This window comes from Nomascus leucogenys, chromosome 7b, assembly GCF_006542625.1.
Source record: "Nomascus leucogenys isolate Asia chromosome 7b, Asia_NLE_v1, whole genome shotgun sequence".
In the NCBI taxonomy this organism is placed as follows: domain Eukaryota; kingdom Metazoa; phylum Chordata; class Mammalia; order Primates; family Hylobatidae; genus Nomascus; species Nomascus leucogenys.
Genome location: NC_044387.1, coordinates 17,273,403 through 17,561,760, shown reverse-complemented (window position 1 = coordinate 17,561,760; position 288,358 = coordinate 17,273,403). Strand labels below are relative to the sequence as shown.

At 41.8% G+C, this 288,358-nt stretch overlaps 2 protein-coding genes, 1 non-coding gene and 1 pseudogene across 20 annotated transcripts; 2 read left to right on the top strand and 2 right to left on the bottom strand.

The window, feature by feature from the left end:
• Positions 1–67,441: 67,441 nt before the first annotated feature.
• On the top strand, positions 67,442–96,630 carry NOCT (nocturnin). The gene is made up of 3 exons (XM_030815698.1): positions 67,442–68,050; positions 94,174–94,443; positions 95,735–96,630. The coding sequence occupies exons 1-3, from the start codon at positions 67,861–67,863 to the stop codon at positions 96,568–96,570; spliced, it is 1,296 nt and encodes a 431-aa protein (XP_030671558.1). The 5' UTR covers positions 67,442–67,860; the 3' UTR covers positions 96,571–96,630.
• An 8,934-nt stretch (positions 96,631–105,564) lies between these two features.
• Positions 105,565–105,668, top strand: LOC115836141. Its single transcript, XR_004031135.1, has one exon. It is a non-coding gene; the product is annotated as a U6 spliceosomal RNA (small nuclear RNA).
• A 2,316-nt stretch (positions 105,669–107,984) lies between these two features.
• Positions 107,985–238,158, bottom strand: ELF2 (E74 like ETS transcription factor 2). 18 transcript variants are annotated; one of them, XM_030815694.1, is made up of 11 exons: positions 237,879–238,158; positions 191,019–191,103; positions 189,237–189,474; positions 176,188–176,353; positions 167,496–167,654; positions 123,550–123,663; positions 121,964–122,101; positions 117,774–117,860; positions 112,008–112,200; positions 110,475–110,825; positions 107,985–109,749 (listed from the first exon to the last, which is right to left on the bottom strand). In XM_030815694.1, the coding sequence occupies exons 6-11, from the start codon at positions 123,587–123,589 to the stop codon at positions 109,125–109,127; spliced, it is 1,434 nt and encodes a 477-aa protein (XP_030671554.1). In that variant the 5' UTR covers positions 123,590–123,663; positions 167,496–167,654; positions 176,188–176,353; positions 189,237–189,474; positions 191,019–191,103; positions 237,879–238,158; the 3' UTR covers positions 107,985–109,124. The 18 variants fall into 18 exon arrangements, with proteins under 18 accessions (XP_030671554.1, XP_030671556.1, XP_030671557.1 ...); XM_030815696.1 differs by lacking the exon at positions 117,774–117,860 and having other exon boundaries at positions 121,964–122,137; XM_030815697.1 differs by lacking the exon at positions 117,774–117,860 and having other exon boundaries at positions 167,496–167,598.
• A 48,250-nt stretch (positions 238,159–286,408) lies between these two features.
• LOC115836135 lies at positions 286,409–286,502 on the bottom strand (annotated as a pseudogene).
• Between the last annotated feature and the right edge of the window lie 1,856 nt (positions 286,503–288,358).

Sequence of the window (288,358 nt, the reverse complement as noted above, 5' to 3'; positions counted from 1 at the left end):
GGGATTACAGGTGTGAGCCACTGTGCCCAGCCCGTGAGCCACTGCGCCCGGCCCTCTAATCTCTTCTTATAAGGACACTGGTCATACTGAACTGGGGCCCACCCTAATAATCTCATTTTAACTTAATTACCTTTTTAAAGGCCCTATCTCTATTAAATAAAGTCACATTCTAATGTACTAGAGATTAGGAATTCAATATATGAATTTGGTGGGGGCAAAATTCAGCCCATAACATTTACCTCCCCAGGCTTGGAACTCTTTCCCCTTCCCTTCAGGTTCTTGGTTCCTCCTTCCCCAGGGATTACAGAGCCTAGTAAGAGAGTCATTAGATAGAATCATTCCCAACCTGCTGATGTAACAACTATCTTCAGCTGATGTTCTTAGCAGGTGGTGTGTGTCAGTGTGTTTGAAATGACCTCTTTTTAAGGTAGACGTAGAATAGCAGTTCTCAAACTTTTGGGGGAAGGTAAGTAATGTGTTAGTATTATTACAAAAATAATTTTGGCCCGGCACGGTGGCTCACACCTGTAATTTCAGTACCTTGGGAGGCTGAGGCAGGTAGATCACTTAAGGTCGGGAGTTTGAGACCAGCCTGGCCAACATGGCAAAACCCTGTCTCTACTAAAAATACAAGAATTAGCTGGGCGTGGTGGCACGTGTCTGTAGTCCCAGCTACTCAGGAGGCTGAGGCAGGCTAATCACTTGAACCTGGGTGGTGGAGGTTGCAATGAGCTGAGATTGCACCAGTGCACTCCAGCCTGGGTGATAGAATGAGACTCTATCTCAAAAAAAAAAAAGAAAGAAAATAATTTTGACCTAATGGTCTCTGTGAAGGAGTCTTGGGGAATCCCAAGTGTCCCCAGACATACTTTAAAAACAGCTACCTTAGAGGAAATACCTGTGTGGATGCCTTCCTCTTCTAGTTGTTCTTCACTGCTACTCCTCCTGGCCAATACAGGCCTTCCCCATGAGGTGGGAGGATTTCACCCCAATCTCAACCCCCCACTAATGACACAGAGTAAGGCCCAGCTTTAGAGCTGTGCTTACAGGTGTCCACAGGACCTCAGTCTCAGAAGACAGCACATGGCAAGAATAGACATGAATACACATTAAACCAAGGCCAGGATGCCTCCTGGCTCCATCTTCCACAGTGAGATCACTTTGCCCTAGTTTTCCCACAGGTGAGTCAACAACTTCCCACATTAGGTAGATGACAGTAGCAAGCAAGCCTATATTAGTTAGGATTAAGTTTAGCTAAATATAAGGACCAAAACAAAATTTTTTTACAGTAGCTTAAATAAGATAGAAATGTATTTCTCATTCATGTAAAAGAAATCTAGGAATAGGCATTCCAGGACTGGTATGGTGGCTCCACAAAATTGTCAGGGACCAGTATCCTTTCAGCTCACAGTCGGCCCTCCCTATGTTATATGCTCATCCTCAAGATCCAAGGTGGGTGCTGAGCTCCAGCTATTGCAACTATATTCCACCCAGAAGAAATGGAAAAAGAATATTTCCCCAGGAGCTGTGATACTTCTGTTTAGGTCTCATTGGCCAAAATGAAGTCACATATTTACCTACAAAAGAATCCAGGAATGTATTTTTTCAGTTGGACAACAACATGTCATACCAATGAAGAAGGGAAGAAGGAATGTTGGGAGGCATTAAGCACACTTGGTCACAAATCATCAGTTAGAGTTCTTCCCCTCTAGAACTTAGCAAAGCCAAACTGAGATGGCAGCCGCTACCTGACTCACCAGCCAGGTGACTCACTCCTGCCCACCAGCCTGTCAGCGAAACTGTGTTTCTACATGTCACAGACCTTCCACATTGCTAAAAATATTCACACCTCTGAATGTTACATTTTTTAATGCAAAGGGTCTACTATTTAGCATGTTCTCTAAACTTTCAAATTATATGTTTTTATATAAAAATTATTATCTATGTCAGACACTGAAGGTAAATACACTTAAACATTAACCTAAAAGTTTACAGGGATTATTTCTGGGTAGTAGAATCGCAGAACATTTTTCTTTGTTGTTGTTGTTGTTGTTTTCATTCTTTTCTGTAGATAAAAATGTTTCTGTGACCGGGCAAGGTGGCTCACACCTGTAATCCTAGCACTTTGGGAGGCTAAGGCGGGCAGATCACTTGAGGCCAGGGGTTCAAGACCAGCTGGGCTAACATGGCAAAACTTCATCTCAGCTGGGTGTGATGGCTCACACCTGTAATCCCAGCACTTTGGGAGGCCAAGGCAGGCAGATCACAAGGTCAGGAGTTCGAGACCAGCCTGGCCAACATAGTGAAACCCTGTCTCTACTAAAAATGCAAAAAAATTAGCTGGGCGTGGTGGTGGGCACCTGTAATTCCAGCTACTAGGGAGGCTTGAGGCAGGAGAATTGCTTAAACCCGGGAGGCGGAGGTTGCAGTGAGCCAAGATCATGCCACTGCACTCCAGCCAGGGTGACAGAGCGAGACTCTGTCTCAAAAAAAAAAAAAAAAACTTCCTCCAGTGTATACACATTGCTTCTATAATTGGGTGAAGCCGTAATTTCTTTTCAGTTTTGTTTTTTTTTTGTTTGTTTGTCTTTGTTTTTTTGAGATGGAGTTTCGCTCTGTTGCCCACGCTGGAGTGCAGTGGTGCAATCTTGGCTCACTGCAACCTCTGCCTCCTGGGTTCAAGCGATTCTCCTGTTTCAGCCTCCAGAGTAGCTGGGATTACAGGTGCCCACCACCATGCCCAGCTAATTTTTGTGTTTTTTAGTAGAGATGGAGTTTCAGCAAGTTGGCAAAGCTGGTCTTGATCTCCTGACCTCAGATGATCCACCTGCCTTGGCCTCCCAAAGTGCTGGGATTACAGGCGTGAGCCACCGTGCCCAGTCCATAATTTCTTTTCAAGAGCCCAGTCTTACAGCCCTATCATTCATTAGTTGAGGGATTTATTTATTTACAACCCACAGTAGCTGAGACCAGAGATAATTTAAGAAATCTGGTGCTTGAAATAGTTCTTTACCCCTCGACCACTCTATTTCTTCTCAAATAATATTTCTGGGGTTAAATATAAAAATTACATCATGACTGTTCTTAATATTTCAAAATTATGTCTTGTGGTTTAAAGAGAGCCTGAGAATAAATGTAACCCACAAACATTCTGAAGTTCTGATCTGCTATTGCAATTATATATGAGTCAGAAGAAGGGGAAAGTTCTACAATTAAGACTTTGTAAGGAAAAATGAATGTTTTTCTTCCCAGAAACTCCCCAGGAAGAATTCCCCTTCTGCACTTTTGACTTTGTCTATTTGCCAGGGAATTTTTTACAACTGAAAGTGAATCCAGCAGATCTGGAAATAGCTGACTCCCAGGGTGTTGTTCTGCTCTTCAATCCCCATCACCATCCAGCCCTTGACAGGACCACAGGAACTCAGGAAGGGGATGGTGGCCAGCGCTGGTCAAGGAGGAAAATTCTGACACAAGCTAAAACATGGATAAACCTTGAGACATTATCAGTCCCAAAGGCAAACAGCATAAGTCTCTGGCTTCCAGAGGGAGCTTGTTAATTATCCTACCCATCCCGCACTGCTTTTTCTCCAGAAGGGACATTTACTGAAAGGCAATTCTTTTTGATTTTTATGTTTGTGCTTGTTGTTCCTACCCTAGAGCCAAAAGACTGACAACCAATTTAAACACACCAATCCCGCTAGAAAAAACACCCAAAGGCACATGTATAAATACATTAACTTCACATACAAAGAATAGCCCAGTTATATTTACTGAAGATTTACACAGTGTGAGGCAACAGATAAAACGGGTCTAGACTGGACAGAAGGCTCAATTACTTGTCTCAGGGAAATAAAGAGAAAGCTAATTATTCCATTCACTTGAATCTACTCCACATCTAGCTACTGATGAGTACAAGACAGGTGGTGGATCCTACAACCTTCCTTGTAGGGCACACAGTAACAACCTTTCGCAGTGCAGCCCGGCTGTCATATTTGCAAGGCATACAGTAGCACCAGGATAAAATACAAAATTTTCATGATCAGCAGAAGCAGATTATCCTCAAAGCTAAGGAAGCTCATGCTCAGGACCTCTTACTTACACAATTTCTTCCTATTCTCATTCCAAATAAATATGTGCTTCCTTACCTAATTTCCTATTTGTATTTTTTCTATAAAAGGAACTCCAAATTCCATAAGCTTCAGGCCCCACAAAACCTGGACTCTCCCCTGTAGCAAACAAAACAATGGGGCTGGGTGCAGTGGTTCAGGCCTGTAATCCCAACACTGTGGGAGGCCAAGGTGGGAGAATCACTGGAGCTTAAGAGTTTGAGACCAGCCCTGGCAACATAGCGAGACCTCGTCTCTACTAAACATCACAAAAATTAGCCAAGCATGGTGGCATGTGCCTACAGTCTCAGTTATTTGGGAGGCTGAGGCAGGAGCATGGCTTGAGCCAGAGAGATCCAGGCTGCAGTGAGCTATGATCACACCACTGCTCTCCAGCCTGGGTGACAAGAGCGAGGCCCTGTCTCAAAAAATAATAATAATAATAAGTAAAACAATGGGTTGTGTGTTCTTACTTTTTTATTTTTTGTTGTAAATTGTGCCAAAAAGCAAATAAAATTTACCAACTTGACCATTTTTAAGTGTACAGTGGTATTAAGTACATTCACATTGTTGTACAATAATCTTTACTATCCATCTCCAGAATATTTTCACTGTGTAAAACTGAAACTCTGTACCCATTTAAAAAGTCACTCTCCATTTTCCCTTTCTCAGCCCCTGGAAGCCACTACTCCGTTATACTTTCTGACTTACAGATTTGACTACTCTAGGTCTCTGCTGTGAGTGGAATCACATGCTGTACTAGCTGTCTTTTTGTAACGAGTTTATGGTGTCTCAAGATTCATCCGTAGTTGTAGCATCCATCAGAATTTTCTTCCTTTTTAAGGCTGGACGATATTCCTTTGTATATGCTACATTTTGTTTTTCCATTCTTCCATCAATTTGATTCAAACTTTTTTTATTTATACATAAATGCTTGTAACCATTTGAAAAGTCATGTAAAAAGTCATTTGAAAAGCACATTCTCTAGAAGGTGCATAGAGGTCCCATGTCAGTCTCATCTACATGAGGATTCAGAGTTCAATGAGGAATCACAAAGGGACAGTTACCTTTTCATTGCCAGCTTATGAATAGCTTCCGCTAACAAATAACACAGTCTACATTTTCTCACCTGGGCATCCCACATTTCTTTCTGCATATTCTTTAATCAACCAATACATATGTATTGAGATGTGTGTGAGTGTGTGTGTGTGTGTGTGTGTATATATATATATATTTTTTTTTTTTTTTTTTGAGACAGTCTCACCCTGTCGCCCAGGCTGGAGTGCAGTAGCGCAATCTCAGCTCACTGTAACTTCCGCCTCCTGGATTCAAGCAATTCTCCCTGCCTCAGCCTCCCGCATAGCTGGGATTACAGGCACGTGCCACTATGCCCAGCTAATTTTTGTATTTTTTTAGTAGAGACGGGGTTTCACCATGTTGACCATTGACCAGGCTGGTTTTGTTTGTTTGTTTGTTTTTTTGTTTGTTTTGAGACAGTTTTGCTCTTGTTGCCCAGGCTGGAGGGCAATGGCACAATCTCAGCTCACTGCAACCTCAGCCTCCCGGGTTCAAGCAATTCTCCTGCCTCAGCCTCCCAAATAGCTGGGATTACAGGCATGCACCTCTACGCACAGCTAATTTTTTTAATAGAGACGGGGTTTCATCATGTTGGTCAGGCTGGTCTCGAACTCCTGACCTCAAGTGATCCACCCGCCTTGGCCTCCCAAAGTGCTGGGATTACAGCCGTGAGCCACCTCACCCGGCATGTATTGAGAGATATCATAGCCTTTTATTTTCAACTACTTTCAGCACCTTCAGTGTTCTGAGTGTAATATTCCACTTTGGAGAGTGAAAAGAAAAAAAAATGAGTAAGAGTAAGCCTGGATAAATTCACTTTCCAGAGGAGAAGACACACCCACAAATCCTAATACAGTGTAATCAGTTCAGTAATAGAGGTATTTATGCACAAAGTGCTGAGGGAGCACATTAAGGGAAGGATTATTTCAGTATAAGTGAGTCAAGACTACCCAGAGAAGGTTACATTCAAACTGGGCATTAAAAAAGATATTTGCTTGGTGAAGAAAGTTGCCAAAGGTGTTCTATGCAGAAGAAACAGTGTGAGCAAAAGGCTTGAAAGCTTTGCTACCTCCAGAAGAAAGCAAGTATTCTGGTGGCTAGAGGGCAGAATGCATTAGTAAGAGTAGCAATGGATGGGGTGCAAGGGAGATCACAGGGCTAGGCTGTGCATGAGGCTTGCTAAGGAATTAGTACTTTTTCTGGTGAGCAAAGGTCTTTAACCTGGCAGGGAGAGTGGGCACGGAGGGGAGCGGTGGGCGGAAGAAGGGTGCATCCTGATGAAATGTGTGCTTTGTAAAGACCATCATTCCACCAATCAGGATAGGTTAGCGTAAGAAGAAATGAAGAAAGAGAGTGAAGGCAAGAGAAAAAAGGACCAGGAGATCCCTAAGTTTGAGTGAATATTTGACCAAAGACAATGTTTTTTCCTCCATCAGCAGAAATGAGAGCTGATGAGCAAGTGGAATTCAATTTTGAAAAATATTATATTTCTGTGCTTCTGCATTTTAAAACTGCTACTGTGTGTGTGTGTGTGTGTGTGTGTGTGTACAATGTTATACAAGAGAATGGTAATGTTGGCCAGGTGCAGTGGCTCACGCCTATAATCCCAGCACTTTGGGAGGCCGAGGCTGGCAGATCACAAGGTCAGGAGTTTGAGACCAGCCTGGCCAACATAGTGAAACCCCGTCTCTACAAAAAATGTAAAAATTAGCCGGGCATGGTGGCGCACACCTGTGATCCCAGTTACTCGGGAGGCTGAGGCAGGAGAATCGCTTGAACCCAGGAGATGGACGTTGTGGTGAGCCAAGGTCACTCCAGTCTGGGCACTCCATCTCAAAAGAAAAAAAAGAAAATGGTAATGTTGGCTATCATTGGGCAGGAAATTTAAGGACAGCTTTAATTTTCTTCTTTATGCTCTCCTCTGTTTCTCAATGTTCTGTACTCAAATATATTTCTTTTAACAATAGGAAAATAATATTTTTTAAAACTGTAATTTCTAATCATCCCTAGCTCTTTCATGTTGTGGAAGTTATCATTTGATTGTGTGGTGAGTTGGGGAGCTCCACTCATCCCTAACCAAGCCCCAGAATAGGGTCCCAGAACAATAGGTATTACCAGATCTTACTGTACCCCCAAAATAAATGCACGTGAGTAATGGGAGGGGGAAAGGAATATACACAAAAGAAAATGTGTGACCCTTACATCCACATGGGGAATATATATATATATGTGTGTGTGTGTGTGTGTGTATTATGTATATATATATATACACATATACATACACACACACACACACATATATATATATATACACATAAAAGTGGAAAATGGTGGGCTTTGTACTAGTTTACTTTTGAAGGATAGAAAAAGTGAAGGAGGCCGGGTGCGGTGGCTCACGCCTGTAATCCCAGCACTTTGGAAGCTGAGGCGGGCAGATCACGAGGTCAGGAGATCGAGAACATCCTGGCTAACACGGTGAAACCCCGTCTCTACTAAAAATACAAAAAAAAATTAGCCGGGCATGGTGGCGGGCCTGTATTCCCAGCTACTCGGGAGGCTGAGGCAGGAGAATGGTGTGAACCTGGGAGGCAGAGCTTGCCGTGAGCAGAGATAGTGCCACTGCACTCCAGCCTGGGTGACAGAGCGAGACTCTGTCCCAAAAAAAAAAAAAAAGAAAAGAAAAAGTGAAGGATAAGAGGGCGATATTCCAAGCTGGGTGAATGGTGTGAGCAAATAGGAATGCATGGAGTGCTTGGCAGAAGGTAAGGGGACAGGCCATTTGGAACAGAGGATTCAGGGAGGAAAACAGGCTGGAAAGGTGGGTTCGAGACCAAGAATCCTTGAGGCAGTGGGAATCAATAGTTGTGAGTAACAGTTCTGATGCAAGAAACACAGGACTTTAGGAAGATCAGTTTGAGGGTGGTGGGCAGGAAACACTGCCAGAAAGGAAATGGGGTTGGAGGTGCGGCTTCCTCATTGCCACACCAGGAAGAGAGTGTGTAGAGCAAAATGTACATCGCCAATGCTGTGTCTTCACCGGTCCCTTTCAAATGTGCTGTTTCTTTCTTTAAAAATAAAAACAAATGTATTGAGATGTAATTCCTATGCCATACAATTACACATTTAGAGCATAGAATTCATTGCTTTTTAGTATATTCATGTAGTTGTACAAATGTCACCATAATTTAATTTTAGAACATTTTCATAAAAGAAACCTCATACCCATTAGCAGTCTTCTCCCATTCTCCCCTAACCCTCCAGTCCTAAGCAGCCACTAATCTATTTTCTGTCCCTACGGCCTTTCCTGGGCATTTCATATAAATGGAATATATAGTATGCAGTCTTTTGTGCCTGGCTTCTTACACTTAGCATGAGGTTTTCAAGGTTTGTCCGTGTTATATATCAGTACTTCATTCCTTTAATGGCTGTATAATAATATTCCAGGGTATGGACATACCACATTTCGCTTATCCATTCATTAGTCATTCTAGTTATTTCCACTTTTGAGCTATTATAAATAATGCTGCTATAGGCATCCATAGTTTTGTGTGGATATAGGTTTTCATTTCTCATGGGTGTATAGCGAGGAGTGGAATTGCAAGATGTATGTTAACTAGATTCAGTTAATCTGAATGTTTCTGTTTCTGACCTATTCTTTTACAGGCTCTTTGATGAATCTTACTGTTTATTTGTTCATTCGTTTTTGAAGCTGGCTTCTCACCCAGTGTAACTTTGAATTTCATTCAGCCAGTGCAGCCTTCACCCTAACTTAACTCAGCCTTTCTTGTGATTTTCAAAGCTGAAAAGGAAGTAGGTGTGTGCCAGAGCCATCTGCTCTTCTCAAGAAAGCAGATTTGGCCATGGAGCAAGTCGACTCAGCCCACATTCGGGCTGCCCTGTGCCTCCTACACTTTCATGGTAAAGAAAACCAAACATGTCTCTCTCTCTTTAGTCTAGGTAAATTCGGCCAGGCACGGTGGATCACACCTGTACCTCAGCACTTTGGGAGGCCAAAACAAGAGGATCACTTGAGGCCAGGAGTTTAAGACTAGCCTGGGCAACATAGTGAGAACCCATCTCTACAAAAAATTTAAAAAATGAGCTGGGTGTGGTGGCATACGCCTCTATTCTCAACTACTCTGAGGGGCTGAGGTGGGAGAATCGCTTGAACCTGGGAGGCTGAGGCTGCAATGAGCCATGACCATGCCACTGAACTCCAGCCTGGGTGACAGAACAAGACTCTGTCTCAAAAAAAAAAAAAAAAAAAGAAAGAAACCTGGGTAAATCAGAAGCATCCTATATGGAAGCAGGAAAATTTTGCCCAATCAAGGATCTTCTGCTAGAACTCTTTTCCCCCGTTGATTGAGACAAGGATTCCTTAAGGAAGGATCCCAGGATCTCAAAACCAGTAACTGTCAGAGCAAAGGCTGAAGCTCAATGCTTTAGAAATGTGTGTAAAGTTAGAACTATCAAGAGGGTTTGTTGTTCTTGTTGCTTAGGGTTTTATGCAGGAACACCTGAGAAATAAACGACAACCAGAAGGAAAGAAAAAAAGCAACATTTTGCAAGCCCTAGGTTAAGGTGATGTCATGTGAAACAAAACAAACAAGTTTTTTTAAATACAGCCAAAGGAAAGATAAGAGACAGTTATAATAAACTTCTTGTATCTTCAGATTCCAGAACATCTCCTCCCCTAGGAGCCAATGTGATGGCAACCAAAGTCACGTACAGTACTAAAAATGCTGAGTTAGCCAAAACCAACTAACTGACCTATGATCGATACCGAAAGCCATCAATGGGTAGTTAAGCAATAGCAAATGATTGACCTGTTCTGAAGACTTGACAATGGAGGGAGCGAGATTTATACCTCAATATTGTTCTAACAATATTTCAGCATCCCTGCCAGCACTGTGTGATTATAAATGGATTCTGCTAAGAGTAATAACCTTACTCCCAGAATCCTATATGTATGGGAAATAGGGTGCCAGGGGAACAGCCATACTGAGAGAGAGGTGTTATAAAGTTTGAGTTAGGAAAGAGATTAATGTTCCAGGGTTATAGAACAAAACATTCTGAGGAACACAAGATGATGGCCTGTCTTTCTGTTATTGGGAACTTGTAACCTACAAAGAAACATAAGAGGTAACAAGTAACTTGACATTAGAAGCAGTGAACTATCTGCCTTAAGAAAGTAAGGATTTAACTCTTATGGTACAAAGTATGGTATAAACTGGAAAGTGTTCTGTTCAATCAGAAGAGGCAGATCCCCTCCTCCTCTTGTTTCTGAACTCTTTCATGCTGATGAACCAGCACATCTTCTGGAAAAATCATTCAACATGGCTATTTTTAAATGTTCTCAGAAAAGAATCTTTCCGGGGAATGGACATAGGCGTGGGACATCTGGCAACAAAATATGCTTGGTCTCTGCTTTGGAGGAGACCCCAGACAACAGGTATGCCCCTCACAACCTTTCTCGACCATGACCTCAGTCCGTCGCAAGAGTAAGCTTTACCACTCTTGTCCAAAGCAGGCTACACATGGATAAGCTCAGGTTACAGCTGGTGGGTGGGGATTAATTTTTGCTTCCCAGTTCTGGTATGCTCAGTAAAAGTTCTGGACATCCCTGCATCTGTTTCAGTTTCCCCCGGTGCCTGCTCTGCCTGGAAGGTGTAGGCATGGAGATGAGGCCCTTCCTCCATTTCCCCATAGAGACTCTCATTATTCTGTCCTAAAACCAAATCTGGTCAGTTGAGGTTTTGCTATCTGCCAACATCAGATGGCCCTATCCTCCACGGCACCCCTAAACTGTTAGCTTTTCAGTGAGGCTGTTATCAAAGCTGTCTGGACCACTTAGGATCACAATTCCGCAACTCCTCTGTTGCCAGATATCAGTTCTCTTGGTCTTCTGTTGCAATGTGCCAGCTCCACTGTCCCTCCCCATTCTGAATCTTATACTTTGATCATCTGGACACCCCCACTGGGCTCTTCCTTTAGCCAGGTGCTTTCCCAATACCTTGTCCCAGCTTCTTCCCTTTACCTCCTGGCTGGCTGCCTCGAGACTGGGTGAGGTTATCACAGTGCACCTAAGTGTAATAGAAATTCAAGAAAATGCAAGTACACTGTGAGACTGACCTCTGACCTTGCACATGTGGATCCCAGTTGCATCACTTTAATTTCCCTGCCTTTTTTTCTTCAAGGAGCCCAAGACCAAAACTATTAAAAAGAGAGAAAGGAAGTATATTAGTCAGGATTCTCCAAAGAAACAGACCAATAGGATATACAATTGACCCTTGAAAAATGCGGGGGCTAGAGTTATCGACTCCTCCACAGTCAAAAATCCACATATAACTTTCGACTCTCCAAAAATTTAACTACGAATAGTCTACTGTTGACCAGAAGCGTAACTGATAACATAAACAATCAATTAACACATATTTTGTATGTTACATGTATTATTTACCGAATTCTTACAATAAAGATAGCTAGAGAAAAAAAAAATGTTATTTTAAAAATCATGAGGAGGCCGGGGGCCGTGGCTCACGCCTGTAATCCCAGCACCTTGGGACGCCGAGGCGGGCGGATCATGAGGTCAGGAGATCGAGACCATCCTGGCTAACATGGTGAAACCCCGTCTCTACTAAAAATACAAAAAAATTAGCCAGGCGAGGAGGTGGGCACCTGTAGTCCCAGCTACGCGGGAGGCTGAGGCAGGAGAATGGTGTGAACCCCGGGGGGTGGAGCCTGCAGTGAGCCAAGATTGCGCCACTGCACTCCAGCCTGGGTGAAAGAGCAAGACTCCGTCTCAAAAAAAAAAAAAATTAGCCGGACATGGTGTCGGGCACCTGTAGTCCCAGCTACTTGGGAGGCTGAGGCAGGAGAATGGCCTAACCTGGGAGGTGGAGCTTGCAGCAAGCTGAGATTGCACCACTGCACTCCAGCCTGGGCGACAGAGCAAGACTCTGTCTCAAAAACAAACAAACAAACAAACAAAAACATGAGGAAGATAAAATATATTTATTATTCATTAAGTGGAACTGGATCATCATAAAGGTCTTCATCCTCGGCCAAGCACGGTGGCTCACACCTGTAATCCCAGCACTTTGGGAGGCCGAGGCAGATGGATCACGAGGTCAGGAGTTCAAGACCAGCCTGGCCAAGATGGTGAGACCCCGTATCTACTTAAAATACAAAAAATTAGTCATGTGTCTTGGTGGGTGCCTGTAATCCCAGCTACTCAGGAGGCTGAGGCAGGAGAATCGCTTGAACCCAGGAGGTGGAGGTTGCAATGAGCCGAGATTGCGCCACTGCACTCCAGCCTGGGCGACAGAGTGAGACTCTGTCTCAAAAAAAACAAAAAGAAAGAAAGAAAATTTTTTAAAAAGTCTTCATCCTCATCTTCATGTTGAGTAGGCTGAGGAGGAAGAAGAGGGATTGGTCTTGCTGTTTGAGGGGTGCAGAGGCAGAAGAAAATCCACTTATAAGTGGATCCATCAGTTCAAATCTTTGTTGTTCAAAGATCAACTGTACACAGATATATAGAAAGAGATTTATTATGAGGGATAGGCTTACATGATTATGGAGGCTGAAAAGTCCTGTGATCTACAATCTACAAGCTAGAGGCCCAGGAAAGCCAGTGGTGTAGTTCCAGTCCAGACACAAAGGCCCAACAACCAGGAGCACTGATGTCTGAGGGCAGGAGAAGACAGGTGTCCCAGCTCAAGCAGATTGCAAATTAGCCCTTCCTCCACCTTTTTGTTCTATTTGGGTTCTCAACAGATTGGATGATGCCCACCCACACTGATGACGGTGATCTTTTTTACTGTGTTTCCTGATTCAAATTCCACTCTCTTCCAGAAGCACCATCACAGAAATACCCAGAAATAACATTAACCAGCTATATGAGCATGCCCTAGTCCAGTCAAGTTGACACATAAAATTAACCGTCACAAGAAGGAAGCGACGCGGAGAGGAGGGGAGGGGAGGGGAGGGGAGGGGAGGGGAGGGGAGGGAAGGGAAGGGAAAGGATCCTCACTAGTGACGTAGGAATTGTCTAACTATTCCTAATGACCTTTCAACCTGAACTTAGTTCTTGTTTTTACTCATCAGAATCACATCAGGAGGGAGGAAATGATGGGATGGGAGGGAGAAATCTACCTCTGGTGTTTGAAATTTCATCATAACACATCATACTCTACAACAGAGTTCAACCAGCTAGTAATATCTCTACAAGTTTTTCTTTTAACACTAAGTTTCCGATAAGAGAATCTTGCATTTAGTTGAGTTCTGCCTATACTCAGATTCCTTTCTCAGAAGCCAGGGTTGAAGGCCCAGCAGGCAACTTTTCCAAGGAGAGAAATAGCAAATGAAGTTGACGGACATTAATGAAAGTAAATATTTTATCAATGAAAAAATAATTCTCCCACGTATGATGAAAACTATTTTTTTCAGCCTGATGGATAAAAATTCTAAATCATTTCATATACATTGGCTGCGTTCTAATGTCTGCTTATGAAAAAAAAAATGCTGTATACATTATATGAATTACATTTCTCTCTTTTTATAACTAATTTGTTATACAACAAATGTGCATTTATTGTCTAAAAATTCTAACAGTACAGAGGTATACAGAGTACAAAAGTCAAAATCTCCATTCATCTCTCCTCAGGCCCAATAGGGTTGAGACTCAACATACTTTTTTTTTTTCCTGAAAACATGTCACGTTCATAAGCACATCATACTTTTTATGGGAAGCAATGATTAGCTGTTCACACTGGACCCTTCCAGACTTTTTCTATATATCTCTATCTATTTACACATATAGGTGCTATGAATCTTTTATGTTTTTATTACATATGTTGGATTGTATTAAACATATTGTTCTGAAACTTGCTTAATATTAAGTCAGAAACATCTCCTGTGTCATATACATCCAGCACTGCCTGACTCTCCTTTGCAGATGTAGAGTTATCACTGTACCATAAGTGTTTGGTAGCTGTTTTTACTTTTCCCAGTTCAGCTATTTTCAGATTTTCTTTAATGCCAACTATGCTGTAATAAATATCCATGTACATTATACATATGTTGCTGAATCAATGCGTGTGAGCATTACTGTTGTATTTTATTTTTATTTTTACTTTTATTTTATTTAAACAGCCTCTTACTCTGTCACCCGGGCTGCAGTGCAATGGCACAAACACAGCTTACTGCAGCCTTGACCTCCTAAGCTCAAATGATCCTCCCACCTCAGCCTCCCGAATAACTGGGACCTGAATAGGCATACACTACGATGCCAGGCTAATTTTTTCTATTTTTTATAGAGATGAGGTCTTGCTATGTTGCCCAGGCTGGCCTTGAACTCCTGGCCTCAAGCAATCCTCCCACCATGCCCTCCCAAAGCACTGGGATTACAGGAGTGAGCAACCACATCCAGCCTGAGCATTACTGTTTTGAGAGATATTCCCAAAGTGCTCTCCACAAAGGGTTACAACAACTAACACTTCCATCAGCTGAATGTGAGATTATATTTTTACTTTATTTTGGAGAATGAAGATAGCGTATTATTGTTGTATTTATTCGTATTTCCCTAGTTGTGAGATTAAATAATTTTCAGATGTTTCTCAGCCATTTATATTTCTTTTTCTGTAAATTACCTTAAGTTTGCCCTCTTCTTTTGACTTACTTTTTCTTGTAATTTGAAGAAGCCCTTTAAATATTATGGTTCTCATATGGTTCTGTGAAAACACTTCCTCTCTCTGCTATTTGACACGTAGCTTTAATTATGCATCATTCATTAAATGGACGTTTTTAAAATAGTTATCAGGACAGATCTGCCCATCTTTTCTTTATGGTTTTTGTGGTTTCAGACTTTTTTGAAAGGCCATCTTTACCCCTAAGTTCGTTTAAAAAAGAAAAAAAAAAAACAGGCTGGGTACGGTGGCTCACACCTGTAATCCCAGCACTTTGGGAGGTGGAGGTGGGCGGATCACCTGAGGTCGGGAGTTCGAGACCAGCCTGACCAACATGTAGAAACCCAGCTCTACCAAAAATACAAAATTAGCCAGGCGTGGTGGCGCATGCCTGTAATCCCAGCTCAGCTACTCAGGAGGCTGAGGAAGGAGAATCGCTTGAACCTGGGAGGCGGAGGTTGCGGTGAGCCAAGATCGCGCCATTGCACTCCAGCCTGGGCAACAAGAGCAAAACTCTGTCTCAAAAAATAAACAAACAAACAAAACAAAACAAAACAACAAAAAAACAAACAAACAGAAACGCTTCTCCTATACTACCTTCTAGTGCCTTCATGGAAAGTTTTTAACATTTGAATTTTTTTTTTTTTGGAGACAAAGTCTCGTTCTGTCACCCAGGCTAGAGTGTGGTGGCGTGACCTCAGCTCACAGCAACCTCTGCCTCCCAGGTTCAAGGGATTCTCCAGCCTCAGCCTCCCAAGTAGCTGGGATTACAGGTGTCCGTTGCCACACCTGGCTAATTTTTTTGTATTTTTAGTAGAGATGGGGTTTCACCACATTGGCCAGTCTGGTCTTGAACCCCTGACCTCAGGTGATCCACCCGTCTCAGCCTCCCAAAGTACTGGGATTACAGAATATTTGAATTTCTAATTCATTTGGAATATGCTTCTGAAAACAATATGAAACAAAAATCCCTAACATGATGACGGTGGAATTCCTGTCCTGCTCCCATCTTCAATAGAAATCTTCTGATGTTTCATCATTATATCTACAGTGGCTTCTGCCCTTATCAAAGCTTGTTAATAGTTTCTTTTCAAATAAAGAATGTACATTGAATTCTATTGAGTGCTTTTTCAACATCTAATGAGATCATCATTTGAGCTCTTTCAATTTATTAACATGTGAATTGCATTATTGGATTTCCTAATGTTCACATTTTATTGTTTCTCTAAAAGTTATATTTCTCAATTTTTCAATGTGTCTCAAATTTCTGATATGAAAATGATATTTTTCAGTATGAACCATCTTCTAAAAAGCAAAAACGAAATGACATTTTTATTCTGCATTATTTAAGAAGATTTAAAAATGAAAACCTAATTATTCTGCTTTTTCAATATCCAAAGCCAAAGCCATGTAAGTAACACAGAAGAATATGTTTTTGTTTTGTTTCTTTCTAGAAAATAAGTACTGAGGGGAGCCAAGATGGCCGAATAGGAACAGCTCCGGTCTCCAGCTCCCAGCCCCAGCGACACAGAAGACGGGTGATTTCTGCATTTCTGCTGAGGTACCGGTTTCATCTCACTAGGGAGTGCCTAACAGTGGGTGCAGGACAGTCGGTGAAGCGCACTGTGCGCGAGCCGAAGCAGGGCGAGGCATTGCCTCACTCGGGAAGCGCAAGGGGTCAGGGAGTTCCCTTTCCTAGTCAAAGAAAGGGGAAGCAGACGGCACCTGGAATATCGGGTCAGTCCCATCCTAATACTGCGCTTTTCCAACGGGCCTGGAAAACGGCACACTAGGAGATTGTGTCCCGCACCTGGCTCGGAGGGTCCTATGCCCACGGAGTCTCGCTAATTGCTAGCACAGCAGTCTGAGATCAAGCTGCGAGGCGGCAGCGAGGCTGGGGGAGGGGCGCCCACCATTTGCCCAGGCTTGCTTAGGTAAACAAAGCAGCCAGGAAGCTCGAACTGGGTGGAGCCCACCACAGCTCAAGGAGGCCTGCCTGCCTCTGTAGGCTCCACCTCTGGGGGCAGGGCACAGACAAACAAAAACTCTGCAAGAACTTCCACAGACTTAAATGTCCCTGTCTGACTGACAGCTTTGAAGAGAGTAGTGGTTCTCCCAGCACGCAGCTGGAGATCTGAGAACGGTCAGACTGCCTCCTAAAGTGGGTCCCTCACCCCTGAGCAGCCTAACTGGGGGCACCCCCCCAGTAGGGACAGACTGACACCTCATTCAACCCGGTACTTCTCTGAGACAAAACTTTCAGAGGAACTATCAGACAGCTGAATTTGTGGTCTCACGAAAATCCGCTGTTCTGCAGCCACCGCTGCTGACACCCAGCCAAACAGGGTCTGGAGTGCACCTCTAGTAAACTCCAACAGACCTGCAGCTGAGGGTCCTGTCTGGTAGAAGGAAAACTAACAAACAGAAAGGACATCCACACCAAAAACCCATCTGTACATCACCATCATCAAAGACAAAAAGTAGATAAAACCACAAAGATGGGGAAAAAACAGACCAAAAAAACTGGAAACTCTAAAAAACAGAGCACCTCTCCTCCTCCAAAGGAACGCAGTTCCTCACCAGCAACGGAACAAAGCTGGATGGAGGATGACTTTGATGAGTTGAGAGAAGAAGGCTTCAGACGATCAAACTACTCTGAGCTACGAGAGGAAATTCAAAACAACAGCAAAGAAGTTAAAAACTTTGAAAAAAAATTAGAAGAATGGATAACTAGAATAACCAATGGAGAGAAGGGCTTCAAGGAGCCGATGGAGCTGAAAGCCAAGTTTCGAGAACTACGCGAAGATTGCAGAAGCCTCAGTAGCAGATGCGATCAACTGGAAGAAAGGGTATCGTTGATGGAAGATGAAATGAATGAAATGAAGAGAGAAGGGAAGTTTAGAGAAAAAAGGATAAAAAGAAATGAACAAAGCCTCCAAGAAATTTGGGACTATGTGAAAAGACCAAACCTACGTCTGATTGGTGTACCTGAAAATGATGGGGAGAATGGAACCAAGTTGGAAAACACTCTGCAAGATATTATCCAGGAGAACTTCCCCAATCTAGCAAGGCAGGCCAGCATTCAGATTCAGGAAATACAGAGAACGCCACAAAGATACTCCTCGAGAAGGGCAACTCCAAGACACATTATTGTCAGATTCACCAAAGTTGAAATGAAAGAAAAAATGTTAAGGGCAGCCAGAGAGAAAGGTCGGGTTACCCACAAAGGGAAGCCCATCAGACTAACAGCTGATCTCTCAGCAGAAACTCTACAAGCCAGAAGAGAGTGGGGGCCGATATTCAACATTCTTAAAGAAAAGAATTTTCAACCCAGAATCTCCTATCCCACCAAACTAAGCTTCATAAGTGAAGGAGAAATAAAACACTTTACAGACAAGCAAACGCTGAGTGATTTTGTCACCACCAGGCCTGCCCTAAAAGAGCTCCTGAAGGAAGCACTAAACATGGAAAGGAACAACCGGTACCAGCCACTGCAAAAACATGCCAAATTGTAAAGACCATCGAGACTAGGAAGAAACTATAGCAACTAACGAGCAAAATAACCAACTAACATCATAATGACAGGATCAGATTCACACATAACAATATTAACGTTAAATGTAAATGGGCTAAATGCTCCAATCAAAAGACACAGACTGGCAAACTGGATAAGGAGTCAGGACCCATCAGTGTGCTGTATTCAGGAAACCCATCTCACGTGCAGAGACACACATAGACTCAAAATAAAGGGATGGAGGAAGATCTATCAAGCAACTGGAAAACAAAAAAAGGCAGGGGTTGAATCCTAGTCTCTGATAAAATAGACTTTAAACCAACAAAGATCAAAAGAGACAAAGAAGGCCATTACATAATGGTAAAGGGATCAATTCATCAAGAAGAGCTAACTATCCTAAATATATATGCACCCAACACAGGAGCACCCAGATTCATAAAGCAAGTCCTGAGTGACCTACAAAGGGACTTAAACTCCCACACAATAATAATGGGAGATTTTAACACCCCACTGTCAGCATTAGACAGATCAACGAGACAGAAAGTTAACAAGGATATCCAGGAATTGAACTCAGCTCTACATAAAGTGGACCTAATAGACATCTACAGAACTCTCCGCCCCAAGTCAACAGAATATACATTTTTTTCAGCACCACACCACACCTATTCCAAAATTAACCACATAGTTGGAAGTAAAGCTCTCCTCAGCAAATGTAAAAGAACAGAAATTATAACAAACTGTCTCTCAGACCACAGTGCAATCAAACTAGAACTCAGGATTAAGAAACTCACTCAAAACCGCTCTACTACATGGAAACTGAACAACCTGCTCCTGAATGACTATTGGGTACATAATGAAATGAAGGCAGAAATAAAGATGTTCTTTGAAACCAACGAGAACAAAGACACAACATACCAGAATCTCTGGGACACATTCAAAGCAGTGTGTAGAGGGAAATTTATAGCACTAAATGCCCACAAGAGAAAGCAGGACAGATCCAAAATTGACTCCCTAACATCACAATTAAAAGAACTAGAAAAGCAAGAGCAAACACATTCAAAAGCTAGCAGAAGGCTAGAAATAACTAAAATCGAGCAGAACTGAAGGAAATAGAGACACAAAAAACCCTTCAAAAAATTAATGAATCCAGGAGCTGGTTTTTTGAAAAGATCAACAAAATTGATGGACCGCTAGCAAGACTAATAAAGAAGAAAAGAGAGAAGAATCAAATAGATGCAATAAAAAACGAAAAAGGGGATATCACCACCGATCCCACAGAAATACAATCTACCATCAGAGAATACTACAAACACCTCTATGCAAATAAACTAGAAAATCTAGAAGAAATGGATAAATTCCTCGACAAATACGCCCTCCCAAGACTAAACCAGGAAGAAGTTGAATCTCTGAATAGACCAATAACAGGTTCTGAAATTGTGGCAATAATCAATAGCTTACCAACCAAAAAGAGTCCAGGACCTGATGGATTCACAGCCGAATTCTACCAGAGGTACAAGGAGGAACTGGTACCATTCCTTCTGAAACTATTCCAATCATAGAAAAAGAGGGAATCCTCCCTAACACATTTTATGAAGCCAGCATCGTCCTGATACCAAAACCTGGCAGAGACATAACCAAAAAAGAGAATTTCAGACCAATATCCTTGATGAACATTGATGCAAAAATCCTCAATAAAATACTGGCAAACCGAATCCAGCAGCACATCAAAAAGCTTATCCACCATGATCAAGTGGGCTTCATCCCTGGGATGCAAGGCTGGTTCAACATACGCAAATCAATAAATGTAATCCAACATATAAACAGAACCAAAGACAAAAACCACATGATTATCTCAATAGATGCAGAAAAGGCCTTTGACAAAATTCAACAACCCTTCATGCTAAAAACTCTCAATAAATTAGGTATTGATGGGACGTATCTCAAAATAATAAGAGCTATCTACGACAAACCCACAGCCAATATCATACTGAATGGGCAAAAACTGGAAGCATTCCCTCTGAAAACTGGCACAAGACAGGGATGCCCTCTCTCACCGCTCCTGTTCAACATAGTGCTGGAAGTTCTGGCCAGAGCAATCAGGCAGGAGAAGGAAATAAAAGGTATTCAATTAGGGAAAGAGGAAGTCAAATTGTCCCTGTTTGCAGATGACATGATCGTATATCTAGAAAACCCCATTGTCTCAGCCCAAAATCTCCTTAAGCTGATTAGCAACTTCAGCGAAGTCTCAGGATACAAAATTAATGTACAAAAATCACAAGCATTCTTGTACACTAATAACAGACAAACAGAGAGCCAAATCATGAGTGAACTCCCATTCACAATTGCTTCAAAGAGAATAAAATACCTAGGAATCCAACTTACAAGGGATGTGAAGGACCTCTTCAAGGAGAACTACAAACCACTGCTCAATGAAATAAAAGAGGATACAAACAAATGGAAGAACATTCCATGCTCATGGGTTGGAAGAATCAATATCGTGAAAATGGCCATACTGCCCAAGGTAATTTATAGATTCAATGCCATCCCCATCAAGCTACCAATGACTTTCTTCACAGAATTGGAAAAAACTACTTTAAAGTTCATATGGAACCAAAAAAGAGCCCGCATCGCCAAGTCAATCCTAAGCCAAAAGAACAAAGCTGGAGGCATCACGCTACCTGACTTTAAACTATACTACAAGGCTACAGTAACCAAAACAGCATGGTACTGGTACCACAACAGAGACATAGATCAATGGAACAGAACAGAGCCCTCAGAAATGATGCCGCATAGCTACAACTATCTGATCTTTGACAAACCTGACAAAAACAAGAAATGGGGAAAGGATTCCCTATTTAATAAATGGTGCTGGGAAAACTGGCTAGCCATATGTAGAAAGCTGCAACTGGATCCCTTCCTTACACCTTATACAAAAATTAATTCAAGATGGATTAAAGACTTATATGTTAGACCTAAAACCATTAAAATCCTACAAGAAAACCTAGGCAATACCATTCAGGACATAGGCGTGGGCAAGGACTTCATGTCTAAAACACCAAAAGCAATGGCAACAAAAGCCAAAATCGACAAATGGGATCTCATTAAACTAAAGAGCTTCTGCACAGCAAAAGAAACTATCATCAGAATGAACAGGCAACCTACAGAATGGGAGAAAATTTTTGCAACCTACTCATCTGACAAAGGGCTAATATCCAGAATCTATAATGAACTCAAACAAATTTACAAGAAAAAAACAAACAACCCCATCAAAAAGTGGGCAGAGGACATGAACAGACACTTCTCAAAAGAAGACATTTATGCAGCCAGAAAACACATGAAGAAATGCTCATCATCACTGGCCATCAGAGAAATGCAAATCAAAACCACAGTGAGATACCATCTCACACCAGTTAGAATGGCCATCATTAAAAAATCAGGAAACAACAGGTGCTGGAGAGGATGTGGAGAAATAGGAACACTTTGACACTGTTGGTGGGACTGTAAACTAGTTCAACCATTGTGGAAGTCAGTGTGGCGATTCCTCAGGGATCTCAAACTAGAAATACCATTTGACCCAGCCATCCCATTACTGGGTATATACCCAAAGGACTATAAATCATGCTGCTATAAAGACACATGCACACGTATGTTTATTGCGGCACTATTCACAATAGCAAAGAGTTGGAACCAACCCAAATGTCCAACAACGATAGACTGGATTAAGAAAATGTGGTACATATACACCATGGAATACTATGCAGCCATAAAAAATGATGAGTTCGTGTCCTTTGTAGGGACATGGATGAAACTGGAAAACATCATTCTCAGTAAACTGTCGCAAGGACAAAAAACCAAACACCGCATGTTCTCTCTCATAGGTGGGAATTGAACAATGAGAACTCATGGATACAGGAAGGGGAACATCACACTCCGGGGACTGTTGTGGGGTGGGGGGAGGGGGGAGGGACAGCATTAGGAGATATACCTAATGCTAAATGACGAGTTAATGGGTGCAGGAAATCAACGTGGCACATGGATACATATGTAACAAACCTGCACATTGTGCACATGTACCCTAAAACCCTAAAGTATAATAAAAAAAAAAAAAAAAAAAAAAAAAAGAAAATAAGTACTGAAATTGGTATTGTAGCATATGGCCCCGGCATTAAATTTACTTTTTTTGAGATTCTTGTTTCCGTGATGCTTTTCATTTGCATTCAGTTGTAGGTTATCTGTTAATGCAGAACGCATTTCTTAAGTGGCTCTCAATGTGCCAGGTTCTGGGCTTGCTTACCAAGAGTCACAAAATTTGTTACAGCCAATCAGTCCTCAGTCCACTGAAGCAATAGAGAATCATCAGGGTCTCATATTTCTATCTATAAGCAAAAAGATGCCATGTTTATGCTAACCTCATTCACAGAAGGCACAACATCCAATGTTTCAACAGCAGCCACAATTTGTGTTCATGAGTATGGAGTCATCTTTGTATCTTCCATGTGTACTACCATGTAGAGTTGTGTGATTAATAAGTTATTTTCAAATAATGCTGATGGTGAAGAAGGTGTTAAAGAATAACGAGAACTGGCAACCACAAGAACCATTACACAAATTAATGTATGACTGTATATGTACATAAGGTCATCTAAACCATCTTTGTATTCTCACTAGTGACGTAGGAATTGTTTCGAAATAGTCCCAATGACCTTTCAACCTGAACTTAGTTTTGTTTTAACTCATCAGGATCACATCAGGTTTTTTTCTGTCAAGTATTCAGATAACATGAACTGATTGATATGTTTCATTCTGTCAGTAACTGATTATGAAACTTCCTATATTTGCTGAAAATATATCCTAATAATTTGTATTAATACATAATTTATTAAACAAACCATTTTTTCAGGCCTAGTTATTTGTGAAAACTTTTTGTAACCTTTCAAGAAATATAAATCAAAAAAGAATAGTCTCTCATAAAGACCTTTTCTATAAGCCAATTGGTCTTGAACTCCTAGCCTCAGTGATCCTCCTGCCTCAGCCTCCTGAAGTGCTGAGATTATAGGCATGAGCCACCACACCCAGACCCTCTATAAGCCAATTAGAAATTAAATGAACGATAATATTAAAATGATATTAAACCACATGTTCTCACAAGTGGGAGCTAAACAATGGTTACCAATGGACATAAAGATGGCAACCATAGACACTGGGGACTACTGGAGGGAGGAGGGAGGTGGGGGCAAAGGTTGAATAACTATTGGGTACTATGCTCAGTACCTAAGTGACAGGATCAGTCCTACCCCAAACCTCAGCATCACACAACATACCCAGGTAACAAATCTGCACATGTACCCCCGAATCTAAAATAAAAGTTGAAATTATTTAAATATAAAAAATAAAGTTGTTTTTAAGAGTTTTTTTAATAAAATAAAAAGGTGTTGAACTAAATGAAATAGGGAATTACATTTGTTTTAAGTTATTTCATTTCCCAGGTTTATCGCTAACTTCCTAGTTTATCTTTTGTTTTTCTGTTTTTTATTTTATTTGTCTCCTTTAACACTTTTGCTGGTAGGAAGCTAGTTCTTTAATAAGTATTTGTTACAATGGTGATGAGTAAAATGGAAGAATCTGCATCTTTGAAAGCCAGCATACACTCTTTTTTCAAAAGCAGACATTAAAGTTAAGACATGGTATGTGATCCTGAGCTATGCATTCTCTGAAAAAACAGAATGTGTTGAGAGTTTTTTTACTTTTTGTAATTTTTTTTACAGAGCCTGTGAAAGCAGTTGTTGAGAGATTTTGAAATAAGTTCAAAACCAAACTGTAGAAAAAAATCATTGAGAAAAAAAAGAAAGAAAATAATTGAGGAATCATTACTAAAGGCAACTTTCATCTTAAAAAAAGAGAACATTTGCTTGCAATGCAAAATCAGGTTTCAGCTGAAAAGTAAAGCCTGTTAAAAACATTAACTACAACAGCAAAAATCTCAAATTTTTTTCAGCAATTCTAATTAAAGTATGCATCTTTTCAAAGTTTCTTCTGCTGTTTTATTTCCCTAAAAAGGAAGACGAAGATTGAGTCTCCGCTATCTGAATAAGATATTAATGGGTTTCCAAAAAAATTATAACCAGAGACAATAAGAACAAAAGTTCCTCATTTTTACTTCTCTTTTCAAATAATCTTTTCTCTATAATTATCTTTTCCAATTAGCAAATGATAGAGAGAAAATGGTATAGGTAAATTGTTTAAATTCCCAACTTTCAAAGTATCTGCCTTTAAAATGGGTGCTGGCCAAGAGTGGTGGCTCACGCCTGTAGTCCCAACACACTGGGAGGCCGAGTCGGGAGGATCATTTGACGTCAGGAGTTCAAGACCATCCTGGCCAACATGGTGAAAACCCATCTCTACTAAAAGTATAAAAATTAGCCAGGCATGGTGGCAGGCACCTGTATTCCCAGCTACTTGGGAGGCTGAGGCAAGAGAATCACTCGAACCCAGGAGGCAGAGGTTGCAGTGAGCTGAGATCTCGCCACTGCACTCCAGCCTGGGCAACAGAGCGAGACTCCATCTCAAAGTAAAATAAAATATACAAAATAAAATAAAATAGGTGTCTTTCTTCCCCCTACTGCCTATATAATTGCAGAAGCTTTTGATTTGTTTCAAATTGGTTCTTTTTTTTTTTTTTTTTTTTTTTTGAGACAGAGTCTTGCTCTGTTGCCCAGGCCATAACGCAGTGGCACAGTCTTGGCTCACTGCAACCTCCACCTCCTGGGTTCAAACAATTCTCCTGCCTCAGCCTCCCGAGTAGCTGGGACTACAGGCGTGTGCCACCATGCCCGGCTAAGTTTTGTATTTTTAGTAGTGACAGGGTTTCACCATGTTGGCCAGGCTCGTCTCAAACTCCTGATCTCAAATGATCCACCTGCCTCAACCTCCCAAAGTGCTGGGATTACAGGCGTGAGCCACCGTGCCTGACCTAAATTGGTTCTTTAAAAACTAGAAAAAGTACACACTTGTTGAAAGAAAATTTTAATACAAATGTACCTGTAATAAAATATGAATGTCCTTCTCTCCCCTGCATCAGTTTCCAGATGAATTCTTACTCAGCTTAACAGTTTTTGTGTTAAGGATCCTTCCAGATCCTTTCCTGAGCAGATATAAATACAGTTTTTCATGTGACTATAAACATATACTTATTTTATATATTGTTCTACAACTCTTTTTTTTTTTGAGATGGAGTCTCGCTCTGTCACCCAGGCTGGAGTGCAATGGCACGATCTTGGCTGACTGCAACATCTGCCTCCCAGGTTCAAGCAATTCTCCTGCCTTGGCCTCCTGAGTAGCTGGGACTACAGGCGCCCACCACCATGCCCAGCTAATTTTTGTATTTTTAGTAGAGATGGGGTTTCACCATATTGGCCAGGCTGGTCTCGAACTCCTGACCTTGTGATCTGCCCACCTCGGCCTCCCAACGTGCTGGGATTACAGGCATGAGCCACCATGCCCAGCCTACAACTCTTTTTAATATGCCAAATTGACACAGCTGGAAAGACCTGGTGCTGAGACGTGACTCCCAGTCTATCTGACTCTAGAACCTACTTTGTTTCCAGTACACAAAAATGCCACGTCAATTTGGGAAGACCAGTTGGGTATTGTATAGTTATATGTCAGTTGAATTCTTCATTCAATCAAGACATTCCTCATCAGGGATTTCTGACTATTCAACAACCAGGAAATAAATAGTGGCACATTGACTAGATCATCTACTGACTGAAAATTATGAAAACTATGTTGCAACATGAAAAAGTAATTGTGGTAAAATCTTAAGTGGAAAAAAAAAATGGTATCTTCTGGTGATTTTTTTCCCAAACAAGAGAATTTGCACCAAACCTAAACTGATATCTTCAGTTCCTATTAAAAAAAAAAAAAAAAACCACCAACTAGTTTAAATGGTAATTCCCTCCCTTTACAAAAAAATATTAAGTCCCGTCTCCCTGGGCAGAGATAATAAAAGCACTCTGTAAACTCTAAAGTCACTATACAACCATTAATTATTGTTTTCCTGCAGACAATGGGAAACATTAAGGGTTTGACTAGCGTCCTCAAAAAAAAAGTTTGACACCCCAAAAAATATATTGACACCCTGTGAATGTGATCTTATTTGGAAATTAGATCTTTGCAGATGTAATCAAGTTAACATGAGACCAGTAAGATGGGCTTTAATCCAATATAACTGGTTTTTTTTTTTTTTTTTTTGAGATGGAGTCTCACTCTGTTGCCCAGGCTGGAGTGCAGTGGCGCGATCTCAGCTCACTACAACTTCTGCCGCCACCCGGGTTCAAGCGATTCTCCTGCCTCAGCCTCCTGAGTAGCTGGGACTACAAGCACCTTCCACTTCTCCTGGCTAATTTTTGTAGTTTTAGTAGAGACGGGGTTTCACTATCTTGGCCAGGCTGGTCTTGAACCCTGACCTTGTGATCCACCCACCTCAGCCTCCCAAAGTGCTGGGATTACAGGTGTGAGCCACTGCGCCTGACCTAACTGGTGTCATTATAAGAAGAGAGTAACTTGGACAGAGAGACACTCAGGGAGAAGAACACCAGGTGAATACACACACACAAAGGGAAAGCTGAGGTGTGAAGGTGGTTTGCTGCCACAAGCCAAGCATCACCTGAGGCTGGAAGAGGTGAAAGAGGCAGGGAAAGATTCTCCCCGAGCAGCTTCGGAGGAAGCATGGCTTTGCCAACACCTTGATTTTGGGCTTCCAGCCTCTAGAACTGTAAGAGAATAACTCTGTTGTTTGAAGCCACCCAATGTGTGGGGATTTTGTCATGGCAGCCCTAGGAAACTAATATAGAAATAATTGAAGATTTTTAAGATTGGGGGTGAGGGGACTAACATTTGCTGGGAACCTATGATGTTCCAGGCTATTTGCTAGATTATTTACCTATTTTATTTAATTCTAAAAATCATGAGAAGAAAGCATTTTACAGATGAGAAAATTGAAGGTTGGAAGTTGATATGTTGTTGGGGAGGCCAAGGCAGGAGAATCGCTTGAGGCTAGGACTTCAAGATGAGCCTGGGCAATATAGCAAGACCCTGTATCTACAAAAAAATTAAAAATTGTCCTGGCGTGGTAGTGTGTGCCTGTAATCCCAGACACTTGGGAACCTGAGACATGAGGATCGCTTGAGCCCAAGAGTTGGAAGCTGCAGTAAGCTATGATGGTGCCACAGAGCAAGACCGCAGAGCAAGCAAGACCTTGTCTCAAAAAAAAATAATAAAGTTGATACACTGATGTTTCCTCAGCTGGAAAAAGCTGAGGCCATGGCTTTGCTTCTAAAGCCAACAATGTTTCCAAGGGCACAGCGTTAGTTTGAGAGGACTGATTCAGCAGAATTCTGTATAATGATGTTAAGCATCAGTTACCACACAACCTTTAACCAGGTGAACCAGACCTTCACGGTTTCCCTGAAAGATACATCAACGTTTCTCTTTTTTTTTTTTTTTCTTTTAGAGACAGGGTCTTGCTTTGTCACCCAGGCTGAGGTGCAGTGGCATGATCATAGCTCATTGCAGCCCCAAGCTCCTGGTCTCAAGAGATTATCCTGCCTCAACTTCTCAAGTAGCAGAGACTACAGTTATGTGCTACCATGTCTATATATTTTTTTGAATTTTTGTAGAGACAGGGTCTTGCTATGTTGCCCAGGCTGATCTCAAACTCTTGGCCTCAAACGATCCTCCCACCTCAGCCTGCCAAAGTACTGGGATTACAGGCGTGAGCCACCACACCTGGCCTCCATTTCTGGTCTACCAAATATGTTTGCTTATAGTACTGACTTTTATAATTTTACACCTAGCAGTCAAACTCTATGCCTTTAACCAAAAGTTAACTGTAATGCTGAGATTGTGAATAAATAACCACATCTATTATTGATCGACCTTCATATTGAATGGTGTACTGGGGTGAATGATTCTTTCTTCAGCAAAAACCAATCACAGTCAATATCCTAATATGTACATCAATTTTTGGTTTTAAAAAGTTTGCTTCAACCTTCACTTCCTAAGGCTTCAGTGACTGCGAGCTGGTAGATGATAAAGCTGGTTTCCAGGATATGAAAGCTCAGTCAACTATTAGTTTTAAAGTCCATATGGTGTGTAGTTAAGAATTCTACAGTCAGACTGGCTGGGTTCTGATGTGCACAAAGACACATGCTGGGCAACAGTGAGCTGGATTTCAGGCCTCATTTTCCCATCAGCTTGCATCCTTGAGCAGGGCACAACTTGCACAGCCCTGCATGGCAGCCCCACAGGTAGGTTTCCGCCTCTCCTGACTGTGGGTGGTAGTTACTGTTCTCCATGCCATGCCAAATGATCAAAACATCATACAGGTAAAAAGGAAGCAAAGCAATCTGTGAGTTTAAAACATTCAGTGTATTTGATACTCATGAGATTGCAAATGAAATCATGAATCCTTCCGAAAAGGAAGTAGAAATTGTAGGTATTTCCCAATCACCATAGTTTCCCTTAGGTGGGGCCACTTTGGGAGAAAATGGAAGGACTGCAGCCATGTGATATTGAGATTTTAGTCCTCACGGCTCCCCACAAACTTATCTAATTCAGCTCAGCAAGCAGTAGTTGGAACATGACACCCTGGATGTGATTCGGGATATGTGTCTCCAGGAGGACTAATTAGCAGCTCGTAGAGAAGAAGCTGTTCTCTGGTGCCCCATTAATTACAGTGCTCCTGGCAATTCAGGCGGGCCCACATGAATGCGTCCTGCACAAAAAGGTCACATCCTGGTGTTGCTAGTCAGATCGGTGCACGATCTTATTGCTGTTCATGGTTATTTGCCTGATAATCGCTCCCCAGAGGCCAGTCTGGCTACAACCTAGCATATTTGAGCACAGTAATTTGCAAGATTTATGGAAAACAATTTTTCAGAAATGTGCTCTCAATTTTCATTGGGCAAATTCCTCTTTCTCAGGTAAGTGCTGGAGCATATGGAGCAGGTAAATGTTTTAATGGACAGCATAAAAGTAACATTTTTCTTCTGAGATTGATGATTTGCACTTAGGGCTTCCAATCCCATTTGTTACTATAGCAAGTGTTCAGTGCAAATTAAAGAGAGAGAGAAAAACTCCAAGCCTTGCTATCTCCGTAGCTCGGTAATGACTGCATCATTTCACAGATTCACATCACCTCCCTTTAGGGTTCCCATCCTCCAGGAGGAAACTTTTATTGAATTTCTCTACCCCAGGTTTTAGTCTCCTATCTGTCTCTTGTGTTATATACAAGGAACTCATTCCTTTCTAAGATGTAATACAGCAAGATGAAAATGGCTAAGGGCAGTCTTTCTAGTCTCTGGGAGGAAAGATTAATGGTAGACACAAACACCTAATGAAAAGTTAAGGGAAAAAAATGTAGTGCAAGTAAACATTACCCATGTGAATGTATACAGTGTCTCGTTGTTCCTTAGAATCAAAACAATTGCAACCATTATTAATTTTCTTCTTCTATGACGTGAAAGAACAATAATAAGGGTCTTGGCATCAGCCATCTAGCAATTCAAAGTTAGAATAACAGCAATATGATTCATTTTGTAAATCAAAAATAAAATTCTAAGCCCCCCAGCTGGCTGAATGGACCCTTCCTCTCAGCCAAAGGGATCTACAGAAAGCTGAAAAACTAATTCAGGCTATGGTGGGAAGCAGGAGGCGGACATACCTCATTATACTCTCCTACCTTTGGAATTCAGGCACAACTGACCAGCATTAACTTTAGAACAGAGATTTTAGGCTGGGTGTGGTGACTCACGCCTGTAATCCCAGCACTTTGGGAGGCTGAGGCAGGCGGATCACGAGGTCAAGAGATCCAGACCATCCTGGCCAACATGATGAAACCCCGTCTCTATTAAAAATACAAAAATTAGCTGGGTGTGGTGGCACATGCCCGTAGTCCCAGCTACTCAGGAGGCTGAGGCAGGAGAATCGCTTGAACCCGGGAGGTGGAGGTTGCAGTGAGCCAAGACTGTGCCACTGCACTCCAGCCTGGTGACAGAGTAAGACTGTGTCTCAAAAAAAAAAACAGAAGAGATCTTAAGACTGACGCAATTCACTCATATAACCTGCATATGTACCCCCTGAACCTAAAATAAAAGTTGGAAATAAATAAAAAATGTTAAAACTCTGCCATTAAAAAACAGACTCTGTAGCAATAAGATAACCAAATTCCAACATGCCTCTCGTACTCTCGTATAGCATTGTATGACAGATACTAGGCCCTGAGAGAAATCAAAGTATTTTGCCCCAAAATATATTTCTTTGACATATTTTGAAATAGCCCTGCACAGTCCTCTCTTGTGGGGAAAATGTATATTCGGTAGAGAATTCCCTTCCCTTTCCAGGTCTTCTCCTGATCCAAGAGAGATTCAACTAAAAGTCTGGCACTTTTTAAGGTATGATGAGAGACATTTACCATCTATTCTCTCTGCAACCTGCTACCTGGAGGCTTCATCTACATAACAAGAATGTTGGCCGCCTGGTGGCTCACATCTGTAATCCCAGCATTTTGGGAGGCTGAGGTGGGAGGATCACTTGAGCCCAGGGGTTCGAAACCAGCTTAGGCAACATAATGAGACTGTCTCTATCAAAAAAAAAAAAAAACCTTGGTTTCCACAACTTCTCTTAACTCCAAACATTTATCTCTGTTGATTTCAAATCTTTAGGCAAAACTTAACTCTTTCAACCAATTGTCAATCAGGAAATCTTTGAATCCACCTATGACCTGGAAGCCACGCCCGGCACCCCCCACCCCTGCCTCACCCCTGCCCACCCCAAGATGTCTCACCTTTCTGGGCTGAACCAACGTAAACCTGACATGTATTGATTTATGTCTTTGGCTGTAACATCTGTCTCCCTAAAATGTATAGATTTACACTGTAACCCAACCACTCTGGGCACATGTTCTCATGACCTCCTGGGACTGTGTCACAGGTCATGGTCCTCACCTTTAGCTCACAATAAATCTCTTCAAATATTTTACAGAATTTGCCTTTTTTTTTTTGGCCAACAATTTATTCACTCAGTCACATCCACTTATTAAGTATCTACCATGTTTCTACCATGTTTTACCTGCTTACTTTTTTTTTTGAGATGATATCTCACTCTGTCACCCAGGCTGGAGTGCAGAGGCACCATCTTGGCTCACTGCAACCTCTGCCTCCCAGATTCAAGCCATTCTCCTGCCTCAGCCTCCTGAGTAGCTGGGATTACAGGTGCCCGCCACCACCCCCAGCTGATTTTTGTATTTTTAGTAGAGATGGAGTTTCACCATGTTGGCCAGGCTGGTCTTGAACTCCTGACCTCAGGTGATCTGCCCACCTCGGTCTCCCAAAGTGCTGGGATTGAGGCCTCCTGCCTGCTTTTTTATATCTCCAAGTGTAACCCATTATACTACTCATATATGGATTATGTGGCCTTCCTATATTCTCTCTTAACACTGTCTATATATCTTTAGCAAAGCATTTATTACTTTCTATTGCAATAATCCAATTCCATGTGTGTCTTCTAAGTTGACAGTGGACTAGGAGGGAGGGAAGCACCAACAGATCCTTTTCTCCTTTGACTATTCAGCACCTGGCCCAGGTGTTGAGTAAATAAAAGACAGTATGTGTCAAATAAAATAATAAGACCTCACATAATAGCAAAATAAACTCTATTCTACTAAGGCCTGCTCTGAGAGTGAACAGGAAAGATTGAGCACCTGTGAGGAGTTAAAAAGTTAACAAACACATTCTCTAACAATGAAATAACAGAGGGCTCTTTAAAAGCTACTCTTAGATTTTTTTTTAAGCATTGGAAGGAATGGTAGAGATCATCTAGTGGACTCCACCCAATACTCTGCCCTTTTCTACAGGTAGAAAAATGGAGGTTATAAGATCTCAGCTGGGCAGGGCAGGGTGGCTCATGCCTGTAATCCCAGCACTTTGGGAGGCCGAGGCAGGCAGATCACTTGAGGTCAGGAGTTCAAGACCAGCCTGACCAACCTGGTGAAACCCTGTCTCTACTAAAAATACAAAATTAGCTGGGTATGGTGGTGCATGCCTGTAATCCCAGCTACTCGGGAGGCTGAGGCAGGAGAATCGCTTGAACCCAAGAGGCAGAGGTTGCAGTGAGCCGAGATCACGTCATTGCACTCCAGCCTGGGCAACAAAAGCAAAACTCTGTCTCAAAAAAATAAATAAAATAAAAATAAAATCTCAGCTGGGCACAGTGGCTCACACCTGTAATCCCAGCACATTGGGAGGCCGAGGCAGGCAGATCACTTGAGGTCAGGAGTTCAAAACCAGCCTGGCCAACATGGTGAAACCTGTCTGTACTAAAAATACAAACAATTAGCGCGGCGTGGTGGTGGGCACCTATAATCCCAGCTACTTGGGAGCCTGAGGCCAGAGAATCACTTGAACCTGGGAGGCGGAGGTTGCAGTGAGCCAAGATCGTGCCACTGCACTCCAGCCGGAGCGACAGAGCAAGACTCCGTCTCAAAGAGAAAAAGAAAAAGAAATCTGCTTAAAATCCTACACGTGGTTGGTGACTGAGGCATAATTAGAGTCCTAGTTATTGGATACTGCGCCCCTCCCACTCCACAAGTGTTGAAAAACAGAGCTGACCAACTGTGCAAGACAGACCCTTCGAGCAGTAACTTCTGCTTTCACAAATGCAACTCTCCATTTAAAAATGCAAATCAGAGGCTGGGCGCGGTGGCTCACGCCTGTAATCCCAGCACTTTGGGAAGCCGAGGCGGGCGAATCACGAGGTCAGGAAATTGAGACCATCCTGGCTAATACGGTGAAACCCCGTCTCTACGAAAAATACAAAAAATTAGCCAGGCGAGGTGGCGGGTGCCTGTAGTACCAGCTACTCGGGAGCCTGAGGCAGGAGAATGGCATGAACCCCGGGGGGCGGAGCCTGCAGTGAGCTGAGATCGCGCCACTGCACTCCAGCCTGGGCCACAGCGAGACTCCGTCTCAAAAAAAAAAAAAAAAAAAAAAAATGCAAATCAGAGAAGAAACATCTCATGAGTTCTGCTTCCTCCCCCCCCACGCATCAATTTGTCATTTATTTGACCTGGTCACGTCCGCTTCAGGACCTTTGCATCCTCCCCTCCCCAGTGCAAACATCACATCCCCAGGAAGCCCTTTCTTTATTATTCTCTCACACACACCCCGGGCCAGATCAGATTCCCCTCTATACACCAGCAGGACACCCTGTATTTCTTCTTCATGGGATTTGTCACAGCTTGAAGTAACATATTTGTGAGATTGTTTAATTAACATCTGTCTAATGTATCCCCCATCAGATTAAGAGGTCATAAATTATGTCTCTAGAGATAAGGGTTATTCTAAAAGCACATCATACCAACCTGGAGGTAGAAATGGGATTGGTGTATTAATATCAAAACTATCCCTTTGAATCTACCCCACCTGCTGCTGTGGGTCCTTCAAAGGCAATTCCAGACCCCCACCCATCCAGGGTTCTAGGAGTCCCAGCGTATGCCTCCCATGGGCAAACCTGAGCCCTCTCAGCTCTCTAAGGCATCTCACATTTCCTCCCTCTGGCGTGTGGCTCCCTGCAGCAATGAGCTGCTGAGGCCTCTGTGCGCTTAAAAGCCACCTTCGTGTTGTCAGATATGATATCTGGGTTCCAATCACAGAGATTTTAATCAAATAGTTCTTTCTTGTTTTTACTCCCAGTCCCTGCTTCCTAGAGCTCAAGACTGGGGTTGGCAACAAGAAAAAAAAGAACTCCCCATCCGATCCTGAAGCAAAGGCTTGGATGATGCTTGGGTGCCTTGACGCCCTTTAACCTTGAGACAAATTCTTTTCCAGAAGCTTTCTTGGTGGCTCATCTAAATAATCCCCAGTACAGCCTACCGAATGAGTCTTCCAGTGACCCCAGGTCTGTGTGCATTAACGTGAAACAGAAGCCAGGGCATCATAGTGAGACTCCATCTCTATGAAAGAAAATTTTAACAAGTTAGCTGGGTGTGGTCGCATGAGCCTGTATTCCCAGCTACTCAGGAGGCTGAGGCAGAAGGATTGCTTGAGCCCAGGAGTTCAGGTTCGCTATGATGGTGTCAGAGGTGTTCAAACCAGAGCAACTCCATCTTGAGTGAGGACTTGGAAAATGAGGCTGGGACTTGCTGGGCTGCATTCCCAGAAAGTTAGGCATTCCTAACCTCTAGGTGTTTACAGTTAAGGGAATAGATTGATAATGTTTACTAAACAGACCCAGACTTGAGAGTGTCCTGATATCTTTATATCTTCAGAACAAAGGCATTCCGAATTTGGCTTTATTTATTTATTTTATTTTATTTTAATTTTTTTTTTTTTTTTGAGACGGAGTCTCGTTCTGTCACCCAGGCTGGAGTGCAGTGGTGTGATCTCAGCTCACTGCAAGCTCCGCTCCTGGGTTCAAGCGATTTTCCTGCCTCAGCTTCCCGAGTAGCTGGGATTACAGGCAGGCACCACCACACCCGGCTAATTTTTTGTATTTTTAGTAGAGACCGGTTTCATCATGTTAGTCAGGCTGATCTCGATCTCTTGACCTCGTGATCCACCTGCCTCGGCCTCTCAAAGCGCTGGGATTACAGGCGTGAGCCACCATGCCTGGCCTGAATTTTGCTTTAAAGATAATAATATTGATTATTGCAAAATATAGTAATTAAGAAAATTAATCCTTAATCACAAACCCTCATATCAGAGCACGTCTCCCCATGATATATATATATATATGTGTATATATATATATATATATATATGTGTGTGTATATATATATATATATATATGATAATTTTACCTAAGGTGGACGTGTTCCTCCCCTTACTTTAGGGAACACCCTACTCTGCCAATGGAGTAGCTGTTCTCTCACCACTTTACTTTCTTAGTAAACTTACTTTTTCTTTGCACTGCAGACTTGCCTTGAGTTATTTCTTGCACGAGATCCACGAACCCTCTCTTGGGGTCTGGATCGGGACCCCTTTCTGGTAACAATGGTGCCACCGCACTCCAGCCTGGGTGACAGCAAGACCCTGTCTCTGAAAAGATTAAAAATACAAATAACAAAAATAAAATATGAAGGGGAACGGAACTCAGTCTGAAGTTTGGACCATTGTTAAATTCAGAGAAAACAGCAGAATGTCAGTGCCTATAGTAATAGAGGAATAGCAAGGTCAAGCCCTTATCCTGGCTCGGAGGAGAAGAGAACCTCCTCTTGCACCCATTCATTCAACAGCTATACTTAAGAGCAAGGTTTTCTGGAAACGGCCTATGCACAGGCACTGAAAATCCCAGCCAAGGTCACTTCATGACTTGCAAATCTTGGCAGAGTCATCAGGAATATGCCCAGGCATGTTCATAGCTCCCTGCAGCCTTGACCTCCTGGGTTCAAGCGATCCTCCTGCCCCAGCCTCTCAAGTATCTGGGATTACAGGTATGAGCCACCATGCCTGGCCCCCAATTCTTTAGATGAGGAAATTATTATTATTATCCCCAGTTTACAAAGAGGAAACAGGCATCCAGGACTTAATAATTTGTTGCAAGTCATATATCCTGGAGGTGGAGCCAGGTGATTTCAGAGTGTGTGATCTTAAACGCTGGGTTAGGCTGTCTCTCCATTTACAGAGGTATGAACCTGGACTACTGTCCATGTGTTCTTCCCACAGCAACATGCCAAGGTAGAAAGAGCACTGGACTAGGTTCAATTGATCCGGGTTCTGATCCTGATGTTTTCTCTGTGCATTTTTGAGCAAATTAATCACTCTAGGACTCACCTTCCTTATTTGTAAACTAAATTCATCACTCTAGAACTCACTTTCCTTATTTGTAAACTAACACCAACTAACATAGGTTGATTTTGGTGCTAAAATTCTATGATGTACATGATATCAGAATAAGTAACATAAGCAAATCAGTAGAGAAAATTTGGCCATAGACACTCTTTCTCATCAAAGAGACCATTTAAAACTCTAAGGCAGTTTGTTAACATTTCCCTAAGCTAGAAACTTAATTTTTTTTGTTTGTTTGTTTTTTGAGATGGAGTCTTGCTCTGTCACCCAGGTTGGAGTGCAGTGACATGATCTAGGCTCACTGCAACCTCCGCCTTCCGGGTTCAAGTGATTCTCCTGCCTCAGCCTCCTAGGTAGCTGGGATTACAGGTGGGCACCACCACAGCTGGCTAACTTTTGCATTTTTAGTAGAGATGGGGTTTCACCATGATGGCCAGGGTGGTCTCGAACTCCTGACCTCATGATCCACCCGCCTCGGCCTCCCAAAGTGCTGGGATTACAGGTGTGAGCCACCAAGCCTGGCCAAAATTTACTTTAAAACTCATGTTTTACCATCCTAGAGAATGCAATTAATATATTAACTTTTCCATTTAAAATTTTTATTTATTTTACACATAGATAGATGATAGCCAGATAGATAGATGATAGATAGATAGATAGATAGATAGATAGATAGATAGATAGATAGACAGACAGATAGACAGATAGATAGAGAGATACAGATAGAGATAGAAATTTTCAAAACAGAGTCTTGCTCTGTCGCCCAGGCTGGAGTGCAGTGGAATGATCATGGTTCACTGCACCCTTGAATTCCTGGGCTCGAGTGATCTTCCTTCCTTGGCCTCCCGAAGTGCTAGGATTACAGGCATGAGCCACTATACCTGGCCTTTAATACGTAAATATGTTAATTGAGAATTTACGTGCCATCCAAGTGAAAGTGATAGTTTAGCATATATAACATGTAGATTTTGTCAGGTGCAGTGGCTCACGCCTGTAATCCCAACACTTTGGGAGGCCGAGGCAGGTGGATCATGAGGTCAGGCGTTCGAGATCAGCCTGGCCAACATAGTGAAACCCTGTCTCTACTAAAAATAAAAAATAAAAAATTAGCCAGCCATGGTGGCAGGCGCCTGTAATCCCAGCTACTTGGGAGGCTGAGGCAAGAGAATCACTTGAACCTGGGAGGCAGAGGTTGCAGTGAGCTGAGATCATGCCACTGCATTCCAGCCCAGGGGACAGTGTGAGATTCCGTCTCAAAAAAAAAAAAAAATGTAGATTTTTTTGTTGTCTCACTTTTGGATTTTTAAAGTTAACAATTACATTATATATATGTAATTATATAAAAGTATTTGACCTCCTCAGGCTCGGGTAATACATAAATATGTTAATTGAGAATTTACATGCCATCCAAGTGAAAGCGACAGTTCAGCATATATAATAAATATATATATATGTTTTAGTTAACAAATATACACATATTTGTTAACTTCAAAAACTCAAGGACTGATAGAAAAAAATGACAAGGATTACAGAGAACCAACCAAAAGTGAATTTAAAAGAAGGGTTTCTTAGAGGCCACCATCTGAATTCAAATGTATCTGCCAGTAGGGGCAGGAGCAGGAGAGGATGAAGTCACAGTAGGGTTGCAAAATGCTGCCAATCCACTTAGAGTTGTTTACTGACCTCTTCCCCACTTGCTTCCTCCCAGTCTTTGGAGAACATAACTGAGAGTTCTAAATTCTGATTTTCTTCTCATAGACACTCCCATGGGAAATCATGATGTAATTGACGAATGTCCCTGTTGCTAACTTTAGCCATTTAATATCACGGAAATCTGCTAAGGAAATGTTTGTGCTATTTCCCATCCAGCCTGGCAAAGGGCAGGCCCCTTTGACATATTGAGAAAAGTTGCCAGAGACATTTTGTGGTAAACTGACACAGTTCCTGGGGCTCAGAAAAAGAAACAGGTCCCTCTAACAGGCCAAGACAGACACCAAGAAAGGGAGCCAGAGAACAAAGCAAGCAGATTTTGTCTTTTTTAATTGAACTTTTTCCTTTGACATTATTATAGATTTATATGGAGTTGCAAGAAATACTACAAAGAGATTTCCTATACCCTTTGCACACTTTCCCCAATGGTAACATCTTGCAGAATGATACTACAATATCACAACCAGAATATTGACAATGAACAGTCAAGACACAGAACAGCTCCATCACCACAAGGATCCCTAATGGTGGTCCTTTATAGCATCGTATACTTCCCTCCCACCTTCTCCCCCTCCTTAACCCCTAGCAATTGTAGATAAGAAAATATAATTTCTTTTCTTTCCCTTTATAGGTTCATAGTTGAGACACTCTCCTAAAAATAAAAATCAGATTAACAGAAGAAAAATAGGCCAGGCACAGTGGCTCGCACCTGTAATCCCAGCATGTTGGGAGGCCAGAGACAGGCAGATTGCTTGAGCCTAGGAGTTCCAGACCAGGCTGGCCAACATGGCAAAGCCCCATCTCTACTAAAAATACAAAACTTAGTTGGGCAGGGTGGTGTGCACCTGTAGTCCCAGCTACCTGGGGGGCTGAGAATCACCTCAGCCTAGGGAGGTCAAGACTGTAGTGAGTCGAAATCGTGCCACTGCACTCCAGCCTGATCAATCATCAGAATGAGACCTTGTCTCAAAAAAAAAAAAGAACAGAAGGCGGGGCGCGGTGGCTCACGCCTGTAATCCCAGCACTTTGGGAAGCTGAGGCGAGAGGATCACCTGAGGTCAGGAGTTCCAGACCAGCCTGGCCAACATGGTGAAACCCCATCTCTACTGAAAATACAAAAATTAGCTGGGCATGGTGGCACATGCCTGTAATCCCAGCTACTCAGGAAGCTGAGGTGAGAGAATCACTTGAACCTGGGAGGCAGAGGTTGCAGTGAGCCGAAATCACGCCATTTGCACTCCAGCCTGGGTAACAAGAGTGAAACTCCATCTCAAAAGAAAAGAAAACAAAAAATAAAAGAACAGAAAAGCAGAAGTTCAATGTGTGCTGTATCTACCCATCATGAGGGAAAGTCCTCTGTTCAAAAGTATTTCTCTCTCTGGGCCGAGTGCAGTGACTCACACCTGTAATCCCAGCACTTTGGGAGGCTGAGGTGGGTGGATCACATGAGGTCAGGAGTTCAAGACCAGCCTGGCCAACATGGTAAAACCCCGTCTCTACTAAAAATACAAAAATTAGCCAGGTGTGGTGGTGGGCACCTGTAGTCCCAGCTACTGGGGAGGCTGAGGCAGGAGAATCGCTTGAACCCAGAAGGCGGAGGTTGCAGTGAGCCAAGATCACACACCTGTACTCCAGCCTGGGGGACAAGAGTGAAACTCTGTCCCGAAAAAAATAATAATAAAGCATTTCTTTCTCAAGGCAGTGGCTTAGGGACCTTGCTTAAGTAGCATTTTAACAAAGAACCATAAATCTTACATAGTGACAAGACAAGGGAGAGAGCAGTTCTAGTCAGTTATTTATTTTATCTATTTATGACAGGGTTTCTCTCTGTTGCCCAGTTTGGAGGCATTGGTGCCATCATAGCTCACTGCAGCCTCAACCTCCTGGCCTCAAGCAATCCTCCCACCTCAGCCTCCGGAGTAGCTAGGACTAGAGGCATGTGCCACCACACCCTTCTCTTTTTTTTTTAATTTTTTTGTAGAGACAAGGTCCTGCTCTGTTGCCCAAGCTGGAGTTCTAGGGGTTTAAAAGGGGGGAAAATGTGGGAAGATAGTAAAGTCTTTTCCAGATTCCTCTGGTGTCTGCTGGCCCCTTCTCTGTGCCAATACACAAGTGCTGTCTCCAGTAAGGAAGGATATATGTCTCACCATCAGGCAAAAGAGGCTGAGGCAGAGTGTTCCCTGGCACTTTCAATGCCTTTAACGTAACAATCCTCAATATTTGAGGGAGAAATATTTTGGTTTCCTTCACAATCATTCATCTGTCCATTTCTATAATTTTATCAGCACAGGATGTTATATAAATGGAATCATACAATATATAACCTTTTAGAATTTAATTTTCTGGTGATAAATCTTGGTGGCTTTGAGTATAGTAGTTCTCTTTCTATGGCTAAGTAGAATCCCATAGTATGAATGTATCAACTTGAAACAACCCAGATGACCTCCAAAGGGTAAATGATGACCATTAGAGTTCATCTGGGTTGTTTCAAGTTTTTAGCTATTTACTAATAAAACTGCTATAAATATTTATGTACAGATTTTTGTACATAAGTCTTCATTTCTAGGATCAATACCCAGCAGTACAATTACTGAGTTGTAAGGTAGTTGCATACTTCATTTTTTAGAAAACTGACAAACTGTTTTCTAAAGTGGCTGTAACATTTTAAATTTCACCAACAATGAATGAGTGGATCCAGTTTGTCCCCATCCTTGTCAACATTTGTTGTTGCCAATATTAATTTTAGCCATTCTGTGTGATTTCAATTTGCATTTCACTAATAGTTAATGCTGTTGAGCATCTTTTCATGTGCTTATTTTCCACCTGTACATCTCTTTTGGTAAAATGTCTCTTCATGTCTTTTGCCCATGTTCTTTTTTTTTTTTTGAGACAGAGTCTTGCTCTGTTGCTCAGGCTGGAGTGCTGTGGTGTGATCATGGCTCACTGCAGCCTTGACCTCCTGGGCTCAAGAAGCATATCTTCCCCAAGTAGCTAGGACTACAGGTGAGCACCACCACGCCTGGCCAATTTTTTTATGTTCGTAGAGACAGAGTCTTGCTTTGTTGCCCAGGCTGCTCTAGAACTCCTGGCCTCAAGCAATCCTCCTGCCTCAGCCTCCCAACTGCTAGGATTATAGGCATGAGCCACTGTGTCCAGCTTCGTGTTTTAAGTGAATTGTTCTTTTTAGTATTGAGTTATTTAGTATTCTTTTTATAGTCTAGATGCTAGTCCTTTGTAGAATATATGGTTTGCAATTATTTTCTCCCACTCTGAGCTTCTCTTTTTATCCTCTTATGTCATTTGCAGAACAATAGTTTTAATTTAGACCAAGTCCAATTTATCAACTTTCCTCCCAAAAATGTGCTTTTAGTGTCAAATCTAAGAATTCCTTGCCTAATCCTAGATCCTGAAGATTTTCTCTTATTTTTTCTAAAAGTATTACAGTTTTACATTTTATATTTAAGTCTGTGATCCATTTTGAGTTTATTTTTATATAAATTATAAGAATTATAGCCTGGGCCAGGAGGGGTGGCCCACGCCTGTAATCCCAGCACTTTGGGAGGCCCAGGTGGGTGGATCGCTTGAGATTGGGAGTTCAAGACCAGCCTGATCAACATGGAAAAACCTCGCCTCTACTGAAAATACAAAACTAGCCAGGCATGGTGGCACATGCCTGTAATCCCAGCTACTCAGGAGGCTGAGGCAGGAGAATCACTTGAACCCAGGAGGCAGAGGTTGCAGTGAGCCAAAATTGTGCCATTGAACTCCAGCCTGGGCAACAAGAGCAAAACTCCATCTCAAAAAAAAAAAAAAAAAAAAAAAAAAGAATTAGAGCCTGGGCAACATAGTGAGACCTTGTCATTACAAAAAAAATTTTTTTTTAATTAGCCAGGATTAGCCAGGCATTGTGGCATGCACCTGTAGTTCCAGTTACTTGGGAGGCTGAGGTGGGAGGATCTCTTGAGCCCAGGAGTATGAGGCTGCAGTGAGCTATGATGGTGCTATTGCACTCTGGCCTGGGTAGCAGACCAAGACCCTGTCTCAAAAAAAAAAAAAGAATTAAGTCGTTATGTCACGGTACTTTTTTCAGCCAATGCATGTCCACTTGCTCTAGCACCCTTTGTTGAAAAGGCTACCTACCTATCCTCCACTGAGTTGCTTTTGTATCTTTGTCAAAAATCAGTTGGTTTATGCCTGTGATCTCAGAACTTTAGGAGGCCAAAGCAGAAGGATCTCTTGAGCCCAGTAGTTCAAGACCAGCCTGGGCAACATAGCGAGACCCTATCTCCTTTTTTTTTTTTTTTTTTTTTTTTTTTGAGACAGAGTTTTGCTCTGTTGCCCAGGCTGGAGTGCAGTGGCGTGATCTTGGCTCACTGCAAACTCCACCTCCCGGGTTCACGCCATTCTCCTGCCTCAGCCTCCCGAGTAGCTGGGACTACAGGCGCCCGCGACCATGCCCAGCTAATTTTTTGTGTTTTTTTAGTAGAGACGGGGTTTTACCGTGTTAGCCAGGATGGTCTCGATCTCCTGACCTCGTGATCCACCCGCCTCGGCCTCCCAAAGTGCTGGGATTACAGGCGTGAGCCACCATGCCCAGCTTTTTTTTTGAGACAGAATTTTGCTCTTGTCGCCCAGGCTGGAGTGCAATGGTGTAATCTCAGCTCACTGCAATCTCTGCCTCCAGGGTTCAAGCGATTCCCCTGCCTCAACCTCCCAAGTAGCTGGAATTACAGGCACCTGCCACCATGCCCAGCTAATTTTTGTATTTTTAGTGGAGATGGGGTTTCACCATGGTTGGCCAGGCTGGTCTCGAACTCCTGACCTCAGGTCATCCAACCACCTCAGCCTCCCAAAGTACTGGGATTACAGGTGTGAGCCACCGCACCCGGCCATGAGACCCTATCTCTATTTAAAAAAATTTTTTTAATCAGTTGGGCATATTAACATTGGTCTATTTTTGAGTTTTTTATTTTGTTCCGTTAATCTATTTTCTATCCCTCTGCTAATACCACACAGTTGTGATTACTATAGCTATTTAGGCCTTGAAATAGGGTAGACTGATTTATCCTACTTTATTCTTCTTTTGCAAAAATGTTTTAGCTATTCTAGTTCTTTTGCCTTTCCTGATAAATTTTTAAATACACTTGTCTGTATCTACAAGGAATTGTTGGAATTTTTATAGGAATTGCATTAAGCCTACATATCAATTTGGGAAGAATTATCATTTTTGTTATGCTGAGTCTTTCAATCCATGAATGCTGTATGCCTTTCCATTTATTTAGATCTGCTTTGATTTCTTTCTTTAGCATCGTGTGGTTTTCAGCATACCAGTCTTGCACGTGTTTTGTTAGATTTACAGCTTTTTTTTTAATTTTTATTTTTTTCTGGATTGTTTGTTTGTTTGAGACAAGTCTCACTCCATCACCCGTGCTGGAGTGCAGTGGCACAGTCTCAGCTCACTGCAACCCCTGCCTCCTGGGTTCAAGTGATTCTCCTGCCTCAGCCTCCTGAGTAGCTGGAATTACAGGCGTGAACCACCACGCCTGGCTAATTTTTGTTTTTTTAGTAGAGACAGGGTTTGCCTTGTTGGCCAGGGTGGTCTTGAATTCCTGACCTCAAGTGATCCTCCCGCCTTGGCCTCCCAAAGTGCTGGGATTACAGGCGTGAAACACTGCACCCAGCCTTTTCTGTTTTTAGTGACTATAAATGGTATTGTTGGCCAGGCGCAGTGGTTCACGCCTGTAATCCCAGCACTTTGGGAGTCCGAGGCGGGCAGATCACAAGGTCAGGAGATCGAGACCAACCTGGCCAACATGGTGAAACCCCATCTTTACTAAAAATACAAAAATTAGCTGGGCATGGTGGCGTGTGCCTGTGGTCCCAGCTACTCGGGAGGCTAAGGCAGGAGAATCACTTAAACCCGGGAGGCAGAGGTTGCAGTGAGCCGAGATCATGCCACTGCACTCCAGCCTGGGCGACAGAGCGAGACTCTGTCAAAAAACAACAAAAAAAATTTGTTTAAATTGGTATTGTCGCCCAGGCTGGAGTGCAATGGCATGATCACAGCTCACTGCAGCCTCAGCCATCTGGGCTCAAACAATCCTCCCATCTCAGCCTCCTCCCCCACTTCTACAGGAGTGTGCCACCACACCCAGCTAATTTTGGTATTAAATTCCTGAGCTCATGGCTGCCTACCTCTGCCTCCCAAAGTGCTGGGATTTCCATGCCCAGCCTGGTGTTATATTTTTAATTCCAGCATCTACATGTTCATTGTTGGTATACAGAAATCCAATTGATTTTGTATGTTTATTTTGTATCTTGTGACCTTGCTGAGTTCACTTATTAGCTCTAGGATTTCTTTTTGTAGATTCCTTGGGATTTTCTACCAAGAATATCATATTATCTGCAAATAGGAACAGTTTTATTTCCTCCTTTGCATCTGCGTGCCTTTTATTTCCTTTACTTGCCTTATTGCCTTGGCTAGTACTTCCAAAATTATAACTGAATCAAGAGCGAGTGAGAGTGGGTATCTTCGCTTCATTGCTGATCTTAGAGGGTATTATGGGCTAAAATGTTTCCCTCCTACCCCTCTGCCCAAATTCATATGTTGAAGCTATAATCCCCTTTACCTCAAAATATGACTGTATCTGGAGGTAGGGTGATATGATTTGAATCTCTGTCCCCACCAAATCTCATGTCGAATTGTAATCCCCATTGTTGGCAGTGGGGCCTGGTGGGAAATGATTGGATCATGTGGGTGGAGTTCTCATGAATGGGTTAGCACCATCCCCTCCGTGCTGTCATTCTCATGATAGTGAGTGAGTGAGTGAATTGTTGTGAGATCTAGTTGTTTAAAAGTGTGTGGCACCTCACTCCTGTCTGTCTCCCTCCTGCTCAGGCCATGTAAGATGCCTGCTCCTGCTTTGCCTTCCACCATGATTGGAAGCCTACTGAGGCCTCCCCAGAAGCAGAAGCTGCCATGCTTCCTGTACAGCCTGCAGAACCGTGAGCCAATTAAACCTGTTTTCTACATTAGTGTCACTAAAGTGGGTATACAATCCCCTCCACTACTAAATTTGACTGGCTTTTTTAAAAAAGAGAAAAAACAACAACAACAACAAAACTATTTTCTTTAAAAATTACCCAGTCTCAGGTATTTCTTTATAACAGTGCGAAAACAGACTAATACATGAGGTCTTTAAAAGGTAATCAAATTAAGAAAAGGTCACTAAGGCGGGCCCTAATTTAATATGGCTGGGGTCCTTATAAGAAGTGATTAGACCATCCTGGCTAACACGGTGAAATCCTGTCTCTACTAAAATACAAAAAATTAGCCAGGCATGGTGGCGGCTGCCTGTAGTCCCAGCTACTCAGGAGGCTGAGGCAGGAGCATGGTGTGAACCCAGGAGGTGGAGCTTGCAGTGAGCCGAGATCACACCACTGCACTCCAGCCTGGGGACAGAGCGAGACTCCGTCTCAAAAAAATAAATAAAAATAAATAAAAGAAGAGATTAGAACACAGACTCATAAAGGGAAGACCACGTGAAGACACAGGGAGAAGGCAGCTATCTACAAATCAAGGAGAGAGGCCTCAGAGGACACCAACCCTGCTGACACCTTGATCTTGGCCTTCCAGCCTCCAGTACTGTGAGAAAATAAATTTCTGTTGCTTAAGCCAACCAGTCTGTGGTACTTCATTATAGCAACCCCAGCAAACTAAAGGTGTAAAGCATGCAGTTTTCACCATTAAAAATGTTGGCTGTAGTTTTTTTGTTTTTTGTTTTTTTTGAGAGAGAGTCTCACCCTGTCACCCAGGCTGGAGTGCAATAGCACAATCTCAGCTCACTGCAACCTCTGCCTCCAGGGTTCAAGCAATTGTCCTGCCTCAGCCTCCCAAGTAGCTGGGACTACAGGCATGCACCATCACGCTTGGCTAATTCTTGTATTTTTAGTAAAGGTGCGGATTCACAAAGTTGGCCAGGCTGCTCTTGAACTCCTGAGCTCAAATGATCTGCCCATCTTGGCCTCCCAAAGTGCTGAGGTTATAGGCTTGAGCCACCATGCCCAGCTGGCTGTAGTCTTTTTGTAAATATTCTTTATCAAATTGAAGGAGTCCTTCTCTATTCCTATTTTTCTGAGCATTTTTATCACAAATGGGTGCTAGATTTTGTCAAATGTTCTTTCTCCATCAATATACTTATGTGGCCAGATGCAGTGGCTCACGCCTGTAATCCCTGCACTTTGGGAGGCCAAGGTGCGCTGATTACTTGAGGTCAGGAGTTCAAGACCAGCCTTACCAACATGGTGAAACTCTGTCTCTACTAAAAATACAAAAATTAGCCAGGCATGGTGGTGCATGCCTGTAATCGCAGCTACTCAGGAGGCTGAGGCAGGAGAATCACTTGAACCCAGGAGGTGGAGGTTGCAGTGAGCCTAGATTGCACCACTGCACTCCAGGCTGGGCAACAGAGTGAGACTCCATCTCAAAAAAAAAAAAATTATGTGATTTTTCTTCTTTAGGATGTCAATATAATAAATTATATTTGATTAATTTGAAATATTGAACTAGCCTTGCATCTCTGGAATAAATCTCATTTGGTCATGGCATGTAATTATTTTCGTAAATTGTCTAATTCTGTTTGCTAATATTTTGTTAAGAAGTTTTGCATCTGTATTCATGGGGGATGTTGGTCTATGGTTTTCTTTTGGGTATTGTCTTTGATTTTGGTGTGAGGTGTGAGAAGTGTTTCCTCTTCTGTTTTCTGGCAGAAATTGCATAAAATTGGTGTCACTTCTTTAAATGTTTGGTAGAATTTCCCAGTGAAGTTATCCAGACTTAGAAATTTCTTTATAAGAAATTTTTTATTTAATTTAGTTTTAAATTTATGACTCAGTTGATTTAATAATTAAAGGGCCAGGCGCAGTGGCTCATGCCTGTAATCCTACCACTTTGGGAGGCCAAAGTGGGTGGATTACCTGAGGTCAGGAGATTAAGACCAGCCTGGCCAACATGGCGAAACCCCATCTCTACTAAAAATACAAAAAATTAGCCGGACATGGTCGCAGGCACCTATAATCTCAGCTACTCAAGAGGCTGAGGTAGGAGAATCGCTTGAGCCCAGGGAGTAGAGGTTGCAATGAGCCGAGATCACGCCAATTCACTCCAGCCTAGGCGAAAGAGCGAAACTCCATCTCAAATTGTGATTCTAGGCTGGGAGCGGTGGCTCATGCCTGTAATCCCAGCACTTTGGGAGGCCGCGGCACGAGGATCACGAGGTCAGGAGTTCAAGACCAACCTGGCCAAGATGGTGAAACCCCATCTCTACTAAAAATACAAAAATTAGCTGGATGTGGTGGCAAGTGCCTGTAATCCCAGCTACTCGGGAGGCTGAGGCAGAGAACTGCTTGAACCCAGGAGGTGGAGGTTGCATTGAGCCGAGATCGCACCACTGCACTCCAGCTTGGGCGACAGAGCGAGACTCCATCTCACAAAATAAATAAATAAATAAATATAATTTAAAAATAAATAAATAAAAACAAAATAATAATCATAGGAGGATTCAAATTATCTGAAATGTGATAGTTGTGTTTTTGAGAAATGGTCATTTCATCTAAGTTGTAAAATTTATGTCTGTGGAGTTCTGCCTTGTATTCTCTATTTATCCTACTCATTTTTAAATATGCTGATCTATTTAATTTTTGTTCCCAGATGGAAAAGAGCTTTATTGTTTTCATTACAGTAAAAAATTGAACATACCCACAGTAAAAAAAAAATCATATAATATAGAATATTTCCCAGAAAAGGAAGTAAATCTAACCAATCAAAGATGTTAAATTTCTAGTAAAGAACCTTTCAGACATCCATCTATCCATCCACACAAATACATGAATGTATATATAGATATGTATTTTATATAAATAGGATCATATTATACATGCTCATCTGTAACCATCCCTTTCATTCAACAAATCTATGTCAGTGTAGATCTACACCATCATTTATGATGAGCACAAGGTATTCCATTGGGTGAATATATTATAATTTACTTAACCCTATCTGATATTGATTGTCAAAAGGCTAAGTTGTTTCTAGTCTTTTATATAAACAACACTGTGGGTGAATATCCTTGTTCATTTAGCTACAGATGTGTAGCTAACTCTTTAGAATTATTTCCTAAGAGAAAGATTACTGGTACATTCATTGAAAATTCTGATTGATGTTACATAGATATATCATGTAGGAAAAAGAAGAAAAAAGATGAAGAAGAAAAGAAGGGGAAGGAGGGGAGGAGGAGGAGATGAAGGAGAAGAAGAAGAGGAAGAAGAGGAGGAGGAAGAAGAAGGAGGAGGAGGAGGTGGAGGAGGAGGAGGAGGAGAAGGAAAAATTCTGATACATATGATCAAACTACCTTCCACAAAAATATATTACCCTATCATCACCTTGCAAATACTGTACTTTTTTTTCCCCTCCTTGCCAAAATAATATGTGAAAAATAATCAGGTTTTTTTGGTAGTACTGTAGTTGTTGTTTTGCTTTTCTTTGATTACTTATGAGATTGATGTGTTTATGGGGTTTTTTTGTTTTCTTTTGTCTTGTCATTTGTGTTTCCTCTTCAAGCACTACCTAGGAGCAGAAGGTTTCATTAGGCAGTCTGGAGCAGATGTCCCCAACCCCCAGGCTGCAGACCCATATAGTCTGTGGCCTGTTAGGAACCAGGCAGCACAGCAGGAGGTGAGCATGGGCGACTAAGCATTACCGCCTGATCTCTGCCTCCTGTCAGATCAGTGGCAGCATTAGATTCTCATAGGAGCACAAATCCTATTGTGACCTGCATGTGCAAGGGATCTAGGTTGCATACTCCTTATGAGAATCTAATGCCTGATGATCTGAGTTGGAACAGTCTTATCCCCAAACCATTCCCCAACCCCATCCATGGAAAAATTGTCTTCCATTAAACCAGTCCCTGGTGCCAAACAGGTTGGAGATCGCTGCTATAGAGGGTTGATTTAAGAAGCCCTCTTGACCAGGCACAGTGGCTCATGCCTGTAATTCCAACACTTTGGGAGGCTGAGGCAGGAGGATCATGAGGTCAGGAGTTCAAGGCCAGCCTGGCCAATATAGTGAAACTCTATCTCTACTAAAAACACAAAAATTAGCCGAGCATGGTGGTGCGCATCTGTAGTCCCAGCTACTCGGCAGGCTGAGGCAGCAGAATCGCTTAACCTGGGAGGTGGAGGTTGCATTGAGCTGAGATGACGCCACTGCACTCTAGCCTGGGCAACAGAGTGAGACTTCGTCTCAAAAAAAAAAAAAAAAGAAACCCTTTTAAAGAAACCCTCTTATTGGAAAATAAGATCCAGCTTTAATACCTTTCCTAAAAACCATGGCAGCTTAAGTAGTTTCCTGTTTTTCTAATTTTTTGTTGTTGTTTTTGTAGAGACAAGGTCTCACTATGTTGCCCAGGCTGGTCTTGAACTCCTGGGCTGAAGTGATCCTCCTGCCTTGGCCCCCCAAAGTGCTAGGATTACAGACATGAGCCACCAAGCCCAGCCCTCATGTTTTCTAATTTTACTGAAAAGTAGTCTTATATCCTTGATATAAAAGAATAAAATAAAAACCTAGTTGGGGATGGATGGGTGATGATGATTGCATGACAATGTGAATATATTTAATGCCACTGAACTGTACACTTAAAAGTTGTTAAAAAGGTAAATTTTATGTTTTATATATTTTACCATAGTTTTTTTTAACCCAGTTGGGGAAGATAGATACAGATATAGATATTTTTGCATACAGACAAGAACTTTGACTTCATTAGTTTATGACAGAAGAATTGACTCTCAGTCTGCTCTCCTTATAAGAAAAACAATGAGATTAAAGAAAGCACGGCTAATATTCCACTTTCATGTTCCATATGCTAAGAAATATGAGTTTCTTAAAAATTTAAATCTATCCTTGTTTTATTTTGAGATGTATAAAACAGTAAATAATATCATCAATAAACTTAATAAGTAAAGTGTACATTAGGGAAACATAAATAAATGATACTCTCATCTTACTTTGTTTATATGCCACAAATTTACTTCCAAAAATAATGATACTATATGTAAGTTCATTTATATATCAAACTATGTTTGAGACAAAATAATTTATCAAATCTACTGGGATGATGGCTTTTTTTTTTTTTTTTTTTTTTAAGACAGAGTTTCACTCTTTGTTGCCCAGGCTGGAGTGCAATGGTGTGATTTTAGCTTACTGCAGCCCCCATCTCCCGGGTTCAAGCGATTCTCCTGCCTCAGCTCCCGAGTATCTGGGATTACAGGCATAGACCACCACGCCTGGCTAATTTTGTATTTTTAATAGAGACAGGGTTTCTCCACGTTGGTCTGGCTGGTATTGAACTCCCGGCCTCAGGTGATCTGCCCGCCTCGGCCTCCCAAAGTGCTGGGATTGATGGCTTTTAAAGTTCCTTTTATGCTTTGGTTCTAGTTCAAAAGGCTTAGAGTTCCTCTTCCTGCCACTTGCTGATGTTTTTTGGTAACGTTATTCAGTAATTTGCTCACATTTCATTATTGACTGTCATTTTCATTAACATCTACTAATATTTCCCCAGCTCCTGTTAGAGACTGACTACCTGGCTTGGTGACACAGGTCCTGTGGCCAGATCATTGAGTCATCACATGCAACTAGGACCTTCCAATAGTCTAGGAAACCACAGGTGAATTGTGGGAAAGTCTGGAAAAGGACTAAGAGAAGACCTTGCCCTTGCTTTGGGGGCTCTGATGCCCAAGTTCTCTTGTGGAACCTCTGCTCTCTTCACATATACACAGAACCTTCCTTACAGTGCTGGGACCCAGGAAGAAAGGATTCTTAGGGGTATGGAAAGGGGGTTGGAGGTGGAGTCTTCTGCTCCTGCTATTTGCCTGGTACCCACGGTCTTCAGGTAAGAGGTCGCTGAGGAGATAGCAGAGTCCAATTCCATTCTGACCACCTCCCCTTACAACCCATTCTCCACCCACATGCCAAATGTTTTATGTTTCATATTTTATGTTTCTTGATTTGCTTTATATTTAAAAACATAAATCAGGTGTAGTCATTCCTGTGTTCCTTACCCTCCAATGGCTTTCCATTGCTTTTAGAATGAAATCCAAACTCCTATGACAGCTGTGACCTGGCTCCTGCCACACTGACTCCCCTTTCTGTCCTTCAATGTCACCAGATGCTTTCCCAGCTCCAGCTCTTCCTAAAGGTAGGCTCATTCTCACCCTCCAGTTCCAATTCAAATATCACTCACTCTCTATCACATTGTCTTATTTACTTCCTTCACAGCACTGACCACACTCTATATCTATCACGTTTATTTTTGTTTTATTGGATTATTGTCTGTCTCTCCTCCCTCAATTAGAATGTAAGTTCCATACAGACACCTTTGTCTGTCTTGTGTATTGCATCCCCAGCATCTAGCACTGTGCCTGGAATATGCTGAGTGAGCAACATGAGTGTTTGTGGAATGATCCCTATACCCTCCACCCCAAATCAGCATAATTGTCCATAAAACTGAGTTCCCCAGTACATACCACCTTGTGGAAAAACCAGTACCTTGCAATCCTAGAATTTATAATCTAAGGTTCATTCTTAAAGAAAAAGACAAATAGTCAATGTGCTAGAAGAGTGTCTCTGTCCTACCCCCCAAACAGATAAAATCGAGATGAATTTACCATTTTGAAAGGAAAACACATAGTGGCCTATACCCACATCTTCCCAGGTGTGGAAAAGACCATATATTTGCTGAACTTCTATGTAGGCTGTATCCTCAGGAAGATATAACTGGAATGTAGAGATGTAAAGCATAAACCTCTTTTGAGTTGCACTCAGAGACGTGGTTTGAATGGAGTCTAGAAAAATGCACACGAGAAGCAAGAATCCACCTGTGTGTATCAAACACTGTACACTCTAGGGGAAGGAATATCTGTTTTTAAAATAACCTTCTTTAAACATGATTATTCCCAAATGCTGAAAAGAAATCCTTTCATAGCGAGCACACCAACAGGAACTGTGACACGCCCAGCTGGCTCCCGTGCAATCCCCTCCTGCTCTCCTATCTTGTTGACCGAGGCACTACAGCCAGCGGTAGCTTCTCCCCAGTTGCTCTAGGCAAGCTCCTTCCAAGGAAGCTGTAAGTTACCCAGGAGGTGGGGTGCTGGAAGTGAGGATGCTTTTTTCTCTCTTGTTTGAATGATTGAATGTCTTAAAGTGAGACTGTACTCATCTATTATTTAGATCAATTTTTTTAAATAAGAGAACATAATTTTACTTAAAAAACAAACCTCTAGCTTGCCTTCTCAGAATGAGACTCTCTGTCTTCCTGATGGACAACCACTTGAAAAACATTTTGTAGGTTTTTTTTTTCTTTATATATATACATATTTTTTGGACAGGGTCTTGCTCTGTCGCCCAGAATGGAGTACAATGGCACGATCTTGGCTCACTGCAACCTCCGCCTCCTGGGTTCAAGTGATTCTCCTGCCTCAGCCTCCCAAGTAGCTGGGATTACAAGGCATGCACCATCATCCCCAGCTAATTTTTGTATTTTTAGTAGAGGTGGGGTTTCACCATGTTGGTCAGCCTTGTCTCAAACTCCTGACCTCAAGAGATCCTCCCACCTCAGCCTGCGAACGTGCTGGGATTACAGGCGTGAGCCACCACTCCTGGCCAGGAGGGAACTTTTTATGGTGATGGAAATGTTCTCATCTGTATGTTGTGGTGATTGCATAAGTATATATGTTTGTGAAAACTCAGAGAACTGTGCACTTACAAATGGAGGCAAATTTTGAGATCACTGAATTGCGAGGTATGTCAGTTTAAGGCTGCTCATTTGGCAACTTGAAATGATCAGGAATCTGGCTGGGCACAGTGGCTCACGCCTGTAATCCCAGCACTTTGGGAGACCGAGGTGGGCGGATCACAAGGTCAGGAGATCGAGACCATCCTGGCTAACACAGTGAAATCCCTTCTCTACTAAAAACGCAAAAAATTAGCCATGTGTGGTGGGGGGCGCCTGTAATCCCAGCTACTTGGGAGGCAGAGGTAGGACAATCGTTTGAATCTGGGAGGCAGAGGTTGCAGTGAGCCGAGATCGCGCCACTGCACTCCATCCTGGGTGACAGAATGAGACTCCATCTCAAAAAAAAAAAAAAAAAAGAAAGAAAGAAATGATCAGGAATCAAGAGTCTTCCTGGATTGCAGACACATACTCTTGAAAATTTGGTTTTGGTAATTAGGCTTTCCCCTCATGACTGGTTGTCATTTTCAAAGTATATAGAAATAAAACTTTCCGCTCTCCAGCCCTCCCCTTGCTCCCTGTTAGGGCTTCTATTTAATTGATCTGATTGGGCAGTCCATGATCACCTCTCTAGTTAAGATACTGCCTTACTGATGTTGAGGATCCCCTAAACGAAGACTTTAACTAGAATCTGAGCCTTAATCTTGGAAAGGCAGCATTGTGGTGACTCGGGGTTGTCGCTTCAAACAGAAATTCTTGCCTTAAGGTTTTTTGGGATTGTCGTTGTTTTGTTTTGTTTGTTTTTGAGACACTCATTCTGTTGCCCAGGCTGGAGTACAGTGGTACCACTTATGGCTCACTTTAGCCTCGACCTCCGAGACTCAGGTGATCCTCCCACCTCAGCCACCTGAGTACCTGGGACTACACGTGCATGCCACTATGCCCGGCTAATTATTGTTTTTTTTTTTTTTTTTTTGGTAGAAATGGGGTTTCACTGCCGGGTGTGGTGGTTCACGCCTGTAATCCCAGCACTTTGGGAGGCCGAAGCAGGCGGATCATGAGGTCAGGAGCTGAGACCATCCTGGCTAACATGGTGAAACCCCGTCTCTACTAAAAATACAAAAAATTAGCTGGGCGTGGTGGCGGGCACCTGTAGTCCTAGCTACTCGGGAGGCTGAGGCAGGAGAATGGCGTGAACCCGGGAGGCGGAGCTTGCAGTGAGCGGAGACTGTGCCACTGCACTCCAGCCCGGGCAACAGAGCGAGATTCCACCTCAAAAAAAAAAAGAAATGGGGTTTCACCACGTTGTCCAGACTGGTCTCAAACACCTGGGCTCAAGCGATATATCCGCCTTGGCCTCCCAAAGTGCTAGGATTATAGGCATGAGTCACTGCACCCAGCCTTAAGGTTTTTTAAATTAATGTTCGTAAATGGGGAAAGCATACCTGAAATTGAAATAGAGGATACTGGAGTAGATGTGTGGTTCAAATAAACTGGCTTACAGCGTAACAAATTGGCAGCCTTTTGTTGCCAATTTACTAGATCTGTATTTTGGGGTTTTTTTGTTTGTTTGTTTTTTGAGACAGAGTCTCGCTCTGCCCCCCAGGCTGGAGTGCAGTGGCGCGATCTTGGCTCACTGCAAGCTCTGCCTCCCGGGTTCACGCCATTCTCCTGCCTCAGCCTCCCGAGTAGCTGGGACTACAGGCACCCGCCACCACGCCCGGCTAATTTTTTTGTATTTTTATTGGAGACGGGGTTTCACCGTGTTAGCCAGGATCGTCTTGATCTCCTCACCTCGTGATCCATCCGTCTCGGCCTCCCAAAGTGCTGGGATTACAGGCGTGAGCCACCACGCCCGGCCTGTTTTTTGTTTTTTTTTTAGACAGAGTCTTGCACTGTCACCAGGCTGGAGTCCAGTGACATGATCTCAGCTCACTACAACCTCTGCCTCCCGGGTTCAAGTGATTCTCCTGCCTCAGCATCCTGAGTAGTTGGGACTACAGGCACACGGCACCACACCCAGCTAATTTTTGTCAATTTCAGTAGGGACGGGATTTCACCAAATTGGTCAGGCTGGTTTCGAACTCCTGACCTCAGGTGATCCACCTGCCTCAGCCTCCCAAAGTGGTGGGATTACAGGCGTGAACCACCGCGCCCGGCCCTGATGCTTTTGAAGTTTGAAAAAGGCCAATGATCCCATTGGGATGCAGCCGCTATGTAATAATATTATTACTGCTAGAAAATTTGGTTTTCCAGTCCGTTCATACAGGTTTAAGAATATTTGCTGATTTGCAAGAAAGGGTCTCAATTCCAATGTAAATAATTCTATGTCACCCTGAAGCCACACAGTTTTAACTCATGGCTACATGTACAGCCTAGCAGTTCCTTTGGTGCTAACCTTCCAGACAAAGTTCTCTGAGCTAGATCATTCAAGGGTGAAGCTCTTAATTGTGCAGCTTCATGTCACTGATGTGATCCTATTATGGCGTCTGCTTGAAGGTTGTGGTTCAATTTTAAATAAAACCTTAGTAGAATTACTAGCAATTTTAGTGTTTGCTCCCTACAATTATTTTACCAGCTAATGAAAAGCTTAAGAACACAATTTGGAGGACTATCAAATTGGTTCTAGACATCTGATAGATGGGTATGCAAATGAGTAGATTTAGAGACACACATGAAAAACATATTTCCTTTTTCTTTTTTTTTGAGACAGAGTCTCGCTCTGTCACCAGGCTGGAGTGCAGTGGCGCAATCTCGGCTCACTGCAACCTCCGAATTCCTGGTTCAAGCGATTCTCCTGCCTCAGCCTCCCGAGTAGCTGGGACTACAGGCGCACGCGAGCATGCCCAGGTAAGTTTTGTATTTTTAGTAGAGACGGGATTTCGCCATGTTGGCCAGGATGATCTCGATCTCTTGATCAAGTTTTGCTCTTGTTGCCCAGGTTGGAGTGCAGTGGCATGATCTCGGCTCACTGCAACCTCCGCCTCCTGAGTTCAAGCCATTCTCCTGCCTCAGCCTCCGAAGTAGTCGTGATTACAGTCATGCACCACCATGCCTGGCTAATTTTTGTATTTTTAGTAGAGATGGGGTTTCTCCATGTTGGTCAGGCTGGCCTTGAACTCCCGACCTCAGGTGATCCGCCCGCCTCAGCCTCCCAAAGTGCTGGGATTACAGGCGTGAGCCACCACGCCCAGCCCATATTTCCTTTTTTACAGATATACATATATATATATATAGTATCATCAAGGTGTATCAACATTTGATTATAATGAGATACATGAAACATTGACTATTATTTACATGGACAAGTAGGTCAGAGCCTGACTCTCTAATATCAACAAAAATCAGGGTGGTTAGTTTGCCCTAGCACTAACACAGTTTGCTAGGTGACTGAACAGCAAAAAGGAGGGGAACAGGGATCTGAAATCTTAGACACAGGGAACTTCATTTTCTAACAGTGTGGTCTCTTACAAAATGATGATTTTTTTCATTATTTATTTATTTATTTATTTATTTTTGAGACAGGGTCTCTGTCTGTCACCCAGGCTGGAGTGCAGTGGTGTGATCCCGGCTCACTGCAACCTCTGCCTCCCAGGATCAAGCGATTCTCCTGCCTCAGCCTCCCAGTAGCTGGGATTACAGGTGCCTGCCACCACTCCTGGCTAATTTTTTCATTTTTCATAGAGATGGAGTTTCAACATGTTAGTCAGGCTGGTCTCAAATTCCTGACCTCAGGTGATGCACCCACCTCAGCCTCCCAAAGCGCTGAGATTACAGGCGTGAGCCACTGCGCCAGCCCTGATGATGTTTAAACCAAACAAAAAAGTAAGACTGGGGCCACCACGCTTGCTACACTGGAGGACAGAATATTTAGACACTAGGTTAAAAGCCTGTGAGAACGTCCTGAAAGTTAAAGAACTGTCATAGAACAGGTTCTATGATGAGCCTGTTACTAACCCAGCCTAGGCTGGTCAGCATAGGGCAGGGAAATCATAAACTTCCTAGTCATTATTAGGTCAAGAAAAGTAGATCTTGAAAAAGAATTAGAAAATGACTAGCTATATTTTTTACCTTTGATGAATGTAATTCTAAAATGTTGTTGAATTTAAGAGACCATTTTAATTTACAAGATGTTAAAATGTGAAAACAAACAAACATGAGTCTTAGAATTAATGACAGGCAGCTTGGTAGATAAGGGCTGGAATGAGGAACACATTTCTTTAATCTGGAAAGAAAAGACAAATGCATGTAAAATCATAATGACCGGCTGCCGGCACGGTGGCTCACGCCTGTAATCCCAGCACTCTGGGAGGCCAAGGCGGGTGGATCACCTGGGGTCAGGAGTTTGGGACCAGCCTGGCAAACATGGTGAAACCCCGTCTGTACTAAAAATACACAAATTAGCTGGGCATGGTGGTGCACGCCTGTAATCCCAGCTACTTGAGAGGCTGAGGCAGGAGAATTGCTTGAATCTGGGAGGTGAAGGTTGCAGTGAGCCAAGATCATGCCACTGCACTCCAGCCTGGGTGACAGAGCAAAACTCCGTCTCAAAGAAAAAAACAAACAAACAAACAAAAAACATGATCACAAGAGCTGTGTTTAAAAAAAAAAAAAAAAAAAAAAACGCCGGGCGTGGTGGCTCATGCCTGTAATCCCAGCACTTTGGGAGGCCGAGGCAGGAGGATTGCTTCAGGCCAGGAGTTCAAGGCCAGTTTTGTCAATGTAGGAAGACCTCACCTATACAAAAGAAAAACTTTTCTTTTTTTTTGAGACGGAGTCTTGCTCTGTCGCCCAGGCTGGAGTGCAATGGCATGGTCTCAGCTCACTGCAACCTACACCTCCCAGGTTCAAGCAATTCTCCTGCCTCAGCCTTCAGAGCAGCTGGGATTACAGGGGCCCGCCACTATGCCCAGCTAATTTTTGTATTTTTAGTAGAGATGGGGTTTCACCATGTTGGCCATGCTGGTCTTGAACTGCTGACCTCGTAATCTGCCTACCTCAGCCTCCCAAAGTGCTGGGATTACAGGCATGAGCCACTGTGCCAGGCCAAGAAAAACATTTTTTTAAGATGACATCTCTAGTCATTAGAGAAATGCAAATCAAAAGCACCATGAGATACCATTTCACATCCACTAACTAAGTTGACCATAAACAAATAGACTGATAATAACAAGTGCTGGTGAGCAGGGGAGAAATGGGAACCCTCCTACACTGTTGATAGGAATGTAAAATGGTATAGCTGTGTTGGAAAACAGTTTCTCAGAAAGCCAAACAAAAAGTTCCTATATGACCCAGCAATTCCACTCCTATATACACCCAAGGGAAGTGAAAACATATTTCTACACAAGAATTTGTATGTGGACAGGCACGGTGGCTCATGCTTTTAATCCCAGCACTTTGGGAGGTTGAGGCAGGTGGATCATCTGAGGTCAGGAGTTTGAGACCAGTCTGGCCAACATGGTAAAACCCCATGTCTATGAAAAATGCAAAAATTAGTCAGGCATGGTGGCGGGCACCTGTAGTCCCAGCTGCTCAGGAGGCTGAAGTGGGTGAATCACCTGAACCAGGGAGGCAGAGGTGGCAGTGAGCCAAGACCGCACCACTGCACTCCAGCCTGGGTGACACAGTGAGGCTCCGTCTCAAAAAAAAAAAAAAAAAAATTGTATGCAAATGTTTATGGCAGCTTTATTCGTAATAGCCAAAAAATAGAAATAATTCAGATGTTCATCAACTGATTAATGGATAAAGACCACATGGTGGCCAGGCAGGGTAGATCATGCCTGTAATCCCAGCACTTTGGGAGGCCGAGGCAGGTGGATCACGAGGTCAGGAAATCAAGACCACCCTGGCTAACATGGTGAAACCCTGTCTCTACTAAAAATACAAAAAATTAGCCAGGCGTGGTGGCGGGCGCCTGTAGTCCCAGCTACTCGGGAGGCTGAGGCAGGAGAATGGTGTGAACCTGGGAGGCGGAGCTTGCAGTGAGCTGAGATAGCATCACTGCACTCCAGCCTGGGCGACAGAGCAAGACTCTGTCTGAAAAAAAAAAAAACCACATAGTATATTCATACAATATATGAAGTGGGTGAATCACCTGAACCAGGGAGGTGGAGGTGGCAGTGAGCCAAGACCGCACCACTGCACTACAGCCTGGTCTACAGGAAGACCACACCTCAAAAAAAAAAAGCCTATAGAGTCAAAAAGTAGATTTATGGTTGCCCAGGCATGGGGGTTTGGGGAGAAATAAAGAGTGGCTCCTAATGTCTATAGGGTTTCCTTTTAGGGTGATGAAAATGTTTTAAAACTGTCCTTGTGAACTCTTCCAATATATTAAGCACTATTAAATAGCAAACTCTAAATGGGTGAGTTGTATGGTCGATAAAGCTATTAAATCACAATCCAGGGGCTGAGATGAAAAGAGAAGAAAAAACAATCCATATAGTGTCTGTTTATAATTTTCATTTTTTCCTATACCCCCACCCCCCCATCCTCCTCCTTTTGTTTGAGACCAGATATCGCTCAGTCGCCCAGGCTGGAGTGCAGCAGCTGATAATAGCTCACTGCAATAAGCTGAAAATTGTAATATTAGTAGCATAACTATACCTTTTCTGTTTATTAGCTCCTTCTCCTCAACTTATAAATATTTTGAGGTTGAAATTGCCTTTGCAAAATTATGACAACAAGAGAAATCTGACATAGTTGACTCCATCTTGCTTCAGACCTCCAAGCTGTCCTTGGTCATTTCTGTGCATAGGCCTAGCTAACCTTGGGAAGAATTTAGTTTATAATTTAACTTGAAAGCAAGGATGATAACAGTCCCTCCCTAAAACTAATACCCTCCTTGCTTAGGGACCAAAAGCAGCCTTTGCAAGACTTTGTTTTTTGTTTTTTGTTTTTTGTTTTTTGAGATAGAGTCTGGCTCCGTTGCCCAGGCTGGAATGCAGTGGCACAATCTCGGCTCACTGCAGCCTCCACCTCCTGAGTTCACACGATTCTCCTGCCTCAGCCTCCCGAGTAGCTAGGATTACAGGTGAGTGCCACCACTCCCAGCTAATTTTTGTATTTTTAGCAGAGATAGGGTTTCACCATATTGGCCAGGGTGGTCTTGAACTCCTGACCTCAGGTGATCCACCCACCTCAGACTCACAAAATGCCAGGATTACTGTTGTGAAGGCCACAAAAATAGGATTATTGGAGGGGCCTGAGTTCTGCTAAAATGTAGGAGTAGTTTCTACAATCTCTTACTGCCCAGGAATCATGCGGCCAGAGATCACAAGATTTGTGACTTCCATAGATAACATCACTATTGTGGAACCTAAGATTGGTTTTTAAAGATTTTTTTCAGACTGACCCCACCTGGACTCATGACTCAACTGATCCTTTGGCCCCATGAGAGCAGCACTCAGTGCAGGAGGCTTGTTTTCCACATCCCTATGATCTCAACCAGTCAGTAGCACTCATTCCCTAGCCCCGCCCAACAAATTGTCCATAAAAACCCCAACCTCTGAGCCTTCAGGGAAACTGATTTGAGTATTAGCTTTAGTTGAGCCTCACGGGCTGGCTTTGTGTCAAGTAAAAGCTCTACTACAATGCCATCCAGTAAATTGGTTTTGTCTGTGCAGCAGGCAGGACAAACCCTTCTGACGATTATAAGGTTGCTTCAATCTTAAGAGAAAAAAAAATTACCTAGTTCTTTCTCTCGTTGTTCTTTGATTGGTGTCCTTCCTTCCCACCTCATTAACCAATGCAGTCTGATTTCCACCACCAGGGCCCCTACCTGCAACTATTCATACTGAGGTTGAAATGGCCTTCCGGGCTGGGCGTGGTGGCTCACGCCTGCAATCCCAGCACTTTGGGAGGCTGAGGCAGGCCAATCACCTGAAGTCAGGAGCTCGAGACCAGCCTGACCAACGTGGAGAAACCCTGTCTCTACTAAAAATACAAAACTAGCTGGGCGTGGTGGCACATCCCTGTAATCCCAGTTACTCAGAGGCTGAAGCAGGAGAATTGTTTGAACCTGGGAGGCGGAGGTTGTGGTGAGCCGAGATTGCGCCATTGCACTCCAGCCTGGGCGACAAGAGCAAAACTCTGTCTCAAAAAAAAAAAAAAAAAGGCCTTCTAGCCAGGCATGGTGGCTCATACCTGTAATCACAGCACTTTGGGATACCAAGGTGGATGGATCACCTGAAGCTGGGAGTTTGAGACCAGCCTGGACAAAATGGCAAAACCCTGTCTCTACTAAAAATACAAAAAAAATTTAGCTGGGCGTGGTGGCACACGCCTGTACTCTCAGCTACTCGGGAGACTGAGGCATGAGAATTGCTTGAGCCTGGGAGGCAGAGGCTGCAGTGAGCCAAGATCAGGCCTCTGCACTCCAGCCTGGGCAACAGAGTGGATTCTGTCTCAATAAATTAAATGACAAAATCCAAGGGATTCAGTCCCCATCTTGACCTCTTGGGATAATTCATCACTGTTACACCCTTCTAGAAGCTGTTTCCTTACTCCTATAAACCAAAAAGTATCTGAGACAGGTATCAATCAATTTAGTTTATTTTGCCAAGGTTAAGGACATCCAAAACAAATAAAAACGGAATCAAAGAAACAGTCGGTGGCCTGTGCCTTTCTCCAAAGATGATTTTGAAGGCTTCAATATTTAAACGGGAAATGTGGGCTGCAGGGGACAGAGGGAGGGTACGGTAATCTACACGTTGCAAAAGAAAAGGAGCAGGGAGGGGAAGGGTCAATTATGTATTCATCTCACACTCAATAAATGGGCACTTTACATAAGATGAGGCCGGGGGTGGTGGCTCATGCCTGTAATCCCAGCACTTTGGGAGGCCAAGGCAGGTGGATTACCTGAGGTCAGGAGTTCGAGACCAGCCTGACCAACATGGAGAAACCCCATCTCTACCAAAAATACAAAATCAGCCAGGCGTGGTGGCAGGTTCCTGTAATCCCAGCTACTCGGGAGGCTGAGGCAGGAGAATCACTTGAACCTGGGAGGTGGAGGTTGCGGTGAGCCGAGATCGCGCCACTGCCTTCCAGCCTGGGTGACAGAGCAAGACTCTGTCTCAAAAATAAATAAATAAATAAATAAATAAATAATAAGGTGAATATACAGTAGCTACCTGTGGAGATATTTAACCTTTTATCAGTAGCTATCTGCTTAGGAACAAAAGCAAGCCAGTTTCTTGCATGACTTAGCTTTCAGCTTAATTTTTTCTTTTGGCAGAGTGAACTGGGGTCCCAAGTTTATTTTCCTTTCATACTCTCAAGACACCAATCTCTCCTTGTTCTCCTCTGGCCAAGTTTCAAGTCTCTTTCCCTTCTACCAGCTCCTCAAAGGTACAACTTTCATAGGATTTTTATCCCTAAGGTTTTTTCTATTTCACTTAAGAGAACTTTTTCTGGGTCAACTCATTAGTCATGGCTTCAATTACTGAACTCCCAATCGAATTTGGCTCTGACCCTGCTATGAACTTTAGGGCAATGGTTTATTCTTATTTATTTATGTATTTGTCTATTTATTTATTTATTTATTTAGACCAGTTCTGGCACTGTCACCCAGGCTGGAGTGCAATGACATGATTGTAGCTCACTGCAGCCTGGAACTCCTGGGCTCAAAGGATCTTCCTGCCTCAGCCTCCTGAGTAGCTGGGGTTACAGGCACACATCACCACACTGGGCTAATTTTTTGTTGAGACAGCGTCTCACTATGTTGCCCATGCTAGTCTCAAACTCCAGGCCTCAAGTAATCCTTGAGCCTCATCTCCCAAAGTGCTGGGATTACAGGCATAAGCTACCATACCGGGCCCATAGTTTCAATTGTTTACAAAGTGACTCCACCTGTATGTTCCATGGACACATCACAATTATATGTTCACATATCAACTCACTATCTTCCCCTGAGAGTAGCATCTCCACCTGTTATCCCCATTTGGTTCCATTATCCATCAGTTACCAAAGTCATCACTAGATTCCATTATCTCCTGCCTCAGCCCCGAGATTCAATGTCACTCAACCCTATGGTTTCTGTCTCCTTCGCAGTTCTTAAATCCATCTCCTTTCCACCATCCTGACCCCAGTTTATTTATCTGGGAGGTGGCATTGAGGGAGGAAGAGGGATGTGCATCAGAACCACCTGTGTAATGTTCTTAAGGAAACATACAAGCCCAGCGTGGTGGCTCACACCTGTAATCCTAGTGCTTTGGGAGGTGAAGGCGGGATGATTGCTGGAGGCCAGGAGTTTGAGACCAGCCTGGGCAACACAGCAAGACCCCATCTCTACACAAAATTTTAAAAATCACTTGGGCATGACGGTGCATGCCTGTAGTCCCAGCTGCTTGGGAGGCGGAGGCAGGAGAATCGTTTGAGCCCAGGGGTTTCAGATTACAGTGAGCAATCATCGCACCACTGCACTCCAGCCTAGATTACAAAGTGAGACCTCTCAAAAAATTAAATAATAAACACACAACCATTACGTACCCCACCCCATCTCCAGAGATTCCGAACCTGTATATACTCTTCCTCATCTTCACTGTCCTTACCCATTTTCAACACTGCTGGCAGAATGATCCAATGATCCTTCAAAAATGCAACCTGTCTGTTTAGCCTTTCAGTGGGTCTCTAGGATGAAAGTCCAAACTCCTCTCGAACCCGTTACCTTGGGTTATTGCCCACAGCTTCCACCTCATCTGCAGCCACTCCCTATGGACATCCTGCACTCAACCCTTATCAGATTATAGTACTTGCTGTTCCTGGAACACGCCTTCTTTCCTCGCCTTAGTGTTCTCTGTGGATATCCTCTGTGATACCTTTCCACTTGGTAGTCACTTTGTTCAAAACGCCTCTCCTGATTTCTCTAGGCAATTAGTTATTTCTGTCAGAGGTGTTGGAGCCAGAGCCACTCTATTTTGAATAGAGGCTGAGACCTACTGGGCTGCATTGCCAGGAGGTTAGGGATTCCTAGTCACAGGCTGAGATAGGAGGTCAGCACAAGATATAGATCATAAAGACTCAGCTGATGAAACAGGATGTGATAAAGAAACCAGCCAGCCAGGCGCATTGGCTCAGCAGACGGATCACGAGGTCAGGAGTTCAAGACCAGCCTGGCCAACATGGAGAAACCCAGTCTCTACTAAAAAAATTACAAATTTAGCCAGGTGTGTTGGCACTCGCCTGTAGTCCTAACTACTCGGGAGGCTGAGGCAGGAGAATTGCTGGAACCCGGGAGGCGGAGGCTGCAGTGAGCCGAGACCGTGCCATTGCACTCCAGCCTGGGTGACAGAGTGAGACTCCGTCTCAAAAAAAAAAAAAAAAAAAAGGAAACCAGCCAAAACCCACAACAACCAAGATGGTGATGAAGGTGACCTCTAGTTTTTCTCGCTGTTTATTGTACGCTAATTATAATGCATTAGCGTGATAAAAGACACTCCCACCAGTGCCATGACACTTTACAAATGTCACAGCAACATCAAGAAGTTACCCTATATGGTCTAAAAGGTGGAGAAATCCTCAGTCCTGGGAAATCCTTGCCCCTTTCCTGGAAAATTCACGAATAACCCTCTCCGTAGTTAGCATGTAATCAAGAAATAGCCATAAAAATAGCCAACAAGGCCAGGTGCAGTGGCTCACGCCTGTAATCTCAGCACTTTGGGAGGCAGGTGGATCACTTGAGATCATGAGTTTGAGACCAGCCTGGCCTACATGGCGAAACCCCATCTCTACTAAAAATAAAAATAAAAAAATTAGTTGGGTGAGGTGGCACGCGTCTGTAATCCCAGCTACTCTGTGGGCTCAGCAGGAGAAGCACTTGAACATGGGAGGTGGAGGTTGCAGTGAGCCGAGATCGTGCCATTGCACTCCAGCCTGGGTGACAGAGAGAGACTTCATCTCAATTAAAAAAAAAAAAGAGAAAGAAAAAGCCATCAGCAGCCCTCAGTGCTGCTCTGCCTATGGAGTAACCATCCTTTTATTTATTTACTTCTCTAATAAACTTGGTTTCACTTTATGAGCTCGTCATGAATTCTTTCTTGTGCAATATCCAAGAACCCCTCTTTTGAGGTCTGGATTGGGACCCCTTTCCAGTAACATTTCCTCTTCTCTGTTCCCACAATACTTTGTCCATATAGTGATTCTGTATTTATTAGCAGATAATTACAAGTATTTTTGTTTATACAATGTCTTACCCCCTAAACTGTCAATAGATTTTGTTCAATTTATTTTTGTATGCTCTAATATAGAGCCTGGCACATAATGTATATTCAACAAATGTTTACTGAATACATTTTCAAGGGAATAAGTTTTAATTTCTATCTTTCTGATTGCTTAGTGTTAATATATTATTAAAAATATGATTCAGGTGGAGCGTGGTGGCTCATGCCTGTAATCCCAGCACTTTGGGAGACTGAGGGGAGGGGATCACCTGAGGTCAGGAGTTTGAGACCAGCCTGGCCAATATGATGAAACCTTGTCTCTACTAAAAAATACAAAAATTAGCCGCACGTGGTGGTGTGCGCCTGTAGTCAGAGCTACTCTGGAGGCTGAGGCAGGAGAATGGCTGGAACCCGGGAGGTGGAGGTTGCAGTGAGCCAAGATCATGCCACTGCACTCCAGCCTGGGCAACAGAGTGAGAGACTCCATCTCAAATAAATAAATAAATAAAAATAAATAATATGATGCACTTTCAGGATAGCATGCTCTTTGAATCTCTTTAAATAGTGACAGTTTATATTTGAACAGTTATTTTTTCATTTTTCAAAGCACTTTTCCCCAACATTTTATTATGAAAATCTCCAAATATATGGGGGAAAAATAATTGTAAGTGAACACTCGTGTTGGGACTCAGAAACTGATACCCCAAAATATGGGGCTTTGACCTGTTGAATGGAAGCCTCAAGGTCTCTCTGACCTCACTGCCCTGCACCATCTCTCCCAAAGCACAGGGTGAAGTTGAAGTTCCTTTATCTGGCTATGATCCAAACCCACCAAAAGGAACAATTGTTTTTTCTTCCCCTCCTTGTAAGACTAAAAATGTAACCACCTGAACAGACCCTTTCACAAGATAATGTGCAAGTTCATCCCTGCGCCCTGATCCATTCACTTTCCCTAGTCATCTCCTCAACAGAATGCCTCTGCTCCCCTCTCCCCAAGTCTGTTTACCAGGATGGTATACAAGCTTCTGAACCCCGTTGGGGGTGTGTAATCACTCTGTGATTCTCCCCGTGCACACGTTAATAAATGCATATGCCTTTTCTCCCATTAATCTGCCTTTTGTGAGTTGATTTTTCAGCAAACTTCAGAGGACAAAGGGAACATTTTTCCCATGGTCCCTATACCCATACATACCCACTACCTAGATTCAAAATCAACATTTTGCTATATTTGCAAAACACTTTTCATAGGCTAATTTTATTATCACCTTTTTAAAAAAATTCTTTTTACAAGTACTGCTCCTTATGGAGCAGGGCTACCCCATAGGCAGTGTGCCCAGAGTAACTTATTATCACTTTTTATTTCACCTAATGACTAAGGTATGATTCTATGTTTTATAGATAAGGAAACTGAAACTGAGGCTTTAATGACTTCCAAGGAGCTTGTCTGCCAGAAGTTGTAATCAACTTGTGCCAGCTGATCTGTCCACACCCTCTATCCACAGGTGTTAGATATATAACCTAGGTCTGAAAAATATTTAGAATATTCTTGTGATGAAAAGCTTGCAATTCCACAATACAGGGGAATCAGCAAAATCATGGGAAAACCAATAGAATACATTTCTAACTCATGAATCATTCAGGGAAGAATCCAGTCTTGGGTTTTCCCTCCCCCTCATCCCATTTCTATTCCTGATTAGTCATCATTTCCTGCCCAGCCTGTCTGAGATGTTTCTTCCATCCTTTCTTTTCCAGTAACAGTAACCTGGTGCAGGTCTACAGTATCTGTTATCTCAGCTGATTTCCCTTCTGCCTTTTCATGAACCAGAGACATGTGATTTCCAATTAAAGCACAGCCCTGACCATATCTTTGCCCAGCTTACAAAACGTCAACGGCTCGCAGCTATCTACCGAATTAAGCCTACTATAATCCCCTTCCTTCTACACTACAACCTATCCACGCATCTGTCCTCTTACTCCTTAGCTTCCGTCTTACATGACTAAGAGTTGTTTCCCCAAATACACCCTTATTTACTTTTTTCATTTATAACTCACCACCACCGCCTCCAAAGTTTCACGTGGGTAAATTCTAGACCTCCACGTCATAGGCCAACTCAAATGCCAATCCTTCTAATGAACTTTCTGGAGATCCCGGGCCTGTTGTCATCTCTATCGCCAATCTTTGGCATCTTGTGGCAATAATCTCATTCTACCTTGTAGAGCTTTCCGGTCTGACTTCCCTTGCCACCTTCTGCTCCCTTTGCCTAAGTATAACACCTTTGAGGAAAGGGACGCTGTTTTAATCATCGTCGCCTCGCACACAGGCGGTGCTTTATTGTGCTTAATATCGTTTAACGCAACACACCCTGCCGAGGGGGTCGGAGGCGGACGCCTTTTGCTGTATCCACACAGACCCGCGCAGGCACACACGGACGCCGTCTGCCACTCTGACAGACACGTGTCCCCTGGGCCACAGCCCTGGAACTGTCTCGGGATTCCCAGCCTGTGGGCGCTTCCATGCTGGCCACCGGAAGGGGACATTTTTCTTCAGAACCGCTTCAACGGATACCTCTTATTTTAGACCGCCTACGGATTCTACCCTATAAATCAGCCTAAGCCCTGCTTCCTTTTAAAACAGGATTACGCCGGGTCGAGGGAGCCTGGCGTGGTCGCGCAGTGGCCGGGTCCCGCGGATCCCCCTCCAGCTCCCGCTTGGTAGCGCCCGCTTTGTCAGCGCGCAGCGCTTGCCGGACGCCCTGCAGGTCTCGCCAGGTCTCACAGCAGACGGTGCCGACGCAGCGCTCTTGTGCCTCGCTCTCGGGCTCCGCTGCCCGGGATTTCCCCAGGACCTGCGCCGCGCGAGAAGGAGCCTGGGAGCATCCACCCAGACTGCCCGGACAGTCGGTTCGACTCGCTGCCCTCGGCCCCAGCCGGGCTCCGCTCCTCGGGCGCGCGAGGGGCCGCGGTGGTGGTGGCGGCGGCGCCCGGCATGTTTCATAGTCCGCGGCGGCTCTGCTCGGCCCTGCTGCAAAGGGACGCGCCCGGCCTGCGCCGCCTGCCTGCCCCAGGGCTGCGCCGCCCGTTGTCCCCGCCGGCGGCTGCTCCCAGGCTCGCAACCCCCCGGCTGCTGGCGGCGGCCTCGGCGGCCTCGGGCGCCGCGAGGTCGTGTTCCCGAACAGGTGAGTGCACCCCAGTTCCGGGCCGAGAACGCCACGGCCGCTGACGCGCGGCCGCCACCTGGAGACAGCGCGGAATGAATGGGAAGCCCGGGGCTGCCGGTCGTGGTGTCTGGCCTGAAAGTGGGTCCTTTCCCGGAGCAACCTTCTCTGTTCCCTTTTTCCTCTTTCCCTGTTCCCCGACTTGCCTGGGGCTTGCATCAAAGCTCGTAAGAACTGGGAGACTGTATTCAGGTTCCTGCTTGACGCTTAGAGGCCGTCTTTCAGAATTTCTTGCTCTTGACCGTTAAAGTTCCCCCTTCAGAGGCCTCAAGTTACTATGTTGGTTACACGTTTTATTGCACGACTTAACGGAAATTTTTATGGAAAAAAAATCTAAATCATGCTTATTTGCTCATATGGCTTTCATGGTCTAGATATTAAGTTTTTTTTAAGTCGTGATAATAACACATTGATTCATTTTACTTTTTTTTTTTTTTTTTTTTTAAGACGGAGTCTTACTCTGTCACCCAGGCTGGAGTCCAGTGGCACGATGTTGGCTCACCGCAACCTCCGCCTCCCGGGTTCAAGCGATTCTCCTGTCTCAGCCTCCCGAGTAGCTGGGATTACAGGCGCCCGTCACCACGCCTAGCTAACTTTTGTATATTTAGTAGAGACGGGGTTTCACCATTTTGGCCAGGCTGGTCTTGAACTCCTGACCTCGTGATCCACCCGCCTCAGCCTCCCAAAGTGCTGGGATTACAGGCGTGAGCCACCGCGCCCGGCCTATAAAATTTTTAAAAATAGGCCGGGCGCGGTGGCTCACGCCTGTAATCCAGCTCTGTGGGAGGCGGAGGCGGGTAGATCACCTGAGGTCAGGAATTCGTGACCATCTTGGCCAACGGGCTTGGGCGTGGTGGCACTCGCCTGTAATCCCAGCTACTCCGGAGGCTGAGGCAGGAGAATCACTTGAACCCGGGAGGCGGAGGTTGCAGTGAGCCGAGATCGCACCATTGCACTCCAGCCTGGGCGACAAGAGTGAAACTCCGTCTCAAAACAAAATTAATAAAAATTTAAAAATACATATATATATTTTTTTAAAAATGATCATCTGGAATGTGATCGAAGCCAAGACTTTAAACTCTTTTCGCATTGTTGGCGGATGTTTAGGTATTTCCCAATCTAGTATCAAACTCCTGGCCTCAAGTTATCCTCAGACTCTGGAGTAATTGAGATTTGCAGGTGGAAGCCACCATGCCCAACTTAGTCATTTTAAAATTAGGATGTTGAATTGGTTGCTGGAGACTCTGAACTATATTGTTCCTTAGAGTGAACTTGACCGTTAGATTCCCCACCCTCACCCCCAATTTCGTAGGAATGTGGCACATTGTGAAATAACTGCCAGAATGGGTATACTGCCTGATAACTTTTTTCTTGCTGGAAATCTTAAGAACAGCATTGTTAGAGGTTTGAGGTAGGAAAAGTAAAAGAAAACCAGGTGATGTCTTCTGTACCAGCTTATATCTTAAATTCCCTCAAAGCCTCAGAGGCAGGGTTAGTAGGTACCTCCTCATGGGAATACAGTTAGCTTGTGTAAAACAGAGATCGCTGTGTTATCTGAGTAATTACTGTTATCTGAGTAATAATATCAGGTCAGATTGGAATGTTGGGCGTTTGACCCAAGAAAGTGTTTAATGAACTTCTTTGAAGAAATTCCCTGAAACCCCCTAGTTTTACAGATAAGGAAATTGAAGGACTTTATGGTACTTAAACTTTTGTAGGCAGTTACTGTAAAGTCTAGACAATTTTCCTGTTCATGCATTTTTAGCTTCAGCAGCTTGTTGGAAGAAACATGCATGCATTGATTCATTCATTGCTTGTTCTCTCATTCCAGATCTTTACAGAATGTCTCACACAATGTAGGTGCTTTATTATGGGAGGTAAAAACAACATGAGCTTTAGTCAGTCCCTAAGGAGTTTACTGCCCAGTAAGAGATGAGATTTGCACAAAGAAATGGCTGTTTAATGAAATGAAACACCTTTTATTCTCTCGACTTGGAAATGGCACAAGGGTGCAGGAAAGCAGGAAGTCCCTTTTAGGCTTCTAGAAGTGGGTGGCATTTCAGCTGGCTCTTGAAACATGGTTAGGATTGGAAGAGATTACTATAAAGCATTTTGTTTGGAAAAAGCAGGAGTAAATGCAGAAAGTCATGAGACACAGATGAGGAAGGGTGAGAGAAGAGGCACTTTGCAAAAATGGACATTGTTTTCCAAAGAGCCTCAGAACCAGCACTAAGTGCTTTTTAATTTTAATTTTTATTTTTATTTTTATTTTTTGTGGGACAAGGTCTCTCGCACTGTTGCCCAGGCTGGAGTGTAGTGGCGCCACCTCTGCTCACTGCAGCCTCCACCTCCCAGGCTCAAGCAATTCTCCTGTCTTAGCCTCCCAAGTAGCTGTGACTACAGGCACACGCCACTGTGCCGGGCTAATTTTTGTATTTAGTAGAGACGGGATTTCAACATGTTGCCCAGGCTCGTCTCAAACTCCCCAGCTCTGGTGATCCACCTGCCTTGGCCTCCCAAAGTGCTGGAATTACTGGCGTGAGCCACTGCGCCCAGCCTATTAAGTGCTTTTTTAAAATGCAGATTCTTGGATCCTACTGTAGGCCTATTAAGTTTGAGTCATTCATGATGGGCGCTGGATTCCACATAACCAAATGAAATGACAAAAAGAATAACTCTAGATTGTTCTTCTGTGCCCCCAAATTTAGACATCTGGCACCCATATGTGAGAGAGACATTGAAGGGGCCGAAAGCTCCTCTCCACTTCTGAGCCTTGTGGTGGGGAGTAGTTGAGTCCGGACAGCTGTCCACATTTGCTAATCAGTTCCTGCATAACTTATGCCCCTTGGCAATTGGTAGTTATTGGGAAGATAAGTACAGTCCCTTTGGAGTTATCAGATTCCAGGTTGTTAGAATTAAAAGGTGACCTTGGGGATGATCTTGGTGTTGGCTTTCTTTTCTCAAGGATAGCAGCCCCCATAAGAAGTAGCAGTTGCCACAGTTACTGTACTAGATGAAACGCAGTTGGAAGTCATCCGTGGGTTTATAAATGCTATCCTCCACATCCCTCCTCCTCAGAGAATGAAGACTTGGCTGAACTACTGTTCTCTACCATTAGAACATTTGCTTTTTTTCATGGTACAATTTTAAAGGCAAATGCCACCAGCTCATTTGAGAAGGCAGCTTTATTTAATATGTCCTTTATGTGAGTAAACTGCTTATGAGAGAGAAGAAACGGGAAAGTTTGTAATTATCAAGCTGCTATGGAATAAATTGCTTTCCTTGTGGGAAAACTAATGTATGATTTTTCTGTTAGCATTCAATGGCAACAGTTTAAACATGGTGAACTGGGGTTCTTTGGGATTAATAACCATAGCTCCAGATTCACATTCCACACACTTTTAACATTTGTAAATCATTTAACCTTGCTTACTGTCTCAACACTAGACTTTACCTAGAACAAATGAATAAGACGAGTTGATAGCAATTTATCCACAAGCTTTATTGAATAGTACATGTAAAAGGTGACATGACTAATTGCAGCAGGAGTTGAGAAGAAAGAGAAATCAGTGTGGCTGAATTTGTCAAGAAATGCTTTGCTTCGAATAGGTGAAAAAGGAGGGTGCTTTGGAAGGGGACAGGTTGCGGGGTGGTGGGGGCAGGCAGAGAAGACCACACACACAATGCCTGGAAGAAGGTGGCGCATGCAGGAGCTGTGGCAAGCATCTTAGGAAAGGGGGTAGAGGCAGAATCATTTGGGACACTTGTTAAAATGCAGATTTCTGGCCTTTCACCCATCTGCTTGATCAGTTTCCTGTGGAGAAGGCTGGTGGAGTGCATATTTAACAAGTGCCCCAGGGGATTCTGAAAAGATTAGGGAGTGTTTAAGAGCTCTGCCCCTCCTTTCCCCAAAGGTACTTATTCCTGGAAAGCTTGAGAAGCTCTGGAGAGGATTCTGGAAGAGCCTTAAGACCTTTGGCCTGGCCGGGCACAGTGGTTCATGCCTGTAATCCCAGCACTTTGGGAGGCCGAGGCGCGAATCACTTGAACTCAGGCATTCAAGACCAGCCTGGGCAACATGGTGAAACTCTGCCTCTACTAACATTAAAAAAAAATAGCCAAGTGTGGTGGTGCACACCTGTACATCCCAGCTGCTTGGGAAACTGAGGCAGAAGAATCACTTGAACCTGGGAGGCAGAGGTATCAGTGAGCCAAGATTGCGCCATTGCACTCCAGCCTGGGCGACAGAGTAGGAGCAGTACTCTGTCTCAAAAAAAAAAAAAAAAAAAAAAGGATCTTTGAGCTTGGGGCCTAAGGCAATTCAAGAGACCCCTGAGAAAGAATATTGACCCCCAACAAAAGCAGCTTTAAAAAATTGTATATTTTGTCGAGATGGGTTTTGCCATGTTGCCCAGGCTGATCTCGAAATCCTGGGCTCAAGCAATCCTCCCGCCTCAGCCATCCAGAAGTGCTGGGATTACAGGCATGAGCCATCACACCCCGCCAAAAGCAGCTTTTAAGAAAGGGAAGAAATTCCAGGGCCGGGCACAGTGGCTCACGCCTGTAATCCCAGCACTTTGGGAGGCCAAGGCAGGCGGATCACCTTGAGGTCAGGAGTTCGAGACCAGCCTGACCAACATGGAGAAACCCCATCTCTACTAAAAATACAAAATGAGCTGGGCGTGGCAGCACGCGCCTGTAATCCCAGCTACTCTCAAAGAAAAAAAAAAAAAGGGAAGAAATTTGCATATTAAAGTTCAGTGAGAGGAAACTTGAGACTGACATTGTAATGGGAGTGTATCCACGTAGTCGCACAACTTACAGTGAGTAAAATAAGGAGGTTTCTATGATGTTTACTAAAAGAAAAGTGAGGCAATTGTGTTCTGGCTTCTTGGAGTTAGGAAGGGAGATACAGCATCTGTATTTGCTGTCAGGAGTCACTGGTGACTAATTAGAGTTTTTTTGTTTTGTTTTTTTTTAGACAGAGTTTTGCTCTTGTTGCCCAGGCTGGAGTGCAATGGCGCAATCTTGGCTCACTGCCACGTGTGCCTCCCGGGTTCAAGCAATTCTCCTGCCTCAGCCTCCCAAGTAGCTGGGACTACAGACATGCACCACCATGCCCGGCTAATTTTTTTGTATTTAGTAGAGACAGGGTTTCACCATGTTGGTCTCGAACTCCTGACCTCAGGTGATCCACTGCCACCTGTGCCTCCCGGGTTCAAGCAATTCTCCTGCCTCAGCCTCCCAAAGTGCTGGGATTACAGGCGTGAGCCACCACGCCCGGCCACTAATTAGAGTTTATAGGGCTTTGATAGCCACTTAAGTGGTGGTTATATACTTCAGTAAATAATTAGAAATTTGAAGGACAGTGTGCATGGGCATTTAGCCTCATAGTAAACCTGTTTGGACTTCCATGGAAAGCAGCTAAGATACTTTTTATTTATTGTTATTCTTAGAATGGGAGAAAATCAGCCTTCCCACGGAGGGAGTGAGACCTCAAGTGAAAACCTTAGCTGTCCTCTGTCTCTATGTGGCCTCAAAGCAACATTTGAATCATATTAATACTTAGCAAGAATTCAGTGTCAGGGATGTGGGCAACAGTGCCCAGGGGAAAGAAGGCTAAACAAAATTGGTACTATCCAATTTGAATGTCCCTATAACAATTTTTTCTTCTTCCAGTATATAAAAAAATACATGGGTCCCATTCAGATCTTCTGGATTTTAGTATCTCCAAGTGGGGCCTGAGCATCTACTGATTCTGACATACGCCTCGGGTAGACAACAGCCACATACTGACAACACAGGCGGACACCTGTGAGGTGGCTTGTTTTACTAAATGCTTAGAAGCCTATTCCGAGTCTCTCAATGATGTGATTCTCCTGTCCAAAAGTTAGAGACCACTGTTGGATTGTGGAGAGTTGTGCAGAAAGGAAAATATTTATTTTATTTATTGTAGAGACAGGGTCTCACTGTATTGCCCAGGCTGCTCTTGAGCTCTTGGCAAGTCCATGAAAATAAGTGTTTAGAAGTTACGATGCTGCCCGGGTACGGTGGCTCACTCCTGTAATCCCAGCACTTTGGGAGGCCAAGGAGAGGGGGATCACTTGAGGTTAGGAGTTCGAGACCAGCCTGGGCAACATGGCAAAAACCCCATCTTTACTAAAAATGTAAAAATTAGCCGGGTGTTGGTGGGGTGTGCCTGTAATCCCAGCTACTCGGGAGGCTGAGGCAGGAGAATTGCTTGAACCAGGGAGGTGGAGGTTGCAGCTAGCTGAGATCATACCACTGTACTGCAGCCTGGGCAACACAGCAAGACTCCATCTCAAAAAAAAAAGTTATGATGCATCCAAAGTGACAATAAGAATTGTTCTGGAAGGATATCTGGGAAATTCCTTGGTCTTGGTACATCCTCTCCAGCTGTCTTCCTTTCCCTTTTCTATCTTTCTTCCAACTCTGTGGTTCCGGTATTTAAACAGCTCTGTTTGCCGGTCTGCAAATATGCTTGTGACTACAAATATCTTGTCTAGTACAGGGTGCAAAGTAAGTTACACTGCAGATTCTAATAATACCCGGGATATAATACTTTTCTATTTCCTCTTGTGTGTTTTGCTTTTATGGATGCTAACTATCATTGAAGGTCTGCTGAAGGAAAATGTTTATCTTTCAAATCTTGTAGGTCAGATAGACTCACTGAGACTTATTTCTAGAATTAGTTTAATATTTTATTTTTTTGAGTTGGAGTCTTGCTCTGTTGCCCAAGCTGGAGTACAATGGTGCGATGTCAGCTCACTGCAACCTCCGTCCCCCGGGTTCAAGCGATTCTCCTGCCTCAGCCTCTCCAGTAGTTGGGGATTACAGGCCCCTGCCACCACGCCCTGCTAATTTTTTGTATTTTTAGTAGAGATGGGATTTTGCCATGTTGATCAGGCTGGTCTCGAACTCCTGACCTCAGGTGATACACCCGCCTTGGCCTCTCAAAGTGCTGGGATTACAGGTACCACGCCCAGCCTTGCCTCTGAACTTTTAAAGACCATTGTGAGTATTGATTATCTGTTGAGGCTTACAAGATTTCCTTATCTTTGGTATTCAAAAGGTCCATCAGGATAAATGTCTCAGCATCTGATGCGCCCATCCAATCTAAAGACATGCCTTAGCACATTAAAAGTTTGTATCATTTCTCGGGTTATTTTGTCTACTGTATTGTCTCTTGTTCTCATGTTCTTGAACTCCTGTTAGATTGTTGGCCATATGGATCTTTCCTCTGTGTCTATTCATCCTTTTTTTTTTTTTTTAAATTATTTTAGAGACAGAGTCTCCACTTTGTCACCCAGGCTGGAGTGCACTGGTGTGATCATAGCTCACTGTAACCTCCAACTCCTGGGCTCAAGTGATCCTCCCACCTCAGCCTCTGAAGTAGCTGGGACTATAGGTGTGCTCCACCATGCCTACCTAATTTAATTTTTTTGTAGAGACAGGGGTCTCAGCTCAGACTGGTCTCAAACTCCTGGGCTCAAGCAGTCCATCTGCCTCTGCCTCCCAAAGTACTGGATTACAAGCATGAGGCACCTAGCCAGGCCTCCATTCATATTTTAGTGTTTTTATCTCTTCTCTGTTGCATGAGATTTTCTGAAAATTTTTGTTCTGCAGTCATTTTAAATTCCTAGACATTTCTAGTTGTTTAATTGCTCCTGTTTTCATAGAAGCCTGTTTTGTGTCTATAATGTCTCTCGTACTTTAAATATATCGAGATGTGTGTGCTTGTTTCTCCTTTAGGCCTCTTTCCTGGAGAGGAAGGGAGTTTTGCATGCTGTTTTATTTGTTTGTTTGTTTTTTGAGACGGGGTCTCGCTCTGTCACTCAGGCTGGAGTGCTGTGGCGTGATCTCAGCTCACTGCAGCCTCCACCAACCTGGTTCAAGCACTCCTCCCACCTCAGCCCCCCAAGTAGCTGGGACCACAGGCGTGCGCCATCATGCCTGGCCCAATAATACAACAGTTACTGTATTTTTAGGAGAGACAGGTTTTCCCCATGTTGGCCAGGCTGGTCTCGAACTGCTGAGCTCAAGTGATCCGCCCACCCCGGCATCCCAGAATACTGGGATTACAGGTGTGAGCCACCTCGCCCAGCCAGTTTGCATGTTCTGAGTGGGAAGGTAATCTGGAGAGTGGGCAGCCAGGCTTCCTTGTTGAATGCATGAGAGGGAGCAGGCTGGTACAGCCTTTGCCAAAGAAAGGAGGGTTTCCTTCTGTGTTCTTCAGTCCAACCCCTTCCCCGCTTTTTAAAACCATCCTTGAGTTTCAGAGTTAGCTCCTGATCTGGTTTGTTTATCTTTCAGGTCCATTCACCCTTGCAAGCCACTCTAAAGCTATCACCCATTTTCTTTGGGGTATTCTTTGGTTCTATGGAGCAGGCAAAAGCCACCCTTCCCGGCTTTGTCTGTGAGAGAGGGGACACGTGTAACTAGTGCCACCATTCACTTTCATTCTTGAACGAATTGCCCTAACAGTTACCCCCTCAGCTTCTCCTGCCATTTCTATTTCTTGATTCAGCTTGGAGTTTCTTCAAGGTGCTCTTGGGAAAACCACGTTTACCTTTGGTAACTTGTACTGCCCTTTCCTTCACTCTGGTTTCTCTGTTAATTCAAACTTGTTTCTGTCTTCTTGGAATTCCTCCAAAATTTTTGCTCCATTGATGTCATGCATCCCTTCTTGTTTTTCAATGTTATTGATGCATTCTTTAAAAAATTTTAAATAGGCCAGGCGGCGGTGGGCTCACGCCCTGGTAAATCCCCGCCACTTCTTGGGGAGGGCCCAAGGCGGGAGGCAGAATTGGTCTGAGGAGTGTTGGGGGAGCTCTCCTAGACCCAGCCTGGCCAGGCCAGATTAGGTTGGAAACCCCGCATAGTGACCCTGTCTCTACTAAAAATACAAAAATTAGCCGCGCGTGGTGGCGGGTGCCTGTAATCCCAGCAGCGACTCGGGAAGCTGAGGGAGGAGAATTGCTTGAACCCGGGAGGCAGAGGTTTCAGTGAGCCGAGATGGTGCCATTGCACTCCAGCCTAGGCAACAGAGCGAGACTCTGTCTCAAAAAAAAAAAAAAAATTTAAATACAGGTACTTTATTTCTTCAAGATCTTAGGAAGGAGAGAAAATAAATGTATTTTCTACTTTGCTATCTTGGCCTAGAACCAACCTGCCCAATGATATGCAACATATTCTTTTTTGAATATGTGCCTTAGTTATTCAAGCAATGCTCTGGGAATTTGTATATGAAAATTGTTTCCCCTCCTTTTTAAGTGACTAAACATCTTTTATTGGTTTTATGATATATATACAAATGGACTAGTGGTGAGCATAGCTGCCTTCCAAATGGACTATACAATTTTATTTTTTATTTATTTTTTTTAGATGGAGTCTTACTCTGTCACCCAAGCTGGAGTGCAGTGGCACAATCTCTGCTAACTGCAACCTCCACCTCCTGGGTTCAAGTGATTCTCCTGCCTTAGCCTCCCAAGTAGCTGGGATTACAGGCATGCGCTAGCATGCCCAGCTAATTTTGTATTTTTAATAGAGACGGGGTTTCACCATGTTAGGCTGGTCTCGAACTCCTGACCTCCAATGATCCACCCATCCCAGCCTCCCAAAGTGCTGGGATTACAGGCATGAGCCACCGCGCCTGGCCAATTCTTTTAGGGATGGGGGTCTCTTTATATAGCCCAGGCTGAACTCAAACCCCTGGGTTTAAGGGATCTTCCTGCCTCAGCCTCCCGAGTAGCTGAGACTATAGGCATGTGTCACCATGTTTGGTTCATTATTTTAAAATTTTTCATACTTTTTTTTGAGACAGAGTTTCACTCTTGTCACTCAGGTTGGAGTGCAGTGGCATGATCTCGGCTCACTGCAAACTCCACCTGCTGGGTTCAAGTTATTCTCCTGCCTCAGCCTCCCAAGTGTCTGAGATTACAGGTGCCCACCACCACACCCGACTAATTTTTGTGTTTTTAGTAGAGATGGGGTTTTTGCCTTGTTGGCCAGGCTGGTCTTGAATTCCTTACCTCAGGTGATCTGCCTGCCTCAGCCTCCCAAAGTGTTGGAATTACAGATGTGAGCCACCATGCCTGGCCTTTTTTTTTTTTTTTTTTTTGAGACAGGGTCTTCCTCTGTCACCCAGACTGGAGTGCAGTGGCGCAGAGACAGCTCACTGCAGGCTCAACCTCCTGGGCTCACGCAATCCTCCTGCCTCTGCCTCCCAAGTAGCTGGGACCACAGGCCCATGCCACCATGCCTGGCTAAAGGCTCATTTTAATATAATCTAGAGCAGAGGTTGTCAAACTTTTTCCATAAAGAGCCAGCTAGTAAATATTTTAGGCTTTCTGGGCCATATATCTGTCGCAGCTACTCAATTCTGCTGTTGTAGTGTGAAAGCAGCTATAGACAATACGTAAACTTTATTTATGGACTTTTTTCTTTTTTTTTTTTGAGACAGAGTCTGGTTCTGTTGCCCAGGCTGGAGTGCAGTGGCACAATCTCGGCTCACTGCAAGCTCCGCCTCCCGGGTTCACGCCATTCTCCTGCCTCAGCCTCCCGAGTAGCTGGGACCACAGGTGCCCGCCACTAAGCCCGGCTAATTTTTGTATTTTTAGTAGAGACAGAGTTTCACCGTGTTAGCCGGGATGGTCTCGATCTCCTGACCTCATGATCCAGCCTCGGCCTCCCAAAGTGCTGGGATTACAGGCTTGAGCCACCGCGCCCAGCCTATTTATGGACATTAAAATTTGAATTTCATATCATTTTCACATGTCATTAAATATTACTGTTCTTAAGGTTTTTTTTCCCCCCCAACCATTTAAAAATATAAAAGCCTTTCTTAGCTTGCAGGCAGCACAAAGACAGGATGCTGCCAGTTAGCTCATGGGTCACAATTGGTAGATCCCTGATCCAGAGAGGACTCTGTACAGTCAGCAGAAGGCTCCGTATAGTTTCATATTTCCACTCACAACTGTAAAAACACGTCATTTTTCCAAGTGTCCCAGAAATGTTAGTGATGGGGGGGATCACCAGATTTTTAGGTTTTGCTTTTTCACGTTTTTATTGCAGAGGATTGTGCTAGAATAGCCCAGCTTGTGGAAATGATTTGTCAGCCAATAGACAATTGAGCACCAGTCGAACATGTTAAACTAAGCATTTATCATGGAGGGATTTCCTTCTCTTTAGAGAGCTTTTCCATATGAGTGTCCTGGCTGAAGGTATGGCTCAGTCTTGTCTGGATGACGCTTCAGCTTTCTTGTCTGGTCTGTGACTGCCACCTGGCAAAGAGAGGTTGTTTGGATTGTCACGCTTAGTCTAGGTGCTTGTATTTTTAGACACGTTAGGTTGAGAGTTCTGACCTTCACTTGATATCTCTGGTAATGCCAAGCGGGTCGTGACACTGCTTTGTACACTCTGTGCTGTGCCAGTGTGTGTGTGCTGTGATGACAGTGACGTTGACAGATGGAGGAGATGGAACTTGACCTCTTCCTGGCCTGAAGAATGGGCTGCTGTGTGCGCCCGGGGCCAGGCAGGACAGCTGCATCGCAGTTGCCCTGAGGCAGTATCAGCACGGCTGGAGATGCTGATGAGCAGCAGTCTAAGATGCAGGTAACTTTCTCCAGGGCCAGCCCCCTTACTAGTTGTTCAATCTAGAGAAAGCTGTGCAGATACCCACTTCACCAGATTTGGGACAGAATAATGAAAATACATGGAAGCAGTCTGGCACATCATCTCGAATGTTAATAATAGCCTTCTCTTTTTGTTTTGTTTTGTTTTGTTTTGTTTTTTGAGACGGAGTCTTGCTCTGTCGCCCAGGCTGGAGTGCAGTGGCGTGATCTGGGCCCACTGCAACCTCCTCCCAGGTTCAAGCAGTTCTCCTGTCTCAGCCTCCCGAGTAGCTGACATTACAGGCACCCACCACGATGCCCAGCTGATTTTTGTATTTTTAATAGAGACGTGGTTTCACCATGTTGGTCAGGCTGGTCTCAAACTCCTGACCTCAAGTGATCCACCCACCTTGGCCTCCCAAAGTGCTGGGATTACAGGCGTGAGCCACCATGCCCAGCTGAATAATAGCCTTCTCTTTATGCCTAGGGAAAAAAGTGAGTTTTACAGAATGAAACAGAATAGCTAACATTTAGCTAATCACTTAGGATGTGCCAAGTACCTCTAGTTTAACTCAGTTAATCCTTACAGTAACCAAATAAAATAGGTTATACTCTTCTATATGAAGAAGATAATGAAGAAGCAGAGAGGTAAATAAGTTATTCAGGATCCTATTAGTAAAAAGTGGAGCCAGGATTTGAATTCAGGCAGCCTAACTTGAGTCCTTGCTTTAAGACTTCCTTGCCTCTGCGGAACCACGGGCCAAACTTCCTGGAGAGAGCTGAGGCTTTAGCTATAAGGCTCAGTACTCGAGGCAGGCCTGTCATACTCAGTCAGTGGCACTCAATAACAGACTTGGAGACTGGTCGGTCACTAACTAAAATATTTGACTCCTGCCAGAAAGTAATATCTTCTTAACTTGGCACTTAGTTTATTTTTATTTTTATTTTAAATTTAATATAAGAGATGGGGTCTCACTACATTGCCCAGGCGGGTCTTGAGTTCCTGGGCTCAAGCGATCCTTCTGCCTAAATTGGCACTTAGAATCCAGTCTCTAGGATCTGGAAATTCATGTCATACAAGCCCACATCATGCAAAATTTGAAGGTGGCTGCATTCATTTGCCAGGTGGACCTTCAAGGGACGTGCCACATTGTTTGAGTTTTGATTTTCTAGCTGATGGGTGCACACCACAGTTTCACAAAAATTTAGAAAGATAGAGTTACTTTTTTTTCTTTTTCTTTTCTTTCTTTTTTTTTTTTTTTTTTTTTTTTTTTTTTTTTGAGACAGTCTTCCTCTGTCACCTAGGCTGGAGTGCAGTGGTGCAATCTCGGCTCACTGCAACCTCTGCCTCCCAGGTTCAAGCGATTCTCATGCCTAAGCCTCCTGGGTAGCTGGGATTACAGGCACCTGCCACCACGCCCAGCTAATTTTTTTGTATTTTTAGTAGAGACAGGGTTGTTGGCCAGGCTGGTCTACTGACCTCAGGTGATCCACCTGCCTTGCCCTCTCAAAGTGCTGAGACTACAGGCGTGAGCCACCACGCCTGGCCTAGAGTTACGTTTAATGATGACTTAGGACCTCATTTACACTTCTGAACCTTAGTGTTCTTATCTATAAAGTGGTGTAAATAATGGCCAACGGGTTCTTGAGCAGGTAACTGGTTACAGCAAGTAAAAATGCTTGGTATACCATAAAATGCTCCACCAATAAAAGGTGGTCCTCCATCAATGTTTGACAGAATTTCTTGGTACTTTGCTGTCACTTGCCATCTTCTATTAACATTGTTTAAAGCACTGGGCTGGATCCCGGGGGAAACGGTAAATAAGGGAAACGGTCCCTGCCCTTGGGAGGCTTAAAGTCTCATGAGTAAAGGACAGAGATTGTAGTTGAAATATCCAAGGGTACCCTAAGTAGGAAAAATGGGCCAGGTATAAGAAAAGGGGAGCCATTTGTTGAGCCATAGAGCTAAGCTTGGTTGCTATGAATCTTTATTGATTCCTTCAGTATGTATTAAATAAATATATTGTATATCCAACATCCAGGCTGCTTTATGTTGGTGGTTATCTTGTGTGAATTCTTGTTTGTATTGAAGATGGCCAGGTATTCTGGAACCTACTCTAAGAAGGCTAATGAAAATCAGATGCTAAATTAGCTTAGTTTTTGTGTGGTGTTCAACATGCATGGCCAGTAGATGGCAGCATTGGATTGTTGTTTCAGGGATGCCTTCCTGTGCTGTTGATGGCTTAGTTTTTGTGTGTTGTGTGTGCTTCAAGGTTTCCTCGGGTGGAGGTTGATCAGCTTCCATAGCTTCCCAGGTACGTACTCAAGATAATCCTGGCTTTTGCTTGGTTTTTAATCAGCGTTTTTGCCAGCCCTTCGTTTCAAGATACTAAACGCAGACTGTGAGAGAAGTAATTAGACGCTGAATGGTTTGGGCAAAGCCTAGAACAGGCAACTGCTGGGCAGCTAGAGGAAGGAACCCTGTGTGGAGCTGTGGAGAGCGGTCGGCCCTGAGTGATTCCTTTTTTTTTTTTTTTTTTTGAGATGGCATCTCGCTCTGTCACCCAGGCTGGAGTGCAGTGGCGCGATCTCAGCTTATGGCAAGCTCTGCCTCTGGGGTTCACGCCATTCTCCTGCCTCAGCCTCCTGAGTAGCTGGGACTATAGGCACCCACCACCATGCCCGGCTAATTTTTGTATTTTTAATAGAGATGGGGTTTCACCATGTTGGCCAGGATGGTCTCAATCTCCTGACCTCGTGATCCACCTGTCTTGGCCTCTCAAAGTGCTGGGATTACAGACTTGAGCCACCACGCCCGGCCGGCCCTGAGTGATTCCTTAGTGCTATTAGGAGTGCTTGGAACGGTGGGCCCAGTCAGTTTGGGTCTCGACTGTTAGGGTTGTCATCCAGCATTCTAATTATTGATGTGAGGGTGTTTCCTTGCAGCCCAACCGTTTTCCTTATGGTCAGCATTCTTAGGAACTTAAATTGTGATCTGCCCAGATTGCTTTAGAAGTGTGTAGTAATTGGTAGTATTAAGGGTGTACCTATATTCAAATATATTTGTGATTAGCCCACTTGTGGGTTTTGTTTTGTTTTGTTTTGTTTTAGAGGGAGTCTCGCTCTTGTCGCCCAGGCTTGAGTGCAGTGGCATGATCTCAGCTCACTGCAACCTCTGCCTTCCAGGTTCAAGCAATTCTCCTGCCTCAGCCTCCCAAGTAGCTGGGAGTACAGGTGCCCGCCACCACACCCGGCTAATTTTTGTATTTTTAGTAGAGATAGGGTTTCACCATGTTGGTCAGGCTCGTCTCGAACTCCTGACTTCAGGTGATCCACCCACCTTGGCCTCCCAAAGTGCTAGGATTACAGGCGTGAGCTACCACGCCCAGCGTCCCACTTGTGTTTTTTAGGAAAGTAAAGGTATTACCAAATGGGAGTTTACATACTGCTACTGTATTTCAGAAATCTAAATAATCTGAATTCTCTGGCAGTTCTTTAAAGACTGTTTAGAAGAAGAGTTATATTCTTATACAGTAAAATAGCAGTGAGGTTTTAATAATAATGGTACAAGGAATTAAGACATCCAATTCTAAATGTATGTAAAAATGTGCTTATAGAATTAGTCAGTGGCAGGGGATGGGGTGATGTTGCTAAATGGACACTAGGCAGAAGAGATAAAGCTATTTTGATGTGCCTGTTAACTATATGAATTCTGTAACTTGTGTGTTGCATTGAGAGTGATGGCTGGCCCATTGCAGTGACTCATGACCAATCCCAACACCTAGGGAGGCTGAGGTGGAAAGATCACTGAAGGCCAGGAGTTTGAAGCCAGCCTGGGCAACTTAGTGAGATCTCGTCTCTATTTTTTAAAAAAAATTTTTAATAAAAACATAAAATGAGAATTACTGTTGTTTGTGAAAAATGAATTGTGAGCAGAAGCCAAATATGTGTGGAATCAAATCCAAAATTTCCAAGCACATAAAATTAGACCTGAAGCCAATTTGAGTGCCAAATAGAGTTCAGCAGAGGTTTTGTCAAGATTTGGTACTTTTCAGTATCTTGATTGCCACATGGGTGAATTATTTGTGCTGTCTAGCCTTAGGAAATAAGCTTTGAATATTGAGCTATTGTTAATGTTTGAAAATCTTTTTAAAGTCCTGAATAGCAACTCCTATTAAGGCATAAAACTTAGGTAGATGGTTTGAAATCCCGGAAATCAACATGTATTTATGTATGAAAGGAATTTTTTTTAATGGTTGATACTCGAAAATTAAAAAGTGAATGTGAATTAGCCGAGCATGGCGGCGTGCACCTGTAGTCCCAGCTACTTGGGAGGCTGAGGCAGGGGAATTGCTTGACCCTGGGGGGCGGAGGCTGCAGTGAGCCAACATCGCGCCACTGCACTCCAGCCTGGGGAACAGAGCGAGACTCCGTCTCCAAAAAAAAATTGAGTGTGGCCAAGGGCGGTGGCTCACACCTGTAATCCCAGCACTTTGGGAGGCCAAGGTGAGTGGATCACTTGAGGTCAGGAGTTCAAGACCAGCCTAGCCAACATGGTAAAACCCTGTCTCTACTAAACATGTAAAAATTAGACAGGTGTGGTGGTGTGCGACATAATCCCAGCTACTCAGGAGGCTGAGGCAGGAGAATTCCTTGAACCCAGGGGGGCGGAGGTTGCAGTGAGCTGAGACTGCGCCTTTGCACTCCAGCCTGGGCAACAGAGTGAGACTCCATCTTAAAAAAAAAAGTTGAATGTTAAGCCGCATGTGGTGGCTAATGCATGTGATCCCAGCACTTTGAGAGGCTGAGCTGAGAGGATTGCTTGAAGCCAGGAGTCCAAGACTAGCCTGGAAAAAAAGTGAGACCCCTGTCTCTACAAAAAAAAATTTTTTTTTAATTAGCCGGGGTGGTGGCATATACCTATAATCCCAGCTGCTTAGGCTGAGGCAGGAGGATTGCCGGAGCCCAGAAGTTAGAGGATGCAGTGAGCTATGATGGCACCACTGCGCTCCAGCTCCAGCCTGGGCAATGGAGTGAGACCCTGTCTCCAAAAATAAAGGGGAATGTTGTTTTTTAAAGTAGGTGAGAAACAATGAGACTTGTTACTCAGTTATTCTCTCATTTTGTTTTTTTTGAGAGCTGGAGTGCAGTGGTGCAATCATGGTTCACTGCAACTTCCACCTCCCAGGCTTAGGTGATCCTCCTGCCCTAGCTACAGGCACATGCCACCATGCCCAGCTAATTTTTTCTTTTTTAAATTACATCTAGATACGGATCTCTCTATGTTGCCCAGGCTGCTCTCAAACTCCTGGATTTAAATGATCCACCCACCTCAGCCTCCCAGCATGCTAGGATTACAGCATGTTTGAAATTGGCATAATAAGCGTATCTGCTTCCTAGGATTGTGATGAGAACTGAAAATATAGTTAAAGTTCAGGAGGCTGGGAAGTCCAGTCAAAGGGCTGGCATCTGGTAAGGGCCTTGTTGCTGTGTCATGCCATGGCCAAAGGTGGAAGGTCAAGAGAGGTCTGAACTCACCCTTTTATAAGGAACCCACCCCTGGAACAGCACTGTGTCTCCCCCGCACCATATTGGTATTAATCCATTGATGAGAGCCATGCCCTTATGACCCAAACACCTCCCATTGCCCAACTTCCAACACTGCTGCTTTGGGGATCAAGTTTCTAATACATGAACTTTGGGGGACATGCATTCAAACCATAATAAAGTGAGGAGAAGAGAAAGGTGCCTCTCAATCTTCAGTCTTCTTTAGTTTACAAATTTAAATAAATAGACTTACTACATTATAGTCCCTAGGTGGTTCTTAGTAAGCCTTGGCACTGTGCTATAAGTATAAAAATAATATGTAAAGTCTATCTAGTATTTACTTTGTTATTAATTCCCTATCCCTGGTTTGTTTGCTGTGTTGTTGTTGTGACAGGGTCTTGCTATGTCACCCAGGCTGGAGTGCAGTGGCGTGTCTCACAGTTCACTGCAGCTTCAAACACCTCGGCTCAAGTGATCCTCCCTCCTCAGCCCCTCAAGAAGCTGGGACTACAGGCACGCGCCACCACACCCAGCTAATTTTTGTGTTTTCATGTTCATCATGTTGCCTAGGCTGATCTCAAAATCCTCAGCTCAAGTGAGCTGCCCACCTCAGCCTACCAGAGTGCTGGGATTGCAGGCTTGAGCCACTGTGCCCGGCTCATGTTCTCCTACTTCTCTGGCCATGTCATTTCACGTTGCTTTTGCAGATTTCCCAGATCTCAATCCTTTGATCTCCTTTCTCTCACTCAATTCAGTCTTTTCTGTGCATTAACATCTCCCAATGTTTGTTTCCAGTTTGTAACTCTCTCCTGAATGTCAGTCATCTAATTGTTGAACTCCTATTTTCTGTAAACCCTGTCAAGTCTTCCTAACCACTGTAGTTCGCAACTCCATCCTTCTGGTCGCTCAGCTGGAAACTGTGGACATTTTTTTTTTTAAGAGATAGATAGGGTCTTGCTCTGTCACCCAGGCTGGAGTGCAGTGGCATGATCACAGCTCACTGCAGCCTCAATCTCTTGGGCTCAAGTAACCCAGTTCAGCCTCCCGAATAGCTGGGACCACCAGTGCACACCACTACACCTGATTAATTTGTTTTTGTTCTGTTTTTTTTCTTCTTGTAGAGACAGGGGCTCCCAATGTTGCCCAGGCTGGTCTCGAACTCCTGACCCTAAGTGATCCTCCTGCCTTGGCCTCCCAAAGTGTTTTGATTACAGGCATGAGCCACCACACCCAGCCTCCAGGCTCCTTTTTGACTGCTCTTTGTCACAAATCACATCTAAGTTATCAAAACTTGTTGGATCCAACTTTAGATTTATTGAGAATCCAACCACTTTCACTGCTGCCCCCCAGTTCACCCCGGCTGTCTCTTGCCTAGATTATTGTAGATTTCCTCAAATGAGTTTCCTCCTGTCTGCCCTTATGTCCCTGTAGTATAGTGTAGTTTAAATATATCAGCCAGTGATATTTTCAAAATGTCAATCAGATTCTCCTCTTGAGTAGAATTCTCCAGCTGCTTCCCATCTCTGATAAAGGCCAAAGTCTTTAGATAGACCAGCAAGGCCCTACCCGATCTGCTCCCTCTCACTGCTTTTTCTCTGACCTCATCTCCTTTTATTCAGACTGTTCACACCACCATAATCCCCTCTGTTTATCAAGCTTGCCACGCATGTTCCTCAGGGATTTTGCACTTGCTGTTCCCTCTGCTTGGAATGTTTTATCAGGTCTCCAGTGAGGCTATTTCCTTACCACCTCCCGGTCTCTGCTCAAATTCCATCTTTTGGCGAGGCCTCCTTAAGCATCGCATATCCAATAACAGCTCCCTGCCCACAAGCATTCCCTATTCCACCTTTTCCCTTTATTTTTCTCCAAAGCACTTTTCCATATATGACAGACTACACACACACGTATATATGTTGGTATATAGGGTCTTGTTTGTCTCTCCCCACTAGAAAGTACAGAAGCTCCATGAGGGCAGAGATACTCATCTGTTTTGCTCAGTGATATATCTCCAGGGTAGTGTCTGGTACACGGTAGGCACTAAAACTTTTTTCTTTTTTTCCTGGAGAGATATTTAATTTTTTTTCTCTAGAGAGACAGAGTCTTGCTATGTTGCCCAGGCTGGCCTCAAACTCCTGGCCTCAAGTGAGCCTCCTGCTTCAGCCTCCTGAGTAGCTGGAATTATAAGTGTGAGCCACTGTGCCTGGCTCCAACTCAAAGATTTGACAAAAAATGAATGAACAGCCAGCCATATGTGTCTGTGGTTTGAGTAGGGCAGAAGATGAGAGTGGCTACCCATGATGGACCAAGTGGTACAGTCACAAATTAGAGCTTCATATCTAAATCCTATTTTTTCGAAGTCCTTTTCTGGTTACTCTTACCCATCCTGATTGTTTTAACCCTTATTATACCCTAGTGATTCTGCATAGTTAGTACCCGGTTTTTCTCTCATGAATTCATGAGTATTAATCTTTCCCCAAATACTTGCCAATTTTTTTAGGGAAAATAATCAGCACATATTTTATTGGCATAACTCAATAAAACTACATTGGCCTAACTCAGTGACTTAACAAAACTCAGAGAATAGAGAAATAAAAATGTAAAATTAACATACAGCAGAGAGATTATCCCAAGGATTATGGGATTGGATTAAATTAAGAAGATTAGAGTGTTGCCAGTGATGGTCCCACTGTTCAAGAGAGTGAAGTGCAAAGAAGGGGAGTAAATTGCAGGGAGCATAGAACAGCCTGGCACAGGGGAGTCCCTCAGTAAGCTGTCTAGAACGAGGGTGGATGAGTGGAAATACCTTTCAGGACCATCTGTATCTCTCTGTCCTAACTTCATGCTCATTATGCAACAGACTAATGTTTCCCAGGTACTTTAGTATTAGAGGGGTTGTCCTATGTCATGTTGTGGTTAAATACTCTGACAGTCAGTGTGCACCAGTCCACCTTGGGGAACATCTTTGGGTTTCCTGTAAGGTCTAAGGGGGCAGAGACAAGACTGTAGTAAACACTTCCTAATGATTCCCCTCTACCTAGTCTCTATTCAAAATGTAGCCTAATGATATCTTTCTCAGATGAGCTCATCTACAGTGAAACAAGTGCAAAAGAGCTATGCCAATAAAATTTGAAAGGCAAATTGCGGTGTATTATTCCATACATGAGTAGTGTTATCACACCTGACAAGAATGATTCATTGTTTTTCAAATATGAGAATAGAAATTCTGAATGAAACATCCTTTTTCAATAATTATTATTTTTTATTTTTGTAGAGACAGGGTCTCACTATGTTGCCCAGGCTGGTCTCAAACTCCTGGACTCCAGGGAACCTCCTGCCTCAGCCTCCGAAAGTGCTGGGATTACAGGTGTGAGCCACCGTGCCTGGCCCAAGTTTTATTAATAGGAAGATATGTGTCTCTACTGCAAACAGTAGAGCTGTTATATGAGGAACATAGGAACATAGATTTGAAAAGTCTCCCCCATTCTAACCCAGATGCCTTTTCCACCTGATCTTGGAGAAATTAAGACCATGTAAGCCCTCATTTTAAAGAGAAGTAAGCAGATCTTGGCTGGTATGGTGGTGTGCACCTGTAGTCTCAGCTACTCGGGAGGCTGAGGTGGGAGGATGGCTTGAGCCCAGGAGTTTGAGGCTGCAGTGGGTTATGATCATACCACTGCACTCCAGCCTGGGTAACAGAGTGAGGCCCTTAACAAAAAACAGGCCCTTTGGGGAAAAAAAAAAAAGAAAAAGGCTAGATGTGGTGGCTCACGCCTATAATTCCCAGCACTTTGGGAGGCCAAGGTGGGTGGATCACTTGAGGTCAGGAGTTTGTGACCAGCCTGGCCAACATGGTGAAAGTCTGTACTAAAAATACAAAAATTAGCCAGGCGTGGTGGAACACGCCTGTAGTCCCAACTACTCGGGAGGCTGAGGCAGGAGAATTGCTTGAGCCTGGGAGGTGGAAGTTGCAGTGAGCCGAGATCGTGCCACTGCATTCCAGCCTGGTGACAGAGTGAGACTTGTCTCAAATAAATTTTAAAAAGTTAGGTAAGCAGGTCTAGAGAGTTGTGGCACAGCTAAATAGTCATAGAACTGGGACTAGAATTGCTCTTTTGAGGCCTTAGAATTTGGTCACGCTGCAGTATATCTCGCACCTCAAAAGCTTTGTCTTCAGAGGGTGAATTTGCTGAAAACCACCAAGAGGCTCTGAGGCCAAATAAGGTAGATGACCAGATTTGATAATCTGCTGTTAGTCCAAAATGAGCTGGCTTTAACAAGAATGTTTTCCTTGAGAATTGTAGCAAATAGCCTATTAAATGCATCTCAAAATCTAGATCCCCCTAAAAGACAACAGGGAATGATAGACTATCCCACTTGATTCATCTCATATATACACAGCAGTCTCAGAATTGCAGTGCCAGTACCACCACTACTAATTATGATCACTTAGACATAATTACTAATTATGATTGCTACTATGAAACTTATGAAAAAAGTTTAAAATTTTTAAATTGAGGATGCTTTTCTCATCCTGCCCCCTCCTTTTTTGGTGTACTACATCTTCATGTTCATTGTTGGGCCATATAGCCATTACATATTGAATTCTCCCTGCAAGTCTTCTTTAGAATTGATTTGCTAAGTAGCTCTGTGTTTAGTGCGCTGCACCAGTTCTTATACCAATGTTTCTGGTCATTTTGGTCTGAAGCTTGTTCTCCAGTTCTATTTATGGCAAATTTTTTTTTTGAAGAAGGCTACATAGTAAATATTTAGGCTCTGTGGGCCAAAAATGGTCCTGTTAATGTATTCGTGAGTGTGTATGTACTTAACACATTTTTTAAATGTAAAAATCATTCTTAGCTTGTTGGGTGTGGTGGCTCATGCCTGTAATCCTAGCACTGAGATGGCTGAGATGGGAGGATTGCTTGAGCTCAGGAGTTTGAGACCAGCCTGGGCAACACAGTGAAGACTCCATTTCAAAAAAAAAAAAAAAGAAAAAAAGCCATTCTTAGCTTGAGGACTGCCAATCCTTGCTCTAGTAGATTCCTCATAAGGGGCTCATGGAGACAATATTCCAGTTTTGCTGGATATAAAATCCTTGGCTTACACTTTATGTATTTTAAATATGTTACTTCATTTTCTTCTCACATAAAACATTGCAGTTGAAGTCTGATGATAATCTGATTTTTTTTTACTAGACCACTTGGTGTTGGTCATTCTGGGTTGATACTCTCAAGTTTGCAATGTGTTTTTTTTCAATATCTACTTTTTAAGTATTTTTTTAAAGTTTTTTTGATTTCTTTTGTTCCCTTTCGTTGGTCTTCATCTATAAGAACTGCTATTACTCATATTTTGGGTCTTTGCTCATTTTTAGTATTTGTCACTTTCTCCCTTTTATTTTTAAAAAAATGCAATCCTTAGGTTTGACTCTGATCTTTTTCTCATTTCTTTTTAATTTTTATTGCTAATTCTTTTTGGTGTCTCATTTCTGAGTTTTCTAATTCTGATTTAGGTTTTTCTTTCATGTCTTGTATCTTGTTTTGTTTTGAGACGGAGCCTCGCTCTATTGCCAGGCTGGAGTGGAATGGCGCCATCTTGGCTCCCTGCAACCTCCTCCTCCCGAGTTCAAGCGATTCTCCTGCCTCAGCCTCGCGAGTAGCTGGGATTACAGGCGCCCAACACCATGCCTGGCTAATTTTTGCCTTTTTAGTACAGACGGGGTTTTGCTACATTGGCCAGGCTGATCTCGAACTCCTGACCTCAGGTTATCCGCCCGTCTCAGCCTCCCAAAGCGCTGGGATTACAGGCATGAGCCATCGCGTCTGGCCTCTTGTATCATTTTCTAATTTTTTTTTTTTTTTTTTTTTTTTTTTTGAGACGCAGTCTCGCGCCCAGGCTGGAGTGCAGTGGCGCGATCTCAGCTCACTGCAAGCTCTGCCTCCTGGGTTCACGCCATTCTCCTGCCTCAGCCTCCGGAGTAGCTGGGACTACAGGTGCCCCCCACCACACCCGGCTAATTTTTTTTTTTTTTTTTTGTATTTTTTAGTAGAGACGGGGTTTCACTGTGTTAGCCAAGATGGTCTCGATCTTCTGACCTCATGATCTGCCCGCCTCGGCCTCCCAAAGTGCTGGGATTACAGGTTTGAGACACCGCGCCCAGCCTTGTATCATTTTTTTAAAGACTTAGCTCACTCTGCAATAGGATGCAGTTTGATTTGCTTCCTGGGCACGTTTCTGGCATGCTTTCACTGTCTGATATTGTTCTATTCTTTATTCTCTTCATGTGAAATTGATTTTTCTAAATTTTTAGAAGGAAGTGTGGTTCAGGATTGCTTTTCTGATTTCACGTACTCCTCAAACGTTTGACTCCCATTGGACATTATCATCCTTCTTTCTCCACATTCATTTTTGCTTGGTAGTTTTTTCATATAACCACCCTAAAATTCAGCTTGGCAAAGATAAAATGTCATCAAAAGGAATGTAGGGCAGTCCTATTGAAACTGAGCTCTACATCAAGCTAGTACTCTGCCCAGAGCCTGATAGGTGTCAAACGTCACTGTTTATTTCACATTTAAAATGTAAAATATACCATGGTGTCCCTGTGAGTTTGCTGTGGTTCCCTGGGACACGTTAGCTCACAGTTTGGGGATCACAATACCAGGTGATGCTGACATTGCTGATCAGGAGACCACACTTGGATGTTTGGCTGTTTTTTGTTTGTTTTCCCCAAAAAACCTACAGGAAGTAAAAAAAAAAAAGTACAAGAAGAAAGACTTTCAAAACTTGTACTGCCAGCCATGAAGAAAATTTCTTCCTTTGGACCCATGTACTCAGGCGGAGATCAATTAAAATGAAATTATTGAAATCAAACAGTTTGGAAACAGTTGTATGTGTGTGTTTGTGGGAGAGCATGCTTGCTTGCAGATGCACACACATCTGCCGTGTTTGTTGGGAAAATTAGTATGTGTTCATTTGCTGTAGTCTAGCTTTCTTACTGGAGGGAAAACTACTTTGAGTAGACAGGAAGGAACAAAAAAAGCATGCTTGCATCCTCATTGACCTTAATGTTTAAGGACATTTGGTGGTAAATAATTGAATTTCCTTTGTAACCTGCCATAGTGAATTTGATTGACTGCTAGTTTGAGATGTGATTGATAAGCCTGCCAAATTTTATAAAGCAAACTTTATATAATATTTACATTTATAAAATGTTTATGTTTTATAAAGAAAACTTGGTATCTCTCAAGAGAGGGAAATCCAGATTGCCTGGTACCAGCATTTATCATACACAGAATCTTGGATGTTACTCCCCGTAAAATGTGCCCCTAATTTATACTATAATGAAAATAAAACATAGTTGACCTCTAAAAGAGCAGTCAACTGCTTTCAAGTGAACTGCCCACATAATGATAATTAGTTGAAGATTATGCTCTGTTCTCCTTAATGAATTATAAAAAGCAAAACACTAAAAATTAACTCGGGAAGACAAAGTAACTGGTGCTTCCTGCATTTTTCCTTGTTCTTTGTCTCTCTAGGATCCCAGGAAATGTGGGCAACTCATGAGAAGGTAGTGCCCTGGATGGAAGTTAGCTGAACAAAATCACCTTACTCTTAACCCCTTCTGGCCTCAGCCCCTTTTCTGGATTTTAAGAAATCCAGCAATTGATACAAGATTATAGACTATACCACTCAATGAAGTTCAGAGTTCTACTACAGAAAGCCCAAGCCTTGATTTACACTTAACATCTAAGAGAAATGGGAAAGAATCTAGCCATTACTTTCCCCAACAGAGGGATCTGTATAGATGAGATGACCAGCGTAGCAAGCAGTCTGCTATTACCTAATCTCTCACCCAGGATTAACATTAACATGGGCTTTCTAACATTTCACTTTTTACAAACTAGTCTTCAAGATCTTTTTTTTTTTTTTTTGAGTCTCGCTGTGTCACCCAGGCTGGAGCCCAGTAGAGTTACCTCAGCTCACTGCAACAGCCATCTCCCTGGTTCAAGCAGCAATTCGCCTGCCTCAGCCTCCCAAGTAGCTGGGATTACAGGCGCACACCACCACACCGGCTAATTTTTTATATTTTTGGTAGAGACAGGGTTTCTCCATGTTGGCCAGGCTGGTCTCGAACTCCTGACCTCAAGTGATCCACCCGCCTCAGCCTCCCAAAGTGCTGGGATTACAGGTGTGAGCCACCATGCCCAGCCTAGTCTTTAAGTTCTTAAGATATATAGAAAAAGGAATGTAGATTTTGTTAAGCCTTGCTCTGCTTTTAAGACTGGTTTTATAAATTACAAAGACAAATTCTAGGTTAGAAGAGGCCATCAAGATCAAAGTATTTCTTCCTTAAAAGGATGAGTTTTCACTGTTAATCAAAGACTAGTTTTAACGGTAGTACTTAAATTAACTGTCCTGGTAGAAAGCTGGAACCTGATAACTCCTTTATTCTGCCTCTGTAGAAACAGCTTTATATGCCGGGCGTGGTGGCTCATGCTTGTAATCCCAGCACTTTGGGAGGCTGAGTCAGGCGCATCACCTGAGGTCGGGAATTCCAGACTAGCCTGACCAACATGGGGAAACCCCATCTCTACTAAAAATACAAAATTAGCAGGGGGCAGAGGTGCATGCCTGTAATCCCAGCTACTTGGGAGGCTGAGGCAGGAGAATTGCTTGAACCTGGGAGGTGGTGGTTGCAGTGAGCCGAGATTGCGCCATTGCACTCCAGCCTGGGCAACAAGAGCGAAACTCCATCTCAAAAAAAAGAAAAAAGAAATGGCTTCATAGACGAATATGGCAACAATTGAGCTCCTGGTTTCGGTGGACAATAAATGTTAATCTTACGGTTGTGCTGGGCGAGAAGTCAGGAAGAGGAGCTGTGTGTAATTGTGATTTCCTTTTCTGTAGCGTGTTCCATGGGAACCGGTACAAGCAGACTCTATAGTGCTCTTGCCAAGACACTGAACAGCAGCGCTGCCTCCCAGCACCCAGAGTATTTGGTGTCACCTGACCCAGAACATCTGGAGCCCATTGATCCTAAAGAGCTTCTTGAGGAATGCAGGGCCGTCCTGCATACCCGACCTCCCCGGTTCCAGAGGGATTTTGTGGATCTGAGGACAGATTGCCCTAGTACCCACCCACCTATCAGGGTTATGCAGTGGAACATCCTCGCCCAAGGTATGCCGGATGCTTTTGTGCCTTTGCAGTCAAGTTTGCTGTGACTGCCTTTCTGCTTCTGCACATCCTCAGTGCACTGATGTTTTAAAATGTTTTATGTGGAAGGAAGAGGTGTGGGCGGATGGAGGTGACTACAGCAGCATGGAGAGCTCCTAGAAGAGGTTAAGACAGGGAATCATCTGGTTTTCACTTTTTTTTTTTTCTAAAAAAAAAAAAGACAGACTTTAATTGTTCTTGGATAGTCTACAAACATGGAAGGTGTAAAGAATAAACCATGAGTTACTTGCTTTAATTGTAAAAACCAGGTCAGGTGCTCACGCCCGTAATCACAGCACTTTGAGAAGCCAAGGTGGGTGGATCACCTGTGGTCAGGAGTTCGAGACCAGCCTGACCAACATGGAGAAACCCCGTTTCTACTACAAATACAAAATTAGCCGAGTGTGGTGGCGCATGCTGTAATCCCAGCTACTCAGGAGGCTGGGGCAGGAGAATCGCTTGAACCCGGAAAGCAGTGGTTGCAGTGAGCTGAGATTGCACTATTGCACTGCAGCCTGGGCAACAAGAGTGAGGTTGCAGTGAGCTGAGATTGAGCCACTGCACTCCAGCCTGGGCAAGAGTGAGATACTCTGTCTCAAAAAAAAAAAAAAAAAATATATATATATATATATATATACACACTTTGTTATGGTAGAAAGGACTTCTTTCCTGGGTCTGCCAAATTAAAAAACAGATGTGTCAATCAACTCTATGTAGCATTGCCTTTTATGTAGCAGTTGCGATTTTAAGAAAAACAAGGGCCTGATTTTTTTTTCCTGGAAAATAAGGGTAGATTCCGTGACTTACCAATCTTTGATTCTTTTTCCCTAAGTAGGAAAAGCTGCCCATTTAAAATAAGTTACATTCATTCTGAGTAGTGTCCATAATAGTCAGGGTTAAAACTAATACTTGGTGTTTAAAAAAACCAAAAAAATTTAAAAAGAAAATTGGCATTTATTTCATTTGATATAGCTTAGATCCCTGGCACTGCAAAGCAGTTTCCTTAAGTAAGATCTTAATATCCTGGAATATAGTTACATGAAATCATTTCGAAACAAAAGATCTGTTGTTTGCTTCATCCATGTAGTGAGAGGTGATTTAGTTTGGATGGGGTAATACAGTTTGGACAGAGAACCACTCCAAGCATTTGAAGCAGAGGAAACATTCTGAGGGTCTTGAGTGATGCCAAACCTCCTGGGTACTTTGAAGTCATGGTTCTGTAGGAGCTGACAACTGACTAGCTTTTTCTTTTCAGCTCTTGGAGAAGGCAAAGACAACTTTGTACAATGCCCTGTTGAAGCACTCAAATGGGAAGAAAGGAAATGTCTCATCCTAGAAGAAATCCTGGCCTACCAGCCTGATATATTGTGCCTCCAAGAGGTGGACCACTATTTTGACACCTTCCAGCCACTCCTCAGTAGACTAGGCTATCAAGGCACGTTTTTCCCCAAACCCTGGTCACCTTGTCTAGATGTAGAACACAACAATGGACCAGATGGTTGTGCCTTATTTTTTCTTCAAAATCGATTCAAACTAGTCAACAGTGCCAATATTAGACTGACAGCCATGACATTGAAAACCAACCAGGTGGCCATTGCACAGACCCTGGAGTGCAAGGAGTCAGGCCGACAGTTCTGCATCGCTGTCACCCATCTAAAAGCACGCACTGGCTGGGAGCGGTTTCGATCAGCTCAAGGCTGTGACCTCCTTCAGAACCTGCAAAACATCACCCAAGGAGCCAAGATTCCCCTTATTGTGTGTGGGGACTTCAATGCAGAGCCAACAGAAGAGGTCTACAAACACTTTGCTTCCTCCAGCCTCAACCTGAACAGCGCCTACAAGCTGCTGAGTGCTGATGGGCAGTCAGAACCCCCATACACTACCTGGAAGATCCGGACCTCAGGGGAGTGCAGGCACACCCTGGATTACATCTGGTATTCTAAACATGCTCTGAATGTAAGGTCAGCTCTCGATCTGCTCACTGAAGAACAGATTGGACCCAACAGGTTACCTTCCTTCAATTATCCTTCAGACCACCTGTCTCTAGTGTGTGACTTCAGCTTTACTGAGGAACCTGATGGACTTTCATAAATACTTGCTTTTGTCTTTTTAATCACAAGAGTCTTTTTGTTTTGTTTTGTTTTTTTTGAGGCAGAGCAGTGGCCTGATCTCGGCTCACTGCAAGCTCCGCCTCCCGGGTTCATGCCATTCTCCTGCCTCAGCCTCCAGAGCAGCTGGAACTACAGGCGCCCACCACCACGCCTGGCTAATTTTTTGTATTTTTAGTAGAGGCGGGGTTTCACCGTGTTAACCAGGATGGTCTCGATCTCCTGACCTTGAATCACAAGAGTCTTAACGGAATGTTTCGGGAAACAAATAGGATAAGACAATGCCAGAGGAAGGATAGAAACATGGGAAGTTTCTATCATTTCATTTTCTGTGTTTCCAGCATGCCCTTGGAAAAGACTCCCTTTAGTTCACAGATCTTTTCAATTAAAACCTATAGCGAAAAAGGTGTTTGCACTCCAATTTTGGCTTGTATTGTTTTCTTTTCCTTAATATTACATTTTGATCATTTAAGGGCATTAAATTGGCTTGTTTTGGTCAGGTGTGGTGGCCACGCATGCCTGTAATACCAGCACATTGGGAGGCCAAGGTGGGAGAATCACTTGAACCTAGGACTTCGAGTCCAGCCTGGGCAACATGGCACGAGACCCCATTTCTATTTCTAAAATAATAATAAATTTGGTTATTTTGAAGATTTTTCAGTTTGAGGATGCTATAAAAACTCAGACTTGCTTGAATCTTCCATAATAGTATGTAGCAGCAATTTCTTTAAACAGCATTTTAAGTTATTTGTGGGTTTTTAAAATGTCAACAATATGCATGGCAATATTTATTTTTTATATCTTCATATAAAATTAAGTAAATAAGTTATAGCATTATGAACATTTTAGAACCATGCAAGAGAAGTTATAGAGAAAGTAATTTATGGTAATTTTCATAAAGCTTTAAAATATTTTCATTTGGGCTGTAACAAAATGAGTACAAAGGAACTATTTAGCCTGGAGGGGCTTTTGTTATTTAAATGTCAGATTTCTTTGATACATTCTTCAAAAATAATCCTTGTCCTGCCTCTATGTTCCCTGTTATTGTGTTTCTTGAAGAGATTCCAATTAGTTTTCAATTATTTAACCAATTAGTTTTCATTATTGCTGTTATATATTTAAACTTTACCATTGGAATAATACTGGTATGCATTTGATATCAGTCACTCGATGTCATCATTATTTGTATTGGAATGTGCTATTCACAATCGGTTATTTAGAAGCTGTATCTGGCAGTGGCCAAGAGAGTCAGTAGGACCTTCTTTTCAGAGATACGAAACTTTCTAGAAAGCCTGTTAATGGGCTTTCATTGAAATTTCCTAAGATAGCCAGATACTGTGATTCAGAATATCTAGAAAGAAGGATGTAAAAAGCTAGATAACCTGGGTCAGGTGTGGTGGCTCATGCTTGTAATCCCAGCACTTTGGGAGGCCAAGGCGGGCGGATCAACTATGGTCAGGAATTCGAAACCAGCCTGGCCAACATGGTGAAACCTCGTCTCTACTGAAAATACAAAAATTAGCTGGGCATGGTGGCAGGTGTCTGTAATCCCAGCTACTTGGGAGGCTAAAGCAGGAGCAATCGCTTGAACCTGGGAGGTGGAGGTTGCAGTGAGCTGAGACCGCACCATTGCACTCTATCCTGGGCAACAAGAGTGAAACTCCATCTCAAAAAAAAATAAAAAATAAATAAATAAATTTAAAAACCTGGAATTCTCTTCCATCAGAAATAAAAGTAAAAATTACAGGTAAAGCCTCTTCCAAACAAAATAACTTATTGGTAATAGATACTTTAATTTGTGAGTTGTAAATACATAAGATTAATAAATGGTCTTTTAAAGCTAGTGCTTTTAATGTCTTTGTGGTCCAAAAAGAATCTGGGAGTAGATTTTCTCCTTTAATACTGTTGTATCATATCCACATATATCCATTCACACACGGAGCCTTCACTGTAAAAGTGAACGAACATAGATCTGTAGCTGCAAGTTGATGGCACTTATGCTGTATGTATGTGGTAGCTGCAACAACGTCCACTGAAATGGATCACTCATTCTGTAATAGAACCACTTTTAAAACAAATGAGGTTTTCAGAAGTAACATAGTATGCACACAATTTTGGGGACAAGCACAGGAACATCTACCAAATGTAGAATTGGTTAAGATTTTAGCATGACTAATTGCTAGTCATACTGATTAGAATACTCATTAGTGCAGGTACATTGTTTACCTACCCCAAAATACTTCAACCGGAAGAGAAACCATGGCAGCCTTAAATAAATCTGGATGAGAATGAAGGCCAAAATAATGTTTGAGTTTCAAGTGTTGTCTGCCAACAAAATTAACAGGGTATGAGTTGAGGGCGGGCATATGGGTGCATGGGCATGCCACCAGACAAAATCAGTTCTGGAAACACCAACATATGATTGGTATGTTACTATGAGTTAAGGGGATTGGAAAAAATCCAGTGAAACTCTGAGTTATCCTTTCTAGTTATCACTGCAGGAGATTGAATCCTTCACTGATGCATTACCAGGAACTGAAAAAGAAAATTTTTTTAAAGTCATATGTGAGCCTTCTAATTTTTTAGTAGTATATAAATCTTAATAGGTTGCTTTTTTCTTTTGAGACAGGTTGTTGCTGTGTCACCCGGGCTGCAGTGCAGTGGTGTGATCATAGCTCACTGTAGTCTCTACCCCATGGGCTCCAGTGATCCTCCCACCTCAGCCTCCCAAGCTGCTGGGACCACAGGCACATGAAACCATGCCCAGCTAAAATTTATTTTTTGTGGAGATGGGGTTTCACCATGTTGCCCAGGCTGGTCTCGAACTCCTGGGCTCAAGTGATCCTCCTACCTCCACCTCCCAAAGTGCTGGGAATACAGGCATGAGCCACTGTGCCCCACCCTAAGTTGCATGTTCCTTGCATAGATCCCTTATTCCATCCATATGTACCTTTCATTCTGCTTTTCCTATTATACCCTATATACTATTGTTTCTGGTTTTTATTTTTCTATTTTCCTGTACACTATTTTGTCATTGAGTCTCAGAAGGTAAATTGCAAATTTGAAGAGGGAGTAGGAATGGCATAAGTTTTGGTTTTCTTCATGCCACATTTCAGTAGATACCGTAGTACGTGGTGGTAGTAATGACTGACCGGGTTGTTTATTTAAATAAGGCATGGTGTATACATATGATGAAATTAACATTTGAGTTCCTTTGACTCCAAGAGCTTTACATATGATCTTAAAACTATAGACAGGGGCTCAAAAGGTCAACTAATTTGAGCAAAGTGATAGCTAATAAATAGTAGCTGAGTCAGGATTCAAACTCAGGTCTGTCTTGACTCCAAAGTGCTTGCTTCTTCCCTACCACCGTTTCTTTGGCTTTGAGTGAACACAAACGGGGAGAATAGACACTGCAGTGTAGCAAGAGATTTGTTAAACATGGTCAAATGGTCAAACATGTAAGTCAAATACACATGCAGTATCATACATACAGTATTAGACCAGAAGCAAGATATGGTGGCTGAATACTGGAATATAATGGATTTCCAGTGTTTTTTTTTTTTTTTTGGGGGGGGGGGGGGTTTTTAAGATGGAGTCTCACTCTGTTGCCTGGGCTGGAGTGCAGAGGTGCGATCTCGGCTCACTGCGACCTCCGCCTCCCAGGTTCAAGTGATTCTCCTGCCTTACCCTCCCTAGTAGCTGGGATTACAGGCATGAGCCACCACGCCAGGCCTGGATTTCCAGTTTTCTGATACAGTGAAGTCTAGTTTTGCCCAAAGTAGAACATTTGATACTGTTTGCGTACTTCAGTCATAGTTTTTAAAGGAAGCAATAAGAACAGCTACTCTAGTATTTCAAATTAAAGGAAAAAGTTGATGCAAATATTCTGTATTCAAACCATTTTTTAAAACAGCCAAGATTAATAATGAAGGGAATGTTGCATATAGTTACATATATATGCATTACTTATCACGTGTGTTAGACTTGAAAGATTCCCAAGAATTAAATTCTAAAAACAGAGAAAACTAAAACATGATTTAAAGGAAAGGCATCCAAGAAATGAATGTGCATGCATAAAGAGCTCTAATCAACTCTTTCTTTAAAATGACATGTATAAAAATATAGGACAGGCAGACTTTTTACCTGGAGTGGATAGATATTAGCAAGAGATTTGTGAGCCATAGTCAAACACCAGAATGGCAAAGGCCTGGAACTAGGGTATGTAAAATAAGGGGAGAGGAAAAAAGCAACATGTCAAAGGGCACAGGCTGTAACTGAAAAGACTTAGCTGTCACCAGTGTGACCCTGAACAAGTCGCTCCATCTCTACAGCCTAAGTTTTCTCATCCATAGAGTATATCTGCCCTCTCAACCTCATAGATTTGTGAGATCTGTAAAATAATGTAAATTTTAAAATACATATTGTAAGGCACAGAATAATAATGGCTAAGTTTCAAAACAAAAAAGGGAAGGGCCCTCTGTATTTCATGTCATAACAACCCACTCCTAATTTTTCCACCAAAGAGAATAACCCTTCAATTTGAAAGGGCAGAACTAAGTGTTTATAGAAATTTAAGCCCAAAATAGGCAGAAGGGCTGACTGAAGGGCAAAAGATTGGTTGGTTGGTCTTTTCTACCCAGTTGTTCCTCTAGGCAGATGTGAGGTTGTGGGCTAGTGCTTAGGTTCTTCAATTTCGAGAGGTTGTCAGTTGTACTTTGATTTGTAATGTAGAAAGATCTGCCTTTGAATGACAAAACAGAATACCCACAACTCCAGCCCCTTGTTACCATATTTCTTTGGAAAACTCAATTCTGGGAAAACATTCATGTAAGATTAGTCACACAGGCAGCAAAACCCTTCTTGACAGAATGCTAGGCAAAGCTTTGCGTCTCCTAAGCATCTGGTAAACTTGGACTGTATGAATCTCAACTGGTTATCTTTATTGGCTGCCAATATATTCAAAGCTAGTATATAGCTGGATTTTAATGACTGTGTAACACTTTACAGCATATATTCGCTGTATTGGTTTTCTTTTGTAATTTATTTGAAATTCCTTTTTTCTTCACTGAAATTTCTTGTACCTGTTTTTGTTGACTTCCATTTATTCTTTATTCTTTTTTTTTTTTTTTTTTTTTTTTGAGACGGAGTTTTGCTTTTGTTGCCCAGGCTGGAGGGCAATGGTGCGATCCCGGCTCACCACAACCTCCACCTCCCAGGTTCAAGCAATTCTCCCGCCTCAGCCTCCCAAGTAGCTGGGATTACAGGCATGCGCCACCGTGCCTGGCTAATTTTTTTTCTATTTTTAGTAGAGACGGGGTTTCTCCATGTTGGTCAGGCTGGTCTTGAACTCCTGACCTCAGATGATCTGCCCACCTCAGCCTCCCAAAGTGCTGGGATTACAGGTGTGAGCCACCACGCCTGGCAATTTATTCTTATATGTAAGCTATCTGAAACTCTTGTAGCAATAAAGCAGGATACTGATTAAATATCTTGCCATATTAAACAGGTTCAGGCTTCAAGATCCAGACAACTTGCATACAGGAATGGAAACCATACAAGTGGAAATGGGCCGGGCGTGGTGGCTCACGCCTGTAATCTCAGCACTTTGGGAGGCCGAGGTGGGTGGATACCTGAGGTCAGGAGTTCGAGACCAGCCTGGCCAATATGGTAAAACCCTGTCTCTACTAAAAACACAAAAATTAGCCGGGCGTGTTGGCAGGCGCCTAATCCTAGCTATTCCGGGGGATGAGCTGGGAGCATTGCTTGAACCTGGGAGGCAGAGGTTGCAGTGAGCTGAGATCGTGCCACTACATTCCAGCCTGGGTGACAGAGCTAGACTATCTCCCGGAAAAAAAAAAAGATGGTGGAAGACTGGACCTAAGGTATATGTCTGACATCTGATTCTGGTTTCCACAGACTGGTAAACCTGCAGAGAACACCCAGCAAAATTCTGCTATATTTTAAAATTCAGTTTGTGGGAAACTTGTTTCCCTCCCTGCAACCCTCACCCCCACTTGTTTTTGGATGGGAATGAGTGGGAGTTCAGGCTAAAACTCAACTGGGAGTCAGAGGGTGAGTTCTTTGCAGTTCTGCCAGTGACTATCTGAACCAACTGATGAGTCAAAAGTTTTCCTGAACCTTAGGTTCTTCATTTGTAATAAAGGAATAATCTCTAAGGTTTCTTAAAATTCTGATTTGAATTTTAAAACTCTGAGTTACTGCTGCCACTGCCCAAAAATGTTTGGGAAACTTTTTGGAACTGCTTCCATATGTTTGATGAAGCTCTTAAGAAAACTTGTGTCAATCTCATAGCCACATCTCCATTTGAACCAAATATGACATTACCTAGCTTGATTCACATCACATTAACTTCAAATGACGCAGCTCTTTTTAAAACTAAAATCTTCAACAGGAAATTTGTCTCTGTTAAATATATGTAAAATTAGGCCGGGCGCGGTGGCTCACGCTTGTAATCCCAGCACTTTGGGAGGCCGAGGCGGGTGGATCACGAGGTGGGTGGATCACGAGGTCAGGAGATCGAGACCACGGTGAAACCCTGTCTCTACTAAAAATACAAAAAAAATTAGCCGGGCGTAGTGGCGGGCGCCTGTAGTCCCAGCTACTCGGAGAGGCTGAGGCAGGAGAATGGCGTGAACCCGGGAGGTGGAGCTTGCAGTGAGCCGAGATCGCGCCACTGCACTCCAGCCTGGGCGACAGAGCGAGACTCCGTCTCAAAAAAAAAAAGAAAAAATATATATGTAAAATTTAGATTTTCCTCTAAAAAGCCATTTAAAAGTATTTTGAATGGTAACATTATTAGAATTAGCATATAGCTTTCCAGAGTAATTTCTTTGAAGAGACAAGGCACATTAACTTGGTGTACTGTTTCATAAGACTCTTATAGAGTCATCCTAATTAAAGACATGTTAAATATAAGAAAAAGGCTTTAGAATCAATAAAATACACAGTATGTAGGTTTTTAAAAAAGCTATTTGTAATATATCTCAAACTACCTTTTTCCATTTTTGGAACACTTGGGTTGGAACACAGAACCCTAAATGTTAACGCTTTCTTATTGTAACTATAAGGCAGTGGTTCTAAAATGTTGCTGCACAATGAAATCACCTAGAGATATTTTAAAAATAAAGATGCCTGGCTCCCTTTCCCAAACACTGACTTAATTGGTATGGAGTAGGAGCTAAGACACATGCTTATGAAAAGCTTCCCAGCTATTTCTAATGTGAGGCACAAAGTAACCACTGGATTCAAGTGAATTAATGTCCTACAATTCAGAAATAATTTGCAGATTATATAGATTAGTATTTTTCCTTTTTGGGCAGTGACAGTATCACTTACCTAAATAGACAAGTTTCTCAAAGTTAGGTAAGAGTGCAGGCTGGGTGTGATGGCTCACGCCTATAATGCCAGCACTTTGGGAAGCCGAGGCAGGTGGATCACCTGAGATCAGGAGTTTGAGACCAGCCTGGCCAACATGGTGAAACCCCATCTCTACTGAAAATATGAAAAATTAGCCAGGCATGGTTGTGCGTGCCTGTAATCCCAGCTACTCAGGAGGCTGAAGCAGGAGAATCGTTTGAAGCCAGGAGGCGGAGGTTGCAGTGAACCAAGATGGCACTAGTGCACTCCAGCCTGGGCGACAGAACGAGACTCTCAAAAAATAAAGATTCTACAGTGCAATGGATGTGAACAATTATCTTGGGAGAAAGTAACTCTGCTGTTAGTTTACAGCCTATTTATAATTCACAGCTTTGTTTTGTCTTTGATATGCAGTATTTTGCATTAAGCAATTAGTTTTTTTTGTTGTTTTTTTTTTTGAGACGGAGTCTCGCTCTATTGCCCAGGCTAGAGTGCAGTGACGCCATCTCGGCTCATTGCAACCTCCGCCTCTCAGGTTTAAGTGATTCTCCTGCCTCAGCCTCCTGAGTAGCTGGGATTATAGGTGTGTGCCACCACACCCTGCTAATTTTTTGTATTTTTAGTAGAGATGGGGTTTCACCGTGTTAGCCAGGATGGTCTTGATCTCCTGACCTTGTGATCCACCCTCCTCGGCCTCCCAAAGTGCTGGGATTACAAGCTTGAGCCACTGCACCTGGCCTTTGGCTTTTTCTTTAGCCTGATTTGCTTTGCCTTTCTGCACTTGATGTTGCCGCCATATCTTGAAATGTTACCTTATCTGTCCTGTTTACTCTCTATGAATAGTCCTTGACATCCGTTGCTGATTCTTTTTCTTCTTCCCCAACCTATCTTTATATACTTTATTCTTTCTACTCTTTAAGTTCTGAGCTCGCTTACTCACTCCCCAACCTGAATGGTTTCCACGCCTATTTCAGAAACTTTTATTTTGATGTCTGTCACCTCATATCTCAGTAAATAAAACTGAACTCCAATGTAGGTGAAGGAGGAACGAGTTGTCCAGAAAGAAGCCATCAATGGATGGCTCATGAGGCATGAATGCCTAGAATATTTGGGAAAAAATGAAATATTATAGCCCAGGTAAGTCTAAAAGAGGAGTAGCAAGAGAATGAGGCTTGGGGAGATAGGCAGAGCCCAGATCAAAGGACTTTAATTGCTATGCTTAGGCATATCTTTTTAGCAAGAGATGCCACTGAAGAATCTGAAGCCATCACAAAGGTTCATGAGTGATGAAAGCTGCTAATTTAGAAAGCTCTCAGCTGGTAGCCTGGAGAATGGATTAGAGGGAGACTTGGTGAGACAAAGAAAGACAGGGAGGATGGAAAAGAAGGTATTTAGAAGGTACCATGAGTAGAAATTTGGTTAATGATTAGAAGAGGTAAAGTATCTAGGATGGCCCCCAGGTTGTTTCTTGTATGAGTAATGGGTTGCTGGTATTTATTGGGCTAAGAGAAACAGATTTTGGAGGGAAGAGAGCTCAATTGAATACTCAGGAAGAAATAGCCAGTGGCAATTAGATAAACCCACCTAAGATACAGTAGTGCCTGCTTCAGCAACACATATCCTAATACTGGAATGATACAAGGATTAACACAGCCCCTGCACAAGGGTGACATGCAATTTCATGAAGCATTCCAAGAGAAAATAAAATGACAGCGTAAAAGTCTAGGCTTTAACAATAGATTTGGTAGTAAAAACCATAGGCATGGATGAGATTACCTAACAATTATGTTAGTGAAATAATAGTAGTAAACGTCTAATAAAAGTGTTTTCTATGTGCCAGACACTAGTTACAAATCCTTAATATATTAACTCATTTAATCCTGACAACAATTGTATGAGGAAAAGAAGAAAGAAGCCCATAAGCAGAAAGAACAAAGAAAAAACAAGTTGGTTAGGCAGGAAGTAAACATGGGAAACCAAGTAAGTTTTGTGAGGTAGGCATGAGATTAAGTGAACCAAAGTGTCCGTTTGACAATTGGGTTACTGGAGATCTCATGGAGAACTGTTTCTAAGCAAGAATTCAGACTGCAGGCTATTTGAAGAAAAAGAAGGGACAGAAAGATAGGCTATCAATTGTTGGAGCAAGGAGACCAAGTAGGTGTGAAAGGGAGATGCTGAGTACAGGAGGAAGGGCACCCTCCTTCCTGAGACAGGTGGTAAGGATGGATGTTGGAGTAAGTAAATCATCTGTAGCAAGGGGTCCAGGAATGGAGGGAATTCACAGCTCATGACCATGTCCTCTGTATAGAGGTATACTGGTTATCTGGTGAGAAGGGTGGTGAAGGCTGGAATTGATGCTGGAAAGTGGCCTAAAGAAGAACTGATAGACTACTGATCATAATTTAAAGATCAAGTGAGGCTGTAAAATGTAGTAGCATCAAGCCAAGGTTATATGGCTTTCCCTCTAATACACTGAACACAAAAAAGCAACTATAAATTATGTTGATTTATAGTTTGGAAGGGCTGAGATTAAAAGCCATAGCATTAAAAGGGCCGGAAGGATGGGGGTGAGGCACATCATTAATTTCAATCTGCAACATTCTGATAAGTATATACTGTCAACATGTATGTTTCCAAGTCTAGACTTTTTTTTTTTTTTTTTTTTTTTTTTTTTTTTTTTTTCAGACAGAATCTCGTTGTCACCCAGGCTGGAGGGAGTGCAGTGGCATCATCTTGGCTCACTGCAACCTCCACCTCCCAGATTCAAGAGATTCTTGTGCCTCAGACTCCTGAGGGGCTGGGATTACCAACATGCGCCACCACTCCCGGTTAATTTTTGTATTTTTAGTAGAGACGGGGTTTCACCATGTTGGCCAGGCTGGTCTCAAACTCTAGGCCTCAAGGAATCCACCCACCTTGGCTCCCAAAGTTCTGGGATTACAGGCGTGAGCCACCACACCTGGCTCCAAGTCTAGACTTTAGATGTGCTTATTCTCAAAGAGAAAAAAATTTCCAGTAGAGTAGCAGAGGTAGCTAGATAGCCCTGGTTTAACCCTGTTAGAACTGATGAAGAATCCAGCATAGAAGCAAAGTATTTAAGCATGTGACTTATATTCTCAGCAAATGTTCCTAAAATCAATAAATGTCTGACCTGAGTGTCTAATATGCTCAGCACTTGGGGAGAGGGGTAGGTATGGCATAAAATATAATCGTTGCTCTAAATGAGTATTATGGAAGACATGACAAACAAATGAAGTCACAGTGCAATAAACAAGATAATACAATTAAGTGCCAAAGCACTTAATATTGCTTTTCAAAGCTGAAATATTTTGGAAATGTTTTAAAAGGAGATAGAATTTGAGAGTAACTCCCAAATGGGAAAAGAATCAAATGAGTTTTTCTTTGAGCTTTTGTATAAAAGTATCATCAATATATTTATGGAAAAGTTTAAAAGATTACAAAGGGAACTGTTATAAACAATCTCTGACCTTAGTATGTGATCAAATACACAATTAAAAGACAAAAAATATTATGTATGAGTTCATCTACATTTCTAAAACATGTAAAAATAGGTAACTTTTCTTTGTAGTAGAAAGAGCATTAAGATATGGAGTGACAGACAGTATTGAAATTACATAGTTTATGTAATCCTTCAGATACCTTAACTTCCTAATCTGTAAAAGGGTTAGAAGAGTAATTGTTCCTTTTATCCACAAAAGGTCTGATTGTGAAACAAATGGTTTGAAGTGTTTTACAAATATAAATTCTTTAAGTGCAGCCAACTAAAATACTAAATTCATTATGTTAAGCAGAACATTATAGTTCATCATTATAATTAGAAAGAAACTGGCAACATGCAGATATTTGCCAAATATTAATATAATGGAACAAAACAGAAGTAGAATTTCTTCATGCAGTAGTTGGGAAGGAGAATAGAGATGTTTTATCACTTCTTAACTAAAACACTTCTATAGTGGCTTTTAAATATTGTTTAAAATATCACCAGAGACCAAAACAGAAGATAAATTTCATTTCTATATTTCAGAAAACCTACTTGAATACACTTTGAAACAAGAGTACAACAAAATAGAATATACTTCAAATGTTGAATATACAAACTATTATAGTTCAAATCTGAACACTGGTATTTCCCTCATAAACTTCAACTAAAAAACAAAACAAAACAAAACAAAAAAAGAAAGAAAGAAAACTCCAGGTATTAGAGCTACCTGACAAAAATTCATGCTGAGCCTGAACTTCCAAGTGACAGCAGAACTGAAAATGATGTGTCTGCACAAATGCCAGGGCTAAGTGAGTGACACAGGCATGTTACAGCAAAAGGCCAACTGTTAATTTGTCCACAATTAAGAAACTGACAGACTTAAACTACCATATAAAATGTTACATGTAAATTCTATAACAATACTGTGCTAGGTACAAGATTTTTAAAATTTTTCTTTTAATAAAAAAGCTTTACACAAACAAGCCATTAGCTTATTTCAAGAAAGAAAACCGAAAATTAGTCTAAGGCCTTTGTTTTAAATCAGCTTAAGCTATATGATATATATATATGTGTGTGTATATATATATATATATATATATAAAAAATCGCACTAGATCTTTTTTTGCTATCCTCTTTCTGAAGTTTTTGGGATCCATTCTTCAATTCACATTCTAAAATACCTATATTAGCAGAGTCTTCACGTAGCACCAGTTAAGTGAGAACTGTGCGAACACAGTAATAATTGCTGGTATGCATATAAAATGCATCAAAAATTGCTATATGTAACAATGAGATTACCCATCCCAACCCCTCCCACTGAAAACTATATAACCTCTTACAGAATGTTAGTGTTCCAAGTCTTAGTGTAACTTGATATCGTAGTGAGCTGCTTGGTCCCTTTCAATCCTTTTTCTTATTGATGGGTTCAGTTGTTTCCTACTGTAAGAGGCAGTTTTCTGTCAGCATCTCAATATGTAGTTCATTTCCCACTGAAACATGGGATAGGTAATTTATTTCCAGTAAAGTCTGATTGTTTTCGAATATGCATTAAAAATGTTTTAAAGTCTTCTTTGACTTTTCTTGATGACTTCCCTTGCAAATGTTTATGTCAGTACTGCCACTAACAGCCTGAAGTCCATGGTGGAGCTGCTATTTTATTTCTCACATGTCACTAGTCCTTCTGTTTTCATAGTTACAGGAAGGGCAATAGCTGAAGGCGCACTGACAACCACTACGTGGGTAACTGTCTTATTTCCATCTGCTGGTTTTTCTTCTACTAGCTGCAAAGTTTTCACATCATGTTCTTGCTTTTTTGCCACTGCTTCCGATTTAACCTCTGGCCCCTTTATGACTGCACTGATAACTCGAGGAGGAGTCTGGCCAGATGCCTGCTGAGTAGGCATTGATAGTCTCATTACAGGTGTACCATGTGCTATTGAAACAGGGGTAAGTGCTCTCACAGCCAATGGGGTTCCAACAATGTTAATGCTTCCTGATCCAGTCAGATTTGACTTTGTCTGCAGTTGACACTGTGCAAGCTGTGTAGCTGGGATGGTAATAATTTTGGCAGGCTGCATGGTGATTTTGTCTCCATTTTCAGTAGAAGCTGGCATCACAGTAGGGATTGTCTGAATGACTACCTTTGGAGAGGTCGCTGTTGTTGGACTAGTGCTGGTTATTAATGGTGCACCTGCATTAACTGACTGAACTGCCACAGTTGAAATTTTCTGACCCAATGATGTCATTACAACAGGTACCTGCATTGCCACACGAACTGTCCTAGTACATTAGAAAGAAAAAAGCTGATTATATTTAATGCCAAATGAGAAAATAGGTCTCCTGGGTAAAAGATGAATACAAATCCAAAATGTGTAAAATTAGTGCTCCCAAATTTTACAGAGGTACTGGCAATCCCTGATGTTTGACACAAACATACCATGACACAAATATATTTTAAAAACTAAAGCCTACATTAAGCTCCATCGATAAAACCATAAAAACCAATTCAGGTTATTTAAGACATCTACTTTTTTTTATTTTTTTTTTTGAGATAAGGTCTCAGTCTGCTGCCTAGGCTGGAGTATAGTGGTGCAATCTTAGCTCACTACAACCTCCAACTTCTAAGCTCAAGTGACTCTCCTGCCTTAGCTTCCTGAGTAGTTAGGACTACAGGTGTGTGCCACCATGCTCAGCAATTTTTTATTTTTATTTTATAGAGAGGAGGTCTCATTATGTTGCCAAAGCTTGTGATGACCTCCTGTCCTCAGGCAATCCTCCTGTCTTGGACTCCCAAAGTGCTAGGATTACAGGCGTGAGCCACTGAACCCAGCAAGACATCTACTTTAACAACAATAAAAATATAATTAAAACATCAAGCACTTTTCAAAGTCCTGACAACACTGGGTTCTTAGAACATTAATATTAAGCAAAAGGACATTTTGTTTTCACCACAGAGACTTTTTAAAAAAGTAAATACATTATAACTAATGGTTTACTTCACTTACCTTGGAGCTGCTGTTGCTGACACAGATGCAGTGGTAGTAGGAGACCTGGATGAAGCATCGTGCCCAGGGGAAGTGATATTCACAACTCTAGCTACACCCTTCTCTGCTCTGGAGCAGTTTACAGGGGATGAATTTTTTCCACTGCGAACAGAGGATGCTGCTTTCAGGAGACTTTCTGCAGACAGTGACACTCGTTCTAATGATTTTTCATCAGTAGTTCCTGCTAAATCTTCATTACAGGTTTCACTTTTGTCATCATCTATGACCACTATGTTTTTGGGCATATCCTTGAACTGATATACAAGCCTCTGTCCTTCAACCTTCGCAAGAATTCCCCTTTGGTAGTAGTATCTGTAAGAGGAAAATGTACCAAATTAATCAAGTATATTATTTCTCCACCCCACTCCACCCCCGCCAAAAAGACCATGTACAGTGGATAGTAACAGAAAAATTCCCTTATCCCTAATAACAGATGAGAAAAAAACAAACTCTTACTGCCTAGACTGCTCAAAAGGTTACAAATTTAGAGTAGGAATCAAGTTGGAACCTGGGGCCAAGGTCCTACAAACTTAAGACCTATAAACTGGCTGAAAGTTCATTCTTTTTCTTAAAAGAAATAATTTACCTTACCATTGAATATTTTACTATACTGACAATGGTAGAAATTATTTTCTGATTTACATAGGTTATAAAAACAAACTGATATTACTGGAAAAATCACCTAAGCCACACTTACTTAGTAGAGATATGCGAATACTGTCACATAAACCATGTGTTCACTTAAAAACACCCTTAATTAGAAGAAGCCATGTACTTTACAACGAAAGAATTGTGTGGGTTTATCAAACTGATAATTTTTTTTTTTTTTTTGGAGACAGAGTCTTGCTCTGTCGCCCAGGCTGGAGTGCAATGGCACATTCTTGGCTCACTGCAACCTCCGCTTCCTGGGTTCAAGCAATTCTCTTACCTCAGCCTCCCAAATAGCTGGGATTACAGGCGAACACCACCAGGCCTGGCTAATTTTTATATTTTTAGAAGAGACAGGGTTTCCCCATGTTGGCCAGGCTGGTCTTGAACTCCTGACCTCAAGTGATCCGCCCGCCTCAGCCTCCCAAAGTTCTGGCATTATAGGTGTGAGCCACCGTGCCCGGCCAAACTGATAAAACTTAAGATAAATTTTCCTATCAACATAAATCCATTTATAACAAACTCCTAAAAACTAAAAAACTAACTATAAGAACCATAATTTGTTGAGGTTTAGTTTTTTTAAGCCTACAACTTCATAATTTCTATTAAGAAACAGTCCTAAGTACAAAAGCACATTTTCTGCAAAAATGAATTTTCCAATTATGTTAAAATTATAAGCACATAGACCAAACTCCTATCTCCCCACCTACTTCCAAATCTAAGAAGCTCCTCTAGAGTATCCCCCAAAGTTAAAAGTTGTAAAGGATTTTCAGCTTCTCTTTAAACAGCTAATAGACAATATAAAGAAATACACAAATTTTGTTTGAATACTAGCTGAGTTTTTACCTCAAAGCTCGTCCCATGGTTTCATAGTTCATGTCTGGTTTGTTCTTATGCTTTCCCCAAAGCTTAGAGACAGCCTTTGAATCCACCAGCTTGAATATGCCTTTTTCTCTCTGAGTCCATTTAATATACCTGGGACAAGTATTTTTATCTTGAAGTAGATCTAAAAGAAACTCCCACAAATAGGTTGTGTTTCCTTTAAAAACAATGACAGACATTGATTAAAAATTCATTAACATAATTAAATACATAATTAAAAGCAAATAAAGTGTCCTTCATTGTAACATAAAAATCCTGAATATACTTGTTTCTACTTTTTTTTTTTTTGGAGACAGAGTCTTGTTCTGTCGCCCAGGCTGGAGTGTAGTGGCACCATCTTGGCTCACTCCAACCTCCACCTCCCAGGTTCAAGCAGTTCTCCTGCCTCAGCCTCCCGAGTAGCTGGGATTACAGGCACAATCCACCACACCCGGGTTTCACCATGTTGCCAGGCTGGTCTTGAACTCCTGACCTCAGGTGATCCACCCGCCTCAGCCTCCCAAAATGCTGGGATTACAGGTGTGAGCCACCGTGTCCGGCCTGTTTCTACTTTTAAAAAAAGGTATCCCCTATGTATGCTTATAGTTATGATGCTAAAATACAGGTTCTGGCTTTTATACTATTACACATCACCCTATCCTAGATTTGGAGTTCAGTAAAGGCAAAGGCATAATTGCTTAGGCAAAGTTAACCTGAATTAAACAGAATCAAATTTATTAGTTTATACAGATTTAAACTGAATAAATTTATTTACACCTTTCTTTATCATATGATAAGCCTAAATTCCATGATCAAAATTCATCAAAAGGTACTTAGTAATTTTATTGGATAGGCAAGCAAAATACAATGAAATGTATAAAACTTTTAGGCATCAGACATAGGGTCTTTTTGTAAGAAACTTACTTTTCTTTGATTCACCTACAGGCATGAACTCTGAGGTGTATGTATTATAAGTGCAAACTACCCTCAACCCTTTAAGCGTTTTCTTATCATTTTCCTCAGTACTACCAGTCAATTAACACTTGATAGCAAAGAACATTACTGTTGGCTGGATGTGGTGGCTCACACCTGTAATCCCAGCACTTTGGGAGGCCGGGAGGTGGGCGTATCATGTGAGGTCAGGAGTTCGAGACCAGCCTGGCCAACACGGTGAAACCCCATCTCTACTAAAAATGTAAAATTTAGCTGGGCATGGTGGCACACACCTGTAATCCCAGTTACTTGGGAGGCTGAGGCATGAGAATCGCTTGAACCCAGGAAGCAGAGGTTACAGTGAGCCGAGATCGCACCACTGCACTCCAGCCTGGGCGACAGAGTGAAACCCTGTCTCGGAAAAAAGAAAAAAAAAAAAAGAACATTACTGCCTCTAAAAACAGATTTAAAAAAAAAAATTTCTAATCGCTTTCTACTGATTACACCCAGTAGACAGAAGATAATGTTTAAAGGATTTCATTATATATACTTATATCTTAAAATCTGAGGTCCCAAAATGGAAAAATACGGTAATTCCTTAAAATTAGTCAAGTATTCATCAAATGTTAACTGTAACATTAGCTCTGGATCACACTACTAGTAAAATTTTAAAATGAGGAAATATTAGAATATTTCTGCAGAATAAAATGCTTATTCATCGCATACCATGCTTAAGGAGATGAATTTAAAACCTGGTCCCTGCCTCAAGGAATTTATAATTTAGTTGAGAAGGGAAAAGAAAGTAGATGATAAGTTAAACAACAATGCAAGAAATAAATAACAATTTGAAACAATATAAGGTCTATCACAAAGCAATGCATAATTATATTCCAAATAATCATAGAAAATATGTCTGTGGGATTCCAGGAGTGAAAATAAAGTGGACTGGGAGGCCATCATCAAGTCTTGGAAGATGGCTAGGATGTGCATAAAAGAACAAAAAGGAATCTGGGCAAGTAAAATAAAAAACTTGATCCCAAAAAGAAGAAAGTATCACACTCTTTTTTCCCTTATTAAGGAGGAGAGAGTAGTGGGCAGCAGTCATTAGAAGAGGCTTTTCAGATTGTTTTTATTTTATTCCTTCATAACCTCTAGGTGCCAAGGTTCTTATTAATAGAAGAACAGAAGGCTGGGCAAGGTGGCTCACGCCTGTCATCCCAGCATTTTGGGAGGCCAAGGTGGGTGGATCACCTGAGGTCAGGAGTTCATGACCAGCCTGGCCAACATGGTGAAACCCTATCTCTACAAAAATACAAAAATTAGCCAGGCATGATGGCGGGTGCCGGTAATCCCAGCTACTCACGAGGCAGAAGCGGGAGAATCACTTGAACCCAGGAGGCGGATGTTGCAGTGAGCAGAGATCACGCCACTGCACTCCTGCCTGAGCGACAGAACGAGACTCCGTCTCAAGAGAAAAAGAACAGAAAAGAGTCCTGAGACGAAAAAGATAGGTCATCTGTAGGATTCCATGCACTATTCGTTTACTATCCTTAAATCCAGATCTAAGATATAGGCTATGTGGGAAGCTTCGAAAACAAGCTACCACTACCCCAACACCTTCAATCAAAGTACTGATGTTTTTTCTCTGGCATTTCACTTTCATTGTGGCTTTCCTTGAAAATCCAGTAAGTTTATTAATAACGCAGAGTTCAACCCATTATGCATCTACTGACCTAAAAAAGCTGACCTTTGGCCGGGCGTGTTGGCTCATGTGTGTAATCCCAGCACTTTGGGAGGCCGTGGCAGGCGGATCACCTGAGGTCGGGAGTTTGAGACCAGCCTGACCGACATGGAGAAACCCCATCTCTACTAAAAATATAAAAATTAGCCAGGCGTGGTGCCACATGTCTGTAATCCCAGCTACTAGGGAGGCTGAGGCAGGAGAATCACTTGAACCCGGGAGGCAGAGGTTGCGGTGAACTGAGATCACGCCATTGCACTCCAGCCTGGGCAACAAGAGCGAAACTCCATCTCAAAAAAACAAACAAACAAACAAAAAAATGACTTTTAACTTTACAATGTTACATTTGTGTCTCTAGGACCCTATTACACCAGCATCACTACCTAAAAACTATTAAAACAAATCATGTATAATCTTCAGTTACATAAACATTTTTTTTTTGCATTTTTATTTTGTTCACATAGTAGTAAATGTGAGCAAAGATTTTACTCTACAAGAAATGTTCGTATAACACAGACAATGCCCTGTACATAAGGTTTCCATGTTTTGAATTAAACTCATCAAAAGCCCTCAGATTATCTTTAAACACTCACTGCACCCATGTTGCCATCCCCAAGTTAAAATGAACAATTCTAAGGAGGCCAAGGCTGAAGGATCACTTGAGCCTAGGAGTATGAGAAATGAGAACAGCCTTGGCAACATAGGGGGACCCGTCACTACAAAAAATTTTCAAATTAGCCAGACATGGTGGTATGTGCCTGTGGTCCCAGCTACTTGGGAGGCTGAGGCAGAAGAATACTTTAGCCTGGGAGGCTGAGGCTGCAATGAGTTGTGATCATGTCACTGTATTCCAGCCTGGGTGACAGAGTGAGACCCTGTCTCTAAAGAAAAAAATTATTAAAAATTATATTTCTGGTTTTAGGGAAAACAGGATTCAGAAAGAGAAGCTTTCTTTACCAGGTAATAAGGAATTTGCCTATGACAAACATAATTATCACAATTTTACAGAAGAAAAAACACTGGCTGGATTTTGAATACAGGTTTGAATGTAATAGCTTTAATTAATTATAACACACCGCCTCGAATTTAATACAAGACTGAAACTGTAATGAGATGTGATTTTAACTGGTAAAAACTGGTCACAGTTTTTCTCCAGTGTTAGGCAAAAGATGTTCGAGTATAAGTGATACCACTGAGGATAAGAATTATTTAAAAGACAACAGTAATAACTGTATATTTACAGTTTAGTTTTCTAATATTTACTGCTATGTAACTTTTAAAGTTTTCGATATAAATTAAAAGAAGAAACCTAAGATGTTAGAAGTGTACAACAACCAAAGACAAACAAGGAAATAAGAAAAGTATCCTAAGCCTCTCCCAAATTGGGTCCCCAGTTCCTAAGTGTTCAATGTCACTTTTTTTTTTTTTTTTTTTTTGGCCTAACGAAATACCAAATTTCTTGGTAGGCTTACTGGTGACAATTTTTTTTTAACTAGACTTCATAATTTAAGTCAAACCACCTGATAAGGACAGAATAAATTTAAATATATTAATGTAAAATTTATCCAACTATTGAATATTGGTCTGAAAACACTTATTCATGAAAGTGATACATTTTTGGTTATCAGATTGGCAGACAGAACACATCTAAAAGCACTACTGAAATGAGACTTTATCTGTCAGAATCTGAGTGACAAGAAAATTAAAGGCCAGGTGCAGTGGCTCATGCCTATAATCCCAACACTTTGGGAGGCCAAGATGGGAGGATCGCTTGAGGCCAGGGGTTTGGGACAAGCCTGGGCAAAACAGGGGCACCCTGTTTCTACAAAAGATTTTAAAATTTAAAAAAAAAAAAGGATAATAAAAAAGTAATAAAAATAATTTTAAAAAGAAATGTTACTTGAAATCATCTTACTCAACAATTTAGGAAAGCACAGAATGGGGGAGGGTTTGGTGCTGTTTTCATTTTTAATCAGGATACACAAATTCTAAAGCAAAAATAGGCAAGGGGCAGTGGCTCATGCTTATAATCCCAGCACTCTGGGAGTGTGAGGCTGGAGGATCTCTTGAAGCTAGGAATTCGAGACCCGCCTGGGCAACAAAGCACAAGACCCCATCTCTTAAAAAAAAAAAAAAAAAATTAGCTGGGTGCGGTGGTGTGTGCATGTAGTCCCAGCTACTTGGGAGGCTATAAGCACAGCAGCGCAAGGCTGCAGTGAGCTATGGTCACGCCACTGCATTCCAGCCCTGTCTGTAAAAATAAGTCAATAAATAAGCAAAAACATGGTTTTGTTCTGAACTGTGACTGATGTGACTGACATTTGTTGATTGGAAAATTAAATTTAGCTCGCCTTGAATTCTTCTAAACAGTTAAGAAGTTATGTATCAGGCTAGGTGTGGTGGCTCATGCCTATAGTCCCAGCACTTTCAGAGGCTGAGGCAGAAGGATCACTTGAGCCTAGGAATTTAAGACCTGCCTGGGTGGCATAGTGAGACCTCATCTATACAACAAATTAAAAAAAAAAAAAAAAAAATTAGCCAGGCATGGTGGCATGTGCCTGTGGTCCCAGCAACTCAGAAGGCTGAGGCGGGAAGACTGCTTAAGACCAGGAGGTCAAGGCTGCAATGTGCTATGATCACACCACCACACACCAGCCTGGGCAACAGAGCAAGACACTGTCTCACAAAAATAAGAAAAGAAAGAAATTATTAGAAACAAGGCTTAGTTGTAAACCCCTTTGAATTATGGGTAGCTATATATGAGGATGGGTGCTATTATCCCGTAAGTCAATGGTTCTTAAGGAGGAGATGTATCAGACATCCTTAGGACTTTTTCCAAAAGTCCCTATATCCTCCATGATACAACTATGGCTACAGAATCTCTGTGGTGTAGAACTGGGCACAGATATTTTGAAAAAGCTCCCCACATGATGCTGATACATCCCTTATTAAGAACTATTACCAACGACAGTATTCTCATATGTGCATGTATTAGAAATAATTTTCTTACAAATACAAAAATGTCACCTAACTGAAAAAAAATCATCTCACTTCCAAAGCAACCCTCCCCAAATTACCTTTTCCTTCTCTTGGTTTCTTCTTTATACCTAACTCAGGAGACCCATTGGAAATTGGTGATTGCTGGGTCTTTGGTTTACGGCCAACTGAAAAAATAAGATATTGAAACCATACGTTGAAAACAAGAAAAATATCAGAGGCACGATTAGCAGATTTTCTGATTACACATTATTCATTTAAATGGATACTAATTTGTAGATGAATATACTCTGTATGAAAAGCTGCTTCTAAAAGGAGTATTACACTTTTGTATTTTAGATTACAGCAGTTAGTAGTAATCTCTGTCATACACATTGGCAGAGCCTTGATTGCCATATACATTGGTCAGAGCCTTGATTTGCCAATCTTTTTTTTTTTTTTTTGAGACAGTCTTGCTCTGTCGCCCAGGCTGGAGTGCAGTGGCATGATCTCCGCTCACTGCAACCTCCGCCTCCTGGGTTCAAGCAATTCTCCTGCCTCAGCCTCCCAAGTAGTTGGGACTACAGGTGCCTGCTACCACACCCAGCCAATTTTTTGTATTTTTAGTAGAGATGGGGTTTCACCATATTAGCCAGATGGTCTCGATCTCCTGACCTCGTGATCTGTCCGCCTCGGCCTCCCAAAGTGCTGGGATTACAGGCGTGAGCCACTGTACCCGGCCTTGCCAATCTTTTATATTAGTGTAGCAATAGAAACAAATCCTAGTAAAAACTTAATTTGTTTTCTGTCCTACAGGATGGTGAGAAACAGCTTTAGCAACTTATTGCAGAAGATCTGATAATTTGCAAAGCCCTTTGAACTCAAATGAGGAAAAGTAAAAAATATCAAACACTCTCTACTGCTTTGGATCAGTTAATTCACCAGAATGTAAGCATAAGTGTTTCAATTTCCCCACTTCCACATGCAGATACATTACAAGGCTAAAAAAACTTCCAAGTGATTTCATATGTCTAATAAAGGTTTGTGTCCTTCCCTTTTGTTCCTCCTCATTTTTGCCGTAAGGCTCTCTCAGACAGACTAGCATCCACAATGAATAGAAAAAGTAAGGGCTATATACTTTTCTACACGAAAGAGGATTAAGCCTGAAATTAGTTATATTCAATGCCGAGCACAGATAGATGAACACTGGCAGGTGAGAGGCAGACTCAACAAATAAATTGGGAATACTTAAGTATGTTGTATTTTAAAATCAAATACATATATATACACACTCATAAATACATACTTTTTTTTTTTTTTAAGAGATGGAGTCTCGCTCTGTCACCCAGACTGGAGTGCAGTGACGCAAACACAGCTCCCTACAGCCTGGGCTCAAGCAATCCTCCCACCTCAGCCCCCTAAGTAGCTGGGACTACAGGCGTGCACCACCACGCCCGGCTAATTTTTGTATTTTTTGTAGAGACGGGTTTTACCATGTTGCCCAGGCTGGTCTTGAACTCCTGAGGCTCAGGCAATCTGCCCGCCTCAGCCTCCCAAAGTGCTGGGATTACAGACACAAGCCACAGCACCTGGCCATATTTTAGGATCAAATATATTATTACTGATTTGGTGACTGTTCTACATCTGAGATTTCTGATGTCACTCTATTCTTCATTAGGAAGCATTAGATTAACTATATAAAGAGCTAATTAAAGCATCTTAACATCTGTATTTCAAAATGCACAGATATACTTTAGAATTTTGGTAATTGTAATCAAGAAGTCTGTTTTAACAAAAAGTAAAACAGAAAGTTCACTGGTCTCTGTTAGAACACAGCTTAATTACTGAATTTAAATAATATTTACACATATGAATCAGACAGTAATAAAACTAATATCTTCAGCATCTTCTAAATTCTAGCACAAAAGCCCAACTTAGTAGAAAAGTTGGTGCAAAAAGGCTTAATTTATTTTCTCATAAAGCGGCACGTCCAAAGTCATGTTCCTTGATAAATTTCCTCCGTAGGAAAATGGGTTCTATAGTCATATTAAACTTTAGAACACCATATGCTATCTTCTCTTGGAAGATAGCAAGATCCATAATGCACATTAGTATATTAAAGGCTCTCAAAATAAAGAGGGACTGCTATTAAAAAAGAACCTAAGTTTGTATATCCCAAATGTACTTAACCACAAAAATATAAATAATGATACTCATGCTTCATTGTCTCCCTTATGGTAGTAAGTATAGACAGAATGGTTACATGTATTTTGTTTTTCTTTGAGACAGGGTCTCACTCTGTCGCCCAGGCTGGAATGCAGTGGCACGATTATGGCTCATTGTAGCCTCCCAGGCTTAAGCGATCCTCCTGCCTCAGCCTCCCGAGTAGCTAGGACTACGGGCATGTGCCACCATACCTGGCTAACTTTTTTTTTATTCCTCAAGATGAGGTCTCACTATGTTGTCCAGGCTGGTCTTGAACTCCTGAGCTCAAGCAATCCTCTTGCCTCAGCCTCCCAAAGTGCTGGAATTACAGGCCTGAGCCACCACACCCAGCCTTGTAATTTTTAAATGGTCACTAAGAGCTTTCACAGAAATAAATAAAATTGTATTAAACTGGCAAAGTATTTCCTGGTTTATATCATATCACATCCTGGCTCCCTACATGTCCCGTTTTTCATGGTGTTTTCCATCTTCTTTTAAATGTGGTTCTTTTTTTTTTTTTTTTTGAGACAGTCTTACTCTGTCACCCAGGCTGGAGTGCACTGGTGCAATCTCGGCTCACTACAACCTCCGCCTCTCGGGTTCAAGCAATTCTCCTGCCTCAGCCTCCCGAATAGCTGGGACTACGGGCATGCAACACCACGGCTGGCTAAGTTTTGTATTTTTAGTAGAGACAGGGTTTCATCATGTTGACCAGGCTGGTCTTGAACTCCTGACCTCAAGTGATCCACCCACCTCAGACCCCCAAAGTGCTGGGATTACAGGCGTGAGCCATCATGCCTGGCATTAAATCTAAACAAACATTTCTTAAGTATTTTGTGACAGCTCTCATTGGATGCAACCAGCCAAGTGCTATAGCAGGCTGTGGGTAAATAAGGCTATTTATATGTATGCCTTTTGTTTTTAAATGCTAACATCAGGAAGTAATTCTTCCTCCTAAATTCTCTCATGTATACCTCTCTTGAGATGCATATAATCTACATGTATTGCAAGTGGGAAGACACTGTCTTATTCTCATCTCCCTTACAACAATGACCACAGAATGGTACACACTGTGGCAATCTGAAACACCGTATTTAATGAAGAAAAGAAAATACCATTATTTCAAACCCACCTTTATTTTTGCATTTTACTCTAAAATGTGAACAGTTAAGAAAAGAAAGGAGAATTAGATGAGTACCCAATTACTTAGAATGTCATTTCTTTCCAATTTTACCTTTGATTTCAACAGAAAAAGACCCACTTACTGCCCATTTCCTCATGATGTTGAAAATGTGCTACTGGGATGAAGGGAGCAGAAATTTCAGCAGGAGTCAAATAGTAAGTGGAAATGCTCTTTACCCACTGGTGAGTTTATGTCAATCAGAAGTCTCTATCAGCAATCTTAGTGTTTCAAAGCAGAAGGTATAAGGTAAAAATAGCATGATATATAATAAATATGAATATTGTATATAGTATGATATAAATGATATATATATTCAGTATGACATATATATATCACTGTTTATTTAGTATGACATATATATATATCACTGTTTGTTTAGCTTTTTTGAGATACGGTCTTGCTATGTTGCCCAGGTTGGCCTCAAACTCCTGGGCTCACACAATCCTCTCACCTCCTGAGCAGCTGGGACTAAAGGCATGCCTGGCTTTTTAAAAAATATCCATGAAAGCAAGGGAAGACAAGTCTTTGTAAAATAAAGAATAAAATGTTTTGCGTGTTTTTGTTTTTGTTTTTTAAGTAACCAAGTACCCATAAAAGGATCAACAAGGAGAAGATGGAGTAAGACAAGGTGCAGGGAATCTCTGATCTGCCTTCTGTGTGTCAAACACTTGTTAAATATCATTGTCAGGCAATTATCCTCAAGCCTTACATACTAACTCCTTTAAACAGTATGAGTATGTTAAAACACTAAATTTAAAATCTTAATGTTGATTCCTTGAGAATATGTGGTTAAGATAACATCAATCTTATATCTATAGCATATACCACTTTCTATGTCCCTTGATGAGGAAAAAGAGAAAAATTTTCACCTGCCTTCTCAGAAATGTATAAATATAACTCTACCTTTTTTCTTTTTCATTGGTTCATGGTTATCTGGTGATGTTGGAATAGGAGAGGTATCCATGGGTTCAGACTCTTCAGTTGACACCTCCACTACAGTTTCTGTAATGACATCTGGCCTCATAGCAGCATGGATAAATTCTGGAGTTGATACACAAGGAGGAACAAACACTTCCACTATAAAAAAAAGTTGAAAAATTAAAATTTCCCACCCCCATCAATGTTTCTCACGTGGACAGTTCAATATTTAGAAGAGGTGAGGTTTATTAAGAATTAATCAAAGCAGGATAAGAGCTTAATACTGAAGAAGTTAATTTGCTGAATATTCAATATGATTTAAACTACACGAGGAAAATAAATACACGGAAAATCAACTTAAAGGAAAAATGTTAATCCTCTGGGTAAGGCAAGGACCATGAGTAGTCACTCCACTCTTTCACACTTATACTTTCAAACTCACTGTGGAAAAATTCTAAATTATTCTAACAGTTGTGAAAACATTTGAAAATAATAGTATAATAGTGAGTTAGTTAATAATTACTTTCCATCCACATATCCATCATTATTTTTTTAACAGGTAATATATGCATGTGGCTCAAAATTTGAAAGATTTATAAATATGTACTCAGTAAAACATAAGCACCTATAGTTCATTTTAGAATATGAAAAGGAAAACTTGCTCATTACAGACAAGAAATATATCTTTCAGTATTTAAAGTTTTATTTAATGTAAGAGTCCTGATGTTTTAGTCACTGAAACAGTAGGTACAGATTGTTATCTGGTATTCTAGTACATAAAATAATGTTGCTCTGGCTTCCTTCTAATATGCACAAATAACCAAGATATGACATTTCTATTTCAATTAAGAGATACAGTTAATACATACTATCTTAGATTAATAGATTGATCAAAAATGCTGCAAATTTATTCTCATATCTCTGAGTAATACACGGGATTCTATTCAAATTAAGAAGTATGGTTGCTCTTATTGTAAATCCCAATGAGAAGGTGAGCCAGTCTTTTTGTATCAAGTCAAATTAACATTTGGGCATTAAATTAAAATTAGGACAAATCAGAATTGGACAAAATGACTATCAAAGTTGTTCTTAAAGACTAAGAGGGACCACAAAAAAATAAAAACTCACACTCTGAAGGATGTTGAAAAAAATGGCAAAAGCTCCCCCCTCTCTCTACCATGTGTGGTTCTCTGGAGTTACTGCCTATTTATCATTGAATAAAGGATTGAACGTGGTCCTAACAGGCAACTGCTCCCATCTATTATACTCTGAAGGACTATGAAGGCTTATAACTTGCCCAGAGTTAAGGAAATAGACATGACAGTATAAATAGCTATTTAATAAGTATTTGTCTATCTATAGTGGGTATTTTCTGTATCATTTGTTATGAAAATTAAGTATTTAAGACTCGGAGGCCTTGACAAAGTTCAATTACTGCTGTCATATATTCATGTGTAATATACCTTTGAGAATTCCCAACAATTCCATTGGATTAAAAAAAAACCAAAACTTTATTTTAGGCATATGAAGTAGTATGACACGTTTAACATAAGAATGAACAGTTTACATACCAGGACTTCTTGAATCCCTCAAGCAGGTAGGAGATTCCATATGAAGCAGGGCTTCAGCAGCTTCAATTGTCTTATCTGTACAGTGCGCATTACTGCTATGAACTGATGCTTCCACTGGAGGAAAAATAAGTTCTACTCAATTAAAAATACACTGAACACATGACTAAAACATATTACTAAGAAATAAACATATTCACTCCTGAAAGAGAAATGAAAAATAAATAAAGATAAAATAACACGAGTAATTCTAAGCCCCTGATATCTATTCGTCTATATAAACTACAGAAATAATTTTTAAAAAGCTAGGATCTACATTTTATAAAATGAATACTGATATAAAATGAATGTTGATTATAAAGTAACCAATGACATTGATTAGAAATTACTGAGAAGTTAGCCAGGCATGGTGGGTCACACCTGTAATCCCAGCACTCTGGGAGGCCAAGGAGGGTAGACCTTGGTCAGGAGTTGAAGACCAGCCTGACCAACATGGTGAAACCCCGTCTCTACCAAAAAATACAAAAATTAGCTGAGCATGGTGGCACATGCCTGTAATCCCAGCTACTTGAGAGGCTGAGGCTGGAGAATCGCTTGAACCCGGGAGGTAGAGGTTGCAGGGAGCCGAGATTGCACCACTGCACTCCAGCCTGGGAGACAGAGTGAGACTCTGTCTCAAAACAACAACAACAGAAGAAATTACTGAGAAGTTTTTGAATCTTACTCAAAGGAAAACAAAGAAAGATCCTTGAAATTTGAACCCTGAATCAATTTTAGGCCAATACTAACTTGTGGGAAGGGAGGAAGGGTCAGGGAGAGGCTGGTTGTAGATTAACAACTCTGTGAGGGCAATTATATATTTTGACATATTGCCATTAAAGCCAGGGCACCTAACAGAATCATGCTGCGCTAATTTCATCAATTAATTCAATTCTTACAGACCCTCTTGAATGACTGAGTAGAGTATGCCCTCCATGTCCAAGGGTTCCACATCAGCAGATTCAACCAACCTCAGATTGAAAATATTGCGGGGGGGCCGGGCGTGGTGGCTCACGCCTGTAATCTCAGCACTTTGAGAGGCCGAGGCGTGCAGATCATGAGGTCAAGAGATTGAGACCATCCTGGCCAACATGGTGAAACTCTGTGTCTATCAAAAACATAAAAATTAGCCAGGCGTGGTGGCGGGCACCTGTAGTCCCAGCTACTTGGGAGGCTGAGGCAGGAGAACTGCTTGAACTTGGGAGGTGGAGGTTGCAGTGAGCCAAGATCACACCATTGCACTCCAGCCTGGGCGACAGAGTGAGACTGTCTCAAAAAAAAAAAAAAAGAAAAAGAAAAAAAAAAAAGAAAGAAAATATTGCAGGGGAGGGGGAGGCAATAAAAAAATACAACAATTAAAAATACAGTGTAAATACTACAGCATTTTGTATAAGGGACTTGATTGAGCATTCTAGGATTTCAGTATCTGCCAGGTGGAGGAGGCATCCTGGAACCAATACCCCAGGTATACTGAGGGATGACTATACTCTCCAGGCAGGGCTGCCTAAAGATGGATAACAACATGCATTATATTTACTGCCAGAGTACTTGGGAACTTTCTTTATAATTAACCTTGCTCTCTTCAGAGCCTCAGTGGGTTTTAACCTAAGACTTTTTCTTAGAGTTTATTCTTCCCATGAAGCCTTCAAATTCTACCACCCTTTGTATCTCTCTTCTTCTAGCACTTCCTTTATGCTTTGCTGATTATGTTACTTGTAAAACAATGTGTACAGTAGTCAGTGGTTTGGGCTTTCAGGTCCAACAGCTTGGGTTCCAGTCTCTGCCACTTATTTCTGTTACCGGAGGTAAGCAACTTAATCTCTCTCAGAAACTTCAATTTCCCCTTTCATAGAGCAAGAATATGATAATTTCTTATCATTCCTGTAAGATTATAAACTTCTTGAGGTCTGGGGGGCTAGCTTAACCCATCTTTACATATGCCATGGTTCCCAACACAGACCATTCATGGAGCGGACATGCGGATTTTTTTTTTTTTTTTTTTTTTTTTTTTTTTTTGAGACAGAGTCCGCTCTGTTGCCCAGGCTGGAGTGCAGTGGCATGATCTAGCTCACTGCAACCTCCACCTCTCAGGTTCAAGTGATTCTCCTGCCTTAGCCTCCTGAGTAGCTGGGATTACAGGCACACGCCACCACGCCCGGCTAATTTTTGTATTTTTAGTAGAGACGGGGTTTCACCATGTTGGCCAGGCTGGTTTCGAACTCCTGACCTCAGGTGATACACCCGCCTCGGCCTCTCAAAGTGCTGGGATTACAGGCAAGAGCCATCACACCAGGCAGATATTTCTTTTATGTACTGAATTAAGGACAACCCACTGATCTTACAAGAAAATCAGCAATTCAAGAACAAATTTTATTATCTTAATAATATATTAATTTCACATCCTGACTTAAAATATTGAACAGTTAACTTAGTAAGACGTTCTGAAACATGAATATTTAAGAGTGTCTAACTTGACAGATTTTTTTTAAGATGTCCCCTAAAGGAACTAAAAGTAAATGTTTATACAAATTTCATAAAGTCATATTACAAATTCATAAGCACTACACACTAACGATATGAATCTTTTAAAATTGTTTCCAGGAAACTTTTAATTAGAGGAAAAAATCCAGTTTGTCTCAAAGTTCCCTAAATGCTAAAGCCTCAGTCTTAAACAACAGTCATTTGGAAAGCATTTATTTTAAAAATCCAATGACTGTTTTACCACCTGTTGCACATCATCCACAAGGTACTGGGTCTCTCCAGTTGCTCTTTCCATTTATGGAAATCTGTTCAAAGCTAAATGGTTCCAGAGAGGCAGCCAAACCTCTAAGTAAATCTATCTTTAGGTGACCCTGCTTACTCTTATCTGCAGCTTCACTGAAGCAAAGGATTCAATCAGCCTGTGTAGCTCAACTTTAAGAAAACTTAGCATTATTAAGTATAAGACATATTATCATTCTCAATTACTGTTTTCAAAGTGCCTCCCTACAATACTCACATATACTAAGAAAAAAAAAAAACCTTGAAAAGCAAATTCTCCAGTTTTTAAAATTTATTCTAGCAAGCATTCTCTTTAAAGTCTGCTTGTGTTGCAATTTAGCTCTTGTCTTAGGTGCTATTAATAAACTATGCTGGGTAAACTAATTCCTTATGTAATTGTATTAAGAAACACCCTAAAACTTTACCATATTAAAATCAGAGCTTCAAGTATTCAATAATAATACAGCAAGAGAATTTTACCAGATTTTTTAATGTTTCAAGTTATAAAAAAAAATGAAATTTGCCTAACAGTTACATATTACATGCCCTGAATTCTTACGTAGTTTGAGGCACATTTTCAAAACCATGATTTTGTGTTATTAAAATTGTTATGTCAATGCAAGTTACTTCTTCAAGGTGTAATTCTTGCACATATTTCTGATCTCAACTTCCCCTTCCCCCGTAAAATTCAACATATTATATCTCAGAACTATTTTATATTTACAGAGTAAAATACATACACTTAGAATCATACTTTAAATTTACGATGACAACATAAAGCACCTAAGACAAGAGCTAAATTGCAACACAAGCAGACATAAAACACGCATAAATTACCTATGAAGTTATCAGCCAGAAGATCTAATACTCTATGTACAACTGACAAATGGTTGCTGACATTTACCATGTGCCCAGACCCTGTGCTATAAACCTGACAGAAGTGTGAACAGATCTCTGGCCTCATGAAGCTTATACTACTATAGGCTGGGCATTGCCTTATCCAAAATGCTTAAGACCAGAAGTGTTTCAGATTTCGAATTTAAAAATATATATATCTGCACTATATATTTCCAGTTGAATATCCCAAATCTAAAAATCCAAAATGCTTTAATGAGCATTTCCTTTGAGTGTCACATCAGTGCTCAGTTTTGGATTTTAGAATGCTCAATCTACAGTTCAGAGAGCATCAAAAACATAAATGGAAGATATTTCAGAACTAAATAAAAATGTAAAATAAACTTACTTTGTAAGTTACAAGCATGTTAAGAGGAACACTGATTACTTTTTTGCTGCTTACTAATTTTATCTCTTGTCATTTTTATTTACTAAGTAAAATAATGCAAAACACAAAAATCTAACAGCCTGTTCTCAGATCAATTTACAATAATGTATTAATGCCGGTTTCCAAAACTTACACATTTTGTAAAAGTGAGCACTATCTTTTTATTTTTGTTTACATAAGTCAAGTAACTTTTGACAACAGAAATTTAAGAAATATTTCTCCTACTTGTTTCTGTAATTCAAAAAAATACTGTTTTGTTCAGATCAATAATTCAAATAAAATTTCAACTATAATTTTGCACATTTCTTAAGAATAAGCATGAATTTAACAGTGTTGTGCAATCAAAGTAAACAAGCTACAAGCAAGAGCTGAAAAGTAGAATTCCTTATCTTACTTAAAACTTGACTTACTGGTATCTTTCTGTATCTATGAAATTTATGGAAGGAAAAAATAAATAACTCATTTTAAAAATAAAAACAATGAAGCTAAAAGTAGTCTGACAGGTATCATTTTCTAGTCACCACTGGTAGTGGCTATTGCTGGTCAATCCCCCTTGAAATAAATTTCAAGAACTGTTCTACTTTTTATTACAGTACCAAAAATAATATTTGCTTGTACCTTCATTTTATATTGGTAAATATCTTCTTGTTCCATTTCTATCTTTCTAATCAACTAGTGTTTGTATGGTACTGCAGACTATTCCAGACTCACTCAACAGCTGTTACAAAATACCAAACTTGGTAATTAAGTCTGACAAGAGGCATACCTCTCAGCTTTGCATAAGAGAATGCTGGCAATGGATCTAGTTCATAAAAATGTTCTCAAGTCAAAAATAAAATTGAGTAGCAATTTAGTTTGAGAGCAGTGAAAAAAAATTAGAAAACACTTCATTAGGTGATAGTGGTATTCTCCTATAAGCAACACTATAAACTAATAGTACAAGGTCTTCAGTCAACTGCAGAACCTGACTTACCACTACTTATCCTCTAATGCCCCAAAGCTATACCAGTAATAGGTAAATGAAGAATACAAATGAATGCAATGAAAAGGGGGAAAAGGTATTAAAGGTCTGGAATACTCCATCTTTACCTTTTCCCCCTTGACCTTTTAATCAATATACTTGCATTATAAAGTATAAAAAGGAAAAAGAATGGCAATTCTTTTTTTTTTTTTTTTTATACTCTCGGAGGGGGAGAGCGAACTGCCCTCTGCAAGATGAGATCAGCCAGAAATTATTTTCTAAACCAGAGTTGTCTGATAAAAATAAAAGCCACTATAATTTTAAATTTTCCAGTAGCTACATTTGTAAAAGCACAAAGATGAAATTAATACCTTCATTTAACCTAGTACATTCGAAATATTTTTATTTCAATGTGTAATCAATATAAGGAAGTTTTCCACTGCTTGTTTTTAAGTTTAAATTAATTAAAATTAAAAATTGAGTTTCTTAGCTACATTTTAAGTACTCAGATACATGCAGCTAGTGGCTACCATACAGTACAGACCTAAACAACACTGTAATTCAGCTATCCTCCAACCTTTTTTTATCAGAGGACACTTTTACACTCAAAATGCTGAAGACCTCAAAGAGATTTTATCTGTATTTATCATATTTGAAATTACAAAGAAAACTTCAAAATTATTAATTCATTTAAAATAATACACCCATTACTGCAACCATAAATAATATTTTTTATGAAAAATAACTGTTTTTTGAGACAAGGTCTCGCTCTGTTGCTCAGGCTTGAATGCAGTGGCATGATCGTGGTTCACTGTAGCTTAGACCTCCTGGGTGTGATCCTCCCACCTCAGCCTTTCAGGTAGCTGAGACCACAGGCATGCACCAGCACACCCAGCTAATTTTTTTATTTTTTTTTTTAGAGACGGGGGTCTCACTATGTTGTCCAGGCTGGTCTCAAACTCCCGGACTCAAGAGATCCTCCTGCCTCGGCCTCCCAAAGTGCTGGGATTACAGGCATGAATCACCATGCCTGGACAAAAATAACTTTAAAAAAACAAAAAGTAAGTAGCTTTTTTACATTTTTGCAAATCTTATTATACTTGATTTAATAGAAGGCAGCTGAATTCTCCTTCCTCTTTCAATCTATTGGAATAACCCATCTATACATAGCTCCTAACTCCTCTGTACACTTTTGAAAGTGACAAGGCAAATAATGTCTTAGTATTATTTTCAAAACAGTTTTGTCTTTACAGATCCTGTGAAAGGCTCTTGGGACTCCCAGAATCCAGGTCAGAGAGTTTGGTTTTTGAGAAGCGCAGCTGTAATTCATCATCAACTGTAACTAATAACAACCAAATTCTATCCTCATGCTTATGTAAGTTTTAGCTTCTAAACATAAACATCAGTGTGTAGATGACAAATTATGATTCTAGCCTAGGAGCTGTGGCTCACGCCTATAATCTCAGCACTTTGGGAGGCCAAGGCGGGTGGATCACCTGAGGTCAGGATTTCAAGACCAGCCTGGCCAACAAGGTAAAACCCCATTTCTACTAAAAATACAAAAATTAGCCAGGCATGGTGGCTCACACCTGTAATCCCAGCTACTTGGGAGGCTAAAGTGGGAGAATCACTTGAACCTGGGAGGCAGAGGTGAGCCAAGATTGTGCCACTGCACTCCAGGCTGGGTGACAGAGTGAGACTCCATCTCAAAAAATAAAACAAATATAAAAAAAAGAAAAATTATGATTCTGTAAGTAAAACAGTATTTGTCTACTCACAGATAAACAGTTTTTAAAAAGCTTTTCTTAAGCATTTCTTTGCATCCTTTTGAACATTTTGCAATAGATGACACAAGGAATCATTTTAAACAATTATCAAACATGAGGAATTATTTTAAATAGTTATCAAGAACATTCGGATGCCTGCCCTTCTCCACCAACCAAATTTGTTTCTGAAATAGTTTGATGTTGAATGATTCTGATTGGCTATTTAGACACTGACTGATGTGACCATGTAACTCAGTTTTTATATGAATTTTAGTACCAATGCTGCAATGAACTGTGAAGGGTAATTTCTTAAATTCATTTTCAAATGAGCTTTTTAAAAAGAAAACTAGTGTTATTCCTTGAGTTTCATTTTAATGCATCTATTCACATACTGCTTTTAACTTCTTTTCATACTGCTAATTTTTTTCAATTTGATCTTTTCAAGATTGAGACTACATATTCCAATTTACAGTAAATCAGAAATGAGATTTTCAATTTCATAATGAACTTTAATAAAATAGATTTGTTTTGTCAGTGAAAATATTTAGGCTAAATTTCCAGCAAAATTTCACCTTCATTTAATAACTGCATTGTTGACCAAAACTTCTGGTTACCTTATTTCGCAAATGTAAAAAAAATTAATAAATAAAATAAGAAAAGACAAAGGAACAAGTCAAGGAAGGTATACTTGAGAATAAGGCAGAAATCTTCCAGAAAATCCAGACTCTTCATACACAACACTTTCACATAAATACTAGGAAAGTAATAATGCTAGACATTTGTTTTTCCTATATTAAGCTATATACACTAGAAATGAGCCTAAATTATTAAATATACTATATTACAGACTTAAACATACGAACAGCCTCAAGTTCCAATTTGGCACACATTTTTATTTTCAAAGACTGGATAAAAGAAGTTAACCTAACAATTACATAATGAACTTATAGAAATATTTACTCTCATGGTGTAAGATTAGAAAAAAAAAAAAACCCAAAGAGAAGCCCTACCTTTCCATTAAGTATTTCCAAGCCACTTATTTTAGAGCTTTAAGTCATTAGAAATCATCTAGTCAACCCTGTCTTCTTAGAGAAAATGAAGCCCTAAAGAGGTTAAGTCACTAGCTAGTTTAGTGACAGCTAGATATAGATCCTCAACTCTTCAGGGTCAAGGCTCGTTCTCATACATCATATTGTCCATGAAAGTTTTCTAAAGTATGTCGAGTCTTTACTACAAACATACTTTGTAAAATGACAGTGAGTTTTAATAAATAAGCTTATTTATTTCATCCTTTACTCAAACTGACAGCATAAATGTTTATAGCTAAAAGAATGCATACATGATACTTAACGCCTCTCAAGGAAAATAAAAGCAAAAGTATATTCGAGCTTAACATGTACCTTAACAGGTAGCAACAGTGGTAATATTACGTGTTATATACTTGCTTAGAAACAAGTTATGCTGAAAATATTAACCTAAAGCTTATCTCCTCTAGAAGCTGTATAAATATCATTCTACACTAATCATCAACCCATTATAGCAATCACTGGAGCTATTTTTTACATTTATACATTATATAGATTTTCACCTGTCTCCCGAGACTGTAAAATCTTTGTGAGGAAGAATTCTCTGCCACACTTGATGACTTCCCTCAAGGAGATAAAAAGGTATTCTGTCCATTATACAAATACAAACTTTAGAAACATTATCCTACCAATGCTATTGAAAATTGGCAGCAATAAAAATTTAGAGTCATGATTCCTACTCTTCTGGGCCATCTTTCCTCCCTAACTTTTAACACACTGAATAAACCTTGGGTAAATGAGCAAACCTCTCTCAAGTTTCCTTCTAAAATAAGGCTTGTAAGGGAGCTTCAGATTACATGAACATAATTGGTGACATAACTTGAAAATAACTGTACGTAAAACATATTCTTTACAGAACATTATTATCATAAACTTTAAGATTCGTATATAGTACAGAAATGCAGTAGAGCTGGAAAACAGCACTTACCTTTTTAAAACCCCTTATCAAAAGAAGACAAAACTTTTGTCTTTTCAAACCAAAGACAGTCTTTTATATATACACTCCAAGGAAAATACCTACAGGCCATATTCAGTTTCACTGGTAATTCCAAAAGCTTACGAAAAAATAGTTTCCAATGGCAAAGTGAAGCGTTCCTACCTTTACAGTATTTTTCAAAGTTTTGATGCAAAGGCATTCTAAGGTTCTTTCCGAGTGTTCGCAGCCACTGGAAACATCTCTTGAACTGTACATATTCAATATTCACAGAAATATCATTGACCCAACAACTTCACATATCATTAGTACCAATAATATAAAGCCAAAAATTCCATCCCTTAATTCATATTGTAGTAATGGACAATATATACAAAGGAATCAAGTTCTCATTGTGCTCTCTTACTAAAACTTAAGTTCTTGTTCTGACCAGAAAGCAACTGTCAAACAGATGTGTTTTAATCACTACACAGTAAACTGTATTTTCCTTTGGAACCTCTGAAATACATATTTTTACATTTTATGGAATAAAAGACTGGTCACCACTGTATGGTATTCAATACGTACATATTATTTCAGACTTTGTTTGAACCTAGAGCGCTTCCGTTAAATTTAGATACCTGTGTGTTCATGATTTCCCCCAATCGAACTGAGTCAGAGTTTTGCCAAGCAAACTACTAATTTCAAGTCCCTTACCTAAAAACAATGGATGGAAGACTGTTAAGATCTTTTACAGAATTACTGTTCCCTGAATATTTCTCATCGTCCACTTCCCATCCATGGCAATATGAAATAGGAACCGGGAAGAGGAACATGTATGCTTACTATTACAGTAAGTAAATAGTATTCAAGCAGTGCTACATCGATCCAGGGCCCTCACTGCGCTGTCTGCTATTAAGCAAAGCTGCTTTTTCTATGTAACTTAAGTCCGTGCCCTTCCGCTGCAGCAGTGGCGCCGCACATCCCCCACCCCTGCGGCCACTTCCGTGTTTACACTCCTCTTCCCTCCAATTCCATGCGTACATTGTCAGCTTCACTCCCGCCCAATCTTCATTGGCCCAGCGCGGGCCCGTAGTCCCGCCCCCAGAAATCAACGTTCTAATTTGGAACACCTCAGAGAGCAGATTGGAACCAGAGGCCTGTCAATCCCGTCTGTTCTGTCCTTTCCGAGGCGCTTCCGCTGTGGTGGGAGGCTGGCGGGGGGAGAGGGGAAGGGGGCAATTCCGTGCTGAGACTTCCCTAGGGCCAAGACTCCCTCCCTCTCGCCTCGCTCCTTAACATTCACCCACTGTTTACAAAAATAAATGTTCTTTTCTGACGCCGCAACCCTCCAGGTCAGGGGTACAAATATATTCCGTGTTCTTCCCATTCTCCCCCTAAAAAAACAACCCACGAGGGAAGGGGCATAAACCTAGTTTCTTCGCAGCCACCCGTTAAATGAGCAAAGGGAGGCGGGTCCCTGAAACATCATCCCGGTTACTCATTATTAAGTGACCCTGTCCAGGACCGTTACTCCTGAGACTGCATAAGGTGGGAATGTGCGGAGGAGGAAGGGTCAAGAGCGTTTTTTTTTGGCGGGTATCGGTCCACCGGACATCGTCCCTGGCTGCCTGGTCCATGCGGAAGTCATGGAATTGTGGACGAAGTCTGAAGGGAGAACCGAGCGGGGGTGGCGAGCGTTAGACTGAGAAGCCCGCCGCCCCCGACCGCGGGCAGCAGCGGCCTCTCCGGCCAGACAGCGTGGCAGGCGCAGCCGAGAGACAACAGCCTCACTCACTTCCTGGTTCCTCAGCAACTGGGGTGAAGCGCAAAACTCGTCCGCCCCCGAGTCCCCAACTTAACCGCGGCTCCGTTCTCCAGCACCCGCTGCCAGCGCTCCGCCCGGCAGCTGCTGCTGCTGCTCGCCAAACCCACCCTGAAGCGACAGCGCCGGATTCGAGGCAGGTTACTCTCCAAGGTGATCACTTCCTGATTCGTCGCCTCCATTACTTCATTCACTCCCCCCTTTCCCCCAGCCGCCCCTGTGACTGTGAGGTGGACACTCTACCCCCAGACACTGTACCCCCAAGCACAGACTGCTACAGGGGAGTCACCCCACCTTCTGTGCACCCCCTCTCCTGCTGCACCGATGCACGGGAGAAAAGTTCCCCTGTCCTTACCGGCCCGGATAAGCAGATCCAGCTGGTTCGTGGGTCCCTCATGCAGAGACGTCGCCATGTTTATCCCGGGGCTGGAGCTGCTGCTTCACATTGACTTACACCGTGAGCAGCGGCAGCAGGGGAGGAGGCGGAACCCGCGGCCGGAGACACACGCCGTGCGACCGACACACACTCACGCACTCGCACACACTCCGACGCCCGGATCCTTGCGCGTCCTCCGACAGGAAGCCGAGGCCGGCCCGCCTCCCGCCGCCGGGCTGAGAAACCCCACCACCTAACGGCAGGGGCAGGGGCGGCGGCGGCGGCGGCGGCTGTGGCGGCCGCCCCAGCTGGCAACGCGATCCTTCCGCCCCGCGCCCAGACAGGAAGTCCCGGACGCTCGCTCCGGAGAGCGGCCGCAGCCTGCGGCGAGAGACACCTGAGGCTGGGAAACGGCTCCGGGAGCCGCGCGAGGGCACAGCCCCTCGGCAGGAAGAGGCACATTTCACGCTCTGCGGAAGAAAAGTCTGCAATTGTCCCCCCTCTGGAAAAGAGCCATTAATCGTATTTTCTTCCTGGAAGCAATCTAATACCTAGTCCTGCAGCTGTAAATAAAGGTGGCTATTTAACTTCTTTTGGCTTTTTCAAACCTTATGCGACATGTAACCAGTTCACTTGAAACATCTGCACTTTTAACACAGGAACACCAACAAAAAAGTCATACCTAGAACATATTCTGAAAGCATTACTTGGAAAGTAAGGAGTTTCCAACTACTTTCTGAGACCAACTTCCGTCCTTTTCCCTTAACAGAAGTGTCGAAGAGCACATTAAACGGGTATTTAGTAAACAGAACACACCAACCTCTGGAGATTAGACTCCCCCAATATGCTAATCATGAAATTCATGTACCCTTTCATTTCTGTTTGGTTCATTTGGAAACACATTTATATTGTCATTTACTTCAAAAAAAAAGCAATTCTTGCTGAAAACTAACCTTATTACAAACACATATTAAAATACAATGGACGAGGGAGATAAATCGCCAATTTAATGACTATAAATTTACTGAACACAGGAAATCAAACCAATATAATGACGAATAACGCTTCATTAAAATGCTTCCCTGGCTTCAGAATTTAATAATACATAAACTGTTCGAAACAAAAGGTTATGCTAAAGTTGTTTGCACACAAAACTTACATAAAGGAACAGTGCCTCCTACAGAGTAAGTGCTCAATAAGTATTTGCTGAATAAACAAAAAGATCTGGCAGTTACAAATTTAAAATAACAAGGTGACAATTTTTATCATCCGAATTAACTGAACTGTGTAGAGAAAAAAGTGTTTTCAGTGGTAACATTAATGCGATATCATTTTATAAAAGCTTGCCCAACATGAGTGTAGCATCAGAATGGATTTACATAGCCCATGACTATTTTTTCTCATTTCTCCTAATATTCATTTATTCTCTTGGTCCTTTTACCCTACCCCTATCATCACCATGATCCTCACTCTCCCAAAAAAGAACCTACATGCTATTTCCAAAGTACAACTCCTCTTTAAATAAGGATCTCTTTCTTGAATTAGGTAAACCTGCCATGTATGGGACAGAATGAACTACATGGTAGCTTTTATATTTTATTGTCAATCAATTTAAAGTAAGCATCATCCTTAGCTGGGCATTGTGGTGGGCCTGTGCACCTAGTGACTCAAGTCTGAGGCAGGCCATTTTCTTGAGCCCAGGAGTTTCGGGTTGCAGTGAGCTGTGATCGCACCACTGCACTCCAGCTAGTTATTTGAGAACCACAGAGTTAGCCCACTCCTTCACTTTACACATTGGGAAACTGAGGCCCCAAGAAGTTACTTAACAAAGGTTACAAAGTATCTTATTACTTTAAGGTCAAAACTCTTACAAAACAGTCTTCTATAAAATTTAGAAGTTAAAAAAAAGTTAAATCCATTTTACTATTTATAGTATTATAAACTGCAAAATGGTTGATTTTTTTAAATGTCAAAGGTAAAGCAATGGGAAGTTAAGAGAGAAAAATGGAAGAAAAAAGTTTTGAGAAGTGAATGAGAGAATAGGAAGAGGCCAAGCTGTCTTAAGTTTTTCTCATACAACTAAACAATGAAATTCAGCCGGGCGCGGTGGCTCACGCTTGTAATCCCAGCACTTTGGGAGGCCGAGGCGGGTGGATCACAAGGTCAGGAGATCGAGACCACGGTGAAACCCCGTCTCTACTAAAAATACAAAGAAATTAGCCGGGCGTGGTGGCGGGCGCCTGTAGACCCAGCTACTCGGAGAGGCTGAGGCAGGAGAATGGCGTGAACCCGGGAGGAGGAGCTTGCAGTGAGCCGAGGTCGCGCCACTGCACTCCAGCCTGGGTGACAGAGCGAAACTCCGTCTCAAAAAAAAAAAAAAAAAAAAAGAAATTCAAAGTTGGTAGCTTGAGCATGTTTAGGGAAAAAACGAGGTCAAGAAAACCGTAAGAAAAATATGTCTGTGAAGGACAACAAGCTGAAATATAATGTAGGAGCACCAAGTAAAGCTTGGTCTGTCAACATCAGAAAATAGACAATAGTTACAGAAGTACAGTCTACAGATGTAAAAAGAAAAAAGATGAATTATTTCATATATTTTATACTACTGTTTAAATGTCTATTTGAGCTTTTTATGTTACTGATTTAAGTCAGGTTTTATAAAATATTATTAAAATGAAGATCTTCGAACCCATAGTCATGAACTAATTCACTTATTCAACAAATTATTATCCAGTACTTACTTTAAGCAAGTTTCTGTTATAGGTGCTTATTAAGCTGGTAGCACTAAATTATGTAACAAAAGGAATAAATTAAGCCTTCTCAATTCATACAGAACTCCCCACCCACCAAGGGTGAAAGTCTTAGAGATAATATGATACACAAGACTGCTTATATATGAAATTAAGTAATAGGGCTGTATATACAGTGGGTATAATTACCACCCAAGGATGTTAAATTATTTGTAATTATAAAAGCCTTCATAAAGCATAAATTTTTAATAGGGGTTCAAAGAGGCAAATTTTTCTTAATGAAATGTTTATTTTTTCAGAGGAAAAGGACTATGGCTAATTTTAGATTCTCAGAGGATCGTAACTTCTAAAAGTAATTTTATTGTAAGTCCTTCTGTTATATGTACAATAGCATTCATTTTGAGGCATGAACCATGAAAATCTTCTGACAAGGGTCCAGAATGTACTGTTTTTGATACAAACTTAGCTTAGGTGTGATCTGACTTAGGTTCATGTTTTTTGCATTTTAACTTATCCCTGGGCCAGACTCTCCTTGAGACTTGTTGATTCTTCACTTTATGATTTATACTAGACAAACCATTCCGTCCAATTCTTAGCAGCCACTCTTAGAAGACTGTCAGCTAAGTATTGCAGCTAGTCATTAATTAATTCATTAATTCATTCATTTATAGAAACAGGGTCTCACTATGTTATCAAGGCTGGTTGTCAACTCCTTGCCTCAAGCAATCCTCCGTCCTTGGCCTCCCATGATCTGCTGTGCCCAGCCCTGCAGCTAGTCTCTTCTAATGGGTGTTAGACAAACACGTTTTTTTTGTTGTTTTTGTTTTTTTTTTTTTTTTGAGACAGAGTCTCGCTCTGTCGCCCAGGCTGGAGTACAGTGGCGGGATCTCGGCTCACTGCAAGCTCCGCCTCCCGGGTTCACACCATTCTCCTGCCTCAGCCTCCCGAGTAGCTGGGACTACAGGCACCCACCACCACGCCTGGCTAATTTTTTGTATTTTTAGTAGAGACGGGGTTTAATCGCATTAGCCAGGATGGTCTCGATCTCCTGACCTCGTGATCCGCCCTCCTCGGCCTCCCAAAATGCTGGAATTACAGGCGTGAGCCACCGCGCCCAGCCACAAACAACTTTTTAAAATAGCATCTATTAAGCACCCAAATGTACATGAGTTAAAATAGTTAATGATCTCTATAGTTTAAACAACATTTATGACAACTGATTTCACGGGTTTGAGTTGTTTATTAACATCAAAGAATATGTAGTATCTTGAATACACTGGGAAAAAAATTTGCAATTCTTGTGAAACTTTACAAGGGCCCATATATAATTCTTGTTTAGCATGTTTATGAAAAATTTTAGGCTGGTCACGGTGGCTCACACCTGTAATCCCAGCACTTTGGGGAGCCTAGGCGGGTGGATCACCTGAGGTTGGGAATTTGAGACCAGCCTGGCCAACGTGGTGACACCCCGTCTCTACTAAAAATACAAAAATTAGCTGGGTGTGGTGGCGCATGCCTGTAGTCCCAGCTACTCGGGGGACTGAGGCAGGAGAATCATTTCAACCCAGGAGAGGAAGGTTGCAGTGAGCTGAGATCACACCACTGCACTCCAGCCTGGGAGCAGAGCAAGACTCTGTCTAAAAAAAAAGGCCGGGCGCGGTGGCTCACGCCTGTAATCCCAGCACTTTGGGAGGCCAAGGCGGGCGGATCACGAGATCGAGACCATCCTGGCTAACATGGTGAAACCCCATCTCTGCTAAAAATACAAAAAATTAGCCGGGCGAGGTGGCGGGCGCTTGTAATCCCAGCTATGCGGGAGGCTGAGGCAGGAGAATGGCGTGAACCCCAGGGGGCGGAGCCTGCAGTGAGCCGAGATGGCGCCACTGCACTCCAGCCTGGGCGACAGTGAGACCCCGTCTCAAAAAAAAAAAAAAAAAAATTACAATAAAAGTTTTAACTGAAAATATACTAGTCAAATCTCATTTAATTCCAAAAGGAATATTTAGATTAACTAATTTCTTACAATACTTTCTGAACTCTACCCACTGAAAAATTCTTCAAATGTCAATACTGAGTTTTTAATTGCCAAATCCAGTGACCTCTTCTCAGTCTCCATCTTACTACTTCTCCAAGTATTGTTGACTACCCCTTTATTGAAATCCTTCCCTTCGTCTGATTTTCATGATAGTAAACTGTCTGACTTTTGTTTCTTCCTATTTCTTTTCAGTTGTCTTCACCCACTTCTACACAACCGTTAAATGTGACTGTTCGCCCAAACTATGATCCTTAGCCACCTTCTCTCTTCATTCTCCACTCTCTCCAGAATGGTATTATCCACCCCCACCTACGACTTTTTTTTTTCTTTTTCTGAGACGGAGTTTCACTCTTGTTGCCCAGGCTGGAGTGCAATGGCATGATCTTGGCTCACCGCAACCTCCGCCTCCCAGGTTCAAGCGAGTCTCCTACCTCAGCCTCCAGAGTAGCTGGGATTACAGGCATGCACCACCACACCCAGCTAATTTTGTAGTTTTAGTAGAGACGGGGTTTCTCCATGTTAGTCAGCTGGTCTCCAACTCCTGACCTCAGGTGATCCGCCCACCTCGGCCTCCCAAAGTGCTGGGATTACAAGCGTGAGCCGCTGCACCTGGCCAAGGACTTTGAATACTATTTCTATCCTGATTCAAAAATCAGCATATCAAGTCTTGATTTACTTTTTAAAAAAATATATAGGTCCTAATTTCCAACTGTATAATAAACATCTCTACTTGAATAACCAACTGATAACTAAAGATCCTTTATCTACAGATTTCATTTATTTACTCTATCAATAACCATTATCTTACCAGGTTAGAAATCTTAGTCATCTATGTTCCTAGTTTAAGAACTCATCTCTTATACATTTTTAGGGGATTTAAACCATACAGGAAATTGCTAAAAATAATGTAACATAGTCATATCCCCTTCTCAACCAGAACCTACAACTACTCATTTATGCTATAAGATTGTTTTCCCCCAAGAAATAACATATAACAGATGAAGATAGCATTTCTGAATACGACCCCCAGACCCCATTCCATCTCTCCAGAGAAACTGCTATCATGAGTTTAGTGTATATTCTTCCACTCTATTTTTTATACTTTTACATGTGTATATATTTACATACGTATGTGTTTGTGTATGTATCCCTGAATGACATACAGTATTATTTTACATGCTCTAGGTACACAAATGACATTAAACTATATATGCCATTCTAAAATGTATTTTTTATCATTCAAGATTTACATTCTATCCATGTCAGTATAAGTAAATATAGCTATTTTTTTTAAATGCTACAAAGTATTCCAGTGTATGCATTTACACCATTTTATTCATCACATTATCTAAGTTATTCATCACATTATCTAATAAAGTTATTCACCACATTAGCAAAGTTTCCATTTCTTACTTTTATAAATAATTCTGCAAAAAAAATTACGTTTTCTTAAACATGTATGCTACAGTCTCTCCACATCATATACCGATAAACAGAGTTTCTAGGTCATAAAGTAAGTATTTTGTTTTTTGCTTTTCTGGTATGGGTCTCACTCTGTCACTGAGGCTAGAGAATAGTGGCATGACCATAACTCACTGCAGCCTTGAACTTCTGGGCTCAAGAGGCCCTCCACCTCAGCCTCTTAAGTTAGCTAGGACTACAGTCATATTCCATGCCTGGCTAATTTTTTAAAATAATTTTAAAGACAAGGGTCTAGCCATGTTGCCCAAGGTAGTCTTGAACTCCTGGTCTCAAGATAACCTTCCATTTGTCTCCTGAGTAGCTAAGACTATAGGCACACACCACCACACCCAGCTTATCAGTACAATTTTAATTTGACGTAATTCTGTCCAAAGTGGTTTGGTAGAGTTACCATTTTTCTCACATGCTTGTCAATTCAAGATAAAGGCTGACTTTTTAAATTTCTGCCTTGTGTTGAGTAACAAGAAATTTTTCATTGTTATATTAATATGCATGTATTTAAGTATTAAGGATAAATACTTTTTCAAATACTTACTGGCCATTAACATTTCCACTTTGAATAGACTATTCATGTCCTTGGCCATTTTTCTATAAAGGCATTTTTTGTCTTATTGATCTATAGCATGTTAATATATTCTAAATAACAATTCAGATTTATGTTGCAAGTATCTTCTGCCAGCCTGCTGTTTGACTTTTTTATTCTTGAGACAGGGTCTGGCTCTGTCATCCAGGCGGGAGTATAGTGGTACGATCTTGGCTCACTGCAACCTCCGCCTCCCAGGCTCAAACGATTCTTGTGCCTCAGCCACCCGAGTAGCTGGGATTACAAGCACATGCCACCATACCCAGTTAATTTTTGTATTTTTAGTGGAGCTGGGGTTTTGCCACGTTGGCCAGGCTGGTCTCAAACTCCCAGCCTCAAGTGATCCGCCTGCCTCGGCCTCCCAAAGTGCTGGGAAAAATATCAAGTTTTGATGTAGTCAAATTAATGTTTTCCCTTATAGTATATATTTTTTTTATTTTGTTTTGGTTTGGTTTTTTTTGAGACGGAGTCTCACTCTGTCGCCCAGAGTGGAGTGCAGTGGCGCAATCTCGGCTCACTGCAAGCTCCGCCTTCCAGGTTCACACCATTCTCCTGCCTCAGCCTCCCAAGTAGCTGGCACTACAGGCACCCGCCACCATGCCTGGCTAATTTTTTGTACTTTTAGTAGAGACAGGGTTTCACTGTGTTAGCCAGGATGGTCTCGATCTCCTGACCTCGTGATCCGCCCGGCTCGGCCTCCCAAAATATTGGGATTACAGGCGTGAGCCACCGTGCCCGACCTTCTTATAGTATATGTTAAAGAATCCTTGGAATAAAAAGGAAATCATAAAGAAACTAAGAAATATCTAGAAATGAATTACAATAAAAATGCAACATGTCAAATTGTGTGATTTAATTAAAACAGTACTTAGTAAAGAAATAAAAGGTTTAAAAATAAACAAGCTCAGCATTTAATTCACAGATGGAAAAAGCAACATAGCAAACCTACAGAAACTAGAAGGAATAAATAATAAAAAGCAGGAAAAATGAAATAGAAAATAGTTATTTTTTTTGAGACAGGGTCTCACTCTGTTGCCCAGGCTGAGTGCAGTGCTGCTATCACAACTCAGTGCAGCCTCAACCTCCTGGGCTCAGGTGAACCTCGCACTTCAGCCTCCCAAGTAGCTGGGACTCCAGGTGTGTACCATTGCACCCAGCTAATTTTTTATTTTTTTGTAGAGGTGGGAGGATCACTTGCCCAGGCTGGTCTCAAATTGCTGGATGCAAGCGATCCTCCCACCTTGGCCTCCTTCAGTGTTGGGATTATAGGGATGAGCCACTGTACCTAGCCAGAAAATAACACCTTTCAAAAATATAGAAGATTCACAAAACCAGAAGATGACATTGAAAAGATTAATAAAATAAACAGACTTTGGCAAAGGTTGTCAAGAAAACAGAATATACACATTATTTAAATATAGAGAATATATATATGTATATATATAACATGGAACAAAAAGGGGCAAATAACCACAGATACAATTGATATTTAAAAATAATAAAATAGGCTGGGTGTGGTGGCTCACTCCTGCAATCCCAGCACTTTGGGAGGGCGAGGCGGTTGGATCACCCAAGGTCTGGAGTTCAAGACCAGCCTGGCAAATATGGTGAAACTTCGTCTCTACTAAAAATACAAAAATTAGCTGGGCATGGTGGCAGGCGACTTAATCCCAGCTATTTGGGAGGCAGAGGCAGGAGAATCGTTTGAACCCGGGAGGCGGAGGTTGCAGTGAGCCGAGATCGTGCCACTGTACTCCAGCCTGGGCAACAGAGTGACACTCCATCTCAGAAATGACATGACATGACATAACATAAATAAAATAAAATAGGGCCACGGCCGGGCGCGGTGGCTCAAGCCTGTAATCCCAGCACTTTGGGAGGCCGAGGCGGGCGGATCACGAGGTCAGGAGATCGAGACCATCCTGGCTAACACAGTGAAACCCCGTCTCTACTAAAAATACAAAAAAAAAAAATTAGCCGGGTGTGTTGGCGGGCGCCTGTAGTCCCAGCTACTCGGGAGGCTGAGGCAGGAGAATGGCGTGAACCCGGGAGGCGGAGCTTGCAGTGAGCCGAGATCGCGCCACTGCACTCCAGCCTGGGGCACAGAGCAAGACTCCGTCTCAAAAAAAAAAAAAAAAAAAAAAAAAATTGGGCCGGGCGCGGTGGCTCACACCTGTAATCCCAGCTCTTTGGGAGGCCGAGGCGGGTCGATCAGCTGAGGTCAGGAGTTTCAGACCAGCCTGTGCAACATGATGAAAACCCCATCCTGGATCGAGACCATCCTGGCTAACACGGTGAAACCCTGTCTCTACTAAAAAACACAAAAAATTAGCCGGACGTGGCGGCGGACGCCTGTAGTCCCAGCTACTCAGGAGGCTGAGGCAGAAGAACGGCGTGAACCTGGGCGGCGGAGTTTGCAGTGAGCCCAGATCGCGCCACTGCACTCCAGCCTGGGCGACAGAGAGAGACTCTGTCTCAAAATAATAATAATAATAATAATAATAAAAATAGTATTATGAACAATTATATGCTACTAAAGCTGACATCTGAATGAAACATATGAACTACTAGAAGTATATGAAATTCCCAGTAGGCATACACATACAAAATTGAATAGAATAGTAAATAGTAAAGAAATTTTTTATTTTTTTTGAGACGGAATCTCGCTCTGTTGCCCAGGTTGGAGTGCAGTGGCACAATCTCGGCTCACTGCAAGCTCCGCCTCCCGGGTTCACGCCATCCACCTGCCTCAGCCTCCTGAGTAGCTGGGACTACAGGCACTCACCACCACGCCTGGCTAATTTTTTGTATTTGTAGTAGAGACGGGGTTTCACCATGTTAGCCAGGATGGTTTCAATCTCCTGACCTCGTGATCCGCCCACCTCGGCCTCCCAAAGTGCTGGGATTACAGGCGTGAGCCACCGCGCCTAGCCAGTAAATAGTAAAGAAATTAAAACATAATACAAAACCTTCCCTCACAAAAAACAAACAAACAAAAAAACCCAGGCTTGAATATTTTTTATGCAAATTCTAGCAAATTTCAAAATTAATTCTTAACTTATGCAAGCTGTTTGCAGTAGAAGAGAAAAATAAGTGAAAGCTAACTGGATTATTTTATGAGCCTAGTGTAATCTTGATTCCAAAAGCAGATAAAGACAGGAAAAGAAAATTATGGTTCCACTTCACTTATGAATAGATTCCAAGACCCTTTAACTTAAAGCAACGCAAAGCAAAATGATGAGTAACATTTATCCTCAAACGACAAGACTTCAACATCTGAAAATTCATCAACTGACCATATTAATAGAGTAAAAGAGAAAAATGACTTATCAAATGCCAAAAAAGCACTTGATAGGACTCATAATTGACACAAAACAAAAGGAATAGAAGATAATTCCTTAACTTGGTATACATTATATACTAAAGCCTATAACAATTTCAAATTGAAACTTCAGATACATTCCCTTCAAGATTAGGAACAAAACAGGGATGGCCATTAATATTATTGCTCTTTTTAAAATATCACTTTCACATAATACTGGAGTTCTTGACTAACATTTTTTTTTTTTTTTGAGACGGAGTTTCACTCATTGCCCAGGCTGGAGTGCAATGGCGTGATCTCCGCTCACTGCAACCTCCGCCTCTCGGGTTCGAGCGATTCTTCCGCCTCAGCCTCCTGAGTAGCTGGGATTACAGGCATGTGCCACCATGCCCAGCTAATTTTTTGTATTTTTAGTAGAGACGGGGTTTCTCCATGTTGGTCAGGCTGGTCTCGACCTCCCAACCTCAGGTGATCCACCGCCTCGGCCTCCCAAAGTGCTGGGATTACAAGCGTGAGCCACCGCGCCGGGCAACTAACATCTTAAGAAACGAAAAAGAAACAAGATAACTGGAAAGACAAAAGGAGGGCTGAGTTGTCCTAGCTAAGGCCCTCCTAGACCAGTTAGTTCCCAGCTGATCCACAGATGACCATAGATACAGGACCAAAGCCATCACAGCAGAGTCACATAACTAGCTCATAAGTCTGAGGGAAACAATTAACTGGTTCTTGTTTCAAGTCAATAAATTTTGGAGTGGTTTGTTATGCAGCACGAGGATAAAAGTAGGGACTGAAGGTTATTTATTGCTGAGTAAGTAGAAAGGTAAAATGTGGTGGATGTTTAAAAGGGAGTACTCTGCAGCAGTTTGAGCAACAAATAAGATATACACAAAGCAACATGCAAGGATATTAGGAACAGTGCTTACTTTAAAAAGTAGGAAACAGAATAAGATACATAACACCATTTATATAAATTTTAATTATGTACAACAGGACATACAACACACTAAGAAAATATACATTAATCATTATGTACAACAGGACATACAACCTCAACACACTAAGAAAATATACATTAAATGTGATGCTTATTTGGGAGGGAGGAAGATAAGACTGTTGTGTAAAAAAGATTAATGTCATTTTAAAAAATGAGTAAAATGAAGGGATATGAAATAGGGATCTAATTTTAGATTTCTTTATTTATCTTTATATATCTTAGAGTTATTCTCAGGTCCCCAGTAAAGGGTGTTTTGTTTTGTTTTTGTTTTTTTACTATTATCAATGGGATCTTTTTTGTTTCATTTTCTTATTGATTATTGCTCGTGCATACGGCAAACCTGATGAAACTTCTTAGCAACGTTAACAGTTTATCTGGATAATGTCTTAAATTTTATGTGTTAATTAAGTCATCTGTAAATAATAACAATTTTGTTTCTTCTCTTCTGATCTTTACGCCTTTTTTTCCCCGTCTCATTGCATTGGCTAGGACCTCCAATAATAATTCTAGTTAGTAAAGTTGATAGCTGGCATCTTCTTTCTCCATTAAGCATGATATTTGCTATAGATTTTTTTTTTTTTTTTTTGAGACAGTTTCGTTCTGTTGCCCAGGCTGGAGTAGAATGGCACAATCTCACCTCACTGCAACCTCCACCTCCCAGATTCAAGCAATTCTCGCACCTCAGCCTCCCAAGTAGCTGGGATTACAGGTATGCAACACCATGCCCAGCTAATTTTTGAATTTTCAATAGAGACAGAGTTTCGCCATGTTGACCAGGCTGGTATCAAACTCCTGACCTCAAATGATCTGCCCACCTCGGCCTCCCAAAGTGCTGGGATTACAGGCATGAGCCACTGTGCCAGCCTGCTATAGATTTTTAATATATACTCTTCATCAGGTTCTAATCTAGATTAAGTCTTTTATCCTCAGCAGATTTTAAGTTTTAACAAATTTTTTTTAATCTATAGAGATGATTACATGAGTATTCTCCTTTAATCTAGTCACATGGCTACAATAATTAACTTTTTAATATATAGCCATCTTTGCCTTCCTATTATGAATTTAGTCATTATGTATTTTTAAGTCAATGATGGATTTCATTTGCTATTCTTTATTTAGAATATTTGTAGCTATGATTGGCCAGGCACAGTGGCTCATGCCTGTAATCCCAGCACTTTGGGAGGCTAAGGCGGGTGGATCACTTGAGGTCAGCAGTTCAAGATCAGCCTGGCCGACATGGTGAAACCCCGTCTCTACTGAAGTACAAAAATTAGCTGGGCATGGTGGTGCACGCCTGTAGAAACGGTGAAACCCCGTCTCTACTAAAAATACAAAAATCAGCCATGTGTGGTGGCATATGCCCGTAATCCCAGCTACTCGGGAGGCTGAGGCAGGAGAATCACTTAAACCCAGGAGGTGGAGGTTGCAGTGAGCCGAGATCATGCCACTGCACTCCAGCCTGGGCGACAGAACAAGACTCTGTCATACATACAAAAAAAGAACATTTGTAGCTATGAGCATATATGAGTTTGACCAAAAAAAAAAAATTCTGTTTTTATATTGGATAAGTTTCAAGGTTAAGGTTATACTGACTTCATAAAATGAGTTGGAAAGCTTTCCCTCTTTTACTATTCTTCTGTGATAGTTTATATATAACAACTATTATGTATCCTCTGAAATTTTAGTAATAAATCTGGGTCTGATGGACTTTTTTTTTATACTTTTTCCACATGTTATAATGGACTTTATTTAAATGTGAATATGAGGAAGATGCATATGTAAGATTAAAGAAATTGAATGGTTATTAATTTGTCTGGGCTTTCTATTTCTTCTTGAGTCACTTATAAATTACAGTTTCGTTTTGTTTTTTGAGACAGGGTCTCACTCTGCCTAGGCTCTACTGTAGTGGTGTGATCTCGGCTCACTGCAACCTCCATCTCCCAGGTTCAAGCGATTCTCCTGCCTCAGCTTCCTGAGTAGCTGAGACTACAGGTGTACACCACCACACCTAGCTAATTTTTTTTTTTTAATTATTTGTAGCTAGGAGGTCTCACCATGTTGCAGGCTGGTCTCGAACTCCTGGACTCAAGCAATCTGCCCACTTTGGCCTCCCAAAGTGCTAGGATTACAGGCGTAAGCAACAGTGCTTGGCCTAAACTATAAAATTTTAACATTATCCTTTCACGGATTTTTAAAGTCCTTGTCAACAGTTTTTTCATAGTATTCTTTCATGGTTTTTAAACTTTTTATTCTATTGGCCATATTTTTGTTCTTCAGAGTGCTCATTTTTCTTTAATCTGTCTTTACAGAGGTTCTTCCATTTTATTAGTTTCTGGTTTTATTAATAATCTAGTACTGTTTTATTTTCTATTTATTAATATTGACTTTCTATTTATTAATATTAATATTGTAGATTTAGGTATATGCTCATTGTATCAATCTTTCTTATTTTCCAATAAATACATTCAAAGCTATTATATTTCGTAGTGAGTTCTGCTTAAGCGAAATTCCAAGGTTTTTATTTGTCTGTTTGTTTGTTTGAGACAGGGTCTCACTCTGTCGCAGAGGCTGGAGAGTACAGTGGCACAATCATGGCTCACTGCAGCCTTGAACTCCTGGGCTCAGGTGGTTCTCCCATCTCAGCCTCCCAACTGGGATTACAGGTCTGCATCCACACCCAGCTACATTCCAAGTTTTAATGTGCAATATTTTTGGCCAGACGCAGTGGCACTTTGGGAGACCAAGGCGGGCAGATCACTTGAGGTCAGGAGTTCAAGACCAGCCTGGCAAATATGGGTGAAACCCCATCTCTACTAAAAATACAAAAATTAGCCGGGTATGGTGGCATATGCCCGTAATCCCAGCTACTCGGGAGGCTGAGGCAGGAGAATCGCTTGAACCCAGAAGGCAGAGGTTGCAATGAGCCAAGATCACGCCACTGCACTCCAGCCTGGGTGACGGAGCAAGACTCTGTCTCAAAAAAAAAAAAAAAAAAAAAAAGTAAAGAAAAAAATATGCAATGCTTTCAATGTTATTTAGCTATAAGTATTTTAACATTTTCATTTCTTCTTTGATCCACTAATTTTTAGTTTCCAGTATTATTATTTTGATTGTCTTTTCATTGTTTTCTAATATTCTTGCATCATGACAAAATACTTTGATTTTCTTTTTAGAGAGAAGGTTTAGCTGTCACCCAGGCTGGAGTACAATGTGGCCTATAGGTGAGTGCCACCATGCCCAGCTAATTTATTTTTTACAGAGACAGAGTCTCACTATATTGTCCTACCTGGCTTGAAACTCCTGGCCTCAAGTGATCCTCCTGCCTCAGCCTCCCAAAGCACTAGGATTACAGGCATGAGCCACCATGCCTGGCTGAAATAACCTATTTTGTATGACACTGATTTTCTAGACATTGTTAATATTCCTCTATGTAATAGTACATGGTTAAAAACTGACATATATAACTAAAAAATGTTTAAGTTTCTATTAGGTTAGGTACAATGTCCTATATATCTCCAATTTACAAAGTTTGTTAAGCCCTTTGTAGTTGAATTCTTTGATACCACTTTTAATTTCATATATGCTTGATTTTTTCCACTTTGACAAAGATCGTTCCACTATTTTGTAGACATGTCTAGTTTTCCTACAAATTTTTGTTTTAAGTGGTATTTCAAGGCTGTGTTGCTAGATGCATATAAGTTTATGATGATTTTTTTTTCCAGATTGTTCCTTTTAGCAGTATAAAGAGTATCTCTCTGTCCCAATTTAAAAAGTTCACTCTAAATTCTATTTTATTATACCAGCTCCCTTTGATTAGTACCTTTCTGGTAAACAGATTTTTCTATTTTTAAAACTTTTTTTTTTTTGAGATGGAGTTTCACTCTGTCACCCTGGCTGGAGTGCAGAGGCACGATCTCGGCTCACTGCAACCTCCACCCTCCGGGTTCAAAGGATTCTCCTTCCTCAGCCTCCTGGGTAGCTGGGACTACAGGCGCCTGCCACCGCGCCCAGCTAATTTTTTGTATTTTTAGTAGAGATGGGGTTTCACCATCTTGGCCAGGCTGGTCTTGAACTCCTGACCTCGTGATCCACCCGCCTCGGCCTCCCAAAGTGCTGGGATTACAGGCATGAGCCACCGCACCCGGCCGATATTTTTAAAACTTAATTTTGGTTTATCTGTTATATATTAGCTGTTTCCACTCATTTAATTTTGCTTTATGCATCTATTATAAATAACACAGATTCTTGTCTTGTGATCACAATAGGTAATTTTAATATAATTTCTGATATATTTTGTACTTACTTCTACTATCTTGATTTATTATTTCTATTCCATCATTTTATTCTCCTCTGTTGCCTTCTGTTAAATTGGTCAAGTTTAGTTTATTCCCTAACCTATCCCAAAGTTAGTATTTTGAAAGTTACATCTTCTATGTTCTGGATGTTTAAAATAAATGACCCTCTTTTCACTTCTCATCTTTTCCAAATAATGTTTCACACAGTTCCTCACTATTTTATTCAAGGGCCATCACAATCTGGTCCCACTGTACCTTTACCTGTTTAGCCTTATCTCTCAACCATACCTGTCTATATAGCCTAAACTCTAGTTAAACTACACTGACAAGCAGTAAACTACACTGACGGGCAGTGTCTAAATAAAATACAAAGTTCTTGGCAATCCTTTCTGGTTCATGATGTGTTCTCATTCAATAAACAAATATTTTATTGAAAACCTACTGGGTTCCTGGCCCTGAGAAATTCCAGTAAACACAATGGATATAGTCTCTGACTTTATGGAGCACAGTGTGGAAACATTAAGCAAACGAGCACGAATATAAATATAGTCAAGTAAAACTTCCTAAATACATGAATTCAGATAAGTCAACTGATAACTGGCTCCCATCTTCCATCCTATCCTCAAAAAGCTGTCACAGGAGTACACAACCACCACCAGGTGGCACCAAACCACAGCTAGACCTTAGACTGATTTTGGATACCTTAGTCTGAATTCTGGAACCCATTTCATACACACACCTCTTCCTCCTATACCCAGACTGACCCAGGCCATTTCATTAACCTCACATTAATGCCAGGTTTTATGTGATTTGAATTTCTTGGAAGGTATTTACTACCTAATGGTGGGAACTGAATGCATGACAAGTTGTAGGTGCTAACAACAAAACACATTAAGTAATGGAGGGCTATGATAAAAAATAACAGAACAGTCCTAATTGAGATTTAAGAATATCAGCCAAGGCCTCTTTCTCTGTGAGAAAGTGACATTTAAACTATAATCTAAAGGACAACCAGGAGTTAGAAATTGAAAACTAGAAAATAATCTACTCCAGACAGAAAATGGCATGCGTGAACACCCTGTGGAGGTCAAGAGTTTGGATTAATGGAAGGATGAAAGGAGCACTGTGATTACAATAATTTGTATTGTGAGGGGAAGGGATATTATATAATTCATCAGAGTACAATGCTTGAGCTTGGGCTCTGGGTTAAATCCTTGCTTCTACCACTTAAATAGCTATCTAGCCTTGGAAAAGTTATTTGGCCTAGGGTTGAGAGTGTGAAATATGTATGTTAATATGTAAAACCCTAAAAACAATTCCTGGCAACATAGTAAAGAAACTTTAAATGTTAGAGCTGTCTTTTTTTTTCCTTTTTTGCGGGGTTGCTATTATTGTTATTGTTTCTAGATGAATCTGAGAAGCCAAATTATTCAATGTCTTAAAGACCATGTTAAAAACTCCTGCCAGGCGCAGCAGCACATGCCTGTGGTCCCAACTACTTGGGAGGCTGAGGCAGGAGGATCGCCTGAGTCCAGAAATTCTGGGCTATAGTGCACTAAGTCAATTGGGTATCTGCACTAAGTTCGGCATAAATGTGAGGGACCACACGGTTGCCTAAGGAGAGGTGAACCAGACCAGGCTGGAAACAGAGCAAGTCAAAACTCCTGTCCTGATAAGTAGTGGGACTGCACCTGTGCATAACCACTGTACTCCAGCTTGGGCATCATAACAAGACCATAACTCTTTAAAAAAAACATTTTTTTAACTGCATCCATTGAAATACAGAAAAAAATTAAAATTAAGTGAAAACAATTTTAAAATACTTCTGAATTTTATCTTAAGTGCAATTAGAATCCACTGAAAGATTTTAGGGAGGGAGTATCACTATTCCACTTACAAATTTATATTTTAAATCACTTTGGCTACTATGGTGAGCATAGATTGCTGGGATAGGAGAGGAGGCAATAATGAAAACAGAAAGGCTGATTAGAAGGCCAAAGGCCATCAACATAGCTCGTGTAAAAAACTACAGAGTGAAATAGCCTAGTAGCAATGAAGATAGGAAGACTCAAGATATACTTTGGAGGCAAAATTAACATGATTTGGTAATGGACTGGGAGAAGTAGGAAAAGGTATAAATAAATGACTGACTTCTCAACTAGAAAATTCTTTTCTTCCAAATGAAATTTTATTTATCCTCCCAAACTCAACTAAAATGTAAACTTCCCATCAGAATAGCTAAGATCTCTCTCCTTCACTCTTATAACACTAATATTATTAAGTCTTAGGTTATAAAGAGTTGTTTCCTTATATATTTTCCCCACAAATGAGTGAGCTTCTTTACAAGAGGGACCATATCTAATTTCTTGCTCTAGTTCACATAAAAAGAACACAGTGCCACACACATCACAGGTCATCTCAGGTAACCCCACTAATGGTCTCAGATCCAGGACAACTCCTTATTCTTTTGTTCTTCCTTTGATAAGCACAAGAATTCAGTCTGCTTTCTTCTCCTTTCAGCTATTCTATTTTTTGGAGTTTGTTTTCCCTAAGACTAGCTGCAGAATTAACTGGAGTCTCTCATTAGCCTTCCCATTTCTTGTGGCCTCCAAAAACAAATATATGGAGATTCTTTTTGTAAAGTGCTTGGTACTAATTATTATGGAGAAACAGAGGATAACAAAATTAGACATAGGATTTATATGATCTTACAAGAGTGGTCTCTGACCTATACAATACTTGGCTCCTTTTGTAAGATGGTAAACTGAATACACTGGCTTCTGATCTTTACTTTTATGCCCAAGGATAAAGGTCACTAAAAGTTCTTCCTTTTTTATGGAGGCCTCCCTTCCCAGAACATAGGCCTTCAGATGAAGCCTAGCCAAAATAATCGGTGCTTCTTGTCTCAAGTAAATAACTTGCACCTGATAGCCTCCTAAGTATGTAATATTAGCAATGGAATTAAAAACGAATGTAATTCTGCCATCCTTGTTTTTCCAAACAAAATGAAAAAAGCTTAATGTTGTAAACCTAGATACTAACTGTAGACCAATGTCCCTAGAGAAAAAGATAAATAGAAAAAAAAAGGGATGTCAAGTTTATTCAAGAAAGTAAATGTCTCAAAAAGAAATTACCGCCTTTTAATTTCTTTCTCCTCTTGAACCAAGTTCTTGGTTTCCTCTTCAAAAGAATTTTTTTCTTTTTTTTTTTGTTTTTTTTTTTTTTCTGAGACAGAGTCTCGCTCTGTCGCCCAGGCTGGAGCGCAGTGGCACAATTGCGGCTCACTGCAAGCTCCGCCTCCCGGGTTCACGCCATTCTCCTGCCTCAGCCTCTCCGAGTAGCTGGGACTACAGGCACCCGCCACCACGCCCGGCTAATTTTTTGTATTTTTAGTAGAGACGGGGTTTCACCGTGGTCTCGATCTCCTGACCTTGTGATCCGCCCGCCTCGGCCTCCCAAAGTGCTGGGATTACAAGCGTGAGCCACTGCGCCTGGCCTAAGAATTTTTTTCATTCTCAGTAATTATTCTAAATCCTGCCTTTATTTTCCAACTATTACACATCAGAAAAAAGGTGATATGGGGAAAAAAATTCAGATTTTCCTGAAAGACTTGTCAAACACCATATATAAGAAGTATCGGAGCCCGGCGCAGTGGCTCACACCTGTAATCCCAGCACTTTGAGAGGCCGAGGTGGGTGGATCACGAGGTCAAGACATCGAGATCATCCTAACATAGTGAAACCCCGTCTCTATGAAAAAAAAAAAAAAAATACAAAAAATTAGCCGGGCATGGTGGGTGGTGGCGGGCGCCTGTAGTCCCAGCTACTCAGGAGGCTGAGGCAGGAGAATGGCGTGAACCCGGGAGGTGGAGCTTGCAGTGAGCGGAGATAGCACCACTGCACTCCAGCCTGGGCGACAGACGAAGACTCCGTCTCAAAAATAAAAAATTTAAAAAATTAAAAAAAGGAAGTATCGGCCAGGCATGCTGGCTCACGCCAGAATTCCCAGCACTTTGGGAAGCTGAGGCGGGCGGATCACCTGAGGTCAGGAGTTTTAGACCAGCCTGGCCGAAATGGTGAAACCCCATCTCTACTAAAAATACAAAAATTAGCCAGGCGTGGTGGCGGGCACCTGTAATCCCAGCTACTCAGGAGGCTGAGGCAGCAGAATTGCTTGAACCCAGGAGGCGGAGGTTGCAGTGAGCTGAGATCGTGCCACTGCACTCCAGCCTGGGCGACGGAGCAAGACTCCGTCTCCAAAAAAAAGAAGTATCTTTTTGCTAACTAGATCGGAGACATAATTTTTTTTTTTTTCCCCTGAGACAGGGTCTCGCTCTGTCAGAATGCAGTATCAGGATCACAGCTCACTGCAGCCTTGACCTACCAAGTGCAAGCAATCGGCCCACCTCAGCCTCCAAGTGGCTGGGACTTCAGGCACCTGCCACTATGCCCAACTAATTTTTGTATTTTTTTGTACAGATGGGGTTTTGCCATATTGCCCAAGCTAATCTTTTCTTTTTGATGTAAAACTTTCTCGTGATCTTTTGCAAGCTCATCTAGTGATAAGAAAATCTCCCAAGTTCTAGCTGTGATATTGTGAAATATGTGTGAAATATATATATTTAGTCTTGCTCCCCATTTCCTGGCATACAAGTCCTAAAATCCTTGGAATCTCCAAAGTAATAAGTGACCTTTTGTGTGCTAAAGATTGACTAATGGCTGGCAGCCCCTAGGTATCTTCAGGATAGGGGCTGGTCACCAGAAAGAACAAGGCAGGATTATAGGGTTGGGACTTTCAGCCCCACTCCCAACCTCTGGGCCTCAGGAAATAGGGCTGAAGGTTAAGTCAACCACCAACAGCCAATGACTTAATCAATCATGCCTACTTAATGAAGCTTCCATACAAACCCAAAAGGAATGAGTTCAGAGACTTTCCTGAGAGCTGAACATGTGGAGGTTCCTGGAGTGTGGCATGCCCAGCAAGGGCATGGGACCTCCATGACCCTTCCCCAGTACTTTACGCCCTATGCATTTCTTCATCTGTATCCTTTAAATATCCTTTATGATAAACTGGTAAATGTGTTTCTCAGAGGATCTGATGCTATCTCCAGGTAGACAGTGTCCGAACTGAACTGAATTAGAGGACACCCAGCTGGTGTCCACTACAGAACTGACTGACTAGTTTATTGGTCGAGAGAAATCCAACACACTTCATGGTAATCAGACGTCCCAGGGGTCTTCTGTGTTAACTGTTGAGAGTATAGTGAGACAAAGTTTGTTTTTCTACTCACTAACAAATAATTGTTTAAAGATATTCTTAAGTCCTGAAAAATAATTGCATATTATCACCACCCAGTTTAATATAAAACATATGAAAAGTATTTTAGTTAAATAAAAAATGTAATTGCTCATTCTCTTCAAGTAGTGTATATATTTTGGCTTATTTACAAAGTGAAAAGAAATCAAACACCCAATTATGACCAAACACTGACTTTAAACCAGGAGAAAACAGCATAGGACTTCTTTCATTTAAAAACAAAAACAAAAACAAAAAAACAACTGTTACTCTAATGAAAATAAAGGCTATAAAGCTACATTTGTCTCTTGATATACTCAGTGAAAAAAATATACAGGAATGTTGGCTGGGCACAGTGGCTCATGCCTGTAATCCCAGCATTTTGGGAGGCCGAGGTGGGAAGATCACTTGAGGTCAGGAGTTCGAGACCATCCTGTCAACATGGTGAAACCCTGTCTCTATTAAAGATACAAAAATTAGCCAGGCGTGGTGGTGCCCACCTGTAGTCCCAGCTACTCAGGAGGCTGAGGCAAGAGAATCACTTGAGCCCGAAAGGCGAGGTTGCCGTGAGCTGAGATCGTGCCACTGCACCCCAGCCTGGATGACACAGTGAGACTCTGTCTCAAAAAAAAAAAAAAAAAAAAAAAAAAAAAATATATATATATATATATATATATATATATGAATGTAAAAAATTTAAAAAGTCATAGTTAGTCCTACTTCATCTCCTAATCCCACTCCCAAATCATAACCAATTACTGCGAACAGGCTGAGTTCTGAGCATTGTTCTCTGATTTTTCCATCAATGAGGACAGGAAAATCTGATTTTTTATGGTATTGTTACACACATAAAAAATTAAAAATAATGAGATTTAGGAATACTTAATTCCATTTGACTTGTTCCTCTGCCTCTAACCAGAGGTCTTCACTGTCAACTCTCATGATGACATTTAAATGGGACCTACCACAATAGCAATAATGTAATCTGAACATTTGAATTCACTACCATACTTGGCAATTCTTTCCCTCACCTTTCCCCAACCCTATCTACTCTATAATACTATTATTTGCTTGAATGCTCATTTTTCTCAACTTAGTAAGCTTCTTTGAGGCTAGAAAGCATGTCTTATTCAACAACGAATTGTTCACCTTCTAGGAGCCATGGCAGTAATACAGGTAATGTGTACATGATAAATGTTAAGTTTACGAATTAACTATCTCAATTGTACCTAATAACTGTCATATGGAAAGGGAGAGGAAAAAAAAACTATCCACTGCTTTAACTGCTTGAAAAGAATAATTCATGAGTTTATTATTTTAGCTTAATTCTATATATTTACTTTAAAGAACAATTTCAAAAGTTATACAATTTGATTTGTGACAAAGTAATTTTACTGTAGTGCAAACTTATATGTTTTGTCCACTAGATTCTAAGTACCATAAATGTAGAGACTTTGCCTTTCTTGTCTACACTGTAGCCCCGTGCCTTAAAATAATGCCTTGCATTTACTAGGTGCTCAATGAATGCTTAATGATGAATAGTAACGATGCGTTACACTATTTCATACACCTGAAAGGACTTTACCATCCTTTTACTCCCCAAAACAATTTTTTATGATGGGTATAATATAGTAAGAAACTACCGAGTTAACTGAATTTTAACAATGGCAGAAACTCCCTTTCTGTGCTATCATTTCCAACACTCTAGGAATAATGACTGTCAAAAAATGATCCTGGCCAGGCACTGTGGCTCATGCCTGTAATCTCAGCACTTTGGGAGGCCAATGTGGGAGGATCACTTGAGGCCAGGAGTTTGAGACCACCCTGGGCAACATACAGAGATTCCATCTCTACCAAAAAAAAAAAAAAACAATAAAAAAATTGCTGGGTGTGTTGGCTCACATCTGTAGTCCCAGCTACTTGAGAGGCTGAGGTGGGAGGACTGCTTAATCCCAGGAGTTCAAAGTAGCAGTTAGGTATAATGGCACCACTGCACTCCAGCTTGGGCAACAGAGTACGACCCTGCCTCAAAATAATAACGATCCCTGGCCAACAGCAGCCTTATCACCTAGGGACTTGTTAGAAATGCAAATTCTCCAGTTCTACCACAGATCCAATGAATCAGAAATCCTGGGGATGGGTCCAACAATCTGTATTTTAACAAGGCCTTCTGATAATTCTTCTGTATGCTTAAGTTTAAGAACCATTGGCCATGGAAATTTTTGTCATGGAGATAGAAGGGATCTCAAACCAACAAAGAGGTCATTAAAATATTTAATAAACTTTTTTTTTTTTTTTTTTTGAGACAGAGTCTTGCTCTGTCCCCTAGGCTGGAGTGCAGTGGCGCCATCTCAGCTCACTGCAAGCTCCGCCTCCCAGGTTCATGCCATTCTCCTGCCTCAGCCTCCCGAGTAGCTGGGACTACAGGCGCCTGCCACCACGCCCGTTTTTTTTTGTATGCCCGTTTTTTTTTTTGTATTTTTAGTAGAGATGGGGTTTCACCGTGTTAGCCAGGATGGTCTCGATCTCCTGACCTCGTGATCCGCCCGCCTCGGCCCCCCAAAGTGCTGGGATTACAGGCGTGAGCCACAGCGCCCAGCCCAAAATATTTAATAAATATTTAAAGAAATATATTAAATGTTCAGCCAAAGAAATTAAATTCTCACTCCATTAACAAATATGAAAAATTACCACTACATATTTGAGAGGCTTTTTTTCCTTTAAAAAAAGAATACAGCAGGGATCATAAAACTGTACTTAAAATGTGACATATTTAAACTGGCTTTCAGATCCCTAGTATGGATTATTAGAGAAAAGAGAATGGAAGTAGGCAGAACATAGAGGAAGAAAGGATGATGAAAAAGGTAGATGACATTAAAATAATACATGGGTGAGACTTGGGAACAATAGTTTTTTAGCTTCTAACTAAAATTTAGCTCTTTAGTTTTAAATAAAAGCACAAACCACAGTTGTTTTAGTAGTATCTGTGATTTCATGACCAATATAAATCACAGATATTTTCATATCTTATTACAGTTGTTTTTTTTCTTTGAGACAGGGTCTCGCTCTATATAATTTATGGTCATCACTACTTTGAAATTATAGCAGTAAATTGTATCTGTCACTAGATCTCATTATTTAATATATTAATACAGAAACACATGCATTGATATATGTATCACAATTTAAAATAGTTTGATAACTATATATATATAGATATAGATATATATCTATATATATATATATATTTTTTTTTTTTTGAGATAGAGTTTTGCTCTTGTTGCCCAGGCTGGAGTGCAATGGCGTGATCTCGGCTCACTGCAACCTCCGCCTCCCAGGTTCAAGTGATTCTCCAGTCTCAGCCTCCCAAGCGGCTCAGATTACAGGCATACGCCAACATGCCTGGCTATTTTTTTTTGTATTTAGCAGAGAAGGGGTTTCACCATGTTACTCAGGCTGGTTGCGAACTCCTGACCTCAGGTGTTTCACCTGCTTCGGCCTCCCAAAGTGCTGGGATTACAGGCGTGTGCCACCATGCCCAGCCTTGATAACTATATTTCAATATATATGGTTCCTTTTCAATCCTAGATATTTTACTTTATATTTTAACACAATGCTCCGAGAGAAAGTTCATGGGCTTCACCCTATGGCCAAAACGGTTCATGACACAAAAAGGTTGAAAAACCTTACAACCTAAGAACTGACCACTGAATTTTAAAAAAGGAAAAAGACAAAGGAAAACCTTATAAAATTTAACAGGTAAGAGCTATTAAAAGTTCTGTTGACCCCCTCTGAGTGATAGGCCTCTTTATAAATAGACATTCACAGACAACTACCCTCTTCACCACTACTACCACCTCCTTGAAACATATGTGTTAAAAACCTCTTGTTAAAACAATAAATGTTTGAGGTGATGGATATCCCAATTACTCTGACTTTATCATTACACATTATAGATATGTATCAAAATATCATACGTACCCCAAAATGTGTACAACGATTATAAACCAATTTTAAAAATACAAAAAAATCAAACTAAAACACAACACTAAGGGTAATAACAATCAACAGCTAATAACTATAGTTAAAAGAGACAGAGAGGCATCTTTACCATGCAATCAGAGAATTTTCACATTTTAGGGGAATCAAATAAAAGTACCTCTCAATAGCTAAACGGACTTCTATTAGTAAGTCCCTTAATCTTCTTGTAGTAAACATTTGGGTATTCTAGATTTAGAAACGTGTGAATGTTGGAAAGGTAATATGATACACATACCAAATATAACAACTCTCACAAGTATGGGATAGCACCACATGATAAAACTGATAAATACCAGAAAGATCAAGAAATCCTTCCTAGAGAAATGTCTGATCACAGATAAAAACAGAGGGGCTGGCTTTTTAGGCAAAGTGTAAACCTTACCAAGTTGTGGAAGCTAGAGAGCCAGGAGAAGAGAAAAAAAAAAAGGCATGGTAAGAGCTAAAACTGAAAAGGTGAGAATGTGTATCTTTAAGGCATTTGATTTTATCCAGAATGTCATGATAATTAATACAAGGGCTTTATGAAAGAAAATGACAATCAATTTGTCGATGATAGGCTGTCATTAAATTTTTTAAAAAAGAAAATGACAATCAAAGTACATTTTAGAAAACTTATACTAGCAGCAGTATGAAGAATGTATTGAGCTTTCTTCATGCCAGGCACCATGCTTAACACTGGGAATACCTTATTATTAGTTTTCAGAACAGTGAGAGACAATTACTGTATTCTTCATTTTGCAGATGAGGAAACTCGTACTAACAAAAAGTAAGTGGCTTCCTCAAGGTTATACAAATTAAATTAACGATAGAAGGGAGACACAATTCTCTTTTGATTTCTGGTAGCAAAATGGAAATTCAGAACATTTTATTAATAACTATGTTATGGAAGCTTATTAAAAAACAAAAACTACAGAATCTCTCAGGCCCCAAAGCAGTACTCTAGAACAGAAACAGTCCCATCCTAGCAATCAGGAGACCAGGGTTTCTGGACCTGCTCCATTGCTAACTAGCCCTTTTGAAGAGATGGACTAGATTACCCTAAAATCCATTCATATTCTAAAAAAAAAAAAAAAAACTGTGCTTTCTAAAAATGCCATAGAATGACTAAAAAGCACACTCAAAATAGCAGACTAGGGTTGTGGGGAGGTGGTTAATGGATAGGAAGGCAACAAAACATACCCTGCTCTGAGAACAGACTTGTCTTTATTAAACAGGTAAATGTCCGTGGGTAGAAAATAAGAAAAGATAAAAGAATCGAGGAACTGGCTGTTAAGGAAGGTCACAGAAGACTCTCAAATGAGGGGAACAGAACAACCTTCAAACTCACACATCTGAACATTTTAAGATCGTGGGCCCAAATAAGTAAGTATGCTTCCTGCCCCGTGTCTAGAACTGTTAGAGTAACTCTGATGCAATGATCAAATGAGGAGGCATCAAAGCAACTCTTCTTTATTTAAAGAAAAACATCATGGAAAGTATCTTCTGCCAAAGATACTATGTTATCTCCCTGAAAAAGCCCTCATATACCTTAAGGAGAGCATGGTAAACAAGCATCATTGCCACAAATAACCTGCTGGTATAAATCTAACTTTATTTTTTTTTTTTTTCAGGAAGATGCTTCAATAACTTCAAAAAGTAAAGCTAACAACATCTTAGTTTCTTGGTCCAACAATTATTTCTGGTCACTAATGTAAGACAACTTGGGGTCTGGCCAGTACTCCTAACCCACAGTATTTAACTGTCTGATTTACAAAATTAAAAAATTAAAACCTAGTTGAGAAAAATGCACTACCACAGCATGAGACAAGCAGCATTAAGAAGTAGCAGACTTAATGAGGTAAACGGCTGAATATAATACAGTTTATTAAATGAGAATTTTAGTCCCTTGGCTATTTATGACTGTGCCAAAGTAGTACTAACAAGCCAGGTGGTCCTGCTCTAAAGGTATAAGGCTGTCTATAAGACATTTAGTCTTAAGAGATAATCTCTTAAAAGAGATACCTCTTTAGAATCACATTTGCATATTAAAACATCTGAGAAGTCTTCCTGTAAATAAATCTGTTTAATTTTCCTTCACCTAGCATTTTCTAAACTTATTTAATCAAAAACCCATTTTTAACAGCCATAAAAAAGAATGAAATTGTGTCCTTTGTAGTAACATGGAACAGTCAGAGGCTAACGCACAGACAAAAACCCAAATATCACACTTACAAGTGGGAGCTAAATTTTGGGTTCATACAATACATAAAGATGGGAATAACAGTCACCGGGGATTCCAAAAGGAGGGAGGGAGGAACGGAGGGAGGGAGAAGGGAGCAAGGATGTTTTTAAAACTTCCCACGTGTACTGTGTTCACTATCTGGGTGATGGGATCAGTAGAAGCCCAAACCTCAGCATCATGCAGTATACTCTCGTAACAAACCTGCACATGTACCCCCTGAATCTAAAATAAAAAGAAACATTAAAAAATATTTTTGTGTTATAATTAATATTGTATATTAGAAATCACTTTGAAAAAGAATGCTATTTTTTGATGTAAGCATCTTGTAAGTACTAGCCATATCAACTAATCAGAAAAACTTTTAAGAAATTTACACTCAAAGCTATGTCTGTGCTATTGGTGTAAAAGAAGAAAAAACGACCTAATCACAATAACAAGATTAAGACTCTTTAAGTGGCAAAATAAGATAAAGCTGCTGACCATAGCAGAGCACATGTTCTGGTGTCCTGGTCCTTCCCCCAAAACAGTATGATGGGCTTACGTCACATTTTCTTGCCCAATTCCTGTTGTGACCAAAGACGGACATCTGTAAGGCAGCTATCCAGGGACAAAATGTTTGAGAATGGCCATGGAATAAAACTAACTAAAGATAAAACCTGGGTACTAAAAAAAACTAATCTTTGTTTCATGAAACACCTTTCTAATCGGGAGACTGAACTGATAACCGTATCACAGACAATCATGTTTTTTCATGCTTTTACAGAATGAAGTTATTAAGAAACAGCATCTCAGAATTGAAAATTATAAAAGAAACCTAGTTTGAATACCTACCTGACACTTGAATTCTCTTTACAATATCCTTAAGTGGCATTCTAGTTCATGCTTTAAAATCTCCAGTTGTAAAGATACTCACAATCTCTCATTTCATCTTAAACAACTGCATTGCTTAGGAGCTATGATTTGAATCTTTATCTAAATCCATATAAAAATGAGAACTTGTCACTAACAGGCCAACCTACTCCAAAATAATTGTTGTTAAACTAAAAGATCACTTCTTTTTGGCAATTAAAAAACACACATATCCGGAATCTTCCATACTTCTATTGTAAATATTCCATTATATCATTAATAAACAGGATAGTAATTATCTTAAGGAAGAAAGGGGAAAATTAAATTGGGGAACATAAGACGTATTTAAATTAACACTGCTGCCAATATTTTATTAATTTTAGTAGTACACACACATTAGTTGAATTTTCCAGTTTTTTTAATATTCTAAATATTGTGTATTACATTTTTTAAAAAGAAAAAAATCCATTATAAAGCCCTTTGATATATATTTAGTTGTGAAGGCTCAAATCATAGCTCTTCTGTATATAATTGTCTTTACAGTATCTACTATGACACCTAAGGCCTAGAACACTGTCAATGATGCCAGTGGAAATAAAAACCAGCAGTTGTTTGTATGCAGCGCTGAAAATACAGAAAGAGTTTCAAGATAACTTTTACTTATAAGTTAGTCCTCAAAGACATCAAGACCAAAAGAAATATATTAACTTACGCTGTCTAGTCCAAATGATCAAAATGATATACTTTTTTTTTTTTTTTTTTTGGAGACAGGGTCTTGCTTGTTTGCCCAGGCTGGAGCAGTGGCGCCATCACAGCTCAATGAAACCTTGAACACCTGGGGCTGCAAGGAGTAGCTGGGACTACAGGTCCATGCCACCATACCAGCCTTTCTTTTTTTTTTTCTTTTTGTACAGACGAGGTCTCAATATAAAATAATACTCCTATTACACAATTGACTTAAAGGCCACCAGCCTAGATAAATACCTAACAAATTCAACAAATAGGCATGGTATTCAATCACGACTCGCTGTTTTGAGTCTCACCCAGGTCCTGGAAAAACCCACAAGTTTACACAAATGGGCATGGACAATGGATAAGGGACAATGATTCCTCCTCCTGAAACAGCACCGTACAAAGCACCTACCTTGTTAACTCCAAAAAGAAAGGCTGGCTGAGCAACTATCTTAATCTCTACTACTTTTAGCTTAGTGTAGGCAATGAGCATACCTATACCCCAAATCTGGAGAGGTAGACAACTTAGTGGAAGGTGAAAAAGAACAGTTAGCTAGATATCAGGGAGCTATGAATGAGAAACCAAGGAGTTGAGACTTTAAGTAATTCTTTGACTGTCCTATTCCTTTTTTCATTTACAGCACTTACTATTTCGAAGAAAACTAAATTTGTATTTTTCAAAACTGCTCAAAACTTTAAAAAGGCTCCTCACTGCCCTTTAGACTTAATTGATCCAAGAAACAGATACAAAGCTTTAAATGCCCTCAGCAATAAGATTTTTTTCTGTTTTGCCTCTTACACCTCATTTTAATCCCCTTTCTTTCTCATAATTCATACTCTAGCCCTACTGAATCTCTTTCAGCAACTCAAATAAGCCTTGTGTTTCTTCCTCCAGACTTTCAACCTTGCTATTCTCTGCCTGAATAATTACTTCAGATGTCACATCCTCAGGAAGGCATTCTCCTGCTGTTTACTCCCATAAACTTTTAATTAATCCTATCATAATTCTCATCACATTTTATCATAATAACATGTTTAATAAATTGTTCATCTACATATAGCTGAAAGCCTGATGAGGGCAAAGAGAAGGTCTTGTTTACCACAAGATATTCAGCTCTGAGGCTGGGACATTGCAGGTCCTCAGTAAGCACTGACAGATGGCTGAATGGATGTATGGATTTGCCTAGAGATATGTGTTAAAGCATTCCTATTTGTACATCTAAGAAAATCTTAAAAACTATCTCTACTTGGCAACACTTGTAACCTTGTTTGCTACTCATTTAAAATTCTATATAATCCACAGTTAGGCTTCTCCTCAGTCTGAATTAATAAAATTGTATTATTTAGATAAACTGTTATATAGCAAAATTAAAAGTTAACTAGTGTTTCTTTAAAAAGTCTCTCTGAATCACTTGAACCAGGAAGCGGAAGTTTCAGGGAGCCGGAATTGCACCACTGCACTCCAGCCTGAGTGACGGAACAAGACTCCCTATCAAAAAAGATAAATAAAAAAAAATTTTAAAGTCTCTCTGAATACAAAGGAATGAATGGCTACTAGTTTCCAAAATCAAACAAATATCTTTTAATGATCTATCATCTAGATATACTTTTCTTTCCTTTACATAAAACAGATGTTTCTTGGTATACAAACATCATTTAAAATCATTCCTTTTCATCCAGGCAGGGTGGCTCATGCCTATGATCCCAGCACTGTGGGAGGCCAAGATGGGAGAATTGCTTGAGCCCAGTAGTATGAGACCAGCCTGGGCAACATACTGAGATCTTGTCTCTGCAAATAATAAAAAAGTTAGCTGAGTGTTGTGGCATTTGCCTGTAGTCCCAGCTACTAGGGAGGCTAAGGTGGGAGGAGCACTAGAGCTGGGACAGTAAAGGCTCCAGTGAGCCCTGATCATACCACTGCACTCCAGCCTGGGTGCCAAAGAGTGACCCTGTCTCAAAATAAAATAAAATAAAATTGGCTGAGTGCAGTGGCTCACGCTTGTAATCCCAGCACTCTGGGAGGGTGTGGTGGTGGGTGCCTGTAATCCCAGCTACTAGGGAGGCTGAGGCAGGAGAATCACTTGAACCTGGCAGGCACAGTTTGCAGTGAGCCAAGATCGTGCCACTGCACTCCAGTCTCGGTGACAGAGACCCTGTCTCAAAAAAAAAAAAAAAAAAATTGGCCGAGCGCAATGGCTCATGCCTGTAATCCCAGTACCTTGGGAGACCAAGGAGGACAGATCGGGTCACTTGACGTCAGGAGTTTGAGACCAGCCTGGCCAACATGGTGAAACCCCGTCTCTACTAAAAATACAAAAATCAGCCGGGCCTGGTGGTGGGTACCTGTAATCCCAGCTACTCAGGAGGCTGAGGCAGGAGAATCGCTTGAACCCGGGAGGCAGAGGTTGCAGTGAGCCAAGACTGCACCACTATACTCCAGCCTGGACGACAGAGAAAGACCATGTCTCAAAAAAAAAAAAAGTTAAAAATAAATCATTCCTTTTCATTTCTGCTTTATTAATTGACGGAGTAGGTTTTGCTTTTGGCCACTATTTTCTCCTTCATATAATTAATAATCTGTAAAACATACATTCAAGTGCACTAAAAATCGTGCTATTTTAACGAGCCCTTAAAGGATCCTGTTTTTAAAAGACAGCTTAAAAAGCAGAAGCTTCATTTCATTTTCTTTTTAGATCTCAAAGTTATACTAATTAAGTGATATTCAATTAGCATAACACTCTATTGAAGTAAATATGTCATATTAAAATGAAGTAAATGTCATATTAAAATAGATTTTCTTTTTCTATATACTCCATAATCTGATACCTTATGGTTATTTTGTATAATTTTAAACAATATGGTTATATGATTTTTTTACTTAAATATCCTCTCTTAAAAGACATTAAAGAATTGAGAGGCCGGGCATTGTTGCTCACGCCTGTAATCCCAGCACTTTGGGAGGTCAAGGCAGGCAGATTATGAGGTCAGGAGATCGAGACCATCCTGGCCAACATGGTGAAACCCCATCTCTACTAAAAATACAAAAATTAGCCAGGTGTGGTGGTGCATGCCTGTAATCTCAGCTACTCAGGAGGCTGAGGCAGGAGAACTGCCTGAACCCAGGAGGCTGCAGTGAGCCAAGATCGCGCCACTGCACTCCAGCCTGGCAACACAGCGAGACTTCAGTCTCACACACACACACACACACAAAATTTAGACAGCATGCTCAGCATTGATATGGATTTCTATACCACAACTCACCTCCATTTTTCATAAGCCTCATATTTTAATGTTTAATTCCCAGTAAATGAGAGTTTCAGGAAAGATTCATAATTGCAAATCATATTTCATTAATCCTAAGATACACATTTTTTCACATTTGACATCTCTGAAATCAGTACCTATCTTAAAGTTGATAGTCTCTTAAAGTTTATGTTTGGCAGCATTTTTTCCTTTAGTGGTATAAAAATAATGTTTCTTACCATTGAAAGCATCTCAGGCTAAATGAAATAGTTTTTTTTTGTTGTTGTTGTTTTTGTTTTGTTTTGTTTTTTTGAGACAGAGTCTGTCTCTGTTGTCCAGGCTGGAGTGCAGTGGTGCCATCTCAGTTCACTCCAACCTCCACCTCCTGGGTTCAAGCGATTCTCCTGCCTCAGCCTCCCCAGTTGCTGGGATTACAGGCGTCCACCACCACGCCTGCCTAATTTCTTGTATTTTTTAGTAGAGATGGGGTTTCGCCAAGTTGGCCAGGCTGGTCTTGAACTCCTGACCTCGGCCTCCCAAAGTGCTGGGATTACAGGCTTGAGCCACTATACCTGGCTGATAGTTACTAAAGTACTAAAATTTTTTATCTAATAATACTGTCTGATCTAAATCACAGTACAATTACAATTCAAACAATTCTAGAGTAAAAGCCAAATGAACTTAAGATTCACATTTTACCATTTTAGAAAACTTAGGGCTAGGCTAACCTCAAGAAAATAAATAATTGGGGGAAAAAACACTTACTAAAAATTTAGGAAAAGATGTAGATTAGAAGCAAAAACAACAGAAATGACAAAAAAAAAAAATGACTTAAAGACGTTCAGTAAACAGTAGCTTCCAGGGAAGTAGAGGCATGAAATAGCCCCAGAGCTTTATCTATAAAAAGAAACAAATATTAAGAATATGGCAAGGGATAACTCAGCAAACTATCTTGGAGGAAAAATATTATCATATTACTTCTCCTTCCTTAAGGAGGAATCATTGTCACCCTTTAAACAAAAATATGGTAAAGGTAGATGAAATAATTTTAATGAAATATAAAATTATAAACATTCTTAATAAATTAAAAACCAACCTACCAGCATTGTCTTCCTTCTGGCTCAATCTGTTTCACCTTCAGGTAATCCTAGGATAGGGGCTCCTTTTCAGATCCCCAGTTTTTCATGTCGATCTTCTACCTCCCTGTGGCAACAATATTTTCTAATTAAAGGAGTCCTTTTGTGCCACAGGGAGGATTTCTGATGGTATAACAAATATAAAAGTTATGACAGCTCATCATGAAGTCAAATTAGTCCTGAGATTCTTCAAGAAAGAAATTTGGCTCCTTATCTTATTTTTCATGAAGGAAATCTGGTTTTATTTTTTAAACTGCATTTTAAAAACCTAAACTTTCATTTTTATTTTTAAAAAGCACTGCTTTCTCATTGAATTATATAAAAATTCTCATCATCATCATCTATCTTTTCAACTAATGTTTAAACACAATTTTTTTGATCACTAAAAATGGTTTAAGTTTTCTTGATAATTAACTAATAAGACTAAATGTTAATGTCTTGATACGTGGTTAAGAAGCAAAGTCCTGTCCCCAGTGGTCAGAAGACAGAAGTAGGAAGCTACCAACCAGACCACTTGACAGCCAATGTTTATTAAAATTAGCAAAGATTAATCAGTCTGCTTGTATTATATAATATTTTATGATTAAAACGCATTTTTTAAAAAAGACTAAAAGGAAATGTTTTTTAAAAAAGCAACAATCCTTGTCTCCTTGTTGCTAAGATTAGGGGTGATGATTTTCAGTTTGCTTATTCTTTGCAATACTTTCCAATTTTTTCCATTAAGCATGTATTGCTTTTAAGAAAAAAATTAGGCCTGTAATCCCAGGACTTTGGGAGGCTGAGGCAGGCAGATCGCATGAGGCCAGGAGTTCAAGATCAGCCTGTACAACAAGGAGAAACCCCGTCTCTACCAAAATACAAAAATTAGCCATATATGTGTGGCGAGTGCCTGTAATCCCAGCTACTGAGGAGACTGAGGCACGAGAATTGCTTGAACCCAAGAGGCAGAGGTTGCAGTGCCACTGCACTCCAGCCTAGGCAAGAGAGCGAGCTGGGCACAGTGGCTCACGCCTGTAATCCCAGCACTTTGGGAGGCTGAAGCAGGCAGATCACGAGGTCAAGAGATCAAGACCATCCTGGCCAACCAACATGGTGAAACTCCATCTCTACTAAAAATACAAAAATTAGCTGGGCATAGTGGCACACACCTGTAGTCCCAGCCACTTGGGAGGCTGAGGCAGGAGAATCGCTTGAACCCGGGAGGCGGAGGTTGCAGTGAGCCGAGATCGCACCACTGCACTCCAGCCTGGGTGACAGAGTGAGACTCCACCTCAAAAAAAAAAAAATCAAATTATTAGATACAAGCAAGAATGATGAACACCAACTGTGATTTTTAAAATGAGACTTAAGTATGACTTTACATAGATGGTTCTTGATTATACTACAATACTAACTCAGAACCCAATCTGTTTCCATTTGTATTTTCCAGCTAGTTATTATATGTTCAACAGTATATTTAACAAAAGAAAAAAGTATGGTCTCCGTCTTCAAGGTGCTTATACACTCACTGGGAAAACAATAGGAGTATATACAACAGAAATAATATAAGCGATAATAGATAAAAATAATAAAATACAAGAAAGTACCTATATCCAGATGGTATAACAGATCAGGTAAGGGAATGTTTACTGTAGACCACCATCATTTTGGAAATCTTCATGTAGTTGGGCCTTAAAGGATGGCTAATACCTACCTGAACACATTATAGATAGGAGGAAACTGTCTTTGAGCAAACGCTCAGAAGCATAAATAGTGCAATCCATGCAAAGGTCAATAAGAAAAATAACTAGGAGAATACAGTGTTTCAGCAGATAAGAAGGCCAGATTATGAAGGATTACTTCTGGATGATTCTATGGGTCACTGAATTTGACAGAAGAGTGGCCACTGAAATCTGATAAAGAGCTTCAGTAGAATGATAAATGGAGATGCCAGAGCACAATAATCAAGGAAGGAATGACAAGGAAAAAGTATAAACTGAAGGTATAAAGCATTTGTTTTTTTTTTAAAGTGGAAGCAAAAGGAAGGAGAAAACAAAAGACATAAACAAAGTTAAACAAATATTCCATTCTAATGTATAAAAGTCCTGTCCATACTTGAAGTCACAGGGAAGGTGCTAATGAAGTTAAAGAAACTCTATGTCACAAGCACTGTGCTTTATGTATTTATTGTATGTAATCTTCACAACCCTGAATTCCTATTTTCTGACAGTGAAACACTCTGAAAAGGTTAAATACTGCCAAGTAAGTGATAAAGGGGAAATTTGAAATCAGAACTAACTAACCCAAGTCAATGTTCTTCCCCTTCCTACTAAAGAGAGCTACTTAAAGGACAAAAAAAAAAACAACTCAGAAATAGTCACCCAGGATTTTCTATCATATTTGACTACTCTTTGTTTCTTCTCCACTCTTTACAATGTAAACATTCTCTAAGGTTAATTCCTTAATTCTATGTCTTTTGTTCTCTATCACAGAGAGACAAATATAGAATTTACATACCTGCTTCCTTGGGAAAAATCTGTGAAATACGTTTCCCCTTGGAAATTTATTTCCACATCTTTAAATGAGGATGATTCCCAAATCAGTTTCTCCCTGACCTTTCTTTACTAAGCTTTAGTTGTACTAGATATCTTCCATTTGCCCCTCCAGATTTATTCTCCACCCTTCTTCAACTTGCTCTCTGTCCCTGGAGACTGACTTCATCAACGGGATTCCTATGGCTTCAGACTGAGTTTGCTCAATGGCGTACCTTAGCAGGGTATTATTGGGAAGAGGCATTGCCCTCCAGCTAGCTGTGTCCTTTGATCAAAGGTTCCAGAATCTCCCAAGGTGACTCCCCTGTTCAGGGCTCTATTCTTCAAGATTCTGGTCACCCTTCCTTCCCCTTGGCCCATGTGCCAAAGGACAGAAACAGCAGTTATTGCTAGGTCTGCAGTACTGCCCTGTCTCTTATGGTTATCTTATATTTGCCTACATGTTTGTAACTAGCCTTTTATTAAAACATTCCTTAAATTATCCTAATTTGAGCATGCCATCTCTTTTGTGATGGGACCTTGACTACACATTTGTGCATCTTTTTTGTTTGTCTGATTGTTTGTTTTTGAGATAAGAGTTTCTGTTGCCCAGGCTGGAGTGCAGTGGCATGATCTCAGCTCACTGCAACCTCCGCCTCCCAGTTCAGGCAATTCTCTTGCCTCAGCCTCCTGAGTAGCTGGGATTACAGGCATGCACCACCACACCCAGCTAATTTTTGTATTTTTAGTAGAGATGGGGTTTCACCACGTTGGGCAGGCTGCTCTCAAACTTCTGACCTTAAGTGATCCGCCTGCCTTGGCCTCCCAAAGTGCTGGGATTACAGGCATGAGCCACTGCACTCGGCCACATTTGTGCATCTTTAAATGCCTAAATATTCATCTTTAAAGTTCTGCTTCAACTCAAAATCATCATGACTATTACCAAACTTATCTGCTTCACCAATCTTGCCTTCCTCAAATCATATGTGCTACTATCACCATCACCAAGCGTCAAAAAGCAGAATATTTTACCTAACTGTGCCTCTCCCCTTATACGTCATATCAGATCACATATAGTAATATGGTTTATACAAGCCCTTTCTGTTCCTGTTGCTACTACCTCGTTATATTTCTCAAGTCATCCTTCAACTCATACTACAACAGCTAGTCTTCCTGTCTCATCTTTCCCCCTATAATTAATCCTATATCCAACTGAAATACTAATTGCATAGTACTTTCTTTTTAGAGACATGGCTCACTGTCACTCGGGCTGGAGCACAATGGTACTACAATCATAGCTCACTGTAACCTCAAACTCTAATCTCAAAGGATTCTCTGGCCTCAGACTCTCAAGTAGCTAGGACTACAGGTGCACACCACCATAGCCGGCTAATTTTTAAATTTTTTTTTTAAGAGATGGAGTCTCACTATGTTGCCCAGGCTGGTCTTGAATTCCTGGCCTCAAGAGATCCTCCCACCTCTGCCTCTGCCTCCCAAGGTACTGGCCCCCTAGTATTTTCTACTTAAAACCTTCCAAACCTTTCTGCTTCCTTATGTGCCTAATTACTAACTCTTGAGATTTAATTCACAATCTAGTCATAGCTCTTAATGAAATCTCCTGCCAATGTCTTATTTACTCAAGATCTTCTGAACAAGTATTGAATTTCAATAGTCTACCCATTTATTAATTCTATTTCCCTCAGTTTACAATGCATTTCACCTACCTCCTATTTGTCCACCTAGATCCTATCATGTGTCCTTTACTTTCTCTAAAACATTCCCTAATCCTGTAAATTGAACTTTCCTCTTCAGAAAATTCCTTTGAATTTGTAAATAACGCTCATTTGACTATTGACTGCTTTGTATTTTGAATATAACATAGATTTTTTTTTCATCTCCACAACTAAATTGCCCCTGAAAAGAAACATGTTGAAAACAGTGCCTCACATATAACAAATGCAGACATAACCTGCTCACAAACTAAACTGGAAAGTTAAAGGGATAAATATAGTAATAAGTATTTAAGGTGAAAAATGAAGAAGCAAATCCTAGACAGCTCAGTCGCCTTAGTCCAGTCTTTTTTTTTTTTTTTTTTGAGATGGAGGCTCACTGTGTCGCCCAAGCTGTAGTGCAGTGGCACGATCTCGTCTCACTGCAACCTCCGCCTACCGGGTTCAAGCGATTCTCCTGCCTCAGCCTCCTGAGTGGCTGGGATTACAGCTGTGCGCCACCACGCCTGGCTAATATTTTGTATTTTTAGTAGAGATGGGGTTTCACCATGTTGGTCAGGCTGGTCTCGAACTCCTGACCTCATGATTCACCTGCCTCGGCCTCTGAAAGTGCTGGGATTACAGGTGTGAACCACCATGCCCAGCCTAGTCTGGTCTTAAAAGATTTCTATCAACACTTATTTATTATTGAGTTCATTGGTATAAACGTGGTGCTTGTTAAATGGTAATTTGTAACAACCTTTTAAATTTATATTATATATAATTTTTATAATTTTTTAAAGTGAACATAAAAACTGTACCTTCAAACTCCTGTAGGGAATCAAAAAAACTCCTTCCCTCCCCTCATTCACCGTACCAGTCTATCCAGCAGGTCCCTAGAACTGATGGAGCCTGCAGCCACTGGGGAAGATATTTTATACCTGCCAGAGTCAAGACCACCCTTCACCTATATTTCATCATTCTTCCTCAAAGTCTCTTTATAATTACTAATCTGCAAATGTTATCACAAGCAATTTACTATATGTTTAGATGAACATGCCTATTTTTAAAGTTTCAAAATATATTTGGTTTCTCCTATACAATTTAAGAGAACATTAGTATTACACATAAGCTCTGTGAGGGAAACGTAGACTGTTAATCTACAAAAAGGAGAAACAAACAGCCCATAATTACTACTAACAAAAAGAGAAATTCTTTTATATACAAAATAATAAAGATGGCTACATGCAAATCATAATATGATTTTAGTACTCCAACATAAATGACAATAGAACACTGTTTATGACATGGACACATACATATGGGTATTTAGGAATCAAAGGGAAAAAACACTCCAATGAGAACATGCAGATAACTGTCAGAACAAGCCAATAAATATAATTATAACATTTTTTAGACTGACATAATCTAAATTATAATGTAGGAGCATTCCATGAAGTTTTCCTAGACATACACAGGGAAGTATTCTATACAGATCTCAATTCCCCCAATTCACCAAATAAAATCTGCCATTTTATAAGTATTCCTTTTCTTCCCAGTCAGCTTCTTCCTTAAAACCTACATGTATCTGTAATCTGAGTTTCAATTTTATAAGAAATGAACCTAATCCTAATTCATTAACTAAAAGGAAATATGCATACCACTCTTTATTCATTTGTATATGCCCTAGATGTCAGAAGAATGAAAACTTATTCAGATTTTAACTCATTTAAAAATGCATTTGATTCTTGTTTTAGTTTTTGTTTTGTTTTGTTTTTTTTGAGACAGAGTCTCGCTATGTCCCCAAGGCTGGAGTGCAGTAGCACTATCTCGGTTCACCACAACCTCCGCCTCCTGGGTTCAAGTGAGTCTCCTGCCTCAGCCTGCCAAGTATCTGGGACTACAGATGCATGCCACCACGCCCAGCTAGTTTTTTGTATTTTTAGTAGAGATGGAGTTTCGCCGTGTTAGCCAGGATGATCTAGATCTCCTGACTTTGTGATCCACCCGCCTCGGCCTCCCAAAGTGCTGGGATCACAGGCCTGAGCCACCACGCTCGGCCTGATTCTTAATAGAAACAATATTAAGCTCAGATTAGCTGATTTGAAAACTAATCTATGAATATTAACAATCTTTATAAAGTTACATTAAAATCCATGAGCCAGGCTGGGCATGTTGGCTTGTGCCTATAATCCCAGCACTTTGGGAGGCCGAGGTGGGCAGATCACGAAGTCAAGAAATCGAGACCACCCTGGCCAACATGGTGAAACCCCGTCTCTACCAAAAAATACAAAAATTAGCTGGGCGTGGCGGTGTGCACCTGTAGTCCCAGCTACTCGGAAGGCTGAGGCAGGAGAATCATTTGAACCCGGGTGGCGGGGGTTACAGTGAGCCAAGATTGCACCACTGCACTCCAGCCTGGTGACAGAGCGAGACTCTGTCTCAAACAAACAAACAAACAAAAATCCATGAGCCAAGATGGAACATGTACAATGAATTTTTGAGGTGCTTTTATACCATTTTAGAATGATATAAGTAATATGCTTACATTTTCTTTTTGTGTTGAAGTAAATTTTAAAATTATCAAATATTCAAAAACCACTTACAAAAAAAAACAAATCACAAAAGTAACTGTTATTTTACCCAGACTTCCCATATCCTCCTTTTCACAATCACTAATATCTCTGCCCAGCAAATGATATCATTACCCTCAGAGTTCAAGAAGACTAAGAAAATAAAATCCCTTAAGTAGATTACATTCGCTTCCTATTCTGAATTGGTTTCACCTGAATTAATCTAAATTAATAAAACATTTACAGTCAATTATACCAATAATAAGATTCGACCAATCTGCTCTGGTATTTTAATGTGATAAACATCCTAATTTACTAACTTATGCAAATTTGGTGCCATAGTTTATCTTTTTTAAAGTTTCCAATTTGCTACCAAAATCATAGTTTTCCTTATTTTTTTACCAAAACATCATCCAGAAATTTCAAACAGGTTCTACTTTTTTGCTTTCAACTTAAGCTACCATACTTTTTTTCTTCTGCTATTAGTGTTCTGTTTAGTTATGCTCTTGTAATAAAATCAGCTACAATATATAATCCAAAACATCATCCTACAAAATACTTTTAACTGTTCTACCTATCCTTTTCCTCAAGAAGAAAATTCATCTCTGCCACTATACTTCTAGCTTCAGACTGGAAAATTCTCCAAACTCTCATAAAAAGATATGTACTATGTACTGTAAATCAGATCCCACTCCAGACTACAGTCACAAAGCCCACATGAAGTCGTTGGATGCCTGGTTTTTTGTTTATTTGTTTAGAAATGGGGTCTTGCTATGTTGCCCAGGCTGAACTCGAGCTCCTGGCCTCGAGCGAGCCACCTGCCTCATGCCTCAATCTCCCAAGTAGCTGGGAGTACAGGTGCACACCACCACACCCAGCTTGGCTGCCTATTTTGATAAATGAATTTTCCACTACACCCGAGGTTTGCTAGCACTGCAATCATCAGTACTGTGAAAAGCAAGGTAACTTTCCATCCCTTAGCTCCACAAAAAATAAAATTAGAGGAAGAACAGTTTTTAGCTGGAAGAGGCTAATAGCCCTAAGGGGTACTACTGGACCTCATAAGCAGAAATACATCACATACTCAAAATTTTAATCATGAAAGTTTCCTACATTTATAAAAATGTATCGAAATAGTAAAGAATTTTTACTAGGATTAAACAACAAGTATAATGATTCTTTTTCTCCATTAACAGCTAAAGATGATACATTCGCATGTTTATTATTATGTAAGAGTCACTACAATCCTTCTGATAAAAATACTCTATTTTCTTCATAATCAATGGCAAAAACTAGAAGATTTCTCTAAGAATTATAGATACTAATCTCCAATTAAACATATAGCTATCTCACCAGAAATAGACTGAAATACTAAGATCTCTAAGAAGACAAAAAGCAAAGAGGAAACTGATACAACACTACAAAGATTCTTCTGATATTAACGAGAAGAAATCATATTGCTCCATCAATATTAACTCAAAGAAACTCATAATCAATTAGAGAATGATAGAATACCATATTTTTTTTTAATTTAAAAAGTTGTCCTCATAATACTAGCCTATTGACTTGTATAAATAACAGCTAGGATTTACACTCTCAGAAAAAAAAAATAACTTTATCATTATGTGAAGCTGTAATTTTGTGCATAGAGTCCATGATATGAGACTGTTACACCTCATAGAATTATACTGTAGAACTTTTATATCTACACAAATTCCCTTAAACATAGATGTTTCACTGGTTTCCAAGCTATACTAAATAGCATTAAAAAGGTTTTTCAGTATATTTTTCATCTGGCAATAGTATTGTTGAAGCTTACAAAATGAGAAAGTTATAAATAATGAACATTTTATGAGATGTCTACCTGTTTCCACATTCTCGGTCTCAACTTCTTGTTCTTCTGCCACATCTTGCATCATATAAGTCTCATCATCATAAACCAGAACCTGGGCTGCATAGCCCTGCTCTAATCTGGCACTTGGAACTGGCTCCACAATCACTGCTGGATATTCAGAAACCTTTTCACTTTCCTATAAGAGCAAATTTAAAGAACAATCAACCTTTGTATTTACAAATTATGGATTCACTTATAAATCCTTGAACTAATACAGTCTCGAGCAGTCCACATAATGAGTTTCAAATATTATAAATATGAATGTAAAAACCAAAACAAGAGATGAAAAGGGCTAACTTTAATAATCCTTTCAAGTCTCAAGAGGTAAGACATAGATTAAACATTTTAAATAATCTGTGCTTTAGGATTAAATTGGCAGATTAAAAACATGCATATAATTTCACTTAATCATGAAAGTTGACTAAAACAACAGTAAAAGACTCTTTTGTACCTAAACACAAGGACAAGAGGTGAGAGCAACAAACAAGAAGAGGTAAGAACAACAAAATCCTGGAAGACTGAAAGTGTCTGGATGAGTATTGAGTGGGTTAGCAGACCCAGCAAAGTCAAATCAGCCTGGCAGCAAAAAAAAAAAAAAATCTGAGAAACAACACACTGTAGAGTGGAGAATCTACAGAAAGCAGCACCAATTACACCCACTTTTGATTCCTAGACATTCTCTCTCCTTCATGATGCTAAGCAGCCAGACCTCCTCCACCTCGGCGGCAGACAGGTTACTTTCCAGAGAGAACCAACAATAGCATCTTTGAGGCATAAAAGGCACAGTTACTAGCATCATACTCTACCCAAAATGGAGTTTCCAACTAGCTTTTTAGTCCATCACTTTTAGTCATGAACAAAAAGCCAAATATTCATATTCCACACAGAGAGAAGATATTATAAAGAACAGATCACAATTCATTAAGAACATTTTAAAATACAAGTAAAAGAATTTTTGGAAATTAAAGATACAATAGCTGGCCGGGCACTGTGGCTCACGCCTGTAATCCCAGCACTTTGGGAGGCCGAGGCGGGCGGATCACGAGGTCAGGAGATCGAGACCGAGACCATCCTGACTAACACGGTGAAACCCCGTCTCTACTAAAAATACAAAAAATTAGCCGGGCGTGGTGGCAGGCGCCTGTAGTCCCAGCTACTTGGGAGGCTGAGGCAGGAGAATGGCGTGAACCTGGGAGGCGGAGCTTGCAGTGAGCCGAGATCGTGCCACTGCACTCCAGCCTGGGCAACAGAGTGAGACTCTGTCTCAAAAAAAAAAAAAAGAAAGATACAATAGCTGAAATGAATAAAGGCTTGGAAGATAAAATTGAGGCAATCTCCAGGAACCAGAGAAAAAAAGATAAAGCAATAGAAAACAGGAGAGTAAAGACAGCAATATTAGATGACCAACCAGTCTAGGAGGTCCACTATCTGAATAACAGAGTTCCAAAAAACTAAATCATAAGGAAAAAACAAGAAATAAAAAGGAAAAAAAAAGGTTTGGAAAGAAATCAACAAGAAAGAAGTAAATCAATAAAATTTTCTAAGACTGAAGGATATAAGCTACCCATTTGAAAGGACCCACTAAGTGTCTAGTACAAAAAATTAAGGAACACATACATTGAGGCATATCACTGTGAAATATAATATTGGGAACAGAAAAGATTCTACAAGCTTCTAGAAAGAAAACACAGGTTACTACAAAGAATCAGGACACAGACTTCAGTCTTCTCAACAGTCATACTAGAAGGAAGATGACAGTTGAGCAATTTCTTCAAAATTATGAAGAAAAATTATTTCTAATCTAGGATTCTTCACCCAGTCAAATCATCTTATAGAAGTAGAATAAAGATATCTTCTCAGATATGAAAGATCTCAAACATTTACCTTTCATGTATCCTTTCTCAAGAAGATATTGGAGAATGTATCCCATCAATAAGAGAGAGTGAATTTTTTAAAAAAGAGAACTATTGCAAATACAGGATACAAGAGATCAACATAGGAGAGAAACAATGGGAATCTTCAGGAAGACTGTGAAGAGAGATTCCAGGATGCTAGATATGTACCAGATTTAAAGGGCAACCAGTCCAAAATATAGCAGTGTGACTCCTGAGACAGCATGAACTATCATTACTAAGATAACCATTGACATTGTTCCTAACGACAGAATGTCCAGATCAGTCTGTTCTAGATTTTTACTGACATTTGGCTTGCCTTGATGTACCTACTCACTCCACCTGCCCTGCTGCCTGGATCAGCTAAGAACAGATTTCACCCCCCAGATGTGTTCTGCTTTGATCTACTATGTGTTGGAGGAAGATTACCATGGGCTTGGAAATAAAAGATACAGAACAGCGCTCTTCATATGACCATATACCTGCTGAACAAATATGCATATACCATATTTGTTTGGTATGTACAGCCCATACCATACTGTAGCACTGCCAGATACCAGAGCAGGATGTGCCTTACATTTCTAAAAACCCATGGCATTGCTCAATGACTACCTGAAGACAAGCTCATGACACTCAGTGAACCGGACTATTCAGCTATCTTCTCCTGGAAGCTTTCATCTATCTATGATAATATTGCCCTTTCCTAACTCAACTAGCTTGGTAAATTATTTTTTCAAAATAAAATATTGTTTAGGACTATTTTCATAGGTGGCAAAACTATAAAGAAAAGTAAAGAAATTATAATACATAAGTCAAAACAATAGCACCTCTGGAAACAGCGCCCAGCCGGGTTTTAACATTTCAATGGTTCCTTCTCTTTGACCATAAAAAAGCTAAAATCATTTTGCATTAAAAAATTCAGGGCTCATGCCTGTAATCCCAGCACTTTCAGAGGCTGAGGTGAGCAGATCACCTGAGGTCCGGTGTTCGAGACCAACCTGGCCAACACGGTAAAACCCCGTCTCTACTAAAAATACAAAAATTAGCCAGGCATGGTTGCGTGAGCCTGTAATCCCAGCTACTTGGGAGGCTGAGGCATGAGTACTGCTTGAACCCAGGAGGCAGAGGTTGCAGTGAGACAGGATCACGCCACTGCGTTCCAGCCTGGCTGACAGAATGAGACTCGGTCTCAAAAAAAAAAAAAAAAAAAAATCAGACCAGGTTCAGTGGCTCACACCTGTAATCCCAAAACTTTGGGAAGCCAAGGCAGCAGGACTGCTTGAGCCCAGGAGTTCAAGACCAGCCTGGGCAACACAGGGAGACCCTATCTCTACAAAAAATAAAAAATAAATATCAACCAGGCGTTGTGGCTCTTGCCTGTAGTCCTAGCTACTTGGGAGGCTGAGGCAAGAGGACTGCTTGAACCCAGGAGGTCAAGGCTGCAGTGAGCCATAATCATGCCTTTGCACTCCAGCCTGGCAACTGAGAACAAGTCTCAAAAATAAAAAAAAAAAGAAAAAAATTAAACTCTCATTTCTTTTAACTGAACTTTTAACTGATCTTTAACTGAAGTTAAAAGGCAACAAGTCCAATTAAAGAAGTTCTTTAACTGAACTCTAACTGATCGATTGAGACATATACTTGTATACATTTCTCAAAAAAATGGTCTAACTCCTTGACTCATCTACATATACCTTGTAATCTATGTTCCACTACCTCATGAAGCTATTCTCTAAAAATATTTTTTTGCTTTTTATTTTTGAGACAGGCTGTAGCTCTGTCGCCCAGGTTGGAGTGCAGTGGCACAATCACGGCTCACCGCAACCTCTGCTTCCCAGGCTCAAACCAACCTCCCACCTCAGCCTCCTGAGTAGCTGGGACTACAGGCGTGTGCCACCACTACCAGCTAATTTCTGTCTTTTTGGTAGAGACAGGGTTTCACCATGTTGCCCCGGCTGGTCTTGAACTCCTGGACTCGAGCAATCCACCTGCCTCAGCCTCCCAAAGCGCTGGCATTACAAGCATGGGCCACCAAACCCAGCCTCAAAATGTTAATAACTACCAAATTCTATTTCAGTTTTCAATTTCTACTGCCTCCCCGCAGATTCATACATTTATTATCACCCTCATTTAAAAAATTCATTCTTCCAACTTTCTCTACCACTCTACTTTCTTTTTTGAAATAAAGTTTCGCTCTTGTTGCCCAGGCTGGAGTGCAATGGCGTGATCTTGACACACCGCAACCTCTGCCTCCCGGGTTCAAGTGATTCTCCTGCCTCAGCCCCCCGAGTAGCTGGGATTACAGGCATGTGCCAACATGCCCAGCTAATTTTGTATTTTTAGTAGAGACAGGGTTTCTTCATGGTGGTCACGCTAGTCTCAAACTCCTGACCTCAGATGATCCGCCCGCCTCAGCCTCCCAAAGTGCTGGGATTACAGGCGTGAGCGACCACGCCCGGTCTACCACGCTACTTTCAAGCGTTTCCTCTGACTCTTCTTTCATCTCCATAGACTCAAGTCTAGCCAACTTAGTGAGGTTCTATCTTCAGTGTCTCCTTTCTTTTTGCCCTATGCTACCTTCTCAAGCAAGCCCACCCATTTTTATGGTTTCAAATAGCACCTCTATGCTGATAATGACTAAGTATTTGTCCTCTACTCTGACTCATCTTCTGAATTCCAAAACCAAATTTTAAACTACCAACTTTATCACTACAGGAATACTCAGCCAACAACACTTCAAGCTTAACATGTCTAAATGGCACAAATTATCTACATCTGTCCCTGTTTCCCCACTCTGTGTTCTTTAAATCTTGGTTTCTTCATATTTAAAAAAGAGATTATAATATTTCTATCCTTTAAAGTCCCATGACTTTATATGCACAAAGTTCTTAGCATAGTATAAGTACACAGCACAGAGTAAGTTATTCAATTAGTGATAGCTGATATATTTTAACAATAGAAATAGTTTTCAAATCTACTATTTGCCCTCAACTTTAGAGGGCACCTTTTCACATCACAATCAGAACTGTTTGTGTTACTTCCTTGCATAAAAAGCTTTAATGACTCCCCTTTTGTCTAAAAGGAAAGTTTAACATATTAAACAATGGCTTTAACACTCTGAAATATAACCCCAACCCACCTGTCATGGGCTGAATTGTGTCCCCCAAAAAGATGAAGTTTTAACCCCTAGCTTCTGTGAATGTGACCTTATCTGGAAATAAGGTCTTTGCAGATGATCAAGTTAAGACAAGATAATTAAGATGAGCCCTAACCCAATTTGACTATGTCCTTACAAAAAAGGGAAATTTGGACTCTGAGACACACAAATGGGAAGGAAAACCATGGAAAGACACAGGGAGAACACCATCTACAAGCCAAGGAATGCCTGAGGCTACCAGAAGCTAGGAGAGAGGCATTAAAGAGATTCTCCCTTGTAGCCCTCAAAAAACAAACAAACAACAACAACAACAAAAAACTCTATCAACACCTTGATTCCTAAATTCTGATCTCCAGAACTGTAACACAATAAATTTGTTGTTTAAGCAACCTAGTTTACAGTACTTTGTTACAGTAACCCCAAGAAACTAATATACCACCTTTATATCTTATTTCCCTACATTACTTAACATAAACTAATTAGTGGCATTGCTTCTAATTCCTAAATGTGAACATTTCCAAGACTTTTGCTCATGTTATTTTGTAGCCTTCACATCTGTCCAAATCCTTTTCATCTACTGAAGGGTTTTCATCAAGTTCCAGGGAATCTTCTATAATACTCCAATCTGAATTAATTTTTCTAGCCTACATATTTATAGAACAAGTTGTTTGCCTAATATTACCGCTGTTCATTGTCCCATATTATAATTATGTGTTTACATATACAACTCCTTGACTGGCTAGTAGGATATTTGAGAGTAAGAGTTATATCGGAGTCAATTTTTATACCCTCCTCAATAACACACGCTTCATATAAACTAAAGTGGCATTTAAGTACAGATATTTGTAGCTTGGCTCAAAGAATAATAAAGTCAACAAATTTTAATATTAGCAGGTACATTTGCTCATCTATGGAGGCAAGTAACTTCATGAGCCTTTTTTCTGCCAAATGATACAGACCAGAGGACACTGCATGCAGCTATTCAGATAATTATTGCCTTGTACTGTGTAGAAGAGTAGCTATTTTTATGGGAGAAAGGGGATAGAAGAGACGAAACCAGGAGTCTTTGCTTAAAAATAAAATAGTAAAAAATAACACATGTACAGGGTTATTTTACTTAGCATTACTTTGCTCAAGTCACCATGGATCTTGGCACAAGCTGTCTAATTCCCTACAAGCTAGGGTGCAAATAAAAAAATACAGGATACCCAGTTAAATTTGAATTTCAGAGAAACACTGAATAATAACTGTAAGAATGTCCCATGCAATATTTGGGACATACTTAAAGTAAAAAGTCATTTGTTGTTTATCTGAAATTCAAATTTAACTAGACATCCTGTATTTTATCTGGCAACCCTACTCTAAGTATTAACAGTGATCTCAAAAACTTCCATTTAAGGAGAGAGATTGTTAGTTTAAAGAGGCAAGACAAGTGCAATGCTGCAGTGTTTACCTAGAAATTGCTTTTATATGCACTCAGTCATTGCTCTCCAGGTATCAAAAGTTTCCAAAGACAAGTACAATGAAATGGCTGAAAGCAGTGGTATTGTAATCCTTTTCTCAATGTACTTTAGGAATATATAGAAAGATAGTAAAATTCAGGAGTATGTTAAAAGTACATAAATTTGTTCCACATTTTTGTTTTGTGGTAGAGTAAGGCTACCTTAAAAAATCTTATCAAAACTGAAAAATGCCGTTTGGCAGGCCTTTAGGGAGGACTCATCTCCCCTACCTCTCATGGTTTAACCCCAGAAGCCATTCCAAATAAATATGTCACTAGAATAAATAATGGTGCACTTGCTATGCAAACCCAGTTTTAAGACAAGTCCCCTAAGCTAGATGTTCATAATGCCAAAAAAAAAAAAGAGAGATAGAAAACATACACCCATACAAACAAACATCCATACAATGAGAGACTATTCAATATCAATTTAAAAATTAACACAGTTAGAGCTATATACTGGCATGGAAAAATATCCATGATACAAACAAGAGGGGGTGGAAACAGGAGGAAAATGAGCCATAGAATAGTACTGTTGTCTGATTCCATTTATATATTTATTTTACATATACATTTAAAAGTCTGGAAAAAATACACCTCAAATTATTAACCTGGTGAAAGAGAGGTGAGCAGACAAAACATGGATTTTCATTTTCTCAGTATGTCTGAGTTTACTGTTTTTTACAATGATCCTGATAACTAAGAAGAAATATCAAAATACTTTTTTTCATTTAAGAATGACAATTGGTACAAAAACCAAAAAATAAAAATAAAATAAAGCCAGTAACAGGTAATTTGACAACTTTAAAAAGGAATTCATTTGCAAAATATAAAACTTGTGGAAGAATCTGCCTCACCAGATGAAAATCTTATTTTTCTTATGAATTTTCACAAATGTAAACATCCCTGTAACTACCATCACAGTCAAGAAATAGAACATTTCCATCACCCCAGAAAGTTCCCTCATACCTACCTTACCCGTCAATCCCCACATGTGCATGCGCACACACATTTGTTTGTTTGTTTTTGTTCGGGGGGGGGAGGGAGAGACGAAGTCTTGCTCTGTCCCCAGGCTGGAGTGCAGTGGCGCAATCTCGACTCACTGCAAGCTCCGCCTCCCGCAATCTCGGCTCACTGCAAGCTCCGCCTCCCGGGTTCACTCCACTCCTGCCTCAGTCTCCCGAGTAGCTGGGACTACAGGTGCCCACCACCACGCCTGGCTAATTTTTTGTATTTTTAGTAGTGACGTGGTTTCACTGCAATAGCCAGGATGGTCTCAATCTCCTGACCTCATGATCTGCCAGCCTCGGCTTCCGAAAGTGCTGGGATTACAGGCGTGAGCCACCATGCCCAGCCTACATTCTTAGAAGCAATGTATGAGAGGTTAGCTGCTCCTTATCCTTTCCAACGTGTGGTATTACTCTCATCAATTTTCCTCATTCTGTTTGTTTAGTTGGATCGCCTTGTGGTTTTAATTTACATTTCCCTGATAGTTAATAATATTGAGCATTTTTATATGTATTTAACGTTCCATTGATCTACATGTCTGTTGGCACACCAATACCACACTGCCTCAATTAGTGCAGCTTTATAGAAAGTCTTTTTTTTTTTTGAGACGGAGTCTCGCTCTTTCGCCCAGGCCAGACTGCAGTGGCGCTATGTCGGCTCACTGCAAGCTCCGCCTCCCGGGTTCACACCATTCTTCTGCCTCAGCCTCCCGAGTAGCTGGGACTACAGGTGCCCGCCACCACACCTGGCTAATTTTTTGTATTTTTAGTAGAGAGGGGGTTTCACCGTGTTAGCCAGGATGGTCTCGATCTCCTGACCTCGTGATCTGCCCGCCTCGGCCTCCCAAAGTGCTGGGATTAAAGGCGTGGGCCACCGCACCCGGCTATATAAAGTCTTTAAGTCAGATGTGTAAGCCCTTCAACTCTGTTGTTAACCACAGTATGTCTTCCAATCCATAAACTTGGTACATCTCTCTATTCAGGTCTTTAATGTGTCTCAACAGTATTTATAGTTCAGTGTATAGAGGTCTTTTATATATTTCATTAAACTTTTCCCTACCTTTTTTTTTTTTTTTTTTTTAAAGAGAGGGGGTTCACTATTTTGCCTGAGCTGCACCTGAACTCCTGGGCTCAAGTAAGCCCCTCACCTCAGCCTTTAGTGTAGCTAGGACTATATGCACATGCCAGTGCACCCAGCTGCTTTTTGATGCTTTATTGAATAGTATTGCTTCAGTTTCCAATTGTATATTGCTAGTATATATAAATAATAGCTTCTTATACACTCACCTCATACCCTCTGGCTCTTCTAAATTTATTAGTTCTAATAGTTGTGTGGATTTCTTAGGAATTTCTAGGTACACAGTTATATCATCTAGAAATAAAGACAGTTTTACTACTTCTCAAAGCTGTGAGTCTTTTATTTTTCTTGCTGCCTTGTGGTAATGTTGCCAGTGCAATGTTGAATAAAGGTGGTTAGGGCAGACATCCTTGCCTTGCTCTCAACCATTAAGTATGATGTTGCCTGTGGGTTTTTCACAGATTCACTTTACCAGGCTGAGAAAATTGCCCTTTATTGCTAGTTTAGAGAGTTTGTATAATGAATAGGTGCTAATTTTTGGCAAATGGGTTTTCTGTAACTGCTGATATAATCACCTAATTTTTCTCTTTCACTCCTGTTGATATGGTGAATTACTTGATTCATTAAACTTACCTTCATGGGATAAAAAAAATAAAATGGTTATGGCATCCTACCATTTATACACTGCCAGATTTGACTGCTAGTTTTTTGGTTTTGCTTTTTTGTTTTTTCATTGTTTTTGTTTGTTTGTCACCCAGGCGGGAGTGCAGTGGCACCATTATGGCTCACTGCAACCTCTACCCCCCAGGCTCAAGAAATCCTCCCACTTCAGCCTCCCAAGTACCTGGAACTACAGGTGCATGCCACCATGCCTGGCTAGTTTTTTGTTTTTGTTTTTTTTTTTTTGAGACAGAGTTTTGCCATGATGCCCAGGCTGGTCTTGAAGTCCTGAGCTCAAGAAATCCATCTGCCTTAGTCTCCCCAATATAGAAATGGGGGTCTCCTGTGTGGTTTAGGCTGGTCTTGAACTCCTGTCCTCAAGTGATCATCCTGCCTTGGCCTCCCAAAGTGTAGGGGTTACAGGTATGAGCCACCACACCAGGCCCAATACTTCTCTCAGTATTAAATTATTAAATTATCCCTATATATTTAAGTCATATTTGGTAGTTTGAATTTTTAAAAATATGACTACATTTTATATATTTATTACTATTTTGAAAAATAATTTTTGCAACTATACTCATTATAGTTTACTATTTTGGGGCATCATTTTCAGAAACAGAATAATCCTAATTGTATTAAATGTATTACTTTTATAATCACGGGAAAAGTTACAAAGAAAGCCTAAAAACAGTGATAATAAAACTCCAGATACCTACCACTTTTTAAATATTTATTTTTTCTTCAGGTTCTGGGACTCTGATTACAAAATCTTGACAGGTCAGTTTTCATCTCATTCTACATTTTAGAATATATATACTATCATACATATACTACTTTATATATATAGAAAGTAGTATATGTATGATAGTATATATATTCTAAATGTATATATACACATATGAATGAAACATTCCTGAAAAGCTGCTCCTAAGACAAAAATCTATCTTTCAAGTACCACCATTCTCATATCTCCCTTTGTAAAATCAAACCATGTTTCCAGTATTAGTGGCTTTTCTCTCTTCCCGCAATTCTCTTCCCCTAAATATTTCTATTGCCCCACCCCTCACCTAATTTAGCTCTAAACTAAAATGTCACCACTTTGGTGAAGCCTTCCTTGGCTGCCCTAATTAAAGTACTCCCTACCAACTTCTCTATCCAGCTCTAGTCCTGAATTATTTTCCATAACATTTCTGAAATATTTATCCCCAGTGCCTAGAAAAGTACTTGATAGACAGTTAAGTGGTGAATTAGTATTAGTCAAAGGAAAAAATGAATGAAAATAAGTGGCCACTTACGTAGCATAAACAAAAAACTCCCCAGAATAGTTTGCCCTACTCTAGGGCCACACTACCTGACATGCTCATTAAGGATATAGTCAGCCGGGCGCGGTGGCTCATGCTTGTAATCCTAGCACTTTGGGAGGCCGAGGCAGGCAGATCACGAGGTCAGGAGATCGAGACCACGGTGAAACCCCGTCTCTACTAAAAATACAAAAAAAATTAGCCGGGCGTGGTGGTGGGCGCCTGTAGTCCCAGCTACTCGGAGAGGCTGAGGCAGGAGAATGGCGTGAGCCCGGGAGGCAGAGCTTGCAGTGAGCCGAGATTGCGCCACTGCACTCCAGCCTGGGTGACAGAGCGAGACTCCGTCTCAAAAAAAAAAAAAAAAAAAAGGATATGGTCTTCTTCTGACTTCCTTTATAAAATGTGATCACCCTGTAAGACTACCACATAAATCACTAGTCAATAATAACTTGGTAAAGTCATTTCACTTATGAGATTATTTCTTCCACGATAAGTTCTCCTGGCCGTGAACACTGAAGTTCCATGTAAAGGAAGAAAAATATAAGGAGTATTCCAGAAACAAACTGTTGCCCTCATTTTCCCCATATTAATGATACCTTTTAATCAACACAAGGTAAAGATATTCTGCCTATTGCTTTTGGTGGCTCCCCTCATAGGGTTAAAACAGAGCAAAACTATATGGCAGGAGAAAGCATTTGCGGAAAAAGCAGTATTTGGTCTGGATAATCTAGGAGGGGATGGCAGTTCCCCAATCCCTAATGTCTTCGCTGAGTCATTCCTGGAGGTGATAATACAGAAAGTGAATCTTGAGGGAAGAAATAAGACATTGACGATGGGAAGACAGTATGTTCTGCAGCTATGGCTTCTCTTAATGGACTTTGTACCAGTTTTGGATTTGAATACAAAAGAAACAAGAGTTTTTGAGTCCACTGAGAAAAGAAAAAGAAGACCTTCACTTTATCCTGTTCCCAGTGAATTTGCCCATAGCTGATCTGGATCTTAGAAAAATGAGCAGACACCAAAGAGGCAAAAAAAAAAGAATCCAGACTACAGAACACACAGAATGATGTCCTAACTTGTTTCTCAAACATGCCATTCTACCGTTATACTGGTAGGAAGCACAAGTAATGCAGCATCTTTCACAGGAAACAGAGAAAACAGATTTTTTTAAAAAAATATAGAAAACTCCATTTTCCCACCTCAGCTCTGAACAAATATTGTCCATTATTATGACAGCTATTGAATTATAATTAGATCCCTTCCAATATTCACTTTTTTTTTCTTTTTTTCCTTCTTTTTTTTTTTAATTTTATTATTATTATACTTTTAAGTTTTAGGGTACATGTGCACAATGTGCAGGTTTGTTACATATGTATACATGTGCCATGTTGGTTTGCTGCACCCATTAACTCGTCATTTAGCATTAGGTATATCTCCTAATGCTATCCCTCCCCCCTCCCCCCCTTTTTTTTTGAGACAGAGTCTCGCTCTGTCGCCCAGGGTGGAGTGCAGTGGTGTGATCTCAGCTCACTACAAGCTCTGCCTCCCAGGTTCACACCATTCTCCTGCCTCAGCCTCCCGAGTAGCTGGGACTACAGGCGCCCACCACCACACTTGGCTAATTTTTTGTATTTTTAGTAGAGACAGGTTTCACCGTGTTAGCCAGGATGGTCTCAAATGCCTGACCTGGTGATCTGCCCACCTTCGCCTCCCAAAGTGCTGGGATTACAGGCGTGAGCCACCGCCCGACCGGCCCCAATATTCACTCTTTACTGAATGCTGAGAACAGAAGCCAGGACCTAGAAGCCCCTGTATTTCTACTACTGTTATTTTTTTACTCTCATCTAATTCTTCAATGTTATCAATAACAAAATAACCAAATATGCTAATGATTCAAAATCCTACATGCATAAAATTTCAAAACCTGAATTCATTTTCTGACATACTAATTATCTAAATTCGTGTGTTTATATGAGATTAAAATACAATGGATCTCCACACTGATTTAGATATAAAATAATCAAGAAACATAATAAGTACAGCACATACAAAATTCTAACTTAGAATGAATCTAATTTAGGTATTTGGGCATAGTATATACCTACAGTATAATCCAAGACAATGGGTTTTATGAGGGATTTAAATTTAACTCTCAACTAATACTATAGTGTTCTTTCCATTTCTTTCCTCCCTCCAAGTTCATTCTAATATATGTGTGTTCCAACAATTCACGTGAGCCCTGCAGTACCTTCCTTGACCTTCTATTACCTAAATTATATAAGGATACACAACATGTACATGTATAATTTCATGCTTTGTACATTTCTACTCTCAAATATCTGTTTCCTATTAATTCCAAAATTAGTTCATGCACAAATTTCTATGAAGAAAATAGAAATGTAATTCATTGAATGCCTAACCTCTTGATTTTCTACTCCATTGCTGGAAAGCTCCAAAATAGTACCTCCACTGTCAACCACTGCTGATGTCATTGTTATTCCCTGAGGAAGCTTCAAACGCTATTAATCAATGAAATTAAAGGTTCATTGATGGTTGCCAGTGTTATAGGTTTGCATTATCATGTTTTAAAAGTCAATAGAGATGGAATGGAGTAGATATCCAGAAATCCAGTCTTCTAAAGATGATTAACCAGAAAGCCTAAAAAGAGGAAGAATTTGAAAAGTTATTTTAAAAATTACAGGAAGGACATAAATAAAGCATAACTTATTTTGCAATCTAATTTTAACACTTAACTAAGAAAAAGAAGATAGGCTTCTACATCCCCGTGTCAAAAGAGGGCAGTAATGAACATTCTACTTCTTAAGAGTTAGTAATCAAGTTCATGAACATACTGAATAAGTTCTTAACAAGCAATTGTACATAGGTAGTATTATGATATTCATATTCTAGGAGATAAAATGTTATAACTGTGCCAAGTGCAGTGGCTCACGCCTGTAATTCCAGCACTTTGGGAGGCCAAGGCAGGCGGATCACCAGGTCAAGAGATCGAGAGCATCCTGGCCAACATGGTGAAACCCCATCTCTACTAAAAATACAAAAATTAGCTGGGCATGGTGAAGCGTGCCTGTAGTCCCAGCTACTCGGGAGGCTGAGGCAGGAGAATCGCTTGAACCCAGGAGGTGGAGGCTGCAGTAAACCAAGATGGCGCCACTGCACTCCAGCCTGGCGACAGAGCGAGATTCCATCTCAAAAAAAAAAAGTTGTAACTTTCTCCCTTTATAAAGATGTTGTTTTATTCCTGAAATATGTTAGTTTCTAGAAATGTTAAAGATCTCTTATTCATTTAATACATAAAATGTGCCAGACTGAGAAAACTTTTAAAACTATTTGCCTATTTAACAAATCAAAAGATTATTGATTCTTAAATATTTCATTCTTCTTCTTTGCCTCATCTGGTTTGTTTGAACAATCAGAACTGTCTTTTGCTTATGGCAGCAATCTCATTTTGTATTCACACTTTGAATACAGGAAATGTATGTAAGACAGATTCATTTGAATTGCTTATATTTTCAAATAAAGTAGTTTAAAAATAAAGTAGTTACCACTTGGATTGCCTTCAATAGTATTTTATCATACTTCCCTCAATTTTTTTGATATTAGTTCTATCATACTTTCCTCAATTGTTTTGATATTAGTTCAAGCTGCAATATAGCAAATGGTTTCAAGTAATTTCTTAACCTCTTACATTTTTTCCCCTTCCTATATCATCGGATTTATGCATTAAATTACTCTTAAAAATATATTTTATTTGATTTCATGTATGCAAAATTTTTCATACAGAGGAAGTATAGAGATTATTAACAGAATTTTTCATGTCAAAAAGAATGCAGAAAAATCAAGCATATTTGAAGACAAAGTATATAGTTCCCATAAATCATTCCATTAATATTATGCCCTTGTATTATGTTTGCCTGCTGGCAATATACAGATATGGAAATAAAATAATAAAGAATTTCCAGAAACTTCTAGAATAAAATGAAATACCTGAAAAAAAGCAGAAATTTCATCTTACTGAGCAGTACTATTAGCCTCCTTTTTGATCTTATAAACATAAAATGGAATAGAAAGTCTTTGTATCTTAAGAAGAAAAATTAATAAAATTCCACAGTCCCATCATACTATCACCACATAAGGTACTATTCCCAATATATATAATAATAGCAGAAATAAATTTTACTTACAGCTTGTATGTTAAGTAGTCTAAGCATCCTTCACTATTTTCACAACTTGGGAAGAGCTAAAATCTGAACCAGTAGTTCTTTGGAACTACCAGCGGGAGGAGAAAAAAGACAATATTAATATAATTATATTAAAAAGCATTATGCTCAAATAGATGTGACTGAGATAGTAAATACTTAATAAAACAAATCACTTCCAAAAGCCATATGTCACACATTCACATAAGGAATATAATAAATTATTTCTAGGTTTTTGAGAAATCAGAAGTTTTTATCAAACTTAAAATTTTAACTCACCACTACATAACAACTATTGAGTGAGGACAGAATCAATGTTTGAAGCCTATGCTCCATATTATGGGCTGCATTTCAAACAGGTTCTTCTTTTTTTTTTTCCTCCACTGGGCAAGTTCTAATAACAGGTTCTTAGTAAGTGGCTACAGGTATAACCCCTGCTCCCCAGGAGTATAAAATCAAGTTTGAAAAATAGGACTAGCCCAAAAAACTACTATAAAACAATATTTAAGGAAAAAAATTTTTAGAGTTGAGGTCTCACTCTTGTCACCAAGGCTGGATCGCAGTGGTGAGATCACGGCTCACTGCAGCCTCAAATTCCTGGGCTCAAGCTATCCTTCTGCCTCAGCCTCCTGAGGAGCTGGGACTATAGGCATATGCCACCATGCTCAGGTCAGTATTTCTTATTTTTTACTTTTATTTTTAAATATAAGATATTGCTATGTTACCCAGTCTGATCTTGAACTCCTGGCCTCAGGTGATTCTGCCACCTCAGCCTCCTGAGTCACTATTAGACATGTTCCTGCTATCTCACCCCACCGACTTAGCATCAGCACCCATCCAAACATCCCAAGCCCTCCTTCTAACTCCAAAGCCTCCTCAAATAGTCCTTCTTTCAAAGGCTAATGTACTGACTTAAGCACTTGATCGTAGGCCTTGTTCCATCAATTATTCCCTTTTTCCTTAACCATCTCTTACTACCATTGGACTTCTTTCCCTCAACATGTAAGCGTTTTCAAGATCCTCTCATCTTAAAAGTAGAAAAGTTGGCTGGGCAAGGTGGCTCAGGCCTGTAATCCCAACACTTTGGGAGAGGGAGGCGGAAGGATCGCTTGAGCCCAGGAGCTCCACACCAGCCTGGCCAACATAGGGAAACCCCTGTCTCTACAAAAAATAAAAAACTTAGCCAGACCTGGTAGTGCAAACCTGTAGTCCCAGCTACTTGGTAGGCTGAGGTGGGAGGATCGCTTGAGCCCAGGAGGTTGAGGCCACAGTGAGCTGTGATCCTGCCACTGCACTCAAGCCTGGGTGACAGAGCAAGACCCTGTCTCCAAAAAAAAAAAAAAAAAAAAAGGTCCTCTTCCATTATCCTGCATACCCTTCCAGCTACTGCTCCAGTTCCTTCCTTTCTCAGGTAAGTTTCTAGATAAGAAATCTTTTATATTTTATACTCTGCCTCCACTTTCTGATTTCTCAAGTACTCCTCCTTCTATCAAAGTTTGGCATCCATCCCCACTCAACTGAAATTTTTACTAAATTCTGCTTGTAGAATCCAATGGATACATTTCTGTCTTCATAGGACTTGATGCCTCTGAAGCATCTGACACTGTTAATCACTCCCTTCTTGAAACTCTACCTTGAATTTATCTTTTCCCTCTCTGGCTACTCCCTTTCAATTCCCCCTTGCAGGCTCAACCCTCATGTTCAAGGGGCCTGGGACAAGAATACAAATGGAAGCCTACATACCATGTGTCTAAGTATTTTTAAAAGTTCTAAATAAAGCTGTTAAATTATTATTCCACCCTCCTATCTTGACTAATAATAACCTGAAAGGCCAAGTTCTATTTTTGAGTTCTCAGGCTCCCTTCATGTTATGTAGGGACATAGGAAGGAAAGTCCATACCCCTTTCCCCTTATCTGCAGCCAACTCCTTTTCTCTTCCCACTTTTAGCTCCACTTTATACTACGAAGAACTTCATATGCACACATATATAAAGCCTACAGGTCCAAGCTCTGGTCACCTGACTGCAAACAGCTGCTCCTTGGCCATCCCTTAAACACAGGGAATCCCATATGTGTTGTACAGTCAAGAGAGGAAAGAATCAGAGAAGAGAGTTGTGAAGGGACACATGGGCAGGAAATTCTAGGATCAAATATTCAAAGACTGATCTAGAAAGAGACCAGGTAGACTAGTCTAGTCACCTTGGCCCTCCCAAAGTCTTCACTCTATGGGTAGGGGTGTAGCTGCTGGAGGAAGGCCATATGAGGACCTTTAAAGCACAGGTCTTTTGTTCCCAGTTGGTGAAGTCTTAGGACAGTGCTGCTCTCTGGTCAACCTACAGGTGGGTGTTTCCAGGATCCCATCCCTAGTCCTTTTCTCTTCAGATTCTTTACACTCTTTCTAAGGTATGAAATCTACTCCTACAGCTTCACTCAAATCTCTTTCAGATTTGTCTACTAGATGTTTTATTGCCTCTACTTCATTGAAATTAGATAAGGTATACATAAATACTAAGCACTGATGCCAGGATAACCCAAGTACTCCATTCATTAATTCAATCACACAACAAATACTAAATGAGCACTATTACATGATAGCACAATTTTAGGTGCCCGGGCCCAGTAGTGAAAAAAGGCGAAGTCCCTGTTTTTATGGATCTTACACTGCAGAGGAGAGAGAAAAAAATAAAATAGTATACCATACATGTAGATGGTGATGAAGGCTAAGGAGTTAAATTAACCAAAGAGATAGGGATTATTTGGCAGGGAGAGCAGCCAATTCAGATTGAGTGGTCAGATAAGGACTCACTAAAAAAGTGACATATGAGTAAAAACCCAAAAGTGGAAGTGAGTTGTGGCAATGCCTGGTGGAAGAGCCTTCTAGTCAAAAGAAATTCAACACCCTCAAGAGGATGTATGCCTGACTAGTTAAAGGATTGGAAAGGGGACCCAATACAGCTGAAGTGCAGTGAGCAAGAGGAAGAAAGAATAGGTGAAGAAGAGGACAGAAAGGTAAGGGAAGGAAGCCAAGTAGGTCCCCTGTAAGGACTTTGACTTCAGAGAGAAGAAAGGTTTTACACAAAAAGATGATCTGATTATTATAAGGATCATTCAGATGCTGGGTTGAGAACAGACAAGGGGACAAGAGCAGAAACGGGTCAGTTAGCAGGCTGCAATAATATATGTTGTACAAAAATAATTGCAGTTTTGCCATTACTTTTAATGTAATGCAAACTACTTTTGCACCAACCCATAATTAGATGAGAAGTGATACTGGCTGGGACCAGAGTGGTAGTTCTGGAGGTAGTGAAAAGTGATCATAGCCAAGCGTGATGGCACACCCCTTTGTCCCAGCTACTCGGGACGCTGGGCAGGTTGAAGCTGCAGTGATCCAAGATCTCACTGCTGCACTCCAGCTTGGGTGACAGAGTGAGACCTTGTCTCAATTAAAAAAAAAAAAAAAGTGGTCAATCTTTAGATATATTTTGCAGATAAAAGGATGACATTTGCAAGCAAAATTGATGTGGATTGATTGGTATGAGAGAAAGAAGTCAAGAATGAATCCAGGCTGGAGGATTCTCAGAAGATGATGGAGTAGGATGCACCAGGAATCTGTATCCCTATTTAGACAACAACTGCACTGGCAGAATCTACCTAATGTAATTATTTTGGAACTCTGGAAGATACTAAAGGCTTACAACCTCCAAGGGAAGGCTTGGACAATAAACTGTGGTTAATTTCAGTCATTCTAGCTCTCAGCACAGTATCAGCTACCCATTCCCCCAACTCGAGGGTAGACAGCTGTGCATGTGTTCCTGGAACAGTCTGCATGCAACTTGTGAGGGCCATGGTAAGCAAAAAGGACTATTTTCCAAATATCAGAGATCTGTGCTCTGATCACTGATTATTGTTTCTGATCACAGAGGAGCACACAAAGAAATGAGTAGATATTATTGTTATGCCTCCCTTCACTGTTGCAAGCCTCTCACCCTCTGGCTGAAGTCACTTCTAGGGGATTTAAAAGGCCAGCAAACCCCATTTTACTCTTTTTTCCCTTTTGAGAGCCACACACTGAAGACTAGGACATTTGGCTGGGCGCGGTGGCTCACATCTGTAATCCCTGCACTTTGGGAGGCCAAGGTGGGCAGATCACTTGAGGTCAGGAGTTCAAGGCTAGCCTGGCCAACATAGTGAAACCCCATCTCTACTAAAAATACAAAAAATAGCCCAGCGTGGTGGCAGGCACCTGTAATCCCAGTTACTCGGGAGGCTGAGGCAGGAGCTTGAGCCCGGGAGGCGGAGGTTGCAGTGAGCCAAGATCGAGCCACTGCACTCCAGCCCGGGCAACAGAGAAAGACTCTGTCTCAAAATAAAAAATAAAATGAAGACTAGAACATTCAAAAACTACATATATGGAAAAATGTGGAAAGTGACCACACATGCCCAGGCTCAGAAAAGACCTGAGAAGACCTTAAACACACCTTAGGCTGATTCTTGCCACAGAATCAGCCTACAAAAATTTAAATTTTAATTAAAAAAAAAAAATCCCACCCTCCCCAAGATGGTAGACTGGAGGCAGTGTTGGCATGCCTCTCCCACTTGGAAAGAAAAAATAGCGGGTAGAGACACAAACTGTGAACTTTTTTCAAAGAAGCAATGCAGGAACTTAATGGAAAAATGGAAAGAAACCACAGATCCTTTGAAAGAAGGGGCAGGCTGCAGTCTACACCATGAGCCAGGTAAAAAACTGTAAGTCCCCAGAGTGTGAGATGGAGAGAGATTACCTCCAGAGTATATACCCCCACTATGAAAACTGGAAATCCGGCCCACAGAGGAAGGCCTTAACCCCACCCAGTGCTAAAACTGATATAGGGAGCAGTGGAGAATATACAAGAAGGACCAGGGGCGGGAAGAGCCTTGTGCATATTCCCAGTCTCCAATGCAAACCAAGGGAAGCTATTCCTGATTCTATGTCACAGGAGAGTTCACAAAGTTCTGCCAACTAACTCAAGCAGTGGTTGCAGGTTGAAAGAAGCTCCCAATTTGAAATTCAAAATATAATCTCAAGTGCGGATGAACTGCCTTGGCTGAACTGGGCAGACGACTGGGAAGTGTGCTAAAACCACAGACACAGGAGTTGGGTGCTCTGGCATTGCCAGTGGATGAAAAGGGGCGTGGCTTGAAAGCTCAGGTTCCTGTATGTAAACAGCTTGGAATTTAGCTAGCTGCTGCTAGTGAACACTCTGAGTGAGAGACCTGCCTTGCCAAGTGTGTAGGAGGAGCTGGATGAGACTTACTCCCACCTGCTACTCCCCACTCCCCGCATGAACTCTTCTGTGAAGTAGAGGCAGCTAAGCCTTTTCCTGGAACGTTACCCCAGTGGCCAGGGAATGGCTCCAAAAGCCCAACATGGGTCTGTGCTTACACCACACATGCAGAGCCAAAGAGGAGGCCTGCCTGACGAAGCCGCCACCTGGCTTTGCCCTCCACCTGCCCTGGTAGGTTAACACAAAAGAGAAACTTTTGGGAGCTCTATGGCGAGCTCTATGGCCTCACCCATCATCTGATAAACCAAAATACCTCCCATGGGTAACACAGGACAAGCACAAATCCCACCTGTTCAACCACAGCTGGCACTCTTTTGCAAGCACCACCTCCTGGCTGGAGGCCAACAGACACAGTTTATTACAGCATCTACAGGTAAAATAACATTGCACCCAGAAAGGAGAAAACTTATGCATGACCTCAGCTATCAGCACTGTCTGCAGTACCGTGGCTAACCAGGATGTCCTGAGTCTGTCCACATGACCAGTTTATTAATACTACAACCAGCATTTAAGAAAGCCAACGCACTATGGCTATTTACAACCAAGGAATCTCACAATGTATGTCATTCCCCTGTTACCCCATGAGAGGTGGTGCTGGTACACATTGCTGGGAGACTTGAGGACGGATAACATCACTGGATCCCTTGAAGACATTCCCCAGAATCAGCCTGGAATGTGGCAGCCCCACTGGGCAGCTAGACCCAGAGGAGCAGCAGTACTCACAGTAGTCCGGCTCTCAGGGACTCCTACTCCTAGGGGAAGGGGGACAGCACCACATCAAGGAAGCAACCTGTTCTTCATTCTATGAAGTCAGTATCACCCTGATACCAAAACCAGGAAAGGATATAACAAAAAGAAAGAAAACTACAGACCAATATCCCTGATGAACACAGACGTAAAAATCCTCAACAAAATACTAGCTAACCAAATCAAATGGCACATCAAAAAGATAATACACCATGATCAAGTGGGTTTAATCCCAGGAATGCAGGGATGGTTTAACATATGCAAGTCAATAAATGTGATATATCACATAAACAATTAAAAACAAAAACCACGTGATTGTTTCAATAGATGCAGAAAAAACATTCAATAAAATCAAGCATCCCTTTATGATAAAAATACCCAACAAACAAGGCACAGAAGGGAATTATCTCAAAATAATAAAAGTCATATATGACAAAGCCATAGTCAACATCATACTGAATGGGAAAAAGTTGCAAGCATTCCCCCTGAGAACTGGAATAAGACAAGGATGCTCACTTTAATCACTTCTTTTCAACATAGTACTTTATGTCCTAGCCAGAGCAATCAGGCATGAGAAAGAAATAAAGGGCATCCAAATTGGAAAACAGGAAGTCAAACTATCGCTATTTGCTGATGATACGATTGTATACCTACAAAATGCTGAAGATTCCTCCAGACTACTAGATTTGATAAGTGAATTTAGTAAAATCTTAAGTTACAAAGTCAATGAACACAAATCCGGTAGCACTGCTATACAACAACGAGCAAGCTGAGAATCAAATTAAGAACTCAATCCATTTTATAACAGCTGCAAAAATATATATAAAATACCTAGGAATATACTTAACCAAGGAGGTGAAAGAGCTCTACAAGAAGAACTACAAACTCTGATGAAAGAAACCATAGATAACACAAACAAATGGAAACACATCCCATGCTCTTGGATTGGAAGAATCAATATCATGAAAATGACCATACCATCTAAAGCAATCTACAGATTCAATACAAATCTGATCAAAACAGCCACATCATTTTTCACAGATTTAGAGAAAGAAAATCCTAAAATTCATATGAAACCAAAAAAGAGGCTGAATAGCCAAAGCAATCCTAAGCAAAAAGAACAAATCTGAAGGTATCACATTATTGGACTTCAAATTATACCAGGCTATAGTTAACAGAACAGCATGGTACTGGTATAAAAGCAGACACATGGACCAATGGAACAGATTAAAGAATCCAAAAATAAAATCAAATATCCACAACCAACTCTCTTCAACAAAGCATGAAAAACATAAATTGGGGAAAAGACACCCTATTTAATAAATGGTGCTGAGAAAACTGGCTAGCCACAAGTAGAAAATGAAACTGGATCCCTGTCTCTCACCTTATACAAACATCAACTCAAGATGGATCAAAGATTTAAATCTAAGATCTAAAACCATAAAAATCCTAGAAGATAACCTAGAAAAAAACTCTTCTGGACATTGGCCTAGGCAAAGAATTCATGACTAAGATCCCAAAAGCAAATGCAACTAAAACAAAAATAAATAAATGGGACCTAATTAAACTAAAAGGCTTCTGTACAGCAAAAAATAATAATCAGCATCATCATCAGAGTAAACAGACAACCCACAGAATGGAAGAAAATATTTGCAACTGTGCATCCAACAAAGGACCAATGTCCAGAATCCACAGGGAACTCAAACAAATCAGCAAGAAAAAAAAAATAATCTCATGAAAAAGTGGGAAAATGACATGAACAAACATTTCGCAAAAGAAGATATACAACTGGCCAACACACAAATGAAAAAGTGCTCAATATCACTAGTCATTCAGGGAAATGCAAATGAAAACCACAATGACACACCATCTTACTCCTGCAAGAATGGCCATTATTAAAAAGTCAAAAGACAATAGATATTGGCATAGACTTGATGAAATGGAAACACTTATACACTGCTGGTGGAAATATAAATTAGTGCAACCTCTATGAAAAACAGTACGGACATTTTTTTTGTTGAGACAGAGTCTCACTCTGTCGCCCAGGCTGGAGTGCAGTGGCGCGATCTCGGCTCACTGCAACCTCCTTTCCCCGGGTTCAAGCGATTCTCTTTCCTCAGCCTCCCAAGTAGCTGGGATTACAGGCACCTGCCACCGCGCCCAGCTAATTTTTTTTTGTATTTTTAGTAGAGACAGGGTTTCAACATCTTGACCAGGCTGGTCTTGAACTCCTGACCTCATGATTTACCTGCCTTGGCCTCCCAAAGTGCTGGGATTACAGGTGTCAGCCACCACGCCTGGCCAGAGATTTCTGTCTTTCTTTTTTTTTGAGATGGAGTTTCACTCTTGTTGCCCAGGCTGGAATGCAATGGCACGATCTCGGCTCACCGCAACCTCCGCCTCCCAGGTTCAAGCAATTCTCCTGTCTCAGCCTCCCGAGTAGCTGGGATTACAGGCATGTGCCATCACACCTGGCTAATTTTTTTGTATTTTTAGTAGAGACGGGGTTTCACCATGTTAGCCAGGATGGTCTCGATCTCCTGACCTCGTGATCCACCCGCTTCAGCCTCCCAAAGCGCTGGGATTACAGGCATGAGCCACCACACCCGGCCAGAGATTTCTTAAAGAACTAAAAGTACATCTACTATTTGATCCAGCAATCCTACTACTGGGTATCTACCCAAAGGAAAAAAAGTCAACATATCAAAAAGACATCTGTACATGTAGGTTTATGACAGCACAATTCACAATTGCAAAGATCTGTAACTAACTGTGTGGCTGTCGATCAATGAGCAAAGAAAATGTGGTATATATGCACCATGGAATACTATTCAGCCATAAAAAAGAACAAAATCATGTATTTTGCAGCAACTTGGATGGAGTTGGAGGCCATTATTCTAAGTGAAGTAACTCAGGAAAGAAAAACCAAATACCATATGTTCTCACTTATAAGTGGGAGCTAAGCTATGAGTACACAAAGGCATACAGAGTGATATAATGGACTATGGAGAAGGGGGAGGGTAAGAGTAGAGGTGAGGGATAAAAAGACTACGCAGTGGGCACAATATATACTACTTGGGTGACAGGTGCACTAAAATCTCAGATTTCACCACTATACCATTCATTCATGTAACCAATAATCACTTGTACCCCAAAAGTGATTGAAATATTTTTTTAAAGAACCAAAGACAATAAAAACACAATAACAATAACAAAAAACAGCAAATCCTAGGGAAGAAGAAGACTCTATTTCCAGAGTAACACATGAGATTCAAATGTCCAGTTTTCTCCAAGAACTCATAAGGCAAACAAAAAACCAGGAAAGGATGGGCCATTCAAAGGAAAAAATAAATAAATCAACAGAAACTGTTCCTGAAAAACATCTGATGGCTAATCTACTACACAAAGACTTTAAAACGACTATCTTAAATATGCCCCAAGAACTAAAGAAGGATGTGGGGAAAGTCAAGAAAACAATATATGAACAAAATTAAAACACCAATAAAGAAACAGAAAATCTGAAAAGAAACCAAAGGGAAATTCTGGAGCTGAAAAGTATAATTGAAATGAAAAATTCACTAGAGAAATTCAAAGGCATATTTGAGCAAGCAGAAGAGAATCAGTAAACTTGAAGACAGATACTAAAAGTTACTGAGTGTAAGGAACAGAAACAAAGAAAGATTGGAAAAAGACTGAAAAGACCTAGAGGATCTGTGGGATACCATCAAGCTGACCAACATATGAATTTTGGGGGGCTCAGAGGGAGAAAAAAAAAGAGGCAGAGAAAATATTTGAAGAAATATTAGCTGAAAACCTCCCAAATTTGATGAAAGACCCTAATAAAAACATCCAAAGAGCTCAACGAACTCCAAGTAAGATAAATTCAAAGAGACCCACACCAACACATGATATAATCAAATTTTCAAAAACTGAACACAAAGAGAGATGGTTGAAAGCAGCAAGAAAGAAAAGATTTATCACATGCAAGGGTTACACAATAAGATTATCAGTAGATATCTCATCAGAAACTTTAGAGGCCATAAGGTAGTAGGCCAATATATTCAAATTGCTAAAAGAAAAGAACTGCAGCCAATAGAGGTAGCGGGCACCTGCTGTCCATTACTCAGAAGGCTGAGTTGAGAGGATTACTTAAGCCCAGGAGTTCAAGCCCAGCCTATACAACATAGCGAAACCCTGTCTTCAAAAAATGAATAAAAAATATGGCCGAATGCAGTGGCTCACACCTGTAATCCCAGCACTTTGGGAGGCCAAGGTGAGCAGATCACCTGAGGTCAGGAGCTCCAGACCAGTCTGGCCAACATGATGAAACCCCATCTCTATCAAAAATACAAAAAATTAACTGGGCTTGCTGACGCGTGCCTGTAGTCCCAGCTACTCGGGCAGCTGAGGCAGGAGAATCCCTTGAACCCAGGAGACGGATTGTGAGCCAAGATTGTGCCACTGCACTCCAGCCTGGGTGACAGAGCGAGACTCTATTTCAAAAAAAAAAAAAAAAAAAGGAATAAAAAATAAAGAAAGAAAAAAAAGAAAGAAAACACCTGCCCACAAAGGATCCTATATCCAACAAAACCATCCTTTCAAAGTGAGGAAAAAGACTTAAATGGAAAACCCAAAACTAAAAAAACCTGGAAGACAACATAGTCAATACCATTCAGGACATATGAAAGGGCAAGGATTTCATGACAAAGACACCAAAAGCAACTGCAACAAAAGCAAAAATTGACAAATAGGATCTAATTAAACTAAAGAGCTTCTGCATGGCAAAATAAACGATCAACAACAGACAACCTACAGAATGGAGAAAAATTCCACAAACTATGCATCCAACACAGATCTAATATCCAGCATCTACAAGGAACTTAAACAAATATAAAAGAAAAAAAAAAACCTGATAAAAAAGTGGGCAGGCCAGGCACTCCCAAAGCGCCAGGATTGGGAGGCCAAGGCAGGTGGATCACTTAAGACCAGGAGTTCGAGATTATCTTGGTCAATATATAGAAACCTCATCCCTACTAAAAATATAAAAGTTAGCCAGCTGTGGTGGCACACGCCTGTAGTTCCAGCTACTTGGGTACCTGAGGCATGGGAATCACTTTAACCCAGGAGGTGGAGTTTGCGGTCCAGATCACACCACTGCACTCCAGCCTGGGCGACAAAGCGAGACTGTCTCAAAAAAAACAAAGTGGGCAAAGGACATGAACAGACACTTCTGAAAAGAATACATGTGGCCAACAATGATATGAAAAAAAGTTCAACATCGTGGATCATTAAAGAAATGCAAATCAAAACCATAATAAGACATGATCTAACACCAGTCAGAATGGCTACTATTAAAAAGTCACAAAATAACAGATACTGGTGAGGCTGTGGAGAAAAAAGGAATGCTTATACACTGTTGGTGGGAGTGTAAATTACTTCAGCCACTGTGGAAGACAGTGTGATTCCTCAAAGACCTAATGACAGAAATACCATTCAACCAAGCAATCCCATTACTGGGTGTATACCCAAAGGAATATAAATCATTCTATTATAAAGACACATGCATATGTATGTTCACTGCACCACTATTCACAATGGCAAAGACATGGAATCAACCTAAATGTCCATCAGTGATAGGCTAGATAAAGAAAACATGGTACATATAAACCATGGAATACTATCCAGCCATAAAAAAGAACGAGATCATGGCCTTTGCAGGAACATGGATGGATCTGAAGGCCATTATACTTAGAAAACTAACACAAGAAGAGAAAACCAAATACCACATGTTCTCACTTATAAGTGGGAGCTAAATGATGAGAACACATGGACACATAGAGGGGAATAACACACACAGGGGGTGTTCTGTGGTTGGAGGGTAGGAGGAGAGAGAGAATCAGGAAAAACAACTAATGGGGACTAGGCTTAGTACCTGGATGATGAAATAATCTGTAAAACAAACCCTCATGACACAAGTTCACCTATGTAACAAATTTGCACTTGTACCCTGAACTTGAAAGTTAAAAAAAAAAAAAAGAAAGAAACAGACTGGAAATGGAAGAATGGAAAAAGATATTCCACACAAATAATAAGCACAAGACAGCAGGAGTAGCTATATGAATATTAAACAAAATAGACTTAAAATGAAAAAAGTTTAAAGAAACAAAAGACATTATATATTAATAAAAGGTACAATAAAGCAACAAAATATAATGACTATAAACATTTATATGCCTAATGACCATCAAAATATGATACAAAAACTAACAGAATTGAAAAGAGAAATAGACAGTTCTACAACAATAGTTGGAGACTTCAATACTCCTCCTTTCAATAACGAACAGAACCCCGGACAGAAAATAGCTAACAAAAGAGAGGTCTTGGCCGGGTGCAGTGGCTCACACCTATAATCCCAGCACTTTGGGAGGCCGAGGCGGGCAGATCACGAGGCCAGGAGATTGAGACCATCCTGGCTAACACGGTGAAACCCCGTCTCTACTAAAAATATAAAAAATTAGCCAGGCGAGGTGGCGGGCGCCTGTAGTCCCAGCTACTCGGGAGGCTGAGGCAGGAGAATGGCGTGAACCCCGCGGGTGAAGCCTGCAGTGAGCCAAAATTGCGCCACTGCACTCCAGCCTGGGCAACAGCAAGACTCCATCTCAAAAAAAAAAAAAAAAAGAAAAAGAAAAAAAGAAAAGAGAGGTCTTAAATAACACCATAAACCAACTAGACCTAACAGACATATACAGAACACTCTAACAACAACAGAATACACATTCTACTCAGGGTATGAGGGATATCTTCTATGACAGACCATATGTTAGGTCACAGATTAAGTCTCAATAAATTTTAAAAGACATATTAACTATGTTCTCTGATCATAATGGGATGAAGTTAGAAATCCATAACATAAGTAAAACTGAAAAATTCACAAAACAATATTCTTTTTTTTTTTTTTTTTTTTTTTTGGGGGGGACGGAGTCTTGCTCTGTCACCCAGGCTGGAGTGCACTGGCGCCATCTTGGCTCACTGCAAGCTCCGCCTCCCAGGTTCACGCCATTCTCCTGCCTCAGCCTCTCCGAGTAGCTGGGACTACAGGCACCCGCCACCACGCCCAGCTAATTTTTTTTGTATTTTTAGTAGAGAGGGGGTTTCACCGTGGTCTCGATCTCCTGACCTCGTGATCCGCCCGCCTCGGCCTCCCAAAGTGCTGGGATTACAAGCATGAGCCACCACGCCCGGCCAACAATACATTCTTAAACAACCAAAAGATTGTAACCATGATCAAGCAGGATTTATTCCTGAAATGTAAGGATGGTTTGACATATAAAAATGGATCAATGGCTGGGCTTGGTGGCTCACACCTGTAATCCCAGCACTTTGGGAGGCAGAGGTAGGTGGATCACCTCAGTTCAGGAGTTTGAGACCAGCCTGGCCAACATGGTGAAAGCCCGGTCTCTACTAAAAATACAAAAATTAGCCAGGCATGGTGGCGCATGCCTGTAGTCCCAGCTACTTGGGAGGCTGAGGCAGAAGAATCGCTTGAGCCCAGGAGGCAGATGTTGCAATGAGCCGAGATCATGCCACTGCATTCCAGCCTGGGTGACAGAGTGAGACTCCATTTCAAAAAAAAAAGGATCAATGTAATATACCACATCAATAGATGAGAGAAAAAAACCACGTGATCATCTCAATTGATATAGAAAAAGCACTAGACAAAATTCAACCCCTTTCATGGTAAAAACACTCAACAAACTAAGAATACAAGGAATCTACCTCAACAAAATAAAAGCCATATGTGAAAAACCTACAGCAAAAACCACATTCAACCTTGAAAAACTGAAAGCTTTTCATCTAAAATCAGGAATAAGCAAGGATGCCCACTTTCACCACTTTCTGTTTGTTTGTTTCCCGAGACGGAGTTTCACTTTTGTCGCCCAGGCTGGAGTGCAGTGGCACGATCTCGGCTCACTGCAACCTCCGCCTCCCGGGTTCAAGTGATTCTTCTGCCTCAGCCTCCTGAGTAGCTGGGATTACAGGCGCCCACCACCACATTCGGCTAATTTTTGTATTTTTAGTAGAGACGGGGTTTCACCATGTTGGCCGGGCTGGTCACAAACTCCTGACCTCAGGTGCTCTGCCTGCCTAAGCCTCCCAAAGTGCAGGAATTACAGGCATGAGCCACCGTGCCTGGCCTCACTTTCACCACCGTGCCTGGCCTCACTTTCACCACTTTCATTCAACATAGTACTAGGAGTTCTAGCCAAAGGAATTAGATAAGAAAAAGAAATAGGCCAGATGCAGTGGCTCACACCTGTAATCCCAGCACTATGGGAGGCTGAGGCGGGTAGATCATGAGGTCAGGAGTTTGAGATCAGCCTGGTCAACTGCCCAAAAAACTACTTTTTTTTTCTTTACCATTGTGAATGCTATTCTGAAAATTCATGTACAAGACATATGTTCTGTGTGAATGTTTTCATTTCTTTCGCATATATAGCCAGGAGAAGAAGTGCTAGAGCACAGTAACTGTATGTTTAACATTTTGAGGAAATGACAAGCTTTTCCAAAGTGGCTACACCATTTCACATTCCCACCAGCAGCATTTGAAGATATCCAGTTCTCCATATCCTCACCAACAAAATGTTTTAGGTAATTTGTTATGCAGCAATAGATAACTACTACATCATTTTGGTAGATGCGGTACAAATGTCTTCATAAAATTCAACATCCTTTTAAAATTTAAGAAAAAAATTCAACCAAGACTCAAAAACAAGATATTTTAAACTTTCTCCCAGTATTGAGAACAAACAAATTTACCTACAATTACCACCTTAATTCAACACTTGTACTGACAATCCTAACCAATTCGGTAAGAAAAGCAAATAAACAGCGTAGGAATTGGAAAGGAAGAAATGATGTACCACGTAAAATATACTATCTACATAGGAAATTTAAAATAGTCTTCAGATATCAGAAGAAATAAGAGGGTTTGCTAAGTCTCTCAACATAAATCAATAGATGAAAATCAGCTGTTTTCCTATAGGCCAGCAACAAAGTATAATTTTTTAAAAGAATATCATTTACTGCTGGGCATGGTGGCTCACGCCTGTCATCCCATCACTTTGGGATGCTGAGGCAGGCAGATCGTGAGGTCAGGAGTTCGAGACCAGCCTGGCCAACATGGTGAAACCCCACCTCCACTAAAAATACAAAAATTAGCTAGGCGTGGTGGCACGCGCTTGTGGTCCCAGCTACTTGAGAGACTGAGGCAGGCAAATCACTTGAATCCAGGAGGCAGAGGTTGCAGTGAGCCAAGATCGCACCACTGCACTCCAGCCTGGGTGACAGAGTGAGACTCCGTCTCAAACAAATACAAATAAAAATAAAAAACCAAACAGTATCATTTACCATAGCCATAAAAACTACAAACCTAAGAATAAATCTAACCAAAAGGATATATATGATTTTTATAAAGAAAATCATAAAATTCCTTGAAAAAAATTCTACATGGGCAAATACCATGTTCATAGGTAGGTATACTCACTATCTTAAGGATGTCAATTCTCACCAAATTAATCTATCAAAAAGTTCAATGTATTTCCAGTTAAAAATCCCAAGAGGGTTTTACAAAAATCTTGACAAAGATAGTAAAAAAATGTATGTGGGTCAGGCACAGTAGCTCACACCTCTAGTCACAGCACTTACGAAGGCTGAGGTGGGTGGATCATTTCAGGCCAGGAGCTTGAGACCAGCCTGGGCAACATGGTGAAACCCCATCTCTATAAAAAAATATAAAAATTAGCTGGGCGTGGCCAGGCACAGTGGCTCACGCCTGTAATCCCAATACTTTGGGAGGCCGAAGCAGGTGGATCACCTGAGGTCAGGCATTCGAGACCAGCCTGGCCAACATGGTAAAACCCCTAAAAATACTAATAAAAATACAAAATGTCTCTACTAAAAATACAAAAAATTAGCCCAGCGTGGTGGCAGGTGCCTGTAATCCCAGCTACTCAGGAGGCTGAGACAGGAGAATTGCTTGAACCCGAGAGGCAGAGGTTGCAGTGAGCCGAGATCGCACCATTGCATTCCAGCCTGGGCAACAACAGCAAAACTGCATCTCAAAAAAAAAAAAAAAAAATTAGCTGGGCGTGGTGGTGCACACCTGTAGTCCCAACTGTGGAGGTTGAGGTGGGAGAACCACTTGAGCCCAGGAGATTGAGGTTGCAGTAAGCCGTGATCACACCAGTGCAGTCCTCCCTGGGTGACAGAGTGAGACCCTGTCTCAAAATATATATATATACATGTGAATAAGCAAAGGGCAAAAGTCAGCCAAGACCCTCCTCAAGAACTGCTCTAGTCTATACTAACTAGGCAATAAGGTAATGGTGTAGATATACTCAAATATACCAATGGAACACAATATAGAGGCCAGAAAAAGACCCATGCATATTGAAAACTTAACACAGGAAAGAAGTAAATTAAAATCAATGAAAAAGAGAGCTGGCTGGGCGTGGTGGCTCATGCCTGTAATCCCAGCACTTTGGGAGGCCGAGGCGGGTGGATCACGAGGTCAGGAGATTGAGACCATCCTGGCTAACACAGTGAAACCCCGTCTCTACTAAATAAAATACAAAAAAATTAGCCAGGCTTGGTGGCGGGCACCTGTAGTCCCAGCTACTCAGGAGACTGAGGCAGGAAAATGGCATGAACCCGCGAGGCGAGCTTGCAGTGAGCCGAGATCGCACCACTGCGCTCCAGCCTAGGCGACAGAACGAGACTCCATCTCAAAAAAAAAAAAAAGAATGAAAGAAAAAGAGAGCTATTTAATAAATTGTGCAGGTACAAATGATTGGCCACACAAGATTTAAAATTTTTAATTACTGCCTCTCATCAATCACAAATTACAGATACAGTAAAGATCTAAATATATGAAATGTTCCTAAAAATTAGAAGAAAATATAGAATATCTTAATGAACTCACAATTAAGAAAAAATTATTAGATGAGACACTGAAAGCAAAAAGCAAAGAATTAGTTTTGACTATACCAAAACTGTTTAAATTTTATTGTTTGGTTTATAACAATATAAACCAAAACAAGGCTGAAAATCAAGAGACTAGCAAAAGTTATTTGCCTCTCCCACCCCAAAAAAGGTGGGGATTGGGGGATTCCTACTAATTAATAAAAAACATAGGCAATGCAAATTGTTTTGTATTAAGGCCCACATGGGTAAATCTGATGTGAGTTCTTGTCAAGGTTCTAGTTCTCACGTGGAATGATGGATTCATGTGTTTGTTATATTATTAAAAATAGGCAACTGCTATGCTTCAGCTATTATTTGTGTCATGAATCAAGGATTATAAATTACCTAATTTTTATAACTAGGGTCCAAAGAGGAGCTTAAAAAGGGTACTGATTTTATTAATTTCCCACCCAATATGTGAAAACTGATCACGTGAATTGGTTCTTGAAAGTTTGTCATGAAAACTGAATAGTTTGTCATGAAAATATGAAAATTAAATACTATTTACTAACCCTTTGACAAATTCTCTTTTTATAATTTTCCAACAGGTTGTCCTTTTTTCTGATTTAATTGCTTCGTAATACAAGTCTTAATTTGTGAGCAAGCTGTATCAGCATGAGGGTCAATTATCTTACTTGCTATTGCACCAATCATATCTGAAACACCTAACAGATCAGAAACAGAAAGGGTGACTCTATTTTATATGACATTCAAGAAAAGATAAAATTATAGAAATAGAAAATAGATCAGTTGGAAGGATTTAATCTCAAAAGGGTACAACGAAACTCTCTGGGGTGAAAGAAATATTGTATTATCTTCATTGTGGTGGTGACTGCAAAATAGTATAAATTTGCCACTCATAAAAATATGAGTGAATTTTACTACATGTAAATTAAACTTCAGTAAACTTGACTTTAAAAAGGACAATGTACAAAATTAGAATTAAGGAGACATCTGTATTCAAATATTAACAGTATTATCGTGACACTGAATGAGAAGAATTGTAATTTGTAGTCTACACCATTTTTTTTTTTTTTGAAATGGGATCTCACTCTGATGCCCAGGCTGGAATGCAATGGCTCAATCATGGCTCACTGCAGCCTTAACCTCCCAAGCTCAACTGATCCTCCCACCTCAGCACAAGTAGCTGGGACCACAGGCATACACCACCATGCCCAGCTAATTTTTTTTATTCTATAGAGATGGGGTCTCCCTATGTTGCCCAGGTTGGTCTTGAACTCCTGGGCCCAAGCAATTCTCCTGCCTCAGCCAGCCAAAGTGCTGGGATTACAGGTGTGGGCCACCAGGCAAAGCCTTGTAATTTACACTTATGCATAGTTTAATTCACAGCTGGTTCCTGCCTACAGGATCAGTGAAAAAGCTCCATTACCCTTAGTCATTTAGCTGATGAAATTAAATATTTTTAATAATGAAATCAATGCTTTAAGTACTTCTAATTCACATTTTAGTTGTCCTGTTTCCCTTTTGAAATTATTGAGTCCAACAGGAATTTTATATAGTTTATATAGTTGTAATATTAATATAAATACAACATCAATAACAATAGTCTCATACATTTTTGTTTTTGTTTTTTGAGACAGAGTCTTGGTCTGTCGCCCAGGCTGGAGTGCAGTGGCGCGATCTCTGCTCACTGCCATTCTCCTGCCTCAAAAGTCTCATACATTTTTGTAGTTATTGAAACAAGCAGTTTTATGCATTATTTCCATCCTTACAACAGCCCTGTAAAATAAGCATAATTATCCCCTTTATTACATAAAGACTATTTTGACAATACTCTATATATTGTGAAAGGATAATAAAATGAAAAGAAAAGGCCAGGCACAGTGGCTCACGCCTGTAATCCCAGCACTTTGGGAGGTCAAGGAAGGCAGATTGCTTGATCCCAAGAATTCAAGGCCAGCGTGGGCAACATGGGGAGACCCCATCTCTACTAAAAATACAAAAATTAGCCAGACACGGTGGCACACGTCTGTAGTCCCAGCTACTCAGAAGTCTGAGGTGGGAGGATCACTTGAGCCTGGGAGGCAGAGGTTGCTGTGAGCTGAGATTGTGCCACTGCACTCCAGCCTGAGTAACAGAGGGAGACCCTGTCTCAAAAAAATAAAAATAAATAAGTAAATAAATAAATAAAGGAAAAAATCTTGGAACCTCCAAACTCACTATCCCAAAGGGAAAAGTTAAGCTTGGAAACTGAGTCATGAAAAACTGCCTCCCACTTTGTTCCTAAATAGATAGCTGCAAAGATAAAAGGCCACATACCTCACCAGGGGGACTCTTTCACAATTTGCTCTCAAGTAAATTCCTTCTGGGCCCAAGATCTTTACCTACCCTAAAACAGAATTCTATTTAATTTCACCCTGACAATATAAATTAAAAGCTTATCTTCACAGGTACAGGACAAACACAGGACTAGAAGTTATTCCTCCACTCACCCAAAACAAAGGCATACTTGACTGCTTCCTCTGTTTACTTTATCTTATGTAAAATGCAGATTCATAGAGTGCCAGAAGAATGCATAGTTGACTTTCAGTCTACCCACTCCTTTTCACATGCAACATGTGGATTTAGTGAGCTCACAAGAATGTGACCATACTCTCCCCCTCTTTATTTTTTCTTTCCACTTTCCCTACTGTCCCCTTTTTCCCCTTTAAAGGTTGAAGCCCTCAAAACCCTCTTTGGAAAAAGCACAGGTCACAGCTGTTCTGTGATTTTTGTGTTCCTTTTGCCTGGGCACATCCTCAACCTTGGCAAAATAAACCTCTAAATTCAAACTTGCCTCAGTCATTTTCTTTGTGTTACAATACTAAAGAGATAGTATGATTTAACAGTTAAAAGCCTATCGGCCACTGTATCTTCAAAACACAATAGGTGCTCAATACATATGTTTTATGTTTTGGCTTATTTAATGCTGAGTAATTACCTGATGTTGGGCAGTTACTTAATCTCCTTTAACTTAAATTTTCTCATCCATAAGATAGTATAAAACAACTCCGAGAAGTAGATGTATCTAGTTCTTTTCATTCTTTACATAAACTACCTGACACACTGTAAGCATTAAATGAATGTCATTTGATCTGTTATTATCTTTTTAATACAAGACCCTAAGATATTAGCTGTGAAAGGGAAAATAAATCTCAGGACCCCCAAATCACTAAGCCAAAAGGAAAAACTAAGCTGGGAACTGTGTCAGGCAAACTTGCCTCCCATTTTATTCCTAAATAAGATAGCTACAACAATTAAAAAAAAAAAAAAGCTACATACTTCTCTCACAATTTGCCTACTAGGAAATTCCTTGTGGGCCTCAAGATCTTTACACTAAAATGGTTATGTTGAATTTTACCCTGATAATATATTTTGATAGCTTATCTTCATGAGTGCAGGACAAAAGAGCTCTAAGTCATCCCTCTGCTAACCTGACACCAATGCATATGTGACTCTTCCTCTGATGTAAAAATGCAGATTTTCGCTGAGCTAGACAAGGCTTAAGTGGCTATTCCTCTACTTCCCTCTCACAGGTAAATTGTGTATTCAGTGAAAGGCTGATCAAAGACTCAAAAGAATGCAACTGCTTGTCTCTTATCTACCTACACCTTTTAAAATTTTCTTCCTCTTTCCCCTTTAAATATTGAAGCCCTCAAAATCATCTTTGGAGAAAGGCACAAACCTACCTCCCAGGTGTGCATCCTTCATCTTGGCAAAAGAAACTTTCTAAATTGATTGAGACCTGTCTCAGATACTTCTTGGTTCACATGGTATAGGGGCAGCATCAGAGCTGTATTACACTGCTAAAGCTTCAGATGAGAATATAGTACCAGATGTGGTGGCACCCCCATGCAATCTCAGCTACTACAGATACTGCGGCAGGAGGATTGCTTGAGTCCAGGAGTTCTAAGCTGTAGTTCACTATGCCAATCATATATCAACACAAAGTTCACCATCAGTATGGTGACCTCCAAGGAGAGGGGGATCACCAGGTCGCCTAAGAAGAGGTAAACCAACTCAGGTCAGAAACTGAGCAGGTCAAAACTCTTATGCTGATCAGTAGTGGAATCATGCCTCAGAACAGCCATTGCACTCCAGCCTGAGCAATTCAGCAAGACCCATCTCAGAAAACAATAATTAAAAAGGCCAGCATGGTGTATCACACCTGTAGGGCCAAGACTTTGGGGAGGCCAAGGCAAGAGGATCACTTGAGTCCAGGAGTTCGAGACTAACCTGGACAACATAGTGAGACTGCATCTCTACAAATAATAATAACGAAAAAGATAAAAGCAATCTAATCTAATTACAACTCATGAAAAATTTAGATGTCATTCTTATTTGTTAAGACAAACATTAACACAGCATTTTACAAGGATAGAAAGTAAACTAATGAATTGTTTGAAGAAAGAATTCGCTTTTAAAGGAGAATGATGTCATTTTGAGGAAAACCAAGTGTAAGGACTATATAGTTTTTAACAATTTAGGCTTATAAGCCAGAACTGAGGATAAATAATTTTGGCAACAAGCACTGATATCATGAGACTTACTTTAGGACTAAATAATTAATCCAGATATTTAAAAATGACGCTAGAAATTAACAGGATAAGAAAAGTTGCAAGAAAGCTCTTTAACCTGGAAGAGATCTTACAAGCTCATTTTACAAGAAAAAATTGATTGAAGAGGCTAATTGGAAAGTGATATAACTTGCCAATCATAAAAATAACTTTTCATTTCAAGAGTCTCCTACCATAACTAACAATATCTCAAAATCCTTATTTACTCATGGCCTTGACACTGAGTTATCCAGTTAATATGTTATTAATCTTATACATATATTCTTTTTTGGGGAGGGGGCAGTCGTTGGGGGATGGAGTCTCACTCTGTTGCTCAGGCTGGAGTGCAGTGGTGCCATCTCAGCTCACTGCAAGCTCTGCCTCCCAGGTTCACGCCATTCTCCTGCCTCAGCCTCCCGAGTAGCTGGGACTACAGGCGCCTGCCACCACGCCTAATTTTGTTTTTGTATTTTAGTAGAGACCGGGTTTCACCGTGTTAGCCAGGATGGTCTCAATCTCCTGACCTCGTGACCCACCCGCCTCGGCCTCCCAAACTGCTGGGATTACAGGCGTGAGCCACCACGCCCAGCCAAACTTATACATATATTCTTGTGTGGTATACACATGGTCTCATATCATGACTAATAACAGCTAAAATATTCATGGCCTTGACATTGAGTAATCCAATTAACATACATGTTCATTCATAGATAGATATATATTTTTTGTTGTTGTTGTTGTTGTTAAAGACAGAGTCTCACTCCATCACCCAGGCTGGAGTGCAGTGGTGCGATCTCAGCTCACCGCAACCTCCATCTCACGTGTTCAAGCAATTCTCCTGCCTCAGCTTCCCAAGTAGCTGGGATTACAGGCACATACCATGCCCGGCTAATTTTTGTATTTTTAGTAGAGACAGGGTTTCACCATGTTGGCCAGGCTGGTCTCGAACTCCTGACCTCTAATGATCCACCCTCTTCAGCCTCCCAAAGTGCTGGGATTTCAGGCATGAGCCACCGCACCCAGCCTTAATCTTATACATATATTCTTATGCGCTATACACATACAGTGATGCATTGCTTAATGGCAGAAATACATCCTAAGAAAGGCATCCTTAGATCCTTAGGCAATTTTGGACCCAAGGATTTTGTCATTGTGCAAACCTTATAGAGCGTACTTACACAGACATAGATGGTGTAGCCTGCCTACACACCTAGGCTACACAATATGGCTTATTGTTCCCAGTCTCCAAACCTGTACAGCATGTTACTATACTGAATACTATAGACAACTCTAACACAATGGAAAGTATTTGTGTATCTAAACATATCTAAATATAGAAAAGGTACAGTAAAACTATTATTAATTTTTGCACACAAAACAATAAACATTTTCTAAAAATATATACAAACAAAAAGATGCATATCAAACATATTAGGAAGGTTGCACATGGGAAGACGGGGAATAGAAATGGGGGATGGCAATTAAAGAAAATAAATGAGAGAGGGACTTTGTATGGATCAATGATAATAACTCAATCCTCTATTTGACGAAGAAGAAGAAGGAAGAGGAAGAAAAAGAAAGTGGGATAAAGGATCAGAAAGGGAGGAAAATAGAAAAAATTAGAGTATGACTCCAGGGTAGACCCGTTTTGTTGTCGCTGGGTTGGTTGGTTGGTTTGTCTGTTGTATTTTTCATATGTTTCGCCATGTTGGCCAGGCTGGTCTCGAACTCCTAGCCTCAAGTGATCAACTCGCCTCGGCCTCCCAGAGTGCTGGGACTACAGGCGTGAGCCACCACGTCCAGCCCCCACATTGCTTCTGGCCTCCGTGGTAGACCTCCCAGACGGGGCGGCCGGGCAGAGGCACTCCTCACTTCCCAGACGGGGCGGCTGGGCAGAGACGCTCCTCACTTCCTAGATGGGGTGGCGGCCGGGCAGAGGGGCTCCTCACTTCCCGGACGGGGTGGCCGGGCAGAGGCGCTCCTCACATCCCAGATGAGGCGGCTAGGCAGAGGCGCTCACTTCCCAAACGGGGCAGCCGGGCAGAGGCGCTCCTCACTTCCGAGACGGGGTGGCGGCCGGGCAGAGGGGCTCCTCACATCCCAGACGGGGCGGCCGGGCAGAGGCGCTCCTCATTTCCCAGACGGGGCGGCCGGGCAGAGGCGCTCCTCACTTCTTCCCAGACGGGGCAGCCGGGCAGAGGCGCTCCTCACTTCTTCCCAGACGGGGCGGCCGGGCAGAGGCGCTCCTCACTTCCCAGACGTTGGGCGGCCAGGCAGAGGTGCTCCTCACTTCCCAGACGGGGCGGCTGGGCAGAGGCGCTCCTCACATCCCAGACGGGGCGGCCGGGCAGAGGTGCTCCTCACATCCCAGATGGGGCGGCCGGGCAGAGGCGCTCACTTCCCAGACGGGGCGGCCAGGCAGAGACGCTCCCCACCTCCCAGACAGGGCGGCGGCCAGGCAGAGGCTGCAATCCCAGCACCCTGGGAGGCCAAGGCAGGCAGCTGGGAGGTGGAGGCTGCAGCGAGCCAAGACCACGCCACCGCACTCCAGCCCGGGCAGCACCGAGCACCGAGTGAGCGAGACTCCATCTGCAGTCCCAGCACCTCGGGAGGCCGAGGCAGGCAGACCACTCGAGGTCAGGAGCTGGAGACCAGCCCGGCCAAGATGGCGAAACTGCGCCTCCGGCCAAAGGAGAAAAAGCAGGCTGGGGTGGTGGCGCGCGCTGGCAATCCCAGGCAGGCCCCAGGCCGGGGCGGGAGAATGACGGGAGCCGGAGGCACGAAGTCTGTAGCGAGCCGACTATACTCCAGCCTGGGCGACAGAAGGAATAAGAAAGAAAGAGAAAGAAAGGAGAGAGAGAGAGAGACAGAGAAAAGAAAGAAGGGAGGGAAGGAGGGAAGGAGGGAAGGAGGGAAGGAGGGAAGGGAAGGAAGGAAGGAAGGGTAAAACTAAAGTATTATAATCTTACAGTACTGTTGTGTATCTGATCCATCATTGACTAAAATATCATTAATCTCTCTCTCTCTTATACACACACACACACACGGAGGTAAGAAATGAACTTAGATAATTTGTGACATCATCAAAATTCTGTATAATTTTTTTTTTTTTTTTTGATACTGGGTCTCACTCTGTCAGCCAGGCTGGAGTGCAGTGGCATCACATTACAGCTCACTGCAGCCTCAACCTCATGGGCTCAAGCAATCCTCCTGCCTCAGGCTCCTGAGTAGCTAGGACTATAGGCACATGCCACCATACCCAACTAAGGTTTTTTCATTTTTTGCAGAGATAGGGTCTCATTATGTTGCCCAAGCAGGTCTGAAACTCCTGGTTTCAAGCAATACTCCCATCTCAGCCTCCCAAAGTGCTGGAATTACAGGCATGAGCCACAGTGCCCAGGCCTTTGGAGATATTTTGATGCTTCCCTTATCAGGCACGTTTTGACATTTCTAGAAATCCTCAACCAAAGAACTAGACTAGTCAGGTTCCCAGGCATAACCTAATCGACGACGACTTGTTCAACCTGTTTTATGATGGTGAAAATTGAACAGCAAAGTATCATCTAAATATACTCTGGATAAGCTCGGGGCCAGTGGTGCAATGGATCGAACGCGTCTGACTACGGATCAGAAGATTCTAAATATACTCTGGATAGAAATACAAGTTAAAACTTTAACTCACATCTGTGTGAAGAGACCACCAAACAGGCTTTGTGTGAGCAACAAAGCTGTTTATTTCACCTGGGTGAAGGCGGGCTGAGTCCGAGAAAGAGTCAGAGAAGGGAGATGGGGTGGGAACGTTTTATACGCTTTGGGTAGGTAATGGAAAATTACAGTCAAAGGGGGTAGTTCTCTGGCGGGCAGGGGTGGGGGTCACCAGGTGCTCAGTGGGTGAGCTTTTGAGCCAGGAGGAGCCAGGAGAAGGAATTTCACAAGGTAATGTCATTGATTAAGGCAGGAACAGGCCATTTTCACTTCTTTTGTGATTCTTCAGTTACTTCAGGCCATCTGGATGTATACGTGCAGGTCACAGGGGATATGATGGCTTAGCTTGGACTCAGAGGCCTGACATTCCTGTCTTCTTATATTAATAAGAAAAATAACATAAAACAAAATAGTGGTAAAGTGTTGGGGTGGCGAAAATTTTTGCAGGTGGTATGGAGAAATAACGGGCAATGTTTCTCAGGGCTGCTTCAAGCAGGATTAGGGGTGACGTGGGAACCTAGAGTGGGAGAGATTAAGCTGAAGAAAGATTTTGTGGTAAGGGGCGATATTGTGGGGTTGTTAAAAGGAACATTTGTCATACAGAATGATTGGTGATGGAAACATTTGTTGTACAGAACTATTGGTGATGGCCTGGATACGGTTTTGTATGAATTGAAAAACTAAACGGAATAAGAGAAGGAGAAAAACAGGTATTAAAGGACTAAGAATTGGGAGTACCCAGGACATCTAATTAGCGAGTTTCCAAGGGGGTCCAAGGGGGTTTAGCGTAATTACTTGCTTGGTTGGCAAGTCTTTAGGCTCTATTCTTGACAGAGTCCTTTTTTTTTTAAGTTGGAGGCTGAGCTTGGTGAGGTGTGTTTTTAAAAAACCTTTAGTCCATTTTACCTTTCCTGAAGACTGAGGACTGTAAGGGGTACGAAGGTTTCACTGAATACCAAGAGCCTGAGAAACTGCTTGGGGGATTTGACTAATACAGGCCAGTCCGTTATCAGACCGTATAGAGGTGGGAAGGCCAAACCAAGGAATTATGTCTGACAGAAGGGAAGAAATGACTGTGGTGGCCTTCTCAGACCCTGTGGGAAAGGTCTCTATCCATCCAGTGAAAGTGTCTACCTAGACCAAGAGGCCTGTGAGTAAAGTCAATTTGCCAGTCTTGGGCAGGGGCAAATCCCCGAGCTTGATGTGTAGGGAAGGGAGGGGGCCTGATAAATTCCTGAGTAGTAGTAGAATAGCAGATGGAACACTGAGCAGTGATTTCCTTGAGGATAGATTTCCACGACGGAAAGGAAATGAGACATTTTAAGAGATGGGCTAGTGGCTTGTAACCAACATGGAAGAGGTTATGAAATGATGACAGAATAGAATGGGCCTGTGAGGCTGGAAGGAGATCCTTGGTCCTGGAAGGAGATCCTTGGTCCAAGAACCATTTGCCTTATGTGGGAAGAGATTGATAGGTGGAAGTTTCAGTGGAGGAGTAGGTGGGAGTGGCCAGAGAAGGAGAAAAACTGCCCTGAGGGATAGAAGTTGGAACTCCAGCTGCTTTTTTAGCTACCTTATCAGCATAAGCATTGTCCTGAGCAATGGGATCTGATGTCTTTTGATGGCCTTTGCAGTGAATGACTCCAGCTTCCTTTGGAAATAAAGCGGCCTCGAGAAGAGTTATTAAAGTGGCATTAACGAAAGAGGACCCTTCTGTGGTAAGGAATCCTCTTTCTGCCCATATAACAGCATGGTGGTGCAAGATACGGAAGGCGTATTTAGAGTCAGTATAAATATTGACACGTAGTCCCTTTGCTAGAGTGAGGGCTCGAGTTAAGGCAATGAGTTCGGCTTGCTGAGAGGTAGTGGAGGGGGTCAGAGTAGTAGCCCCAATGACAGATGTGGAAGATACTATAGCATAGCCTGCAGGCCAGGCGCAGGCAGAGGCAGGAGAATTGTTTGAAAGCAGGAGGCGGAGGTTGCAGTGAGCCGAGATCGAGCCATTACACTCAACCTGGGGGATAAGAGTGAGACTTCTCTCTTAAAAAAAAAAAGAAGGCTTAAATTTTATTTTTCTTTTTTTTTGAGACGGAGTCTCACTCTGTCACCAGGCTAGAGTGCAGTAGCGCCATCTCAACTCACTGCAACCTCCACCTCCTGGGTTCAGGTGATTCTCCTGCCTCAGACTCCCGAACAGCTGGGACTACAGCTGCATGCCACCATGCCCAGCTAATTTGTGTATTTTTAGTAGAGATGGGGTTTCACCATGTTGGCCACGATGGTCTCGATATCTTGACCTCGTGATCCACCCACCTTGGCCTCCCAAAGTGCTGGAATTACAGGCGCAAGCCACCACGCCCAGGCTGGAGTGCAGTGGCGCAATTTCGGCTCACTGCAACCTCTGACTCCCGGGTTCAAGCAATTCTCCTGCCTCAGCCTCCCAAGTAGCTGGGATTACAGGTGCACGCCACCATGCCCAGCTTATTTTTGTATTTTTAGTGGAGACAGGGATTCACCATGTTGGTCAGGCTGGTCTCAAACTCCTGACCTCATGATCCACCCGCCTTGGCCTCCCAAAGCACTGGGATTACAGGCGTGAGCCACCACACACGGCCTTAAAATATCTTAAATGGAAATTACATGTATCTTATCTAGGTAAGCATACAGATTTTTTTCCCTTTCCAAAAAAAAGGTTTGTGTGTGTATGAGTAAATTCTTTAGCTCACTAATTCTCTAATACAATTTCTGAAGGCCTTAGGGACAGAGTGGCAGTATTAGCAATTCTCTTTCTCCTTTACTCTTTTAAGGGTTGAGCTTGTTTGTTTTCTAGAAAGAAATGTTGGTCTCAAATTCTGCATTATCAAGAAACAAAGATTATCAGATATAGGTCTTATACCCTAAATCAAGTTCACCCATATTTCAAATAAAAGAACTAAAACATAATTTTTTTTTCCATGATTCTATGAAGTAAAAAAGTCCCCTGCAAAAGCAACTAGGGGACAAAAGTACACCTACTTTCCCAGTTAGAGGTCTAAACTATTTACACGATTATCTCCCTTTATCTAATGAAGCCAAGGTTTAGTCTTCCTCCACATGGCCCAGAACACAGGCACTTATGGGTCTGTAGAATACATGATGAATGAATCAATGAACAAAAGTATGCTTATTCTTATTTGAAGGACTAACTATGATCTCTGTTACACTTGGGACTCTAATCACCAGGCAAAAGGAAATAAACCTCTTTACAGTGGTTAAAACCTCTTCCACAGAGGTTAAATCTTCAGCCTCAGCTGGACAGGATCCCTTTTAGTCTGAAGGGGTGTGTCAAGGGTCTCACAGATCACCCCTACACTTGGAGATTTTCTAGGACTTACACAACTCAGCATATAGTTGTACTTATGGCTGTAGTAAGAATGTACAAAAGTCGGTCAGGCAGGCTGGCTCACACCTGTAATCCCAGCACTTTGGGTCAGGAGTCCAAGACCAGCCTGGCCAATATGGTGAAACCCCATCTCTACTAAAAAATACAAAAGTTAGCCAGGTGTGGTGGTGTGTGCCTGTAGTCCCAGCTACTCAGGAGGCTGAGGCAGGAGAATTGCTTGAACCCGGCAGGCAGAGGTTGCAGTGAGCCGAGATCACACCACTGCACTCCAGCCTAGGCGACAGAGTGAGACTCCATCTCAAAAAAAAAAAAAAAAAGAAAAAAAAATGTACATGTCAGGTGCAATGGCTCATGCCTGTAATCCCAGCACTTTCGGAGGCCGAAGCAGGAGGATTCCTTGACCTCAAGAGTTTAAGACTAGTCTCGGTAACATAGCAAGACCTCATCTCTACAAAAAAATTTTTAAAAATCAGCCAGGCATGGTGGTACATGCCTGTAGTCCCAGCTACTCAGGAGGCTGGGGTGGGAGAATCACTTGAGCCCAAGAGATCAAGGCTTCAGTGAGCCATGATCGCACCACTGCACTCCAGCCTGAGTGACGGAGCAAGATCTTGTCATATACACACACACACACACACACACACACACACACACACACACACACACACACACACAGCAGGTCCTAAGGGAAAAATTCACAGGTGGAATCTGGAGGAACCATTTACAGACTTCCTTATGATCTCTCCTTCCCATGAGAGATCACACAGATCTTACTTTTCCCTTAGCAACAAAAATGCAGCAACATGGCCAGGCGCGGTGGCTCACGCCTGTAATTCTGGCACTTTGGGAGGCCGAGGCGGGCAGATCACGAGGTCAGGAGATTGAGACCATCCTGGCTAACCCGGTGAAACCCTGTCTCTACTAAAAATACAAAAAATTAGCCGGACATGGTGGTGGGCGCCTGTAGTCAGTTACCGGGAACACTGTGAGAGCCAAGTTCTCAGATGCCAGCCAATGCCCAATCTTGCAAGCAGACCTTTCTAAGAATAGGTATCTCAGACCTACTATGTTAACTCTTTTCTGCACAGCAAGGTATTTATCTTCTCCAGATCTCAGACTCATGTGTAAAAAGAGAATAATAATAGAAACTATTTCATGGAGACCACAGTACAAGTAATTTGTAATCCTGTACGAAATGACAAGACTTCATGACCTAAAGATCAGTTGATAGTAGTGATGAGGAAGATTACAGAAAGTTACAAACAAGATAAAACAACTCAAAACATAAATTTCAACCCCGCAGCAACTTTTAGAGGACAATAAAACCATAATCATCAGGAATGATCTTGAAAAAGGGTCAGTGGAAGAAACACTGACCCTGCCTTTCCCTCACAAAATATACGGGAGATTTAAAATATTTTATCATATTGGCCAGGGGTGGTGGTTCACACCTGTAATCCTAGCACTATGGGAGGCCGAGGCAGGTGGATCACTTGAGATCAGGAGTTTGAGACCAGCCTGGTCAACATGCTGAAACCCCAACTCTACTAAAAATACAAAAATTAGCCGGGCATAGTGGCTCACACCTGTAATCCCAGCTGCTCCAGACGCTGAGACAGAAGAATGTCTTGAACCTGGGAGGTGGAGGTTGCAGTGAGCTGAGACAGTGCCACTGCACTCCAGCTTGGGCAACAGAGTGAGACTCCATCTCAAAATAAATAAATAAAAGAAAATAAAAATAAAATTCTAAAGTAAATGCAGTAAGATCTCTCTGTGTGTGTCTCCACGTGTGCATACACACACGTGTGCCTAGATATGTTTAGGAGTGTTTATACCTATGTACATATATTATGTTGCGTATTGTGTATACAGCCAGAAATTCCTTAAGGAATTCTATTCAGATTGGTTTAGATAAGTGAGTGCTTACATAAATTGTTAAAATATATAGGAATTAACCCAAATACCTTTTTAATTCACATAATTTAAATCTTTGATAAATAAGCTGGTTTTAAATTTGTTGATGAAATAAAAATAGGAACATCTTCAGAACTGTCAGCATACATTTTTGCCTGGTTTTACTAGTTAGAATTTGTTTCTGCTAAATGTTTTAGGGTGTCATGATTGACACAGGTTACAAAACTATAAAACCAGCCTAAAAACAGAAGTCTTTTATTTGTGAAGCTCTTTGATAAGACTAATTAAATAGTGTTGATTTAATGAAAACAGCTGTATCTTCTGAGTTATCAACAAAATCTCCATACATTTAACTTTAAGGTTCTTTCTTAGGTTAACATGTGATATTCTTAGGCTATGAAAAGGGCGAACAGGAAAGTAACCTGAATGACGACTAGCTTTGTCTAGTATCTCAGTTCTCACAAATAGTCCACGTAAAACTGTTAAAAAAAAAAAAAAAAAAAAAATTATGAGTAGGTCGTGCGCGGTGGCTCACGCCTGTAAACCCAGCACTTTGGGAGGCTGAGGTGGGCGGATCACCTGAGGTCGGGAGTTCAAGACCAGCCTGACCAACATGGAGAAACCCCATCTCTACTAAAAATACAAAATTAGGCCAGGTGCAGTGTAATCCCAGCACTTTGGGAGGCCAAGACGGGTCAATCACAAGGTCAGGAGATCAAGATCATCCTGGCTAACACGGTGAAACCCCAACTCTACTAAAAATACAATAAATTAGCTGGGCGTGGTGGTGGATGCCTGTAGTCCCAGCTACTCAAGAGGCTGAGGCAGGAGAATCGCTTGAACCCGGGAGGCAGAGGTTGCAGTGAGCTGAGATCGCGCCACTGCACTCCAGCTGGGGCAACAAGAGCAAAACTCTGTCTCAAAAAACAAAAAATTAAAATTAAAAAAATAACAAATTATGAGCCAGGCACGGTAGCTCACGCCTGAAATCCTAGCACTTTGGGAGGCCGAGGAGGGCAGATCACAAGGTCAGGAGTTCAAGACCAGCCTGGCCAACACGGTGAAACCTTATCTCTACTAAACATACAAAAATTAGCTGGTGTGGTGACAGGTGCCTGTAATCCCAGCTACTCGGAAGGTTGAGGAAGGAGAACTGCTTGAACCCAGGAAGTGGAGGTTGCAGTGAGCCAAGATGGTGCCACTGCATTCCAGCCTGGGCGACAGAGCAAGACTCCGTCTCGGAAATAAATAAAGTATGTAAATGCAAATGGGATAAATGTTTATAAACGAACTTTTCACACAATTTGAAATATTAAAATTATGTTAAATTAAGTGATAAATACTCATTAAATGTCCAGATCATTTCCAAATAAGGAAAAATACTGAAACACCAATTACTGAACATAAATACATTTGTTCTTGCCTTCTTAAATCTTATAGAAAGACTGAATATATTTCGGTCTATTAATACACACAAAATTATGTTACGGAGAATGTTTGTAAAAAATATTTAAAAGTCTAGGCATAGTGGCTCACACCTGCAATCCCAGCACTTTCAAAGGCTGAAATAGGAGGATTACTTAAGGCCAGGAGTCCAAGACTAGTCTGAGCAACATGGCAAGACTCTGTCTCTACAAAAAAAATTTTAAATTAGCCAGGCATGATAGCACACTCCTGTAATCCCAGCTACTCCAGTGGCTAAGACAGGAAGATCCCTTGACCCCAGAGTTCAAGTTATAGTACGCTATGATCATGTCACTGCACTCTAGGCTGGGCAATAGTGAGAGACCCTAACTCAAAAAATAAAAAAATATATAAAATGATTCTCATCTATAAAATACTGATATATGATAGACAGTTCAAAATTTCTTGCTTTCTAGGTTTTCATTAAAAATCAAGATTACTAAGTTAGAAATTCTAACTAATGTATATAATTCTGTATATGAAGTGTAACAAAAAACATGTGGCTTTGATGAGAAAAATTATGAGAAAAGCATAAGAATGTATTATTCATTGAGAAAAAAGAATAACTAAATTCAGAGGTTATTTAAGGTTATTTCAAAACATAATATTTAGGAAGGAAATAATATAAAAAGGACTCAGTAAGCAGGACAGAGAGATATAAAAAAAGTTATAAGGATGTAATTTTGGTGAGGAGGGTTAAAAGGAGAATAACTTTTCAAAATGATAAGGAAAAAAGAAAGTAAACTGTGTCCTAAAGTAAAATAACATGTTATTTAAGAAAGTATAGGACAAAGCTAAAGGCCCAAGAATGTTGTGGAAGATCTGATTAAGCTGTGGAAGGCTTGTGAAAGATGAATTTATTAAAGAAATTTTGTGTGTGGGCCAGACACAGAGGTTCACGCCTGTAATCCCAGCACTTTGGGAGGCAGAAGCAGCCAGACCACTTGAGCCCAGGAGTTCAAGACCAGCCTGTTCAACACAGTGAAACCCTGTCTCTACAAAAAATACAAAAACTAGCCAGACACACTGGCATGTGCCTGTAGTCTCAGCTACTCAGGAGGCTGAGGTGGGAGGATCACTTGAGCCCGCAAAGTTGAGCCTACAGTGAGGCGTGATCGCAGTGGAGACAGAATGAGTCCCTCTATCAAAAAAAAAAAAGAAATAGGAAGGAAGGAGGGAGGGAGAGACAGAGGGAGGGGTGAGAAAGAGAAAAGAAAGAAAAGGAAAGGAATGGAAAGGAGGAAGGAAGGAAGGAAGGAAGGAAGGAAGGAAGGAAGGAAGGAAAAGGAAAAAGAAAGAAAGAAAGAAAGAAAGAAAGAAAGAAAGAAAGAAGGAAGGAAGGAAGGAAGGAAGGAAGGAAGGAAGGAAGGAAGGAAGGAAAGAAAGAAAGAAAGAAAGAAAGAAAGAAAGAAAGAAAGAAAGAGGAAAAGGGCAAGGGCAAGAGAAAGAAGGAAGGGAGGGAGGGGTGAGAGAGAAGGAGGGAGGGAGGGAGAGAGGGAGAGACAGAGAGAGAGAGAGAAAGAAAGGAAGGAAGGAAGGAAGGAAGGAGAAAGAAAGAGAAAGAAAGAAAGAAAGAAAGAAAGAAGAAAGAAAGAAAGAAAGAAAGAAAGAAAGAAAGAAAGAAAGGAAGGAGAAAGGAGAGAAAGAAAGAAAGGAAGGAAGAAGGAGAAGAAAAAGAGAAAGAGAAAGAGAAACCGGGGGGGATGGAGGGAGGGAAAGAGAGAAGGAAGGAAGAAAAGAAGGGAGGGAGGGAGGAAGGAAGGAGGAAGGAACCAAGATCTTTCATACGATTAAGTTGGCTATAAATAAAAGAAAATTAGTTGCAAGTCTTTCTAAAAGTTTAGCTTTGGTCAGGCACGGTGGCTCACGCCTGTAGTCCCAGCACTTCGGGAGGCGGAGGCGGGTGGATCACCTGACGTCAGGAGTTCGAGACCAGCCTGGACAACATAGAGAAACACCATCTCTACTAAAAAAATACAAAAATTAGCTGGGCGTGGTGGCATGCGCCTGTAGTCCCAGCTACTCTGGAGGCTCAGTCAGGAGAATCACTTGAACCTGGGAAGTAGAGATTGCAGTGAGCCAAGACTATGCCACTGCACTCTAGCCTAGGCAACAGAATGAGACCCTGTCTCAAAAACAACAACAAATACCTAAAATTTTGGTCCCGTGTTAGAACAAGCTTTTCTTGAAGTCTTGATCTGTTCTTAGTAAAAATTGCAAGAGGTTTTTATGTTTATTTCAGAAATCTGTTTCTTTAAATTTTTAAACATCTTCTGAACTGCAGCTTTACAGTTTAGAGCAATTCTGTATTGGCTTTTCCTGATGTGTCTGAATTGCTCCATTTAACCCAGAATTTCCCATGATTTTACTAAGAGCCATGTATTTCATGCTCAAGGTACTAGTTTTCTTGTTTACATTTCTCTATAATATGGTGTACACTCATAACCCTGGACACACATTCTTCCTGTGTCAAGTAATTTTTCATCAGGTCCAACTGCCAGATTATCTAAATGGGTTTCCCATTAGGAGACGCGATCTCATTGCAGGAAGTTTTCTTTGCCTTTTTGTTAACTGGCCCAAGAAACAAAGATTTTGCAGCTTATGAAGATAATCCCTGTATTTCATGCTGTCTTTATTAGAGTTTTTGGTTACTTAGGAAAACTGGGCTTTAGAAGGGTTAAGGGTTTTGGTTTTTTGTTTGTTTGTTTCCCATCCATGTAACTTTCTGTATTGCTTTTGAAATCTTTTGATTATTACTGTGGTTAAATTAATGACTATTATTTCAGTGACCTATGATTCTGTTTTGATCAGGTGTTTTACAGCTTTTGACATCTTTGGTAAACTTCCCCAGGATGAAGTTCTAAATTAAGTCTTCTGGCTTGGTGCGGTGGCTCATGCCTGTAATCGCAGCACTCTGGGAGGCCGAAGTGGATAGATCACCTGAGGTCAGAGTCCGAGACCAACCTGACCAACATGCAGAAACCCCATCTCTACTTAAAATACAAAATTAGGCCAGGCGCAGTGGCTCACGCCTGTAATCCCAGCTACCCGGGAGGCTGAGGCAGGAGAACCACTTGAATCCCGGAAGCAGAGGTTGCAGTAAGCTGAGATTGCACCACTGCACTCCAGCCTGGGCAACAGAGCAAGACTCCGTCTCAAAAAAATAAAAAATAAATAAGTCTTTCTTGACCTCAAACTAAGGATGTTCCACAAGGCACTGGACCTTCTCAAAGATTTCTGAAACAGAGACACTGAACTAAATCAGGCTTATTTGATATGCTGAATTATATGGAAAGCATTGACAAATAAGTGATTCTAGATCTTCTTTCAGTTACATTTATTTATATGATATTAATATGAATATTCCAAAAGTATATAAAACTCTTGGAAATCTAGTATGTCATCAGTCATAATTCTAGTATATGTTACATGCCACAAAAATAACTGAATTTCTTTGTCAATTGCTGATTATAATGAACTTCATCAGATTTTTAACCATGGCTATTCTAAACCTTCATCATTCACAGTTTTGATTCTTCTCTAAAAACAGGCTGGGCATGGTGGCTCACGCCTGTAATCCCAGCACTTTGGAAGGCCGAGACAAGCGGATCAACTGAGGTCAGGTGTTCAAGACCAGCCTGGCCAATATGGCTACTAAAAATACAAAATTTTAGTCTTTAGTCTCTGGTCTTTACTTAAATTTTAGTCTTTAGTGTCTACTAAAAATACAAAAATAAGCCAAGGTAGTGGTATGCGCCTGTAATCCCAGCTGCTTGGGAAGCTGAGACACAAGAATCACTTGAACCTGGGAGGTGGAGGTTGCAGTGAGCCGACATCAGGCCACTGCACTCCAGCCTGGGTGACAGAGTGAAACTCTGTCTCAAAAAATAAATAAATAAAATTTAAAAATAAATAAAAATAAAAATATCTGCAATCAGATTCACGGAAAAGACTTGTACTCTTAAATATACATTTCCAATAACTTTAAGCTCAATGGACTGAAAATTTTCCAGAATTCTAATGAAGAAACTGATTAGTTAGAAAAACTGCTAATTAAGATTAAGCAACACAAAATATGAGATTAGGCCGGGTGCGGTGGCTCACACCTGTAATCCCAGCACTTTGGGAGGCCGAGGCGGGTGGATCACAAGGTCAGGAGATCGAGACCATCCTGGCTAACACGGTGAAACCCCATCTCTACTAAAAATACAAAAAATTAGCTGGGCGTGGTGGTGGGCACCTGTAATCCCAGCTAGTCAGGAGGCTGAGGCAGAAGAATGGCGTGAACCCAGGAGGCAGAGCTTGCAGTGAGCCGAGATGGCACCACTGCACTCCAGCCTGGGCGAGAGTGCGAGACTCCGTCTCAAAAAAATAAAATAAAATAAAATATGAGATTAAATAATCAATGATGTTTTTATGACTTTTATTTGAAACATTGTTGGTTCTTTACTTAAATGTTCAATTTTCCAGATTTAAGAAAACTTTTTCTCTTAAAGTATCAATCATTTACAGTAATTTGGTAAGATAATACTTACCTCAACAAAAGTGAAAGCATTTACTTTTTCTCCCTACTTGATCCCTCTGCATTAGATATTGGTTAAGTAAAATTCAGAAACTATTCATGAGTCTTCTTATTTTTATGATAATATAGGGTTGTTAGCACAAGTTCATAAAAATTTGCTCTCTTTGTAACAGGATACAGTTAGAAACATTAGTTATATTACCAAGACTTTGACTGGAATATCATATTTAAGAATGCACACACAATGTCTGGGTTCAGGTGTTCCCATCCCTACGGTGAGAGAATATAATCTGTCACTTCTTGGCCAGCCCAGGAACCTTAAGGCTGTAGGTGAAATCTAATGCCTGCCTCGGTTTGGCTTCCTAGTCTTGAAAGGTTTGTAAATCTGAGATTTCTTTGTGGTCAACAGCTATTCTTGCTGCATTTATGTAAATAATCAGACAAAAAATTAATAAAACTATTTTATAAACAAATTTGTCTTATTCTGATTATCTCTGGTAGAAACTGGCATGACTATAAAAAGTTATGTTTCTAAAGAAAAGCTATACTGTATCTGTTATTAAGACTGTAGCCCTGTACACTGTATTTGAGTTTTTATTATCTACCTGCAAACTAGCCTAGATCCTAAATTATTCTAGGTTCCTCCAATCCAACTTTCTTCCACAGAATTATTAAAACAGAAATTGCTCTGTTCCTGAGGCCCTATAAGCTGAAACTCGATGAATTTTAAGGGACAAGTCTGGTACTCGAAGTCTGAGCCACACAGAAAAGTTCACCAAACTGCCCAATGCCTTAACCAGAGACATTCAAACTGCAAGCCAGGATGAGAAGTCGATGGTTCCGCACTGTAGACAGCTTTTCCCAAGATAACTGAACAAGGGGAGACTCTTACCCCTCTTAAGGCGTAGCTTTTTCACTTGGCAAGATAATGTAACTGAAATTTCATAATCAGTAGCTTCTGCTGGTAACTTGACAGAACTTGACCTAAAAGATCCTTCAGTCCACCTAGTGGGTGACTCTGGCAACATCCCTAAAAAAATTATTCACACTCTGCTTTAATTCAACCCAGTTATGGAATACCGAATGATAACATTACTCTGCATTAGCTATTGGTTAAGTAAAGAAATGTCTGTGCTATTACTAATACTACATGATTTACCTGGATAAATTCCTTTGAGGAAGTTGAGACTCATATGCAAAATAAGAAAACAGATCACATGGTTACAACAGGTCTGATCTAGTTCTCCATGGTCACTTGGTTTATTCAACTGACTGCCTTTAGGTCTAGCTTCATGGCTCAAAACCATTATGTAAACTGGTATTATATTACTATTAATTTTACTTTGTATTTTCCTTTTTAAACTTTGTACATGTTATTTGTTACATTTCTGTAGAAGTACAGAACTATACTGACCCAACAGAATTATACTGGGCTGGCCCTAAACCCTGAGATGATAGCCTACATTTAAGGAACAGACAAAAACTGATCTTAATAATGGATTCCCGGCAGACTTAGCCTGAGAATCACTCCCTCCAAATTTCCTTTGTTGCTCAAATGTGACTGAAAGGGTCCTGACACTGACTCCTAGTTTGACAAGCACTCCCTCCAACATGGGACCATACCAACAACCCAGGACAGGTCCATCCTGGCATCTAAAGATAATTAAAACCTAACTACAAGATGATTGATCAGTGATGCTTCCAAAGAAAGATCCCTTTTGTTTTATTTGTTTTTTTAGAGACAGGGTCTTGCCATGTTGCCCAGGTGGGTCTCAAACTCCTGGGCTCAAGCAATCCTCCTGCCTCTGCCTCTCAAAGCGCCAGGATTACAAGCATGAGCCACTGTGCCTGGGTCCAAAGAAAGATTTTAATCAAAAGGGGGAAAAGTGAAAGTTGTTAGAATTAAAATTGGGTCATTTATGTTAAAAGCCCTGACAAATGGAGCCAGGGAAGGCCATCAAAGGAGGGTTCTCATGCATGAATACCTGATTAAAAAAAAAATAACTATTGCCTGGGTGTGGTGGCTCACGCCAGTAATCCCAGCACTTTGGGAGGCCAGGGCAGGCAGATCACTTGAGGTCAGGAGTTCGAGACCAACCTGGCCAAAATGGTGAAACCCCATTCCTACTAAAAATACAAAAATTAGCCAGGCGTGGTGGTGCAGGCCTGTAGTCCCAGCTACGTGGAAAGTTGAGGCAGGAGAATCACTTGAACCCAGGAGGCAGAGGTTGCAGCAAGCCGCAATCACACCACTGCACTCCAACCTGGGCAACAGAGCGAGACTACATCTCAAAAAGAAAAAAAAAAAAAAACTATCACAAAAAAACCCATAAAGGCCACAACCCTACACAAAGGCAATCAGGCAATCGCTACCTTACACAAAAAAATACTTCTGCAAGGATATCTGCCCAGTAACTTCATGTCCAACCTCAGACTGGCACCACTCTTGTCACTGATCTTTATAGCCAAACACAACTGATTTAAAACAATGATGTAATCTTCCTCATTTTTCCTTTAAAAATCTATGTCTTGGCCGGGCACGGTGGCTCATGCCTGTAATCCCAGCACTTTGGGAGGCCGAGGCGGGCGGATCATGAGGTCAGGAGATCGAGACCATCCTGGCTAACATGGTGAAACCCTGTCTCTACTAAAAATACAAAAAATTAGCTGGGCGTGGTGGCAGGCACCTATAGTCCCAGCTACTCAGGAGGCTGAGGCAGGAGAATGGCATGAACCCGGGAGGTGGAGCTTGCCATGAGCTGAGATCTCGCCACTGCACTCCAGCCTGTGCGAAAGAGCGAGACTCCGTCTCAAAAAAAAAAAAAAAACTATGTCTTCCTTTACTTCCCTGAATATTCACATAGTTTACTTGAATATGCACATAGTTTACTATGATATGCATATTCCCATTATAATGCCCATTCCTGAATAAATATTGTTTTCTTTCAGAGAGACTGTCTTTTATTTAGGTTGACAGAACAATCTGTATGTAAAAGATGAATTTAGAACCTTTTTCTCACCATACACAGAAATTAATTCAAAATAGATGATAAAATCTAACTGTTAAGAGTTAAAACTATAAAACTTCTAGAAAGCAGAAAAATCTCAAGATCTTGGATTAGGCAGAGTTCTCACATAAGACAACAAAAGTATGATCTATAAAAGAAAAAATTTAGATACCACACTTCATCAAAATTTAAACTAATTACACTTTAAAAGCTCTCAATCACCTTTTTTTTTTTTTTTTTTTTTTTTTGAGATGGAGTCTCACTCTGTTGCCCAGGCTGGAGTGCAGTGGCGTGATCTCAGCTCACTGCAATCTCTGCCTCCCAGGTTCAAGCGATTCTCCTGCCTCAGCCTCCTAAGTAGTTGGGGCTACAGGTGCACACCATCACACCTGGCTAATTTTTGTATTTTTAGTAGAGATGGGGTTTCACCACGTTGGCCAGGCTGGTCTGGAATGCCTGACCTCAAGATCCGCCCACCTCAGCATCCCAAAGTGCTGGGATTACAGGTGTGAGCCACCACGCCCAGCCACCAATTTTTTAAGCAATGAAAAGACCAGCAACAGACTGTGAAGAAATATTGGCAGATCATATATCTATTAAAGAACTTATATCCAGAATATATTTAAAAAAAAAAACTTCTTACAACTCAATAAGTCAAACAACCCAATTTTATTATATTTTATTTTATTTTTTTGAGACAGAGCCTTGCTCTGTCGCCCAGGCTGCAGTGCAGTGTTGCAATCTCAGCTCACTGCAACCTCCGCCTCCCAGGTTTATGCAATTCTCCTACCTCAGCCTTCTGAGTAGCTGAGATTATAGGCATGTGCCACAATCTCCGGCTAATTTTTGTATTTTTAGTAGAGACAGGGTTTTGCCATGTTGACCAGGCTGGTCTCGAACTCCTGACCTCAGGTGATCCACACACCTCAGCCTCCCAAAGTGCTGGGGTTACAGGCATGAGCCACCGCACCCAGCCCAAACAACCCAATTTTAAAAGGAGCAAAAGATCTGAATAGCGATATCATCAAAAAAGATGGGTCAGACATGGTGGCTCATGCTTGTAATCCCAGAACTTTGGCAGGCCAATGCAGGAGGACTGCTTGAGCCCAGGGGTTCAAGAGTAGCCTGGGCAATGCAGTGAGACCCCCATCTCTACAAAAATGGCAGGGTTAATAAAAAAAATTAACCACGCATGGTAGCATGCACCTGCATTCCCCATTCCCAACTACTCAGGAGGCTGAGGCGGGGGACTGCTTGAGCCCAGGAGGTCAAGGCTACAGTGACCTCTGGTCGCACCACTGCACTCCAGCCAGCCCATTTATGCCAAGTGTTCCATTACTGGAATGCTAAGCTTGTAGGAATTATTAATATCCTACTGCTCAAGGTCATCGCCAAGGTCTGATTTTTCACAAAAAAAATTGCAACTTCAGGCATAAATGGGTTAAGAAAAAAGATACATGCAAAGATGCTCAATACTATGAGTCATAAGGAAAATTAAAATTAAAATCACAATGACTCCACTAAACAGTATGCAGAGAAAAAAAGAAAAAAAAAAACACAACGAATTAACAAAATCAGGCCAGGCACGGTGGCTCACGCCTGTAATCCTAGCACTTTGGGAGGCCAAGGCGGGAGGATTGCCTGAGCTCAGGATTCAAGACCAGCCTGGGCAACATGGTGAAACCCCATCTCCACTAAAAATACAAAGAATCAGCTGGGTGTAGTTGTGCTCGGCTGTAATCCCAGCTACTCCTGTAATCCCAGCTACTCGGGAGGCTGAGGCATGAGAATTGCTTGAACCCAGGAGGGAGAGGTTGCAGTGAGCTGAGATTGCGCCACTGCACTCCAGCCTGGGCGACAGAGTGACTCAAAGACAAACAAACAAATTCATATCCATTAGAACAGCTATAATTTTAAAAAAAGACAATAATAAGTGTTGACAAAGATGTGAAGAAAACTGGAACTCTCAAACATTGCTGTTAGCAATATAAGATGTTATGGCCACTTTGGGAAACAGTTTGGCAGGGTCCTGAAAAGCTAAACGTATGATGCTGTAATTCTACTCCTGGATAGCTAACCAAGAGAAACAAAACCATATGTCCACATAAAGACTTGTACTCAAATGTTTGAGTATTATTCAAAAGAGTCAAAAACTGGAAATAATCGAAACAGCTATATAGGCCGGGCGCGGTGGCTCACGCTTGTAATCCCAGCACTTTGGGAGGCCGAGGCGGGCGGATCACGAGGTCAGGAGATCGAGACCACAGTGAAACCCCGTCTCTACTAAAAAAAAAAAATACAAAAAATTAGCCAGGCGTGGTGGCGGGCACCTGTAGTCCCCAGCTACTCGGAGAGGCTGAGGCAGGAGAATGGTGTGAACCCGGGAGGCGGAGCTTGCAGTGAGCCGAGATTGCGCCACTGCACTCCAGCCTGGGCGACAGAGCGAGACTCCGTCTCCAGAAAAAAAAAAAAAAAAAAAAAAGAAACAGCTATATAAACTGGTCAACAGCTAAAGTGTGTTACAGTAATCTCCCCTTACCTACAGCTTTACTTTCCAGTTTCAGTTACCCACAGTCAAACATGGTCTGAAAATGATAAATGGAAAATTTCAGAAATAAATAATCTATGTTTTAAATTGAGTGCCATTCTGAGCAGCATGATGAAACCTCATACCATGCCCCTCTGCCTCGGACATGAATCATCCCTTTATCCACCATATTCACGTTGTCTACACTACCTGCTCGTTAGTCACTTAGTGGCCATCTCAGCTATCAGATCAACTAGTATCGTAGTGCTGGTAACCCTTATTTTACTTAATAATGGCTCAAATGCTCAAGAGTAATGAGGATGACAATTGGATATGCCAAAGAAAAGCTGTAAAATACTTTTTAAGTGTAAAAGTGAAAGTTCTCAATTTAATAAGAAAAAAACTTTATGCTGAGTTTGCTAACATCTACAGTAAGAAATCTTCTATGAAATTGTGAATAGCATATTGTTGTAACTATTCTATCGTATTGTTTTTAATCTCTTATTATGCCTGATTAACAAGTTAAACTTTATCACAGGTAATACTACCTGAGATTTCAGGCATCCACTGGGGGTCTTGGAATGTATCCAACACAGATAAGGGGGGGACTATCATATACCTATACAAAGAAATACTATTCCAAAGTAAAAAGGGACAAAAAACTGATAAAAACTACAATGTGAATGAATCCCAAAAACATTATGCTAAGTGAAAGAAGCCAGATACAAAAGACTACATATTGTACAATTCCCTTTATACAAAATATCCAGTAAAAGCAAATGGATTAAGACAAAACCAATCAGTGATTGGCTGGGGGTGGGAATAAGGGTTAACTGCAAACAGGCTGGAGGGAATTTTGGAGGCAATGGAAATGTTCAAAAACTAGCTCAAGGTGATAGTTTCACAATTCTATATATTTACTAAAAATTATTGAATTACTCAAAATGGATAATTTTTTTGGTATCAGGTAAGTCAAAAGCTAATTTATTAAGAAGTGTACATACCCAAAGAAATGACAACACATCTAAACAAAAACATGAATATTCATAGCAACATAATAGCCCAAAAAAATAGAAACTTAAATGTCCATCAACTGATGCACAGATAAATAAAATGTAATATATCCATAAATAGAATATTACTCATGAATAAAAAAAAAAAAAGACTATAGGGTGGGTGCAGTGGCTCACACCTGCAATCCCAGCACTTTGGGAGGCCGAGGTGGGCAGATCATGAGGTCAGGAGATCAAGACCATCCTGGCTAACACGGTGAAATCCCATCTCTACTAAAAATACAAAAAATTAGCCAGGCATGGTGGCACGCGCCTGTAGTCCCAGCTACTTGGAAGGCTGAGGCAAGAGAATCGCTTGAATCCGGGAGGCGGAGGTTGCAATGAGCTGAGATCATGCCACTGCACTCCAGCCTGGGCAACAGAGCGAGACTCCGTCTCAAAAAAAAAAAAAAAAGACTATAAAAAATTTTTTTAATTAAAAAGGATCAGGTGCAGTGGCTCACGCCTGAAATCCCAGCACTTTGAGAGGACAAAGAGAGAGGATTGCTTGAGCCCAGGAGTTCAAGACTACCCTAGGCAATATGGTGAAATCCCATCTCTATAAAAACTAAAATAGATTAGCCGGGCGTGGTGGCTCACCCCTGTAATCCCAGCACTTTGGGAGGCAGAGGCGGGCAGATCACGAGGTCAGGAGATCGAGACCATCCTGGCTAACATGGTGAAACCCCATCTCTACTAAAAATACAAAAAAAAAAAAAAAAACATTAGCCAGGCGTTGTGGCATGCGCCTGTGGTCCCAGCTACTGGAGAGGCTGAGGCAGGAGAATCGCTTGAACCGGGAGGCAGAGGTTGCAGTGAGCCAGATCGCACCACTGCACTCCAGCCTAGGCGACAGAGCGAGACTCCGTCTAAAAAAAAAAGAAGAAAGGAAATAGATTAAGTTAAAAAAAAAAAAAAAAGAAATGAAGTACTGACACATATTACAACATGGATATACTTTGAAAGCATTAAGCTAAGGGAAAGAAGCCAGTCACAAAAGACCACATATATGGTTTCACTTACATAAAATGTCCAGAACACTCTAATCTATAATGATAGAAAGTCGATCAGTGGTTGCATAGGACTGGGAGTGCTGAGGGAAAATGAAAAGCGACTGTTAATGGATATGGGGCTCTTCTAGGGGATGATTAAAATGCTGTAAAATTGATTATAGTGATGGCTGCACAACTTTGAATATACAGTCGGCCCTCCATACCCATAAGTTCTGAATCCATGGATTCAACCAATGAGGTACAGAAACTACTCAAAAAAAAAATTATGTCTGTAAATGAACATGTACAGACTTTTTTCCTGGTCATTATTCCCTAAACAATACACAGTATAACAACTATTTACATAGCATCCACACTGGATTAGGTAGTATGAGTAATCTGGAGATGATTTAAAGCATACAAGAGGATATGCATAGTTTATATGCAAATACTATGTCATTTTTATTCATTTTTCCTAAGAGACAGGATTTTGCTCTGTCACCCAGGCTGGTGTCCAAACTCTGGCCTCGAGAGATCCTCCCACCTCAGCCTCCTGAATAACTGGGATTACAGGCACAAGCCACTGCACCCAGCAACTATGCCGTTTTATTTTAGGGACCTGAGCATCCATAGATTCTGGTATCTCAGGAAGGCCCTAGAGCAAATGCCCAACAGATACCGATGGACAATTGTACTAAAAACCACTGAATTGTTCACCTGCAAAATGGAGTAATTTTTTAAAAAATTAATAAACCCACCAAACTCTACACTTTAAACTGAACTGAGTATGTGAACTATATCACAGTGAAGCTGTTACCCCTCCAAAAATGGTATACAACACGAGCAGGTAAAGCCATTAACATTAGCAGACCCTACAGGCCACAGGTACCAATCTGTTTCCTTAGGATAGAAAAATCCCAAAGTTACAAATTGTTTCCAAGCATACTCAAGCTATTTTGTAAATGAGTATTTATGTCTGAAATGAGAGGCAATGATAAATCCAATGAGTTAAATCACTAAACTTAAAAATAGGTTGACATAAATATTCAAATTTCAAATGCCCAGGATATTCCAATTTTCTATTTCATGTGTTTAACTACTAGATATCGTCTCAATAATATTTACATGAATGTACTCTGTAAACTGTAATGCTCTATAAAAAGTTTTATTATTCCTAAATTCCCTTAAATGTAATTTAATGGTTTCCAGTCCTATATAAGTCATTCTACCTTTTGAAGAAACTCTGAAACACAAATATCCAATCCTTTCTTATTAAAGCATGCATCCTTCCATGATTCTGGCACCAAAGAAAGTGCATAATTTACTTCGGGATAGAGAATCACAGATAAAAAGGAAAACAAACCTGATTATCAAACAGACGATTACTATTCTCTCATCACCGGATTACAATTTAAGCCATTAAGCTGAAGTAAATGTTCATGAACACAAGAAAGGGGGGAATTTTTAACAGTTTTACAATGACGTGTCCTCCTCTTCCTCATTTAATGAAGTACTAAGAACTTAAAGGCTATTCTGCAGCGAATCTGACTCCTAGAAAGAGTCCATCCAGGATGCTGGCAAAGGGAAAAGATTAGAAACTGTGCGATCTGGATTATTCTTGGTGTTACCGAATATTTTTTCGGTCCTTTATGGACATGGAGTAAAAATGCCCAAATGGAGCAGGAGAGAGAGCTCGGCTGCCCTGATCACAAAGCTGCTGGGGTAGAGTCAGCATCCAGCCCTGGCAGAGCCCTCCCTGTCCTCCTTCCGCGCCCCTAGACCAACCCGTCGCGCGGTCCCTGAGGGCCAGCTTCGCGAGGATCCAGAAGGCGGTCACTGGACGTGCGTGTTACGAGCCTGTTTTTGTTTTAAGAAACAGATTCCGATCCGAGCCAAGCCTCCCTACCTCCCGGGGAATAGGGGGAGATGGCAGCACGGTGCCGGCGTGGAGAGCGAGAATAAAAGAACTGCCGAGTACAACCTGTCGTGCAAGCTAGCAGCGCCGGGAAGGAAAGGTACGCGGCGGCGATAAGGCAAGACAGGGAAGGAAACTGGTGTCCAGCCCCCGCCCCGCCCGCCACCCAGAGCGGCCGGAGCCTCCCAGGTCCCGCCCCGAGCTCGCCGCCCAGCCCCGGCGCCGGCCGCAGACTCCCGCCCTACACAAACCCTCCCAGGACGCGCTTCCTCCGGAGCCGGACCCCCGCCCTGGCCTCCCTGCGGGATGAGGCGGGTCAGTTCAGTCCGCTTCTCGGCAGAGGTGACTCGCGCAGAGATGTAAACACGGCAAGACCAGCTGCGCTCGGCCCATCCCCCCCCCGCCGGGGTCTGTAACCTCTTCCCTCAGCCCTGCCCCGCGCCCCGCGCTCACCGCGGGCAGGCGCGCAGCGCGCCTTCCCCTTTCTCGAAGTCCCGCTCCGCGACCGTTGCCCGGGGACACTCAGCCCCCTTCCCCCAGCCCCCCGCCGGTGTCACCGCCGCAGCCGCCGGAAAACCCCTCCGCAAACCCCGAAGCAAACAACACAAGCGCGGGGCGGGGGCGCGGAGGGAGGCGCCGGCACTCGGGACAGCCAGGCTTTATCGCCGCGCCCTTCGCGCTCCCTCTCCCCAGCCTCCGCTGCCCGCGCTCTTACCTGCTCTCTGCGACGCCTGGGAAGACCGCGGCGTCCTTTTCCCTCTCAGCAGGGCCGCGGACTAGCAGCCGCCGCCGCCGCCGTTGGCCGAGCGTCCGGAGGGAGCCGGGGCCTCCCCGGCAGCCAGAGCCGCTCCACAGGGAGAGGAGCAGACAAAACAGAGGCTCGCCGCCCCGCGCAGCGACCCCCGCCCGCGCCGCGCCACCGACCCCCAACCGCCTAGGCGACGGCGGCGACACAGCTCGGCGCGGGGAGCAATGGTGGCCCCCGCCCCGCTCCGCTCCCGGCCCCCTCCCTCCACCCCCCGCCTCGGCTCCTCCCCCTCGGCCTCCTGCCGCCGCCACCAGGACACTGGAGTCCGCCTCCCCCTCCCCGCCAGCTCAGAGTGCTCCTCCCCTCCCCACGCGGCGGGGGGGCGGGGGCGGCACCGCCAGTCACCGCAGCGCCTGTCAAACGCGGGCCGGCTATTTATACCCCGCGGGGCCCCCGCCGCTGTCGAGCCCCCACCAGCCCGCCGAACCTGCCTCTTTTGCTCTCTTGAATCCCGCCCTCCTCTCCTCGCCCAACTTCTCCCAAACCCGCCTTCCCAGGTAAAGACGCTCGTCACTTGTCCGGCTCCCTGCCCAGGGCTCCCCGATCTCGCTCTCCACTCCAGCCCTGGATTGGTGCAGGGGGCTCTGCCACACGGGGCAGGTGTGTGAGGACGACGGGGCCGCGCGTGCACCTGCAGCGCCCGCCGGCTGGGACCGCACGCACACACCCTCGCCACTCAGGGCCCCCGCAGGCCCCGCCGTCACCGCATCCCCAACTCAGGACTCTCGCCCTTCTCCGGAGAGGGCCCCATAATCGGGCAGTCTGACAGTTACGGGGGGGCGAGGTTTTGCAAAAACTCCTAGCCTGGTCCTTCCAGTCCCCACTCCTCAGCCTTGGCTAAGTGAAAGGTGGGGGTTCGGGCAGGAGCGCGACGCCGGCCAGGAGCGCGACGCCGGCCCCGCCCCGGCCGGTGACGCACGTGGCGCACCGCCCCACCAGCCTCGCGCCCCTCGGCGCCGCCAACTCCTCCTCCCCGCTAGCAAAAGCCCAGCGTAGTACACCCGCGACCCCGCCCCATTCCCAGAAATTACCACCCGCCCAACAGCCCGGCCGCGCGGCGGTTGGTGCTGGCGTTTGCTGGCGGTCGGGTGGCGGGGCCCAGCGCGCAGCTGCGGAGCGCGGCGGGCGGCCCCTTGGCGCTGCCCGGGGAGCTGCGGGCACCCGCACCGAGCCATTGTCGCTCTTTGCGCGGTCCGCAACGGAGAAGTAACTCAAGTCTGAGTGTTGTTGGTGCGAGAATGAGAGAGTGTTTTGGTGTGGGAGTATTTTGGCCCAAGTGCCTGCGAATTCGAAAACGAAAACCCAGCAGTGGCTGCGCGCTTCTGGTTTCCACACTTTCACACAAAGGGGAGCCTTCGAGCGGGGCACTCTCACGCGCCTTCAAGTGCACAAAAGCCAATGACACGGTGCCGTAGGTCGCCCTGTGTAGAAGCGTCTCTTTAATGGGCTTTCTTAGGCACAGTTAATGCATACAAACGCCTCAGTCTATTCCTTCATCACCACCATTCCCCGCTGCGGCGTTTTCTGTATTTGTTTAACAAAGAGCACAGCCTGTCCGGTGCGCGCGGGGCTGATATTGCTCCCCTCCCGGGCTCCTGCAGCCTCGCCGCGATGGACCTGGCACCTGGCGCGGTATTCACCAACTGATTCTGGGCTCCAGCGTTACCCTTTTTACGGCTTCACAAACCAGTCTGGAGCAAAGAAGAAACACTGAGGAATATAGGTGATAGCTGTTTTCTTGAAAGGGACGTGGGAACCGTGGAAATCACCCTAGAGTAAGGCTCAAATGTCAGAAAGCTGCAGGAGGCTCCAGATTTAAATCCCTGAAGAGCCTGAGAATGTAACGATCTCGTGCTTTTGTTAATACTGTTGTTGCCTCTATTTTCTTGGGGGTGAGTCTTCTCTTCCTTTCTTAAAAAACAACTCTGGGCCGGGCGCAGTGTTTCACGCCTGTAATCCCAGCACTTTGGTGGGCCCTGAATGGTGAATTAAGAGGTCAGGAGTTCGAGACCAGCCTGCCTAACATGGTGAAACCCCGTCTCTACTAAAAATACAAAAATTAGCCGGGCGTGGTGGCACACGCCTGTAGTCCCAGCTACTCGGGAGGCAGGAGAATCGCTTGAACCCAGGTGGCAGAGGTTGCAGTGAGCCAAGATCGCAACACTACACTCCAGCCTGGGCGACAGAGCAAGACTCCTTCTCAAAAAAAAAAAAAAAAGAAGAAGACCGGGCGCGGTGGCTCACGCCTGTAATCCCAGAACTCTAAAAGGCCGAGGCTGGCGGATCACCTGAGGTCAGAAGTTCAAGACCATCCTGGCTAACACGGTGAAACCCCGTCTCTACTAAAAATACAAAAAATTAGCCGGGCGTGGTGGTTTGCGCCTGTAATCCCAGCCACTCGGGAGGCTGAGGCAGGAGAATCGCTTGAACCCGAGAGGCGGAGGTTGAAGTGAGCCCAGATCGCGCCATTGCACTCTATCCTGGGCAACAAGAGCGAAACTCCGTCTCAGAAAAAAAAAAAAAAAAAAGCAACTCTGAGGGCTCCTATTCTTATTTAAGAAATTTTTGCTCTTGAACACAGAGGAAACCTGGAGACCATGATTGTTAATCAAAGATCCTCTTAACTCTTGACAAAGTTTTCTGGATTCCTGAGTTTTAAATCATGGGACTATTGACACCCTTTTGAACTAAAGAATTTGTAAAGCTTTGGTAACATTCAAATCTTTAATACACAATAAAAAGGATTCTGCAAACAGAGCACCCTAAGGGAGTCTTTTTATCTCACTTCTTGTAAAATAACTTACCACTTATGGGAACCATTGCCCACTTTGATATTTGTAAGGAATTAATTAATAATAATATTGTATCTTCATAACATAACATAACATAGCATACTAAGGAGCTGGCAAAGACAAAGCCTGATTCCTGTTGTTAGGGACAGATATCACCTGCCAAGTCATATAGTTTCTGTTGTCAGCCACGTTGAGAAGAAATTCTCTCCCACTGCCAATTGGCAGTAAGCTGGAAAGTCCCAGGTGGATAACAGTGGTAGATAACATTACTGTTCTCAGTTTTTCACTATTCCATGCATGCATGCCCTTTGAAATACGGGCATGCATCCCTTTGTAGTTTCTCTCAGTAGAGATAGGATGTTTCTCCACCCTGTTCCTGTTGGGCTTAGATCAGTCGATTTGCTTTTGGCCGAAGGAAGATAGGCAGAAGTGACAGTGTGACAGTTCTGAGCCTGGCCTCAAGAGGTATTTCATGTTTCTCCTTCCCTCTCTGGCACTCTTGTTTTTCACAATGTGAAGAACATACCTGGCTAGTTTGCTGGTCGAAGAAGTATGAAGCAGGTCTGAAGCCAGTCCCAGCTTGGGGTCAGCAACCCAAAGAATAAAGGATTGTTTTTTCAAGCCATGTTTTGGAGTAATAGCGTTTTGGAGTAATAGTGTTTTGGAGTAGTTGGTTCCCGGAATTAGTGTTGTGATAGCTGACTGAAACAACAGCAGAGAGAGCAATCTGCTTTCTTCGTATTGGCCTGCAAGGTGCCTAATTTGATGTCTCTCAGGCAGCTCTTTGGCTATGGTTCTTAGACACATCCCTTATGGAGGCCAGCGGAGTAAGGAACCCAGAAATTTTACATCAAGCTTGTCCAACCCACGGCCTGCAGGCTGCATGCGGCCCTGGACAGCTTTGAATGCAGCCCAACACAAATTTGTAAACTTTCTCAAAATACTTTTTTGTGATTTTTTTTTAAGCTCATCAGCTATCATTAGTGTTAGTGTATTTAATGTGTGGCCCAAGATAATAATTCTTCCAGTGTGGCCCTGGAAAGCCAAAAGATTGGACACCCCTGGTTTACAGTAAAGCATTCTAGAGAACAGGGGTCAGAAGGAAAAGTCTAGTGTGGCCAGTAGTCCTAGTAGCAAGCTAATGATCATGGAATAGGAAATCTCTGTATTGTAACTGGATTGCTTTTGCTTTTGTTTTTTATGTTATATAGTTTATTTTTTAATTATACAAGTGATTCATTAATACATTCTCATCATCAATTTTCAAATAATTCAAAATAAACTTTTTAAAACCCAAGTTCCCCTTCCCTCTCCATTTCCCTTCCCACTCCTTACTTACCCTTCACACTTACCCAGCCATCCCCTACCTCTACTTTTCCACAGATAACCATAAATGAAAATTTAGCCTTTAAGCTTGTAGACCTTTTTCTGTGCATGTATATACACATACATATATTTATATATTAAATATAAATATGATTATATGTGTATTAGGTATAATGCTTTTATACTTCTTTTCTCTGTGTTATTTCTCCCTTTGTTTTCTTCAATATATAGGAAAGTGGTTGTTTTTTTTTTAATTATTTCATCCTTGGCTGGTTGCTGTGGCTACATCTGTAATCCCAGCACTTTGAGAGGCCAAGGTGGGAGGATCACTTGAGCCCAGAAGTTCGAGACCAGCATGGGCAGGAGGATCACATAGTTTGAGACCCCATCTCTACAAAGAAAATAAAATAAAGTTAGCCAGGTGTGGTGGTATGGATCTGTAGTCCCACCTACTGGGGAGGCTGAGGCAGAAGGATCACATGAGCTCAGGAGTTTGAGGTTGCAGCGTGCTGTGCTCACACCACCCCACTGCAGCCTGGGTGACAGAGTGAGATCCTGTCTCAAAAATAAATAAGTAAAATAAAACAAATAAAATTTCATTCTGCCTTCAGTATAATAGACTAACCAAAGGAAGAGATTTTCCTGCTTTTATATCAGAATATTAAATGGTAGGAGGACACTTTAGGGCTCAGTATGGGGGTGGCAGTGACGATCAACATGAGGAACAGAAGAGAAAACAAAATTCTGAGTGGTGGCCAGTAAGTCATTTCCCCCTCCCAACCTTTCAACTTCACATTCTCAGACAATCCTTGGAAGTACTGAGTTATGTTTGATTAAATGAGGTAATTGTCCCTTATGACATTCCAAGTCCAAGAGAATATAGTGGAAGCTATGCTGCCTTTTCTGACCTAACCTCTGGAGTCACATACCATCACTTCTGTTGTATTCTCTTGGTCACACAGATTGATCCTAATTCAGTGTGGGAGAGTACTACACAAGGACACTCATACCAGGAGATGAGGATCATTGAGGGACATGTTGGAAGCTGGTGGCCACAAGGGCATTCACTCAGTAGTGAATTTTGAGTGATTGACACAATCTTTAAACAGATTCCCTCATCACAGGTCAGCAGATTCCCTGGTTGACAACTACTAGGTAGATTTTAGAGGAACAGCCAGAAAAATCTCTTCTTTGCCTCTCCTTAAGGAAAGAGAAGTTCTGGACAGCTATCCAACAGCAATATTCTGTCGTTAACCTATCTTATTTGTGAAACACTATATCCAACCCTCCATACAAAGATTATTCATACCTCTCCCATACTATGGGTCTGCAAAGTAATCTAGTCCCCCAAACTCACTTTTTCTTTTAGATATTGTTTTGCCTTTTAGAAATCAGAATCTTTTAAACATTGTATATTAAATAAGTTATAAGAGGGCTGCCTTAGAATAACCAAACCCAAAGTAATTTGGAGGGCATGGGTTAAGTTTCCGGAATCCAATGAAGTAATTTTGAGGATGAAATTTGAAGCATCCAAAAAATAAATAGTAATTTGTATCATCGAATGCAATCAGATAGATAAGCAGAAAGTATAAACTTTTGAATATAGAAGGAAGTTAAATCCTCATGAGTTGCATCTGTAACTTCATCCTGTAATGTTTTCTAGTAAAATAAGTACTTAAAACCATTTCATAATTTCAGTTTTTGATATATTTTAAAAGCAACCTTCTCTTTAAAATAGTGCCTTAGTTGGAAGAATTCTATTAATTCTGTCTACAAATTAATTACTTTTAAAGAATATTTTATTGCTTTATTAAAATATTTGAAATGTTTAAGATGAATTACACTTTATTCTAGTTAGACTTTTTAATGTTTTTGATGTTAAAACCAACTTTTGTTAGCAGATTTCACTTTCATATCTTTATTATAAGTTTAAAAGTCAAAATTAAATGAACATCAAGACATTTTATTAGTGATTTAAGATCATGTTAATCTTTTTTTTTTTCCGAGGCAGTTTTGCTCTTGTCATCCAGGCTGGAGTGCAGTGGCACAATCTCGGCTAACTGCAACCTCTGCCTCCTGGGTTCAAGCAGTTCTGCCTCAGCCTCCCAAGTAGCTGGGATTAAGGTGCCTGCCTCCACACCTGGATAATTTTTGTATTTTTAGTAGACACGGGGTTTCACTATGTTGGCCAGGCTGGTCTCGAACTCCTGACCTCGTGATCTGCCTGCCTCGGCCTCCCAAAATGCTGGGATTACAGGCATGAGCCACTGCGCCTGGCCGATCAGATTAATCTTTACAGTTTCTGAATAAAATAGTTTACTTAATAAAATTCAGGATAAATGCTATATTAGCTAATTACAGCACAAATATAAATATCTTCCATGGGAAACTACTTGAAACAAACTTTCATATTTGTGCCACATAATTTTTAAAGGCATTTAACTGGCTGGGTGCAGTGGCTCACACCTGTAATCCCAGAACTTTGGGAGGCGGAGGCAGGCGGATCACCTAAGGTCAAGAGTTTGAGGCCTCTACTAAAAAATACAAAAATTAGCCAGGCACGGTGGCGGGTGCCTGTAATCCCAGTTACTCGGGCAACTGAGGCAAGAGAATTGCTTGAACCCGGGAGGCAGAGGTTGCAGTGAGCCAAGATTGGGCCATTGTACTCCAGCCCGGGCGACAGAGAGAAACTCGGTCTCAAAAAAAAAAAAAAAAAATTAATAAATAAATAAGGCATTTAACCCTGACTCTCCCACACTTCTAAGTTAAAATGAGTTAATAGAAATGTGTCTTTCCATTCACTTTCAGATCACCCTAAAAAAAAGAAAAACCAAAAGGCTTTCCCATTATTTATTTGCTTTCTTTTCTAGGGGTTTTTCCTGTTTGTCAGCTAACTACTGTAGGTAGCATTATTTTAATAAGAGTAAATAATAATGACAGTAACACAATAATATTGACCCTCTATTCGTATACTGCTAGGTTTTCTGTGTTTATTCATCTTACGAGTATTATCACCATTTCATAGTTGATGCTGAAACTGAGAGAGGTTAAGTCACTTGTTCAAAGTTATACAGTAGGTGGCAGGGTTGGATATTGAATCCATCTCCAGAGCCTGTACTCTTAACCACTAGTACAGCATATTATTAAAATACTGTTTTCATTTTCTTTTCTTTTTCTTTTTTCTTTTGTTTTTTTTTAGATAGGGCCTATCTCTGTTGCCCGTGCTGGAGTGCGCTGGCTTCACCCTCCAGAATGGCTGAGACTACAGGTCATCATGCCCAGCTAATTTGTATGTATGTATGTATGAATTTATTTATTTATTTATTTTAGAGACAGGTTGGTAGTCAAACTCATGGCTTCAAAAGATCTTCCTGCCTCATCCTCCCAAAGTGCTAGGATTACAGGTGTGAAGCATGGCACCCAGCCTAAAGTGTTTTTTTGACACATGTAGGGCAGTCCTGTTATAACTGTTCATGTCTAAACATAGAGAATGAAAAGCACTGGCCGGGCACAGTGGCTCACGCTTGTAATCCCAGCACTTTGGGAGTCCAAGGCGGGCGAATCAGGAAGTCAGGAGATCGAGACCACGGTGAAACCCCGTCTCTACTAAAAATACAAAAAATTAGCCGGGCGTGGTGGCGGGCACCTGTGGTTCCAGCTACTCGGAGAGGCTGAGGCAGGAGAATGGCGTGAACCCGGGAGGCGGAGCTTTCAGTGAGCTGAGATCGCGCCACTGCACTCCAGCCTGGGTGACAGAGCGAGACTCCGTCTCAAAAAAAAAAAAAAAAAAAAAAAAAGAGAATGAAAAGCATTGCTCTCTGTTTCGCCTCTTGTCCTATTCCCCCAAATTTATAGGGGGCTGCTGTCACCTCGTATTCTGACTCACTTGTTTGGCTTTTTTTTTTTTTCCTTGAGACAAGGTCTGTCTGTCACTGTCACCCAGGCTGCAGTGCAGTGGTGCAATCACGGTTCACTGCACCCTCGGCTTCCCAGCCTCAGGTGATCCTCTCACCTCAGCCTCCCAAGTAGCTGGGACCACAGGCACCTGCTACCATGCCCAACTAATTTTTGTATTTTTTGTAGAGACAGGGTTTTGCCATGTTGCCCAGGCTGGTCCTGAACTCCTGGGCTCAAGTGATCTTCCCACCTTGGCCTCCCAAAGTACAGGCAAGAGCCACCATGCCAGGTGTGTTTGGCCTTTATGTTCTGCCTAACATGCCAGGCACTGCCAAAGTGCTTGGGTGCTTCTGACCATGTTCCTTATATCCCACTCTCCAGACATTCCCTTCACTAGTAGATGCCAACTAATTCCCTCTACTCCAGCCTGTGGCTTCTGTATGCTGCTCTCCCTGCTTCCCTTGTCTGCCACTTTAAGTTTGAGCAGACTTTCCATATCTGCTGGTGACACTGACTACTAAGCAAAAGAGAAAGAGAGAAATTTAAAGCCAGGACAAGAAACCAATCAATATGGAAGGTAAAAGGGTCATAGAAGGACCATTATTAAAATGTGAATACCAGCCAGGCGGTGGAGGCCCACCTGCAGGCTCAGCTACTCAGGAGACTGAGGCAATAGGATCGCTTATGCCCAGGAGTTCTGGGCTGTAGTGTGCTATGCCCATCAGGTGTCTGCACTAAGTTCAGCATCAATATGGTGACCTCCCAGGAGCAGGGGACCACCAGGTTTCCTAAGGAGGAGTGAACCAACCTAGGTCAGAAACAGAGCAGGTCAAAACTCCCATGCTGAGCAGTAGTGGGATCACACCTGTGAATGACTAGTGCTAAAGTGCTCTCCAGTCTGGGCAACATAGTGAGACAACTCCCCGTAAATAATTTTTTTTTTTTTTAATTCAGACAGAGTCTTGCTCTGTCGCCCAGGCTAGAGTGCAATGGCGTGATCTCAGCTCACTGCAACTTCTGCCTCTTAGATTCAAGCAATTCTCCCACTTCAGCCTCCTGAGTAGCTGGGATTACAGACATATGCCACCATGCCCAGCTTTTTTTTTTTTTTTTTTTTTTTTTTAGTAGAAGCAGGGTTTTGCCATGTTGGCCAGATTGGTCTTGAACTCCTGACCTCAAGTGATCTGCCCGCCTCAGCCTCCCAAAATGCTGGGATTACAGGCATAAGCCACCTCACCTAGCCTCCCATAAACAAATATTTTAAAATGTGAATACCAGAAAGTGGAGGATGGAAGGCTGGGCATGGTGGCTCACACCTATAATCCCAGTACTGTGGAAGGTTGAGGTGGGTGGATCGCTTTTGCCTAGGAGTTCGAGACCAGCCTGGGCAACATGGCGAAACCCATCTCTACAAAAAATACAAAAATTAGCCAGTGTGGTGGCATGCACCTGTAGTTGCAGGTACTCGGAAGGCTGAGAAGACAGAATCACCTGAGTCAGGAAGTGGAGGCTGCAGTGAGCCGTGATCATGCCACTGCATTCCAGCATGGGCAACAGAGCAAGACCCTGTATCAAAACAAAATTTTCTAATTAAAATAGAAAAGGAGGACAGGCGCAGTGGCTCACATCTGTAATCCCAACACTTTGGGAGGCCGAGGTGGGTGGATCATTTGAGGTCAGGAGTTCAAGACCAGCCTGGCCAACATGGTGAAACCCTGTCTCTACTAAAAATACAAAAATTAGGCCAGGCACAGTGGCTCACGCCTGTAATCCCAGCACTTTGGGAGGCCAAGGCAGGCAGATCACAAGATCAGGAGATGGAGATCATCCTGGCCAACATGGTGAAACCCTATCTCTACTAAAAAAATTAGCGGTGTGGTGCAGACGCCTGTAATCCCAGCTACTTGGGAGGCTGAGGCACAAGAATCACTTGAACCCAGGAGGCAGAGGTTGCAATGAGCCGAGATCGTGCCACTGCACTCCAGCCCGGAGATAGAGTGAGACTCCATCGCAAAAAAAAAAAAAAAAATATATATATATATATATACACGTATATATATATATACGTGTATATATATATATGTATATATATACACACACACAAAAATTAGCCAGGCGGTAGTGGTACACACCTGTAATCCCAGCTACTTGGGAGGCTGAGGCAGGAGAATCGCTTGAGCCTGGGAGATGGAGGTTGTTGTGAGCCAAGATCACGCCACTGCACTCCAGTCTGGGTGACAGAGTGAGACCCTGTCTCAAAAAGAAAAAAAAGAAAGAAAGGAAAGGGGCCGGGTGCAGTGGCACACGTCTGTAATTCCAGCACTTTGGGAGGCCAAGGAAGGTGGATCACCTGAGGTCAGGAGTTTGAAATCAGCCTGGCCAACATGGTGAAACCTCATCTCTACTAAAAGTACAAAAATTAGCCGGGCATGGTGGCAGACGCCTATAATCCCAGCTACTCAGGAGGCTGAGGCAGGAGAATTGCTTGAACCAGGAGGTGGAGGCTGCAGTGAGCAGAGATCGCACCATGCACTCCAGCCTGTGTGACAGAGCTCCATCTCAAAAAAAGAAAAGAAAGAAAGAAAGAAAAGGATGGAATAAATGGGAAGAGGAGAGGAGATGAGAGTTTAAAAATACTGTAAATCCACATACAGACTGGAAACTCCCATAATAGAAAGGAAAATGGGAAATGAAAATTGGTTTATGGTTAAAATTAATATCTAAGAGCTCATGAATAGGTATAGGTTGGGCGCGGCAGCTCAAACCTGTAATCCCAGCACTTTGGGAGGCGGAGTCGGGTGGATCACCTGAGGTCAGGAGTTTGAGACCAGCCTGACTAACATAGTGAAACCCTGTCTCTACTAAAAATACAAAAATTAGCTGGGCATGATGTCGCATGCCTGTAATCCCAGCTACTCGGGAGGGCGAGACAGGAGAATCGCTTGAACCTGGGAGGTGGAGTTTGCAGCGAGCCGAGAGATCACGCTATTGCACTCCAGCCTGGGCAACAAGAGCAAAACTCTGTCTCAAAAAAATAAATAAAATAAAAATAAAAAATGAATAGGTATAGTAATTGACAATATCTATAATTATATGTGATCAGAGGCCTAAATGCCAATGAAATACTTTTGAAATTTAGCATCTTCTTAATAGGTGCACTTTCTTTTTTTTTTTTGAGACAGAGTTTTGCTCTTGTTGCCCAGGCTGAAGTGCAGTGGCGTGATCTCAGCTCACTGCAACCTCTGCCTCCCAGGTTCAAGCGATGCCCCTGTCTCAGCCTCCCGAGTCGCTGGGATTACAGACATGTGCCACCATGCCCAGCTAATTCTGTATTTTTTAGTAGAGATGGGGTTTCTTCATGTTGGTCAGGCTGGTCTCGAACTCCCAACTTCAGGTGATCCTCCCGCCTCGGCCTCCCAAAGTGCTGGGATTACAGGCGTGAGCCACCGGCGGTGCAGTGGTGTGATCTTGGCTCACTGAAAGCTCTGCCTCCCAGGTTCACGCCATTCTCCTGCCTCAGCCTCCTGAGTAGCTGGGACTACAGGTGCCCGCCAGCCACCACGCCCGGCTAATGTTTTGTATTTTTAGTAGAGATGGGGTTTCACCGTGTTAGCCAGGATGGTCTGGATCTCCTGACCTCGTGATCCACGTGCCTCAGCCTCCCAAGGTGCTGGGATTACAGGCGTGAGCCACCGCGCCCGGCCATGCACTTTCTTTTAATCCTCACAATCACCCAATCAGGAAGATATTATAGTATTATATTTTAGATTATGAAACTGACCTGGCTAGGCATGGTGGCTCATGGCTGGGCACGGTGGCTCTTGCCTGTAATCCTAGCACTTTGGGAGGCTGAGGCAGGCAGATCACTTGAGGTCAGGAGTTCAAGACCACCCTGGCCAACATGGTGAAACCTTGTCTTTACTAAAAATTCAAAAATTAGCTGGGTGTGGTGGCACAGGCCTGTAATCCCAGCTGTTCATGATGCTGAAGCAGGAGGTTCGCTTGAACCTGTGAAGAGGAGGTTGTAGTGAGCTGAGATCGCACTACTGCACTCCAGCCTAGGTGAAACAGCAAGATGCCATCTCAAAAAAGAAAGAAAGAAAAAGAAACTGACTTTTCCCAGGATCACCAGTAAGTGAGCAGGGGAAACTAGCTGACTCCAGGCTCCAAGTTCTTAACAGTCTGCCCATCCTCTTCCTCCTCCTCCTCCTCCTCCTCCTCCTCACATCCCCAGGGCATCAGGCCAGCCTCTCCCTATAGTGTGGTCTCCTATGGATAGATAATACCTCTGCCTAATACAGCTGAGCAAAAATGGAATTTGAATCCAGTTTTTCTTATTTTCACAGGCTCCTTTTTGAGGTCACTGAAGTGAAAAGTGGGAAAGAGGAAGGTCTTAGGTGATGCCCTTGAGCCTAGAGGAAGGGATTTAGCAATAACAGGCTCTCTTTAATTAACTTGCTGAGTCAGGGCAGGAGGCGAGCAAACTAGCGAAGCTGAGGGGAAGAGAGGAAGTCAAGAATAGATTGACAGAGGCAGGCTTGGATCTAGTGAGGCAGGGAGAGATTAGGGAAATTAGGAAGCTAAGGAAAATAGGAAAGAGCTAAAATTCATTAGCCAACAGTGGACTTGAATGTGGACAATTATCTACTTTATAACTTGGGGGTTTTTTGGTTTGGTCTGATTTGGTTTGGTTTTGTTGATAGAGTCTCACTCTGCCACCCAGGCTGGAGTTCAGTGGTACGATCATGGCTCACTGCAGCCTGGATCTCCTGTGCTTAAGCAATCCTCCCACCTCAGCCTCCCAAGTAGCTGGAACTGCAGGTGCATGCCACCATCCCTGGCTAATTTTTTATTTTTTGTGGAGACAGGGGTCTCACTATGTTGCCCAGGCTTGTCTTGAACTCCTGGACTCAAGGGATCCTCCTGCCTCGGATTCCCAAAGTGCTGGGATTGCAGGCATGAGACACCACACCCAGCCTACTTTATAATTTTGACTATAGCTAGCCGTGTCTGTATGTTCAAAATTATTTTGCTTTTCAGTTTTTCCTCAGGATGTCTTGTGTATTTTTATATGGTAGTTGACATTTACTATTAGCCAATTTTGGTATTTTTCTAATATTTATGTGATAGAAAATTTAATTATTTTAATATTATTTATTAAAAATTTCAGTCTTTTATATTTTTTATTTATCATTACCCCAAAGAGCCCTTCAATCATTAATGTAATACTTGTTAAATTAGGCAGGAACTAGATATTAGGGTGTGCCTATAACATCATTCCCAAATATCCAGATTAGATAAACTATTAGTGCCTCTCAGGCCCTAATATACTGAACTCCTAAATGCCAGTATGCTGAGAACAGCAGCAGAAAAAGTTTTACAGAAGATGCACATGTGGTTATCAGCAACAAGTGAATAGCCCTGAGCTTTTTTTTTTTTTTTTTTTTTTCTTTTTGAGACGTAGTCTTGCTCTACCCCCAGGCTGGAGTGCAGTGGCACGATCTCTGCTCACTGCAACCTCCACCTCCCAGGTTCAAGCGATTCTCCTGCCTCAGTCTCCCGAGTAGCTGGGACTACAGGCACGCACCACAACGCCCAGCTAATTTTTGTATTTTTAGTAGAGACAGATTTCACCACGTTGGCCAGGATGGTCTCGATCTCTTGACCTCGTGCTCCACCCACCTTGGCCTCCCAAAGTGCTGAGATTACAGGCATTGAGCCACCGCGCCCAGCCAGCACTGAGCTTTTTGAGTGTAGAGTTTTCAGATGACACAGAAGGTTTTGGTCTAAATGGTCTAGATACCTTGAAATGAGATTAAGAAGTAGTATCACGGACTGTAATATAAGTGACTGAATTTGTGGAATTCTCTTCCCACTGCAACATCTTTACAGTGATCCTGTTTTCTACAATCAGATTTTTGGGATGAAATGAATGGAGTGAAAGGATGAAAAAGTAAGACAAAAAAGCAAGACTTTTTTGTATATTCCAGGTATTCTAGCTGTTTTTATTTTTGTAGGATAAACATTTCAAAGATGTGATCAGAGGAAAAAAAGAGAAGACAGATTACAATAAACATACATATATTTACCAGGGCTTAAGGCCATTTAGTCTACCAGGTAACAAACATTTTTTTTTTAAGCTTTAGAATTTACAAAGTTCACATCAATCTGAAACAAACATTTTATTTTTTTAAGCTTTAGAACTTACAAAGTTAACATCAGTCTGAAATGATAGCATTATAAGGGTAGCATATGAAAAATCTCCTTTATAAAATTTTATTTATTTATTTTTTACAGAGATGTTGGGGTCTCACTATGTTGCCCAGGGTGGTCATTGAATTTTTTTTACTTTAAAGAACCAAACGGGCTGGATGCAGTGGCTCATGCCTGTAATCCCAACACTGGGAGGCCGAGGCGGGCAGATCACGAGGTCAGGAGATTGAGACCATCCTGGCTAACATGGTGAAACCCCATGTCTACTAAAAATACAAAAAATTAGCCAGGCGTGGTGGCACACACCTGTAGTCCCAGCTACTCGGGAGGCTGAGGCACGAGAATCACTTGAACTTGGGAGGTGGAGGTTGCAGTGAGCCGAGATTGTGCCACTGCACTCCAGCCTAGGCGACAAAGCGAGACTCCAACTCAAAAAACAAAAAAAGAAAGAAAGAAAAAAAAGAACAGAAAAAAGAACCAAACTTGCAGTGAGCTGTTATTATGTCACTGTACTCCAATCTGGGTGACAGAGTTGAGACCGTGTCTCTAAAAAGAAAAAAAAACAAACCAAACCACGGGACAGGCAAGGACAACTGTAATAAAACCTTTCATTTTCGGGATGCTCCCTCCGCATTGTTCTCTGCTTCTCTTGATAGCTTCAGTTTCTTCTCTCAACCTAGCTTGCTACATAAGAGATGTTAAACCTTGGCTGGTCGAAAGGTAGTGTAGTTATTAATATCTCAACTGATTGTTCAGAGGCAGTTATAGATCGAACTTCTTGTTCTCCTCTCTCCCTCCTTCTCACTACTACACTTGACTAGTCTTGAAGTTTAAAAAGAGATGTTACAGTCCTCAGACCCACATCCTCACATGGACCCTGTGGATAGAGTGAGAGTGGATCAATTCTCACCAAAAACAGGAGTGTTATTTCTAGAAGAAAAGAAAAATGTAGAGAGGGAAAAAAAATGTTCAATAAAGTTTGTTCCTTGGCTGCACGCCCCCCTCCACCATCACCCACACTCATAGACATACACTTTATCCCATATATACAGTTTCAAAACTTCCTTGTCTAGCCACTATGTGGCCACCCATATTCTTGTCCCAGCTCCAGAATCTTTATGTCATGTCAATTCATGGTCAAGATGGATGAATTTCCTTACTTCCTTACAACCTACAAATAAACAATAAATCTGAGTATTCTCAATGCACCAATATATACAATGGTGGAGAAAAAAATAAGCATTACGTCAAAAGGAATGTCCAAAAGGGGAAAATGGAAAACTACACTGAGAGCGTAGACCACTTCTTTCTGGAGAGGGATAGCATGTATTTTGTAGACTCACTTAGACTATCTAACCTTGGAGAGAGTTTTGTAGAGGATACAGTTAAGGTTCTAAATGTCTACAGATATCCTAGTTCAATGGGAAGAATCACAAATTTATAGATAGGTTACAGTTGCCGCAGTTTACCTGTGGTGACTTTTTGAATCCCAAGTTTTTCAGAGGCTGCTTGGACATTACTGAATCCAGTGGCATTTAAATTAAATGGAGATTAGAAAAGCAAAGGAAAAAAGTGAAGGAAAGAAAGAAGAAAGGAAGAAAAGACGGGCCCAAAAAAAGGAAACAATGACTTGTTATCTTTTACAATGATGGGCATCTTAACTTGATTTTTTTAACAACACATTATTTTATTGTATGCAAGATTTTAGGCAGATTGACGTACAGGGCAAAGAAACTTCTATTTTATTTATTTATTTATTTATTTTTAAAATTTGCTTTGTTCAAATGGAGTCTCAGTCTGTTGCCCAGGCTGCTCTGGAATCCCTAGGGTCAAACAATCCTCCCACCTCAGCCTTGCAAAGTGCTGGGATTACAAGCATGAGCCACAGCATCCAGCCTAAAGAAACTTCTAAAAGAAAAATAGGAAATACTTCTTTTTATCAAAGAAATTCTTTCGTGTTCCTTCTTTATTTTTATGAAGTAACAAATTTAAAAAATTGTTGGTCAGTATGAATATTGACCAAAAAAAAGGCAAATCCATGAAATGGCCATTATCAAAAGAGCATCTTGAAAAAAAAGAGACATGTTAAGGTGGCAGCAAAGGCAAGCAGATGAACAGTACAGTCAAGTATTTGTTTCTAGATTGACCCCTTTGGTTTTTAGATGTAAGTTCAATGAGTTCATTTCAAGCCAGAGCAACCAGCTAAAGGGGTGCTGGACCATATTTAACCCAGAGATTCCTGCTATTAAAGAAGTATCTGTCCAAACTAAAGGATTAGGGTGGAGGGAGGGGAATGGAAACAAGCATGTTGAGTAATTTCTTATTTAGAATTTTAGGGTCAATGGATTCCTAAATCATAGTAACCTGCACAGAGCATCATGAGATGGCAAAACTTATTACATACAATTCAAAAATATCAAAATTTTATGAAAGTTAAGTTTATACAACTCAGAAAACATGTTTTTCAAATAAAGTTGACTACTACATTATTCACATATAATTCATTCAATTTGGCCAGGCACATTGGCTCACACCTGTAATCCTAGCACTGTGGGAGGCCAAGGTGGGCAGATCACCTGAGGTCAGGGGTTCGAGACCAGCCTGGCCAACATGGCTAAACCCTGTCTCTACTAAAAACACAAATATTAGCTGGGCGTGGTGGTGTGCACCTGTAATCCCAGCTACTTGAGAGGCTGAGGCAGGAGAATCACTGGAACCCAGGAGGCGGAGGTTGCAGTGAGCTGAGATTATGCACTGCACTCCAGCCTGGGTGACAGAGTGAGACTCCATCTCAAAAAATAATAATAATTCATTCAATTCTAAGCATAAAATTGTAGTTAAAATTAAAAATAGAATTGGATTTATAAAAAAAAAAGTTAACTGGATTATTGGTGCCAAATTTTAAAACTCTGACTATTGTAGCCTTATTTGTATTAAGAAGAGAAGAATATAACCAAATGCAAGTCGGTTGCTCACCACTTGTGCATACATGAGAAGTAAGATGTAGTGAAAGGAGGCCAGGCACGGTGGCTCACGCCTGTAATCCCAGCACTTTGGGAGGCCGAAGTGGGCAGATCACCTGAGGTCAGGAGTTTGAGACCAGCCTCAACATGGAGAAACCCTGTCTCTACTCAAAATACAAAAAAAAATTAACCGGGCATGGTGGTGCATGCCTGTAATCCCAGCTCCTCGGGAGGCTGAGGCAGGAGAATTGCTTGAACCTGGGAGGCAGAGGTTGCGGTGAGCTGAGATCGCGCCATTGCACTCCAGCCTGGGCAACAAGAGTGAAACTCAGTCTCAAAAAAAAAAAAAAAAAAAAAAAGATGTAGTGAAAGGAAAGCAGCTTTATTATCCAAACGCTAGCAGATGAGAAATGGCAAGGCTGATGCCTCCAAATGACCGTTTCAAGTGTTAGGCTGAGGGAAGGGATTAAAAAAGCAAGCCTTTATATGGGAAACATTCGAGAGTAACACAGGATACAGATCTGCATGTCTTGTTCTAACAGCTATCCTGAGTTGTGGTCTACCTGGAGCATAGGCTAGTGCCATCTCCATGTGGCCAGGCTGTAGATTACCCATTTTGAGGCAGTCTCTAAGTGGGAGCAAATTCTGCAGCTGGGTTTCCATGCTGGGTTCATTTTAAAATTAGCCCCTGGAATTTCTTAACAAGCATACAGTTAGATAAGTGTACACAGTGCAAGGGAGTGTATGCTGGCAAAGGGAGAGCTATGGAACTTAAAGTACACTTAGTGGCTATATATATATATATATAGTTTTTTTTTTTTTTTTTTTTGAGACGGAGTCTCGCTCTGTCGCCCAGGCTGGAGTGCAGTGGCGCAATCTCGGCTCACTGCAAGCTCCGCCTCCTGGGTTCACGCCATTCTCCTGCCTCAGCCTCTCCGAGTAGCTAGGACTACAGGTGCCCGCTACTACGCCCGGCTAATTTTTTTGTATTTTTAGTAGAGACGGGGTTTCACCGTGGTCTTGATCTCCTGACCTCATGATCCGCCCGCCTCGGCCTCCCAAAGTGCTGGGATTACAAGCATGAGCCACTGCGCCTGGCCGGGTTCAAGTGATTCTCCTGCCTCAGCCTCCTGAGTAGCTGGGATTACAGGAGTGTGCCACCATGCCTGGCTGACTTTTGTATTTTTAGTGGAGACAGGGTTTTATGTAGGCCAGGCTGGTCTTGAACTCCTGACCTCGAATGATGCTCCTGCCTTAGCCTCCCAAAGTGCTGGGATTACAGGCATGAGCCACTGCACCTGGCTTTTTTCTTTTGTCTTTTTTGATATAGAGTCTTGCTCTGTCACCCAGCTGGAGTGCAGTGGAGCGATCTCAGCTTACTGCAACCTCGGCCTCCCAGGCTCAAGCAATTCTCATGCCTCAGCCTCCGGAGTAGCTGGGATTACAGACGTGCACCACCACATCTGGCTAATTTTTGTATTTTTAGCAGAGACAGCGTTTCATCATGTTGGCCAGGCTAGTCTCGAAGTCCTGGCCTCAAGTGATCCACCCGACTCGGCCTCCCAAAGTGCTGGGATTGCAGGCATGAGCCACTGCGCCCAGCCTTCATGGTTGTATTTTAAGACTAAGGAAAAAAAATTTCCGTAGTTTGCTTCAAGGTTACATCTTGAGACTAGAGAGAAAGGAAAAAATAATTTTAAATGCATTTTGAAGCTATGCTACTAAGTTACTAGAATAGAGAAACTGTAGCAGTTAAAAGAAAAATTGTGACATTATGTTGATCTGTATGGAGAAATGTGCATAATAGCATTGTCACTATAAAATATAATTTCAATATTTACAAAAGTAATGTAAGTCACTTAAATTTTTTTTCCTGTACTTCTGTTTTTAGGCTATAAAACAACTGCTATTCCTCAGACACCAGCCTCTCAGATGTGCTTTTGAATATTGTGTTTGCAATTATTAAAGACAGTGTGCAAATGACTTCCCTGATCCCTAAATACATATATCAAAAGTAGTTTAATGACTTTGTTGAAAATGAAAATAAAATTACTTTCACGTTGAAACTTTCCTTTCTTATTCTTATATCCAAAGGCAGGTGGCGGGGGAAGGAATCTGTAAACATTTGGAGTGAAAAGGATATTCAGTAATTTTAGTAACTGTTAATAAATTATTGTAAAAGCTAACATAAAATTGGGCTTATTTAAATTAGATGGCTGTGCATCTTAGACACATTATTAAATTTGCCACTTAACTGATTGGTTGCATATTTTTCCATGACCAAAAAATGTGTTCTGGACGTATGATGTCCACTAGCAACTTAGCCATGTGTGGCTTTTGAGCAGTTTTAATGTAGCTTGTCCAAATTGAGATGTGCTATAAGAGTAAAATACTCCATATTTCAAAGACTTAGTACTAAAAAAAGAAGGTAAAATAGGTTATTAATAACTGTTCATTGATGACTTGACGTCAGGTAATATTTTGAATTACTGAGTAAAGTAAAATATACTTTAAAAATTAATTTCATCTCTTTCTTTTTACTTTTTAAAAAATGTAGGCCGGGTGCGTTGGTTCATGCCTGTAATCCCAGCACTTTGGGAGGCCGAGGAGGGCAGATCACGAGATCAGGAGTTCGAGACCAGCCTGGCCAACATAGTGAAATCCCATCTCTACTAAAAATACAAAAAATTGACTGGGCATGGTGGCAGGCACCTGTAATCCCAGCTGCTTGGGAGGCTGAGGCAGGAGAATCGCTTGAACCCGGGAGGTGGAGGTTGCAGTGAGCCGAGATTGTGCTGTTGCACTCCAGCCTGGGTGACAGTGCAAGACTCCATCTCAAAAAATAAATAAATAAATAAATAAATAAATAAATAATTAAAAATGTGACTACTAAAACATTAAAAATTACCCACAGAGTTGGCATTCCATTTCTGCTGGACAGTGCTGCTCTGAACAGGCTTTCTTACAGCAGGAAGAGCTTAGCCCTTGTTCAAATGTCCTGCAGTGGGGAACAGTATGGGCAGTTCTCTCGGAGAAGGAAAATCTCAGATGTAAAAATCAAGAAATTATTCTTACAATGGGATATTGAAATATTTGTTTTGAACTGTATGACCCTAAAATTTGTTCTATCATGTTATGAAGTTTTACTTTATTGATTTAACCAGGAAAAACTAAATTCCCTGACCCTTCTCCCAATAATTTACCTACAATATTTGAAAAGTAACTTTCCAATGTAGAAAAAAAGCATAAACTATGATATTTTTCCTTCTAGAATAGAATTTTATAAAATTTGTTGAAAGACTTTCATGTTAAAAAAATTAAAATGGAAGGAAATGTCAGTAAGACCAAAACTATTTGCTTCTTCATGGTCCAGCCTTTTTTGTCCATTTCTCTAGAAAATGAAACACAGAGCTGGGCACAGTGGCTCATGCCTGTAATCCCAGCACTTTGGGAGGCCAAGGCAGGTGGATCACTTGAGGTCAGGAGTTCCAGACCAGCTTGGCCAACACGGTGAAACCCCGTCTCTACTAAAAATACAAAAATTAGCCGGAGGTGGTGGTGCACGCCTGTAATCCCAGCTACTCAGGAGGCTGAGGCAGGAGAATCGCTTGAACCCGGGAGGTGGAGGTTGTATTCAGCAGAGATCACACCACTGCACTCCAGCCTGGGTGGCACAGCAAGACTCCATCTCAAAAAAAAAAAAGAAAAGAAAAGAAAATGAATAAAAGAAAAGAAACACAGAAAGGACCTTTTCAATTACTTGTTTCCTTTGTTTACACTTGGCACTTATATTTAGTGTGCAGTCTACCTCTTTCAGTCCTCTCAAATCCACCCCTCCTTTGCAACGTCATTCACAAATTCTACCTTATGCACCAAATCCCAGTTGCTTTCCAGCATGGAAAGAGAAATCACACAAATATTCACTTCCTTCCTGACTTGCAGTTTTCCTTTACAAATTGCAATTGGGTTTAATTATAAATCCACATCCACCAATTGTCCCTCTATCTTTCTGCTTCAGTTTTCTCCCTCTCCCTCCCCTTCATGCCATCTTCTCTCTCCTTCTCCCCTCCCTCTGGTGAGCATGGTGTTTGAAGCTCTCTGACTTGGTGCCCTCTTCTGTTTAAATCTTTCAGTACACACCTAGGCAAGTTATTCTCAAGCAGCCTGAAAGAGCTTTAAACTGTTGGAAACAAATCTAGTAGAATTCAAAAGGACTTCATTTGTATTACCCTGACAACAGCATGTCTGAAAATTAGATTTGTCTCAGCCAGGCGTGGTGGCTCACGCCTGTAATCCTAGCATTTTGGGAGGCCGAGGTGGGCAGATTGCCTGAGCTCAGGAGTTCGAGACCAGCCTGGGCAACACGGTGAAACCCTGTCTCTACTAAAATACAAAACATTAGCTGGGCACGGCAGCATGTGCCTGTAGTCCCAGCTACACAGGAGGCTGAGGCAGGAGAATTGCTTGAACCCAGGAGGCGGAGGTTGCAGTGAGCTAAGATTGTGCCACTGCACTCCAGCCTGGGTGACAGAATGAGACTCCGTTTCAAAAAAAAAAAAAAAGATTTGTGTCATTTTCCTTTTCCAATATCTTTTAAATTCCTAATATTTCTGATTTAGTGACTGTCAACAGTCTTTTATAGGTCAACAAAACCAAGTTTGCTTGCTTTCTCCTGAGACAGGGTATACTACCTATCTTGTTACATCAATGTTGAAATTTCTTAAAGTTGTTCTGACAAGATAATGCTTGTTTAAATTTGTACCATGTCTTTTTGATGACAGTCCCATTGCCTCCTCTCTTTATTTGCTGCAGTGGTGGAGGGGAACAGAAGAAAACATATTTCTTTCTAATCGGACTATAACTGGGTGGGAAGGGGTAAAAATGCTAGTTCAGAAGCATGTGGGGCAGAGACACTCATAAAATAGAGAACGGAAGTGCTGTCAAGGACACACTGTGAATGGCCACTCAGAGTTCCTTCCTCAGCATGCCCTTGACTTCACTTCTGTCCTCCATGACCCAAACTCAAATGGACAAAGCAGACTCCCAGAACTGACAATCTGCACTGTGAGAAGTGAAGGTAAATTAGCCATCACTTTACAGGTTTCAGTTTGTAAAGTGTCCTTGACACTTGACCAAATTTAACTATGTTGTCAACAGTGGAACCAAGGTGTCTTGGTTATGTCTTAAACCCAAAAAGTGGTAATTCCTATAGATAATGTCAACCTAAATAAACACAGAGAGGCTCTCTAAAAGAAAATGTGTTTATTCAGGAATAGGACATTGCAGTGGGAATATGCATGCCATAGTAAACAATATGCATATTCATGGAAGTAAAGTGTATTAGGGTTCTCCAGAGGGGCAGAACCAATAGGACACATATATGTAAAAACAGGAGTTTATTAGGGAGAATTGGCTCACACAATTAAAAGGCAAAGTCCCACAATAGGCCCTCTGTAAGCTGGGGAAAGAGAAAAGCTGGTAGTGTGGCTCAGTCCAAGCCTGAAAGCCTCAAAACCGGGAAAGCCAAGAGTGCAGCTCTCAGCCTGAGGCCAAAGGCCCAAGAGCCCCTGCAACGCCACAGGTGCAAGTCCCAGAGTCTAAAGGCGAAGATCTTGGAGTCTGATGTCCAAGGGCAGGAGGAAAGGAAGCAAATATCTGGTATGTGAAAGGAGAATGAGAGAGAGAGAGAGAGAGAGCTCAGCAAGCTGAACACCCCTTCTCCCGCCTGCTTTGCTCTAGCCGCTCTGGCAGCAGATTGGAAGGTGCCCACCCACATTGAGGGTGGGTGGGTGGGTGTGCATCACCCTCTCCCAGTCCACTGACTCACATGTCAATCTCCTCTGAAAACACCCTTCAGAAATAATGCTTCACCAGCCATCTAGGCATTTCTCAATCCAGTCAAGTTGACGCCTAATATTAACCATCACATAAAGAAAGACAAAGGTTTTTAAAGAAAACATGAGAAGGATTACATAATTGTTTTGAGATAATTATCCTTGGTTACAAAGATCAATAACAAGGGTGATGTCAATCCAACTTTGGAGAGGCAGTTGCTGAGCAGATGTCCTCACAGAACATCTGCATGATGGCCTTTGTGCAAGATTGTGATTTTTGCAGAGTCTTTTGCAATAGTTTCTGTCATCCAGCATTTATTCATGAGAAAACACTTCCTTCATGGCCTTTCCTAGCCCTCTTTGTCAGGGTTTGGTTTTTTGGGGTTTGTTGTTGTTGTTGTTGTTTTCTTTCTTTTTTTTTTTTAACAAAAGTGACTCCATTTTGATTCTGACAGTTTTCACAATAGGATTCTCATGGTTAAGAGATAAGTTTGCTTTCTTTTTTTTTTTTTTTTTTGTTTAACAGAGTCTCACTTTGTCACACAGTAGCATGATCAGGGCTTGCTGCAGCTTTGCTTCCACCTTCCAGGCTCAAGCAATCCTCCATCCTCAGCCTCCCAAGTAGCTGGGACTACAGGGGTGCACCAGTATACTTGGCTAATTTTTTTTTTTTTTTTGGTAGAGACAAGGTCCCACTATGTTGCCCAGGCTTGTCTTGAACTCCTGTCCTCAAGCAATCTTCCTGCTTCATCCTCCCAAAGTGTCAGGAGCTCTACCACTGTGAAAGTAATAAGTATAGTACACAATGGTTAACATAATTTTAGCAATCTTAAAGTGTGTATTTTGGTAAAAGCCACAATTTCATAAGAAAGCAGTCAGGCATAGTGGCTCACACCTATAAATCCAGCACTTTGGGAGGCTGAGGCAGGAAAATCACTTGAGCCCAGTAGTTCAAGACCAGCCTGGGCAACACAGTGCGACTCTTTCTCCACAAAAATTTTTTTTAAAAATTAGCCAGGCACAGTGGCTCAAACTTATGGTCCCAGCTACTTGGGAGGCTGAGGTGGAAGGATTGTTTGAGCCCAAGAGATCAAGGTTGCAGTGAGCCGTGATCCCATCACTGCACTCCAGCCTGGGGAACAGAGCAAGACCCAGTCTCAAAAAATAAAATAAAATAAAAATAAATATGAATAATTTAAATGTTTTAAATTATGGTAAAAAAATAGATAATATAAAATTTACCATCCTAACCACTTTTAAGTGTTAATCAGTTCAGTAGGGCTAAGTAGGTTCACACTATTGTACAACAGATATTCAGAACTTATTTAACTTACGAAACTGAAAGTCTATACCCATTAAACAGTAACTCCCCATTCCCTCCTCCACTTAGCCTCTGGCAGCCACCCTCTACTTTCTGCCTCTATGAATTTTACTATTCTAGATACCTCATATAAGTGGAATCATACTCCAATTGTCTTTTCGTAACTGGCTTATTTTACCTAGCATAGTGTCCTCAAGACTTATCCATGTCGTAACACGTGACATAATTTTCTTCCTTTTTAAGGCTGAATAATATTCCATTGTATATATATATGTGTGTATATATATATATATATATACATGTATATATAGATATACATATATGCGTATATATATATATATATATATATACCACATTTTATTTATCCATTCATCCATTGATGCACATTTGGGTTGCTTTCACCTGGTCTATGTAAGATTTTTTTGTTGTTGTTTTGGTTTTTTGTTGTTGTTGATTTTTGAGACAGTGTCTTGCTGTCACCCAGGCTCAAGTGCAGTGGCATGATCATGGCTCACTGCAGCCTCAACCTCCCAGGCTCAAGTGATCCCTCTGCCTCAGCCCCCCAAGTAGCTGGGACTACAGGCGTGTGCCACCATACCCGGCTAGTTTTTGTATTTTTTGCAAAGATGGAGTTTCGCCATGTTGCCCAGACTTGTCTCGAACTCATGAGCTCAAGCAATCTGCCCACCTCTGGCTTTCCAAAGTGCTGGGATTACAGGCATGAGGTACCATGCCTGCCTGGCTATAACATTTTTTGTTATAGCAATATTATTAGTATGTTCTGAATTAGCTAGCTTGTTTAAGATTGAAGGAACACATACATGGGTTATCATCAATGACAGAGTGTATTGCAAGGATATATAAGGATTTGGGGTTTCAAGAAAGGCAGGTAGCTCTGGAAATTGCCTCATCCAGCTGCATTATATTTCATGAGATTGTGCAAAAGGTACTACAGGAACCAGGATCTTTATTCATAACAACAATCTTATCTAAAACTATTCATCTTCTTTGTGGTATATCTAGTATTTACATTTCCCAAAAGAAATGTTTTATTTGAGTGGACTTGTCATCATTTATTGCAGAGTATCATCCTTGGACAAGAGTGCCTGCCAGACTGCTGCAAAGCCAGCTGGCCCTCATCATGCTTTATGCTACTACCTTCAGCCTGTGCTTCAGTCCTTAATCCCATTTGCTATGACTAGGAGAGTGGAGATGGTTTTTCTTTTTTTCTTTCTTTCTTTTTTTTTTTTTTTTTTTTGAGACATGAGTTTCACTCTGTTGCCCAGGCTGGAATGCAATGGCACGATTTCACTCACTGCAACCTCCACCTCCCGGGTTCAAGCAATTCTCCTGCCTCAGCCTCCCAAGTAGCTGGGATTATAGGCATGTGCCACCATGCCCAGCTGATTTTTTTTTTTTTTTTTTTTTTAATTAGAGATGAGGTTTCACCATGTTGGACAGGCTGGTCTCAAACTCCTGACCTCAAATGATCTACCCGTCTCAGCCTCCCAAAGTGTTGGGATTACAGGCGTGAGCCATCGTGCCCAGCCTAGGGCATGGCTTTTCTTAAAGAGCATACCATAAGCCAAAGTAGCTCAGACAGGAAGCAACCATTTAGTCTCTACTTTAGGATGGAGCTCTAAATTTGTGTGCCTATACCTTATAGAATATATATACACACACACACACACACACACACAAATTTGAGTCTTGTGTTTCCCCCATTCTTCCCCTTAGCACCTAACATTTATTTATTTATTCATTTATTCACCCATTTTATTTGTACTGACATTGAACAAAAATATGTCAAGTCCTCTGGTGTTCAGTGCACTTTATTAACCTCCTCCCACCCATGCTCTCAGAGACCCTGGGAGGCAGGTAGTATTCATGCTGTCAACCTAGTCAGGATGTTTTTCCACATCAAAAATCAGAGATTTGGCTGGGCACAGTGGCTCACACCTGTAATCCCAGGCACTTTGAGAGGCCAAGGTGGGCGGATCACCTGAAGTCAGGAGTTCCAGACCAACCTGGCCAACATGGCGAAACCCCGTCTCTACCAAAAACACAAAAATTAGCTGGGTGTGGTGGCACATGCCTGTAATCCCAACTACTCGGGAGGCTGAGGCAGGAGAATCGCTTGAACCTGGAGGTCAGAGGTTGCAGTGAGCGGGAGATCGCACCACTGCACTCCAGCCTGGGTGGCATAAGACTCCATCTCAAAAAAAAAAAAAAAAAAAATCAGAGGTTCTATGCTTCAATCCTTCAGAGTGCTGATTTCTTAATTAACTAATTAACACATTAATTAATGTGATAAAATGTGAATGTGTTAACTAGTATATTATTAACATGGTATGTTTTCCAGGTAAATTATTTGCTCTTAAAATAAGGCCCTTCTGGGCCGGACGCAGTGGCTCACGCCTGTAATCCCAGCACTTTGGGAGGTCAAGGCGGGTGGATCACCTGAGGTCAGGAGTTTCAGACCAGCCCGGCCAACATGGCGAAACTCGGTCTCTACTAAAAATAGAAAAAAATTAGCCAGGTGTGGTGGCAGGTGCCTGTAATCCCAGCTACTTGGGAGGCTGAGGCAGGAGAATCGCTTGAAACCAGGAGGCGGAGGTTGCAGTGAGCTGAGATCACACCATTGCACTCCAGCCTGGGTGACAAATCGAGACTCTTTCTCAAAAAAAAAAAAAGACCCTTCTGAAGACAATGCTTTCACCCAAAAGACTGGCTACATAATTTATGGCACCTAAGGCAAAATGAAATGCAGGGCCCCTTGTGTACTAACTCAAAAATTATTAAGAATTTTAAGATGTTGGCCAGGCACGGTGGCTCACGCCTGTAATCCCAGCACTTTGAGAGGCTGAGCGGGTGGATCATAAGGTCAGGAGATCAAGACCATCCTGGCTAACATGGTGAAACTCCATCTCTACTAAAAATACAAAAAAAAAAAAAAAAAAAAAAATTAGCTGGGCGTGGTGGCACACGCCTGTAGTCCCAGCTACTCGGGAGGCAGAAGCAGGAGAATCGCTTGAACCCGGGAGGAGGAGGTTGCAGCGAGCTGAGATCATGCCACTGCACTCCATCCTGGGCGAGAGAGCAAGACACTGTCTCAAAAAACAAAACAAAACAAAACAAAAATTTTAAGATGGCAACAGCAGAACACTAAACCAAGTACATGGCAACAGCAGAACACTAAACCAAGTACAGGGCCTGTCTAAGCATGGGGACATGTGCAACCACACAGGTTGCACACCCATGAGGCCAGTTCTGCAGAGGAGTGATGTCAAGTTGGAATGCCATGCAACATGGCAGGTCATTACAAAAGTTGGTTTGCATGGGTAGTTCTTTTGCTATCTGTTAAATTCTACCACATAGGCAAGTCTCTGTTTAAACAACTTATAAGGCCGGGCGCGGTGGCTCACGCTTGTAATCCCAGCACTTTGGGAGGCCGAGGCGGGCGGATCACGAGGTCAGGAGATCGAGACCACGGTGAAACCCCGTCTCTACTAAAAAAAATACAAAAAAAATTAGCTGGGCGTGGTGGCGGGCGCCTGTAGTCCCAGCTACTCGGAGAGGCTGAGGCAGGAGAATGGCGTGAACCCGGGAGGCGGAGCTTGCAGTGAGCCGAGATTGTGCCACTGCACTCCAGCCAGGGCGACAGAGCGAGACTCCGCCTCAAAAAAAAAAAAAAAAAAACTTATAAAACTGTGTTTACCAGGGTAAAGAAAAGAGTAAAACTCTCTGGAGATCACTACAATGTATGATGAAAGAAGAATCAAGCAATAATAGAACACAGAGAGGTTAACTTGCCCAAAGTTACATATTCATTATTCAATCTATGTATTCATTATTCATTATGTATTTGAGCTAAGACTACAGAAACCCTGTTCACTTCTCTCCATCTCCTGATTGCCTCGAGCACTACAGTGTCCACAAAGCGTGGAAATACAAGGAAAATAGTATATTTATTTTGGTTTGCTCTGATTAACGTTTGGACCCATTGCTTTAAATGTAGAGGTCCTTTACCTGAAATGGTATCTGGAGGTTGAAAAAATATATTGAGAATATTATTTGAAAATGTAAATTACCTCCTGTCTAAAAATAAGTTTATCTTGGTAGTGATAATTGCACATTATGAATGTACTTAATGAACTGTTTGCCTAAAAATGGCTAAAAAGGCAAACTTTAGGTTATGAATATTTTACCATAATTTTTTAAATAAAATAAATTTATCCCAGATTTCCCAACTTTTTAGACACCCAGTACACGTTTGACATTGAAAGACATCTAATATATGTTATTGAGTGAAGAACCATATTATTCCACACTATAGATAGGTTGTATCTTTTTTTTTTTGAGATGGAGTTTCATTCTGTTGCCCAGGCTGGAGTGCAGTGGTGCGATCTCGGCTCACTGCAACCTCCACGCTCCAGGTTCAAGTAATTCTCCTGCCTCAGCCTCCTGAGTAGCTGGAATTATAGGCACCCACCAACACACCTGGCTAATTTTTGCATTTTTAGTAGTGACAGGGTTTCACCATGTTGGCTGGGCTGGTCTTGGACTCCTGACCTCAAGTGATCCGCCCGCCTCAGCCTCCCAAATTTCTGGGATTACAGGTGTGAGCCACTGCGCCCAGCCAGGATGTATCATTTTTATGTAAGAATACCGAAACAGAGAGTAGACAGGAGCAGACAGTCTTTTTAGTTCACATACTTTTGCATTATTCTAATTGTTTATAGGGTGCATATATACTGCTTTAAAAATCATTTTTGACAAGATAGTTCTGTTTGGGGGATGGAAAAAATGAAGAAACAAATACAGTAGAAACAGTCCTCATAGTTAGGAGTTAGAGAGAGCCTTGATCTGCGGGTGTCTGGCTGCCTCATGGGCCGCTGTTGGCCACTCTGAGATCCACTTCATTACTGTGAACACAGACCAAGGTCCTGCATTCAGAGCACGCTCTAACCAAAAAGCCAGGTTCTGGTGAAGGCTCTCTTACTGGCGTTTACATGTCTGCCTGCTTGGTGTGTCCTCATATGGCCTTGCCTCTGGGTGCATGGGAAGAAGCAGAGCTCAGGTTTCTCTTCCTCTTCTTACAAGGACACCAGTCCCATCAGATTAGGGCCCCACCTTCTGACCTCATCTAACCTTATTTACCCTTTAAAAGCCCTGTCTCCAAATATAGTCACACAGGGGTTAGAGCTTCAACATATGAATTTGTGAGGGGTGGTAGGGGGACACAATTCAGTTAATAGCAAACCTTTTATCAAATTGTCTTTCAGAAAGATTATACAAATTTATACTCCCTTTAACAGTATTTGAGAGTGGCTATCCTGCACTCTCAACAAAGATTTTAACATTTTAAAAATCTAGATTATTTTGAAAATGGATTTTGAGGACCTCCAAGGACAAATGTTCATAACTGTACAAATAGGAGGCTTGGCTAAGTGACTTGGGTCAGGATAAATATTTCAATATTAAATACTTCAGAGACTCTCAGATTCATTTCCCTGCCTGTGGATTACATAACATTAAGAACCTTGGTTCGTCTTTGAGCCTGGGAGGTACCCATGCTTCATAACTAGGAAAAAGCTTACCTGTGCACGTACGTACTTTGCTAAAACCTAATGGAAGCAGTGCCCTAGTGCAAGGTTTAGAGAAAATGAAAATGAGTTGCTGAGAAAGGAACTAAAAGTATTCTGGTAGAAGAATTGGGTGGAATGTTGAAAAAATGTGAAGGGAGAAGTCATCTTGAGTACTGGGATTGAGAAGAATTCTTTGATATTAAGTTCCATAGCCTTTGGGTACTTATTTGATCACAGCTGCTTTTCTAATCCCTAGTGGTAGCTGAGCCCTAGGGAATCTTTTTTTTACTCAAATCAACCAGGGAAATGATGACCCCTTTCTCTGTGTATCTCCTTGTCAGGCAGGAATAGACCACATCTTCCAAACTACCAGACAAGAAGAAAACAATAGATTTTTTTTTGGGTGTACACTAAAGTCCTACTACAGACTGCAGGAGCTCAACTGCTTACAAAAGAGGAAAAAGTACAACCATGGTCTGCTCTTTCCTTGCTTGCCCTTTGCTTCCAGGTGCAATGATTCCACAGACTTCTTTGCTAATGGATAGAGACCGGGGGAAATAGAATGAACAAAAAGCCTTGCATTTTTTTAGCGTTTATATTTAAGCATAGCTTTAACTTTTTTAATGAAACATGCCCATTTAAACCAATCTAAATACAGAAAAGTATAAAGTACAAAGTAAAAATCACCTAGAGTATTACTACCCAGAGACAACCGTGGTCATAATTATAGATATAGTAAAATGATTTTATATAAAGAGCTCATATATGCATTCTGTAACCTATTTTACTCAATCACAAGCATAAAATTTTTCTAAGTCAATAAATATGAAGGAATATCATTATTCATGATTTCATAGAATAACTCTAAATATATAGTATCATAATTCACTTAGCCAGTCCTCAATTAAGTCATTTTCAATTTGTGAAGCTACTATAAGCAATGCTGAGATAGACATCTTTCTGAATATATTTTTTACCACTTTTAGAAATATTTGTATAAGCATGTCTAATGTCTTTGGGACTAACAAGACATTAAAAATTATGAAGTCGCACTTAGAAACAAAATATCTCAGATGAAAGCATGAAATTTTTAAAAAGAAAATATGTATAGCTTCTCTATTACTATTTATGTCTACAAAAAGTAGCTATCACTACCCCTTTTGCAGAATATAGGCCCTTGAAATTCATTAATTTGACCACCCCTTCATCCTCTCTCCTGTCTTATGTGATACTGTGTTCAGAATTTGAGGTTTATATTGTTGTCATTTTTGTTGCTATTTTACTGTTTTTTTATTTGAAAATTTTCAAGCCCACAGCAAAGAATAGTTTAAAGAACACCTGTGTACACGTCATTTAATTTTTCAATTATTATTAACAATTCAAATTGTTAATAATAACAATTTTCTTTTTCTTTTTTTTTTTTTTTTTTTGAGACAGTTTCGCTCTTGTGGCCCAGGCTGGAGTGCAATGGCGCAATCTCAGCTCACCACAACCTCCACCTCCCGGGTTCAAGCAATTCCCCTGCCTCAGCCTCCGAAGTAGCTGGGATTACAGGCATGCACCACCACACCCAGCTAATTTTTTGTATTTTTTTAGTAGAGGTGGGGTTTCACCATGTTGGCCAGGATGGTCTCGATCTCCTGACCTCGTGATCTGCCTGCCTTGGCATCCCAAAGTGCTGGGATTACAGGCATGAGCCACAGTGCCTGGCCTAATTTTGTGTTTCTTTTTTTTTTTTGATTCCTGACCGGGTTATATTTATTTATTTATTTATCCTTAGTATTTATTGATCATTCTTGGGTGTTTCTCAGAGAGGGGGCTGTGGCAGGGTCATAGGATGGATAATAGTGGAGAGAAGGTCAGCAGATAAACACGTGAACAAAGGTCTCTGGCTTTCCTAGGCAGAGGTCCCTGCGGCCTTCCGCAGTGTTTGTGTCCCTGGGTACTTGAGATTAGGGAGTGGTGATGACTCTTAACGAGCATGCTGCCTTCAAGCATCTGTTTAACAAAGCACATCTTGCACAGCCCTTAATCCATTTAACCCTGAGTTGACACAGCATATGTTTCAGAGAGCACGCGGTAGGGGGTAAGGTTATAGATTAACAGCATCCCAAGACAGAAGAATTTTTCTTAGTACAGAACAAAATGGAGTCTCCTATGTCTACTTCTTTCTACACAGACACAGTAACAATCTGATCTCTCTTTCTTTTCCCCACATTTCCCCCTTTTCTTTTCGACAAAACCGCCATCGTCATCATGGCCCGTTCTTGATGGTCGCTGTCTCTTCGGAGCTGTTGGGTACATCTGCAGAAAGGCTGTCACTTCACACTTGGAAGGTTGCACAGCGGCCAGGCAGAGGTGCTCCTCACTTCCCAGACGGGGCGGCCGGGCAGAGGCGCTCCTCACTTCCTAGACGGGGTGGCGGCCGGGCAGAGGCGCTCCTCACATCCTAGACGATGGGGGGCGGGGCAGAGGCGCTCCTCACATCCCAGACGATGGGGGGCGGGGCAGAGGCGCTCCTCACATCCCAGACGGGGCGGCGGGGCAGAGGCGCTCCTCACATCCTAGACGACGGGCGGCCAGACAGAGACACTCCTGACTTCCTAGACGGGGTGGCGGCCGGGCAGAGGCTGTAATCTTAGCACTTTGGGAGGCCAAGGCAGGCGGCTGGCAGGTGGAGGTTGTAGCGAGCCGAGATCACGCCACTGCATTCCAGCCTGGGCAACATTGAGCATTGAGTGAGCGAGACTCCGTCTGTAATCCCAGCACTTCGGGAGGCTGAGGCGGGCAGATCACTTGACGTCAGGAGTTGGAGACCAGCCTGGCCAACACAGCGAGAGCCTGTCTCCACCAAACATGCAAAAACAGCCAGGTGTGGCGGCGCGCGCCTGAGGCAGGAGAATCACGGGAGTCTGAGGCAGAGAGGTTACAGTGAGGCGAGAGCATGCCACTGCACTCCAGTCTGGGCAACAGAGGGAGACTGTCTCCAGGAAGGAAGGGAGGGAGGGAGGAAGGAAGGAAGGAAGGAAGGAAGGGCCAAATTTTGTGTTTCTAAGTAGAGATGGGGGGGTTTCTCCATGTTGGTCAGGCTGGTCTTGAACTCCCGACCTCAGGTGATCCGCCCGTCTCAGCCTCCCAAAATGCTGGGATTACAGGCATGAGCCACCGCACCTGGCCAATAATAACAATTTTCAATAGCTAATATTCTCACTCTTCTTTCTCTTGCCACCTCCTTTCCCTTGCAGATATTTCTTTCTTTTGCAAAAGTTCAGCTATGTATTTAAAAGAACATCTGGCTGAATGCAGTGGCTCACATCTGTAATCCCAACACTCGGGGAGGTCAAGGAGGGAGGATTGCTTGAGCCCAGGAGTTCAGGACCAACCTGGGCAACATGGCAAAACCCCATCTCTACAAAAATTTAAAAACATTAGCCAGGCGTGGTGGTACATGTCTGGTCCCAGCTACTCAGGAGGCTGAGGAAAGAGGATCACTTGAGCCCAGTAGATTGAGGCTGCAGTCAGTGGTGTTCACGCCACTGCACTCCAGCCTAGATGACAGAGAAAGACCTTCTCTCAAAAAACAAACAAGCAAAGAAACAAGCCCAAAAAACTCCACCACATTCATTATATTTTCTAGATGTTTTATAGTAAAAAGTTTTTCAGGATATACAGTTAGTTGTACTGCCAGAAATGACAGTCCAATTTTATCAATTTGTATTCTGCTATTTTTTCACAGAATATTATGTATTAATGACTTTTTCATGGTTCCTGCTATGAACTGACTTGTGTCTCCTCCCAAATTCATATGCAGAAGACTTAATCCTCATGGGACTGTGTATCTGGAAATAGGGTTTTTAGGAGATAATTAAGGGTAAATGAGGTCATAACGGTAGGTTCCTAATCTGAAAAGAATGGCCTTCTAAAAGGAAGAGATCTCTCTCTTGCTCTGGGCCATGTGAAGACATAATGAGAAGGCAGCCAACTGGAAGCCAGGAAGAAGTGTTCACCAGAGCCTGACCATCATGCTGGCATCCTGGTCTCAGACTTCCAGGCTCTGGAACTGTGAGGAAAGATTTTTTTTTTTAACTTTTTCATGAAACAGGCTCAGAAGGTAAATTTCTATTTTTATTTTTTATTTTTTTTGAGATGGAATCTTGCTCTGTCATCCAGGCTGGAGTGCAGTGGCACGATCTCGGCTCACTGAAACGTCCTCCTCCCAGGTTCAAGCAATTCTCCTCCCTCAGCCTCCCCAGTAGCTGGGATTACAGGCGCCCGACACCACACCCAGCTAATTTTTGTATTTTTAGTAGAGACAGGGTTTCACCATGTTGGCCAGGCTGGTCTTGAACCCCTGACCTCAAGTGATCCACCCACCTCAGCCTCCCAAAGTACTGGGATTACAGGAGTGAGCCACCGCACCCAGCCTCCAACTTTTTGTATGTGTGACTTGTGTGATACTATTTTCCTTCAGTATTTTAGATGCCTATTTATACTTTGTACATGTTTTAAATTTTTATTTTTTTAATTTTTTATTTTTTTGAGACAGTCTCGCTCTGTTGCCAGGCTGGAGTGCAGTGGCACGATCTTGGCTTACTGCAACCTCCACCTCCCGGTTTCAAGCGATTCTCCTGCCTCAGCCTCCCAAGTAACTGGGATTACAGGTGCATGCCACCACACCTTGCTAATTTTTTGTATTTTAGTAGAGATGGAGTTTCACCATGTTGGCCAGGATGATCTAGATCTCCTGACCTTGTGATCCGCCCTCAGCCTCCCAAAGTGCTGGGATTACAGGCATGAGCCACCGTGCCCAGCCTAAAATTTTATTTTAATAAAAGGTCTGCCCTCTGACCTATATTTTGCTTAATTTTTTTTTTTTTTTTTTTGAGACGGAGTCTCACACTGTCACCCGGGCTGGAGTGCAGTGGTGCAATCTCAGCTCACTTTGACCTCTGCCTCCCAGGTTCAAGCGATTCTCCTTGCCTCAGCCTCCCAAATAGCTGGGATTACAGGCGCCTGCCACCACGCCTGGCTAATTTTTTTGTATTTTTAGTAGAGACGGGGTTTCACTATGTTGGCCAGGCTGGTCTCGAACTCCTGACCTCATGATCTGCCTGCCTTGGCCTCCCAAAGTGCTGAGATTACAGGCATGAACCACTGCACCCGGCTATTTTGGTTAATTTTTAAAAAGAAGAATTGCATTAATTGATGGAAATTTAGACTATGTTAAATAAGGAAAAACAAGCAAACACACACCAACTTGGGTCATGCAGAATTTCTCAGACATAGAATGGATTTGAAAAAGTCCCCAGGCCGAGGCAAATGCATATTCAAAATCCTGTGAAAGGGAGAAACAAGGAAAGTTTTCTAGGAATAGAAGGACGACCACTGTGTTAGATCACAGTTGAGTGAAGGGAATGAACTTAGGCTGAAGAGGGAGATGGGAGTGATCCTCAGGATCTTGAAGATGATGTCAACAGCTTAGATGTGTATCTTTTTTTTTGTTCTGAGTCAGAGTTTCATTCTATCGCCCAGGCTGTATCTGGGCTCACTGCAATCTCCGCTTTCCAGGTTCAAGTGATTTTTGTGCCTCAGCCTCCAGAGTAGCTAGGTCTATAGGCACCTGCTACCATGCCTGGCTAATATTTATATTTTTAGTAGACACAGGGTTTCGCCATGTTGGCCAGGCTGGTCTCAAACTCCTGAGCTCAGGTGATCTGCCCACCTCAGCCTCCCAAAGTGCTGAAATTACAGGTGTGAGCCACTGCGCTTGGCCTACGTGTATATTTTAAGACTGATGTTGGGTTCGGCGCAATAGCTCGTGCCACTTGGGAGGCCTTGGGAGGCCGAGGCAGGAAGATCACTTGAAGTCAGGAGTTGAAGACCAGCCTGGGCAACATGGAGAAACCCTGTCACCACTAAAAATACAAAAATTATCCAGGAATAGTGGCACATGCCTGTAATCTCAGCTACTTGGGAGGCTGAGGCAGGAGACTTGCTTGAACCTGGGGGGGTGGGGATGGCAGTGGGCCAAGATCGTGCCACTGCACTCCAGCCTGTGCAACAGAGTGAAACTCTGTGTCAAGAAAGAAAGAGAGAGAGGAAGGAAGGAAGGAAGGAAGGAAGGAAGGAAGGAAGGAAGGGGAGAAGGATGGAAGGAAGGAAGGAAGGGGAGAAGGAAGGAAGGAAGGAAGGAAGGAAGGAAGGAAGGAAGGAAGGGGAGAAGGATGGAAGGAAGGAAGGAAGGGGAGAAGGAAGGAAGGAAGGGAGGGAGGGAGGGAGGGAGGGGGGAAGGAAAGAAAAGAAAAGAGAAAAGAAAAGAAAAGAAAAAGAAAAGAAAAGTGGCTGGTAAATTGGAGCCTTCTCTGCTCTGGAAGCCTTTGAAGCTCAATACTTGGCTTTTCCTTTCAAGAAAAAATCTGTTGTTCAGCTGCAAGGAGCTTATTCACCTCAGCTTTCGATTTGAGGCCATGCTCTTCATGGGCAGCCCCAGACAATAGTCGTGCATGGCAAGGGTAAGTAGGACTGGTCGTTTCTGCCCAAAGCTGGCCTCTTCTAACAATCTTTGCTCTGGAGCTCCCTGCTGAACTGACTGAGACTTTGTCAAATCTGCAATGGCCCAAGGCTCTCTCTGCCCCATCCTGCTTACTACCTCTTTTATCTCTCACAGGCTAAATTTACCAATAAACCTCTTTCACTCCTGTCTCGTTTTCTGATTTCCATAGGCCTGTTTACACACCTGGTAAATAATGAGGTTAGGAATATCTGATCAAGGATATCTGATTGCTACTGACTGAAAGTTTGTCTCCCTGAAATTTATATGTTAAAACCCTAATCCCTCATGTGATGGTATTTGGAGAAGGAAACTTTGGGAAGTAATTAGGTCATAACCCTAATGAGTGGGATTAGTACCCTTAGAGGAAGACAGGTGAAAGCATCCTCTTTCTCTGCTCTCCACCATGTGAGTATACAATAAGATAGCCATCTATGGGTAGGTGCTGGCTCACACTTCTAATCTCAGCATTTTGGGAGGCTGAGGTGGGAGGATCACTTGAGGTCAGGAGCTTGAGACCAGCATGGGCAATATAGTGAGACCCTGTCTCTACAAAAAAAAAACAAAAAACACTGTGTTTTTGTGTTTTTGTTTTTTTTTGAGATGGATTCTCACTCTGTTGCCCAGGCTGGAGTGCAGTGGCATGATCTCGGCTCACTGCAACCTCTGCCTCCTGGGTTCAAGCAATTCTTCTGTCTCAGCCTCCCGAGTAGCTGGCACTACAGGTGCATGCCACCACACCTGGCTAATTTTTTGTATTTTTAGTAGAGATGGGGTTTCACCATGTTAGCCAGGATAGTCTCAATCTCCTGACCTCTTGATCCGCCCGCCTTGGCTGGGATTTTGTGCTGGGATTACAGGCGTGAGCCACCGTGCCTGGCAAAAAAAAAAAACAAACAACATTTTTTAAGAAAAATTAGCCAGGTGTGGTGGCATGTGCCTGTGGTCTCAGCTACTCAGGAGGTTGAGGCAGGAGGTTGAGGCTTCAATGAGCCATGATTGCACCACTGCACTTCAGCCCGGGCGAAAGAGCAAGATCCTGTCTTTGAAAAAAGAAAAAAAAAAAAGGCCAGGCACGGTGGCTCACGCCTGTAATCCCAGTACTTTGGGAGGCCCAGGCGGGCAGATCACTTGAGGTTGGGAGTTCAAGACCAGCCTGACCAACATGGTGAAACCTCACCTCTACTAAAAATACAAAAATTAGATGGGTGTGTTGGCGGGCGCCTGTAATCCCAGCTGCTCAGGAGGCTGAGGCAGGAGAATCGCTTGAACCCAGGTGGTGGAGGTTGCAGTGAGCCGAGATCATGTCACTGCATTCCAGCCTGGGTGACAGAGCGAGATTCTGTCTCAAAAAAAGAAACAAACAAAAAAAAGAAAACATTTAGGCCTAAAGTCTTCAAGCAGAAAGAAAGGGAAAGAAAGGATCTGGAGGAGGCTTGATATAGTACCCTGTGGATTGTTTATCAATTGTTTTTTCATCCGTGATGTTATTTAACACTACATAGCCCAGACTTTTGAAAAATGTACTTTCATACTGCATTGTAAGCTGAACCACAGGGGCTGGGAGCGGTGGCTCCTGCCTGTAATCCCAGCACTTTGGGAGGCCGAGACGGGTAGATCACCTGAGGCCAGGAGTTTGAGACCAGCCTGGCCAACATGGTGAAACCCTGCCTCTACTAAAAATACAAAAATTAGCCAGGTGTGGTGGTGGGTGCCTGTAATTCCAGCTACTCAGGAGGCTGAGGCAGGAGAATCACTTAAACCTGAGAGGCGGGGGTTGCGGTGAGCCGAGATTGTGCTACTGACAGAGCGACACTTCGTCTCAAAAAAATGAAACAAAACAAAAAACAAACAAACAAACAAAAAAACAACAAAAAACAGACAAACAAAAAAACAAAACAACTATAGGGCCAGAATTCACACTTACATATGGCAATGAATTTTTCTCTGAAAGAAAAATATGTTCCCACTGTCGCTCAATTTGGAAAGAGGTCAGTTCCAGGACAATAATTGAGGATTTGGAGAGGTGAGCTGTGGCTCAGAGGAGAGATGGTCTTCCTCTTCTCCATGGCACTCAGCATGGTCTGGCTGGTTGGTAGGGTCTAGATTCTGAGGCAGAGATGCTAGAGATTACAATGGCAAAGTAGGTTTGCGGGATAGCGTGAGCTGCTTCAGACTAATTACAACGGTGCAAGAGCCAGGCAGAGAGCTAACTTGGCCGGAGACTCCCAGGGAATATCTGGACTTGAGCCATAGTTACGAGTTATTTTCCATTTTCCACTCCCTCCCTGAGCCTCCAGTGAAACCATGGTTTAAATTGCATTATGGAGAATTAGTTAAAAGTTGTGCCCAAATGTAGCCACATCTATGAAAGAAGTACAATATTCAAACCATATGCCCTCGTGAACCTCATCCACCTTGCATGCTAGGACTTAGAGGGCCCAGTGAATGATATCCCTGTTTCATGTCTGTATGTGGAACCAACTGAGAGAAAAGTGAAAGAGTAAGGCAACAGGAGGGCAAAAACTATCACCTCTACTGCCATGAAAAGCAGTTGAAGGATGTCGATTAGGTGTGTTAGCCAAGTGGGCTACCTATCATCTCACCCGTGAATCGAACTTACCTGCCTCATTGCAGGCAGTAGTGGACAACCACATGGAAAAGCAGAGCAGATTGTGTACCCTGCAGACAGGCAATACTCAAAGAGAAAAGGAGGAAGAACCTGAGCGTGCTCAGCTCCTTCTCCCAAACTCTCCATTCAAATCCTTTGCTGCTCCTTTAGGGACCAGTAAGTGAAGGAGGTTGAGAAAGGCCAGGAAGATTAGACATGGAGTCAGGGGAAAAGGAGATTTCTCTGTTCCCCAAATGGTATGCAACAGTCAGTGTCAAGGCTAATAATTGCTGCTCAGGGCATATAAAAACATTGATTTCCTCAATACAGCCAATCCTGTTTATCTTCTTCACTCTATTATTCTTTTTTTTCACAGAACCTGGACAATGAGTCCACTTGCAGTACCAGCTTTAGGCCCAGGTGAGTGGTGGCCTCTGCCCTGGGCCCTGCACTTTAGACGGCCACACATATCACAAAGGCACATGTATTTGTTAAGGAACACATGAGTGCCTCTGGCACTTGGGATCCAGTGTTCAGTGCACTAGAACCCAGGCCCTAAATATCCATTCTTCTGACCAACAGTGTTCAGGCCCCAGGGCCCATTCTGTCCCCATTCTGCATCTCTTGTGCCATGTGCTTGAAACAACACAACTGCCTCTAAATGCTGACAGATTGGCCAGGTGCGGTGGCTCACGCCTGTTATCCCAGCACTTTGGGAGGCCGAGGCAGGCAGGTCACGACGTCAGGAGATCGAGACCATCCTGGCCAACATGGTGAAACCCTGTCTCTACTAAAAATACACAAATTAGCTGGGCATGGTGGTGCGTGCCTGTAGTCCCAGCTACTCGGGAGGCTGAGGCAGGAGAATCACTTGAACCCAGGAGGCGGAGGTTGCAGTGAGCCGAGATCATGCTGCTGCACTACTCCAGCCTGGCAACAGAGCAAGACTCTGTCTCAAAAAAAAAAAAAAAAAAAAAAAAAAAAGAACGCTGATTAGATTTATGTGGTGCTGCTGCTGACATTGGAGATAGATGATGCTCTGTGCTGTGGGGAGGATTTGAGTAACAAAAGTTCTTAAGTAAAAGAAAAGACAAATTAATTTACCTTTCAGATATTTTTTTTTCTCAACAGCATGAATGCAGTAAATTCCTTCACTAAAAAAGCATTGGTTCACAATAGAATAAAAATGTATTTGTCCTGCTTTTACTCAAGTTTCAGTGTGTGGCTCTGGAGCTATTCATGAATTGGTGTTTTATTTGCAGTAGTTGCAATGGCAGCTGAGAAACATTTTGCAATGAAAAAAATTCATTTTACTCATATATGAATATGTGTGAGTTATGTTCATTATCTAATGCTGCATGACAAAATCATCCTGTAACCTAGTGTCTTAAAACATCAATAATCATTTATCATCTCTCACCATTTCTGATCATCAGAAATTCAGGAGTCGTTTGGCTGCAATATTCTGGTTTTAGATGTCTCATGAGATTGTAATCAGATGTCAACTAAGTCTATAGTTATCCGAAAGTTTGACTGAGGCTGGAAAATCTACTTCCAAAATGACTCACTGACATATCTGGCAAGTTGGTGCTGGCTGTTGGCAGGAAGCCTCAGTTCTTCTCCGTGTGGGCCTCTCTTCTTGAGCTGCTTGAATGTTTTCATTTCGTGCTTGCCAGCTTCCCCCAGAGCAGGCAATCCCAGATTAAGAGAGAAGCTTCAATGAATTCTATTATCTTGATTTGGAAGTCATGCAGCATCTTTTCCACCATATTCTATTGGTCATACAGAACAGCCCTGATTCAATGTGGCAGTAGACTACACAATGGTATGAATACCAGGAGGCAAGGACAATTGGAAGCCATCTTAGAAGCTGGTGTATTAGTCAGAGTTCTCTACAGGCACAGAACTGATAGGATAGATATATATATGAAGGGAAGTTTATTAAGGAGTTATTATTGACTCATGATCACAAGATGAAGTCTCACAATAGGCCACCTGCAAGCTGAGCAGCAAGGAAGTCAGTCAGAGTCCCGAAACCTCAAAAGTAAGGAAGCCAACAACGCAGCCTTCAGTCTGCGGCTAAAGGCCCCTGGAAAACCACTGGTATAAGTCCAAGAGTCCAAAAGCTGGAGAACTTGGAGTCTGACGTTCAAGGGCAGGAAGCATCCAGCGTGGGAGAAAGATGAAGGCAGGAAGACTCAGCAAGTCAAGTCCTTCCAACTTTTGCCTGCTTTATCCTAGCTGCGCCGGCAGCTGATTAAATGGTGCCCACCCAGATTGAGGGAGGGTCCGCCTCTCCCAGTCCACTGACTCAATGTTAATCTCCTTTGGCAACACCCTTACAGATACACCCAGAAGCAATACTCTGCATCCTTCAATCCAATCGAGTTGACACTCAGTGTTAACCATCAAAGCCAGCTATTGCATAGGTTTAGATACAATATTAACCATGACAACAGTTAAAAAAAAAAATCTTTTTAGAGATGAGGTCTTGCTATATTGCCCAGCCTGGAATGCAGTGACTATTCACAAGTGCAATCATAATGCACTACAGCCTCAAATTCCTGGCCTCAAGTGATCCTCCATCTTCAGCCTACCAAGTAGCTGAAACTATAGGTGCACGCCACCATGCCTGGCCTGACATCAATTTTTTATATGGGAAAATAGATATTGAGCACAATAATACAAAATATTAGCTGGGCCTGGTGCATGGACCATAGTCTCTGGTACTCTAGAGGCTGAGGTAGGAGGATTGCTTGAGCCCTGGAGTTTGAGGGTGCAGTGAGCTATGATTGTGCCACTGCACTCCAGCCTGAGTGACAGATCAAGACTCTGACTCTAAAACAACAATAATAATAATAATAAATAATTGATGATTTGCTCAAATGAACACCAGAAAACAAATATACAAAATATATGAACTATTATTATCTTTATTATATCATTCCTGGGCTCAAGTGATCATCCCGCCTCATCCTCCCAAAGTGCTGTGATTACAGGAGTGAGATTGCCTGTACCCAAATGCACTCAACCTCAAGTTGTATTTGTATATTTAATTTATAATTGTTGATTCAAATGTACTCAAATTTTGTATACTTTGAATGCAGTTACATTTTATTTTGAATCTTTTTTTTTTCTTTTTTTTAGAACAGGGTCTTGCTCTGTCGCCCAGGGTAGAATGCAGTGGCACGCTCTTGGCTCACTGCAACCTCTGCCTCCCAGGTTCAAGTGATTCTCATGCCTCAGCTTCCCGAGTAGCTGGGATTACAGGCGCCCGCCACCATGGCTGGCTTATTTTTGTATTTTTAGTAAAGATGGAGTTTCACCATATTGGCCAGGCTGGTCTTGATTTCCTGACCTCAGGTGATCCGCCCACCTCAGCCTCCCAAAGTGCTGGGATTACAGGCATGAGCCACTGTGCCCAGCATTAGTTTTGAATCTTTTAGATCATGGTTATCATTAACATACAAATTTTGTTAAAATCTTGATTATAACAACGTAATTGGCTGGGCACAGTGGCTCATGCCTGTAATCCTAACAACTTGGAAGGCTGAGGCAGGAGGATCGCTTGAGGCCAAGAGTTCAAGACCAGTCTAGGCAACACAGAGAGACCCCATCTCTATAAAAAATACAAAATATTGGCTGGGTGTGGTGACTCATGCCTGTAATCCCAGCACTTTGGGAGGCCAAGGCTGGCGGATCACGAGGTCAGAAGTTCGAGACCAGCCTGGCCAATATGGTGAAACCCTGTCTCTACTAAAAATATAAAAAATTAGCCGGGTGTGGTGGCACGTGCCCGTAATCCCAGCTACTCGAGATGCTGAGGCAGGAGAATTGCTTGAACTCGGGAGGCGGAGGTTGCAGCAAGCCAAGATCACGCCACTGCACTCCAGCCTGGGTGACAGAGTGAGATTCCATCTCAAAAAAAAAAAAAATTACCTGGGTATGTTGACATGTGCCTGTAGTCTCTGCTTCTCAGGAAGCTGAGGCAGGAGGACTGCTTGAGCACAGGAGTTTGAGGCTACAGTCAGTGAGCTATGATTGTGCCACTGCACTCTAGCTTGGGTGACAGAGCAAGACCCTGGCTCTAAATAAAATAGTAAAAAATAATTGGTGATTTGCTGAAATGAACCTCATGAAATAAATATATAAAAATTTGTGATTATTGTCTTCATTATATCACTTATCAATAGACTACCCAGACAATAACAATTAGATGGCAAATGTGCAATAATAACTAAATTCAGTCATCTAATAATTTGCCAATTTTGGCCAGGCGCAGTGGCTCACGTCTATAATCCTAGCACTTTGGGAGGCAGAGGGAGGCAGATCACTTGAGGTCAGGGCTTCGAGACCAGCCTGGCCAACATGGAGAAACCCCATCTCTACTAAAAATACAAAATTAGCCTGTAATCCCAGCTACTCGGGAGGCTGAGGCAGAATTGCTTGAACCCAGTAGGCAGAGGTTGCAGTGAGCCAAGATCGTGCCATTGCACTCCGGCCTGGGCAACAAGAGCGAAACTCCGTCTCAAAGTAGAAAAAAAAATTGCCAATTTGTGCTTGTATGAAAAACCACAGCTTTATATACATTTCAATTTTATTGCTCCGAAGGTATATTTTCCATGGAAAGATGATAGATTTTATTAAACAGTCTGTTAGCTTGGTTTACATTTTACACATATATAGATAAATAGTATGTGGGCATATGTTTGAATTTTTTTTTTTTTTTTTTTTGAGACGGAATCTCACTCTCACCCAGGCTGGAGTGTAGTGGCGTGATCTCGGCTCACTGCAACCTCTGCCTCCTGGTTCAAGTGATTCTCTTGCCTCAGCCTCCCGAGTAGCTGGGACTACAGGCCCCTGCCACCATGCCCGGCTAATTTTTTTGTATTTTTAGTAGAGACGAGGTTTCACCATGTTGCTCAGGCTGGTCTCGAACTCCTGACCTCATGATCCACCTGCCTTGGCCTCCCAAAGTGCTGGGATTACAGGCATGAGCCACTGTACCCGGCATATTTGAATTCTTGAGCCGCTTACCTGACTTGCAGCCCTCTTGGGGTAAGGGTTGGAGGATTAGAGCCTTTCCTGGTCAGTTTACCATGTGTGAACACTTATGGAGGGACAGGGCTAGGAGAGGAAATAGACCTATTCTATGTTTTTGTGGCAAAATAAAATCTGCACCATGGAATTTGCCCAATCACGTATGTCTAAATTGAGGGGGCATGAGCCCCCACAATACCCAAGGAATTATAGTCTGGCAGGCAGGGCATATCAGCAGGCGTCTCCTGGCAGGAAGATGTTATCCAGAGTTAGGTAAATGGCAGTATTGGGTGGTCTGTCTAGCTCCAATAGGACCCAGATCAATTATACGGGATGAAGACTCAGTCCAACCCCAGGGAAAGAAAAGTGGCAAACCTTAAGCATATAATGAATAGCCACATCCAATAAGTTTTTGGTTTCTTTTTTTTTTTTTTTTTTTTGAGACGGAGTCTTGCTCTGTCTCCCAGGCTGGAGTGCAGTGGCGCGATCTCGGCTCACTGCAAGCTCCGCCTCCCGGGTTCCCGCTATTCTCCTGCCTCAGCCTCTCCGAGTAGCTGGGATTACAGGCGCCCACCACCACGCCCGGCTAATTTTTGTTTGTATTTTTAGTAGAGACGGGGTTTCACCATGGTCTCGATCTCCTGACCTCGTGATCCGCCCGCCTCGGCCTCCCAAAGTGCTGGGATTACAAGCGTGAGCCACCGCCCCCCGGCCTTTCCAAAAAGTTTGTAGTCAGGAAAGATTCTACTTCCTGTAGAGGATCCTGGTGCCTAAAGCAGACACTGCAGTGAAAGTCTAGGGACATACAACCTGTGCAAGCACAGAAGGTTATGAGAAGGATGAAACTTAGAGGGTGGGTACTAGGGTCCCAAAGCCAGCACAGGAATGCGGAAGTAGTGGAAGTACAGGGCTGCTAGTCGAATTAATCTCAGATACCACCTGTGAGTAAAAATAGGTTCTTGGTGAGGGCTGTCTCCAAAATTGGGGAGGCAGTTGTTACAGGGCTGGCTCTGGAAAAGCAGACTGTCAAGCTTCAACAGTTGCCTAGGAAGGAGCTTATTTTTTTTTTTTTTTTTTTTTGAGACGGAGTCTCCCTCTGTCGCCCAGGCTGGAGTGCAGTGGCGCAATCTCGGCTCACTGCAAGCTCCGCCTCCCGGGTTCACGCCATTCTCCTGCCTCAGCCTCTCCGAGTAGCTGGGACTACAGGGGCCCGCCACCACGCCAAGCTAATTTTTTTTTTGTATTTTTAGTAGAGACGGGGCTTCACCGTGGTCTCGATCTCCTGACCTCGTGATCCGCCCGCCTCAGCCTCCCAAAGTGCTGGGATTATAAGCATGAGCCACCGCGCCCGGCCAGAAGGAGCTATTTTTGAGTAGAAAGCCTTTCAGCACCCATCACACACAGCATCTGAATAACTCACTCACACAAAACCCTAGTTTTTGTTTTTGTTTTTTGAGACAGGGTCCTGCTCTGTTGCCCAGGCTAGAGTGCAGTGGTGCCATCATGGCTCACTGCAGCCTCAACCTCCCAGGCTCAAGAAATCCTTCCACCTTAGCCTACCATGTAGCTGGGACTAAAGGTATGTGCCACCATGTCAGGTTAATTTTTTTATTTTTTGTAGTGTAGTGATCTCATTACATGTCCAGGCTGGACTTGAATTCCTGAGTTCAAGAGATTCTCCCACCTCAGCTACCCAAAGTGCTGGTATTACAGGTGTCAGCCACCACACCTGGCCAAAACATTGGTTTAGCAGAAACAAATTCTGGTTTGTGTTTTTAAAATCCTTTTTTTTTTTTTTTTAAATACTCAGGTTGCTGAATGACAGTATGCTTCAGTGGTACTATTCTAGGAGTTCCATGTATCTTAATGTATTTAATGCTCACAACAACCCCATAAAACAGGTATTATTATCATCCTCATCTTACAAAAGAAGAAGACACTTAAGGCCGGGCACGGTGGCTCATGCCTGTAATCCCAGCACTTTGGGAGGCTGAGGCAGGAGGATCACAAGGTCAGGAGTTCGAGACCAGCCTGGCCAATATGGTGAAAGGCCATCTCTACTAAATATACAAAAATTAGCCAGACATGGTGGAGGGTGCCTGTAGTCCCAGCTACTTGGGAGGCTGAGGCAGGAGTATTTCTTGAATCCAGGAGGCGGAAGTTGCAGTGAGCTGAGATAGTGCCACTGCACTCCAGCCTGGGCAACAGAGCAAGACTCTGTCTCAAAAAAAAAAAAACCAAAAACAAAAAGAAGACACTTACCTGCTGAGTAAGGTCCCCTAACTAGCAAGTAACAGAATTGACATTCAAATATGGGCAAGTTGTTACCATATCTTGAGCTCTTAACTACTATTCTTTTTTCTTTTTTTTTTTGAGACAGAGTTTCGCTCTTGTTGCTTAGGCTGGAGTGCAATGGCGCAATCTCGGCTCACCGCAACCTCCACCTCCCAGATTCAAGCAATTCTCCTGCCTCAGCCTCCCGAGTAGCTGGGATTACATGCATGCACCACCACGCCCAGCTAATTTTGTATTTTTAGTAGAGATGGGGTTTCTCCATGCTGGTCAGGCTGGTCTCGATCTCCCGACCTCAGGTGATCTGCCCGCCTCGGCCTCCCAAAGTGCTGGGATTACAGGTGTGAGCCACCGTGCCCAGCCTCTTAACCACTATTCTAAATCCCTCTTTAAGGAGAGGCTGGTGGATTCAGCAGTGGGAAGAATCACAGAGAATGATTAATTATGCCTCCCAACAAATTTGCCTTATAAAAAAAAGGCCTCCAATAAACGGAAAGGAAATATCTTTCATATAAAAACTCCAAGTGTAAAATACCTCTCACTTAGCAGCACTTGAAGAATCTGAGATGCTTCCTAACAAACACAGTATACAGTACTCTTTTTGTCCTGGCCACTAGGGGGAAGAGTGGAATGTCAAAGAATTTAAATCTCTTCCACAGATTCACAATAGTTGACTGGTTTTAGTTCTTTCCCTATACCAGAATGTAAAAGTTCTTTTGTATTTTTTGCTTGTGAGACATCATTTCAGATAAATTTAATAAGCATCCATAAACATTTCTCTCTAGTTTCTTTTTAGAAATAAATGGATTATGCTGAGGGAAAGAAGGCAGACAAGAAATCTATACTGTATGATTCCATTTATATGAAATGTCCAGAAAAGACAAATCTATAAAGACAAAAAAAGATTAGTAATTGTCTAGGGTAAGGGCTCAAGAGAACAGGGGTTCACAGTAAACCTGTATGAGGGATCTTACTGAGTGACGAAAATATTCTAAACCGACATGGTGATGGCTACACATGTAAAATAGAATAAATGTACTAAAAATTATTGAATTGTACACTTGAAACAGTGAATTATATATAATATGTAAAATAAACCTCAACAAAGTTGTTAAAAAACAAGAAATGTGCCAGGCATATTGGCTCATGCCTGCAATCCCAGCACTCTGGGAGGCCGAGGCAGGTGGATCACCTGAGGTCAGGAGTTCGAGACCAGCCTCAACATGGAGAAATCCCGTCTCTACTAAAAATACAAAATTAGCCAGGCGTGGTGGTACATGCCTGTAATCCCAGCTACTTGGGAGGCTGAGGCAGGAAAATTGCTTGAACCCGGGAGGCGGAGGTTGCAGTGAGCCGAGATTGCACCATTGCACTCCAGCCTGGGCAAAAAGGGTGAAACTCCGTCTCAAAAAAAAAAAACAAAAAACAAAAAACAAAAACCAAGAAACGTATTATTTTTTGAGTCAAACAAAAACCTATTTATTCAAAAAGTTTGAAAATATGTTTAATAGACACATAAAACTGTCTAGAGGGATAACAGTGATTAACTCAGAAATGCTGTTGTGGGGGAAACTGGGAAAATTTTTTTACTATATGTCTTTCTACATGATTATTTTGACGATAATGAAAAATTAAAAAATGTAATAAAAACTAATTTTTAATAGATGGGAAGTCAAGATGTGTAAAATGCAATGAAATTTGTAAGTATTACCTTTGGATGGTAGAATATGGCTTGTATTTTTTGTCCTTCTACGTTTCTTTCTTTTCCAATTTTATGTTTTTTTTTTTACTTTTAAATTTTTAAATTGACACATAATAATTACATACTTACGGGATACATAGTGATGTTGTGACACATATGTGTATAGCGATCAGATCAGCGTAGTTAGCATACCCATCATCTCAAACACTTATGATTTCTTTGTGTTGGAACATTCAATACCCTCCAGCTAGCTACTTGAAACTGTATAATATATAACTATTAACTATAGTCATCCTACAGTGCTACAGGAAAATACAGAAGGCTTCACAAATTTGCATGTCATTCATGCTAATCTTCTCTGTATCATTCCGATTTTAGTGTTTGTGCAGCTGAAATGAGCACATTTGCCAATTTAAAAATGATTATATATTACTTTTCCAACAAAAACTGAATGGGTTTAATTTAAAATAAAAGGCCAGGAAACATCCGAAGGTTTTTGTTTTCTTTTTTGTTTGAAACAGTCTCGCTCTGTCACCCAGGCTGCAGTGCAGTGGCGCAATCATGGCTCACTGCAGCCTCGACTTCCCAGGCTCAAGCAATCCTCCCACCTTAGCCTCCCCAGTAGCTGGGATTACAGGTGCCCACCACAAAGCCCAGTTAATTTTTGTATTTTTTGTATGAGTTTTCATCATGTTGCCCAGGCTGGTCTCGAACTCTTAGGTTTAAGCGATCTGCCTAACTTGACCTCCCAAAGTACTGGGATTACAGGCATGAGCTACCACGCCCAGCCTTGAATCTTTTTTTTTTTTTTTTTGAGACAGAGTCTTGCCTTGTATGATTTTTATTTATTTTTTATTTTTTATGTTTGAGACAGAGTCTCTTTCTGTTGCCAGGCTGGAGTGCAGTGGCGCAATCTCGGCTCACTACAACCTCCAACTCCCTGGTTCAAGCGATTCTCCTGCCTCAGCCTCCTGAGTAGCTGGGATTACAGGCGCGCGCCACCAGGCCCAGCTAATTTTTTTGTATTTTTAGTAGAGACAGGGTTTCACCATGTTGGCCAGGATGGTCTAGATCTCCTGACATCGTGATCCACCCGCCTCGGCCTCCCAAAGTGCTGGGATTACAGGCATGAGCCACTGCGCCCGGCCTGTATCATTTTTAAAGTCAACTTTAGCACAATATTTATGGTATTTCACAGATAACAGAACTTTTTTTTGTTTGCTTTTGAGGGGGAGTCTCGATCTGTCACCCAGGCTGGAGTGCAGTGGCGAGATCTCAGCTCACTGCAACCTGCGCCTCGCAGGTTCAAGCGATTCTTGTGCCTCAGCCTCCAGAGTAGCTGGGACTACAGGCATGCACCACCACACATGGCTAATTTTTGTATTTTTAGTAGACACTGGGTTTCACCATGTTGCCCAGGCTGGTCTCGAATTCCTGAGCTCAAAGGGATCCCCCTTTCTCGGCCTCACAGGTATGAGCCACCTGCCCAGCCAACAACAGGACCTTTTTTTTTTTTTAGCTCAAGAAAGATCTGTGGCTTAGCCACTTAAACAAAAAGAAGTAACGTCTACTGGCCTTTAATCTTGAATGCGGTCTAGTGAAGCTGGAGGGTATTTCTTTCCTTCTTTTTTTTTTTTTTTTTCTGAGACAGGATCTCACTCTGTTGCCCAAGCTGGAGTGCAGTGGTCTGATCACAGCTCACTGTAGCCTCAACCTCCCAAGCTCAAGCGATCCTCACACCTCAGCTTCTAGAGTAGCTGGGACTACAGGTGCGTGCCAACACGCCCGGTTAAGGTTTTGCATTTCTTGTAGAGACGGGGTTTTGCCATATTGCCCAGGCTGGTCTTGAACTCCTGGGCTCAAGTGTTTCACCCACCTGGGCCTCTCAAAGTGCTGGGATTGCAGGCATGAGCCACTGCACCCAGCCAGGTATTTCTTTTCTCATTTTCATTTGCATCTACAAATTTATATAGGATGGGAGGGAGAAAAACTCATGAGATTAGAAATTGGGGTCTTTCTTTTAAGATTCAAGTTCATCAGCACGTATCTGATGACAAATGTGGCCATAGAGAGCCTGGTAGGAACAAGATAGTTAAAATGATAATGGGGGTGGAGTAGGGGTGAAATACCCAACAGGAAATTTACTATAAGGGCAGAGCTATCTGAATGGATGACTCAGACCATTCTGCAGGACCTGAATCATTGAAGGCAGATGTTACCTTGAGGTGCAATGCGTAATTGAACTAGAAATTTCTCCC

Excerpts from the sequence above, each read along its gene's own strand:
- NOCT (XM_030815698.1), top strand. The coding sequence starts at position 67,861 with ATGTTTCATAGTCCGCGGCGGCTCTGCTCGGCCCTGCTGCAAAGGGAC. Across the intron at positions 68,051-94,173 it reads GAGGTCGTGTTCCCGAACAG|CGTGTTCCATGGGAACCGGT; the intron begins GTGAGTGCACCC and ends CCTTTTCTGTAG. Across the intron at positions 94,444-95,734 it reads GTGGAACATCCTCGCCCAAG|CTCTTGGAGAAGGCAAAGAC; the intron begins GTATGCCGGATG and ends TTTTCTTTTCAG.
- ELF2 (XM_030815684.1), bottom strand. The coding sequence starts at position 189,308 with ATGACATCAGCAGTGGTTGACAGTGGAGGTACTATTTTGGAGCTTTCC. Across the intron at positions 176,354-189,236 it reads ATGGAGTAGAAAATCAAGAG|GAAAGTGAAAAGGTTTCTGA; the intron begins GTTAGGCATTCA and ends TTGCTCTTATAG. Across the intron at positions 110,826-112,007 it reads ACCATGGGACGAGCTTTGAG|ATACTACTACCAAAGGGGAA; the intron begins GTAAAAACTCAG and ends TTCCTCTTACAG.